Source organism: Corvus hawaiiensis, chromosome 1, assembly GCF_020740725.1.
Source record: "Corvus hawaiiensis isolate bCorHaw1 chromosome 1, bCorHaw1.pri.cur, whole genome shotgun sequence".
Lineage (NCBI taxonomy): Eukaryota > Metazoa > Chordata > Aves > Passeriformes > Corvidae > Corvus > Corvus hawaiiensis.
Window position 1 is genome coordinate 53,992,711 of NC_063213.1, and position 288,358 is coordinate 54,281,068.

The window sequence follows — 288,358 nt, forward strand, 5'->3', positions numbered from 1 at the left end:
CAAAGTCAGGCTTCTCAGAAGACTATGCTCTCTCAGACGTAGTGAATGTGCTGTGATTCCTCTATTGTACCAAGTACTTACCAGGAGAGAAATTCTCAACTATTGAAAACAAGATCTTTGGGTTATATACATTCAAAAATGTATTTTAGGATCAGTTGGTAGATGCTATTCTTACATGTCTAGGACACACACATCCCATCTTGGGTTGCCAGCAAAATGCTCACACCAAGGCTTATTGCACTTGCTGCAATCCTCAAAAACAATCTCATGATATGAGAAATGCCATTAAGAGATTCCTTCCCAAATTACTTGTCGTTGTACAGGAAACCACCAGATGGCGACTAGAAATGCAGATCATCATTTCCTGAGACTGAATAATGTTCCGTCTTCAGACCTGGCTTGCTGATGGCCTCAAAGGGCAGTCAACTTAGAGTCGATGAAAGGAAAGCATTTATCACCTTCTGTAGTTTACACCTGCCTGCCAGCCAAAATTTTGAGAGAGCTGCAAACAACTTAAACATCCATAGATCTGTTCATAATGTCCTAGTCTGCTATGAAATTTATTCTATAAGCTCTCCTTTGCCCCCAGCTTAGCAACACATACACTGTGAATGCAGCAGAGATAAATCTGCTATCACTCAAGAAATCCTAGGTCACCTGTCAACTCAGTGTCTGGGAGCAAGTCATATTGTAACAGGGAACAGGAGCCCAACTGTTCTGAAAGATAAAGTGTATTAGCAGCAGAAAAAAATCAAAATAAAGGGGAAAAGGCTGAGGACAGAAGTGAAAAAGTTTTTCCACTATTATAATAACACACATATTTATTAATCTCTCTTAGTGTTGCTTTAGTCCTAAAACAATCACTGTGTATCAAATGAATGAGAGTCCTCTTGTTGCTAATGTGTCAGCTGAACTGGCTTTATGATTTTCTTTGTTACATCTGCTTCATTAATTTGCTTTAAATGACCTGAGAAACTGCTGGGAACATATTTTACTGCTAAATAATTTATGTGGACGGTAACGATATGTGGATATTAGTCTGCAGTTGCATTCCCTTGTACATGTTACAGTCCACTCTCCCAGATAAAAAAGCTAATTACAAAACATCCACAGTTCTTAAATCCTCTAGTTAGACTAGCTATGCAGCTTCAGTGGCTAGTGGCACTCACATTTGTTTATGTTGCCTTGAGCTCCCTCTGTCTTGCTCAAAAGAACATGTTTACCATACTTGCATTGTGTATGTTGAGTATTTGAACATGCTTAGAAGCGGTGGCTTAGAAGACTGTAAATGAATCTTTGTACTCAGCCTCTTCAGTTTATATGAGGAAAATACAACTCTTGATGGACCAGAGTACTTTGACATATTCAGGAGCTAATCTTTCTTCTTTCATTTTTGAAATAAAATGTTAAATTATTTGGGGTGTTTTAGTGGGTGGGAGGGGTTTGTTTGTTTTGATATTTCTTTATATCCCAAACTTCTTTATCAAGGAAAAAGTAGGAATTCTTCCCGTCTCTTGATAAAAATGACAATACTTAAAATTCAGTGGAAGAAGCCAATTGTCTTTTGTTAATGTATTTTTTCAGTTCCAATCTGATTAATTGGATATGATGAATAATATTCTTTCTTTATCATCTTAAGAATTTTGCTTTAAATAAAGCCATCAAAATGTAAATCTAACATGTACAAAGAGCTTGGAGAAGTTGAGGAATAACCACAAGTGTAACAAAATTTGTCATCAAGAATTGTTTAGTTTTGTGAATTTTGCCTTGCAATGAATAGGAAGGAGACTACTACTTTACCAAAAAAACAGATGCAGTACAGTTATGGTATCAACCATCAAGTACAAATTATAGTACCAAACAAAACATATTTTAAAGTAGAGGAATTAAAGGTGAATTAAATGCAGGTGTAGCTTGCAATGTGCTCCCATCTTCTAGAAAACTCTCTTTGCCCTTTTCTTTAAGAGAGAAGATTGCTCAATTGATTTAAACTTAAACTTGTTTTTTTAGTAGTCCTAGAACCTGAAGATGTGCCTCTTGATGGTGAGTGGAATTTGTGTTGTCAGTTTCTTTGGTTTTCAGTTGTCTTTCCAAAATTTGTTTGCAGCTGGGCCTGGACATGATATCTAAAGTTAAAGGTACAGAAAGTGTCATTCCGCATTGGAAAGTGGCCTAAAAAGGTACATCATCTCAGGGACAGCACTGGAATTAAAGTACTTATAGAAAATATCATGTTATTGTTATTAGTCCTCGCTACTCCTTTTGGTACTACAGCACACTCTCCCCACTCTTCCAACCAACACCACATGAGGTGTGTAAAGATGCAAGGGAACTAATTTCCCATTTTCTTCAAGCATGCTTGAACATCAGCTTCATCATTCTCCTCAGATCCTTACAGTGGTCATCAGGTGCCTTACAGCTTCCACAGAAAAAGGAGAGATGATAGATAAAAATGCAGTATTCTTACAAGACCAGTCTAGCTCTTACTGTTCTGCAGTTGTTTACTATTGTCTGAGTTATTGATTCAGTTACCTGAATTTCAAGTTGAACATTCTGTACTCCATAATCTATGGAAATTATATTAATATACATGTATATGGTATGTGTATACATATTATCTATAATGTCTAATATATAGTTTATAATACATTAATATTCTGAGCTTTGTCTTATTCCAAAATACTCATTTACCTGCCCCTGATGACCAAAATGTGGCTTGAGTGCAAATTTTTATTTCTAATTTTTATAGATCACATGGAATGACCATGCCCATTACAGTTTAAATGGATTTGAGCTCTTTAAGCACTTGTACAAAACTACAGCCTGTGATATAAAATATCACTTCATAAATGCAGTGGAAATGTACTAAGAAATACAAAGAAATGAAAGAAATTCAAGAAATAAAAGTATCTATATTCTTTAGAGCTCTTGTTGATAAGCCTATAATGTGTACGTGTTCTGCCAATAAGATTTTACTTACTGTAGGTTTCATTTCATAAATAAAATAGAAAGCATTCATGAAAGTAATTTTTTTACATCACCTATTTCCTTCAAAACCAGAGCATATTCCAACCCTAGTTTTTGTATATCTACTAAATGTGAGTTGTGAGCAACAAAACAAGAAGCATTTGAATTAAAGTTTGGGCATGCTTTTCTTACACTGTCCATTACAAAGGCCAAAAAAACTAGCAAACATTCAATGTGTCCCTTTTCAGGACTATTCGTCAGTCACCCAAATTTCAGCTGAACTAACTCCTAAAAGCTTTTGGCTTTTTTGTTGATATATGAAATGTACAAATAGAAATGAGAACTAACATAAACTTCTGAAAACAGCCCCCTTCCCTTAATCCATTATTCTGGGGGAAAAGCCATCATCTGCTCCAATATACAATGCTGAGTAGACTAGGCAATCTGCCAACGCCTCCTTTTTTGTGACATGAGGTCAGATAAAGCCCCATAAATTTAAAAGAAAACACCTCCATTAATAATGGAATCAAACTACTTAACCAAATAGCAAACTGTTTTAATGTTAGGAACTTACCCTGATGCTGACTTTTGAGATTGGAAAAACAAAATAAGGAGGTGGTAAGGAGGGGATGTATCACTTCAGTGGTGTTCTGTCTAGTCTGATTTTTCACTGAGCAGGGCAACTCAGAAGGTGGTAATTTCAAAGCCACACATTCACAATTCTTGTCCTTCACTGTACGTCATAAATTTCAGTATCTAATAAACTTTAAGAAGCATCAATGCTTGGTATGATGTAAGCAAAATATTTTAATACCTATCTCAGGTAAGATCACCACAAAATTAAAGAAGACACATCATGAGATTTGTGTAACTAAATGAAAAGTTTGTTTAAAAAAATGGAAAAAGAGGATTTTGCTATAGGGCCTACTTATTCAACCAGCTTTTAACTGTAATGATAACTGTAAGCACAGTTTTCCACCTCCAATTGTTTGCTATTTTTTATTGTTAACTTTCTTGTTTACTTGCACAATTTATAGGAACAGTTTTGTGTGAGAAAAAGTGTAGTCTCACACTGCAGTGAGGCAAAGGCACAGAGTTTCATTCCATAAACTTACTGTTCTCACCAGAAAGTCTTGCATCTACATTTTCTCTGTAGAGTGACAGGTTGTTCATCATAAAAAATGACTGTAACATCAGAGACAAGAGGATTTCACACAATTTTCAGTGAGGCAGATTTCCTTTTAAACTCAGTTTATGAGCTTCATTCTACTTTGACACCAAGACAGTCAAGATGTCCAGTTGGTAAATCTGAAATCTCTGAATGTGCAAGTGGACATTCCTAGATCCAAACTGTATGGGGCAAGTCTACTAATGTCCACTACTGTGGCTTCCAAAGCATTTTGAGGTAATGGCATTTTCTTTTTTTTTTTTTTAATATCAGCAATAATAAAGCTGTAGATGGGATGCCCAGAGAAAGTGTGAAATCTCTGGAGATTCTGGAAACTTGACAGTACAAGTTAATCTTTTTTTCAGGGATCACTAAGTTACAGTTCTCTACAGGTGACTAAGTTGATTGTCCAACCTGTGACTGAACAGCAGGAAGCCAAGAGACTGAGTAGTCTCTGTTACTTCTCCCACTGTTAGAATGGTAGCTGAAGGTTGCTCTGGACATTCAGCTCAAGAGGAACTGTGAGAGACTATGCTGTCCTGTCCTTCCATCAAACAACCCCACAGACACATCTAGCCCTCAGCTCCTGGGTCATTCACCATCAGAATTTCTGATTTCTCAGATCTCAGAGAACAATCTTTTCTTACCTACTCTCACCTTCTCTCCTCCTCCCCTATTGCCCCTTTCCCTCTTCTGTCCTAGCCTATGGATTAACCAAGAAAATGAGGCACAGTATCCCATTATGGTCTTCTACCTTGATATCACCTTAAAAGAAACAACAAATCTTTGAACCCTGCCCTCTAACTCCTTCCATTTAAAGCCCACATCATCAAGTTGGACATCTACCACCAAAGATTCCCTTGCCTCTTCTAGAGAGAAGTATCCCATTCCTCCCTGATAGGCTATAATAATCAAAGAATGTCCTGTTGTTGTAAAAGCCAAAACCCTCAAGACAGCACTAGCCACTAAGCCAGAAATTTGTTTGCATAATATGTCTATTTCTGGCTGCAACCTGTTCTCTAACTGGTAAAATGCAAGAAAAGATAATTTGGGTACCAGTACTTAGCTTACAGATCCAGAGCTTTGTAGTCTTCTCTGATTTTGTTCAGGTTCCAGCTTGCAGTTTCATTTACTCCCACATGAAAGGGCAACATGGGACAGAAATCTGTGCTCTTGATAAGCTGTGGCACCCTCTTGGCAACATCTTGGACCTTAGCTCCCAGAAGGCAACACACATCTCATGACTCCCTGTCAGAGTAGCTGATCAGCTCCTGAGCGCCCCTTAACAGAGAATCGCCCCCTCATTCTTTCTTTTTGCAGTGTATACATCTGAAATACTGTAAGGTAAGAAGCATCTTTGTCCCCATTTCTGAAGAGAGAATTGAAGCACTGGGAGATTAAGTGAATTGCCCAAAGTGATAGTGGTAGTAAGGAATAAATCCTAGTCTTCTGACACCAACTCAGTGCTTTAGTAATCCTCTCAGTTACAGCTGCTATAAGAAAATAAGCCTGATCCCCTGTAAATATTGCCTAGACCTCCAGATGTGTAATCCTGCTTGAACGTGTAATGTCTGTTTCGTTGGCTGGAGAACTGAAAGCCAGCTAACTATATGAAGACATCATTATAACACTTTAACAGTGCCCATAACCACATTGAATAGTACTCACACTCTGTTGTTGCTGCCCTGTACAGCCACAGTAAAGTTAGGTCAGAATCTGCAGAGATGTAGAGCTGTAGATTCTTCTTCTATCAAAATGTTAAATAATGGTTTTTAAATTTAGTGTGTGTATAGAAGATTGTATTTGTACATATACTAAACACAGTACTTAGGTTTTTTTAATATTTTGAAACAACTATTTATTACACCTTAAAATACTGTCTTCATGAGCTAAAGGCAAAGGCCTACACACTGGTTTAAAGTTCTAGCAGGTCCTGGATAACACAGTGACAAGCAAAAAAAATCAATTTTACACAACTAAAATGTTCCTATAGTTTCACGGGAGTGGTTAGTTATTGCCAAAATATGTTAATGTGAACCTCTGGTATTCAAGTTTGAGGTATATAAACACACAGAGAATGCCCACATTTTGCTCAGTTAAAAAAGCTAGAAAAGACTCATTTCTTTGGCACAGAAAATTCCAAAAGATCATAGCACTTTGTGTGATATGGTATTAGAATGGAAAAATAATTTTTTGTCAGGTCCAAGGTATGAGACAACAAAGAAAGACAAGCTTTCCAGGTTTCAGTGGAGCAGACACAACTCTGCATTTGGCCTAATCTACTCAGTAGCATTTCCCTGAGCATGATGACCACAAAAGGTCCTAGGCCTGTTCACAGGAGGTCAGTGCTATCTTGCTGACACTGCACCTCCCTTTGCCCTTTCTCTCCACAGCCAGGAATGTGACTACAAAAGCAGGTGCTTTTGTGATTTTTTTTTTTTTTTTTTTTTGAGCCTCTTTTGTTTCCACTGAATGGAAGTCTACAGTGTCCATTCCCTCAGGGGTACCCCACTGGCAGGCAGGCTTTAGCAAGGCAACATGGGGAAAAAGCTGGCAGGGAGATAAAATGTAGCTACCCTCTCCCAAGGAGTTCCCTATTAAAAAAATCTGAAAAGCTACTAGCATTTATTCCCTTAAATCTCCACAATACCTAATTCAGTGCCACTGAGAATATTAACATTTTTTTAAAGCAATGCAAAGTGATGCCTGGACATTGAAAAAGCTATGTATATTTATACCAAGTAAAATATGGCATAGAAACATGATATATATTTTCACATAATTACACATGCTTAGCATACTGATGTTCCTGTAGGTTTTTGAATCCACTGTCTGCCCAAACTGGAACTGTTTTGAGGCAAAAGGTGGCTCCATATCTTTATATAGTGCCTGTACCAGCATCAGTATTTAACTGTACAAATATTTCCAATAGGAGTTTTAAATATTAAGCTTTTCCCTAAAAGGGAAAATAGCAATATGCCTTGGAAAAATTGGGACAGGTAATGATTATTTGAAATTCATGTAAGTTGGTATTATGCTTTTGATCACTAATTTCTCTTCTGATATTCTGCTAAGAAGCAGTTGTCTTGAATTTAGTTTAAAGGAAAAGTAGAATTGTTTTGACACTGGAAATAGAAAATTTTCAGAAACAAGGAATTAAGAATTTAGAGGAAGCATTTTACATTTCTGTGAGAAGTTACTGTAAAATAACAAACAAAACACTCTGCCCTCATCTGCTTCCTTACACCCACTGTGGGGAGAAACAAGACCAAGAAAACAACAGAACAGTGGGAACTTTCTCTGTGTAAAGAGGGGATTGTTATCAAGAGCTATAGCTTGAAAGCAACAGGTTGAAAATCTTTCAACAGCCATTCTTCTGGGAGAAAACTTTATTTCTCCTAAACTAAATTTTTTTAAATGAACACAGCAGGAATTTTGCATTGGAAAGAGTCTTTAGGTATATTGGATTTTTTATCCACAACAAACAAAAAGAGACCTCACCCAGAATAGTCAAAGCTCAATAGTTGTGCAGTTACCTGTATACATGGGTCCTTAGTTTAAAGTCCTTCTTTGCCCAACTCAGAAAATGACATTTTTACCTCCCAGCTGAGTATCCTGGATATGGAAATAGGATCAATCATACCCTTTCTTTAGCACGGTAACATTCTATGTAAAGAATCCAGTGGGCCAGCTACTTAAAGACTGACCCAATGGTCACCGTGTTCCCTTGAGAAGCAAGAAGCAGAGACCCAAGGCCCCTCTATGATAAATATTTAATCATTTATCTGACATGAAACAGTTCCATTAAGACAGCTTGGAAAAGAACACTCTGCCAGCTACCCTACATGTCTAGTCAGCAGGAAAGACCTTGCTCATCTTGTTCCACCTATAATTATACACTAAAGAAAGAAAAACATGATAATAGACAGCTTTTTGTTGTACCATACTGCTTTGATCACTATAAAAGCCAGAAAACCCATATGGGAAATAAGGGTGAAGGTTTTAGCTAGAACTATATATTGATTACAGTGATAGATATTTTTCTCCAATTTTTAAATCAAGATGTGGTTCAAGTTCAAGCGGTTATTATTCAGGGAAGTCTCATGGCCAAGTCAGTCAGGAGGGATTATTAGGAGGTTACACTAATTTCTTTGGGCTCTGTCAGTTTAGAATTTATGAAGATGACACAACGCAGGAAGGCAAGTCAGCAGCGAAGGGAAGTGAGTGACCTACTGAGCTGGTTGCATGGTTAGGCCAAACATTCAGACAGTGGCAACGGTCCCATCAGATTTGAGGATAAATATCGACTCTGAACAACCATATGAGATTTTGGACAGAAAAGGATCTTGTGGGCTTCTCCACAAATCCAAAAGAGTAAACAGAAATCCATTCTTTTCTTCCAAGGCTGTTTACTATTTAGGCAGCCAGAGCTGCAATATAAAGTACTACTCCTCTATAAAATTTTTTGTAACCTGAATATTATTCTTATATTGAAATGCTTTTGAGTCACCAGTACTTCAACCAGATTTCATAGCAGAGAAAAACAGCAGAGAGTATGAAATTCTTTCTCTAGATATCTACCATCTAGCCTGTCCAAAGCAGACTTACTGTCTGAACTCCATTATATTCATGGGGAGATAATCAATACAGTTAATGGAGTTTAAAGAACAATTCATCTGATCAAATTTAGGACAAGATGAACTGCTCTCTAGATGCCACTGACTGTATTGGCTATATCTTCATTGACTCTAATGGGACTTACACAATTAATTCAAATATGGCCAGATGCATTACATGCAACCAAGGCAAGATGAATCTTAACTAGACCCTCTCCATTATGTGGGTAATGAAAATACTCACAGCGACATTACACAGTGCATAAGACTTTTTTTGTTTAAATCTCTTTGTTTCATCTGAAATTGAGCTGGACTGCCCTCAGCCTTTATCGCAGCTAAGAAGCTGAGAGCAAGCAGACATATTGCTAACAGTACTGTTCCTTGTGTGACATGGTGTAAAAGAACTGCTGTACCTCAGCAATGCTTCACTGGCTGGCCATCTAGGTTTGAGCAGATTACTGGCTTTGATGTGTATGTGAATATGCATAAATATGCATCCCTAGAAATGTAACCTTGTCTGCTTGTAGCACTGTGCCCAAATCAGTAACACAAGGGATAACGGGACTTTGGAGTTGAAATTTTCAAACACTTGACTAACTTATGTTGCTTGGAAATGAGAATGTTGGATCCTCAGTATCCCATTATTACTTTCCTTAGATTGTAAAATATGTTCAGTTATGTGTGACATAATGGAATTATTTTAACATAAATTCAAATCCCAGTAGATAAGTACAAGAATCTAAATATAGGAAAAAAACAGAAATAAAAATATTATGAATGTTTTAGAAAGAGCTACATGCCAAAATATTTTAAAGAATGCTAGAAGGTGAAAAGTTTCATGTAATAACTGTTCTCATAAAGTATATGCAAATGTTCACTATAATGAATAAAATATTATTAAACTCTTTTGTACCCTGAATCCATGTTTGGCTCGACCTTATCTCATTAAGAACTTGGTGCTGAAATAATATCTGCCAGATGGCATTATAATTCTGAGTCCAAGGAGCATGGGCTAATTCCTTCAAGTGAAATGTTTTCAGCCAGGACATATCAGAAGTGGTCTCCTGTTACCTTTAAAATTTGTTTAACAGAGACCAATCGTTTGTCTAAAAGTACAGTCATACCGTTCAGTCAAATTCCAATACTTTAACTGACAGGAACACAATTTAAAATGACCAGCTGGGACAGTCCATTTTATTTCTTGTTATTGATTCTAGCAGGAAGAATAATCTGTGAGTTTGTCTCAAAAGTTCATTAATACAAAATAGTTGTTTTCTACAGATTTATAGATATCATGGATATTTTAAATTTTATATCACAGTTAAATTATTTTGGTTTCATTACTGACAATATTTCTGTAAATTTCTAATTTTCAAAAATTCTATTCCTCTCTGGGCATACATTATTTACTGGTAAAAGTAAGAAAAAGGACATTGTTTCTCCAAAAACATAGGACAACCTTCAGCTCCTGTGTAAGATGGCAGCAAGGAGATTCTTTGTAGTTTTACAACTGAATATATGTGCAGACCACAAGCTCTGTCATTTTGAAAAGGGATTTATGTCATTCTGAGCATGTAGTTATGAACAGCACAACTGCCATAGGTCAGTATGCAAACTAGAAGCAAAAGGATAAAGAAACTCCATTTGAGCTTTCAAAACCACAGGGAAGTAAAACAGGTACATTAAGCTATTAAAAATGACATGATACAAAAATGCAGACCTCATCAGGTTCATCTCGTTTGAGTCATGATACGGAATTGTCATGGTTTAGGAATGGTATTCCCCAAATTAGTACTCTCACTAAAAAGAAAACCACAAGCCTCTCCCCTCTCCCCCTCTGGTGGGAGACAGAAGGCAGAGATCATAAATTGATATAAGAACAACTTACTGGAAAAAGCAATGAGATAAGAAAATGAACAGTAACAGCAACAATACTAATAACAGAAAGTGCACATAGGAGAGGGTGATTTACATGAAAAATGCTCACCCAGCCTGACCCAAGGCAGTTTCACCCCAGATAAAGAACAATGGTTAAAGGTTTCCCCACCCTGCCACACTGTCCCACCCAAAGCTATGCCCAACTTCCCAGAAGCAGACTCCCTTCCTTCTGCCCCCAGAGGTGATGTTTTTGGTGTGGAATAACAACCCAGACAAGCCCACATGGCTCCAAGGCACTCATGGCTACCACCAAAAAAATTAACCGTGTCCTGGCCAAACCCAGGACAGGAACCACAGTGGGGCCAGGTGGATTACATAGACTATCCTGAGTAATGAAATTACAGGAAGAAGTAAATTAAAAATAAAAATGAAATAAAAAGAAAGGCAGAATTGTAATTTTAAAAGTCAGGGTGGAAAGAAAAGCTGCCAAAAAGTCCTGTATGAGCAACAATGACAGTCCTGTTATCCCAGACAAACTCTCTTCCACTTGAGAGTCAGCCCAAGGACATGAATGCTGAAAATAGTTCGATGCAAATGTCAGGAAAGACTGAAGACCTCTTTCTGGATGTCATCTCGGAGACAGACCAATGAGCCAGGTGTGCTAGACTATAACTTGAACCTACCAAGCCCCTGCTTGTAGAAAGTATGTGTTTCAATATGGCAATAGGGCAGAACAATATTTATTAAGAGAATGGCCACCCTGAGTGACTGACTCAAAACCTGGGCTTTTAAACAGTATTGGGGAAGAGCTGTTTAGCAGGAAGCATCCATTTTGACTCAGCAAAATTACATTCTTGGTCAATCAGCAGGTTCTCAGACAGAATGATAATGCTCAGAAAGGAGCTTCACAGATATGCATTAAATACCAGAGAAACCCTGTAACTTGATGTGGACTGAAATCACCACAGACTAAATTTATCTGCTAGCAGAGTATACAAATGCTGCTATACAAATGATCCTGAATATCAGTGGACCTCCACAGGATGAAAAACTAAACACAATAAATCCACTCAGATCTTCTAAAGGACTATAGCCTACCTTATCATGGTCAGGAATTAGGAGCTGTCAGACCATAGTCATTGACTATAAAGACACATCAGTATCTTATATATTCTGGCTCCACTAGGTAATACTATGCTGCTACCCACATGCATATTCAGGTAATACACATGCAACCTCAACATCTCAATAATCATAAGAGATTTGCAGAAGTGCTTTATTTTCTCTTTTTTTTTTCTTTTGTAGATGCCTGTCTGTGTGTGTTTAACAGCATTGTGTTGGTCTTCAGTTTCATTCTTCCGGCTTTAGGAGTAACACAGACTAACCAGAACTGATAGTCAGCAAACAGCAGGGAATTGCTTTCAAAGCAGGAGAAACAGAGAAGATATTTTTGATCATGTTTTTGACCTGTTCCAGTGACCCTGTGGAGCACAGCACAAAACTTCATGAACGGAAATATTTGTTCGAAAAGGCATCTGAACCTCAAGATGTTGTAGCAGAAATTGTAGGCTGGTATTTTTTTTACAAGTCTCTTCAGGGTGTTAACTGTAGTCAGGATGTAGAGACTATTCTTAGTCAGCATCAGTGTTTTATACTGATCTTAAGCACTATACTCATTTTAGTGCCTCACAGGTCTTACCTACCAAAATTTAATTTTCAGCATGGTCACACAGCATTCAGTCAGCTTAGCACGTGGACATACTCTTACTTTGATGGTGTTTCTTTAACACTAACTACTTTAGCAAGAAGTGCTGTGCATTTCCAAATGTTAAGTTTCCATAGTTGTAAACATCAAAATAATTCCATGTGCAGAATTGCAGATTGAATAGTGGTATTAAATCACATTAATCCTTCTGCTTTGATGTACACCTTCTTTATCCAGCAACAACAATCACCCTAGCATGAAAGACAGTAATAGCAGATCTTCTGATGCTCAGAGAGTTCAGCCACAATCTATGAGGTTTAGCAGAGATCAACCCTTAAATCTCTGAAGCCAAATTAGAACATAAGACAAACTAGCTTTGTTTCAACTCCCACTTCCTGAGTTTTTCTGTTTTCTTTACACCACTTAGAGACTCAGTCTTCCTGTGCCTAAGACCTTTCAATTCCATAATCCTCCCTCTAGCTGTATGCTCTGTAACCTCTGAATGCAAATCAAGGGACCTCAGCTGGTGTTTCTGGCTGGCTGCTAAACAGTCTTCTCACGCTCCTGTTAAAGTCCCCTTGTGTTACACAGAAAATGCTCCCTAATTCACTTAAACTTTAGAAAATATCATGGTGCAAAGAATTTGCACCAAACTATTTCAGACTTTTATATTTCTGCAAAGATGTTTAGGTTTGAATATATACATAGCAATTTTATACATGGAGAAGAGCAAAGAGGAATTCTACAGGACTTTGGATCTTATTCATACCAGTTCATCCGATAGGCCAGAGGACATTTTCATGTCTGCCCCTCACTCCTGACCTAGTATATGAGCATAGTCTAGCTGCAAATTTGAAAGTTATTTTTCATTTTATCTGAAAAATTTTAGATTTATTTCATTTTCCCCAATTAAGCATAAATCCTTCACAATATCAGTCAATAAAGAAGGACAACCAAGTAGAAACATTCAACTGCTCAGAAGACAGCTAATGAGATTTATCTATTGTGTAAGTCAAACTTTTTCTATAAGAAAATTTTGCATCCTGTTAACTTTGTTTCCAATTTTTCTCTCCCCTTTCTTGCATTTACTTGAGTCCCATCCCCGGGGAAACAAAAAAGCTGATGAACATCAGCAACCTGATTCCACGCAGGCCATTTTTGAATAACTCTCAGAAGACTAGGAACAAGCAAATCCTAAGATTGGCCATGGCCAAGGGAATTGACACAGATCCTTACTTGCCAGAGGTGATTTTTTCCAGTTTTCTGCTGCAAATTCTAAATGCCTTGCTCAGCTGTTTATTAGAGTCAGAAATTAGCAAGTTCTTTGCAGAGCCTGCAAAATATTTGGAGCTTATCTGGATGGTGCCACAGGATCTCTACAGAATGGATCTCCAGATATTATTGATGACTGGTCATGTGCACCGTCAGAATGAAAGTGAAAAAACTACAATTGAATATAGATATCATGGTTGGTTTGTTGGTGGGGTTTTTTCTTCCATATTCTGTAAGATCTAAGACACTGCTTCTCTCACTGAGAAAACGGATAGTTGAGCCATTTTCCTCTCTATGTGGACCAATAAGCAGATAGATATTCCTCCCTGGAAGAAGGAAAAGTGTAATTTTCTTGAAGGTTAGAGGAGGTCAAATTTATGACTTCATCATGTAAAATACAATGGGTGTTTTATGGATATTTGATTACCTAAAAATTTATAACAAAAACATCGATATTCTTTATAAACAAGTTGATTTTGGAAATGATGACACTGTTCGGAGGTCTAGCTTGCAGGCTACTGACCTTCACTCTTAGGGAAGGGAGATGATGCCACTCAGGGCTCCTTTGGTCTGTTGTCCCTGAATGACAGTGTTCAGACAGAAGCCCTGCCACGTAGAACAAGAACATAAATCAACATAGTTCTTATAGGATGTGAAAAGCATTTGATGTTTGGGGAAAAAGAGAACATCCCTGTCCTGTTATCTTTATGAAAGTTCACCAAGTTTCTTACTCTCAGCCTAATCTGCAGAGACTGACTCTCCAGCTCTCCTGGGGGGCAAAGTAGTTACTTCCCATGAAATGTCTTCAGAACTACCCCAAACTGAGTGTTCAAAGGACTTAAAAGCCATAAAAGAGAATTGATAGGTAAAAGGATCATAGACACACATTTACACCCTTCGCATACAAGATGTAAAGCATGAACACCTGAATCTTATTCTCTGATAAGACCAGACTGAAATACATTAATAAAAAATGTGTGGACACATTTATTTAGTAACTAGTAGGCAGAATAATTTGATCTGGCTCATGCAGTCATTAGGACACAATAACTATACAGGCTGACATTCCCACAGGCAGCGAGAAAAAGAGCTACTGTTGTCAACAGCTTACATATATATGTCTTTTTCATAGATGTATTACTTTGTTTGTGGTGGCACTAAAATGATGTGGAAGTAAAAGAGTGCATATATTTCCAAGATTAAAGCAAGATATCCAAGTTCAACAACTGTCTGCTTCTGATTTTTAAAAAAAATACTATCTTGATGTTTTCCTATGTCACCAAACAGCTCTTTATCCTTACTTTTCTTCTGCTATTTACAAGACAAAAAATCTCTTTTCTTATAGAGCTAAAGAAACAAGAATCTCACTGGTTTTAACCAGGGGAAAGGATGGACAAGTCATCGTATACTTGAAATTCCCAGGGAGAATTTTACAAGAAACAAGGAGAGGGTTAATTTCTCTGTATTGTCAGCAGGCTTCCTTCACCCCACAGCAAAAATTCCAGAACAGAACGGTAAGACCCAAATAACAAGGCAAATCATAATCATGATAGCAAATAAATAACAGTGTTAAGACATATTCCAGTCATCTCTTTTGCGTTTTATTTTGCCAGAGGCATTCTACTTTTTTCTATTAAAATAAAACAAATAAAAAGCAGTAACATTCTTTATCAGCTTTGAAAATATTACTTTAAAAAATGGATCCCTCTCAGCAATTTTATTAAAATAAAGTTGAATATCTTCTGGTTTTAAAAGTGGAAATGATTCCGTGCTTTTAATTTCTTTCTGAAGTAACGAATTGCACAGCACCAGAATGCTGCTTACCATTACTGGTTCTGGCCTTAGGGAATGTTACTTTATTACCTTTCCAAACCATACTTCAGAGGAATTAATTAATTGATGTTCTTAGCAGCCTCATCCTGACAAAAACATATGATACTCAAATGTTAAACATGGAAGCTAAGATGAAACTGTCAGGAGAAGGCTGAAAGTGGTTATTAATATGGGTTTTGATAAATATCTTCTCAGGCTCACACTGTGCCTCGTCTACTTTCATCTTGGAAAGTAGTTAATCTGATTGATGAAGATCCTGTTTCAGATTGTCTCCATGCTGAGTTTAATAACTGCTTCTTTTTTTTCTCAAAAATAAAAAGTCCCTTATTGCAAGGCAAAAAAGCTTTGCACTGGCAATCATGTAAGAAGCCTAACAGTGAAACCCTTGGGTTTTTCCACATTCTATGCTTGAACAGTGTTGCTTAATTACCACACCATGCCATACATGACAGTCCACTCCCTCCTCCCTGGGTGCTTTGCAAAGCAGACTCTGATAAGAAAATTGTCATATGCTGCTAATGTTAAGCCCTTAGGCTTAAAAGAGTAAGTTCATCATGGCATCCTATCAGGCCTCCAGCACAAAAGGGCAACACAGCAAGCCAGCTTTGTGTCATTACTAACATTCCAGTGTTAAAAATGGGGTTTTGTTATTATTTAAATTATTCCATTTTAAACATATAGTCACAGTTATGGCTGCCAAGTTGAATAGAAAGGTGTACAGATTAGCATCTGTAGATGCATTACCATACAGAAACCAAACTTCAAAATACAGTATATATTTTAGAAGAGAACTTGAAATATTTTCTAAGCAACTAATTCTACAGATAAACCTGGATAACATTGAGGGCTACTGCAATACTGAGGAACAGGTTGTATCCACAATCCAGGCAAGACTCCACAGCCCCTTAGGAAATTGTCTGGGAAATGTTATTTTGTGTGAAAATACTGACTCATCAGAAAATAAATTTAAAAAGGTTCAATTTCTGCTGCCTTTTTTTCCAAAAATGATGTAACAGAATGTTCTTTTTTTGTGTATGTTTTTATCTGAAAGGGCTCTTTATTTCAGATTGTAGTTGCTTTTCATAATTAAAAGCATGAAGGGAAAATATATCTAAGTAAATGTAGAAAACTGTTTCAATTCACTGAAACTTTGTTTTTATACTGGTACCATGCAAATATTTCTGAAAGAGCAGCAAAATGTTTTCATTCTGTAAAGAATTACAGTATATTAGGGCAGCATTCCATGAAGTCTTCTCTTAACAATGTAGACAAACTCAATTTTGTTCCTGCATGACCAAGGGGTCTACTGGGAGTATAGTGCTCCTTGTTCCAGCAGCAGAGGCCTTAGCAGACATCTGAGGGGATAGAGAAGATGTGAATCTGTGTACAATGAAGGGAAAACACCTGAAGGGTCAGGCTTGGTGTTCCTTGCAGTAGTGGTAAGGAACAGGCCAGGCGAGAATTTAAATTAGACATCTGTTAGAGGCAGGAGCCACCTTTCCCCACATACCCAAACCCCTTACTGGTGGTGTTGCAGAAACTGATATGGTTTTCCAGGGCCTAAACACTGATAAAGGAAATAGGAAAGGCCCACAACATCCACCGTTCATCAATTCCCACACGTAAGCTAGCGTTGTTCCTTCCTTCCCTCACCAGGGAAGGAAGCAGTTATTTACTGTGAGGGAAGTTGCACCACTGCCTGCAAATGCCACACACACTGTGGCATACCACAGGGAATCTTGAGTTTGCTACCAGTCAAAAGACTGATGATATCTCTGTCTCTTTTGAAATGGAGGAAAAGCTTCTCACATACCCTGACTCCAACAGAGCACTAAAACATAGCACTACCTGTATGCTTTCTCAAAATATGAAGAGGGGAGGGGAGGGGAAAAGGAAAGGTCTCACTTTCCTGAAAGTTAATGCCTTGATAAACATACAATACAACATGTTTAAATGGCACTCTTATCAGTGTCATTTTATCAGATTATGCTGCTCATAATAATTTTAAACATCACATGAGTGCCTTGGGTGCTGCATTATTTTAGGTGTACTTTCCCGGAGGAACAGCACGCTGAGCCAACTGCCAGCAAATGTAGAACACAAACTTTGCAGAGAAGGACTAGAAATGCTTAGGCTGCCAATCTACACAGGAGCAGCTGGTGGATTTTCACTCCAAATTGGTGTGGCTTGTTTTGTTTTGTGGTAAGTTACAGAGACTGCAAGAAGGAGAAATCAACTGATCCGAACAGGTAAACAGAGACCATTTCATATCAAAATGGAAATAAAATCACACTAGACTTGATTAAAAAAAAAGAAAAAAGGTTAAATAATTAGTATTTTTATAATGATGCCGACTCAGATTTTCTCTTGCCCTCTGAGTTTTTACAGTTTCACACCAGAAGGGAGGACAATAAGAAACTGTATATCTGCAACTGGGAATTATCTTTACATGGGTGTCCCAGTAGGAGAAAAGCAGATGTGGATTTTGCCATAATGGGCATCATCACTCATTCCCATAGCAGGACTGATAGAATGTGTATCAATAGAGGAGCAGGAGGACTGAAATGAGATATTCTTATTTATTCATGATTGTAAAGATGAATTGCTAAATAGCAACCTTTCATCCCCAAAAGGACACCCCAAAGACTTCCACAACTGATTACATTACCAGAACTTTCCTCCCTGAATTCTTCATGGTCAACCTATTTTTCTCAACTATCAAAATTAAATTTATTTTTCAGAAAGGTATTTATAATCTGCACATATTAAATATGTCCTGCTTGTCTCAGGTCTCCTCAGACATGCTGTAGTTGAGTCTCTCATTTTTATGCATTCTTCAAAAAAAGGAGCAACTTGACTGTCTTTTGGTGGGAGTTTCATATAACCAAAAAGAGAGATATGGTTTCCTCTGCTGAAAAGCAGAACTATGAGTACTGTGAGTAATGAAGGGCATGCAAGTAAGTGAGATTTCTCAGTAGGAGAGAGGCAGAAATTGGGGCCAGGGGAGAGAAGAAAGGAGAAAAAAAAAGGGAACATTTAGGTGAGAAAGGAATTCTTTGTGGATGGAGATGATAAATTCTTTGGTGGAGCAAACCCAGGAAAAACTAGTAAAATTAGATATTTTGCATGCAAAATTTAATATTTTTATCCTTCATGCATACAGAAGGTTTTTGTGGTTTTGTTGGAATTTTCCTTCAAATTATGAACATTATCTTTCATGTGTGGATGAGGAGGGGGAAGGGGAAGTGACAGAGGAGTGCTGATTCTACCCATGATGATTCATAGCAAAGAAATTAGTACAACTACCGTCTCTTTCTCTACATTAGTTACTGGTGTTCTTGTGTCTCTTCCTATAGCATTAAATGGTATGTAGCAGAAGAAAGATCAGTGGAGGATCTCTTAAAATTTTTTAACCATCTATATCACCAGTCGATATAGGTCTTCCCACTCCATCCACTTATCTCCTGGTTTGTTTTATGTATAACTCACTAGTTTTCTTCCCATAGCAAGGCTGGGAAAATCATACAATGAGACTTCTCATCCTGAAGCATAGTCTTTATCTGTCATGATGCCATGAAGATTTTTGCCTTTTCTTTTATACCCGTTACAGCTTTTTACAACTTCTGTATTCCTAGTGCTTTTTGCCTACATTCTTGGACTTGTTTGTCAAGCTAAGAGACTAAACATTTTAGAAGCTTCATAGCTAGGGATCAGTGTGCCCCAGACCCCAAGGTCCTCTCCAGAACACATTCTGTAAACCAAGATAGAACCATCCAGGAGAAGGTTCCTTGGGGAGGGGGGCTCACTTGAGCCTCTCATTGGGGAATCTTTGATAGGTATGCTAATTAGTAAAACCTATAATGTTATACCCGATCTTTGGGGATATACTCGGTGCGGTGCATCTCGATGCATATGACCTGGACGCGTGCACCTAAGGATCCTTAAAATAAATACCAAGGTAAAATCCCTTTTCCCCTTCTAACCGTGTACGACTCTTGATTTTAAGACCAGGAAAAGGCATCAGTCAGGCCGGTGCCGTAGGGGCAAATCTGTGTGAGTTCTGGGCCTCCCCAGAAAGGATCTTGAGACACTCAAAGGTGTCCAGAGAAGGGCAACAAGGCTGGTGTCTAGACAACAAGGGTCTAGAACACAAGCCCTATGAGGAGTGGCTGAGGGATCTGGTGTTGTTTAGCCTGGAGAGGAGGAGGCTCAGGAGAGAGCTTATCACTCTCTACAACTCCCCCAAAGGAGGGTGCAGCCAGGTGAGGGTTGATCTCTTCTCCCAGGCAACCAGTGGCAGGATAAAGGGACACAGTCTTAAGCTGCACCAGGGGAAGTTTAGGCCAGACATTAGGAAAAAAATTCTTAACAGAAAGAGTGATTGGACAGTGGAATGTGTTGCCCAGGAAAGTGGTGGAGCCACCATCCCTGGAAGTGTTTAAAAATAGACTGGACTTGCTACTCAGTGCCATGGTTTAGTTGATGAGGTGGTGTTTGGGCATGGGTTGGACTTAGGCTCAAAGGCCTTTTCCATCCTGATTAATTCTGTGATTCTTTTGTAAATGAGAACATTCTATTAACATGGGTAAAACTTGTCTGCTAACAGGAAAGGTCAACTGGCTCATCAGTTTGTACTGGGGGGTACTGAACCCTGCTCTTTTTTTTTTCTTTGCTATTCCTACATTTTAATACAAAGAAAACAATTAGTCTTCTGGAAAAATGATAGCTGAGGTTTAACTTATTTGAGAGGATTAAATTTCTACACCAACAAACAGTAGCTTTTCAAAAAAATACAGTACACTGTTGGCAAATTATTATTAAGAAATGCAGTTTTAAGAATTCAAATTGGTATCAGATTGGTGGCAGCTCTGAGAAGCTGTGAGGATATACATTAGTTACTTTAGCATCTGTGGAAGAAACTGTAGGCCTAAGTGTCTTGCTTTTGTTTGTATCAATCCCTGTGACTGTTAAAGCGATAAGTATGTCTGACGTTTCATTTCAAAGAAACCTCTTTGTGACTAACAATGAGTTGATCTCATTACCTGCTTCTTGTATCAGTCTGGTGAAAGAGTAAATCTGAAGTTCAATTTGTCAGTCTTTCTTCTTAATCAGTCTGGAAAAAAAGTCTTTAAACTAAAGTGACTAATTCAGAAAAAAATAAATGGAGAACTAGACGTTCTTATCTTTTGAAATCTGGGCTCTAGCTGGAAGCTACATTTTTTTATTAAAATACCTTTTATAAGCCTAAGATATTAACTAGTCTAGAAAGAACATTTATCAAAGCTGCAGTTAGTCTCTGAAAAGCAGTTAGATCTGAGGAAAATGAAATTAAATATGAAAATTCAGTGCCACTGTGGAACGAAGCACTGCATGGAAATATAAAAGTGCTGGTATATATTACAGTAGTTTAGCACACACCACACAGAACAAGTCATTACATAATTATAATTAAAGTTGCTTAATTGTATTCCTACATTATTATTACCAAAGGCAAGAATCAAGAAACATTCACTCATATATGTGAGTCTCCTTCACTAAGGCTTATCACCCTTGGGAATACAGGCATCCACAACAGAGTAAATCAAAGTACCAGATACTCCCTTGGTTTGCTGCTATGTCTTCTATGTCACTCATCTTTGTAAAATATGACCATTTAAGAATGTATTGTGCATGAGCTAAACTTACTGTAAAGAATTTCAGTTTCAAATAAGAGGATAAGAGTACTCTCAAGAGTAGGACACTACTCAAGCAGGAGAAAATACAGGTATTATCAAAATAGCAATATCCAAACTGAGTCACTGAGTGAAGAACAGGGCAAGATGAAGTCACTTGAATGAATATAACAGCAAAAGATAGTGGACAAATTGGGAAAAAATAGGGTAATTTAATAGCATCAGTTGAAAGGAGAGTGAAGTCCAAGAATCATCAAGGTCACCTCAAAGACACTCAGTCAAGAAAGGGCCTGAAATGGGAAGAGACTTAAAGTTCTAAGTACAAGAAGTCTCTCAAGGACTATCAAAGAGTTCAAGCTGAAATTAAGCAAACAACATGAGCTAGAAATAGAAAATGCAACATTTAATATAAAAGTAATATTTGAAGTGCTCAAACATGCTTATTTAGGCATTCAAAGTTCAAGTTTTGGCTAACAGGAACAAATATACATTTCCCCTTACTTTATATTATTATATATAGTATGTGTTTGAGTCAACTATTTCATCTTCACAACCATGGTGCACAGGAGGAACTTTTCAGAAATGAAAGTTGAAATGCACATATTTTTACAAGAATTCAAAGGAACATGTCAGCTTATTCAATTTTTAAAAAATGGCTTTACATTGTGTAATGACCTAAAAAGCATGTGGAAGAAATCCATGTGAAAATGAGTGATGAGTAAAAATTCCATACAACAAAAAGAAAGTCCAGGTTTGGTGGGGAAAGTTTGCTACATACAGCACTGAGCAGTACCTGTCTGCCTCCTGTCATTGACACTCACCTGGGTGGGACAGGGTTCAATTTGGTGCATTTGCTCTACCTCACTTGTCTTCAGCAAACCCTGCTTTCAGTTCCTGCTGCCCCACCACTTCACTGTCTGTACTTGATTTAGAAAGCAAATTTGTCCACTGCCCATGGCATATGTGAGTGGAGAATTTCTGCTGGATTTCTTTGCGGAGATATACTTACAGCTTTTTACCGGCTAGGCTCGTAGTTCAATGCCTTAGAAAGCCTCGGGCAGCCTAGAGAGGTAGCACGGGCAATCCAGCATTTCAGTAGCTCTAAAAGCGATAAATCACAGCTGCAAAACTGATATCACCAGCAGAAGCAAAGAGGGAGAAATATAGCTTTTGGTTTGCCTAATTCCCACAATTAGAGCTTTCAAATAGAAACAGACGACAAGATGTTCACAGAAAGGGTGCAAGCCAAAGAAGGCGGGGTCCTCCCTTGGTCCTTTCTTTTATTTGGAGAAGGGGAAAGGGGAGGACTGGGGGCGGACCCAGGGTGACCGGCCAATCAGACACTGCTAAAGAGTTTGAGTTACATTTGGTTTTGCCTGCGCTTGGAACAAAGGGGTTCAGAGCACATGGCAGAGACAAGTGTCTTGGGGAGGGGGAAGGGAAGCTCGGAACAGGCAGCAACATTTCTTCTCTCCTGCCCTATCTTTAGCACTTTCCCCATATTTTTTATGTTACATCCTGAGACCTGCTTGCAAAAACTTACTAGGAATTTTGATTTGGATGCCAAATTATAGTTTATTCTAAGAGTTTGGCTTTTTCTGCCAAATTACATCTCTCACAGTAGACCAAGTTTATAGGCTTTCCAGCACATTCCTAGAAATGAGACAACGATGAAGCTGGGATACATTAAGAGAAATGCAGCCCATACAGAGAACTTAAACCACCAGAGAGAAAAGAAATAGGAGCTCCAAGACTGTAATTGGACTATAGTTATTGTCATCCCAAAATAAAATTTCTTCATTGCATTTAAAAATGAAGATATTCCAGTTAAGGACAGCTTTTCTTCTGATATTCTTGAACCGGAAACAAAAATGTTCAAGCAGTCTCCTATCTTCACCATGACAATATATTTCCTTGTAGCAACCATATGTCAGAAAATATTTTGACAGAAAATTGCCAGTGAAACCTTTCTTTGAGGATAGAAATAAAAAACAACTACAACAAAACAAACAGAAGAATGATATCAACAGAAAACAGGTTTAAATGCATAGTTTCACAATTTTACTAGAAATATATTTGCATCAGAGACGTGATGACTGAGAGAGACCAGTGGAGGTCATTTAGTCCAGTCACTCAAAGCAAAGCAAGTGATGTTGGTGACGGAATTTCTTTCTCTTTGCCAGGAAGAGAATGATGTTGATCCTCTTCCCCCCATAAGGGACTGTGTTTTAACATTTTCCAACACGCTTTCATATTGCACTCTCTCCATTGATCTTCAGCTCCATGTTACATGCAAACATATGATAACCAGAGTGCCAGAGATATGATAGATATTTTTTCTTTGCTTTTTTTTCCTTGCTCACAAAGTTGCATTTCATTAAATGACCAGTGGTTTGCAGAGTTGGTATGTTCATTATCATCTCCTGCCACTTCAGGCTGTATGTAGATTCTTCTCTCCTTCATCCTGTCTTTATCTTAGCTGCTCTTCGTCTTCAGATACTAGGCTCTTGCTATTTGGTGATCACAGCTGCTCTATTTTTTTATTATTATTAAGACAATGTTATTTTCCTGAGAGTTGTAAACAATACCTTCATATTACTACCTATGTTTCCTACACACCTTAAAAAGCGAGATGCTTGTATTTCTTTTCTGAGGAAAAAATTGGAAAATAAAAAAGGGTTTTTTCAGCATTAGATCAGTAACCTGATCTCAGAGAAGAGGGAGGCTGAGTCATGATTACTGAATGCTGAACTCCTGAGATTGGCCGTACTGATGATTAGGAGAAATGTTCCTCAAAGGCAATAGCAAAAAAGAAAAGAAATGATTGTATGTGGTTGATTTACAAGTATGAGAATGAAACAAAGATCCAGATGGTGGAGAAATATAAGGGCAGGAGAAACTGGATGAACATCAGTATTTACAGGAATGGTGATGAGGGAGAAAGAAACAAGGGCAGTAATGGTAAGTGAGGAACATTGTCTGTGACAGTCAATACTCAATGTGAGCACTGTTCAATCAATATGCAAAGAAGCAGCTAAAGTGGCAACAGCAAAAGGCTCCAGGAAGAAGTGAAAATGGCTGCAGCACATACAGTGCGCATTTGTTAATCAACAAACAGCTGAAGTCGTACCATCCACTGTGACGTGCAAAAGAGCAAAAGAGGCAGGGAGCAGGCAAACTAAGGTTAAGTGAATAACATGTGATTGATTATTAACAAGGCCAGCAAGCAGGTGAGAAGCAAAGGCAGTTAAGACTGAAGGATGAAAAGCACAGTTCCTTGTAATGACAACAGAAAATGCCTAACCACACACACACACGTGCTCACGCTTGCAGCCCTGCTCTGCTCAGAACCCTTCCAGCCTCACACACACCAGATGAGCTGCAGAGTGGCTCAGGCAGGCTGGAAATTTCCCACAATACCCCATCTTTTTTGTCTCTAAGTGCTAAAGAGAATTCCCCAGTGCAAATTCTGTCTTGCTCCAGGCATATCCTCAACATTCATATAATACCCTCCTTTTCAGTCCTATATTAGTGAGTAAGAACTATGATTACCTGCTATCACCATATGCATTCTACACTGCTAGCAATAATGTGCACTCTGCTCTTTCAATTCCTTTCGCTATTCAATGCTTTGCTATTTCATTGGCCTTTTACCTGTCCAGATCTTTACTTTCATTTGTTACTATTTGTTTCATTTGTTAGTCGTGGAGCTTATTTTTATTGTAACATATGATGAAATAAATACAACTTGTCAATGGAACAGAGAAGGACACCTAGAGAAGGACAGCACATTGCAGTCAGCCTAAAAATAAAGAGGAGTAGAAACATCTAGTTAGAGCCCTTAGAGACAAGAAGGATAGCCACAACTAGACTTCCTCCGGTGCTACCATGACATTTTTCTCTTATGGTTTGTGTTTGTTTAGGTTTTTTGGATATGGGGTAGAGTTGGGTTTTTCTTCAGCTTATGAATAAACTGAAATGATTCCCAAAGGAGATATATTGTAAATGAAGGTGAACAGGTTCAATCAATTATATCAGTATACTACAATAGGATCTATCAAGAAATTTGTGACCCATAAGTCATATACCTTGTTTGCTTAACGAGACTGCCCAGGACAGCTGTTCAGAGGCAATTTCTCAGCATAATCAGGAATCTGAATATTACCCTTTGAACAGCTGAACAGGTTGTGATATTATCCACTCTAAGAAGAAGAATACAGTTAGACTATGATGGACATAGCCCTTATGAGCTTACAGTACCATTTTCTGCCTGGATGCTGAAATTCTACTGCACATTACACATTTTAGGTACAAAATATTCAAAACCAATGTAAGGCCCTGAGTTATTAGCAAATCTGATTTAGTTTTCCCATAGTAATTTGAAGTGGAAGATATTTAGCTTAGGAAAAATACCATACGTATTTCTAAGAAGGACTCATGCAAAACTTGCTGTCTCTGGCCTGAGATAATTTTACACTATGATATTATAGAGTTATATGTTATAGATTACATATCACTCCCATTACATTCCTGTAATAGTTAAACAGTAAAGGGCACAATACAGAATCACATATTTTTCACAGATGTGCCATGTTTGGAAATATGTTTTAGGTACAAACACTGGGAAAATGCTTTCTAAGTTTCTTTTTTGATTATAAAACTAATTACTTTTAATAATTTTTGATTAAAAAATTAAACTGAAACCATGTTTATACAGACCCTCAAAATACATTTTTTTTAGACTCTTATAACTTGAAAAAATATTTTCATTATATCTACATATAATCATGTTCTCTAGTACCTTTTATGGAATTGGCATTTTCCTGGAGGAATGTCCATGAAAGCATGTAAACTACGTCTTACTCTCAAAAAGTTTTTAGTATAAAGAAAGAAAAAATGAGCTGTTTCTCTGTGCCACTTCGTACAGTTACTCTCAGATATCGTTATCAACTAAAACAGTTATTCCACATAGCAGATTAATCTATAGACATATAGAGTCTGCATACAGCTCCATAACTACTAAAAAGAAATAGATATCAATATTCAGACAGATTAATATTACTATAGCCTCTTTCACCTGCAAGTCAAAAAAACAAAAGTGTGTATAACTTAGAAGAATAAATACTAGCAATAATGGTCAGAATACCACAAGCTTACCACTGAATTTTATATTTTCTGTGAAATAAACAGTGAGAGTATAAGCATGTTCATAAATGAAGGGGAAAACAGCACTCCATAACAATAGGTGTACATTGCGTTAGGTTAAGGGGAAATAAAGCCTTAACAAATGACAAGGAAATTTGCACATCTTAAGGAGCTATTTAGCAGAATTCCATACAGGTGTGCTTACATCAACAGAGGTTTGGGAGCCCTCAGTAATGACTTTCAAATCTATTTGTTAATCTTAGCCACACTGAACAGAAGGCAAGAATCTCTAAGATATCTGACAGAAGAGAAAGATAGCATCAGTGCGTAGTGATGGAGGACTTAGGAATGTTTTGATATTCAGCTCTTGCTGGTTGCTGGGATTTGTTTCAGCCGAGAGCCATTACAAGCTTCACAGTTGTAGCAAGGCCACAGTTGCCATTTTCACCTTACTAAACATAACATAATACAGCTGCTAAATCCAAACCCAAAGGAAATTGGATTGGATTATTCACACTTACAAAGCAAGTTTTCAGAGATCACTGGCCTTTATTTATTAACACAACTGTGGATCTTTGCAGCCTGAGCAGGAGTAACTTCTTGAGTAATATGGTACTAGCTGTAGTGACTTTACAATGCCACGTGGAGGTGAAGAGATCTAGACAGAGGCCAGAGATTTGTAGGAAACTGCCACAAAGGGGAGCCTTTCGTAAAGGAAATGTTAATAGAAAAGGACTCTGAGAAGGACAGATTGTCTAGTCATTGTAACTCCCATTAGTTAAAGTTCTCAAGTGAATGGGGAATATAACATAGTCAGCCTCAGTGAGAAATCTTTGTCTACAAAAGGAAATGTGCTAGTAACTAGAGAGGAGCATTTCCTTCATACAATTATACATATCTGCATAATTGTAAACTTTAGCTTACCCAGCTGCTGTGATATGGATCAAGGTACTGGAGTGTAAGGGTTTAGACTTTATTCGATATTAGTCCTCTGTGTTTCAACAGGGGAGAAGCTGCATGTTGAAAACGGAGTGGGGAAAGGTAGTTTCATGTCAGCTGCTCTGATACAGAAAGGGCTGAGGGGGTTTCCCACGCTCATCCCCATGGATCTGAACTCTTTATACGAAGTGAGAAGGTGACATCAAAAAGACATTTGTGTTGGCTGACTAGAAAGAAAATGATAAAACCAGACAGACGTCTGGAGATATAATGTATAGATAGATAAGCAGTAAGCAGCTATAGCAATCTCAGTTCATTACAGAAGACATAAATCAAAAAAACCGGATTCAGTCAGGACATATGGAGATGCCATGTAGTACAGGAAAAAGGCTAATACTGTGACCTGTCATCATGTCAGAATTATTTTACAGTAGAAAACATGGGGCTGACTTTGAAGAGTACTTCATGACACGTGCAGGGAGGTTTGCCAAATTCAAGTACTGGGGTATACAAAAGGAAGTCCCGCCAAAGCACTCCTCAGGACACTGCACTCATTATTGATCCTATGCGAAAGTTACCTCTGTATCAGTTTAAGAAACTTAACCTTGTTTCCCCTTCCCCACCTTTTACTTTCCCAAAGAGAAAATGCTCTGTAAATTCTATTCCAATTACTCCAGTTTTATATTTCCCAAATGGTTTTTTCCAACATTGTTCTCTTGCAAGCATATAGTATAAATGTGTTGAGAAATGCTATAAAGATATGACAATATAATTTCCTCAGACTCTAAGGGGATTTGTCAATTATCCCCGGAGCAGTAATATTGGGAATGGGGAGGTATGTTTCCTTGCCACTTTAATTCCCCTGGGGAAGACCTTCGCACATTTCAGGTAGGATTTTCTATGAAGGCCATATTTCTATGGGCTATGTAGGCACCTAAGGAAGAGCAAGAATCACAGTGAAGTTTATAAAAGCATCCAATTTAATGGTGGATTAAAATTATCAAAACTAGGCTGAAAAGCAAAAAAAAAGTGAAAATAAGACTCTCACAGTATTTAAACACTCTAAAAAGTCTCAACTAAATCAAATTTAAAAGCATGCACCCCATGAAAATAACCAATGGGCCTTCTGTTCCTACGTTATTTATGAGCTTATAAAAATTCCACCTTTAGAGCCGTCACTTTTTAATTTTGACAAAAAATGCAAATGTCCCAGTTCTAGAAATAATTGCAACATCCTCTCATGTTTTCTGTATTAAACAAGAAAATAATTAGGTATATAACACTATTCTTCTGGTCACTCAGGAGCAGTGGCTGACAAACATTTTATAAAGTCAGTGAATTGACTGGACTGTTTCAGTGCTCATTGATGGCTGCTACCTATTTCACTGTCTGCAGTTGCTGGAAAAATTATTAGTCTAACTAAGACAAAAATAATGTTAATGTCCCAGAATTCTGTTGCAAAGTAAAATGACTGAAGAGCCAGATTTATGTTTGAATCCTATTTGAAATGTTATTCATGACATTTTCCAACAAAAGTTGCAATTAGTGTCATGGACATTGCTGTCATCGCAATGCAAACACTTTGTTTCTTGTCTGTCAAAATCAGAGCAGCTGTCACAATTTAACTAAATTGAAAAGAATTGTAATTAGAAATCCCCACTTTATAAAATTTCCCCATAGTTTAGCTAAAGTCAAAGTAGTAATTACTCAGATTTCAGTCAGAAATGCAGTCTTCAAACTTTTAAAATAGAAAATATTGCCTTTTTGCTTTTCTGAATGCCAAAAGAAATTAGAAAAAAATGGAGGTTAACTGAGATTAGAATATTACTGTATATCCTCAGTATTAGAAAGTAATACTGTGAAAAAAATATTAAATTATATATATTGTATATAATCCTCTATCCCTTAAGTGTTTTCTGTATAGAAAGTTGATGCATTTACCCTAGAACCAATAACATGTAAAGGGCACAATAAAGAGGCATTTAGAATTAGAGACTCAGTTTGCATCATAATTTTTCAGGTACTCAGAGAGATTCCACCAGAAAGTTCTTGTTATTTAAAACCAATAAATGATGCAGAATAGTATCTGATGCAGCTACAGCCCCAACATAGTTGCTGGTTTGGGCAGACTAGGAAGGAAGAATTAGTTTTAAACCTTTCATCCAACTCAGATCCCTACAGGGGCTGTCATTATCATGATGGCAGTGTGGTATCATACAATTTATGAAAAATTTTGCAGCTGTGACTGGCTTTACTAATTTATTAAGAGGTATTTTAATTAGTTTAAATTTCATTTAACCTGTAAAACCATTAATTCTTAAAAATAAAATAGTTTTCAGTAAATTCCTATACTCTTTTTTGCAATAATTTGCAAATATTTCTGCTTCTTAAAAAAAAAATCTTTTTAGAATTTACCCTTTATTGGTCAGCAGAGACATTATTCAGACAATTCTTTATTGCTACTTTCTTGCCTTTAAAATCAAAAAATTCACCAACATTTCTTACAGAGTAACACATAGACTCAGCAAAATATTAACAGTCAGGCCTCTGTCTCAAAATTTCTGAAGAAAGACAACAAGACAGCTGAATAATGAGGGAGTAAAATTTCTTCATGAACAGACAGCATTTGTTGAATAAATTACTGGCTGTTAATATTTTTTTTATTTCCAGGTATCCTTGATTTATTTCCCATTTGAATGTCACTTTCAAATTTTAAAATACATTTATGTCTCCCTTTATACAAAACCCCATATTTTCAGAGTTAGACATATGAAATAAAAGCACACTGAGTTATCCAAGTAAGTGACCTGATTTTTAGAAATGTTGAGACTCAGCTTCCAGTGTGATCAATATATATTGATTCTACATACTACATTCTCTTTATGCAGCTGAAAACATACCAATGTTGCCATCCAGTATTTCATCAGGAAGCTATAAAAATTTCTTAGATATCTGTATTATTGACAAACTAAAAGTAAGCATCAAACTATAATTTCAGTGGTGTATAATCTTAATAATGCTCAGCATTGATTTGTAGAGTTTGAATTAGAGAACTTATTTATGTATTCTCTGAAATGCAACAAAAGTTTTCAAACAGAATGCTATAGAAAGGGCTTAAAAAGTGTCTCTTACCTCTCAGTTCACTTGAAATCTTTTTTCTTAGAGATGTTGTTATTAACAGTATATATTCATATTCTACATTTCATGTAAGAACAGTTCCTCTGTGAAGCCAAGCCACTGATCCTAAAAGGTTTGTTTTGTTTTGTTCATATCATTCTTACCATCCTGAAAATGCCATAACTTCCCTTATCTTATAGCTCTTACTGGATTATAAACTGGAAAAATCGACATCCTATCTCTGTTAACCTTTGGCAAAGCTTGAGGAACTATTTCCTGCTCATGAAAAAGCCATCTAATTGCTAATCTATAATCCTTTTAATATGCTCTACGTTGTGGATTGATCTATTGCCAGCTGACCCAGCAGTGCCCGTGGCTATACTAATCCTATTATTCACGTGTTCCAATGGAACTCTTTAATGAAGTCTGAAGGGCTTGCATATTACTGATATTAAGCATGGTTACACTTGTATTGCACCTAATTATGGAACATTCTATTGTATCACCTAATTGTGCAAATTACTTTTTTTCCCAAGGCATAACTTATTTCAGCTATGAGTTTTATCATATTGTTTTCATCTGTGTTCTTTTTTTTTTGGAGGCAATGACTTATTTACAGCTTCAACGCTATGTTTTTAATATCCTAATAAGTGTTACATTGCTTGACCAGACTGAAAATAAAATTAGCTAGGTAAAGAAAGATGTTCTGAAAAACAGGAGTCATAAATAGTAATAGTATCTTATATAATTAGAATTTAACTCGACGATTTAAAGCTACTCTAGAAATAATGACAAATTGCTAGACCTTAAAATACTCTTTTATGAAAACATATTTAACAATATTATAAATCTGTAGAGAAAGAAATTAGTGAAACATGTTAATAGCAATTACACTCTGCTATCATCTGCCATAGTTCTTCAATCTTGACTTTTTGACTTTCTTCCTCATAGAAAATATAGAAACAGTATGGTTTGCATTGCCTTCTCCTTTAGGAGTTTGAAGCAATTCACAGCTGTTGAGGCTGATGTAATCACTTGCAGTGTCCCATACTAAAAACAAATGTTTTTCCACTTCATGCATTGCACAGCAACTAGGCACATCATCTGTAAGTACAGCATCAGAAAAAAAGTTTCTAATCCAGCCATCTGTAATCCAGGGCAATTTAGAAAATAAAGGCTGCTATTCCCTTCACTGATGCCCTTCATTCAGTCTTGTTATGGTTTGGGTCATGTACCTGCCCTGCAGTTACAAAAGAAATCACTTACCCTTCATAATGCCATAAGAAAAATAATAGCCTGCTCACTCAAAAAATCACTCAAACCAGATGTCACGTTTCCCTGTCAACCATCCCAAGAAATAAGAGCATCAAGAACACAACCTGTGTTTTCTAAACTGCATCTTGGGTATGTTACCATCTTACCCCAACTTGGCAGAAGCCTCTATTTGCATTGTATTGGAAATTAACATTTTACTATTAACCCCTAATAATTAAAGAATAGTAAGCATGTTGTAATATCTCAGCTGTTGAGTGATCAGAATATATGTGCTCCTCACTGGTAAAAAAGAAATAGCAAAGCCTCAACTAAATAGTAACCCTCAACTTTTTCTGAAAAGAGAAAAATCAAGCTTCTTCTCTTAGATCTGTTTCAAAATATTAAATCTATCCCATAAAGCATAACCTTAGACAAGTAATGTAACAGTGGAGTATTGATTACTTTCTTAGTCTTGATAAGGTTTATGTATTTATATGTAAATACAGATTCACGACAAAATATACTTATGATAGCCAGCTTATACTACACGATATTGTGCAACTGGCTTTTGCTTGTGCTTTCTAAACACCAGAGAAAATGAGGATGAATGCATGCTGTCTCTGAAACACTTCATTAAGGTTGTCTAATTAGAATGCTACTTAATTATCCAATATAATGCCTACAAGTGCTTATAAGACATGCAAATACTCATAGACACATCTAATTCAGGATAATAGTTTAAAATGCACTACATTGGTGGCTTTGGGTGTCATAACAGTAAATAAAACTGCAGTAGTTGCACATTACTCAATATGTATGAGGTTCCTTGACAAAATACTGGTCTCACAAAAATCTCTTGAAAGAATAATCTCCTCTGGCAAGCACTAGTTCTCACTTTCAGTTTGGCTTTTCATACAAGTCAGTTGCTTCCCCAGGACACTCTGCCTAATCCCTTCATGAGTCTTTCCATAGAGCATCCTTCTTTCCTATCTGCACATATATCTGAAGTTCCTGACAAAGAAAATCAGAGACACTAATGAATTCATTGTCTTTTCATGGTGTCAGAAATTTGGGACCTACTTCAGAGGATTTGTGTCTTACAGCATAAACCCAGACAAACCCAGACAACATTTCCCACAACTAAGAGGCCAGGAGCAACTCTAAAGTACTTTCTCACGCTATTTTATGTCACTTCCCTGCACTTACAAGGTAACTACACAAGCCCCCTGAAATATTACCCAAACTACAGGAATCACCTAGAAATGAGACACACAGTGCTTAAAGAGACTTGATAAGCCAGAACTGAAGACTAAAAATTCACCTGAAGTTTTGGTGCAAGCCAGATACCCACGCTGAGTATTCTTCCTCCTTACCAGTAACCTCATTGTCATCCCAAGGAACCTCTGAATTTTAGGTGAGATCCAGCATGGACAACAATGTAACAAGCTGGGAAAGAGTAGGTAAGAGAGATAAGTGAAAAAATAAGTAGTTCAACAAGGGAAATCAATAGATTATTCAACCCTGGGCAATATATGCTATTAACATAAATATGTTCATTAGTCTGCTAATAGATTTACCAGGCAAAAGCATTTCTCCCTTTAGGACTACAGACACCACAGAATATAAGTCTCTGACTCTCTTAAAAGAAGAGAACCATGCCAATGTTGGATATATTTCCTTTGACCAACACTAGCAAACACTCACCAAACTGAAAAAAAAAAACAACAAACCAACAAAAAATAAACCACCCCAAAATCAAAAAAAAAAAAAATCCAACTGGTTATGCAAGACATCAGCATTGCTCTGGTGATACCTTAATTAGAAGTTTCTTGACTAACTGAAGCAGGAAACCATTAAAGAAGACAGTAAGAACCAAGTTAGGACAATGTCATCAGTCATGTAGGCTGAGAGAAACAGTATGAAAGGCCCAGAAGATCATGGATTGCATGCAAAAATGAAAACCATCTGGGAAAATATATGTAGAAGTTGATTTATTTTTTTACTATTTCAGATTCCTGAGATCCTGCCCATTATTAAAATTTCAATTTGTTATCAACTTATTTTTCTAATATCTTATCTTTGAAAGAAACTAAGCTAAGATTTTAGGTTTGGAGGGAAGGGGAAGAGGGAAGGAATTATGTATGCTATCTTAGATTTTGACTAAATGACATTGATAGTCACTATGAGTCTATTTCCACATTATTTTTAAGATATCTCTGATAGTTTACACTCAGCAGCCATATGTGTGTATCACTTATCTGGTATGTTCTCTAGGACTTGTTGAAGTAAATTGGCACAGATTGATTTGGGGTTTAAGATATTAGGTTTTTGTTTTGCTTTGGGGTTTTTTTCAAACAATTTTAACCCATTTTCAATCGCCCTTAAAAAAATCTTCATTTACATCCATAAGGAGTAGTAATAGTTTCTTCAATTTTTAAAGTTAAAGATTAGATGATTTTCTCTTTCTGGAAGTTAATGAATTTTTAACTCTGCAGGTTGTCAATTTGCAGTTTGAATGATGCTGAACTAGGCTTTGAGCACCTTTGCAAGAAGGCTTCATAAAGTTTCTGTTGTTGATGATACAGTTAGAGAATCTGAAAGAGTGAAAGCAATTCAGATACTTCTGCTAATATATTGATTGGCTGTCTTAAAATTATCAGATTCACAGGTGTGTTATTTGGCTAACTTTATTCTGGGAGCTGGTTGGTAGAGCTCAGCATGGCCATTAGCTCCTGACCTCCTACCTTGCAACCACTTTGAAATTTTGAAAGAAGTTTCATGTCTATAAGATTCATATTATCATTAATTATTCATATTAATTATTCATATTATTCATATGAATCATTTATCTGTTGTTTGCTGGATTACATCTATTATTTGCTTTCTCCAGAAATATGTATTAGAATTCACATATCACTGGTTCATCACAAGGATGTAATTCATCAAAAGAATTTGCAAGTGCAATATGTGATGCTTCTCTGTACAAAGTACAGCACAAATTTTAATTAAGTTTCCCAAAAATGAAACTGACTGGCCATGGTATCATTTTCCTGGTAGTATACTTTGTTCCTAATTTTTACCAAAATATCATGAAGAAGTCAATATTTAGAAAATAAGTGACAGTAAATTCACAGATTAAGCACCCAATACAAAGAACAGCTCAACTATATTTAAAAGTCCAAAATCAAAGTTCATTGTAAATTGTCATAACTATCTGATTTGGGAGTTGATCGATCAAACAAACTTAAGCAGCAATATATTTCATAAAATTGTGAGAACCTTGCGGCAAAGCCATCAAACAGAAATAGCAACATTAATCAAAAATGGCTCACTGCAATAAGTGAAGGTTTAATAAGTATAAATGTACTGAAGCAAAACATTTAGTTAACCCTACATGCTCTGCTGATTCAGCAGGCTACACCATAGGTTGTTCTAGTAAAGCATGTTTGTATCATAAAGTAATTGAAGGAATCAGTTCCTGTGGCGCCAGCAGCCTGTTTTTTTGTGAAAAAAACTTTAGTGTGGAAGAAGAGAAAGAGGGAGACTGTTCATTTGCAGCAGATAAAAATAAATCTTTTGTTTATGCTAGGTCCAGTGGAAAAAATATTACCTGAGGATAAATTAAAATAGCTCCAGGAAAATATTATATTTTTCTTAAATCTGAACAAAAAATGCATGTTCTAAAGGTTGAAAAGCATTTAACTATTTTTGGGGGGACATATTTTCATGTCTTTGTTTTATACTATGCAGACTTATCAGTGGTTTTTGTTTGGTTAGTTTTTTCCCCAGGCTAATCCTAGAGAATATTTCTTAACAGTCTAGTTATTCTGAAACACAGTGCTCTCAGTGGACTATAATGAGTTACACTGTGCAATCTCTATCCAGGAGAAAAAGTTCACACAAGGAAAAAAAGCCAACATCTTTAAAATGAGTCAGTTTGGAATGTACTTTACTTCAAGACATATTCCATTAACTGTGTGGGGGTTTTTCCCCTCCTTTTGGTTGCATTTAAACTCCATATAACTCATCAAGGAAAAATATGGTACAATGGAAAAAAAAAATTTTCTCCATGTGATCAAAATAGATAACATAAATTCAACCTCAAGAACAATTCCTTCAATACATTAAGATAAACTTGATAAAGTCTGTGAACAGTTCAGCCTGTAATGCACTATGAACCAGGCAGTGGACATACAGCTAATTCAGGCCCTGAAGTCTGTGATATTTTTCTTAAAAGAACTATGGATGAATAAATATAAGGGTTAAGATTATGAGAGTATCTGGAAGGACATGAAAATATGGATAATAAATAAAACAATCTACTGAGGATGGACACTGGGTCTGGAGGGTTACTATTCAGGCCAGGGAAAGTTGAGAAACAAAGAAGCTGTGCAAAAAGTGCAGAAAAGTGACATCATTTTTGCATCTTCTACACTTCTGAACTAGCAACCAGAACTTTTAAGCATGCACCATCCCAAAACAATGTGCTGCTGTAAGGTGAGTACAGGCAATCCTCAGATGAATCTCCTCCCACTTGCAACTATCCATCCATCCCGCCAGTTCCAGGGTCTTGTGGAGGCTACTGCTGCTGTGAGTTAAAACTTCTGGCACAGGGAATCTTCACATCTCATTTCTACCCACATATTTTTAATGGCTCCCAGTGCCAGCAAGTGCGTCGGGAAAAAGACATATTGACTCAGATAGTAATATGATAAAGAAAGAATTTGTTACTTTTTGTTCTCTCTTCCTTCCTCTTCCACGCTACGCTTCTATTAAACTCTTCAAAGTATTGCAAAGACAAATGATGTAAATACAGTTAGAAATTTACTTATAGGATCAACTATTTAAATCCTGGGAGACCTAAATTGAAACTATTTCTGAATTCAGAATAGGGACTTGGGTACCTTTTTTCATATTACAAGAGTACTCTTACAAATTGTCTACTGGCTAGGGTCCAATAGATGTTTCTTGTTCTCTCTCTCAGTTTTGAACTCTTAGTGATACAAAATAACTTTCAGTACTGTAAAAACTATATATAATACATATATGACAGGAAAGAATTTTAGAAGAAAGTGCATCAGATGAAGTAGCTGGAAATAAAAGACTTAAATATAAGTTAAAGTAAGTTATTTCCTGATCCTTAACAAAATAGCAGCAAACTCAAAAGGAAATCACAGTTTGAAACAACAAATTTAAGTAAAACAATTATATTTAATGATCTGCAAGGACAAGCTAGTTAACTAGTTAAAAATAATGAATCATGAACCAGGAAAGAAAAGAAACTGTAATGTGTCTGAAAACCACTATCAGAATTAAGTACATAACTCTGAGTATAAATCGGAGTTGTAATTTTAATTGAAAGATTTACCTTTGCAGCTTTTTTGTACTTCTCTGATGAGCATCATGTCTAATAGATCAGAAAACAGCCATTTTGTTGAAAATTTTCTCCCAGTCTTAGTTGACCAAGTGAATTCATTTTGACACAAAGTGATTGCTTTGCTTCACCTGCATAGTTTCAGTGCAGCATTGGGCACAGAAGTTCCCCTGGAAGGATACCTATGACTTTTGATGTTCCCTTTGATACAGTGGGGGAAGAGATGGTGGTGACTGTGCTGGCTCCAGTGGACAGGTTTGTTAGTTGTTCCTCTGATAAGGTCTGGTTGTATATATTAGCCTGGTGGATGTTTGGTTCTTGTGGTGAGTTGGCAAGCTCAGAATGTTCAAATTAACGGAATTTTCTTTATTAGAGGGAGAAATGAAGGAAAATATTTTAAAATACAGTGTTCCAGTGCCAATTGCTATCATTCAATGATTTTCATATAGATTAGTTTATGTTATACCATGTGAAAACTAGAACTACAGAGTTTGTGGTATTTGTAACTTGTTTGACCTCTGCTTTCTGCTTTAAACTTGTACATGATATTAAAGCATTGAGAAACTGGAAAATACATACATTAGCGTTCCTACCTAGTGTGATGCTTTGTGCTTTACGATAAAGTTCTTAATTGCCTGATCTCAAATTTCTGTGAAAATATGTGGTAATTTGGAATCTTTTTTCACGACATGCACATAAACACATGTATTCACAAAAGTCTGTTTGGAGGGAGATATCAAACTGAAAATTTTTTAATACTAGCTATCATAAGAATTTATTGAAAGTTTTAGTTGGAAGATGCTAGACTGGTCTATAAAGAGTAACTGTCTCAATGCCATGACATGAACCACAGTATTAATTTATTTTATAGATGACCTGGAATAAAGTTCCGAAATCTATTCCTCCATTTTTTTATGCTATTTGCTGTTGAGGCTTAAATCTCTAATTTTGGTTGAATATCATATTTAGATCCAAAGAATCTTTCTGCACATTTCTGAACATATCTCCCACACTAAAGCAGTTCCACAAAGTAGTTCATTTCTAAGGGAACTTTTTTCTCATCATCTCTGGTCGGGGTATAGTTTATACTCATCAAGGGGAAAAGTTGTCTCATCCACTGAGTCTAGGCAGGTATCTTAAAATGGAGATTTTTGAAGATTCCAATGAAAACAAATATATCTTCTAGTGATATTCACCTTCTTCAACAGACCCAGAGAGAGGAAGATGAAAGTTCAGGGAAGAAAGAGTCTTATAAAAACTGTTGTTTGATTTTTACTGAGGAAGGTTTGACTGATCAAGACAGAAAGTTGTATGTGTTTCTAACCGCGCATTAATTGATCTTTATTTGTAAACATTGCTTTATACTTTAAAGACAGTCAATTGGTTCATTGTAAGGCTTACTCATGCATGGAAAATAAAGCCTTATGTTTCTGCTAGTTCCTTGACTAGTGTTTTACTAGACTACTCAAAAAATTAATTAAATAACTAAATACTAATTCTTGCATTTTCCTGTTTTTAATTTGGTCTGTATTCCAAGAGTGGGTTAGGTTTTTTTTCCCAACATCAGTATAATACCTAAAAAACTTGAAAAGAAAACACACATACACACACACACAAACACACACAAAACCCCAAAACAAAACCCCAAAAACCTCAGAATACTTGAAACACAGAAACATTTCAAAATATCGCAAGTACTTTCTCTTCTGCAACTTCTTATCTTTTAAAGCATCAGCTTTATGACTGATAAAGCATCAGCTTTATGACTCAGCACCTGCTAAGTCACAGTTATATGTGTAAACTTTGAGATGGAAAAATGCTTAATGGAAAAATACAGAATTTGGCTTGATATGGAAAGAGAGTATTGATTCCTCATAATATGGAGTACTTTGACAACTGAAAGCAGTGTAAGATCTAGTCCACTGAAGCGAGCAAAAAGATCATTGATTTCCTTGTGGTTTTTTACATTTAAAATAAATAAATAAACAAACACATTCTTTTGTAATTGTACCATATTCTTTTAAAGAAAGCTTCTGAATTAAATATGGAACCTTTGTTTAGAAAAAGCCAATTATTCACCTGGGTATTTTCCAAGATAAACACTATTGCAAATAGTGAAAATGAGCAGCAAATATCATTTGAGCATGAAAACAATCTTAAATTGAAAAAAAAATTAAACCTTTTCTATTTCAGAATATTTCTCATCTTCCTATTAAACATTATCCACCTTCTCTAATGCAGGATTCAATTTCCAGCACAAAAGAGATAAAACATTGATAATGGTAATGGATATTAATCTGAAATGGAATGAAGAAAAAAAAAAGAAGCATGCATTAATATATGTTAATGTTAATGTTTGCAAAATATCCATAATATCATATTTTTAATGTATTTAGGCAAACTGAAAACAACTGACATTAACAGTGGATTACAAATCGCTTTATTTTGTGTGTCCTCATATAATTTACATGCTGAGATCATTATGTTTCTTGACACACATGCAATGAAAATAGCAATTAAATAAATTAATCTGGCACTACTGAAGTCGGCATTGCAGTACAGTATCTCTCAGGTTTTGAGCCTCCAATATACCCCAAACACCCAGAAAACAAACAGGACACACAGTATCATATGTACTAGCTTACACCACAGAGTTCTCTTAACACACAGGGAAACTGCCAATATGCCCTTGGAAAATATATTGCATTAAACATGTCAATATCAAACACTATCAGCTTAATGAAACAGATGTTCAGGATTCCAAGTGGATTGAATGACACTGATAACTTCATTCACAAGTAATAGTCAATATAAAATATGACTTTCTTAATAGAGCAGAGCACAGTATTGATAATTAAATAAACTTTTAATAATGAATCTGTCACAGAGCAAGAAGTGCCATGAATCATTCATAGTTACATGCTTGAGGCAAAAAGTGAAAAATGAGTGGTTTTTTTCACTTTTTTTCTGGCGAGATTTGCTTTTCCAAATTAGCTGGCCAAACCAGCTGAATAATGAGGTCAAATTTTTGACAGGGCTAAAACATCATGGGTTTACATCTTTTAAGTAAGTTGGCTGTACAGCTTTAATGTTCAGTAAATTATTCAAGATTATGTAAAGCAAGAAACTATGATAGAATAGATGACATGAGGTTTCCTTTGCAAAGCTGTAGTAAACAATAGCGGTTCTTAATATTTCACTGTATTTACTTCCTACGAATATACATTTTTTCTTCAGTTTGGTCCAGTCTGGAAGTGTCTGGCATGACTTGGGGTAAAAACTGAAACACAACACAACTCTCCTATAATCTGTCCACAGAGTTTTTGGGGCTCAGGTACTCCAAAACATAGAGTCATTCTTGATGTACCAGGAAAGCTCTGAGGTTTCTAAGAAGGTGGCCTGCTAAAGATACCTCAGACAGGCACCTCACACAAAGCCGTGCAAAGAGACAGGATTTACTCAAAAGAAAGAATATTGGAGGAAGATAAAATGTTGTGTCAAGTTTTCAGATGACACCAAATTGGTGAAGACAGTCAACAGGCTCCAGAGCAGAGCTGCCCCCCAATGGGACCTGTAGAGTCTGGAGGAATGGGCCACAGGGGCCTGATGAAATTCACCATGGACAAATGCTGAGACCCACACATGAGAAGGGAGATCACCTTGTAATGATATTGGATGGAAAACAGCTCTGCTTAAAGGTCCTGGAGCAGTTTGTAGAAAGTGAGTTAGGTGAGCATGAGCCCAATGGTACTTATTGGTACTGAAAGGTTATAAACTGGCCCTAGTGTTTTTTGTTCAGTCTGACTCTGCTAAGTTTTGTGGAGATGAAAAAAGACCAGGCAGAATAGAGACTACTCAGTGAAATAGCCAGTGAAGACTGGAAACACTGCTAGAGACCTTCTGGATAAGACACTACCCAAAAGAGCTTGAGCTCCAGATTCTACACTTCTGTTATTCTGTTCCCATCTTCATCTTCCTGAGGGTCAAGCAACAGCACAAAACATTTCTATGTTGCAGTCTATATAGTGTAGATTTGTATCTTACATATTTTTAAAACAAATTATCTTAAATTACAAAATTAAATAAATTAGCTTTCATTGTGCTCCATTCTGCAGAGACTAGTTTTCTTCCACTTAACTCACTGACAACTTACTTTACCACAGTGACACAATGCTGCAAACTGCAAGAGAAAAACAGCTCAGGAGAGAAACTACTCAGTAGGTAATTGGTGACCTCTAGTACCAGTTCATCAGTGATGTGTCAAGCATCACTGCTGTGCAGCACAACTCTTTGCATGTTCCTAGAGGACTGTACAGTTTGTTTTCCACAGGACTGCAAGGCAGGGTTAATAGTTTCACACAGATATTTTCTAGTCTGTCTCATATTCTTTCTCTGCTGTGCCATATTTCTTCAGTTTCTTCACTCAAAAGGATTTACTTTCTTACAATCAGATAGATATGGTGAGTAATACAAGTACCTCTGTATTATACTCACATTCTCAATTAGTTCCTCCCTATTGAAGAAGTAGATCCAGGACAGTTTCTCCTCTGGTTGCATTTTCTTCTTTCTGGATCATAAAGCTGTCTTCTCTGTATTCTAGGAACTACTTCAATGTTTTACTGTCTTCATTACCTAATGGGTTTCAAAATGGTTATTGTTAAGTCCCTCATGAATATAGTAGCTTCAGCCTTTTAACACTTCAAGAGTTGATGTAGGAATTTTCCATTCCAAGTCAGGTGACCTGTAACAAACACACACAGTCATATCCTAATCATATCCATTTATTTTTCCAAAGTATACAGTACATCTAGCCAGTACTGTTTTGTTTTCTTATTTTTCTATTTAAGATTCAAATAGTTTATATTATATGGCTATATTATCGCCTTTTTTTTTTTCTTTTTTTTTTGGGGGAGGGCTGTTTTGGGGTTTTTTTTTTTATTTTAATTCTCCCTTAGGAATATGTTGGTTTGTGTTTTCTCCTCTTTTGATGTCTTAGCACTTTTCTTGCCCTCTCTTTCTCCTGACACATGTTGCATCTTTCTTTTCTACTGTTTAATACAAATAGCCTAGAGCAACTAAAAGATTTCTTTTTTGTTTCAACTGAAAATTAAGCATTTTACCCTATGGGCTTTGCCAGAAAAGATAAAGATCTTTGTCATCTATTTGTATACATTCCTTTAAGAAAGCATATTCTGTATATCAACTAACTGATACAGTAAGGCACAGTAGTTGCTAGGAGAATTTTTCACTATAATAACAGAACAAATAGTGATTTGTCTGAATATAATTTATAGCTTCCCTAAGGCTGCAGTAAATTATGCATCTTCTTTTACACACAGAATGTCTTACAAATGTCTACTGAAGATACCTCTTTTTCTACCTGTGTTTTTTTCCCATAATGCTTCATATTTTTAATATAGACAGCAATATGTTCATAAGAATGAATAACATTTCTTTTTTCTTTAAAGCTAACATCCACAATAAGTATGATTTCCTTATAAGTACGCTCTCTAAAGTAGCCAGCTTCTAATGACATATAGCAATTGTTAATTTCTAATCATTATGGAACACAGAAGAATTGGTAGAATGTCCATTCCTTCTTCCTTTTCACCAAGGGTATTAGGACATTTTGTTAGCAACTGAAGTATTTAGGAGAATCACAGAATGGGTCACGTTGAAAGGGGGTCATCTGCTCCAACCTCCCTGCTCAAGCAGGGCCATCCTAGAGAATGAGTGCTAAGTTTTCAGAAATACTTCTAACTTCTCTGGGTAATTTTAAAACATGCCCTTTGAGATGCTGAAAATCAAACCAGAGTAATTTTTTATTTTTGTTATTGGTTTCCTCTCACAGGGAAGAGTTCTAGTAAACTCCCTAGAAAGAGAGCTCTAATTTTATGTTATTCATCTTGGTCACAGAGTGCAGCATCAGCAACTGTCACTTGCTCAATTACTTTTGGTTGTCAGAACTGACTTACTGGTATCAGAGACCTTTACTGAAATTTCCAGGAAGCTTCACATCCTTCAGTTTACAGATTGCAAAATTATTTACAGAATAGTGTTATAATGCACCTATAAAATCAATTTGTTCCAAAGGAACTGCAAATTACCAGAATTTAAAATAAAAGTCTTACATGAATCACAGTTACGGCTTCCAACAAGTTCCAGTGTTCTCAAAACAAGAGAGCATTGAGAAGGCAAACTCACAAATGAAGAAATGAAAGTTTGAGCTCTCTAGAATATAATTTGCGCAGTGTCCAAAAGTTAAGAATAGTCACATTCTTTAGCTGGATTAATTTCAATATTTTTAATTACAGTTTGCTTTCATGGTATTAACTTTAAAGATACAGGTATTTGCACCCAATGAAAATGTAACTGCATTTCATACACTGAGACAATGTGGAGTCTGAAGGCAGTGGTATTTTTGATGAATGTAAAATATGTCTAAGGCGATGAGTGTCAAAACTGACACACTAAAAACCATGATAAGAACTTATAGTAAGAAAATTTCTTACTTATTTAAATGATCAAAGAATTTATTATTTATGGAAAAATGCACTTTTGACCTTATACTCCTAAGCCTATATTGTTCTCAACTCATGGCAAGGCATAAAAGGCTGAACAAATCCAAGAGCTTATGTGAATTAAATGATTCATTTCAGTCATAGAGCAAGTGCAGTAAATTATACTAAATGCAGAACAAGACAGCAGAAGAGAAAGCAAATAGCTCAAGAAACTGACTCTTATTCTGGAAGGCAAAATGATCTTAAACTTGCACAGCAAATCTTGAAGAAAATTCATAACCATATTGTGTAGGTTATCTATATTATTCCAGTGTAGGATTGTAGTGGCTTGACCCTGGCTGGACATTGGGTCCACGAAGCTGTTCTACCACTCCCCTTCTCAGCTGGGCAGGGGAGAGAAAATATAAGGAAAGCTTCATGGATCAATATAAGGACAGGGTGAGTAACTCAGCAGTTACAATCATGGGCAAAACAGATTAGACTTGTGGAAATTAGATATTTATTTTTATGCATCAAAATCAGAATAAATTAATGAGAAAACAAAATCCAAATCTTAAAACACTTTCCCCCTACTCCTCCCTTCTTCCTGGGCTCAGCTTTACTCCCAGTTTTCTCTACCTCCTTCTTCCCAGTGGCACAGAGGTTAGGGAATGAGGCCTGCAGTCAGTGCATCACACATTGTTTCTTCTGCTCCCTCCTCCTCAGGGGAGGACTATTCACACTCTTCTGCTCCAGTGTGCGGTTCCTCTCATGAGAGGCGGTTCTACATAGGCTTCTCCAACATGAGTTCTTCCCACAGGTTTCAGTTCTTCATTCACTGCTGCAGTGGGGGCTCCCCACAGGGTCACAATTCCTGCCAGCAAATCTGCTCCAGCATCATCTCCTCTGATTCCATGGCTCCACAACTCCTGCCAGGAGCTTGCACAAGTGCAGGCTTCCCTTGGGGTCACAGGCTTCTTGGGACACCTGTCCCTGCTCTTGCATGGAGCCCTGCACAGGCTTCAAGTTGATCTCTGCTCTACTGTGGCCCTCCAAGGGCTTCAGGGGAATCTCTGATCTGGCATCTGAAGCACCTCTGCCTACCCCTTCTTCACAGATCTTGCTGTTTGCAGAGCTGTTTCTCTCATGTATTCTCACTCCTCTCTTATCTGTCTGCAGTTGCTGTTGTGCAGCACCTTTTTTCTGCTTCTCAATTACGTCATCCCGGAGGTGCTACCACCATCACTGATGGGCTCAGCCTTGGCCGGCAGTGGGTCCATCTTAGATCGGGATGGCTTTGTCTCCATTGGACATTAGAGAGGTTTCTGGCAGCTTCTCACAGGAGCCAGCCCTGTAGCTCCCCCTGCTACCAAAACCTTGCCACACAAACCAAGTACAAGGATTTCCTCTTAAATCTTTTTTATTTAAAGGAAGGAGACAAACAGTTACATCTAAATAGTTCTTTTTCTTTTTTTTTTCACTGCTGGTTTGATTTTCTTAACTGGCCTTGTTTAGGTTCTTCAGCAGGATCAAATGAGCATCAGACACAACACAAACAGATGTGAACATGGCTACAGTGGACATGGGCGAAGATGATAAAAATACGGACAATTGCAACAGAATGCCTTAAACTCTCCTAGAGAAAACCACTTCATCTGCTGTTTATGGAAAACCAAATCCTCATTTATGTTTTCAGGACATGTTTAATCTCTTAGGTCTGTGACATTTGGTTTTAAATTCAATAATATTCCAAATTACTCCGGGAGTTTAGACTTGCTATGCAAGAAGTTTGCAAATATTAGCTAACTTTTAAGGAAACATGCTGGTAAATATTACTCAAAGGTATGAGCACTGAGGAACTGGGTAGGAAACTATCTTAGCCTATGGTAACACTGCATCAAGCCAAAACTACAACTTCTGAAGGGTTTTATGGGAAAAAAATAGAGAACATCTGTTCAGAAGAGGCAGTAGCTCCCATGGGATATGAGAATTGCAAGTTCAAGACATTATTTCCAAATGAGTCAGGCCAAAGATGTAAAGTCTGCTTTTTCATACTGTCGGTGCATGGCTATCTGTTTGCAATGACAGGATGGGTTTTTTCTAGTTTTGACAGAAATTAAATGCTGAATAAGAGAAACCATTCCTGAATAAAAAAAAATCTGTACATTCATGTGGGTAGTTCCCTTCCAGTACCTCAGTATGTTCTACTGACAGTTTCTCAATTTCTAGTATCATTTTTATAAGCTCTGTTACTTAGTTCCTGGCTTTTTCAGAATACTAAAATTTGTCATAGTACATTACAGAGGTCTTCCTTAACAGAAGGAAAAAAAATAGCCTAGAGTTAGTGATCAAAAAGATACTTCAACGGTAGCTGTGAAAACTAAACCATTATATGGGCTCAATATTATCATTAACTGTAAGCTTTTACTAAGCAAATCTGCCTGGTCTCTAGTTCTTTGTGCATTTCTAAGTTACAACCAGTTTTTGATTCCTGAATTTGAGAGAGTGATGTATAGTGTACAGTTTGTCTTCTATTGTATCTCCAAGATATTTTTCTGCAATGTTAATTTTCTTATGTTTCACATACCCAAGGAACTCAGGAGGTTCAGAGGAGTTTATAGTGACAGCTGTTTTAGAATATATGGGGGTTTGGAGTTGCTGCTGATTTGAAACCTATGACCTCATACTACAAGGTCCAAGGTGATTCAAGGGAAAAGTTTCAGATATTTTTAAGTTTTCCAAGATAGCTGTGGACCTGCCCCAGCACAGAGGAAAATTTTAAGCACAGACTGAGACACTTCACCTTGATCCCTGACTCAAGAAGAAAAGGGGAAAGGATTTGACTGTCAGCTGCCAAGGAATGTAAATGAAGATTGCTGTTTTATTATTAACTTGATTGATATATTCTAGGTAAAAGCACTCTGGAGCACTCCTGTTAGGTAGTGATATTGGGTGAAATAGCTGTTTTGCATCTCCCCAGTTATCATTATGTTAATTAAGTTAATAAAGTTACAGCCTCTAGCAGCAGTCATATTCTTATGTGTGCATCTTATTTGCCTGAGGTGCTTAAATCAACACACAGGTCTTATCAAGCCCGACAAAAATCCATATTTTGTTACATGATTACCAGTCTAAAAAGAAATTTGGGGGGTTTGGAATGTATTCAGTTACTGGTGCATTGAAATTTTTCCATTTTTAGGAAATATACCAAAGGGATATATACATAACTTCCAAAGTACAACTGCAGTCCAGACATACAAACTCAGGTTGCATAAATGAGGATTTTTAAGGATCCCAGGGTAGTGCAGACAATCATATTTCTTTTTTAACACTATTTTATAGGTCATTACATCAAATGGATTAACCTCTACCTATTTAAATTCTTTTTATCTAATTTGATGAGATTTTTCCAAATATCCTAAAATTTCTCTTTTCCAGAGAGTTTTCAGAGCAGTTTTTTACTTTATAATTAAGAGAGCTGTTTTCTGATCTTGCTCTAAATAATGATAGTGTAATTGGATTTTAAATTAAAATACAAGTGAGAGGAGAAAATTCACTTAAAACCGAGTCAAATAAACATTATCACTCCTATCATTTAGCAGTTCTAAATTAGCCTATGGAATCCAAAAGACATTATGGAAACCTAAGGATAAACCAGCTTCATCAAAGTTTGACTTGTTATAGTTTGAAAAAATTGATATTGAAGTGGAAACATCTGTACAAAAGAAACAGAAACTATTCTGTTTATACACAAAAAAAAAATTTGAGGACATCTGAAAGAAAAGACTTAAAGGGCAGGTTAAGCCATATTATTGCTATAATATCCCACATTTACCCCTCTAAAGAATCCAATTTCAGCCACTATCTGAGAAAAGCTGTAACATAAATGTTCCTTTGATTCTACTGAGGAATATCATTATATCAGACCAGTAGGGTTAAAAGCATTTTACACATTGAAGGATTACTTCCTTATTTGTTTCTTCATCTCACTATGGATTTTCAGTATAAATGCAAAATAGAAGATGGCCACCAGCAGATGATGTCACAACCAGGAGTTGTGATAAGATGCACTCACCACATTAATCCGTAGGCTTGCACACCATTCTGCAAGACCCTCCAGGCTTTTTAGTGTGGAAGGCAAGCTGATTGATGGGGTTGACAGCCCTGAAGGATGGGATACCGTCCAAATGGACCTGGACAAGCTTGAGATGTGGCCCATGGGAACTCAAGAGGACAAACAAAGCCAAGTGCAAGGTCCTGCACCCAGGTCAGGGCAATCCCCATTATCAATACACGTTGGGGTATGAACAGTGGAGAGCAGCCCTGCCCAGAAGAACCTGGGGATGCTGGTGGATGAGAGGCTGGACATGACCCAGCAATGTGCACTCATAGCCCAGAAAGCCAAATGTGTCCCGGGCTGCATCCAAGGCAGCAGGGCAAGGAAGGGGATTCTGCTCCTCTCCTGCCTGGAACACTGAATCCAATTCTGGGGTCCCAGCACAGGAAGGACATGGACCTTTGTGAGCAAGTCCAGAGGAGGCCGACAAGATAATCAGAGGCATGGAGCACCTCTCCTAAGAGGAAAGGCTGAGAAAATAGGGATTGTTCAGCCAGCAGAAGAGAAGGCTTAGAGGAGATCTTACTGCAGCCTTTCAGTACTTGAAGGAAGCCTATAAGAAAGATGGCAACAAACTTTTTAGCAGGGTCTGTAGTGACAGGATGAGAGGAAATGGCTTCAAACTAAAGGACAGTCAATTTAGATTAGATATCAGAAAGAAGTTTTTTACAATGAGGACTGGGAGACACTGACACAGGTTGCCCAGAGAGGTGGTAGATGCCCCCTCCCTGAAAACATTCAACATCAGGCTGGACAGAGTTCTGATAAACCTGATCTAGATTAAGATGTCCTTGCTCATTGCAGTGAGGTTGGAATAGATGACCTTCAAAAGGTCCTATCCAACTCAAACTATTCTATGATTTCATGAAGAAACAATGAAAATATCTAAGTGAAGGTTTGGGTCAGAATACATGACTAGATGCTGCTTTAGGGCATGGTCAGATATGGGGGTTGAATTCAGCCTTTCTGTGGGTCCTCTGAGTCCACAACTGACTTGGCAGTTTGGGGAAAGAATGTGGAAAAGAGACTGTTGGTGAAAGGGACATTGTTTAAATAAGTTCTGGAAATTCAACAATGTTAAGTATTTCATACCATGACTGGCAAATTAAAATTCAGAAACCAAAAAACAAACACACCCAAAATGTATTCATTAAAAAACAATGGGTTTTACCTTATTATTTTTGAACTAATGTCAAAAGATAATTAACTCATGAGTCTCTGATTTCAAAACTTATTCTGGTTGGGTTTTTGGTTTTTTCCATAATATCCAGTAGGAATTCTATGGTGATATTCAGTGAAGTTTTCCACATTCATATGTGAAACTATTGAATGCAACAGAACAATCAGTCAGTAGAGTACCAGTTGCAATGAGACTTTCAGTTGTAATGAGATGAAGCCTTTCTCTCTATAGAAACAAGTAAAGTAAGCAGAAAGCTTACTGTCTTTTTGTTTAAAATACTTTGGGTTCTAATAATAAATTTCAGATCTAATTTGAGATATCTTAAGGTCAATAGAAAAGCTCCCAACAGTTACCAGGGCTTTTGATAAGGTTTATGGTTTTGGGGTTTTTTTCTGAAAGAGAAATTACATCATATTTTCCTTTGAAAGGAGTTCATTGATGACAATTGTTACACTTGACTTGATGATGTATGGAAAAGTTGGGCAATGTTTTTTTCCCAGCTAGTGCCTTTTTTTCCCTCCCTTCTACAGCTGCAGCCAGTTGTGTTACCTACGTTCTACAATGTAGAACTAGGATTTAGATTTAGCTAAACTCCTATATCTTTCAAACTCTGCCCTATGATTTCATTCTCAAAAAAAAACCCCAGAACCCCAATCTATCATACTCTAGTGTATGATTAGTATGATTGTTTGATTAAACTGTGCTTAGTTTCAATCAGCAATGCTAACATGTCAGGAAAGATTATCTCAGTCCAGCCCATTTTCAAAACTGTCACTGGGTCATAAGTTCTTTGTTATGTTGACACAAAACACATCAAGTCAAAGAGCATTTTCTGTTGAATGGCAGCTGGGACAGATATCACATGTGTAGTGTTAGTATCAGCACTTCCATAGTGTGCAGTCTCGTCTGATTTTACTGTAAATGCTTTTTCCTGCATCTGATTCACCTAAAAGCCTCAGATATCATTAAACAAAAAAAGTGTTTATGATAGCCTATTTGTATAGCCATAATTTAAAAAATACTGATCAGGAATACCAATTTTACAAAGGTTGTCATCCTCCTTATATTTAGAGAACTTACTTGACATTTGGGTTTAGTTTTCACTTTTCCTTTTCTTTGGGTTTGACAATTTAGAGTGGAGTTCTTTTCCAGTTCTTTCTAGTTCACACAAATTAGCAATGCTAGTTCTAGTACAAATCTCAAAGTTTTGGTATTGATTTCACAGACACCTCAAACAAGATTTTGAAAAGGAAAACCTATTAGGAAACTTAATCATTTGTAGTAAAATTATGTTAGCTACTACTTGGCAAGATTGCTTTAGAACTAAGGCTTTGAAGCCTGTCACAGGTCTTAAAAATAAAATTGCTTGAGTAGTTGAGGAGAACTGTATTAAAATGCAAATTTCCAGCTGCTAATATTTCTTCAAAAACCAATAATCCCTCAAGGCCACCAATATGTCAAATACTTAATGGAAAAATATCCCTCAGGCAGAATGGCCTAAGTTGACTTTTGATTAAACTTAAAATACTATATAGCAAAAAAACTTAAAATCAAAAAGAGGATATAAATATAGTACTAGACTAAAATGTCATAAAGAATGCAATTGGAGGGGCAAATTTAAGGTCGTTGATTTTTAAGTAATTTTCTACCCTTTCTGAGGATTAGTCAAGGAAATATTTGCTAATATAAGGTATACCTTATAGTACACACCTACAAATGGGCCTTGGAGGAACAGAAACTAATATTTTTTTCAGAGTAATACTGATGTAAACAAAAAGTTCTGATATAGTTGGTGTGTACAGTACTGACGTCAAAGTCTCCACTGCCAAACATTTCTGCTTCTACTATGTTGTACAAAACCTCAAACCTAAGGCTCAAAATTATCAAGTGAGAATGCAACAGATCTTATTCTCCCTGGCTACCAAATCCCAAGGGTCTATGCATCTCTGTCAAACACAGGAGAGAATTTTCTTTTGAAAAAGAATGACTCAGTAAAAAGTCTAACCCTGCTCTCACAAAAAGCAGTGACAAAACATTAATGTGACAAGGACTAGGATATTGGTTTGTTTAAGTTACAGTACACTTTGACTGCGTACATCAAAATTTTGAGGAAATGAAATTGTTGTTTAAACATTAAATCAATCATAGAACCAATAGCTGCTAGCATATTGAATTCCATCATTCCTAAGTGTTGTCCAACAAAACAGATTTGTGGAAATCACAAGATGTCTGTTTACTGATTAGCATACTCTGTGACAAGCGTGCTGTTGCAGTACCACCTTTTACAACGAAAACTTTGTGGCAGCAAGGTAAAAACCATGAGATGTGTTGGGGTTCCTCCCCCTGCCATGTGGCCCTGGGGTAGAGGCATGACCTACGGAGTTTCCCCACTCCCTGGTCAGCCTCGTTCCCCTTTGGTTGTTTTGTGTTCCCCCGTGTGGAAAAGGACCTTGCGGGTCCAGTGATTGTGGCAGTTCCTTGGCAGTCCCTGGCCATGTGGCTGGAAAATAAACATCTCTAAAATATCTACCAAGAGTCAGCCCCTATTTTTTCCCACGGGCCCGTTGTCTTATACATGTTGCAAAAATCCCCACTGCAACAGAGATGCACATGGTTTGTAATGTCACTGAGTGAAGAGACTATTTAGTAGCAAGAAAATGCAACACTCGGTGCCTGATGAATAATCCAGGTCCAGCTCACCTCCAATGTGCTGCACAATTGTTTTGAATGGGAACTGGACAAGTGTTTTGGTCAGATAAGAAAATCTTATGTGATCACGAGGAAACAGCAGCTGGATTCTCAGCTGGGGTGAAGCAGAACAGTCTGACTAAAGCATCTTGAACATACAAGGATCTTTATCAGTTAAAGACATGACATTGCATTTGATCTTCAGAAGATGTGGTATGATGTTCTTAATCTGTAACATAATTCCAAAGAACATGTTTTCAGCACTAAAGGTATTTTATAGTACTTTGAAACATAATAATCTGTATAGCTTCACTTTAACTTTTGAGGCTTCAGTCACCAATGCATTAATCTAGTAATTGTGAACCAAGTAAAAAGAATTAAATTACCCTGAGGAAAAAGTATGAGGCAGAAGCAATACCAGGCCCCTGCTTTTAAATAGCTCTAGTTTTTTAGCAGCGCAGATCCATAGCCTCCCTGAAGAGTTGCGGAGGCACCCTGAAATCTATATTCCTCCCAATCAGTTCCTTACATCTAAGAAAACTAACTGCCCTAGGTCTCACCTGCAGATGTCTTACCATCTTCCCATATAACTTAAGCTCTTGATACAGGATTCTGAATTTTAACCTTCAGTTTAAAGAATACAATGCATTTTCTCTCAATAATTAATAATCTCTCAATAGTTAATAATCTAATCTAGTAACCTTTAAAGACTCTTCAAAGGAAAGTATCCACCCTTTTGAAACCCCATGGGTTTAGTTCCTGGGTGAGCAGATAAAGTAGAATCAGACATAGACACTTCACGTGGTCAGCACATTTCCAGTTCACCAAGTACTCAATTCTTTTTTGTAAAAATAAATTGAAGTCTAAAGAAACTTTAATTTTGGGGTTTTTTCCAATCAAAAGGAGGTCACTTATTGAGTGTTGAGGACACCATATTAAAGGCAGTGACCAGTGATCACACTCAAAACCTGGCTGTGATCGATGATCAAAATACACTTTTTGACAAAATGTTGCACAGTAGCATTTCTCACAGCATCAAAATAGCTATACAAACTATTTCATTTACACGGGGTGGAGGATGATTAGTAGTACATTTTCAGTCTGACAATTATATGCTTAAGAGAGGGTAGAAAATAAAAATGAAATATAGTTAGGAGCACGATAAACAAAGATTACTTCACTTACAGTATTTGGCATGAACAACTTTAAATGAAAAATAATTCAAGTGCATTTCAATCTAGCTCCCTGAACTTGTCGTTAAAATTAATTTTGTTGATTCATGCTTAGGCCTTAGCTGCACTTCCAGCCAAAGTACATGTCATCAAAACCATATAAGTACAGTCATATTGTTGTTCTAGCTTTACATGGCATTTAACAATGCTTTATTCTAAACCCATTTTTGGTTGTTTTTAAGCCAGACTTCGCAGCAATAAGTTGTTGCAATAAGCACTGTTGAACCAAAGATGGAACCAGACAGTGTTCTGTATTCAGTTCAGGGAGACCTAGACCCCTTTCTCTTCATCACTCCAGAGAAGAAGAAATGAAAGGCTGTTTCAGTATTTCTGAGATTCAGAATTAAGTGCTGTCAGACTTTCACTCCTTTAATACTCTTTTAGGTTGTGTTGTTAGCAATTTAAGTTCACAAACAGGTGACCCTATGTTACAAGATTATAGTTTTCTTTCAACATCAGTTGTTCGGCCTTTGTTTATATATCAGGATGTTCTGACAATCTTTTGAAAGTTAGTAGTCTTACCCTTTTATTTGGTCTGTTTTCTGATATTTCCCTTTATTTTCCCCAGGGTCCATTCGGAGTTAAATTTTAGTTTTGAACAAATTCAAACATCCTTATTTCTCTGTTCACTAAATAGTTGTTTTGTTTTGGGTTGTTTTTTGTTGTTTTTTTAAATTTAGTTATTCCTAAGTGGCCTTTTTACATTTTAATAGACAATTGAGAAGGCATTCCTTTTACTTGTTTACCTTTTATCTTAGAAAGTCTGTGGTGGGTTGACCTTGCCTGTATGGCAGGTGCCAACCAAGCCTCTCTACCACTCCCCTTCCCAGCTGGACAGGGGAGAGAAGAAAAGATGGAAAAAAAACTTGTATGTTGGGATAAGGCACTTCACTAAAGTGAAAGCAAAAGTTTACACGTGCATAAGCAAAATTTTAAAAAAGGGTTTATTCTCTACTTCCCATGAGCAGGCAATGTTCAGCCACCTCTTGGGAAGCAGGGCTTCAGCACATGTAGGGTTGCTCCAGAAGACAAACACTGCAAATAACAAATGCCACCCCCCCCCCGCCTTGTCCCACCATTCCTCCTCCTCCCTTAGGTTTTCTATCTGAGATGATGTCATATGGTATGGAATATCCATTTGGTTAATTTGGGTCAGCTGGCCTAGTTGAGTCCCCTCCCAAGACCTAGTCCACTTCCAGCCCCTTTGATGGGGGGGAGGATGTTGAGAGACAGAGCTGATGCTGTGCCAGCACTGCCCAGCAGTAGCAAAAACACTGGTGTGTTATCAACATCTTTCAAGCTACCACTGCAAAGCACAGCACTGTGAGGGTTGCTAAGGGAAAGTGAACTCCATTTCAGCCAGGCCAAATACAAAGACATATTTTGTCTTTTAGTTTGGTAAGGAAGTTGCTTGAGCATTGTCAGATTTCTAATTGATTCCCTAAATGATAGTGTTGCTTGTGACTCATTTTGGGGGTTTGGGTTTTTTACATTTAAATTGCTTTTTACTTTGTTATCCAGTTATAGCATCAGACAGCCTTGTTATATTGTAGGTAATTTTTTTGATATTCACATAGCAATGGGATCAGGAAGGGATTATGCAATGGTTTACTTTTAGACATATGGTATTTTTGACTGCAAATTTCAAAAGAGCCTTATCTTAAATAGTTGAGAAACAATTAAATTTTCCATCAGAGAAATAACATGAATAAGTAAAAGTAATGAGTTTCTGTAAAACATATCCCAACAATCAGTGTTGTCTAAAAATTAAATCCTTTGGCATTGTTATAAAAATTGCTTAAACTAAGAATTATATTGTGTTGTAAAATGAGGGTTTATTATCAAAGAACAACAAAAGTAAGAAAGAAAAAGTCTGATAAGTGACTTGGATTTACTGCCCAGCAATAATGCTTATTCTCAATGGCCTCCTCGAATTACTATAAGTAATGGAATTTTCCCTGTTGTGTCTGTTGAGTAACTGTCATTTTGTTGGGTGGGTAAGACTAAACTTATCTTTAAGGTTGACTGGTATCTTTAAAGGTGATTTCTTTTCCTTGTTATGAACTTATGATTCTCTTGTCTTTTGACCAAAGTGGCAAATAGATTTATAAGCTGTGATTTCCTACTATGGTGGCTTGAATTTGGCCAGGTGACTGATTCCCATCCAGCCACTCCCCCTTTTCACTCCTCTCACAAGTCTCTGCTTAGAGAGACAAAAGATGAAAAGAGCTTGCAGGTTGAAACAGCATCTTCCTTCTCTCCCTCCTTTTTCCCAGGCTCAACTTCACTTCCTCATTCTCAACTTCTCTAATTTCTCCCTGTTCCAAGTAGTGCAGGAGGATGAGGAATGACGGGGTCACAGTCAGTCCATAGTAGTTCCTTTCTGCTGCTCCATCCTTTTACTCTTCTTCAGTGTGGGCCTCTCCATGGGCCGCAGTCATTCAGTGAAAACCTGCTCCAAAATGGGCTCTCCATGGACCACAAATAATTTAGGAAACATCCACATGCTCCAGTGTAGAGTCCTCCATGAAGTGTGGATGTCTTCTTCAGCATGGTACTCCCATAGGTTGCAGGACATTACCTGTTCAATCACAGCCTCTTCCACAGGCTGCAGAGGATTCTCTGCTCTGTTCCTCCTCCTCTCCCTTCCCTAACCCTCGTGTTCCTACTGCTGCTTCTCACTGGTTTTCCTCACTCCTATTTGTCATTTTTCCTTTTCTTTATTTTTTTTTCCTTTTCCCCACAAAGGCTTCACCAGCTTTGCTTATGGTCTCAGCTGTGTCCTGTGGTAGACCATAGAGAAGCTGGCAGGAGCTGGCTGTGTCCAGTACTGGGCAATCCCTGACCTCCTCCCTCAGAGGCCAACCCTGCAACCACACCACTCACCAATAGATATTTCTGATAAATATTTTATGCAAAGTAAAAAATCTTAATAAAGTTCATATAAGTTTTCCTAAAATAGAACTAAATTGTTTAGGAAAGTAAATTAGGAAATGATTCCTAACACAGGTTTAAAATCTGCAAAAATATATGCATGTTTACTAAAATCTTTCTCAAATAACAAACTACTATCTTGCCTATATATTTTTTTTCTTTTATGATGGAAATTATGAGTCTTTTAGCAATCTCTCATTTAGGCTGCATATGTCAATAAACTGTCGAAGACCACCCAATCATACCATAAATCATGATAGACACGTTCTTTAAGCACTGTCTGTAAAACCCTGTCTCTTTAAATCAGAAAGAACACAAGCAAGAGTTTAGTAACACAAATTCCCCACAACTAAATTTGAATTATTTTATTGAAAAGCATTTTTGCTTCTCTATTAAGATTTACTTCCTATAATGGTTTTGCACAAACATGCAAAGCAAGCAGCAGTTTCTTGTTGTAAATGAAAATAGAGGCAATGATACCAGATGGATGAGGAGACAAAGGGTCAAATTAACCATAAACAGAACTGTCAGAAGAAATCTGATTAATTTTCAACTTGTTGGTAAATGAATAAGGCCCCTTCATTCAATCTGCAGCCAAGACAGTGGCTCTAAAACTGCAATGCCATAGGCAGACAAACACTCTGCATATGCATTTTACATCAGTATGTGAGCATTGTGACACCAAAGGGGCAAAGATGTGTGTGGTTTAATGTAGAAGGCATCTAGGTAAAAACAAATTGTAATTAAATAACAAAATTAGCACAAGTGACTGCAAATAGGCAGGATATAATGCCAAATACATAAGAAGGATATTCACATATGAAACAATCACTAAAGACTAGCAACCATGTAGATGCAGGGATGATAACTAATAACTTGTGGAGGTTTTAATGAAAGAATTTGGTAATGTCTTTTTCTAAACCTCAGAACTGTTCTGTTTTGTCAGTATCTTAAGCACCCCCATCATACCAGTCTCCAAGTCCCTAAATTTTATCTATATCTATATATATCTGCACATGTAATAAACTTCATGGCATCTCTCTATCAGTATTTAATCATGAAAATGTTAAAATTTTCGCATCCAACCATTTCCAAAATGACAAAGAATTACATAGGTATCACTGCACAAACTCATAACAAGTCTGCTGAGAAAGGAAAACCCAAATTACATCTAAAGTATCTCCTCAAATACACTTGCTGAGAGCATATTTCAAGCTAAGCTAATCTACCAAGTCAGCAAAGCCAACAAAAGGAACTTAAACCAGGTATGTTTCTCCCTCTCTTTACCCTAACCTGGTACTATCACCTGCACTACCAAATCCTAGTTCCCCAGTGTCAGAGAAGCTTGGGATACCAAGTCTCCTCAGTGTTCCTTCTCTACTGGGAGAAGCAATGTAGCTTGGAGAGAACAAAATTTGGACACACAGAACTGCACATAAAACCATCAAATGTGTAAAGTCTAAGGCATGAGACAGGCAATAGGAAATCTGGGAGGGATGGTGTGGTAAAGGTGTGATCATCAGCATTAGTCCATTCAGATCTCTCTGGGGCTACTGAACAGCTCATTTTTATAGGATTCCCTGATGAGTATTCAAGGCCTGGTGGTGACACAAAGTTCCTCAGTCCCTTCAATTTCTGTGATCACATTGCAGTTTCTGATGATGATGGAGATTGTCTGCATCCCATGTAGGGAGTTAGGGTTCAGTCTCTGGTGATCAAAAAGTCTCTGGATTTGGACTCTTTAGAAAACATTCCCTAGAAAACACATACAACGCACTCTTCAAGTCTTCTCAGTATAGTCAGCCCTTTCTGGGGAAAAAAGAATAATGAAACAACAGAATGAGCATCTTACAAATGCAACAAGTTTTGGTGTATGGGCAAGACAAGAATCCTGATACATCCTGGATCTTGGGATTTATCTACAGAATCTGTATCAGCTCTGTATCACTCCAAAAAGCAATCACAGTAGGGGGAGGCCACGTCTCTTCTTTACTATTATCCTCAAATGGGATGCATAGGTGGCTTTGTTAATCTATGTGTTGAGAAGTATTTGGGAAGAAAAAAAATGGCGGTATAAGAATATATTTCTACAGTACGTAACATGTTATGTAGAAAAATTTTTATGTAAGAAAATTCTGTTGCCTTAATTTTTCTTTTGAAATACCTTATGTTTTGATATGCTGTTCATTCAAGTGACTGAACGTTTCTTCTAAGAGCAGATTTAATAGAAAAGAAAAAACAAAGTATGAGAAAAATAATAAAAAGAGAGAGCTAATGAATATGATGTTTAGTATGCTCTCTGCCATTTAAGGCTTATGCTGCCACAACTCCAGTTAGCTGAGCACAGCAGTAGTTATGAGGAGTAATGAGTTTGCCAGACATTTTGAAATTCCTCTCCTGCTGTGTCCTGTCAGTTGAAAAAGAGGGAGACAGTGATGGCCAACAATTTAAACATAATGGATTGACCACAACTGGCACCTAAAGAACAATAAAGCAAAGACCAAATGGCAGGATCTGACCAGACAGCTTGTAAGCTCCCTGAATATGACAAGGATTTTTACATTTTAAGTTTTGTTTGAAAAGAAAAATGCAGCTATAGATTCAGTAGCCTGAAAACATTTAATTAGAAATAACCACATTCTATTGGAATAAAAAGATAATTTATGACATAATAATGAATATTAAAGATGGCTACATAATTTTTCTCTTTTTTCTGCCCAGTTTAAAGTAGGGAGGTATTTCTTGATAATCTTGAGTAATAGATAAGAAAAAGATGCATGCCAAATACATTTCTCCAGTTCTAGTGATGTTCCTGTGAAAGACCAGAGATTACTTTCCTTCTGCATTCCTCCTCAGAAAGATTAAAGTCTGGATTTTTAAAAAACAAAGAAGATCTTCATAGCTGTCACCATGCTACACAGTTAGAGTATTCATTATTTTCTGGTAAAAGAGGGATTGGACATCAAATTTTCCACTCCAAAACAATATTCCTCTGCCAAGTTATTTAGATCAGATCTATATGAAAAGTTTATCCTGCTAGAACTTTATTTTCAGAATAATATTTTAGTTTTGATAAGAAAGATGAAAAAAAAAAAGAAAAAATCATAAACTCACAACAAATGGCTTTTCAGTTCTACTATTTAGCTGGAGCAAGTCAGCCTGGAGTGGGCTGTGAAGCTGTTCCTATTTTGGTATATACTAGAAGACTCATCAAAGGAGAGGGTTTTCTTTTCTCCTGCTAAGGAACCCAAACCTTCGTTTATGGGGCTGAGCTAGTCACCCCATGATTCTGCTATAGACAGCAGAGAAAAAGGAAGGCACCTCTAGACAATTATTTATCTCCCCTAAAATGATGGATCAGATTAATTGTATCTATTTTTGCTTATATTTTCTATAAATGGAGTCTCAAGTGTTTAATTCTGAATTAAATATCCAGTTTTTACACACCTAAACTTTGTGCAAATCTTTTTTTGCCATCAATGTAGCTCATTTGGTTACTTTTCTATAAATATGCCATTTTACTACTTTTGAAATAAAAAAGACAAGGCACTTTTGCCTAAAATTCAATCCTTCATGATTCCAACAGTCCCTATTTTCAAAGGGCAGAACCTTTGGACTAAATATATACAACTTGTATCATGTTATATAAATTAAGTTATGCAAAGTTCTAAATTATTTAATGCAAAAAATACAGGTAATATTGATCATGCCTGACAATGCATGTCTGTACCTGTGATATAAGAAATAACAACTTTCTATTTTTTTTTTTGTAGACCACAGCAGTGACTTGTTGCAAGGCACATTTGGACAACTGTAAGTTCACAGCACTATGAGCTGATCTGGAAGCCCCCTAGCCCCTGAATCTGGAATTCAGCCACTCTGGAATTCACCAGAACACTGCTAGAAGAGATTTTAGTTCACAGATCACTAGCATGATGGAATCGTTATCTTAAATGCCTAACTAATTTCCTTTTATTTTTAAATATTTAAAAATGATGGGATAGATTTATTTCAAACTAAGAAAACAAGAATTGGGCATGCCAAGCTCAGAGCTTCACCTGCTTTGTCTCCATCAAGCATCCTGACTGTAGAACAGTTATGCAAAGAAGCCTCTGGACTACCTGGATAATGTATAAAGCTCCACCAGATTTACTTAAGGAAGGTAGTGCTGGATCACAGGGTGCAAGTGTCCAAAAGAAGCACAGAGACACAGAGTCATCGTAAAATCTTCACGTCCACATCCATGGGATGTAAATATATTCCCACTTTTGTCATACAAAGGGAACACATGGTTTTGTCACATTACTTGGCAGACACACAGCTTGGTGTCACGTCACATACCCAGGAGAGCTCGTGCTGTGCACGCACCAGTGCAGGTGCTGCTTACGTGTGCAGGAAGAAGGGAACTCCAGTTGTGTACTGGCCACATGTAAGCTCCCAGCACTACAGCACTGAAGCGAATGCTTGCATCCGACTTCCCGAAATAATTCCCTGCCTGCTTAACACACTAAGCACCACAGAAGGACTGCAGCTTTTACAACTAGATAAGGAGAGCAGCTTACAGCAAGAATGGCAATAGGCTTAGGTACCATAATCCACAGCCATGGCTGTAGCCTAGACAGAGTTTTGTGAACAGCATATAAACCTATCCTGGCCTCACAGGGTGTTCTTGCTATTCAAAACCATTTCAAAAAGTGTTTTTACATGTAGCTCTGTCACCCACTGTAATGGCTGAACTGTATCATCTTTTCTGCAACATGATTATTTTTCAATCCAGGATTCCTGGTATAGTTCATGCTCCTTGAACGGACAACACAGAAGTTTAAGTAGGGAATTTACAAGTGAAAAGTAGAAAAGAATAATCCTCTTCAAATACAAAAAGGAATATTCCTGTTTAAATTTCTCCCTGGCTTTTATATTTGGCAATATTTTTATGGGGAATATAATGAATTTTTAAATACTAATACTAACAAGCACAATAAGGGGAAACAGATTTATAGCAATCATTCTCAAAAACATTTCAAACCATTTTTTCATACAAAGGCAATTCTCTATTTCACAGCTCTATTTTGTCACTCAGAGAATCATATCTCTTATTAAACAAGGGAATCTGGGGTATTTCCAGCAAAGGGAATCCAGGGTGTTTCCAGCAGTTGTAAGCAACCTGTATACTTTGTACTTAAGAACAACCAAGCCCTTCAAGAAATAATTTTCTCTATTTGGAACAATAAGAAAGAAACACTGGGTGTTAGAAGGACAATGCCTTAGGATTTTGGCTTTTATATTTTTCAGATCCTGTACTGCTTTAGTGTGTAACTCTAAAACTCCACATAGGCTGTTAGCTGCTGTTCTCCCATTCTGGTTAGACATAAGAAATCCTCTCTAGGCCTGAGACTCAAGGACACCTTGTTGTCCCAGGCCCCGAAATATGTAAACAAAGCCTCTAAAAAAGGGGAACAAACTTGGGGTAATGACATCATTACCTGAAATTGTAATTGGAGAATTAACCCTGATATGCAAATGGACCAAACTTATAAAAGTGTGAAAAATCCATGACCCATGGTCCATTTTGGGTGTAGCCCTAGCCCACAGTGTACTTTATTGAAGGCCCTTCAATAAATACCTGCTTTTATCCTCTTAATTTTGTCTAGCCTCTGTTTTTAGGTTGCCCCACCAAGGCATCAAGGAGGCATGACCTTAATGCTCCAGTTTTTGAAAGCAAGTATTTATGAGGTTAACTAAATTTGCAATTAGTTAAGAATTTTGCAGTTGAATGAGTGTAATGTCCTTACCCACATACATGTCAGTGGTACAATAAACCTCATATTGTCTGACTTAGCTAGGTTTATTCTAGGCTGGAGTCTCAGTCCCTGTTCTGACATTGATTCTAATCATATTTTGAAAGCAGTAAAGCTTTGGGTAGATATCATTTTCCACAACTGCTAGTATAGGACTGATGTTTTATTCTTAAAACTGAGTAGGAAAGCAGCATGGTCTATGTTCTGAGGGTCTTCAGAGGGGCCTGACTTTCACTCTGGTCTTGCCTTTATTCTGACATGTAACAGAACGCCACTCATGTGTCTGCATTGCCATAGTCTGTCCAGATTCTAGCATTGTCAGGGAAATTCTTCTAACTATAAATGCAGAAATTAATTCCAAATTGCTAAGCCTTGGGTGAGAGGCTAAATCTTAGAGCATATTGACTGTGTACTCAGTCATCTCACTACAGACATCTAATCTGAATCTTTATTCAGTTTTATCCATGAGAATTTTTTGCTATGGTACTATAATGTCTCCACACAATAAAAAGTGTTTACTAAAAATCTACCTGAAATTCAATGGCAATAATTTTGTTGCCTGAACCAGGTTAGCATCTCCCACTTTAAAGCAGAGATAAAGGCAGATTTCTGAAAGATGTACATCACTGTCACAAGATACAAGACAGAAAGTTCAGAAAAAGGGAATGATCCATGTGAAGCAGGAGACATGGGAGTCAATTTCTTCCTCTGTCACTAACTCTGTTTATGTCCTTAGACATACCAATCAGCGCTTCTTTTTTTCTGTGTTGGACTTCCTTCAAGGATTAATAATATTTCCCTGTCTCACAATATTTGACAGACAATCCACACAAGACTTTGAAGCATTTGGATACGAGGGTACCAATACTAGTCTACAAAAGGGCATTCAATAGAGACTCCACACCAGACTCCTATTATGGGCTCCTCTTCAATGCCTTCACTCGTGGTTTTTCATTTCCATCAGCCCAAGCGCCGCTCCGCACAGCTGCACCAAGTGCAGCCACCCAATGATCAAGATCAAGACCAGCTTCCACACTTCAGTTCATACAACCAGCTAGACCAGTGCTGAAACCTTTTTATATTTTTTGTCTCAAATTTCTCTTATGCTTTTGTTTCTTTTCTTTCTTGTTCCTCCTCCCACCTTTCTTCTCCATTTCTGATCCTGAATCATACTGCGTTGCCTCTTGTAACAAAGGTTTCACAGTCCTTTCCTAATTGGCAAAACCCTCCCAAGGGGATGACTTTTTAGCATTTCAACATCTCATATTACTGCTGTGATCTTTTACATAAGAGCTGCCAGACAAAAATGATTCAGGTTCAGTTTTCCAAATGAGATGACTAATGGGAGTAGACAATGGATCTGCAGATGGACGTGTTTGTCTCTTTCTACCCCATGAATGTGCAAATATATCACCATTTAGATGACTGGCATTTTGTGGGTTTTGCAGGAGTTATTTATAATATTTTTACACATTCAAACTAGAAAATAATCCTCCTATTTTCAAAACCATTATCTGTTAGAGATTACATATCCTCAAAGTCATATTAAATCCTAGTGTTGGGTATAAAGACTTTTTCTAATTAATTCAATTTGGTTATGCAGATTTGGTTCTGTCTACATAATTTTTTCATACAGCATTTTTAATATTACCTCTTTTACAAAGAGATTAGACTTCACAAATTAAAATAAAAATCTACATGAAAAATAGGATGACATTGGTCTGCCTTTAACCCTAGCATCTAGTTCTTCTCTAAGATAATGGCTGCTAAGCAGACTAAAGTTCTTAAGTTGAAATGTGACTGCATAAATCATGCAAAACAATTCAAAGTTTCTCGGCATCAAGAGGCTTGCAGGCTTGAGGTGTGATTGAAGAGTAATAATGTGCGTTTGTCAGTGAGTTAGCCTGGATCTGAAAAATAGACTAGTTGATTGAAGGACTTGACCTAATGCTCTCATTCTTCCATCTCTACTCTGTCCTTGTTTCCAGTCCACTCTAGATTTTTCTTCCCCACTTTTTAGTAGAAGAAAATTTTCCATCCATTCCAATTATGTAAATGAATTTCACTGAATCCGCTAGTTTTGGTGAGATCACTCTTTATGGTACCCTTACTATTATCAGTTGATCTGACAGACCTAACAATAAGTAATAAAAATAGCTTTGGCACAGAGATCACAGATTTTTTTTCCCAGAAAATTTCACATTACTTAGATACAAATCTATTTAACTAGAACAGTAGCACTTTAGGTAAATATAGGTAAAATTTAAAAAAAAAAAATTACAGAAATACCAAGAAGCATGAAAAAATATACCTACTTAAATATGACTATTTAAATTTACCTCAATTGCACCTGTCTTGGTTTTTCATAGCCTGTTTTTTGGTAGCTAGGGAGACCACAGAGGTGGCATCTGGGAGAAGGCACTAGAAGCTTCCACCGTGCACAGCAGAGGCAGCCCTGTGTTGATGCAAGTGGCCCCACCCACTCTCACCACTGAGGATACCCCCAACATCAAGCTGTGGTGGTCAGGCACTGAGGTCTAAAGCAGCTCACTCTGTGGTGAGGGTGAGGACCCACAATCCCCCAGTTCTATGATTTACATGTTTCCCTACAACTGGTTTGTGTTTTCCCCTCCCAGTTTTATCTATAAATCTATGTATATTCATTTCCCTTAGTTAATATGTATTGATTCTAGAAAGTTCTGACGTGCTTGACACCCCATTGGTTCCTTCCCCAAGTCCCTCCTATGTGTTATTCCCATTGGTTCACTCACTGTTAACCCCGCCTTCTTGCCCTTATCTCATTCCCCGCCTTCCCATCCCCACTATAAAATCTCTGGACCGTGTCAAAATTTTGGCTCTTTGTCTCTGTCCCTTCACTTGAATAAATCTTAGCATGGAATCCATATGGAGAGTCTTCTCTCTTCTTCGGCTCCACCTGCGTGCCCTCACACCTGTGACAGAGCAGATTGCTCCCTCGGGCGAGGAGCTCTTTGCCTCCTTTTTGTGTGTGCCGCCTTCCAAAGGGGTTGCAGCCTAGACCTCCGGGCTCCTCTTTGTTGGCACGCTGGGTGCAAACCCCCTCACAACCCCTGATGGGTCTGAAGATGGACATGCTGCTCGCCAAACCTGGCCCAATTGGAGATGGTGGTAATGCCTCTGTGATAACAGATTTAAGAAGAAATCAAAACAAGGAAGTCTTCATTATATTTTTTTTTCCTCTGTCTAGTTGCAGAGGGGAGTGAGCAAGAGGTTTTCATGGGTGCCTGGCATTTGGCCAGTCTCAAACCACAACAGCATCATTTGATAGAAAGTTTAGTCTGCTTTATGTGTCTTAAATTATTCCCCATCTAGAAAAGATTACTAGGGGTTCACCAGTACTTTTCCCAGACCACAACAATTATTGCACAAATAAAAATGTAAGATCTGTGCTAAAGGACTACCTGAGAGTTTTTTATGACCTACACCACATTGTGCTCATCTTGTTACAGCACAGAAAAAACCCTCCAAGCTTGACACATGAAATAAACTATTTTCTTCATTTCACACAAAATTCTGTGTATTTCCAATGCAGGAAAAGAACATTTAACATTCTAATAAACACTGGAAATAAAAGGTCATTTAAGGAACGAAAAATGAAATTTGCATTTCTTACACCTCTTATAAGTTGCCTTATCCATAGTTGTCATCATTGTCATCAGAGTAGAAAGATATTCTAATTTTAAAAAAAATTATATGAATGGCAGTACAATAATTCACAGGTGATTTCAGATTTCAGTGTTCTTGAAGAAAAATGCAGGTTTAATTTTGAATAGCTAACAGGGAAATTAATGAAGATGTATGACTTAATTTAGATATAAGTGAAAATGGCTGCTACCTATTAGGTGCTTTCCAGAAGTGCATTCCTTCTAAGCTGCTCTATCACAGAAATAAAGAGATCACTTTATAATATCTTTTCATTATCTTTATTATCAATCATTCATCATGTGCTTTGGCTGTTTAAAAATAAGAACAAAATCATTGAACAAGTCTGGCTAAAGATAATGCTGCTTGAAATTAAAGGAATAGTTTTTCTTTGTGTTATCATTTTCAGAGTGCAACGAACAACTGATTTATTTCAATATGTATTCAAAAAGTAGTGCTGCAAGTTTGTAAACACTGTTTCTCTGTTTTATGCCAGTATTATATCTATGCTACTTCCACACAAGAAGGCATCCATAAGGGGAAAAAAGTTTTACTTTGCTTATTTTTATAGCTGATTTATTGTTTCTAGGGATTTAATCAAAGTTTCCCCTCAGAAGTCTAATTTTTGAAGCCAATTTGCATCTTACCAGCTATTTTAAAATGCAACCAATCATCAGAAGGCCCATTTGTATGTTTAATTCTTTAGCTGGGAGGGGGATTTTTAAAGGGAAATTCATCCAGTTTTGAAAAGGTTTGCAAAAGTTTTGCACTCATTTATGCACTCCGTTCAGGCTGTAAGTGAAACTCTCAGTGCTGCTTGCTCAGGAGACTTTAACCCAATTAAAAAGCCCTTGACAAAATAGGCTACTGCATTTCAGGCTCAGTTAGCCTCAGGAGAAAACATCAGGGATAGGGACATGACAACATGGTCAATTAACATGACTTCAGATATGTTAGCCCAGCACTGCAATGCCATTTACTAAAATCAAGTGAACTAACACAATTAAACAGAAGAGCCTCTTTATCCATCCAAATATACCCCAAAGACTAAGAAAGATGATCCAATGCCTGCCAGATCTTTTCAGGGAAGACACAGTCAAAGCTCCGTTTGGAGCACCATTGCATCCTTAGATACAGCCATGTATTCAAGTGAAACTAGAAATCAGTCATAAATTTTGCATTTATCCTTGGTTTCTCCTGCATAGAAACCATTCAAATGCCTTACAGGAGCAGTGAAGCATCCTCCCTGTCCTTTTTTTCTTCCGTGATCCATCCATACTGCACACTCAACAGGCTAGCACTGGTACAGAACCTGTACAGCTTGGTTTGTGTTTCCTCTACCTGTTATAATGACCCCTTCCAGGAAGGGCTTATTTGGAGTTTTTTCCAACATTTACTTTGTCCATGTAGGACTATTCATCTTTTCTGATTGAATGTACATCTTCAGCTTTCTGACAAAGGGTGACATTGACATGCAAACCAAAACTATTATCACTCACTTTGGAGGTTTCTTTGACCATGAGTGGTCATTGTACAAAAAGTTCATTGAGATATAAAAGTGGAATATTATTTTTTAAGTGTATTGACGGACCAAAGATACAAAACTAATTTAATGTATCTTGAGTGGAAAAGTCTCATAAATTGTATAGGCACTTAAAGAATAAACCCTAGCAAATTTTAAGTACAAGAATAGAGACAATCACAAGAACTGCATTGAGCTGTGGTTTGATAGTGTGATACTGACAATGTTAAAAATAAAGTTGTCCAGTTTAACAGATGACTAAAATAATGCAGATGAAAAGAGAGAAAAATGCAAACATTTTCACAGCACTACATAAATTCTCTAACTTATATTGGATGTTAACACTCAGAACCTTTGCAAGGCTTCTCTTAGTCAAAACTGTTATGGAAAAAAACTGTGGGTGCACAGTGCATGTCAGGAAATACCCTTCTCAGAGCTGCAGTCCAGAGCCTCTGGATCAACATGTATCGCTTTTACCTGCAGCACTTTGTTTACATACTGACATGAAATAAAGCTTCTAGTCAGGCACATAAGACAAAACTTCCACATGATTTGTAACTACCAAGCTCCGTGCATGTCAGTGTGGCAACTCATGAAACTATTACACATTTTTATCCCTATCCTTTCAATTTTTTCTTCTTCCTGCCTTGTTGTTTATTGCATTCATTGTGACCCATTTTAGATTTGATCCTGATCTCTTCAAGGGAGAGACTGTTTTCTCTTGGTATTTTGCACAGTGATTTTTTTTTTTTAAATCAAGTAATTTGTTTCAAATAATGTTTGAAAGAACAATTAATTGATTTGAATAATCAGTGTTAGCTCTTCTGTTATTGAATCAGAAAAAAATAATCACACTTGCTGAATAATCATTTGAAATTAGAATTTTAAAATATTTGGAAAGTAATTTGACCAGTTTAAGTATTCTGAAATTTGTCTCAAAATTCTCCTGGCGGAGTCTCATAGGCAAACTGTGATAAATGCTGTCTGTCGTATCTAAGATTTTTTCCATCATGGAGACAGTAGGATTTTACAGACCTGTAATGGCTGTCAGCCATTCAGGTATGGATTACACTTCTTTCCTATAAAGATCCTTTTGTTGTTTCTGGATGGTAATCATTGCTGTCAGTCATGATACTCTCTGTAATTTCATGGTTTTCATGACTATGAGAAACAGTAAAACAGCAGCTCTCCATTCCCACCATTCTAAATTTCTCCCTCAAGTCTTGTTTAATTCAAAATAAAATTAAGACAAAAATTTATGTTAGCAGTATTTGACCTTCCAGCATATTGCATTCAATGGGAGTACGAACCACACAGCAATCAGACAATACAGGCTCAACAAAAACTGATTTTTTCGGTCAAATAATATAAAAAAATATATTGTCTGTGGGGATTTGTACAAGATTGTCATGGCTATTCACAAAAATTTAGCTTACTGTCACAGAAGGAACTGCTCAGCCTGAAGAAGGGATAATTTCATGGGGAACATGAATGCCAGGACCTAAAAGGAGGGCATCAAGAATGGTTCTCCACAGAGGTGCATGGCTGGGAGGATGACATGGACATAAGTTGAAATAACAGAGGTTCAGACTAAATGTAAGGAAAAGAAAATTTTACCATGAAAGGAGCTAAGCAGTGAACCTCTTTGGGCAGAGAGTTTAGGTAGTCTCTTTCCTTGGAGATTTTGAAGACTGGATAAAGCCATGAGTATCTTGTGCTGAAGTCATAGTTAACCATGAAGAGAAGACTTCTTCCATTCTGAATTTTCCAATGATCCTTTAATCCTATATCTAATAGAAATGCAGAATATGATAATGGGTTGTGTGGTTGCATTGCACTTAGAATTGTATGGCAATACACTGAATACAGTCCTTTTTTCATCCATGAAGAACTATTATTACATAGGCAGAAGAATTCAGCTGATTTAGTGGTTTGTACAATGCTTAATACAGTAGGGGACCAGGCTGGGGGAGTTTAAGTGCTTAAGTAGCATAGATCACAAATTATATTAAGCATACGGTACTATTACCGCTAGCCTGGTTCCTACGGTATATCACCATGTCCCGCAGCTATAGGGAGGAGGAGGAGAAGAAGATCCAGCAGGCAGGAATTGTGCAGCAAGATTGATTTATTTAATTATTTTACAAACTCTTTTATAGACTTTTTTCTTCATAGTCTAATTGGACAAGGGACCAGCCACCCCTTGGGGGTGATTGGCCAAAATCCTAAAACATCCATTATCAAAATATTTTCTACTATACCATAAACAAAACTTTCCAAGGTTGCAGGTGGCTTGGTTGTTTACACTCCCTGCTACCTCTTCTGTGAGAGAGAAAAGTCTCTCACGGACTTAGAAAAATAACAAGAAGATCCTCACTAACAGCATTTTTGTACCTACACGGTACCAAGTATTTAAGCATTATGACTTACTTGCAATAAGACAGGGCATGCATTCATTTTAAATATACTACTAATCAAAAATATTTCACCATGTATTTACACATACTTCTGTATGCTCTTATATACCTACACATACAGCAACACACAGCATATTATAAAGTAATTGAAGTAACTACATAAAACTCACAATATAGTCACAGGAATATCAGCATACACATGAAGCTAAAATTTCAGCCTTGACTTCACTGGAGAGAATTAGCATAAACAGCATTTGCAGAAAGTGTCAGTACTGTTGAAAGCTGTGTCATAAATCGGGTTATCATTTCTTTTCAGGCTGCAGAGGAAAACCTCTTCACCATCTTCCTCATATGCACTTATCCAGGTTGCCATGTTTTAGTGAACAAAAAGGAATCACCCCTTCTCTGTGAGTGTGTGCGAATAATTTCTCTAGGTATATATGGGTACAGATACAGAAATAATAACTGGAAAGGAGCAGGCTGAACAGATTAAAAGGACAGGTTAAGACATAGCATGTGACAGCCTCCAAAGAACTGGTATGCTCCAGGGACCAGATATCCTATTGAATCTACAAGAATTGATGATCTGAGAAAGCCAAGAGTTGAACAAATCTGTACAAGGGCAGTAGCACACAGTGGGATCAACAACAGTCTGTGTCTCCTGAACCACTTCCAATGATGACTGCAAAGACTAGAGGACTGTGCACATACCTTATAAAAGAATGGACCTTGAGGGACTTTCCAAACACCTACAAATAAACCATTGATCCAGCAGATTGCAAACATTTAAAATAGCTGGAATCTGGGATTCCAGCCTACTGCCTTGCAGAAAATGCAGCAAGAAGCTAAAATGACTCAGTTTAGCTCAAATAAAGGCAGCAATGAAATTGAAGTATCTTGAATCCACTGTGATTGGTAATGCTAAGAGCATATTTTAAGAAATGTTACTTTTTTCCCAGATTTTTTTCATAGGTTTATTAAGTCTAACAGCACCCACAAAAAAGGAAAACATTCTTCAACATCTTGATATTGAATGCATAATTTTGTCTTGCCCTGGATGTCTTATTTTACTTACTGTTCCCATAAACAGGAGCTGACCTCTCCTGTCAGAGACAAGTTATAACTTTTAAGTGCCAAGATAGGCACAAATTGCTATTTTGCTTTACTTTCTGATTTTATATTACTTCTGTGATTTGTAATGTACTGCAACTCCATTTGCAGTCTATATTGTCTTTGTGGGGAGATCAATTAAAGATAACAAGACAAATTCTTGATTATATTCAGGGAGTCAATTTTAATATTACTTAAAGAGGGGATTGTAATCTTATCAAGGATGTAATCCCTCCAGTTTTGCTTTTGCTTACTGGGAGGTTTGAACATAGTAATTCAAACCAATATGATATGGAATATAAGCAAAGTCCAATTTAACAGTGTTCCATCACATAATTTAAATAAATAACAGTGTAATGAAGTCAAAGCTAAAAAAGAAAACTGCAGTGGCATTTCTGATGGCATATTCTAAGAGGCAGTGAATCTCAAAGTCAGTGCAGAATATGAAGGAAGTATCAAATTAATACCAATTTCAGAGAAAAATACAACCTCTTACTGTACTCAGAATGACTTTAGAGCATCTTTATATTCAAAAGACAGCATAGTATTCTTGAAAGAGAACAATGAGGTAGCTTGACTCCACTAACTGCTGCCTTCAGTGAATATGGAAACATCAGATACTTCTTTTCGTACAGGATTTCATGAATTGTTAATATCAGAAAACTGATTACGAGGTGGGTGTGAGATCTTGTCTTACTGAAAATCAGAACTGACATCAGAATGTATCATTTTAGATATCTAGCTTGAGACTTTTGTAAACAAACTGTTGAGATACATAGATTATATTTCTATCAAGCTTTCATTTTGCATACACACCTGAGGCACTGAAAGTCCAAAGTGTTTGCTATTGAACAGATGTAGACATTTTAGGTCTGTTGAAATTAGTCAAATACTTTTGCAAACTAACGTATTGGTGTGAATAGGATTCAAATAATAATTTAGCAACTTTCAAAACAATTTGCTAGTCATTATTTGCTCATAGGTGTAGGTAAAGAGGCCTGAGAGAGGATGGAGTCATTTCATGTACTCTGGAAGCTTTATCCATACAAGACTGATCCCACTTCAGTTAATGGAACTACCGTGACATATAAAGGTGCATCAGAGTGTAGTACTGTCTCTGGTTCAACGCAGCTTTTTGATTTCTCCTTGTTCTTCACTGTGCAAGACCTATTTCAGCTCATTTGAAATAAATTTATGAACAACTATATTTAATTATTTGGGTTTGGAAGATAAGCAAGAAGTAAAAAACATAGCATTTTGTGTTGCTTTCATTACATTTTTGTAAGAATGTGACTGACCTTAAAGCAAAGAAGGCTAAGTGTCCTGAGCTTCATTAGGAGGAGTATTGCCTCAAGCAGGTCAAGAAATATGATCCTTCCCCTCTGATCAGCACTGGTGAGGCCACACCTGGAGTACTGGATCCAGTTCTGGTTTCCCCAGTACAAGATGACATGCTGGAGACCATTCACTGGAGGGCCACAGAGAAGATTTAGGGGCTGAAGCATCCTTCATATGAATAGAGCTGTACTGAGCCTGAAGAAGACTCAGGGGTAACCCCATCAAAGTGCATGAATATCTGAATTGAGGCAGTGGAGAAGACGAAGCCAGGCTATTTTCAGTGGTGATCTGTGACAGAACAGGAGTCAATGGACGCTGAAGGTTTCATCTGAACTGGGAGGGTGATGGAGCATTGGCACAGGTTGCACACTCTATATCCTTGGAGATATTTAAAAGCCATCCGAGCCTGATCCTGGAGAACCTGCTCTGGTGACCCTGGTGACCCTGTTTGAAAAGGGTTGGACAAGATGACTTGCTGAGATCCCTCTCAACCTCAATGATTTGGTGATTCTGATTCTGTGGCTCTTGTATCTCACATTCCTTTTGGAAAGTATCAGAAATACTGGCTGTGGTTTGCTCCCACAGGTGCAGGGCCTAGAGCTGTGTGGGCATGGCTGAATTGCTGTTCTGTACCACCCACTGCACAGCTGGGGGCGTGGCTTTGGGGGAAATTAAAAAACAGCCTCAGGGCAGAAGTGCACTGTTCTGCTCTACTTCTTCCTTGGGGCAGCTGCCAGGACCAGCACTGAGGACTCTCTACCTCTCTCCCGCTGCTGCCCTTCCTCTCCCTCAGAGAATGCAGCTCCAGGCAGCGAACAGGTCTGAGCCATGGCGCATCTCCAAAAAACGACAAACTCAGCCAAGCCTCAGCTCTGAAGTGGCAGTGAGATGAGCCCCAGCTGAGTCCAGTGGAGCCAAGCAGACTGGTCAGAAGCAGCGGCACCACACAGAATTAAATCAGAGGAGTGGAGCAGTCCAGAGGTGGGCACTGCAGTGCTGTGCAGATGATCCAGCTTTTGGGGAGATTGTTTGTCATCATTTTTCACTGTGTTGGGCATGGGGATGGGCAATGCCAGCTGTGGAGAACCTCCACCAACTTAGCCCAGTTCCATGTGGCTGCCAAGACAAAGACGAGATGGTGAACTCCTCTTGTGTGTAAAGCACTGTCTTGGGGTGACCTTATGATGTGTATCCCATATCGCTGCCCTATGCCCAGAAATTAATTTTTTGTGCCTTTCTATGCCTCTAAACTGAGCCTGAGAGGGGGAAGGAAAAACTGAGCAAAACTTTTTCAAAGCAGTTTGCAGCTTGTTCAAGGTCATACAGAGATAGCAATTTTTTTTTCCAGCTGCGGCAGGGGAGGGAGGAAGCACCCAGCTTGCTGCTCCCAAGACAGTTTTTTTGGCCTGTTGTTCAGCTTCTTTTTCTCCAGAGAGAGACTGAGAGTTGAATTTTCCTTTCCCTGGAATTTCGGATTTTCCCCTTTTCCACTGGACTGCTTCAATATCAGAACACATCGGGAGAACTTCCCACCGAGCGTAGAGGGCCTGGCCCTGGGCCAAGCCCCAGCTCCGAGGAGACCAAAGGGAGGACTCTAACGCTTTCCCAGGTTTTTTCTCCACAGTGAAAGATTTTATTATTTAGCATTATTTTCCTTTCCCTGTGTGTTTGTTAAATAAATAGTTTTTATCTGTTTCATTTTCCTTTGAGGAAAATTTATTTTCCCCGAACCTGGTGGGGGAGGGGTGGTGACCTGCTTTCTCTCAGAGGATATATATTTCTAAATTTGGCCAAACCAGCGCAAGCACCTTCTCTTTTGTCTACTTTTGTTATTAATATTGTAGCATTACTGTATGTTTCTTATTCCATTGCTATTTGTTTTCAGTAAATTGTTATCTCAACCCATAGTCTCTACCCTCTGTCTCTCTCACCAGAAGGGGACTGGGGGAAGGGGACCAGCGTATTTGGAGTTTAATTCCCAGCTGGTTTTTTTTTAACCACCACAAGTATATAAGGGCTTTCATGACCAGTTTTGCCAAACATGGGTTTGTGAAACCAGGCAAGTGGGAGGAATGAAAAAACAGGAGACACAAGGAACTGAGCTCACAGTTCAGTGCTATCGTCCTTATGTGGGCCTGCAAAGCCCAAGTTCAGCTGGACCCCACCACACAGGTGCAACTTGACCTCTTAGGACTTAATGATGCTGCAAGGTCTGCATTCACTGAGCAACACTTCTATGAGCTGGGCCAACTTGAAAGTCTAGTATGCACTGCAGGCCACAGGGAGCCTCACATTTATCTGAAAAGACATCCGCAGTGCCAGCTGGGGGCATGTGCATCTGCGGCAGCACCGTTTTTTATAAAAGTGTTTGGGCCCCATTTTTAGGAGTCTTTTAGCTGATCAAACTCCTGGTGGTCCTAACCAGATTTGAATGGGCTGCTGTGTAGGCATCCAGGATCTGCCACAGTGGAGAGTGAGAGAAGAAAGTAGAAGGACTAAGGAGCTGGATTTGATAGTACCAAGACTGATAACTTGTCCCACTGTGCATCTCACATGAAATTAGGTTTCTCAGTCTCTCTCCCCATTTATGGTACCTCTTTCAGACACAGCTGGTGTCACTTGACTGTTTATGCAGATGTTCCAGCTGTTAAGGACTTTAATCTGGCCCTTCTGCTACAAGGTTTACAGGATAGAAAGTGTTAGGCACTTTATGTGAATTATATATCATTCACAAACTAGATGTTCCCAGCTTCTGTAATAGTCCATCTTCAAGGCCTCAAGGCTGGAGCTAGTGCTCTAAGCAGCTAATCAGTAGGGAAAGTTGCAGCAGTGCTTTGGATGCTGTGAAGCTGCCAGTTGCGAGAGACTATACACGTAACTGAATTGGACACCTGGGAGGTTGGGCTGTAGTTATAGCTGTGAAAACAGCAGCCGTGCCAATACTATGAATCTAAGCACCAATCTGTTGTTTTGGGAGCCTGAATTATTTTGAAAGATCTAGCAAATGACTGTCAAGGAGACTTAGAGCTACAGCTATAACTTGTGATAGGATGTTTCACAGGTACTTTCTTAGGTCCTGAGGTAGTCACATCAGTTCAGGTCCACTCCAATATGTGTATTTACTTATGGTTGCTTGGACTAAGAACCCTGCAGAGACTGGTATAGTTGGCGACTGAGAGAAAATTCAGTTAGGAAAGAGCTACCTTTTCTGCTCACAGCAGTGCAGGCTGGATATCCCAAAACTCCAACACCCCTCAGTGACTTATGAAAACTGGACTTCAGGTTCCCAAGTCATTTTATACTGGCATTTCACATCTCTTTCTGAATTTCTAGAACAAAAATAATTACTGTTCCACCAGTAAGGAGTATAAAGCAATGGTGAAGTTAAATATGGTACATTTAGGGTTTATGTTCCCATGAAACATCTGTCTCAGGAATATGTCTCTTACTTTGCCAAGCAAAGACAGAAAAAATCTTATTTAAAGCAACACTGTTGAAAAAACTGTTTTGTTTTTTTTTTTTACATAGAGTGTTGAACATTAGCTTCTAGTACTTGTGTTTCTCCTAATTGTAGTAAAACTATTTTTAAAGTTGTAGCAGTATTTAATGAAAAAACAGTACAAAAATTGTCTAACCCACAACAAAAAGAGTTCTGCCTACCTACTCTCCCATTCCATCTGATGTATTTTAAACTAGTTCTGAGATAACATTGAATGTTCCAAATATATTTAGCAATGTTAAATACAAATTATGAGCCAGCAGGGCTAGCTACAAAGCATAAGGCTTACTGACACTTTTTTCCTTCATAAAATGAGACTTGTAATTCAATTATGTACTCATAGGGGGAGAAAATGGTGCATGTTCCAGCCAGCAGCTCCCATTGTCCACATGTGCATTCTTGGATCAAACAGATCTAATAATTCCTTGTTAAAGTCATCATTTCCCATTAGATGAGCAACTGTGGCTGGTAAAAGGTAATGGTTACAGTGTGTTACACAATTAACACAGTGTGAAATGAACTGAAATATGTTTTCTAAAGACGATTTTCAATGGAAATGGAGTATTTAGACTGTATATATCAAAAATACACACCCAAATGTGGATTGTACTGAATATTTTTACAAAACTGACAGTGTGCTCAGTCACAGCAGCTCTTATACTACAAATAAAATTAGTATGCTGTCAAAAGCATAGCAAACATTCTTTAGGGCTATGAAAGAGAAAATTTGCATTAGAAGAAAATCACTTGAAGTTGTCTGGAAATACATAAATGATGGAAATATTTTCAGGCTTTGTAATGGTTTCTGCCACAAAATGTACTAAAAATTCAGATAATCAGAAGGACTGCAATAGGTAATAGCAAGTTTAGTGTAAGTAGAAAGAATTAAGAAAAGAAAATTATATGGGTCTGGGGATAAAAAAAAAAAAAGAAAGAAAAAAGAAACTAGCAAACTCATAAGTGAAAAGTTTACTGTGCTTTCTATGGTATGTTCCAAACTACCCCAGAATAATTCAAGTAGTCAGTGAACCACAATATCCAGCAGTTGTGAGCTACAGAGGTTGCTTATCATTTCATGCAGTTTCTGCCTCTCAATAAAGAGAGCAGGTTTGGTAGCAGATATCTGATCTGAATTTAAAAAAATAAAAATCCATACCTCTTTTCATGTAGTAGAGCATTTTTACTACCTGTAGGCTAAACGCAATTCTGTGGAGTTTAGAGCAATGAAACCATTTAATATCTCACCTGGGTAATGACACACTGCTGGAATTTGATAGAAGGTGCTCCAGAAGATAATGTTGTGAAATTTGTTCTTCAAGGGCATAAATCATTACCAAAACTAGCTGAGACTCTAGAGCCATTTAGACAGGTCTGTATGCGACTGTGTCCCTGCTAACAGTTCTTGCTTCTCAAATGGATTTATGGGTATGAGGCAGGCTGACCAGGTTAGTGCACTGGGAAGGTTAATGTACAAGTGGCAGCATCTGACCATTTAGACAATTCCTGAGGTGCTGTCGTGTTGAACAGAGCAAATCTCTGACTCAGGTGGCCCTTAGGAATCTTTTGGTGTAAAGAAGCCCCACGTTAGAATCATAAAATCACAAAATGGCTCAGGCTGGAATAGAATCATAGAATCATAGAATCAATCATAGAATCATAGAATCATAGAATATGCTGAGATGGAAGAGATTTCTCAGGATCAACTCCTGGCCCTGTGCAGGACACCACAAGAATCCCACCATGTGCCTGAGAGCATTGTCCAAATTCTTCTTGAACTTAGACAGACTTGGTACTGTGACAGCTTCTCTGGGGAGCCTGTTCAATCACCCTCTGGGTGAAAAAACTTTTCCTGATATTCAACCTAAACCTCCCCTGACTCAGCTTGATTACAAGAGTGAAAAATCTTGAGACACACCCAATAGTGCTGTTGTGGTGAAGTGGGTTTCCTATTATAGAATCATAGAGTCATAGTATCTTAGAATCATCATAGAAGCATAGAATGGTTTGGGTTGGAAGTGACCTTAAAGAACATCTAGTTTCAAGCCCCCTGAAATGAGCAGGGACATCTTTCACTAGACCAGTTTGCTTAGAGCCACATCTAACCTGGCTTAGAACACTTCCAAGGGTGGGGCAATTCTGGCCAGCCTGTTCCGGTCCCCTCACCACCTTCACAGTAAAGAATTTCTTTCTAATAGCTAATCTAAATGTATTCTTTTGGTTTGAAGCCATTCCTCCTTGTCCTGTCACTCCATGCTCTTGTGAATAGCCTCTTTCCATCTTTCTTGTAGGCTCCTTTCAGATGTTGAAAGACCACAATTAGGTTGCCCTGAAGCCTTCTCTTTCCAGGCTGAACAATCCCAATTCTCTCAGCCTTTCCTCACAGAAGAGGTGCTCCATCTTAGTCTGGTCATCTTGGCCATCCTCCTCTGGACTCTCTCCAACAGGTCCATGTCCTTCCTGTGCTGGGACCGCAGAGCTGGATGCAGCACTGCAGGTGGGGTCTCAGCAGAGCAGAGTAGAGGAGCAGAATCCTCTCCCTTGCCCTGCTGGCCACGCTGCTTTTGATGCAGCCTAGCATATGGTTAGCCAGGTGCAAAGATATGGCTAAGCATCTCAGAAAAGGATTTCAAAACACTGAGACATACTACATTAGAGAAAATCTGGCTGAATCTCGAACACAGGCAATATTCTGCAGATCCTTTACTGCAAAAAAACCGAAGTTCAGCTTCCAGTCAGGATGAGATCAGGCCATTAGTAATTAAGTTACATGAAAAGAAAAAAAAGTGATACACCCTGTCTTCCTTTTGGGGCAGGAGGGCTTTTCAGGTGAAGAGATACAGAAGCCAGATGTTGGAAACAAAAATACTTAAAACCAAGGGTCTATCTATACTCTATAATGGAACACAGTACAGTAATCTCCCCTGTAACTACTGGAATAGCATGGCAGGTTTTATTTTCTATTTTTCTGTGTTGCTCTCATGCTAGATTTCTTTTTCATAATTACTCTGTTGCTCTTGAGTGTTGCTTTGCCGTATACCACTATGCTTGTCCTTGAGGCTTTCATTTTACGAGCCTACAAGGTATCAGGTGTTTGCTGAGACCAGTTCAGAGAATAATTAGGAGATACACATTTTATCCCATTAATAGGATACAGTATCACTGAGATAGTTTTTGAGGCACTAGGCAGTATCTCCTTTTCCTTGTCTTTCTCCCTAACCTTCCTTTTTATCCTCCATAATGCACACCTTGAAACTCCCATCTCCATTTAACTAGTTTTTGGAACAGGGACTGTCTGCTTCTGGCTGCACAGTGGGTGAGATCATATATCCCATTATGCAAATAGTAAGCAATAAATAGAAATAAATAAATAAATAACCATATGACAAACGTCAAAAAACAATGGTTCCATTCCTCTGTTTGCAATCTTTCGAAAGAACGCAACTTTTTGTAGGACTGTTCCTTTTGCATTGTCAAGATCACACTCTGTGTTCCCTGGGAATGGGATGAAGAGGTGTTTAAGTTTCAAAGATGAGGAAGAAAAGCCACCACTAAAACATCCATTGACTATATCTTGTCTCTCAAAAATAGAGAAAGATTTATTCAGCTATCTTGTCTCTTTCTGAAGATTTAGTTATGTTAGTCTATGAGACAGTTACAACTTTATCTATAGGCTGTGATGCCTTTGATTGTAGTAGTATTCATTAAAATCATGGCAGAAAATCCAGAGGCTCCAAAGTGAATCTTATCAAGGATTTTGGTGTTCTTGAGATTGGATATCACATGAACACTCTGATATGCATTTGAGACTGTTCCAAAATGGAGTACTTCAGGTAATGTCAGTGCTTTCATATAAGCAAGGAATGTCAGAAATTACAGACCAAAACTTGACCCAGTATGAAAACTCAGAAGACTTGATTCCCTCATAGTCTAAATTTGACCTTGTAACTATGCCCTCTGTGAAAATGGTGTTATGCGACTTGCCTTAACAGTGAAATGCTGGAGCATGATATCTCCTTCTATAGTTGAAAATACACACAAAAGAAAATATCTGCTCTTACAAATCAAACACACTGTACCCCTTAGCAGATGATGTCCAGATAGGTAACTTCAGATGATTGGCAGACAGAGTTTACAGCCAAATCTCTTAGAAACCAGCAATTTAGTTTCAGTCCACAGACCTTTGAAACTACTCTTCATGACTCAGATCATCCGTACATGATTTTTTCAATACACTAAGGGCATTTGATAGTTCAAAGTAACAAAGAAGAAATTGGCTATAATGATGCTCTTCAACTGCTCTTTTCAGAAACTTCAAAACAATGACGTGTAATTGTAGATGAAAAAAATATTGTCATGTCTCAGCAGAACAGCTTTTCTTCAAGTGGAATATGTGCGATAAAAAGCCCTTACATAATTGTCTACAGTAGTGGTGAAGGGGACAGAGGGAAGTGTGAGGTCCTTCACACAGGTCATGCAGAAATACCTTTAGGTAGGAAAAAGAGACAGATCTATCTTCTTGCTTTGAACAGCAGGAAGCAGTATTAGTGAAAAGAGACCATATGGATGCATGAGCTGATGCAGTTCCACATGGAAAAGCTGCTCCGCAGTTGTTGCCTCCTCACAGAAGCACAGTCCTTGGAAAGCAGAGGTTCCACACTGTCTCCTCTTTAGGCTGATGTTATACAGGACTAATAATATCAGAAATATAATTAAGTGAAGAGTGGAAAGACCCTCTTCTAACAGAATTTCTGCAGGAAATGAGTTAATTTGTGCCTATCAGGCTGTTAGGCAATTGAGAATAACTGGTATTTTACTTCCAATACTGAACAACACTGCAAATAAATTCTGAGTATATTGATTAATCAGTGAACAAGTAAATAGAGAGAGAGACACTTTCTTCCACTGCAGTGTAAATGGTCTTCCATTTGTTTTTTGATTAAGCTGTAGGGGTTAATTCACAGATGGACAAATGCACCTTGAAGCCCATCAAGCTTGTCCTTATGATACTGAACCCAAAATTTCATGCTATTCTTTCCTAGCTGACTGACTAAACAGTCCCCTTGAATAGCTAGATCTCCTTCCCCAAAAAACATAGGCCAAAATTGCCCTTGTTAAGTTGCTGTCTATCAGGAGAGGAGGTAAAGCCTACACTTCTTAAAATTTCAAACAGTAAAACTCCAGGATACTTGAAAGCTTCTATTCTGCTTAAGTGCTGAAAAATGAATACCTAACATATACCTAAGCCTTACTTTCCTCTTCTTGAAAACCTTGGAGGTGTTCAGAATGGTAGGCTTTTTCAGAGTGCATAGAACAGAAACGAAGAGAAATCATAGCCTTAGAGAATGCAGGTAGAGCGTATAATTCGGCAGAGTAGGGAACACTGAATTTGGAGCTAGGATATGTCCTCCAGTTTCTAGGCAAGTGATGTAACCAGATGATTCTCATAGAAATGGTGAGGATGAAGCCTGTGTATTTTAAAAGGGAAAACTTTTTTCATTGTTTTGAAGGAAATACAGGAGTGAGGACTGATTCGATTTATACTGCAGCTGTCATGAGATCCAATTAAAAAAAAAAAGACATGTCTGAGTGTTTGAAGACAACAGCCCAGGAGATGAAGAAGCAGAAAACTTCTTTTACCAGCAAACTGCAGAAACAAGACTGGTGTTAAAGGAAATCACTTCCTCAGTTCCAGTCCAGGATCTACAGAGTCATTCATGTACATTTTTACAGCCAGGTGTGAGCTGACTTCACTTATCCTATGGACTTACCTCCCTTCAGCCTGAAAGCTGTGCATATTTATCACCTCTGTGATTTTCTCACATTTAAACCCATCACAGATGTCTGTTAGCATAGGAGAGTGTGTTAATACAGCTTCCTCCTCACATTTTGATCAGAGCACTGGCAAAGTCTCTGCCTGCAAGTAATCAAAGAGACCTGGGCCTTTGTTTTCACTCTCTACATGTTCTAATAGCCACCAGAGGTAAACAGAGAGGTGATAGCTGATAGTAAAACAGTGTAAACAGTAGACATAGGTGAGTTTTGTTTTACAAATATTTGTAGTTAAATTTTTACAAAGAAGGATCAAATTCAGATTAAATGATGAAAATTTAATGATCCGAAAACTGAAATGGTATTTAGAGAGCTGAAGTCCTTGTTTTGACAAGAAGATACCATTAACATATCTTAGACGTGTGATGTCCATTAAAATGTGGGAGCTTGTCTTAGAGTTATATAAAAGTCATTTTCCCAAACTGGAACCTCTGATCTAGGCAGTTTTTATTTGTAACACATACATACTAACAGGCCAGAGGTAACAGGTACTTCTAATATATTAAAAAATGTCAGCATAAATCCCAAAGAAACAATGAACAGCATTCTCCAAGGAATTATTTCACTCATTAATATGAGAAGGAATTAGGCCCTTATTAATTGTCACTGGTGTCAAGAGAAATACTTTTCTGCCTTGACTTTACGCACAAGAATCTACTTAAAGTTTATGACCTTTCTTCATTCCAAAAGCAGATAAATTATAAAAGTAGCTCATTCCCTCAACACATTAAAGGTATCTCTTCTGGTGAATAATTTGTTGAGTCTTCTGTTTAGTCCCCAGTTAATCATTTCTTTAAACTTGCGTGATTGCAGTCTAAAAACTGTAACTGTAAAAATGTTATCTTGGTTACTCTGACAATGTTAAGACTCCACCTGTGCCATCTTGCAATGATTTACAATATAATTAAAGACTACAAAGTCTATGAAGAGCTGATGTAACTTTGAAAGGAAAAAAGGGGGAGGAGACAAGTGCTTTATTGAACGCCAAAATTATTTTGATAAATGGGGGGGTTGGTCTGAAATCAATAACAAGAAATTCAATAGAGACAGGTGCAGAGTACTACACTTGGGGCTTGTCTATACAAACAGATTAGTACAGAAAACTAAAGCATGAATTTACAGTACACTTGTTGCTGCATACTAACTTTTCTTGCTGACACTTTGCTAAGCAGTAAGTATAGCTCTCTGTCATGTCTTCTACTTCACATTTTGCACAGAGCCAGCATTAGTGCAGGCTACAAGCATCCACAGGGGAAGCTGGCATGGAGCAGCTAGTGTGCTGTAAATTTATACCCTATCTTACTGAAATTTGGTAGTTTAAATTCTACCTTAGGCAGAAAAAATCATCGAATGCACAAATAGAAAATGTGGAATTACAGGTTAGACAACCCAACTGCATAAGCAAGTTGTAGTCAGCATAGTCAATGATAAATGATGAAAAATAACTATGATATTGGTATTACATAGAACACTGTTACTAGTACACAGAAAGAAACAGAAAAGAATTATTCAGATTCTGCTTTTCTCACTGTTGGCAAGATATAAGCCAGAATAGTCTGTTTTCTTTGGAGTTCCACACTTGAAAGGGTAGGCAGACTTTAGAGTAGTCAGAGGAATGCAGTCAAACATGCTGTAAGAACCAAGACTGAAAAATCCAAAACAACTATGACTGATGGCTGAGTATGGCAACAGTCTTCAAAGATGTAAAAGAATTCTATAAGACAACTTCCTCCTTATTTTTTCAAGTCCAAGGAGACTTGGAAGAAAATAATTGTTTCATTTACAATTGTGATATTCCATACCAGCAGTTTGGAAGTGTTGATGTATACCATCCTGAAGGATACAAGACCAAGGGCAACAATGGAAACAAGGGGAAATGGGTTTATTACTCTCATTTGTAACATGAAGACATGTTCTAGGAGTGAGTGCAAGAATAGCAGTAAAAAAGTGAAAGTGAGAGACTTCAAGATTAGCTTCCTTTGAGAAAAGGGCACAAGAACATACAGTTTGAGAACTACTGAGTTTGGAGACAATTTACCTTGAAAGAACAAGAAATCAACTACACTGGAGGGTCCTAAAAAGTATTCACAGACAAACACCTTTCCATGTGGTCTAAGCATTCTTGAACCTTTCTCTGGGCAGAAGTTCAGAATTAAACAGCTTTGCAATTCCCTTTAATTTCTTTTTAAACCTGTAGCAGCCATGCTAAAATACAGACCTTCTAGTGATGTGTTCTTGGCTCAAATACATTCTTTGCAATTAGCTACAGAGCAGCAACACCTATTGAGTGAAGCCTGACAGCAAGTGACTGGGACTCTAATTTTAGATATGAACATTTATCACCCATTTTTCAGTTTCCCATCTAACTTATCTTCCTCGTCTTTGCTATATGTAAAAAGAAATTTTAGTGTTATACTTCTCATCATTGAAAAGAGAAATAAATATGACAATTACAATATATGCAAATTATGCTTATATTTATATTTGTTCTGTTATTATTCATTTGCATTTGTTTACTTAGCTGTCATTCTATGTGCGTCCTAGTTCTCCATATATAATTTTCATTACTGAATGTGTTCTATACTGAATTTACAGCTTGCATGTTGCAGCAGGTTCAACCCATCTTATATTAGGACCCAGGTAGCCTAAAAAATAAGCCTTTGAGTTGGCTTCATTTCTTTTCCACAAAGACAGCACATAGAAATGATCTTAAAGTGAGAGATGAAAAATCAGTACCTGCTAGAAAAAGAGTGGAGAGTAAATTTAAAGTATGCCAACTGGATAAACTAAAAGTTCTGGAAATTTAAGAATTCAAAAGGTCAAAGGGGAGATTACAGTTACAGAAAGTTAGAAAGCCTTCTCTTGACAACTAGCCATCAGTCTAAGTCATATAAGACTGGCAAAAGGAATCCAGTGTAAAGCCTTTTTAAAAATAATGATAATAGTATCTGGGGGAGAACAAGACAAAGTGAAAGGAATAGAATAAGCCTACAGGCTGGCAATTACAACTGTGTATTAGCCTTCTACCTAGAAAGATACAAGGAATAGCAGGAAACTAAATGGAAATAGTGTGTATTTCCTAGCAATTATGCGAAATTTTATTACTGATTTGTTCTACCACCAAGCTAATCGCTTTGCCTTTAGTGAAATTTAGACACAGACAACAACTTTTTTTACATTAGTTCCCATCCCTATGAATAAAGTAACTACATTTTTTTCATGGCATACTTAAATCCTTACCTGAGTATTAGTTACAAGTATGACTACCACTTGTTACTTAGTACTTCTAAATGAGTTTATGCAATCACCTCATTAGCTCAATTTTTAATAGAATACATAATTATATATTTCATCTGCTCCTATGTGTAAACACATCAGTGAGCACTACTCACATCTGATCTGGAGCAGACAAAAGGACTTCAAACATAGAGCAAGAGGAAACACACCAAACAGGGAAGAAGGCAGACCAGAAATCAATCAGAAAAGAATAAAATATTTCCTATCTATGTGACATCACAGCAGTTAGCTGGAAGTCTAAGTAATGTGCTAATGAAGTTCACAGGCAATTCTTACATCTGTGAGGTTAGAAGTGTATTAAAAATGGGCCTAAAGAGGTAGACTTGCATGAAGAAGTGGCAAAGGAAAGTAGTCGCAAATACATCTGAAGACTGCTACTTCAAAACTCAAATGAGAAGGAACATTGGAAAGCAGTATAATTAAGACTGGCTTCTATTAGAAATAATAGTGGAGAGCTCATTAGCAGTGAATTTTTTGCAGTTTGGGACCTGAGAGATACCATTGTAACTATGAATAGGAAGGAATTTCATTAGAGAAAGGTGATGAGACTCTTTATCATTGGAATTCCATCTAAAATACTGCATTCATTTTGTAGTCTTTAACTGTAATAGAGATTGAGGAAATGGGAGTTGTTCTGAAAAGAGTCACACAGTTCTTTTGGAGTGGTTAATGAAAAGCAACTATACAGGTAATACTTGTGCAATTAGCAAAAGGAACTAAATTGGGCAAATTTGTGTGATTCCCATGAATAAATGAAAGGGATCTTTTTACCTCAGTAGGAGGAAAAACCTTCTTTTGGGAGTGTAAATTCAGTAACAGCATAGTCTGCAGGGTAAAAAGTAGAAACTTGTTCAGTACTTGTAGAAGAATAGTAGAAGAATTTTTAGAAAATAATACTTCACTGAAAAATGAGAGATTACTTATTAAAACATTTCTCACAGTAATGGCTTTGATTAAAGAAATGGTAAGTCCCTGATGTGCACAGGAGATGTTATAATTCCATAAAATGGGATGGTACTGAAAAATTTTGGTGAGATCTTGAGAAAAATACAGGTCAAAATTTGTGAGTATTGATCCTGTTTTCTGAAGGGCTAACTTACAGCTAACTTACTGAAGTGCATCAGCTAAAGGTTTCAGAAATTTTTTCTCAAGTCATGGAAGATTCATGTGGGAATTCATCTGATACACAATTTGTGTTGCTACTGTCTGTCCACCTTATTAACTGGACATGGCCTACAGGTCATTAGCAAAATAAAGACTAGAGCACTTAATGTCATACAGCTATATATCAGTTTGTTTCATAGAGTTTATGAGTGAACTCCACTGGAGTGTTAAAGTGAATCATGGCTAGATAAATGCATTTCTTATGCCTCTACATTTAAAAAAATACAAACACAAAACCAGAAACAGACAAACACAACAAAATTAACATACAATGAACTCAAGATCACCACAGTCCTGCCAGTCAAGTTCTATTATTTCTGGTTTGTTTACTACCAGCAATCACAGTTCTGGATTCCACATGTAGCCAGTTGAAAAGAATTCCAGAGTACTTGCCTCTGGGAAGAGTATGTTGCAACTGTAGAAACTTCTGTGCAAAAAATTCCATGTTTATTTCCAAGACCTCCCCACTCTTTGACTAATCAAAATACTTTACTTTCACTATAGAAATTTAAAAATGCTTCATAAATATGCCGTAATAAATTTAACAATTATAGATAGCTATTGGATAGTGGAAGAATTAATATGACTTTCTGTTTACACTCCATAAGTGACCTCATTTTTCCTTACCCTACCTGTTTCTAAGTAGGTTTTTGCATCTCATTTTAGATTTTCTGTGACCTAGATGAGGAACTAAAGATCTCATGTTATTTATGCCTCTGCCAAGTCTGGTTTTACTTACTTGTGATGAACATGTCTGTAAGTACTTTCGGCTTTTTCCAGAAACTCAGTAGCCCTTTCATAAAATACTGATTTACTTTTTGAAATGTTTAATTTCCACATCTTCACTGATGTGTATGAACTGCTTCAACTTTATAAATTTTCTTTTGGTGCCTCTAATTTCTTGTTAACAACAGGCAAAAGTTCATTTCACGCACCACGTAAGCCTTCCCTCATAGCAATATCTCTACTTGATACATGGCTGAGGTATAGTTTGAACTAGGAATAAATCCCAAACATCCTCCATCTTCCCAAATTCCTTCTTTGACAATGGGATTATGGCTCTCTTAGAATAAAAGTTCAGGTGAGTCATTGGCTTGCTCCTGATCTAAAGCACCTACAAAAAACTACTATTCTTTCTTTATCCCAGAGGCAAACTAAGATAAAGGATTCAAAATTATGTATACCATTCACAGAACATCAGTCCAAGCTCAAGCAGAGATTCACCAGCTGTGTCCTTCAAAGAAGAATTAAAAATTGCATAGGTATTTTCCAATGAGAAAATAAATTCCTGTACAAAACAAAGTAATCTGCTTGCTGGCTTGAGTAATTTAACTAAGTAGCACAGCATACAGGAAACAATGAAAAAAAAATAATTTTAACTTTAAGATGCATCGATGATTTTGAAGGGATAATGCTACAAGTATTAGATCATATTGTCAGGTGCATAGTAGCCAAGGAAATACAATATTCCCATAGTCCCACAATTTATTGTATCTTTACAAATGACAGTTTATTTTTAATGAGTGCTCCTCTCACAAGCAGTAAAGAGTGTTAACCATATCCATGGATATTTAGTTTGTCAAATTGATCCAGAAAATTTTTAATCTGCCAATTTACCAACATTTTAGTAAGATACTGCCCAATAAAAAAAAAAAAAAAAAAAAAAAAAATGAAAAAAGGAAATGTTTTTTTATTATGAAATAGTCTGTTCTTCCACTGTCAAAATATTTTTTGGAAATAGTATTCATATTCATAAACTAAAGTGGTAACCGTAACTAATCAGAAGGGCCAAGAGTGCTTGTATTTCATTGATGTATGTATGAGATTTTAAAAATAATTCTTTTTTGGGAACTGTGTATATTTAACAAAAAAAAAAAATCAGAAACAGCATGCTTCAAATTTATAAGTAAAGGGTTCACAAGAACTCTGCAGTACACTGTCTTGAAAATTAGGCATTCTTGGCATCAAAACCATTCCCAAACAGGTATTGTATACATCGTATATTATGCAGGTCCTAGCACAACAGATCCTTGATGCAGCCATTTGGGGTCTCTGGCAGTCCTAAGACACGCAGCTGAGCACAAATCACTAGAGAAAAGCTTTTCTTCCTTTTCTAGATGCAGTCAGATACAATTTTACTACCTCTGCCACAGAAGGACATAGAAGGACCCACAAGATGCCGAGACTGAGGTTCATTGTCTTCTGTTGAAGAATAATTCTTCAGATCAGTTGCCTAAGCCTTAGGTTGGTTTTACTGTAAGCTGAGCGGATGTTTTGTAATCCGTTTTCTTCCACAATTCTCTAACACATAATTTGCAGAGTAGTTTATGGTATTCTAACAGATTTGCAATTTGCACCACAGGATTCAGAACTCATGAGGATATCATGACTTAATCAAGGTAAAACTGACCTCTGACCAAATGGATGAATAGTATTATATAAATTTCTGGGCTAACGTGTACAAGGACACTACAATACTTCCATTGTGCTCTCATATAAAGGGAGTTGAAATATTTATAATTTTACTGTAAATTACTACCATAATTTTCAACAGTTTCTGACATCATTACTTTTTAAGTAAGGGGAAACTTTGAAAAACCATGTCTGTGTAGATGAATTTGTTAGTTTGCTTACTGTCAGTGTAAGAAGAAAAAGAGAGAAAGGGATAAAATTTTACAAGTGATTTCATAAGGAGAGAAGATAGTATATTTTCTGCACCATGCTGAAATATTTTGATAAAATTAACAAGTGAAAGCCTTGCAGGTTTCACCATTGTTTAGAACTTTGATCAGTGATTTTTGCAGGTTTTTTTGCAAACTACCCATTTCCTATATCTTCGATTCCTTTTTTCAAAAGCACAGGAACTGACACATAAATAATATCACTGATCCACGCAAGGCAACTTTAATATACTAATACTTGCTCATGTGCATGATCCATGTATTTTTCCACCAGAAATTATTGATTCCATTAAAATATCTCTATTTGTGATTTCTCTACAAAGTGAAAATAAGAGCCAAAGAATGACTTAAAAGTTTTTTAAAAAAAAGGTGAACAGAAACAGTCTCTTCACTTCTTAAAAATAAGTGACTTAATCTTCTTTAATCCTAAAAATATATCTTTAGAGATATACATCTTTATTACTTCTAGAATTAGTGAGTTATAGAGTGGCAACATTTGCCTGGCCTAGCACTCCATTAAGGCATTGTTCATGTGCAAGACCCAGATACCCATACATACATTATTTAACTGACTTAACACATTCATGTTCATTAAAATCCTTTTTCAAATGACAAAACCAAAAACATTCTTTAACAAAATTAGTAAACACAAAATGTTTCTCAAAAAGATTGAATGAAATGCAGTGAACTAGCACCTAAGTAATACATTAATCTATTCTGGTATTAAATCACTGTTTCACAACTCAATCACCAAAAGAACTCTTTCAAGTTCAAACTCAAAAATGCCTATGAAGAATAGCAAATTCTTCAAAGGCATAGGTCTAATTAATAGTATGACTGACTGTGACGGAGGCAGACAAAATACCAACAACCACAGTTAATAGGATCAAAACCATTGCATGATGAATAGTTCCTTTTTGTATGGATTTTACCTGAAAAGTGGACAAATATTTATATATGAACAGAATGCGTATATTGCATATATTTATGGGAAGTTTTAAAAAATATAGAAAATATTGAAACTGTACCAGCAATAGTATTTCACATCCATTTTCCAGGTATATAAACGAACCATGTAATGCTCAATTGTAATACAGACTGCTAAAATTGTTAATCATATTTAACACTGGAGTTCTACAGACTATTAAATGGAAATTTATATTGAAATCAATAGCAAAATTCCCATTGATTTAATAGACCCAAGATATAACTATTGGCAGCAACACAAATTGCTTTATGGTATATATTCATAACAATTACTTTTCATAGAGCACAAGGGATAAACACTACCAGTTTAATCATAATCCCCGTCCAAGGAAAAAATTGTGTATCTCAGCATATTCCTGAATGAGATCAGAATAGGGACTACATGGCTTGGAAAATTTCTTTCTCCAAATCTGCACACGGTCCAGGGTCACAAGTTTGTCCTGGGAAATGTCATACATAATGAAGAAATTCCCACAAGCGTATCAATTCAAAGAAGCCAAAGCAATAATAATAATATGAAAGTCTCCTCTCCTACTGGTACATCAGTGGGAGAAACATTTACTTTCAATAATGTTATCCATTTGCTTTGTTCCATTCTCATTTAGGTTCTGCACATTTCAGCAAGAGAGGTCCTCAACTGGTAGTTGTTTCAAACTTTTCAGTTCTTGAAACATTAGTGGAGTTTTTACTGGGATTTTGGAGAAGCTGTTCATAATGCTGCACATAGTTGGAAGCTGACCCATATCTGCATTCACAGCTTTGACCCAAGGGCACAGAACCTGGGGGCGAGGGTGATAGGGGGAAGAAAACATTTCCAGGAATGACAATTCTGAAAGATATGATATGATAGGATATACTGAGTTCTTCTTTGGGCAGCCTTCTTTTAGGCATGGACTTCTTACAGTTGCTGGTTTTCTGGATGTTGGGGGTAAAGTATGCCACTATCCACAAAAAAAAAAATATATATATATATAAAAGCTATGAGCTTTTTCTTTATAGGAAGAAAATTCCCTAGTACCATAAAAAGGGATCTCCTCATTCCATAGAAATCAGTACCTCAGAGGAGGCTAGAATTAAGGCAAAGACAGGCCTTTGTACACAGAGAGTGGCTCTATGTTTTCTCACTTCTAAATTATAATGACTCATTTTAAACAAAACCCTGCACCTGTAATTTCTTATCGGAGTGGGGGCTTCTGCTTGAGCTAGCAAGACCTTCAGTAATCAGATCTGCTTGCTAGGAAGAGGGCTAGAGAAATTTTTATGTATTCAACATATATATGTATTTGCATACACTCACACACACATGTACTTATACACGCACAAATATGCACACACACAAATTTATAAATAGATGTCTATATATGTACATATGCAAAGAGACAATATTGAAAATCATATTAGACTTGGAGTGTTACCCGCTTGTCAGAACTCTTTAAACTACTATCTACACAGTACATATTGAAACTCAACTTTAAGATTTTTTATTTTTATGTACAGTTCATTTTTTTCCTCTGGAAATAAAATATCTAAATACAGACAGACTGTAATGTTGTATATGTATAGCTTTCAACAATACTTTAGCTGAATAAATGCTTTGTACATAGTTCTGTCTTTTAATGGAGTTTACAGCTACATTGATAAAATGGATTCCTCATTTCCTTGATTGTTTTAACCAATAACAAGCAGAGAGACAATTACAAGTTAATATTAATAAGCAGCTCAAATAACACTGGTTAAATTATGTACAATACAAACCATTCATACAAATGAAGACTAGGATATTGAATTTGTTACAATATTTTGTAATAAAGATAAGACAGCCACTTATAACTTACATGTTCTCTCTCCATCAGGCATTTTCCTTCTTAGAGATCAGTTGCAGTTTTTAAGTAGTTTAGCTGGTCTAAACTCAAACAAGTTTAAAGAATCAGAGCTTAAAGAGTCAGAGAAACATTAAAACAGAATGTCTGCTCACATGTAAATTCCAAATGTTTGCCCATCTTTACTAGAAACAGGCTTGTTCCATGGAAAAAGAGCCACCACCACCACCTTGAATGTGCCTACTGTGTGCTGGGAAAAAGTCATGACACTTTGCTGTGTTCATATAATAGGGACTACTGAACTCTAAACACACTTTTTCCCCATTTTTTACAAGTATTTACTCCTACAGTATTATTTACCAGTACAGCTACTCCAAGCAGTAGAATGCATGAGTGGGGGTTATTGATTGGCATGTACTCAAAGGACTTTCAAGGAGACTTCCATAACAGTCTGCATTAGAAACCTTGTACTGTCTAGTTAATCCATTTTGCTTGATGATAGGTTATGCTGAATCCTTAGATATCAGACAATGAAAGATTTCTTAACAGGAATCTCAATAATGTGCGCCGAGAAGTGTGTGTGTCTCTGTGTATGTGTATGGTTTTATTTCAAATCCATAGTGATTTACACCTAGATTGATACATGGAGCTGACTGGGTAAAAATTACATTAGATTGTTTTCCACTAACATATTTGTAGCCATTTGACATCAGCAGCAGCAGGTAGACACATTCCAGGAAATAGATGTGGCCTTCCTCCTTGAGGTTACAGCCCTGTCATTCGACCTCTTTTATTCCCCAGGCTTCAGTCTCAGACATGAGTTGGTCCTCACCCTGAAGGGAAGTAGGGTGTGTCACTGTGGTAGTTGTAATCAGGACACACTTTCTGTACTAGTTTATAATCTGTACTATAAAAGGAAATGTAAATACAGATTACTTTAAAGGGCTTGGAGCAGAGCCATGACACGTGACTCTGGGTCTGCTCCTGATAACAGGTTTTTGAAGGGTCATAGTTGCAGAGTGTATTCTTGGTAGCCTTGTCAACCTTTTCATACTCGATTCGACAGTTAAAGGACTTGGAATCTTTGGCATCAATCACTGTCTGTTGTGCCAAGTCAAATTCCACTATTTTCGTAGGGGGCACTAGGCTCACAGATACATTCCCTTGACCAGTGGAGTTATGCCTGAAGTAAACACTAAACGTCCCATTGCCATGGTCAACGATTTTCCCTGTTATTAACAGATTTAGCTTCACAGTCTTGATGTTGGAATGAAAATCTCCCCAGCCAAACATTTTCTTAAATTTCCCAGTCTTGACGATGGGCCGTCTCTTTGCTCTGGGCCGAGGCTCTTGCAGATCTGTGGAGTTCCTCAGCCAGTCCCAGAGATCTTGCTCAGAATAAGTTTCTGGGGCATCATATCGCAGGTTCAAATCTGTATCATTTTCCTTTCCACGAAAAGTCTGTGACAGCAGTCGGCTGATGGACAAGTCTTTGCTACTTTCCGTCCATATGTGCTTTAGTGTGGATTTGGAGCTTCCTGATTTTAGAAGTTCTGTTTTTCCTCCATTTGTTAAATTTGCACAGGTAACCTGAAAAAGAAGGGAAGAAGAAAGAAACAATATATTTAGATATGTGATACAAAACCTATCATTTCCACCTGAGACCAAAAAGACCAGATTTCCAAATCATAGAGAAATACTTTTTTGAGAAATTAAATTGTATTATGCTACTTAGTAAACTAAGAAAAATGTCTGTTTTCCTCCACTTTCCAAGTAGTTATTACTAAGTTCTCCTTTGCCAGTTTTTTACATTGGACTTTAGATTTAATCCCAGACATTCACATTATTCTTCTGTTGTGATGTCTGGAAGTGATGAGTGTGTAATGAATTACTACAAAAACTGACGTACACAGTCTTGTCATCCTTCAGGCTGTATGTGGCTGTATGTGGCATCTCAGAGCTCTTGCTTGAATGTTCACTCTGCAAAGTTGCTGTGTCTTCCACCATCAGAGTCACATTCATTTATTTTTGCTGCCCCTGGAGTCCACTGTCAGGGTGCTGTCTGGGTGGTGCCAGCCTGACCATGCTTGGAGTCCATGTCATTATGAATCTAATAATAATAATACAATTTCCCTACTCCTTTTATGAATACTCATTGGTCTGTGTTCTTGACTGGGACCTTCAGTCACAACTACAATATAAATAACAGAATAATTAAAATTTTAATGAGGTTTGAGTCGACAGCTGTACATACTGTGTACTCCACATCAGTTAATGCAGGAGAAGTCACAGCCTTTTCTAATAATCCCTTACAGGCAGCTACTGATTTGTCTTGTCTGTATCTGGTATGACAAGCATTTCTCCTTCCTCGCTTCGCTTCTTTTTTCACCATTTCCTCCCCAAATTAAATAGTGATCTGTGTAAGACATAAAGCCTTTTGTGTATTTACAAAAAATAAAAAATATATATAGGCACCAATTTAAAAGCAGTAATAAAAAAATCCTGCAAAATCAAATTTTAAAGAACACAAAATCTTGCACCAAGTTCCTACAAAATCATATATTTCAGACATAATTTTTCACAAAATTTACTGTCAGAGCAATTTGTCTTATTTATATATTTTCTCTTTGCTTTAATTGAGTGGAAAACAGAGAACAGATGCAGTCTCGCAGCTGTCTAACATGCAGCACTGGCAGAGAGCTCTGACAGAGCGGAGCTGGGAAGACTAGAATTCGTGCAGGCGGTGAGTGGATGGAAAGGGACTGACAACGTGTGTAGTCCCATTCCCCCTAAAATTTGCACCACACACTGCCCGATTTTTTAACATTTGCACTGTTCTGAAGAGGCCATCAAGTCTCTTATTTCCCTTTTCATGGCTGCATATGAGATTTCAAATATTCCTCTGTGTTTTGGCACTGATTTATGTGCTTCTATCATACTTGCAGTTATATCTTTCTCTTCACTTAAAAATGAATTAAGTGCACTCCATACCCAGGAAACCCATTGGAAACCAGACAGTATTTAAATCATGTCCCCTCCCTACTGGTACAACTGGAGGTATATGTCACAGAGGATATCTATCACAGCATGGCCTTTTCATTTCTTAACAGTCATGAAATTGAAACACACTTTCATTAACTTCAGTAGTTTTTCAAGGTCATTTGAAGGCACATACATAAAATCAGTCTAAATTGTCTTAATACACTGATCAGATAAGAGATCTGCCCCCAGCCTTTTACAGCAGATAAATAGGTAAATAAATCTGTCACATCCTACACTATACCTCCTCAGTCTATTTCATGTGGGGCCAGTAAGGATAATAGATAAAATATGGATTTAATTCAGGATTTTGCCAAAGAAATGACTTCCCCCTCTTTTGAATGGACAGAAGGATTAAAACACAGACTAGCATTTTGATAGCCAGTTCATAGCTGCATCTTAGCAATAACACAGTAGGCCAGGAGAGAAGCTGTAATAAAATGCACTGATGGTGCACTGGTTAATGAAGCAGCAACGAAGACGTCACAGGGAGAGAGAAAGAGAATATTTTTTTTTTCCTATGGCATATGGGGAAGGAGGGCAAAAATAAGAAAAGAAATGTGGTTAAAAGGAAAAATGTGACTGTCTAGCATGAATCTGTCAACCTACAATGAATCTAAGCAGTTAGCTAGCACAGCTAGCAAACCAGCAATCTGTAGGTGGGATACAGACTGCTTACCACTCTCGTTTTCTTTGCTTACAGTTTATTTTTCCTTTGGTTTTTTTTCTTCATATAATGATTTACATTTCATAGGATTAGACTACCAGTTCCATGTAACAACATGTAGAGTATAAAAACCTTTAAAACAGAAGGTATCTCTTTTTTTTCAGGTATACAAAACTGAAGGCTCAGGAAAGGGAGGAGTTATTTTCTGAAATGATTGATGACTGATCCAATACATGTGGTTTTTTGAAAGCCAGCATATTTAATGGAAATGGATGATTTAGACTCCATGCATTCTATACTGCTTCATACCCAATCTAACAAATACAATTGATTGTTCCTGTCATTGATTATGTAATACCTGAAAGACTTCTGGTTGGGCAGTTAGCCCTGAGACCTCTGTTTGTGATTTAGTGTGGGTAATTGTTGCTTCCATGAGTAAAGGTCTGAACCTGCCCTTCCTAGTCAAGAGTCTGTGTGAGCACTAAAAAAACAGCCCACAAGGGTTAATAAAAAAGCTCTAGATCTCATTGTTCTTCACTAACATTTTCCATCTAACTGCTTTTTTATATACTGCTAGTACAGTGTCTGCTATAGAAAGTATCCTCAGAGACTCACACACCCAATAACACAGAGCATTGCTGTGTAATAGAATTTCTGCAAATGCAGCAGTTCTTTCATGTGAACTGATTCAGTTTTCTTCGATCTCTCTTCCCCAAAATAAGGCTACAATAATACAAGAAAGAGCATGCAAAAGCATGAGGGTTTGCACTTAGTATTGTGAAACTGAAACATAGACCTATTTTTAGGGGTGCCTGGAAAAAGAGCCAATTTAAAGTCAATAATAAAACACTGAGCAACATAATTTATGTGGTGGTTTTATTGTCCTCTTCCTTGAAGATAAAATTCAGAAACTTGCATATTCTACCTTATCAATTAGTTAACTATAACCAGTGTTGCCTTCTTTTCCATAGCCAAGTGTCACTCCTAGACAAAACATTGAAAAGCTTGCCCCAATTTTAATGGCTCTGTCTAGGATGGAGTTCATTTTCTTCATAGCAGCTCATATGGTGCTGTGGTTTAGACTTTTGACCCAAATGCTGGTAACACGCTAATGTTCAAGCTCTGGCTGAACACAGTTTGTACAGCACCAAGACCTTCTCTGTTTCTCTCTCAGCCCCTCAAGTGAATAGACTGGGGGGGGTGCACAATGGTTTGGGAATGGACACAACTGAGCAGAGAACCTGAATTAACCAGAGATACTCCATAATATGTGGCACCATGCTTAGCAATTAAAAGGAAGTGTCAGGGGTTTAGAGGCGGGTAGACATCTTTTGTTCAGGAACTGGTTGGTCATCATTCTACCCACTGGAGTTGGTTGTGTGTTGAGTGTTGCCTTTGCATCCTGTGTTCTGGTTTGTTTTCTTCTTTTCTCTCTTCTACTATTTATCTTTCTACTATTTATCCTTCACTTTTTAAACTTTTCTTTATCTTGATCCCCAAGTTTTCGTGCTTTTGTTCTTCCGTTCCTCTTCCCCGTCCCATTGGGGAAAGGGGGAAAGTAAACAAAGGACTGTGAGGTGCTTAGCTGCTCACGAGTGTTAACCCAAAACACCACTGCAATGCAATAAATCGATGTTGCGAAAGGGCTGAGTAGGGGGATTTCCTCCACAACTGCATAGCCAGAAGTGGTTCTGAATGATGATGATGGCAACAATGTTGATTTAGAAAAATAGTAAGGAGCAAAAAAATTTAGAAGTGCTTATCTAGTGCTACAAGCATCATTGGAAAAGCACTTATTAAGCATGGCAGACTGATATTTGGTTCTGGTCTTGTACTTTTACTGGAAAGTATGGATTTCCACTACCTACTGATATCAAAAAGGCACCAGGAGCTTTTACAACTGCCTAGTAACTCTTTTCCAACAAATACTGACAAATTGTTGTTCCATTTCTTCTACTTCTTCTTTGAAGAAGGAAAGACAGTGGTTTCGTTGGGCACAATATCCAAAAACATCATTAAAAAGACACAGGGATTGATCTGTAATTAATTTTTTTAATCCATTAAAATAGAATACTCTATTCATTTTGTATCCTTTGTTTTGAGGTGAGGAATTTTTGATAATGTTTAACTTCATTAAGCATATTTTCATTAATATATGTAGTTCTTTTAGGACTTCCTAAGGGATAGGCAGTTCATTTGTCTCAGAAATTTTGGAGTTCTCTTTCAAGACACTGTGCCCTGAATGCTTTGCCAAGTCAAACCTGAACAACTGGAGCAGAGAAAATAAAGTTAAAAAGGAATTTCAGGAAACTATGAAGGCCTCAAGTGGTGATTCAGGTCCTCTTCTCAGTGTAAAATCAACCATAGGTATATTAACATTAATTTAAGACTGATCAATTCGAGATTTTAAAAAATAGTAATTCAAAAAGGTACAGAACGCATCTTGATTTCTCACTCTTCTCCTTTTTTTCTAGCTCTACTACAGTTCATTACCTATAATTACAGTATTGGTTTAGAAATTATGCATTTATTCCTCTGAATATATGACTACTTGAGAGCAAAGGAAAATGCAAACAAACAATCTAATACTCAAGGTGGAAAATCTCTCTCTTCAGGTAAATAACTAATCAAAAGCCAAGATTGTTTTTATTGGCATAGCACTGTAAGAATTTGGCAGCACTGTGTTTGCAAATGCTCTGTATAAAAGAATTCAGAATTTTCATTCTTTGTTAAGATATCTCAGATACAACATAGGTAGGAGAGTACTGTTGGACATTATAATAAGCTGGACCATTATCAAGGCGTGACAGCACTCAGAAAGTTTTCACTGAATCCAGAGTCCTTATATTCATCATGTTTATGCAATGGGTGGAGGGAAAACAAGACTGAGTTTACTCTTCCATTTAGATCAATTTTTCTTCCTGCAGCTGTCTACACGTTGTACAAAGTTACCAGTGGCATGGAAACATTTTATTCAGTGAATAATTTCCAGAAAAGTCAAAGTCAATATTCTACAGATATTTGATAATAAAAAAAGAAACTGAGAATGCAAGTTAATGGAGATATGATTTTAATGGGAGAGAGTAAAACACACTGAATGACTTGTGCCTGTTAAAATGGACACTTTGGAAAGGGAGGACAAACGTGGAAAACCACATACATGGATATTTCACAGAAACAGGCCTCTCTGGTTTTAACTTACAAACCTTTTTGCTGCACAACATGAAAAGGATGTGTGTCAGTCATTCAAAAAATCTGCAAACTCATATGAGTCTGACAAACAGAACAGTGTCTCATGATCTACTGTGTCAAATGAGAACTCAAAAGTGGCTAAGCAGGATCAAACCAAAGATTCGGTTAGAAAAATCATTGTGTCTCCAACAGCATCTATAAGAGATGCCTGGTGAAGAGCAAGAACATGGCAAGCATATTATAGACCCCTGATTTCTTCTCAGCTGTCCAGTAATTCAATTTCCTCTGCTGATGCCAGGTTCTTTAAGGCATCAGCTAGATATTGTTTCTGTACATGTTTTCTGTTTCATCATTTCTCTTTAAATTTATAAAATATTATGCTATCTCATGTAAAATATGTAAACTGAAGGACCAAATGAGTTTTCTGTTTCAGTAACTAAACAGACTGATCTTCTGTGCATGTGTTCACTTTGACCCTTTGTAAACTTTTAACATTCATAAGATACTTTCAGCAATGAGTTCCACAGCTCTACTTCCTCTTACTGTTTGTTTTGAACCTGGTTCCTGACACCTTCTTTGGAGAACCCTTCAGATGGACAATTCTGTCTCTATCCAAATTTCCCATGCTTCTCCTTAATTTCCTTTGCTGCTATGCTTTAAGTATTTTTTCTACAAATACCAGTGAATGGAAAATTTGATGATTCCTAGCTGCATAAGGAAGCCTCCTTCTAGCTCACTAGTATATGCATCAAACTATATCCATTCATAATAGTAAACAGATATTGATCACTTTTCCGGCCCTGAGTAACAGCCTCTTGAATCATGCAAATAATCCTTGTACATAAGCTATTCTATACTTATACCTTTGAATCTCCTTTTTTGTCCTTCTCCACTCCCAGTTCTGTCTTTAAAATGAAGAGACCGGAATGGCACACAGTGTACAAGATGCGGCAGAACCATGGTCCTGTATGATGGCAAATATGGCCTTCCATTATTTGTTCAGTCTTTTTTCTCTACTAATTCATTTTATTTGGGTTTTGTCATTAAAGAGCACTAAATTGATGTTTTCGTGAAGCATTCTTAACTCTAAAATCTCAATCCTAATTATATATGGAGCAGGGATTTATATTTATAATGTGTTCCATATTGCATTAGCTACCACAGAATTTCATTCCTTAATTTACTGCCTATTTATCTATTCTGATAAGATCTCTCTGCCTATTCCTCATTCTCAGCTCTTATCATTTCTATTCTGAAATATTTTGTCATCAACAAACTTTCTCACTCACCTTTCCCCAGTCATTTACAAATACATTGAACAGCAGAGGTTCTTGCATAGAGCCCTGCAGAATTTGTATGGTGACTTCCTTTCATTATTAACCATGTAAAAAGAAACATCTGAAGTTTTCAATAATGTTTTCTAAAATAATCACTTGGGATCATTCATTTAAGCATAAAAAATGATAATTTTTTGTCACACAGAAAACAGAGGTAGTGGAATTTTTTTTTATCGTCTTTAGGTTAAGAAATTGAATTTAACATACACTGTTACTGCGATTTTTGTGTAGAACATCCTTAGGAGTCACAAAATTCAGAATACTACTATTAACTGTGCTCAGTTCAGCTTTAAATTCTGTATTTTTCTGGTTTTAATCTATGAGCTATCATTCTTGATTCAAACAGCCCTTGTTAAAACAAAAATGTAGCTACCTGAGCTTTTTCATCATTCACACAACAGCAGTTATGCAAGACAAGAAGCTGATATAAATTCAGCTGACAACGGCTGATATAAATTCAGTGAAATTTAACATCATTGAAATTACACTGGCTCTATCAGTTGATATCTCTTTGAGATCTGACTGAGAATCAAAGACTAATTAGAAAACTTGTACCCACAGAAAGATGAGGGTACTAATAAAACAGTAGCAACACTGCTTTGTTTAGGTGCATTATAATTCGTAACAGTTGTTATCATAAAATATTAGGATATTGGCATGGCTGTTCTGCAAAAGGAAAAAGGCCAGCCAAAATTATAGTTTTACAGTGCTTTCTACCCCATGTAAGTTGACTGTTATAAATAAATCTGAAAACTAGCTAGTTTCAAATAGTTTGCAGGAAATGCAAAGATGGTAAAGCACCTTAAGTGTTTGGTCTCAGTAAAAATCCTTAAGAATTGCTCTGTCAAATTTTGCTTTAGAGTTTCATTTCCTCTCCCTTGCATTCCTGGACTGTGGGCTAAGCTGCCACAAGCCCTGTGAATGGTAACAGACTGATTAATAAAGCTGGCAACCTACCAGCTATTAAGTCCTGAATTAGATCATATTTTTTGCTAGCCCAGTCCATGATCTTGGGTGGGATTCACTGATCTACTCATTCACCTGGAATTCTAGGCCTATTCCCTGATCAAGAGAGAAACAGAATGGATTGTGTTCTCTATGTCCATGAATTATTGATCAGCCTTCCAAACTGAATAAATGCTCTTCACCTAGTTGTCCAATAGTAACCGAAAACAATCTGACCTATGGTGCATAGCTTGCCCTGGAGACAATTCTATGGGGAGAACCCAAAAGCTGTAGGCTGGAAGCGGAGCAATGAATGCTCTGTGTAAATGCCTTCTGAAATTCTCTAGTCATGCTGAGGTGCACTTCTCCCTATACATCTGTAAGCATGCTGAAACTGATAGAGTGATGTGGTACTCATACAGCAAGGCATGCACACTTGCTAGTATTGCTCCTCCCTTTAGATATAGGAAATTCCCCATCTCGATGTTTCTTTTAAGAAACAGTGTAGATTTGTACTATTCTGTTATCTTTTCAGTTTGATTTAATCACCTGAAAAATTTTCACAAGTATTTAGGATCTGAAAAATTAGTCTTCTTGAGCCTGTTTCATTCACTAGCGACTAAAAGAATTGTTTAGTAAGCAGCCTTTTAAAAAGTGTTTAGTCATCTAAGACAGATAGGTACTTTAAATCAATCAGACTTAGATTGTAATTACAGAGACATTTCTTCTAGTAGCAGTGCCCGAATGGATACTTTTCTCTTTCTCCTTTTTTTCTCTGCTTCATTCTGCCAGTGCTGCCTTTTCCCCTGTGGCGGTCAGATATATACCCAGAATTAAACATCCAGGCTCCCCTATCTTCCTGGATAACACTAGGACCTTTGAAGCAAGAACCGAAATCACAGATCCACAACAGGAAATGATGAAAAGCCAGCCATACTGTTTGTTCCACCCTTTTCCTGGAAAGCAGGAGCTAAGACAGGCACTGCTGTCACTGTTGTTTTTCAAAGAAGAAAACTCATTGTTTTCTCTCCAAACATGTAGCTTTTAGAGAGAGGAAAAAAAGGAAATTATTGCCATTGTCTATTTAATTTAAGAGCTTGAAAGGATTAGCAAGTCAAAATGGAAGTCCATCTGGTCCTGTACAACAACTAAAATTTTATTTTATCAATGAATGCAAAATGAGCAGAAGAATATGCTATTTGTACCAGAAAATCTTTTTCATTTTCAAGTCTTTGCAGATCAAGGACTTCTTAAGTTCGGGGTGTGGCTATGAATTTATTCATTTTCAATAAATATTGCTTACAAGAATTTGTCTGTTTCTGTTTGAAACTTCCACCATGTGAAACACCCTACCACCTCATCTCTATTTCAGACTCTCAGAACTTTCTCATCCTGTTTTGAACAAGCCACCTGCTAGCTTCATCTGCTGCCACCTAAATTCTGGTCCAGCATGACACAACAAAACCTAGCAAGGAAGCAGCATTTTTCCTGTGGAGCTCAGGCAGAAGTTTGGTGCCTGGATGCTGAGGCTAGGCAAAGCTGTAAAAGTCTATCCATGGCTGGCACTAGAGGAGCTTCCTCGTTAAAGAACATAAGGTGTTGTCTGAGTTACAGGTACTTCCAGAACTAGGCAGCTCTAAAGGTGATAGTCAAGGAAGAGTGTAAAACTGTAGATTTCAAGTGCATAGGAAATGCATGAAATTTTCCCAATCAATTTGTGGGCCAAAATTTGACCCACCAATAAAATTAATTGTAAAAATTCTAGAGGAGCAGAAAGATGGCGTGGTATTCTTTATCTTAATTTAATTTTCTTACCCAGTTAAGACAGAATGGAAGGTGTTAGGTTTGTAAAACATCATTTCTCATTCAGTTTAGAAAATATTATGCTATCACATATAACAGTCTGTGAACTGAAGGACCAAATGAGTTACAATACTCTGTGAAAATCATTGCATTAGAATTTTACAGCTTTCTGGGTTTTGCCTTAAAAGAACAGAAATTGAGCCCAAGTGTTTCTGATGGCAGAGATACAAATGAGTGTATAAAGATTTGGAAAAGGATTGAAATATAACTGTATGAAATATCCTATTAACTCTTGCCTAAGTTTTACATTTTTAGAAAGAATTTAAACTAAACTCTTGAAGCCTGCTGTCTATGTTGTCATTACAGATTTTTTACTTCACTGGATTATAACTTTTAAAAATTCACCCCATCCCCGTTCAGCAGAGGATTAAACTACGATGGAATAAGTTAAAGTGGGTTAAAAATGTCTAACAGAGTTTTAAGACCCCAGTATTATGCCAGTATCACAGAGTGCTGCTAACTTTGAAATGAAAGTCTAGCTAGGTAAATAAATTTTGACAAGGGTCTGTTGTACTTGTCCCACATTCCTGTAAGCCTTCTTTTATTAATATTAGCTTGCCATTTTCTGCATACATGTAGAAAGTAATATTAAATAAAATTAGGTTTTATATGAAAGGCCACAGAGCAACATTTTAATCAAAATTTGAACTATAGTTTGCTTTACGTGTAACAAACTGAAGAACATATCCATTTCCATATGAGTAGCCATATCCTATGAAGAAAGGGAAAAAGACTATAACTTGGCATACCCTGGTACTATATAATGGACAAGGCCACTGTGTACTATTAACATACTCTATTAATATTGCTCATTTTCTACATGAAGTTTCCAATCATCCACTGTAAGATGCAAACTTTTAATAAAATTAAATGCACACAAATAGTTTATTGCTCATGTGTCGGACACCATATTTTTTCCAGAGAAAAACATTGGAATGTTGATACAGCTGAGTCACTTTCCACATTCATAGGTGCATCCTAGAAATCTTAATTTGAACAAAGATGTCTTTTGAAGAGATTTAACTCCCAGTGACGCTGGCAGAGTGCACATTGCCACACAAAGGAATTTCATATCTATATGAGATACTTGTGAAAAAAAAAAAAGAAGGCCTCCCACAAGTGCAAGAAATTCTATTGCAAAAATATAGATACCTTTCATTAAAATTCCCCGTTCCCCACCATGAGTTATTCATTTATTGCAAACAGCTGAATACTTCAGGAAAGGCATTTTAAAAACATAGAGGAATCTGTTCCAATATTCAGAGTTTGGCATATCACTGCTAACACTTAGGCCTTCATCTTCACCTTATGCCCTTGCCAGATATACATACTGACTTCTCAGAAGTCTTTTGTGATCTCAAAGAAGGAGGTTTTCTTCTCTTTGAATTTTAGCAGATGCAGCAATATACTGCCTTTCTAACAGTGTTTGTTTAATAGGCGTTGATCATTCATTTGTTGAGTCAGTGGATTTCGACCTCTATTAAAACCCATTTCTGAGGAAAGAGGTGTATTTCTTTAAAGTTGTTCTAGTAAGGAAGGGGAGCATTAAGCACCTGTTCTATTGCAAGTGTACTCAATTTTTATTGAGATTTTTTTGATGGTTTTGTCAAGGTCTTCTAATTCTTACAGGGGTATGCTCAGCAATAAGCAGCATGTGGGCACCAGCTCTGCTGGACAAGCCAAGTGCTGAACATTTTTTTCCTGGCTATGACATATGCAAACATGTTGCAATGTTTGCGAAGTGCAAAGATGTCAAAGAAATATGAATTGGCCTGTTGGAAATCAGGAGACACCACATGTTACATATTTACAAGGTCCAGGCAAAACTTAGTCTTGATCCAAACCTAAGCAGGACTTTATCATCAGTATACATTTGCTCAGTCAGGATGCAGGGAAACCAAGTAGCCTCAGTAAAACCCATAGCCACACTTGCCTACAGAGCTGGTCTTTTTGTGACTCTGGACAGAGTATAACAAGAGACCTATATACCCTTCAGAGGAATAGAGCTACAGAGTACTGGAAGGGGATATCATAAACCAATTTCCCTACATCACATAAATCATTAATATTCAATTAATATGGTGCTTCTTTGTGCTGACTATCACTGAGCTTTCACAGACCTGTTTTAAGGTCTATGGTACCTTTCTGAGCTGATCCAAACAGACATTGTCAGGGAATTTACCACAGCCAAGCAAAACAGAATAGAATACTCAACAGAAAATCAACATTGTCTCTGCCTGATAGTAGTCTTGTATTTTCTCCTGCAATAGTATCACACCTAATTAAAAGTGAAAATTGATAGCCAGCAGGATTAATCAAATTCCATATGCAAATAGCTGGCTCATGAGAGCTATGGTCCAATTGCTAATACTATCACTAAGGTCATTAATTTAAATTGAGATGAGCTAAGAGTCCTTTGGGCATTGACACATAAGTTGAAGGAGGTTATTCACTGCTAAGTTTTTCGCACTGTAACAAAAAACTTAGGAAGGGAATATGTGAACTCCAGCATGCCAACTTCTAGGATGAGCAGCACTGTGAACTTGTCTGTGGGGGCCATGAGTCTTCTCCTGAGCAGTTCTGATACATCACTTTAAATTCTTATTAAGATGTACTCACTTGAGTTAAATACAAGACAGTTCAAGGTCTAATAAGATGACATCTTTGGAATTATTTCATGCCTGCTGGCTTTTGCTGAACACCTTCAAATAAACAAAAAGACTTCTATTTTTTAAACAAGACTTGAGTACTTGTTTCATAAACCCTTCAGAACTTTTCTAACCTTCAGCTTTCATAAAAGGTCCAGTCATTTCCAATTAGCAAGAAATATTAACTCAGTTTATGAAGAGAAATACTGCAGCTCTAGAGCACTGGTTATTCTAATGCAAATACTGTGCATTCTCAGCTTACCAGCTCACCTCAAAACTAGTTCTGGTGTCTTGATCTATCACTGCCTTTCCAGACAGGGTGACTAGAAGAAATATAGTTTTACAGGCAGCTTATAATACAGTGCTACACACCTATGAACTTTCTCCAAATGCTGATGGCTAAAATATTTTAAATTGCATAGTAACAAAATGACTGCAGAGTAATAAAGTAGTGATGTGATTATATAACTTCTCCTACATAAAGAATAAAAACATAACATTTATTACTCTGACCTTGTATCCCAAGAACTTCTCAGGTATATAAAAAAAATTCAATTGTTCTATCAAAATAGGCTTGGACTAAAGTGAAACCTGCAAATCTTGGTTGCCAAAAGGTTTTTTCTAAATTTAAAGAGAACACCGAATTCTGGAAAATTAAGCTGGAATCCTTACAAGTTTGGGATTCATTACTTACTCAAGATCCTGTTTTCACATTCTTAAAGTATAATAAATTAGGGTTCAGGGAGAATCAGGCATTATTTGTCCAAAATCTGCTCAAGTTAGGAAATGAGGTGACACAAAAAAATGGATAGAGGAACACAAACTTTTCACACCAAGTTTCGGAAAGCCTTCATCTTTTTTGACTGATACTCTGCGTTGACCTCAGACAGTTCTAAGTATCACCACCCTGACCACACTGAAATATTTGAGCCAATTCTATCTTCAGTTCCACTCGTGCAGCCTCCTGCATGAACAAGATTTCAGTGGAGTGATTCAGACATAAATTAAGTGCTTTGCCTTTCACAGAATAAACATTTCTTCAAAGACAGGTCAAGATCACTGTTACATTCATATGTCTGCCCCAAAAAGCAAATCACTTTTTTTCCATTGTCTCCTTCTATATCTTTGTGGCTGAGCAGCAGCACAAAACAATTTAACATTAGCAAGCAAATTTCATTTGTTACCTGCCAAAAGCTGATACAAAAGATAACTACGAAAAAGCAATAATATCCTCATTCTAAGGCAGAGGGTAACATGTCTTTGCTATGATATACTTGCTAAATAACATTCAATGAACTCATAAAAGCATTTAATTTAAATATAAATGCTTAGCAGTTCCATTTTTCAGTAAATGACACTCCTGCTTGTGTTTCTTTTAAATGTGTTTTCAGAATGGACATCCTTTCATAACCTACAGTTAGTGTTATATATTATTACTATTATTGCAATGCTCACAGACCTCCCTGTGGTCAGAGTTAAGGTGTACTAGAAGCTAAACATACATAGTCACTGACCTAGAAAGATTTCTCACTGAAACATATTTGGCAAAGGCAAAGCTAAAGGAAGAAATATTGGTGATGACCTAACTCAGTTGCAGAGCTAAGAGTTAGTACAAATCTCTGGACTTCTCTTTCCCATGTCATATTCAGTATGTACCAATAAAAAGATCAATTCCAATAACTGCTTATACATAATGCCACTAGCTGTTTTAAAAAGGATGTGAGCTCAAAAAAACAAAGTCAGCTTAGAAGGGAGTTGTGTCAACAAGAAGCCTGAAAACCATTTGAAGACCATTAGGTGGTCCCACTTTTCTACAGGAGCAGGAAATACTGTCCTTGTTAATGAGAAATGTTTGATTTGTTCCTCTGCCAAAACATGATAGTGAAAATAATCATACTAATGTCTAGTATGATTATTGTGTTGCAATGTCATTGTAAAACAACAACAAAAAAAAGAAATAAAGTTGGTTTCACAATTTGGAAGACATTATAAATGTCTTTCAAAATGTCAATCCCTCTGATTGCCGTTTATCTTTCAGCAGTCAGTCAACACCAGCTCTGGGTAGTACATAAGCTACCTAGTGAATAATAAGAATATTTTTCCATTGTTTCAAACTTACTTTATAAAAATCTAATGATGTAATTTTTATAAACTTAGTGGAAACTAGAAGAATCTTACCTTATTCAAGTTATTAGCTTTTTAGAGTGTTTTCTTTCTTCGTTTGCTCTTTAGATAACTAAGACAAGAGACTGTAGAACAGCAAGCAAAGTCCAGCTGGTACTTGTTACAAGATACTTTAAGAATTTTATTCATCCACTGATTTCTTTTTGTCCATTTATCTTATGGATTTTATTGCTAAAATATGGAAGAATTTTCATCTATTGTAATCTGGCAATATTCCTAGATTAATTATTAAAATAGATTTCCTGATAATTTCAGAACAGCTTTTCCATGGAGAACAGCATGTACACAGATTTGATCTAAAAGAAAGAAATTTGTCTTCTATTTACAGGAAAGACGTTCTGTCACTCACGAGTTACAGGAGTATGAGAATACAAAGCTTTGGAATTTAAAGTTTTGCTATATCATGGTAGTAACTCTAAGCAAATGTCTGAAGCCTAAGCCCCAGCCCCAAACTCTTACCCATTTTAAGCCCCTATTATACAACCTCTCACCTAATCCTAAACTGGTTGAGAGCAAGAAAAAGAAGGGCAGGCCTTGTATGTATAATACACATAACTTTGCTATACTTTCTCTAAAAATACTTGTGCATCTTAAATATGATTTTGTACTTTGAGTAATCCAGAATCAGATCTTTTTCCAGGTTCACTGACTACAACTTAACTAATTTTTCAGCAGATCCATGTCAGATTAATCCAGCTGAAAATCAACTACGTATATTTAAAATTATCAAATAAAACCTGCCAGAGTTAAGTTGCAGGTTATTCTGCATTCAGAGCCCTTCAAATAATTTTCAGCTTCATTTTTGGTCCAAAATATTATTTGATATTAGTCAGGGTGAAAGTTCTCCAAATAAAATACAAAAATCTCAGACTGCAACTTTTCAGCTTGTCCTTGAGACCGAAAATGGCAGTAATTTTGTTTATGGGGAATGGGAGTAGAAGCTGCATGGCAGTTCTCTCTGCCTGTTCAATTACTGTCCATTCTAATCAGATTGCTAACAAGGGACCATTAGGAGTTTGGTGTCTATGATGTAAAATATCTACTAGGAATTGGATTTTGATCATTACTTCATTTTACATCTGTTTCCCACTAACCAATGGAACAAAGACTGTTAATCACTCTTGACCTTTCCTGGACTTGAACTAGTAATTTAATTGTTAATCCTTACCGAGGGACTCTGAAGTACACTATAGAGCCCCCAAGGCTTGCAGCTTGACCCTCTCTGTTCAACGCTGGTTTAACCAACAACATCATCAACACTCAGATCTGACAATGTTAATTGCAGCTTTGGCCACAGTTTCCAGATGAAGTAGAAGAAACTGTCTAATGAGAAACATTAAAAGTATCTGCTGAGCTCTAGGTGATTCTACATGAATCAAAAAACGTCTCTCCAGCCAAGAAGACCTCGCAGGCAAGACAATCCTGCAGACTCACACTACTGCACTGTCAATTTTCTCCCAAGAAATGCCCAACCCCTGGCAATTAGAATTCTTAAGGGGCTGGTGAAAATCTGTTAGTTTTGGCTTGTTTCAAAATCTTCCCCCAGATGGTAATATAATTCCAAACCAGCTGAGATTCACTTTGTCTTCAATTTCATTCTAAAAAAGGATCATGCAGCAAAACGAGGAACAAAATCTTTTCCCCTCCCCAAATTTCAAGTTAAAACATGGAGAACATTTTCTTCAAATCATTCTTTTGAGTATGATTAGGTTATTCTAAATTCTGTATCTCCAAATCTAACTTCTTCCTTGATTATTTTCAAATCTACAATCAATTATATTTCAGACTAACATTTTCTAACTGAGAGAGAAGAAACATAAGGCAGTATTGTCTACCATGCACTCAGGTCTTACCGCAAAGCTTAAAACCCGAAGAACACAAGCTTCTACCTGCACATTTTCTGCCAGATTAAAATCACATTAAACTGATAATAATTTTCCTGTAAATGCCAGTGCCTAATACTGTTACAGTTTGTCACACAGTTTCATGCTTCTTACATGTGTTTTTCAGTATATATTGGTTTTTCACCAGACTTAAGATCATATTTGTAACTAAGATTAGAACCACATTTCTGTTTTAAACCTGCTTGTTGAAGATTTCTGTATGCATTACATTTACTTCTCTGTAATAGTTAGAGCACATTGTCATTGAAAACTGGAATGCAGTGTCTACTGCCCTGAGATTGTACTGATTAATATCCCAGACAGAAATACTGGTAAGGTCCCTCAAAGCAGACAAACTGCATGAACATCAAGTTGTGCAGCAGCTAATTAAATCCACCTAATAGTAGACCTTATTAACTCGGGCACTATGCAGCTCTGTGCTTACTGGTTCAGGAAACAGCTTGCACAGTTCTAGCTTAGAGGTCTGCACTGAATTTTTTGTGATGTCAGAACCCTATTCTCTTCATTTTTATCCATTGAAAAATGTAGATCTTCCAAAGTAAGTACAAATCACTGTAGTTGTTCACTGAGAGAGTAATTTCCCCTGCAAACTGAGTTCAGGCTTCACAGAGGAACGTATTAAAGGTACCTCTCAGTTTGATGGGCTACCAGCCACTCGAGTTGCACCTCAAGAGACAAAAAGAGAATGCTGGTTTTTTGTATGCAAATAGAATAATTGACTTCACTTTACTGGAGTTACTCCTGAACTATGCTGTCATAAACAGAAGTTCTAATCTGTTCCACATGGTTACTGAATAGCCCAGTCAATAGCAACTTATTAAATAAGTAATTGATATTTGTCAGGACTGAGAACATTTCCCATTTTCTGCTGTCTTGATCATACTGAGACAGGTAACAAAAATTATTTTAAAATAAATATTTTGGCCAGTGTAAGCCAAAAATTTAGAACTCTCTCTGCCTGAAGATCTTAGCAAGAGACACATGCAAATCCTCACAGAAAGCTGACTGAGAAAGTGTGTTGTGTTGGAAATATTTCTTTGACTGAGAATTTACAAACTTTCATCTACACACCGACTTTCTTAAGCATTTCAAAGAACCAGCAAAATACAGCAAGAGCCATGAAAAGACTCGGGACTTCTGAACCATTCCCAGCCTTCTTTCTGTTACTGCAGCTCCTCCAGGAAGGCAGCTTGCCAGCTTTCACAAACAAATCCGCAGCACGAGGGGACTGAGGTATTGGATGGACTCAGTCAATAGGAACTCGTGGCCAGTGTGCCAGGCCACCTGTTCTATGGGGGATCAAGCCATGGAGAAGGGTTGAATTCAATTTCCTTAGCAATTCTCTTTACACAGCTTCCCAGCATTTATCAAATCTCTGCCACCTGGAGAAACTCTCTTTATGTCTGGCAGAGAGAGGGAACAATGAAACAGAATGTGTTTCCCCATCCCCATACCAGATTGACACTGGAAACCCCTAAGTAACTACTACAAATATTACAATGCAAATACACATTTTTCATCTAAAGAATGAAGAAATTTCTGGCAAAGACCAAAGGAAAAAAAAAAGGCAAAAATTACTCATTAATTTCTGTGAGAATGAATTAAAACTTCAGGGGACTGAATTAGTGAACCAGATGCAGTCCAGAGGGAAGTTTTTATCCATGGTTGAATCATGTTATTTACCACAATAAAGCTCAAAAGTTTGCAGGAACTTAGAACTACTCACCGCAAACCCTCTTCTTCTTAGTTGTTATTATTATAGCCCAAAGACAATGACTTCAGCAGCAAATCAACAGCAAATTCTAACACAAACAAGTACATATGAAAACCACTTTTTTCCTTTACTTCACAACACAGAGAACAATAAATATTTTTTCCATACTGGATAAAAATATTTAGATATTGACCATTTATAAAATGTAACAAAAACTAATTACTTGAATCTTATTATCTGTAGGAGCACAATATAAAAATAATATTCTTTTGAGATACTGCACTTTTCCTAAAGGTGTCTAAGAACTTTACAGTAGAAGCAAGTCTGTCAACAGAATCAGAATTATCAAAATACTGAAAGTTACACCATTTTCTCACAGCAACCCAAAATTTTTCTGAACATTGTTTTGACTGCAAAATTGTAGAATTGCCAAAATGAATCCAAGAAGAATCAAGGACAGTTTTGTTACATTTTCAGTGAGAGTCATAATTCAAATGTGGTCCTGGGGGCAAAAGAACAGGCAATAGAATTTTTTTAAGTAGAATCAGTTTGAAGCTAATAAGTATCTGCTTTGATTAGAAATTCAGGAAGTAATTGCAAGATTAAAAATAGAAAGTACATATAAGTACTAGCATATTTTGAAAGGAAATGTGTAGATTTAAATCCAAATTATTTTTTTGCCTGTCTACACTACTGAATTTGGCACAATGAAAAATGAGACAAGACAGACAAGAATACAAAGCTTCCCAGTGCTAGTCCATCACTGGCAAAGTTGCAAAGAGGAATGAAGGTTTATACTTGGTGTGGACCCGTGTGACACTTGCTGGAGAAGCAAGCTTTTTATTCAGAAAAGGAACAGATGTTTTGGCAGATAGCATAGAAAGAATCCTGTCAGAGACTATAAACCAGGCTTGAAGGGGAAAAAAAAGAGTCTGGAAAAAATGTGAAGTATAAAACAAAAGAACCAAAATGACATGGATAAAATAGAAATGCAGAAAAAAAGACAAGGGCTTTGTTGAAATTGAAAAGAGAAAGTAAATGTGCTCAACTCTTTGTAACTTTGGAAGAAGTTTTAAGGCAAAAAAAATGAAACTTATCTCTCTTCTACTGACACAGCTCATTGCAGCATGAGACTGGGAGATTAATTTTATAGCTGCAGACAGAAATCAAATAAAAGGAAGAGTCAATGCCCTTTTTAAGCATCAGTAGAGAAAGATCACAAGTACACAGCCAATATTAAAATGCAGCCAAGGTTTATGGCCAACATTTAAGTAGATTTGTACTGGAAGAACAAAAAATAACCAACTGTATAAATGGAGATGGGCATACTACCACCTCACCTGATCTGCGCCCAGAAGTTTTTGTCTTTCATTTCTTGGCAATAAAGAAGCTCCTTCTGAACCAAACAGATGTGTTTAAGAAGACCTGAAACTCAAATTCACCAAGCCATTTCCTGTCAATACCTTTAGTCTTCATAAGAAAGAGCTTTGTCAAGAAATTCTCAGCCTACACCATTCTGAAATCTGCTGGACAACATTTCAAAAAATCCTCTTTAACCTCCAAGAATAGCCTTTTCTGAAAAAATATACACTGTTATCAAGGTATCCGAGCCAATTATGCAGGACTCAGTCCTGCCATCTGCTCAGAATGAAGTACCAGCCAAAGATACTATGGCATATCTTGGTACCGATATCTAAGAGGGAAAAATGTAGCAGTACGTAAATCACCTCCAGCTAGCTGTGTATCTACTGTGATGACACTGATGCCTGAACAAGTCATCACAAAGGATTCAGGCACTGTATTTCAGGAGCTCCACAGTTAGAGACCACACACCCATCCTTACCATGAAGTAAGTTCAAGGCAGTTCAAGACCACTTGTGCATAAACAACAACAAAAGTTATCACAGAAAAAAAGCAAGAGCATAGATTTTTTCATCATAGAGTACTCAAATTTACACTTTAAATTCCACTGCAGTAAGCTACCTACATCCAAAAATGACATTATCTGGCCTGCAGGGATGCAGCTTAAGGTGCTGTCCCTGAAAATATCTTAAAGACTAAATTTAATGCTTAGATGCTGTCCCAAATCACTGTTTCTATGCGGAAAGACCCATGCAGTAACACTGACTAGAGTAAGAGTCAGAAATGTAATATTGCAATGAAAGTTACATACTTTTGTCTTTTGGATTGTAAACCCTATATTAAGTCATTAAGAGGTGCTGTTTCTCACACAGCAAGACATAGAATATCTCTGTAAAAACTAGAAACCATGAAAAAATTTACAGTCAGAAAAATGTACAAGGAAAAACTGCAAGGAAATGAGTACAAAGTCCCAGTAAAACTGACAGTAAGAAATAAGAAGGTTCATCTGGATAGAAAATTGACCGTATAAACACTTCTTTGCATTCCATATATATCTCCATCAGAGGTTTCCATTTAAAATGTTCTCAGTCTGCAGTCAAAACCAGATTTTCCTGTCTGATGGACATGAAAGCTCAAATTCACCTCTGCAAATTAACTATGTTCTTTCCGCTTCATACATCAACTATTATGTGCAACGTTATTTCTGGAATTGTATCTTAGCTTACAATTTGATGATTATGGTACATCAGGGAGAAGAGAATGCACCTTGCTCTGCCACAGCTACATTTTTATTGACTCCACAGTACTGAATTGGGAAATTTCTTTTTGTCAGCAAACTAAGCAGGTCTGACTTGGAAGATTTAAAGGGTGCAGCTCTGGCATCAGTGATCAGTTGATGTTTGCAATGACAGTGGGATGGCAAAAAGAATATGCTTAGTCTAGGAAGCTACCACAACTATTTACAACTGAAACACTAAGGGATAACAGTGTACCAGACTTTTGCCATCTTTTTCTCTAGGAAGAATGTGTTTCTTCGTGAAAGGGGAGACTTTCTGCACTCTCACCTCCAACCCACCTCAGCATTTGCAGCCTGTTATTCGTCATTGACCAACAATACAAAGTAATCACCCCAATGGTTCCCAGTGAATCCGTAGATTCCGGATTTTGTGATATATGATCCATCCTCTCTGGTAAAGTCTCTAGCCTCCCAGTTTAGACCTTCAGACTCCAGAACCATGAAACATAATATTAAGACCTCTGAGCTCTCTCACAAATCCTCTGAGGCCTCTAGCAAGATCTTTCCTCATCCACCCCTAGACTTCTCAAAATCTTCTTTGACTCTGAAAACTGAGTTTCTGTCTCCTGAGAAACAAATTCTTTGCTGGCAAGGTCTGATTAAAAGTAGATCTCCCTTATTCTGTAAAGAGGAAACAACAGAAATCATTTCTTACTGAAGAAAAAGCCACGAGTCCAAAATGCCAGAGGACAGAGGGATTGATCAAAAGGACAATGGAGTCTTTCCATTAACTTGGATAGACTTTGGTCTTAGGTCATCAATCAGCACTGTTAAGAACTGTGGATTTTGTAAGAGGATTTGTACTGGAAAAACAGAGAGAAAAAATAATAATCTTGACATTTCCACTCGACAAGAAAAACTCAGGGGATGTACTCACAGCCATACAACAGTTGCTGGATTATAATGACCAGCTTTATATTTACATAGAGCAGGTCAATGACAAATTAAGTATGGAACTAATGGCATTTTTTTCATCATTAAGTTTTGTGACTGACTGTTGCTATAACTGGTGGCATACACGTTTTTATTTTCATTTTAGAAATAAGTGCTGTGGCTAAAATAAACACAGATCTCTATATTTTCCTTTCCAGAATTATTAGACCATATAATTTCATGTATGGACATTCTCTGTATATCAAGATATTACTAGAAAATTTAAAATTACATAGACAATAGAAATTTTGGTATCATAGATTTTGTGATTTTTTTTATAGCAGGCTAATATAATTTATATTCAATGCTGTATTTATTGAAATTTAATGTTGCTTGGGGTTTTTGCTGTTATTACATAAGTAATTATGTAAAAAAATAGTTATATGCTTGTAATTCTTTCATCTAGATCATCCTTCTGATTAATGTTAATTTGCATGTGACTTTGGGGTATTTTCTTTTTCTTGTTCCTCCTACAATTCTCTTACATTTTTTCACCCAGTATGTACAAATTAGTTTGCTGAACTCTCTTCCCAAGCTATCCCAAGTAAGTGTGAATTACTTTGCTTACTTGTATTAAAATGCCAAATTCTACACAAATTCTACTTTTCACTGTTTTACTCACTTATGCTCCCCATTTGTGTTGCTCTAGTAAGTGAAAATTAGCATTATGCTGATCCTCACAAAATGGCTGAAGTAATTTGCTTTCATTTGCGTTTTTCATTACCTGATAACTCCAGAACTCTTTCCCTTCCTGCAGATAATCACCCTCCCTTATCCAAATAAGATGAAGGTCTCAGTGTTTGCTGCAGCTGCCACTGACCAATATTTAACCCAATCTGGCACCAATGCTAGTGTGGATCTGATGGGTGCAGAGACTTCTTGGTACCACTGAACCCTCAGAACACTGCAAGGAATCACCAGCTCTGAAAAGGAAGACCCAGGAGTGTATAACATGTGTAACATGCAAAGAGATGCTGGCTGGCTAGAAAAGCTTTTAAAAATCTGGCCTTTTAGACTGTGCTATAGACAAAGCTTCTCGAAATCATCAACACTTACCTGCCTTTCTCCCCCTCCCTAGTTAACTTTTGATCTGAGACTACTACTTAAAACAATTAAATGTCTTCCCTTCCTGAGTTCTGTCTGTAAATAAATAATACCTTTCTGAAAACGAATGTTTAGCTGTCACTGTCCTCAAGAGAAGAAGTGATCCCTAAATATCATTAATTTCCTGTCTCAGTTTCTACTCACCATTCTAAGTCTACCAGTATTTTCTATTATAATATGATGTTGTCTATACTCACATAAATTCTTGGGTTTCTCATCTCTGGGACAGACTCCATCTGCCCCTGGAGTTTCGCTAATCTTTAGACGTTGTAATATCCTGATCATCTGTTCAGGTATGGTCTTGATTTCCCTCAGTATTTCTTCTTCCTCTCATAGGAAATTTACAGCCATTTCCAGCATCTGTCACCCACTCACTTGTGAATGTTAAGGCAAATCATTAACTTAATGTGTAGAAGTTCTGTCCATTAATTGTGTTAGCTTCTTACTCCAGCTACCTTTATGGACTTCCCATGCAAAGTACTTTAAAATTGCTTCACAAAACAGCTCAGCATGTCTTTTTTTAGGTTGACTTTTCTATAGGATTAGGCTTCCCGCAAAGAATATGTATTTGCCTTCCTCTTCTATAAAAGCTAAAATAGAAATCTATTGTGTGCATTAGTTTTTTTCAAATCTCTCATTAACTACCTGGTCTCAACTGTGGCATGTACAAATTGCTTTGGTCATCTGTATTAAACCCCTGATTTTCAGGGAACCTAACCTTTTTTCTGCAAGCATTTTAATATAATCACTCTTGAAACTGAACTTTTAATTGTGAGGATTATTCTAAAATTCAAAGTAACCAGACCTGAAGCTTTTGAAAAAATGTAAGGGGATGGCATATCTCCAAGAAAACCAAACAGAGTTTCTGTTGCTATGGCTGCTCATGCTATATTTTTGTATGTATTTATTTTTTAACTTTCTTTATAGCCCTCATTCAGACAGAAGATTTTTAGCTTTCCGTATTAGAAAAGAGGAACAGTCTACACACTGACGCAACTTTGTCTTAACACCAGACAGTGCTTCCCTTTTACATATAAAACTTGTCACATGTTCCTCTAGAAATTTAGATCACATCATCTCCTTTGTAAACAAGTCAATGTCCAATGCAATATACTTCAGCCTAAATTTTTTAGTTATTTCTGCACAGCATCTTTAATGAATGCCCATTGATGTTCACCTACAAAGGTCTTGTTCAGACTGTCATAATCCACTTCAAATCTCTACCATCATAATGTCTGTTCCTCTGGTTAACTCTGATCCCCTCACTCAGAATCTAATGGAACAAAAGCCCCAGCCTTTTTGACCAGTGCCTGTTTATGATTTTCTAAATAATCAGATATAAGCTATTTGCCTTCATCTTCAAATTCTTCCTCATTTTCATCCTACCCATGATCTCCAATGAGCTCTGTCTCCAGTTAGACCATAATGTTGGCTTCCATTATCCATTTGTCAGATATTTTTAAACAAGCTCCTCTGTGATTTTTTCCAAGCATCTGCCACACAACCTCATTATCTTCCTTCAAATCCCTCATTAAAACCCTCTTGCTGTGATGCCTACAAAAAAACATGAGAAAATGTTTAAGCTAATAATGCACCGAGACTCTTTCTCTCATACTGACCAACATTGCCTCATTGTTTCCTTGTGCTCTTTTAGCTGTCTCGATCCATGTGTTGTCTCTTACATTTGAATCATAACCTCCCCATGTGGTCCTGGTTTATGACTTAGAGCTCTTTGGTGTTGATAATACAAATAAGAATCAGAAGAAAAGGCTTTTCCCCTCATTATAATTTGCTAGCTCCTGCAAACATGTTCACACTTCCCTTTTGTGTTAGTTTCTAGCAAGTAATTATAAAAAGCACCTCTAATATAATCTTAAAGTCCTCTCTCCCTTTTCAGAGGGGAACACCCAAGTGAAGGACTAATTCATTCTCTATTTAAAAAAAAATATATTTGGAAAGGAGAACTATGGGTAAGAGGGAAAAGCAAGTGTTTCAGCACACTTTTTTCCATAGAGGATAGAGAAGTTCAAACCCTATTTTCTCTCCATCTGGTTCCTGTCCTGCCCCTTAGAACAACACACATAGGATTCACTTCAAGGAAAGGATGAGGTCTTTCCTGGGGATTAGCAATTCCCTTTCTTCCTTCCCTGACTGCCATTGTTTCCTGGGTATTGCCCAAATCCTGCTGCTTTTGAAAGCACAGACTCCTGCTCTGGCACTTCTCATGGAAAGGATTTTCCTTCAGGATGGGAAAGAATTCTTTTTCCACCAATAATGGAGAACAGAATGAAAAGTGAATGTTTTTCTCATCACATATTTCACAGTCTCTCAGTTTAGCATTATTCCCCTTCTCAGATCTTAAAGTTATTTGTAATCTTCCCTAATACACACAGCCAAAGCAGCTCTGCACCTGCACTAAAAGGAGCCCTACCTAAGAACAGAATTTCCTCTGCATGGATCTCAGAGCTACAGTGATGGCTGATATTTCCACTTTGGCTTTTAAGTCCTCTATGTATTTAATATGTCCTTAGCCACTGATTTTTTTTCCCTTTGCATCTTGTCTCCTTTTGCCCTTTTTACCAGATTAATATAACACTCATAGGAATGACCCCTGTTTACAAAGAGGATAATTATTTCCCTGGTCTGACACATTATCATTGCGAATACTACTCAGAAGTGTAGAAATTAGTTTAGATAGATACAATTCATTAATGTGCTCAGCAGATATCTGTCTATCAGCTGGACAACTTCACACCTTTCTAACAAGAGATACACATGCAAGATAAATATATGCATTTATATACCTACCAAATTTCCCACAGTAAATCATACAGCAATTGCTGATTTTGAGATGTAAGCAGTCAGTTTTGACATCTGTATGTTCTATATAGGCAAAAACACACAAAGACATGGGGTTTGTATTGCTCAAATGAGATAGGACTTTGGGAAAGCTTGATACTAAATTTTTCCTGTGTTTCCATTTTGTTAACAAAAAACACCAACAATGCAAGCTACCAAATTATATCAATTATGTTCATGAATGACATGACCCTGCATCATATCCTTTTAATCAATCTGAGTTATGGGAAAATGATTTAATTATGAGAATTTAAGCTGTCATAGAGTTCATTAATCCCATAGCACATCCATGAGAGGTAAGCATGGAACTGCAGTGCAAGCACTGGGCAGAGCCAGAGGCTATTCTAGCACAGAAACAGTTTGGAGACAACATGGAGCAGGTGTAATCTTCACCTCTTCAGGAAGCATTTCAGAATTGCAGCTGTGGAGCTTCTTTGTGCTCCTAGGGGAGTGAGGCAGCTCCATGCTGGTAGAATAATCTCACTCTACAAAGGCAGCAAATGCAAATATACTGTCCCCCCTTTGACTTCATGTTGACAACACTGTGTCATGGCTGATCAACCAGTCTCCATTTAATTGTAATTTCTTATCTCAAGAGAAATTCAACTCTCTACAACTTTAACATCAGAAACCTGTTGGAAAATAATAATAAAAAATGCAGCTGAACAGGAAGCTGTGTTTTCTATAGTTAGCACCTGTTAGTGCCTTACTAGCAGCTATGCAACACTGATGGACGCGTTACAAAACAATGGACTTTCTCTCCATGCAACAAATACAAAACAGTTTGCTTGTTATAAACACAGCAGAAGCTCAGCTTTGAGAGCTCACAGTGTAAGGACTTTTTCTTCCACATGAACATGGCTAGCAGACTTCTTGTCTTAGCCCATGAGAAAACTACCCAAAGCAAACAGTTTCATCATAAAATGCTGAGCCACTTTAAGAAGAAACTCAAACACTCTTGGGGAAAATAAATTTTAAAAATACAAAAAAAAAAAACCCAAACAAACAAAAAACCCTCACGAACCAAAGTATATAATTTTTCAGAATTTCTGTAACTATCTGGTTTTCTTCAGTGGGTTTTGGTCACTTTCCTAACATCACTTCCAACACATCTCATACCAATATCAACTTCAATCTTTCTCCAAAGTCAAGACATATTAACCTGAAATCATGCTCTGATTTAGCAATAAATGACCTTGCAAGACAGCATGATGGACAATTTAAGTGAGCTGAGGAAATGTTAATTAACAACAGATTAAGATATTGGAACTTAGTTTAGATTATTTGTGTAATACTATGAATAAAAAAGCAATTAATCAAAAAAGGGAAAGCAATAATGTGATCATGTAACAAATGAAATTAAGGAGGAGAATCAATTACCTGATCTACAGTCTATGGACCCAATTTGAAGTTATGCACCATTTACAAAGATCTTTTGAATAATTCACCCAGGGGAAAAAAGTCCAAAAATTGCTGTCCAATAAAGCACAGAGCTTTACAGTTCATTTAAGCTATGTTTCTTTATGCACAAGTACCCATATCTCCATTATGCATCCAAGGGTGCACAATCAGAAAACAAGGTGGACTGTGACAGAAAGGGACATGACCTGTTCCAGCACACAAAATATATGCATTACCAGTGCTCATTTCATTGAGGAAAAGTAAAATAGGTATAAAATATCAAACTGCCTGATGTACCCTAACTTAAAATAACGCTCATTACCTTTGATGGTTTTATTTTGAATTTTGCTGCAATAGAAATAAAGGGTGAAGAGGACAAGAAAAAATTCAACCACATAGAGAAATTTCCCAAGAAAATATGCTGAAGCTGAGACATGCAATTTGTAGGTTTTGTGGCCCCACATATCTTACTAAAGTCTTTTACTGATCTGCATGGTAACATACATGATCACCAGTAAAGGCTTTTGATCACTCATACTTCAAAGGAAGTAAGAGGTAGCAAATCTATAGATAATTAGACAATACAAATGCCATGGGACAGTTTATTAAGTTGGGGAAAAACATCGTAAGGGATTTTTTAAAGCCCCCCAAAAACCAAAGGATTGTCGGAATCTTACATCACACCATGATCTGCAGTACCTGAAACAATCAGATAAAGAGGAGACTGAGTCAGCTGAAAGTTCCCATCACTTTGGCATCTTTAGAAATTTTTGATAAAAACAAAATTTCAAGGAAAAATGTAATAATGTGATTTTGTATATTTGGCAATGGCCTAAGCACTGCCAGAACATACTTTCACACTCTGCTGTCCACATTTCAACAGAAATGTTGATAAACTGTACTCAGTTCACAGAAGAACCTTGAGCATGCTTAGCAGATCAGAAGATCTGCTCATAGCTAAATACTCCAAGAGCTCAATACTTTTACAGAAGATTAGGAATGATTTCATCTACAGCTTAAAAGAATGTATATGGGAAACACAAACTTAATAATGGTTTCTCTGATCTACAGCAAAGAATAATTTTAAGGAGTCATCCCCAAAATTTAAAAAAAGAAAAAACATGGAAAACAATATGAATAAAAGCCATCAGCTTTGGAAAAAGATAGGAATTAGAAACGTGAAACATCTGATCTTACATACCCCAAAAGTTCCCCAAACTATTATAGCAAAGGCAGAGCAGAATTGTGCACACATCACAGACTTCTCAGAGATAACATACATAGAAATACAGAAGGATCTACATTCACAATGAAAGAAAGACTACAAGACATGAAATGGGAGCAGTTAAAATACATTATCACCAGCAATACCTTTGAAGCCATTAGTGGACAAACGTTCCATTAAGATTAAAAGGAGATAGCTCAGTATTGACTTCACCAATATATCTACTTTCACTGAAGAAAAATATAGATTATTAGATGATGAATGTGCTGAATATCTTCAACAGCTGTAGGACAGCTTACAATTTCTACAGTTTTAGTACAGGCAATGAAGAAGCTAAAAAAAAATTGAAAATAATACAAGTGTTTCATGATATTCGAACTTGATTACTTTGAACAGATTTTATGAAGTGCCTTTACAGAGTACTGCATTTTCTGCTACAGCTATTCACAAACATTGGCAAAGAACACAGATGGAGTTACTATTAGCTAGACTGATCATGCACTTACTAAGTCATGACAGAAATCTTTGTTTCTTGGCATCAAAAACCTAGAGGGAGGCAACAGTAACTCATATGATTGTGTCATAGGAGCCATTAAAAAAAATTCAAATAGTAGAGAAAACACAGAATACGTGAGCATATATAGAAGACATTGTCTTTACATATTTCAAATTATGCACATGAATGGGAAGTATTGATTCAGAAAAATATTCTGGAGTCTGCTATAATAAATTGCAGATGTGTTGATAGCAAAAAGAAAGATATTAGGAAAACAAAGGACAGTACAAAAGCAGAACTCCCACAAATACATCCAAATGTAAATGAACAACTTGGACCTAATATGCAACACGGTCAGTGTGCTAGTGTAATTAATATAATGAGAAACTACAGAATATGAAAAGGCTGAAGAAGAAACTGCAATTCTACAAAGGCAATACAAAACTTCAAGGAAATAATTAATCAGAATTAATTTATTAAAAATATGAGTATCCTTCATGATTTCAGGACACATTTAGCTGCACAAAGAATGCTATGTTCACTCTTGGATCCTTGGTACTGGGTCCAACCATCTGAGGGCAATCCACTGGAGTGCCATGAAAATGTCTAAGGTGCAAAAGCAGACTTATGAAGCTAAAGAAACTGGGTTCAGTCTAGAGAAAAGTGTAAGGAAGGACCTTATTGTCAGATTTCTACTACCTAAAAGGGAGCTATAGAGAAGATGGAGACAGGCTTTCATAGGAAATTTTGTGTAAAAACAAGAAATAAAGAGAAAATCCCTTTGAACATGGTGAGAACTATGACTGTGATCAAACACGGTAACAGCTGCTTGAGAGACTGTAACACATTTATTTACAACACTGGACTAAACACAGCCCTGATCAATCTGATTACCTTCAAACTTAGTTGTGCTACAAGAAAAACAGTGAGGTAAATAACCTTCAGAAGGCAAAAAAAAAAAAAAAAAAATACAAAGCTATGGTTATGTAGACCCTCCTTCAGATCATAAATAGGAGTAACAAATTGCAAAGTTAAAGACAGACTGAAAACAATTAGCTATATTGAAAAAAACCGTTCCAAAATCTGAGAAAGAAGAGTTAATTGATTCTGAGAAGTAGAAGAATTTTAATAAGACTGTAGGTGAAAAGTTGAGAGGCAGAGGTAATTATTAGCTGATTATTAGCAAAGAAATACAAGGAAGTTGGTGCAAAAAGACTGACCATTACTGTTCCTTGAAATCTGGAGCTATAAGGCTTAGCCTTTTAGTATCCAGCAGCATAAGAAATTTTGCTTTTCAAACTTCTCTTCTAAAGCTATTTCATACCTTTCCTGCGTTAGGCCTGAAAGGTCAGAGAGGGAAGGTATATTTTGTGAAAAACATTCCCCCACAGGAAAATGGATTTTTATAGCCAGTATTTTTTTTCTGTAGGGGTTCATTCTAGTGTGAATTTGTTGTTCAATTATACCAGTTTCCATCCTCATTTTCCCTAAGGACTTTTCATGTGTTAGGTGAAATACATTATATTCTGCAAAATTCAGATACAAAATTCAGGGCTTTCAGTGGTTTCTTTGGAGGAGATACTTACTATGGTGTGATGGTGAATGTTGGGAAATTGTACATTTGTTCGTCAGGCAAGAGTGGACCTTTTCAGAGGATTATAGTTTGAATATAGAGAATTTGCTTCTGATGACTGAGTTTAAGGAGTCTGAGACTGTTCAAAAATTTTACAGGGGTATCAATGCATGAAGAAAAGAATATCAATAATAAGAAAGTCTGATAAAATATAGAAATGAAAATAATCTTATTGCAAAGAATGGAAGTAGAGAAATATGGCAGGACTGCTTAGACAACCTCCATAAAGAAAGTGGAAAAGCTGACAACAAATGGCCATTTTCCAGGCAGCTGAGCCAAATTTTAAGGAGATTCAAGAGGCAATCAGAACCCTTAGGAATAACAAGCACCAGGTGTCAACAGTGTTGCTGCTGAAATGTTAAAAACAAGAAGCTGTAATCTTAGACACCTTATCTTTTTTTTTTTTTTTATATGGAGGTCTGTGAAAAAGCTAAGGGAACTGAAGAAAGTAGGCATATTTCTAATTTCAAAAAGGAAGACAAAATGTAAAGAGACAGTCTGCTTTCTCTACTTATTATGATTGATAGAATCCTAGCTTTAACACTTTTATATAGATTTTGCCCTTAGAGGCAACAAATAGGAGAATGCAAGTTTTTCCAGGCATATATAACATTTCATAAATCTCATCTCTATGTATCAGACATTTTCAATGCTTCAGTGACAAAGAAAAATTGTAGTATGATCAGCATACATATTTAAATAGATTTTAAGGACTGTGTGATAGCATTTTCCAACATGGTCTTTGTATTGCAGTGAAAGAGATGCCTAATAAAATTATTAGGGTAGCCCAGTTGTCTTTACATGATTGAAATTTAGACTATGACATAGGAAATTCCTATGCAATTTGCCAACAATATAGGATTATGAAGGCCAAAACTATGTCTGTAAAAGATCTGTCATGAACCTGTAGGAAGATTATTACATAGGGTAGAAAAAAAAATAGGTCTCGAGAAAATTCAGTAGCAGACCATACAGCCAGAATTCTGGGAGAATATTCCAGTTATAAATTTCTTGATACTGTTCTTATGCCGCTATTGGATAACCACACAAAATGCTGACCAAGGAGGAGGCAGAAAAATATGGCAAGCATTACTAAGAATCTGTAATGTCAAGGTAATGAAAAAGAAGAAATGAGAATCTGAACTTAATTCGATCAAAGTGATATAACAGTTGGCCTTCTTCACTGAAGTTGATAGTTTCATAAGTATAATTTCAACAGACACTCAGGATGAGTATGCACTCAGTAATGAGTTGTGTTTATTCATTGAGCAAGAGCTTCCTTTGTTATAGTGGGTATTTATGCTCTTGACCATACCTTGTTGAAGGCAAGTTTCTGAATTATTGTTAGACTTGACATGATACTGTACTTCATTACATTAAAATTTTCCTGATGCCTGATTTAATATTCAGATGCAAGATGCAACAATATTTTGTCTCTATTTTGTTTTAATTTAATAAAAGTTACCTACCTCAGTCATTTCTGCTCTCCCTTCTGCTTTCAACGACCATTTCATGCTCTTCCTCTTTATCTAGTAATTATCGCTCTAGGCAGTTGCTAGATCCAGTTACAGTGAGTTCATTACTAATTTTGATTTGAAGATCCACATTGTTTTTAAAAATCATCAGCAGAAGAAGCACCTTATATCTTATTGGAGATTAGCATATCTTGCTACAGAATACCTCTTATTCTTGTCCCTTTTTCATATACAATTTCTCATAGGAAGAAAGCTGCATAATGGCATCTCTGAGCCAAAAGAAGGATAAATAGGTCATTGACCTTGGAAAATAATCACATGCAGAATTCAGGGCTATCATGTAGCATTTCATCATTATGAGATTTTCTTCAAGAGGCAAAGTTTGCTCCTGCTCTCTTTTCATGGATCATTAACAGCTTTTTAATCAAGAAAAATTAGCTGAAGATAGTGTCATTTATCTAGAGCTATATAATGATCTTTACAAATCTATCCGAAATACAGTGTCAAAACTGAAAGATCTCCACAACAGTTCTTTTATTTATTTCCCATTTCTATCTACTTTAATGTCTGGCTACTCTGTTATGAAAATTACAACTGAATATTACAGCTGAAGGAAAGAATTAAAATATCTTTTGAAATAACAGAATAAAACTCACCTTTTTCTTTTTTTTTTCTTAAAAAAAAATATTGAATGTATAAATCAACTTATAGAATGCCATAAAATTCAACAAATAGTCTTTATTGGGCCAAAATGAAGAAATAAACTCACAACCCAATTGTGAGCCAGTAAGATATTTCCAATCCTTCAATATTCAAATCAGAAATTATTCAATTAAATCTCTTCCTTTAAAATTATATACTTTCATAAATTTTGTTTTAAATTCACATCTAAAAACATAAACTATATTATATAGACAAAAATAGACTGTACCTGCAAATGCAGAGTGTCATTTATGTACAAAGACTAAATGTATTTCTTTCAAGAATCAACCCAGTGGCAACAGGATTTTCTATTTAAATGAGCTATTTCTGAATAAAAGTGTCATTTATGGGGTATTTGTTCAAACAACCAGCATATAGTAATCATGCTAAGACAGAAGGAGTTCAAAGCTTTAAACAAAATTCCTATGTTCATCCAAACATTTGTTTTGTTTTAATTTAGAGACTAAAATTTTCCCTCCACCCAAATCTTAAAAATTCAAAGGTGTAATCCAAATTCTTAAACACACACAATACAAATTATGCAGACGTACTGTTAGATCACCTAAATAAATAACACCATCACTGCACTATTAGTCTAATCTGCATTTGAGGAAAGATTACCTAGTTTTCACAGCATCTGGCACTGACTATTTGAATTAAAAAAAAAAAAAATCCCCATAGTGATAGTAAAATATATGTAGAAATGTTACATGTACATTTATGACAGCACTTTCTTTTGTTTTGATGATGTAACATTGTAATTTCACTATATTGACAAAGATTTGTGCTTTGGTAGTACCTCTAATTGTACCTAGTGACAATTCTACGTGAATTGTGAAGAGTAACCACTTATCTGCCACAGTTTCATTTTTAAGATACTCCAATATGCTTCTGCCTGTCTCTTAGTTGTCTTCTGTGTTCTTTATTTATATCTATTTTTTACTCATATCTCCACATCATAAGATCAGATCACCTGAAGCTATGACTTCCCCAGAGAGGGAGAAGGAGAAGAAGATATCTCAATATACTTGCTTAACAGTGTACACACACCTATGCCTATGCAAACCAGATGAAATAAGTAAAATGAACAAACAGTATAATTCAGTAAGCAACATTGCACCTCATATCAAACAAATACACCCAAGAAGAAATAATATCACTAGTTTGGTTACTATCTGTAACAGGCTCTATATTTTACAGAGATTGAGAAATTGGGAAAGGTTCGCCTGCTTTGGAAAGGCTCCAAAGGCAATCTTCTATGCAGTGGCACAGTTCTTTTCTACTTCTAAACCTGATATAGAGGTCCTGATATGAGGTTAAATTTGTTGCATATCACATATCTGCGATGAAGTTATACAGAGAATTATCTAGTACTGATTGCAACTGAAGTCTGCTATTCTAATGTGGCTGTCCCTCCACGTGTTGTAAAGAACCTAAAACCTTCTGTGCATTTATAGCTGGGAATGAAGGGACACGTTTGTGAGGCTATTGAGATACCTAAAGAAGTAGATTCTAGTTCCCCAGAACTTTTCAAAAGTATCTGTTCACTAAGGTATGACAAAGACATGTATTCAGAAAGAAAGAAAATAGGCACCTACACATCTGATAATCCCACTGTACTTAACCGTATCGCTAAGCACATGAAAGCCTATGTGCTTTCAGTTCTAAGTCATTTGTTCAAGACTTCATGGAAGGAAATGATCACTAAGCAAAAGATAGAATATGGGGCATCTTGTATGTCTGGTTGTTTTTCTTTTGAGTTTGCCATACAAAGTTTGTCATACAAAGGCATGTTCACTCAGGAGCTATGTGACCAGGAACATGGAACTTACTGAAGGTTGTTGGATGTATCTGAAACACTGCAAAAGCATCAAATGTACATTATGTGTTTAAACATAGCCATCTAGTGCCATTTTAGGTACACTAAGTTATCCAAGATATCAGATAACCTAAGTCAATAAAAATAACTGTATGAAACCAAATTTTAGAAAGAGGAATCTATCTCAGGGTAACTACTAATACAACAGTCTCCATTTATCCCCCACGATCTGGTTGATCCAGTCATTTTATAATCTCCTGGATTCTGCCTCAGTTGTAAATTAATGGTAAACAGATTTCTATCAGTTTGTGGCACCAGACAACAGCATACACTTCAGCTTCCATCTCGCAACTACACAGTTTATCTGGTAGAAACCACTTAACGTAAACAAAAAACAAACAAACAAACCGATCTGAATATATATCTGCCAATAATGTGTCTATGTTATGAACTCACAAATCTTTTCTCTAGATGATATCAAGATCAAGCTCCAGTGGGGAATATATTACAGCTAAAGGTAAACCACAGTAAGGTGTTGAACCTCAAGTAAACCCTAGAAGTTTATGCTGGCCAGACTCCCCAAGAGGCCAGCTGTAGGGTTTCATCACATGTTCTAGGACTGTTTAGGTTTGCACAGAGACAGTGCACAGCTGTAATGTAAACAAAAGACTCTAACCTTGTGGTTAATGCTGTCATCGCTTCGCTTTTTAACTCACCCTGAGGAAGCAGCACAGAAAAGGATAGCTTGAAGGTCTCTTCTGCATAACTCAATTGGTGAATAGTTTTAAGTAACCCCCATAGCCCTATTATTAAAGGTAAGATGAAAGGAAAGAATTTTCTTTTCTGAAACAAGGAGAGGGTGCTTGAATTGCTGTCTAGATTAGAGAAGATCTTGGTCAATGGCAGCTCCCAGAAGGAAGGTAGCACAGGCTACCTTGGATCTTGGATGACCTAAACAAAGGTGGTATCTGGACTGAAGGGTCTCAGGTTTTAAAATTGCAGCCTATATGAAAGGCCTATTATCATTGCAATAACTGAAGTAAAGATAGATTGAAATTTCACATCAATATGTAAATTAAGAGGAAATTATAGAGGAAATGCAGAAGATTCATGTTATGGCAGTGCCATTGTCCCCAGAATTCTTCTCCCCTCACCATGTTTTACTGCTAAGTGACACTGGCTCAAGAAGGGACTCCATGCAGAGCACTTCTCTCCCCTGGGTAGACTCACTTGAGTTCCCCATGCAGGCTTTCTGCACCCACTTGCTTTTGCCCTAAACCACTTCATTAGTTCAGATGCCAGTAGCAGTAATTTATAAAATTCCTTTTGATTTTGGAACATACATAAAGAAATCACTGAATGCATTATCCAATACATGGGTGTCCACATGGATTTATCTCCTTCTTAGGTATATCAACTTGCTGGCTATTGCATGTCCTTTTCTGATCAGAAACTAAAGAAGATCAGCAACAACAACAAAAACAAACAAACAATACAGCTTATTCTTCTAATGGATTATCTACAGCATATTTCCTGGAAAACATCAACAAATACCAAAATTACCTGACTCACTATTTCCCATGCACTTATACAGGATCAAGAACAGCTGGGTAGATGGGCAATGATAACAGTCTGCAGATGAACAGGGTGACAGCAAGATCAAATGGCAAATTCAGTAGAAGAGGGAAGGTATAAAGAGTGATCAAAATAAGTAAGAAATATCAAGAAAAATAAAGCAAACTGACTGTCCTATATAATAGGTGGTCTGTGAGTGTGGAGAGAGGGACCATCTCAAAGGAAATGAAGATTCCTGTCACATCTTACTCAGAGGAGCTGTGTAAGGACTTGATGGTGGGTGTCAGAGGTTGGTTGTTGTACTGAGAGGTGGGTTGGAAGTCAAAAGGCACAGGATAAGAGAAGGTACTTGCTCCAGGTAAAGCTCCAGGGTGGCTTTGAAGAGACCCACCCTATCATAGACCTAACTCTGCTGCCTTCAGCAGCCTAACTTTGTGCCTTCAGGCAATTAATTTTGTTTCTTTGTGATTCTGTTTCTCTTCCTGTCTTCCCTGCCATCTATTCTGAACCGTATGTTGTTTAGGATAGCAGCTGTTCTTATACAGTTCCTAGAACAATGGGGGTCTGATCTCACAGGAATCATCTAGATGCTCCTAGAATACAAATAATAAATAATCTTAATTTAGCAAATATTTATTGAGTTCTCTCAGGTATTAGAACTAATTACTGCCACATTCTCTTAAAGAAATAATCCGTCACTCTGCTGATGATAAAAGAGCTTTTTGAACAATGGATTTAAAACCTATCTATTCAGATAAATAATTTGTTCTTATTTCTTTCTTATCGCTTTATGCAAATTGTTTGCTTCCCTGTGGGACAACTCTAAACTCTCTAAATAGTGTGAACTAAACCAGTATTGAGCAGGTTCAGATTCTGTACAATGTAAAGATGCAAAGAGATAGTTTCTAAAGACATTGTGTACATACAAAATTTACATTCCACTCAAAAGTAATTAATAGAAGAGCTGAACTATGTGGGATGACTGCATAGCCATCTAATTTAATAATTATATATTAACAGTAGCATTTTTCTATTAGATTTGTGATTACACTATACTAAGTAACTCATTTCTACCCAGACTATTTAATAGTAGTAGACCATATAACTTAACTACACCTGTGATAGGCACATTTTCAGGAGTAGACATTTCTTTCAATTGGATCAATTTAGGAGCTTAAATTCAGGTATTCAAAGACTTCTTTTCATAATTAAATGAGACCTCACAGTCCACTCTCAAGAAAGAGACAGAAATTTGAAAAGTTTGACATCCTGCATGGGAGGTTTGCTTACCTAGAGATTGTTTACTTCAGCTATTTAGAAAGGGCTTGTTCTAGTTATTACTGGAAATATTCCCATGAATTTCAGCAGTACTCACCACAGGGAGATGGCTAAAAAGTAGAAATTCTCCTTTCTAGTATAAAAAGGAAAAAAGGTTTTATATTTCATCTACATATGTCAAATATAGAATGCATCAATACAAAAACACAGAAACCCGTCTTGGGTTTCAGCTCAACAAATGTGATGTCATGTCATGTAACTGAAAAAGAAATGCTGTAAATAAATTCTTTCATGACTAATTTATTTTGTGGAGGTTTGAATTCCCATTCTATCTATATAACAATTCGAGCTAGATATTACTCTGACATTAAGCTGCTGGTTTACCTGCTGTAACTGTAATGAAAATTTTGGCTCATTTTCATAAACTTTTTCAGGATAGGGGTTTAAGGAAAAAGCCTTAATATAACAAAGGCTAATGGCATTTCTAGTTGGAATTTTAGAATTTTATCTACCTTTAAAAGAGAGCTCTATTATGGTCCCAGATGGTAAACCAGATCAATTTAGAGAGGATGCTAAGAAGAGAAAGATATTGATAAGATAAATGAAGCAGTTCTTCATTTGCCCTATTCCACAGGTATCATTAGTCTCAGGAAACAAAACTGGATACTAATCTAGTGACAGAGCACTAAAAAATCCACATTACATGAGATATACTGTGGTGAGCGTGGGTCATGGGCAATAACCACAGGTCAGGTGATAAGATATGTGGTTTCACTGATTGTTTCAGTCCCTGGACTATCAAGCAACTGACGGTCCCTAAAGCTATATCCATTTATCCCATATAAGAGTATTTCTGCTGTTCAAGGCACAGTCTAGCAGTGGACTGAATTTCAAGGATTAGGAGGCGAATTCAAATTTGGCTACTCTGAGCTGTAAAACCTTCCTCATTTCATTGTGTGACTGACTTTTCCCTTTTGGCCCTGTACTGTTTAAGCTTCAAGCTTTGTGTGGCAGGTACTGTCTCTTACTATTTATGTACACAGCTCCTTGTACAAGATGACCTCAACCTCATTCAAAATCCCTAGGTACTTCTCAAACTAAAAACAGAATCAGTAGCTCCATTGAATCAACTCACGACACCTCCAGAGGCATACACACAGACCTGGGGACCTCATTCACTTCCCAAGTCCATGTGGAGATAAACTCCCAAAAATGTGTTTAAACCCCATCCAACCACTGGAAGGAGAATCTGCTTCAGTCACAACTTTTTCTCATCACTGATACAGACATGAAGAAGATTAAAGGAAGAAAAAAAGAAACTGTAAAAAGAAGACAGTGGACATGGAGACTGGAGAGACAAGGCGGTGGAGATCTTTCATTGTCCAGAACTATGGGTACTGGAAGGATGGTACATGATTTTTTCTTGAAAAACAAGTTCAAGCAACATCACCACAAAATAGCAGGGCCACAATGCTGCTCATGCAAGACTTTCTTTGGCTTCATAAGATATCTGACAGCCCAGACTTCTGCACTTTAATCTTGCCTTAGGGAGATGATGTTCTTATGAATTGCCTCAGTATTACTTTGCTTTCTGCTGATAAGTTTCTGAAATAAGCTCAGAATCAAATTGCATCAAATTAACCAGTTCCACAACAGTGCTCCAATCTCCTGAACTCCTGTTCATTGTGGTGAGCCTGCAAGCATCAAACCAGGACTCCGACCTTTTAATCACCTCTGAGATTCTAAGCTGATTCCTCTGGATGAGTCTAGCATAGTTCCCACACACTCATTATGAAGATAAATCTAATTTTATCCTATTCAAAAATACAAATTAAAAACACAGAGACATATTTTCACTTTCAGCCATAGGCTTCCAGTATCAGCATGACAATTACTTGTGCTTTTAATTTTGTGCTATCACGGTAAGTAAATCTGCAATCATGTCAAAAATTAGAACCAAAGGTCAGCAAGTTTTCCATAACAATAGTAATATTAACATTTTTATAGATCTAGAATTCCTATGAATCTTTCCAAGTAGCACAAAACCTTTCAGTTTTACAACAGCAATAACTGATACCAGTATATAGATTCTAAGTGACCTAATGACCATTTTTAATTTATACAGGACCTGTAACAGTATAAAACTGTGCTTCTAAAGTCATGCAAGACTAACAGAGTATGAAATAAACAAACAAAACAAAATAAAAAAACTCCCACAAAAATAATCCCTACCATTTGAGCAAGAAGTTTTCTTAAAATGTCCTTTTCTCTCATTTGTAAAAAAGCTGTCACTACATGGAATGCATTCTTGACTGCAATGCTCAAAGGTACTCATTAAGTCCAGGAAAATATATATTTCAGATGAAATTTGTACATAACCTTTGCCCACAACACTTTTGAGGTTCAGACCTATTCCAATAAGCTAGGAGTAGTGCTTGTTTGAATGGTTGGCTGGTGTTTTTGTGATTGCGCTGTGTCAATTGGTTGGTTGGCAGGCTGGCTCTTTATTTAACACAGACCACAGCCCCTTAGTAGTCAAGCAGTTTGCAATCATTTGTTTGTCCTCAGAATATTTTAAAATTACAGGAGTCTCATTTATGCTATTGCACAGCTAGAGGACAGAGGGAGACGCGACTCAACTCGAACTTGGTTTTGGTACAGACTTACAATTTTTTATTGCCACTGAGTGCAGGATCACAGAGTATCACCATTGGGACCACCCAGATTGAGTAAAGGTGGCAGAACTGCATCCAGATTATTAAGATTGAAACTCGGATCTGGTCTAGTTGGGTCTTTGTACCTCTGTGCTGCAACAGGTATACAAATTTTCCCATTAGCAAAATATTTCTCTCTCCACCCCTGAAGCAGACAGGATGTTGGGTAGGGACTGTGAGAAGCCAGTCTGTGGTTCCAATGCACAGCATCTCATCATGGATCGATGCAGGTACTTAAAATTATAATCTAGAGCAAAATTACTTTTCTGTAATCTGTAATTACTTTTCACAGAATCAAAGCCTAAACCCCTTAGCCCCAATCCTATACCTCTGGCTATGATATCATCTTTCCTGATTGGCTGTAAGTCAGTTTGAAAGACTGGTCTCAGATGATGTCCAGCTTAATTCTGCAGGAGGCTTAAAATTAAGGCAACCTGATCTAAGATGCACTGAAAACACTGGGAGTGATTTCCTAAAGATATCAGTGGCCTCGATATTGCAGATCAAGTATGTATACACAGCCTGCTTGCAAAAATAAGGAAATTCTTTCCAGATCCATGTTCCCCATATGCCTTTCAAGGAGGTAGAGTTTAAAAAAAAAAAAAAAAAACCCACAGGGGAAAAAAAAAGCCAAAACACCAACCTCTCTCGTTTTATTAGGACATTTGTAAAAGTCTTGTTATAATTTCAATTTCCCAGTCAGGTTGATTTATGGATTTCCCCCCTTGTTTATGGCTTTTTCAATGCTCCATTTTATAGAAGCCATGAATACATCAGGATTTGCACCATGGACCTCAAATAAGTAGCTCAACGTCAGCTGACAAAGCAGCAGACTGATTTAATAAGATTTTTTTGCTCCAGGTTCTCTCAATCTGCTTTGCACCAATTACAGAAGGTAGGGTCAGAAAGAAGGCTTAACCTAGAATTTTTTTCAGAGATTTTAGCAATGCCACGTTCAAAACTGTTTTCCTGATCCCTATTATGTTGTTAGCCCAGCAGAGGGAAAAAAGCATGTCACAGTAGGAGCTGTCTTAATATTAAGTATTAGATCACTGATGGTAGGTGTGAAATATTCTGGCTTTGTTGTAGTGTTTGAAGGCTTGTACAGAATTGCTAAATAAAGAAACATGATTTTACTTTCTTTTTCTTTTTTTAGAAAAAATAAAATAATCATGAAGGAATCACTGCATGCCCCTGTTAATACAAACTGAGTCAAAGCCAGTGAATGTATCACAACTATAAATGCTGTAATTAATAGCTCAGAAAAAGACCTGCTTTTCTGGACTCTTTTAAAATTGGGTCAGAGTAGGTCACTCCTAAATCTCCAGGCAACCAAAACTTTTTTCCCAAATGCAAAGTACTTATATGAATATTCAAATATGATCTAATTAATTTTCTAAAAGCCAATGTCTTTTCCTGCCAGAACACAGATTATCATAATTTCATCCTTCAACTTTGAGAAAAGAAAATCATAAAATTCTAGATAATTTTTAAAACCTTCACATTATTATATGGAAGTCCCCTATGCACAGGATAATAACAAACAGTTTGCAGGTTTCTTAACCTCGAGGAAGAAAAATACCTTTAACCTTGTAAAACTTCAAGGTATAATCATCTTAGGCTTTTATTCAACTAAATTGGTATGATTTTTATCAGGACCAATCAGATAAGCTTGTGATTTTTGGTTTTTGATTCTTTGGGCTTCCACAGCAAACCTTTTCTGGTTTTTCATGCTTTGATCTTCATGTTGAAAAATTTGAAAAATAATCTATCACTATATATGTGATAATAATGTACAGACATATCAGCAATATAGAATAATTTCCCTTCATACAACAAATGCAAATTTTTATGTTTTTTTCCTGGTTATTACAGAAGGGAAAATGCTAGCCTTGTGTATGACAGCAATGTGGCTTCCAGTCCTTAGCAATAAATATACCTGGAATATGGACAGCAGTGGTGTTCAGCCTGAACATCCGTCACCATTTTAAGAGTTTGAAGTGCATCTGGTCCTTTGGAGTATATTTCCTGTGATTACCCAGCTCAAGTCTTTCCCCACTATTGTATGTGTCATCAAATGACAGTAATGAAAATAACTCCAGCCATTATTACAGGGTTTAGGACTTTGCCATCTGTTGAATATTAGCCTCTGGCTTCCCCCAACTGGCATGTTGTTATGCCAAAATCGACACATCAGCAGTGTCACCATACTACATTTGTAGTCATTTTTATAGCTCTTTTGTTTACACATATCCCACAGAATTCCACAAAACAGTGTTAATAGAGCCAGTAATCACCAATAAAAGAGGTCAGATAGAGCAAAGGTAGTTCAAGCACTGACACCCAAACACCATGGTGCAGAGACAGGGACTGCAGCTGAGATTCCCCATTGCAAGATCTGCATGCTTAAAAAGCTAATACAACTGCGTTAAGCATATGTTAAGATCTGGTAGTGTCAAACCCTGATCTCAACAGATTTTTTGCTTCACAATTAGCACTTGTATAGAATCTTAGGTGCAAGGGAATATAAGATACTAGCATAATACCCTAGAGAACAATTAATGGTTTCATAGCTATCCTTATAAAATATCAGTTTGTTCTCATATACAACAAAGCATTGGCAGTGTCCTAGCAGCTGAATGCCAGAAATGACTACCCAAGCTTTAGACCATAAAACTTTCTCTTGTTTTCTGAAGACTCAAGTCCTTCTAAGATAAAAATGGATATAAGTCTTTTGATATCAGAAATTCCGTGAGTTTCAAGAGTTCATCAGTCACAAGACTGCATCATCATTAGCAATATATGCATTCCCACTGCACCTGCAAGAGATCATTCTAAGCAAAATCTTCGTGGTTGCATTCTCACCTGCTATATCACAGATGACTAAGATGACTTGTAAAATTCACATGCTACTTGCTGGGAAATACTAGATTTTGTAACTACTTCAAAGACAATATGTCACCATTAGCTGATAAAAAAGGTCAAAATAAAGCAATGCACTGAATGACTTCAACAGGAAATCAGTCAGTGCAAAAGAACTATAGTAGATATAGCAACACCAAAAACTCTGTGAGGATTCATTGTGGTGACCAGGAAACTAAATTAAGAGATAAAGATTGTTATATGAAGATTGAAAGTTCTAAGGGAACATTCATACTGGTCATATCCTTCATGTTTTTATGTCTGGAATGTACTGTCTCCTTTACATTTTTCTTCAGAGGTTACTATTTTGGAAAAATTGTGATTCTATGGTTTCATTCTTCAACCCATGGAAACAGCCTGAATAGAGGATAACAGCTCAATCTATTGTCTTCAGCCGAAGAAGACAAGGAAGTACAGGTGTCTCAATAATGAATATGACTGAAGAATGAACACAATCAAGTGTGAAGGAGGTTCTTACCAATTTTTTAATAGCCAAAGCTATTTTCACTTCTGAAAATTCATGTGAGCCATGTACATGTATAGCAAAAAAGTACTGCCTACAACAAAAAAAAAATACTAAGAGAAAGAAACAGAATTGGACAATCCCCAGGCAAACTGTAGGACATAAAGTGCATCCGGTATTTCCTGACAAACCACTTCCAGTTCCATACTCAACTGATCAGATTTGTTGGTATTAAAATAAAACTGTAGTAGCTTAGAATTCATAGCTTTATCAATAAACTAGTAGCACGGTACTTTGGCAACCGGTCTGAGCATTAAACACATAATATTGCTCTTTCAGACACAAACCTGGGCTTACTATTAGTGCTATGATGAACTGTAACTGCTCTCCCTGTTTTTGGAGATTACTGATTTAGCAGCATAGAGCAAAGAGATTTAGAGAAAAAATAATCAGCTTCAGTAAATCTAATTAAGTTTGCTTAATTCAAGATTCTAGATGACTCTCATGTCATCTTTATAACCTTAAGTTCTTAAATTACATAAACTGAGCAACAGAGGAAAGATGCATTAAAACAGGTGGAACCATGTCCAGAATATTCTTTTGATTTTCCTCCCGGTTCCTTCTCAGCTTGTCAATACGTCTGTACATTTCACTAGTATTTTTCCTATTATCACTATCTAACTTTTTCATTTCTAAAATAGATTAAAAGTGAATAAGATGGTAAAGAGTAACTTGCTTATTTCAGCCCCACCATTTTTGGAAGACATGATTTTCTAAAATATGGAAGGTGATTCCTCTGTTGGAGAAGTTATGAAAGAAAATGAGTGAGCACAGAACATCCAGAAGAGTTGGTATATTGACCAGCAAAGTGATCAGCCACCAAGATGGTGAAGACTCATTTTCGGTCCCTTTTCATACTCTCCCCACATTAATGCACTAAGAGATAACAGCTCTCTTGGGTTTCAGCTCTGTCTCCACCTATCTCACTGTTTGTAATCAGAAGATTGACCCTTAGGGGATAGAAATCTTTTCAATTAGGTTGACTGAAATGCTTACATTACTGTGAAAATTTTGGCTTCGTAAATTGGTATATTTTTAAGACATACCATTTCATCAAAATATGCCTGAGCAGTGTAAGACTTCAGAATCAGCTGGATCAGAAAAAAATGCAGGATAAACTCAGACCTTGTAATAGAAACAGAGCTACATGCAAGTCACATTTCACCATAGCTCTGTGGGAACTGTAATCAGGCTAAGTGCTGTAAAATGTAGCTGCAATTATTTGCAGATTAAAAATTCCAGCCACAGTTACTCCTTGATTCAAAATTGAGGATGAAGAATTAGAGGTCACTCTGTTAAAATAAGAACATTTTAGTGTAATGATTGTCAAGGTTGTCTTGCTTAAGTTTTTTGTAGTTGCTTTTGTACCATAGTGTAAAAATAAATTCTATAAATCTGCACACAAATTTTAAATATTCAAATGCAAAACCATGAACTATTCAAAATGCTGCCAAGCAAAATAATGCTGCAGGCCATCTTCAGTGATAGGAGCACAGCTGTATTGAGAACCTTCACTGAGATCTCCACTAGAGCATGGGAGTACAAAGACTGGAGAAATGGCCCAGTAAATGTGCAATGGGCAATCTGCTGTGATTTTTAAGGACACAAAATTGGACCAAATTAGAGAAAACTATAAATCCAGACTATTTAGCCATCTCTGGAGTCAAAATGCAAAGTGTTGGAGTAGACAAAAAGTCTAATAGTTTCTTTAGACTACGAAGCTGATTTACGGTTCACTATATTCCCAACCATCTGGGACTAACCTGGAGACAAAAGCCTTTGTATCATGTGGAAGGACACTAAGCTATATCATCCACAGCCCTAAGTACAGAGAGCAAGTAAGGTGAAGGGGAAATGTGATAGAAGCAACAAAGAAGATAACAGAAGCCAACTAGAGGGAAGCCTGGGGAATACATGAAAAAAAAGGCTATTTATGTTGCTGTGCTGAAGAGACACATATTTCATGTTTTCAGGAGTACTGCATAAACATATATACAAAATTCAGCTTAGTGTTAGTTTCAACTCTCTGCTGGCTACTAGCCATAAGACTAATCCTCTCTTACAGATATAGACTTTCTGAAGACCACAAAATAGCTCCTGTTAACTGAGCCTGATTGACACCCAGCCCCTCATTCTCATGTGATACTGAAATATAAGTTTCTTATTTCATACCAAAACCAATTTTTGGAACAGAAAAAAGATTAAATTATGACTTAACTATTACTTCTTGAAACTGAAACTAAGCTTCTATCAAAAGGAATTACTGTGATCCCCATGTGTTAAAGGTTAGGCAAAAGCCTGTGAAAGAAGTTGCATCCAACAAATATGCCAAACACTAGGACTATGTGACAGAAAAAAATCTGAAAAGTATATTAGCAAAAATCCAGTGAAATTCATTAAAAATCAGGCATGCCTCCAGCAAGAGTTGCAAAAATTATCCTGAATTTTTTAGTAAATGCTGAGAAATATTTTAAATATTTTTTTTAAAGTATGTTGCTTTCCAGAGTCGCTAATAGACATGGTGATTCAATCAATACATCTATATAGTCAGGAGATATGGTAGTTATTACTCATTCATTACGTAGCATTCTCTAAAGCCAAATTAAAAGGAGATATTAAGAAACGGCTGGCTAGTAGATTGACACATGCCATTGTGCTGTATTCGATCAATTAAACCATCCAGATAGTCCTTTGAGGATAAATGGGTAGATGCTCAAAGAACATATCTGTGCAATCTGATGAAGACATTGAAACAGCAATTCATCATTGCTTCAACATGAATGGTAATAAAGACTAACCAAATGACAGATGTTCTATACAAAGTCAGACATTGCAGACAAATGCAAGAGATAAGACACTTTAACTCCTTCCAGTAATGACTGAAAAAACATCAAGCCAAAATTCCATGTTTATAGAAATATTCCACTAGAAAAAAATCTCCTGCTGTTGGAATAGTCCATTTTGCTCTGCCAAACTGCTGTAAGCATGCAGCTTTGACACAAATAGACTGTAGGTTACTTTGTACCAGCAACAAATCCTGTCATAATTACTTAATACAAATCCCTATTTGGTTGAAGAGGAATGTATTCAAGCACAAGAGATATGGCACCACTGGAAAGTGGCTGGCAAGAGTGAGGAGAATGCGTAGCTGATCCACCAGCTTAATTTAAAAGGTTGCTGGGAGTTAGTTTGCAGAAGTGAAAGTAGTCTCAGGTTCACACTAAGTCTACAGGTTTTAAGGTCTCTCTTAAAGAGGTGTTAAACCACCCATGCCTGTTGAACTACTCCTGCATTGTTTGTTTTCATCAAATCACATTTGTTCCTTTCTCTTCCCCAGCTGTACTCTAGAACTGTGAGTCTTTTGTCCCTTGAGATCTTAGAAATGATTCATAGGGGATCAAAATGTCTGAAGGGCTCATTTCATGATGGTTTAAGCTAATCCAAGGTTCCCCTGCTGTCAAAAAGAAGGATCCTCTTTCTCACAGCCTCAGACTGCAATTTCCTCCTTTTCATCAGCTCTAAGACTAAATAGAGCCATGAAATGAGTCACATCAGTTTATTGATATCTGATTTCTGGAGGGTTAGTTTTAGTGTAAGCCATCACACAATCACAAAGTGCCAGCACAACAAGCAAGCAAGGCTGGGGGGAAGGGAAGGACTGCCCTTTTCCTCATGCTGGCCATGGGCTAGCATAATCTGAACATAGGACAACTGATATTTAAGAGTACTGATATTTAGCAGCAGTTCCGTCCTCCACAGAGCAGGGAAGCGAAAAGCTACTGCTAATTAGTAGCTGCAAGTGTCTACACTAGCCAGGAGACTACTAAACACTTGTAATTTCTGGCATAAGCTCAGATCCTCCAGGACCAAGTGCGTATTTACAGCATCAGCCAATAATTAGAATTGATTGCCATTCCCCAATCTCGAGGAGCTGAGCTGCTGCCAAATGCCCAGATCACACAGGTTCTGGGGAGCCCAAAAAGGGTCTCACAACTTCAGAAAGAGGTTCAAATATAGGTTCTTCCATCAGAAGAACGGCTCTTCTTCCCAGGCATTAGGGCCCAGAAAAATGCAGTTCAGTTCTCTTGCAGGCTCTTGAATATTAGCAATATTTATTTGTGGATGGTTCTGGCAAAAGATGCTAACGGATTGCATGTAAATGTTTGATGATATTTCAGCAGTTAGTGCTACCTCAGAGAAAACTTAGACAGCCTGCAGTAACAACACTCAGAGCAATCAAAAGCCTTCTGTAAGATAGAGACTACTGCGCTTTCTGGCTGGGGAAAATGTATCAGCTCTGCAAAAGGAAGATATATACCTTGGCTCACCATAAGCCTTTCAAACTTTTCACACAGCTACGGACTGATTTTCCACGTAATACTGCGGGGCTTCAAGGAAAATGAGTATCACAGGTGTGGCAAGGAATTAGATCTTTGCATGTTTCACTGAAGATGGCAAATTCCCAAGTCCTGACTATGGAAAAGATAGCTGGTACTAAGTCAGGGAAGAAATTAAACACAATATATAAAATCAATGAATGTCTGTACACCCTGACTTGAACATCACCAAGCCAGTGTAAAGAAAGATTTTAGCACATCAGTGTTGGGATTTTCTCATTTATGCAAGAAATTAGCATCTTCCAAACCAAACTTGCCTTCTCCTTGCAAAAGAACATGAAAACCCTTCTTGTCCTTTAATTACCCTAGTAATTAAAAGGTAGAAAAATAAAATAAACTAGAGAATATTTTGTGCTTTCTCTTTTTTCCAAATATTTACTTGTTTCTCATTTTTTCAGCTCTTTTTTCATGGACATGTAGGCTAATTCTTCAAAGGTACTCATCAGCAAAGACCCTTTTAAGTGCCAAGGTTTTAGAAATTTTATATCCCGGAAACTTGATAGGTTTGCATTATAACACTTGCCAGTATCATCTCAGATGAGAATTTTTATAAAGATGGACCTTAATTAATATTTAAATGGAGTATTACACAGTGAAGATGTTGATTTCAGTCTACAAACCATTCTGCAACAGTTGGGACTTACCAGAGAGTAATTACATTTAATAGCCAAGCCAGCAGCTGACATTTCCATGTTCCAGATTTCTCCTAACTGTGCACTGTGTTGGCAGGAGAGCAGCCTAACTGTAGTACTATCATCAACACAGAATACAAAAGGAGAGTCAGCTTTATATGCTAGAGGGACAACCAATGAAAAGAAATATAAGCATTTAATTTTGGAGTGTTCTGTTGGTTAAATATAAAATTATTGTGCTTTTTTTCTTATAAAAAACTGATTGCTTAAGGAAGGTCGCTGTAACTGTTGTTAGTCCATTTCTCTTTAGCATAGGTAACAGCAGTGACAATGTGAATTTCAGAATTTTCATTATATTAATCTCATTGCATAGGAAATGGATAGCTTTGAAGTCATATTTTTGTTCAGTTGGTCATAATTCCTATTATTCATCAGGAGGATTAAGCGGCCTGGCTTGTCCTACCTCTGTCCATGTATCATACTAGTATCATTCTGCATCCTCAGCCACAGGCAGTCCTTGAACTGTAAATTGTTGGAGGGTGAAGATGCATGATGGAGCTCTGCTTTCCTGGACATAGCTGAAAATCTGCCAGTCCAGAAAGTGATGAAGTGGTGAATTAATTCCTTGGTTTGCTTTGCTTGTGTGTGCAGCTTTTGCTTCACCTATTAAAGTGTCTTTATCTCAACCCATGAGTTGTCTCACTTTACCATTCCGATTCTCTGCCCATCCCACCAGAGGAAGGGGTGTAATCAAGTGGTTGTGTGGGGCTTGGTTAAATCAGGACAAAGAGGAAGGCTGTCCATTCTCCCCAGTCTGAAGTGCTACAGAGATTTTCTCCATAAATCTTGCTTTCTTATATTTTACATTGAAATAACTGACACTTATTTTTATTTCTGTTCACCATTAGTTGACTTCAAAGGTATTTTATAAATAAGAAGATTCTGACAGTCAAAACATCTATTCCTTTTATGATCTCTTTTTATTTGCTGCAAGATTTTCATGTGAAAACTCTATTTCAAGATTTTCTTACATTCCCAGTTTTGCAAATGTGAAAAGAAAAGCATACATGTAATATTAATCATATCCTAATTCTGTCTTTAAGGTCAAACATAATTTTTGAAGTTGATATACCTGACAAAGGATTATGACTACAAGAGTCATATCTGCATCTTAAAAGCAGATTTGAGAAATGCCAAATTACTCCAGTTCTAACTGCAAAGCCCAGAGAAAACACCTTTCCACATAACACTTCAGCTGTTTTCACTAATTTACTCAAGTATTAATTTTCCAGAGTAGATAGTGAGTATACAATGGATATAACAGTTTCAACAATATTGTCACAACTGTTGTGTTACCATAAATTAGGTCACCTACTAGTCAGCAACATCTGAGACTGTACAGAAGATTACCAGGAAAGCCTAACAAAGACGATTTTCTATCCTCCCTCAACACAATGTGTGAAAACAGCAACCTTTCTCACCTGCATGTGCCCTTCAGCAGCTTAAGAGTTATGTTGCAGTGCATTAGTATTTCACTGTCTCCTTTTGGTTTCATACAAGGTGATAGGGGGTAGGGGTGGAGGGTAGAGGGGCAGAAATATGCATGGATTTCCCCTGTATTTTATTGCTACAGATGTACTTTGCATGATTGCACAGCATCAAGTTGTCCTTCTTCAGGGTAGGAGGGCCAGCACATTAAAGCAGAATATCACTGAACAGCCTATTAATCTTGCATGTTGAAGTGCCCTCAAAACCAGGAGTGTCCAACAAAAACTGATACTTGGAAGTAAGAGTAAAGAGCTCAATGTCTTCTCTACTGATCCCTCGAGAAAGACTTCACAAAAATTTGGTGGCCAGCCCTCACTTGAGAAACTAGACAATTGTGCCTTGCAGTGTATTGGTATAGTCTCTGTGGTAAACTTCTAAGTGTTGTGTTCTTCATTGAGACTATTGTCCTGGAAAGCAAAGAATAGACTTGTTTTTCTCTGAGTCCAGGTGATGGCATGCTACCATACTGTTTAGTGAAGAAAGAAATCATGTTTGGTCCTCCTGTTGGCTTCTTTCAGGGAGAGGATGCATTAGTATTATTGCACTAATCTCCTCTGGAAAGGAAACTCGAGACAAGAGCCTCTTCCCAAGGAGAAAATATTGAAAAGGTCATATTTTTATAGCAAACTGAAGAGCAAATATAAGCATAGAGGCAATTTTGTGCTAAATCCTATTTTGAGAGCTTCTTTTTTGTTTTTCAGAAGCAAAAATATCGTCTGAACTGATATTTTTCATTTTTGTGCTCAGTCTGCAGTTTACCACCTTTCATGATGAATAAAGTAAAATGTGGCTATTTTTCATTAAAAACTGCCTTTTGTACTTTAAAGAAAATGTCCTTGTCATTTTTTGCATACTGCTTAGTCCAGAAAAGAGTTTTTTGACAAGTTCCAAATGCTGTATGTATATAGTCAAAGGGGAAGATTTCATACTTGACTGAGTGTGGAAGTAGCAGATAAGAAACAAATGCATTAACACATAAAAAACAACATATTCTAGAACATCTATTGGCCTTTGTAGAACAGGATATTTATAACAATCCTGACTCAATGCTCCAATGCAAATGGATTGCAAGTATGCTTAAGGTACTATGAAGTCAAGGCTTCAGGTACTGATCCAGTTCTGTAAAGTCAAAAGGAGTCTCTGGGTATTGCATTGGATATTAAACATGTAGAAAATGCTTCCTGGCATCCTGGGAAGTGTTGAAATGTTTATAACATAATCAAAACAATTTCTTTGTCTGTTAAGCACTTCTGAGCATACGTTACCATTATGCAAACACAGATATTGTTAGGCTACTGATTACATGGTGAACTAGTTGTTGAAGAACTTCAATACCACGACATTTTCTTTATAATACTACACATCCCAATTTACTATTTTTGCTTTTTACATGTCTATATTTTTAAAGATGTGGAAAGCACTCCCTCTTCAAAAGGAAAAAAATATCATTTAAAATAATATTTTTGTGACATTTGGTTAAGAAATTCACAGTCATCAAAATGTCAAACAATTCAAAGTTATGATTTCCAGGACAAACACAGCATCCACACTGCATGTAGACCTAGAAATAGCTGCCAAAGAAAGCTTTAGAAAATTCTCTGCAAAGTAGAAGGAGACTAAGTTAAAATTCCTGTGAGAAACAACACTTTGAATTTCTTGACTCCTCTGTGCATGTACATTCTTATCATGACATTGCACAGACATACTTTTTTGCATTTCATACTACACTTCTACTACATTTGTAACACCAGAAAATTTCACTGTGAATGTTAAGCACTAGGATCCTAATACCTTGTTCTTATGGAAAAGGCTTACCAGAGCAGAAACTGAGCTGTATTAATTTATTGTCATGATGAAAGGGATAGTGAGAATCAGAACTGACACTAACTCCTATTTTCTCCTCTACTTTTTGATTGCAATCATTGTGGTCTCCACGGATGTCATATCCTAAACAGGCACACAGCATCTGAAGTAGTTTACTGAGGCTGGAAAACAATTCTGATAAAAATGTGCTGCTGCCAGAACTTGGCATATTAGAGTGTCTGAAAAGATTGCCAAGGCTGGCATTTTGCCTCTGTTGCCCAGGGCCATGGAAGATTGACACAAACTAAAAATAGTTGAAAAGATCAAATGTGTGTGTTTTTATGAGACGCTTTTCTTTTCTTTTAAAACACAACTTCCCTGACAGACCACAAGCACCTAAAACAGCAAGGTGCTGATGGTTTCAGAAATGGTGCTGGGGATCATATGGGCTTTGCTTGGTTTGAGAGCACTCTACAGAACCAGATCTATGGCACATGTTAATGTTCACAATATTATGTACAAGGTGGAATTTTAAAAAGCCAAAGGAGTCCGAAAAGCAAATGTCAGTAAAAATCATGCAAATCATGTAGAAGTTGATGGACAAAACTAAAAACAAATAGGGGATTAGTATTTGATCAAGTTTTTGATCAAGCATTAAGTTCTGTGACCTTTCTATGCCCACAGAAAATTCAAACCTCAAGACACACACAATCTGAGTAATAGTATCTGGTACATGATTCTCCCTGGATTTGCGACACCCTTTTTAGATTTTTGAAGACTTGAAACTGGTTTTGCCTCATTTCTTACAGAACCATTTGGATGGATGCAGACACACATACACAAAATTATTTGTTTCTTTTTGATTTTTTACATAATTCTGCATCTATTTTTTGTACTTTTCCTCTATAAATCATCATGAAGAGAAGTTGTACAGGCAAAAATGTGTGCAGCATGCCAATTTCCAAATCAATTATAATTGACTAATAGGTCGGATGTAACAGTCTCACAGCCAATATCCAACTTCTACAGAGGATTTTCCAGAATGTAAAGATTACATTTTTAATTGATTATTCTAGGATATGAAGGAAAGATAAGCATGGGACAGCATTATATTGAGTATTTTATAAATAGAAAATATATTCACTAAGTTCAAGTTATTACTAGTTGTGAACTATTTACAAACTTTAGAACTTCTTGCAGTCTTGGAGAAAAAAAGAGCATAAGACCAGATTGGACATGGCTCTGAGAAACCTGATCTAGGAGGTGGCATCCCAGTCCGTGGTCGTGGGGCTGTAAGATGACCTTTATAGTTCATTCCAGTTGAAACCTTTCTATCATTCTATTATTCTATCATAGACTGTACACAGAAAGCAACAGCTTGAACAATTTTCCAACACTTACTTCCTCTGCTTGACCAAACCTTTACCAGAATTCCTTTGAAACAGGAGAACTTTGTAATATACAAATTTGTTTTGCATAACTGCAAAAACTCAGGGGAATTTTAGGTTTCCTCTAGTGGATTTGCATAAAACCTGCTAGAAGCTCCTTTCAGATTTTGTGCATACAAATGGTGTAATTAATTCATACTAAAATCCGTGGCACCTGAAGGAACTAAAAGGATAGCAAAACTTTCCATGGTTTCAGAGAGGTAGAACCAAGACCAAATTTCCAATCAATTCAATTAATTCTACATTAATACAACATGAGGTCTGTATGCTACACAGTCTGTCTCTGTGGAATGATATAGTGTGTTTGAGAATCAGGAGAAACACTAGAAACCTGTTTCTAGCAGCTACTTACGACAGGAGCGGTACCGTATCTGAGGAACATTATGATTTTCAAAGCCACTGTCATTCAGATATGGAAGATTGTGGGTTCAATTACTTCTTGTATCTTATAAAAAATATTAGTTTCTCAAGAAAAGTAAGTAAGAAAAATATTGTGGCATAATGAATTTCTCTGAAGAGCTAATAAAACTTCATTTCACAAACTTCTCTCAAATGCTGATCCACACATTTCTGGTTACTGGTTGTTGGGTGGCTGCCGAGTCATCAGAGTGACTGACACACTTTTGACTTTAAAAAATGCTTATTTGGTGCATCAGTAGCAGTTTTCAATACACTGGTTGCTGTGCCCTGCAGACCTCTGGAATTAGACTGTCCTGGCCCACAGAGGCAGATTCTCCAATTATAATTTCTGCAATATCGTCTCTCCCTGCCACTTCAAGAACAACAATGGTGGTGGATGCTATAAAGCACAGACTGCATTGGACTTTCACACTTACAGCTTACTTCCATGCTACTTACAGTTATTGTGGCATAGATTAATAATAAATACTGCCTCTTAATACTGTAGTACAAATACTTCACCAAAACTGCTCATTCATTTAGCCTTCTTTGTTTTTCCTTTTCTCATAGGAAGGAATACGTGTTTTTCTGAGGAACACATTTTATATGTTCACCAGGTTTGCTTCTTCATTATGTTGGTAGTAGTGGAGCTTTTCTCTGTTGGTGGCTGTGATTGCATCTGCATGTTATTGGTCTATTACCTATAGAGGTAGTGTGTGGATGACTTCCACCACTAGAAGTTTCATACTGAAAGTTGGCCATATGGGAAATATCTCCATGATTACTGGAAAAGAGGTTAAAAGGATCAATGCAATTTTGTTGTCTCCATTGAGGGATTCATGGATTATAAATTTCCTCTTTTGTGTCTCAGCAGCTACAAGCTAGAAATATATGTTAACAGAGCAGCTGTCGCCAGTCTCAAGCATTTAGAGACATCCTGATTCAATTAGATTGCCACTGATGAATTCATACTTGTAATACATTTTGGCCCTTAATTTGTACTCTGGGCAAAAAAATAATTCCTACTTTTTCTAGTCCTACTTTCTCTAGTCCTGCTCCTCATTTCACCAAATCTTCATAAATAAAAGCATAAAAGCACAATAAATGAATGCTATTAGTGAAACAAAAGATACAGTAGTACTTTTAACTTCTTCCAAATTCTTGAGCAGATACCACTAAAATAAGAGGCCATTTCAAGGGACATTTTCATTTTTCCTATGCCAAAAGAAAAGGTATTAAAATGTTCTCTGTCCTGAAAATTTGTAGTATATATGATTTTATGCCATGTCTTAAAAGTATTGAAGAGTTTTCATACTAAACCAGGCATTTTGATCAGAAGGCAACTTGAAATAATATTTGTGTCATGTCACGATCATGAACAGCACTTAGCACAAAGGCAGGGAGACTGTGCAGACCTTGACAAATTATAGGATGACACAATCACCAACCATCATGAAGTTCAACAAGGGAAAGTGTCAGATTCTGAACCTGAGATGGGGCAACCCTGGATGTACAGACAGACTGGGGAATGAGAGGCTGGAAAGCAGTGCTGTGGAAAGGGACCTGGGGGTCCTGGTTAATGGCAAGCTGAACATGAGTCAGCAGTGCCCTGGCAGCCAGGAGGGCCAAGCGTGTCCTGGGGGGCATCAGGCACAGCATCACCAGCTGGGTAAGGGAGGGGATTGTCCTGCTCTGCTCTGTGCTGGTACAGCCTCACCTTGAATATTCTGTGTGGGTTTGGGTGCCACAATATAAGACATTAAGCTGTTAGAGAGCATCCAAATGAGGACAACAAAGATGGTGAAGGGTCTAGAGGGGAAGCCATAGCTGTAGCTGAGGTCAATAGCTGAGGTCAGTTGGTCTGTTCAGCCTGGAGGAGATTGAAGGGAGACCTCATGGCAATCTACAACTTCCTCATGAGGGGAAGAGGAGGGGCAGGTACTGATCTCTTCTCTGGGTGAACAGTGACAGGACCAGTGAGGGAATGGCCTGAAGTTGTGTCAGGGGAGGTTTAGGTTGGATATTAGAAAAAGGTTTTTCATCCAGAGGGTGGTTGAGCACTGGAACAGGATCCTCTGTGAAGTGGTCACAGCACCAAGCCTGACAGAGTTCAAGAAACATTCAGACAATGCTCTCAAGGCACATGGTGTGACGCTTGGGGATGGTCCTGTGCAGGGCCAGGAGATGGACTCAATGCTCCTTGTGGGTCCCTTCCAACTCAACTTATTCTGTGATTCTGTTTCCAGGGCTGAGTTCTCTGCTTTCAGTCAAAATATAAATAATAATGCACAGCAGATATTTTTAGTAGTGACACATTTTCACAAGCAGCAGACTTACCTACCTATTCTTACATGGGACTCTAGACAAGCATGATATCTACCTTTGAGTCAATTACAAAAACTTACTGGAGCAGAGGGCTCTGATCTAAAATCCACAAAAGCTTTATAAAGTTAACAACTATCACCAGAATCATCATAACACTGAATGTGCACACCCTAAGACTACCTCAAATCTGATATAAGGTCACTCAGCTTAGGCTTTCCTTTGAGTTTTAATGCAAATCCCATTATCTTGCAACTGGAATATATTAAGGACATATACACTTGCTGTGCCTGTTGATCAGATGACTTTTATGACTTTTGATCAGTGGAGCACATAGGATCAGGACCAGGTCCCCAGGACTCAATAGAGTGCCTGAATATAACTGTAGAAGCTTTGCCATTAAATTACATAGGAGTTAACTGAATAAGCATAATTAAGCTCAAAATTACCATGACATAGTTTTTAAAATGAAAATATTTTTTCTGTTTTGTTCTTTTGTTATACTGAAAACATCACCAGCTGAATTTATTTACAGAAATGTAGTTGTAATTGTCTCTGAAACTTTCAGCCCCTTAAATTCAGACTAAGACCTAAAAGACTCATAGTGTGCATATAACTGACAAATTACATCAGGATTGGATCTTACACACTGAGATTTCTGCTTCCTCTTGCATTAACACTTTGTTTTTAACACTCACACAGCACAGGTTCAGGTACTCTTTCTTCTCCATTATACCATGCCTTCAGGTAGGTTCTCTGAGCTGTCACACTCACCCACTGGAAAAGCAAATTTTCAAAGGTTTTGGAGAAGGTTTGAGACCTTCATAGAAATTTTTTTTGGTGTTGTTGGAAAACCTAATGTGTTCTCTCATAGCTGCAGGCACTGAAGGTGAAACTAGATCTAACCATGAAAGCAATCAGGTATGTCTATTAGAACACATTTTTTTGCTGAATTCAGCATGAATAAAGTAGTTACTTGATCTCCTGAGAGCAGTTGTTTGGTCTCTTGAGAAAGGGCCAGCTTATAGAGATTCTTTTCAAAGTGTTAAGCAATGCAACTCTTCTCCCTATAACTTATTTTTCCTGTTGCAGCAAGTTCTTAGCTCTTTGCTTTTGTAAACAATTAATACAGTCATTCATTAATGCTCTTCTTAACCAGGTTCTTTGTAAATCTCCGTTTTCTAATAGAAAAAGAATAAAATATGAGAGAACTTTATCGGGGTTTATTATTTAGCAGCATTGGAAATATTCCATCAAGAAATTTTAGTCACATTATTTGCTGTAGGATAGATTAATCAAAAAAAAGAAAATTCCTTTAAAGGCATTAACCTTTGCTAAAAATTGCAGATGGCTGTAATGACAATTTTTATGCCTTAGGTATTAGATGATGTACAAAGTGCCTGATCCAGCAAAAAATATCCCTATCCTTATGGACCATGCAAACACTGGGTGCTGCTTCCGCAGCAGGTGAGTTGACATATTCAGATGAAAGGTCAAACTGCAACAGAAACCAAATACCTCAAGTACAAGTAGTGAATGGACTCCCTGTGTCCATCTGTCACCACCCCTGGTCTCTAGACAGTCTTCCCACCGAGAGCCATGTGAATTACAAGGCTCCCATTTCCCTGCTCCACTCCTTTTCTCTCTCATTCCTTTCTTCTGTTCCTCAGAACTGTGAGCAACACATTGCTCCTTCATTACTCATCTTTACAAGTACCTTCTGCTTCCTTGCTCCTTAAATAAGTATAGCCAGTTATTAACAAATCCACTGGAACAGTAATGACATGGCTTTCAAAGACAGATCACCAACTCAGAATAGTTCATGCTGATTCCTGTTTGTCCCAGCTGACAATAACTGCATATTTCTCCACACCGAATAAGTTTTAAATGTCAGGACTTTCTATTGTCATTATTCAGATAATCAGAAGAGATCAATTTCGTCTATCTGCTCACTTAAACACCTTTGTGGTGTTAAAGGACAAAACCTTTATCCTCACTGCACATTTCCTGTATAGTACCCATACCAGAAGTTTGTTCTTATTTAGGAGTGAAAATCAGAAAAACTTTGAAAATGGTTGAGAGTAGTTCATATTGGCTTACAGAAATGCCCATTATACCCACACTCAACTGGTGTGTGAATGAATAATCCAAACCTACTGTACCTATAAAAGTGGGCTGGGCAATAATGTTCAAGGCACCTCATCTTTAAGATGAATTAGACTTATTCTAAAAATTTTATATTTCTTGTGGTATTCCTGTCCTGTCCTGGGTGAAGGAAAAAAAAAGAAAGGAAAAAGAAGGCAGTGAAGAATGTGAATAAATACAAAGCACAGCTCTTGAGGGATATTAAATATTTGCCCTAGGTTCAGGTGCAATTTTTGGTGAAGGTTCATAACTAGCTCTGTTTGTCAAAGCTTGATTCTTACAGGAAGGATTTCTAAAAATAGATGCAAGTGTATGTTACTTTTCCTCTCTCTAAATGCCCACAAACATTTAAATTATGTGTTCTAACTACATGCTATTCATGTACTTGCTTCATTATTGCAATCTATCATATCTGTACAGGTAATATTAAAAATCTGGTCATGTACATGGGACGCTTTAAATCAAACAATTAATTACTTTTAGAAGCAGGGTTCTTTTTCAAAGATGAAGGAAAATATTTTAGTTAGTCAAGATATCTTATTACTTCTCCATAATATACAGAGCTTTAGGGAAAGATTAGGTTTATTAAGTCAGACTCACAATGCAGGCTTTCAACACTGCCATTTCCAATAAGTACACATTTGTTTAATATTAAAGTTCCCTTTCAAAACAAAGTAATTAAGCCTACCCTTACATTTATACATCTGCAGTTTGTTTGATAACTTACAACATAATTACAGGCTGTCCTCCCACTAAATGCTGTATTCAGACTTATGAAACAAGGTGGTAAAATATGCACTGGAATCTGAGTACTAAGCCCATAATTTACCACAAGCACTAGGAAGAAAAGAAACAGAGGGGAACCCTGCTATTTCAACCGCTCAGTTACCACATTTTCCTCCCCCACACATGCAGTAGCATATAACCCATTCATATTTCAATTTTACATTTCCCAAACTGTCATCTTGTGTTTCAAGTTCATTTGAAATCCAATCTGCTTATCAGAGCAGCAGTGAATGCTATTGCAGATAGAGAGAGAGCTGTCACTCCCCACTGACAGATAGGTCTGTGGCACATGGGTTGGTGAAATAAAGCAGGCCTCGAGGGGTTAAGAAAAGTGCCCAGTGTTACGGAGGGAAGAGGTGTCCAGCCCCTTTCTTACCTCCCATGTCCAAGCAATGAGAGAGTATCCTCCCTCTCTGTTGGAGCTGCAGCTAAAATAACTAAGTAAATTCCCAGGTAGAACCAGGGAATGTGGAAAAATGAGAGACTGACCTAATTTCAGCCATTTCTGCCAAGTTTCTCACAGAGAGTGGGCCACCCCAGGGAAGGCACTGAAGAGGCCAGCTGCCCACTGTCCTGCGGTGCTCACTGCAGGATACCTCATCACCCCTATCCTTTCTCCAGAGCTGCTTGCTCACATAGAAAACAAGGCTCACATGGTACCTGGGTTCTGTCCAGCCTTTCCTTCCAGCCTGGCTTCCCTTGGAGTAGGAAGCTCCTGTGCACCCCTTTCCTCAGAGATTGCAAGCCATTAGCCAGAAATAATGCTTTCAGGTAATCACAGTCTCTTTCTTTTTTACTTTTTTGTTGTTGTTCATTTTACTCTCCCATCACATTTAAATAGAAATCACAGGTTCTGAATTGTGATTTTCTGTGATATGTATATGTGAAGCTCACCTTGCAGCAGTGTTCTCAGAACAGCTCCACTCTGTAAACATACCAGTTCACTTGATGCTGCTCCAGACAGCATTTGTCTCAGGCACTACCTACAGCTGTAGCAAATTACCCAAGTTTTAGATTTTAAAAAATGAAAGCCACATCTTCACATATACTACTCACTAAACAAATCCTGTACTATAAAAAATAACTGTTGAAGGCATACTTATTTTCCACTATGTTTTTTCTACCTTTTTGCTGCCTCTCAAACCTGCACCATAAATATCAATGAAAATACAGCCACTCTTAATTCCATTTTAAAATCTCTAAAGTACATTTGCCATCATTGCAAGATGAAAGTAGAGTTCATCTGCTGTGAGAAAACAAGTAACACTAGAATAATATCTTAAATGTAGGTATGTGACTTTCATAACAGTGAAATATTTATTAGGGGAGGGAAAGAGATAATATACTGAAAGCTGAGTGGTTTAGATTCCTTTGTTTGCTAAAGCTTCTCCATAATGTGATTCTGAGAAACCTAGGTCCATTCCCACTCATTCTGAAGTATTGTGAAATGCCAAGAAAATTAGAAAAGCATATTCCACACAATTTTCTCAGTAAGCTTCCTCTTAGTTCTCATACCTGTTGTATTCAAGGACACCCATCTCAGATTTTGTCTGGGCTTTCAAAGAAAATAAAGGATGTTTTCCTCATGCCAAAATCTATACTGGTTTTTTTGAGTGTACTCGACAAGCAAATAAAACTGGTAAAGACACAAACTACCAATAAAGCTATTGAAATCTGTTGAAATTTTGTCTCCTGCAATTAGATCCAAAGCTGCAGCCTTACTGAGATTCTACCTTCTATGTGAGCTAAACCAAAGTGGTATCTGGCAATATCTGAAATAATACAGGAATCTTTAAAGCACAACTTGAAAAGGTAAAAGCTTTTCTGACCTGTATGGATGCAACATATAAAAAATCGCTAGGACATGAGGCTTCCAATAGGGGTCCCTATTTCACTACAGTCCTTAAAGTTGAGCCAGGGCTGGTTAGAACATTCAAGTCCCATCACCTGCTCCAGAAAAAAATATTAAAAGATGTTAATGGAAGAGACAGACAGATAAAGAGGAAAACCAGATGTGTCTCTTTCAGTATTTTTGCAAGCTCTTTTTCAAACTGTGTTGAAGAGCTAAGAAATTCAGTGCAACTGTTGCAATATCAGCAGAAAAAATATGGCACTACTGTAAAAGAAAGAATGTGAGGCAGCATGTCAAGGTGTTTGATTCTTAAATAATAAATCAGACTTATGTTTGAAATAAAGTTCCTATATAGAACTATTTACAATTTCTGTTGTTATCTGTCAAAGCTAGCTACTTGCATGTCTGAGTCCCTATATAATCTGAATCATAGCAAGTATAATTTATGCTTTTTCCCCTAAATCTTTCTCCAGAAAAACATTTCCTTGGACATATTTTTCCAAAACTCCAGTTTGTCATTCTCTTCTTTCCCCATCTATCAGTTAGCCAGAATATATTCTTCAATGCAGTGGTGAAACATGCATGATGTGATAAGTCCACCTAGAAGAGACACATCCTTTATGACACAGGTTGGTATTTGGGCATGTAATGCCTTTGGGTTTTGAATAATTGCCTAATTAACATCCATCTATAGTTCAAATAGTATCAATTAAAGCATGAATGTGATGATGTCCACAAAAAGAAAGAAAACAGATTATAAGTGACTTCTGAAAAGAAAATTCACATCTGTGGACTGACCCACCTGGCACGAAAACAAGAACAGGAAGGCACACACAAGACTTTATTTTATGGTCTGCCTAATTATCCAACTATACCTTTTGTCCCATGTAATTAAGGCTGCTGTGAGGGAGGGAATGGTGCTTATGGCTGGATTCACAAAAAGGGCTACTGAATTGTGTATTTTGATGATGGGCAGTGTTTTTATTTTTTCTTGATTCCTGTCAGTTATAGGAATCAACTGCTGACAGATGTACTACAATTCAGAGTTAAAGTGCTAGGTGGCTGGGCTCTGGATTGCTTCTTTAAAGTTCAACAGCAATGATCTTTGGCAGCAAAGCTCTCTTGTTTTCACAGCTAATGCACTGATTTGGGGTTTACTCACACTACTCTGTTTCATGACAGCATCTTAAGTGCCCCATCATGGTGAGCTCCATGAAAAATTGTGATACAACAACAAAGTTGCAGTTGTTGTTGTTTTGCAGTTCTTTGATCTGGAAGCCTGAGGTGAAAGGTCTTCTCTAAATAACACTCCTCCCCACTCCCAGGCTAAAGCACAGGTTGTAGCACCCATCTGATGCCTGGGCTTCAGTTACATCCCTTCTCTTTGCCAGAGAAGGTAACAGAGTGGTAACCATGTACCCTGGGTCCACCTCTTGAGCCAGAATAGGTTGGGAGGCCAAGGTCCCATGTGGTCTCTAATGTAAGGAAAGGTTGCTGCAGTGCTGGGGAGAGCACAGGATTGAAACTATACACAGTAAAGGTTCAACTTAGTAAGTTGCTGACACTTTGGCAAACCTGATTCAAGTCTGGGGAAACCCCAGTGCCAGGGAAATATATATCCCTTGTCCTATTTCAAGCTTTGTCTTTGCCCTTTAGAAAATATCTCCTTTTAATGTCATTATTATAAATAAATCTATAGGTCCTGCAGAGTGGAAACAAGTTTATAAAAGAAGTATTTTTGCATTGTCACTTATCAGGACACAATTTCTCTAGGCTAGACACCCTATGGTTACGTATTCACAGTAATAAAAAGCAAAATTTTCCATGCCACCCACAGATTTGCCTGCTCTTGGAGTGCAACTCAATAAGAATTGACTTGGGTTAAGAAACATAAAATAGAAGAGTGAGTTTTCAATAATTTCAGGATCTATCAGTTCCAGTAGAAGTCCAAACATGCTGTAAGACCTGCAAAATAAATTCACCGGCTACATCCAGTACTACTGATCTTTTCCATTCATCATTATTTAAGTTATGCATGAGGACAAAGTATGCTGAAGAGTTGTTAGGGAAGGTGACACTACCACAAAGTATTCATATTCAAAGCAGACTTTAAAATGGATTGTAACAAGTATGAGATGAGTAGTAGAACATAGCAGTCAACAAGCCAAGGATAAAGACAGTAATCTACATCCCAAATGGTCTTTTAAAACAAGGCTGATCATGGCCAGTACTTAACAACCAAACTATGTCAGAGAGTGTCAGCTTTCCAGACAATCACTAATGCTGACTGACATGCAAAGTGATTGTGGAAATATCAAACAATAGTCCAATTCCTGAGGTTCTTACTCATACATTTAACTCAGTTGTTACTAGGGCAATTTTTTTTATTGAAGTCAATCCATTCTGACACCCTGCTCTGAACGCTTGTTGGACTTGGCAATAATAATTCCTTCTGCTTCTTTTCATGTGTTATCCCTTCAGCCTTGATCCTTTCATCTGTGTCCCCTGTAGGAATGATGTGCAATCCCTACTCTATTTCCAATTATTGAGACATCTGGAGACGGTAGTAAGGAGGCATGACAACCGAAATATAACAAAGGACCCTAAATTTAAAAAGCAAATTTACCTAATAGTTGCAGAGAGAAAAGATTGCTATGATTATAGACAGACATTATAAACATCTGATAATCTGCTCACTATTTGAAGTATGTTTAATTCAACTGAATACAATATCTTTTCTCTTGCAGACATTTTTGGATTTGAGTAAAAAGAATTAAAGCATGATGAAAGATTAAAAAGATGAAAAAGAGGAAAAATCAGGACTTTTTTTGTTGAAAGCAACTCTACCAGTTGAGAAACAAGTAAATAAAAATCCCAGGTCTCTACCAAACTACTTCTGCAAAAATTTGACATCAGTTTGAAATTTCAGCCAAGTAAAAATGGTGTACAAAACTACAGACTGTAGAATCCTTTTTTTTTTTCTGCAAAGAAAGACTATCTGATTATTTTACATCTCTTCCATAAACAGTCAATGCCACATAATTGAAAGAAAAAAGCTGGGAGATATTAAATTATGTTTAAATTCAGGATGACAAAAAAATACTGGCAACAAACATTTTGATCCCTTGCATCACAGGTCATGATGAAGGCATGTTCAGCAACTCAGCACATCAATGTTATGTCTGCCAAGCAGGAGGATTGAGAACATTTTGTCATGCCTCCAAGGCAAACTCTCTCTAAATTAGTCTACTAGCCAGATTGACTTCTACCACCAGAGCAGAATATCCTGAGTATTTATGCATTTTAGGCAGCCCTTTGTAACCTCCAGCCCACCAGGTCTCACTCTACCACATGTGCTATAACATCGGTGCTCTGCTTTGCCACTTGTCAGCCACAAGCTCATAGGCATGCCAGGCACCCTGCCTAAATTCTCAGCAATCATCTCCTTTCAGGGTGAATGATTTGAAGGCTCCTGGACGGAGAGAGGAAAGCCTGCTTTATAAGCCTGTATCATGCTGCGAGACCAGCCCCCAGCTTTCTGTTATGCAAACCTTAATCTCTTCACAACCTGTCTAGTTTCATCTTAGTCTGATGTGAATATCATTTCTCTGCTGAAGGATCTGGATTGCTCATGATCTAATCATGTCTCCCATCATCTCAATACAGGTTATTTCTCCTACATGTTTATCATAGATACATACTTCCAAATGTCATCTAAAAACAATGTGACAATATCAGCAAAGGTTTTACTTTATGTTGGGTATTTGAGCAAAATGGCACCATCTTCTTTTCTAATTTTTAATCCTATTGCTTGCCTTTTCAATGTCACTAGTTGCTTCCTCCTTGCTTATCCTCTGAATCAGACAGTGACAGTACATTTTCATACTGTACTGCATTTTCGTAACTCACATAACATGAAAAGTTGCTTCTGTGTCAATTTTTTTTCTATCATTGACTACTTTAAAAGTAAGTCTTCAGCCACTGATATTCACAAAGCGTTTCTGTGAATATCCTTGAATATACCTTCAAAAGCAATCATTCCCTCTTGCGCAGAAATGTATGGGTCTTTTAAGTACGTAACCAAAAGAGCGCACATCCTTGGGCTCTATGTGTGGGTCCTTCTTTACTTTTACTGTGTTTTTATTTTGATGTTTATTGATCTTTTTACCCTCAGATCCAAACCCGTAAAAACACAGGAAAAAAACATCCTCTTTCGGGTGACAGAAAAGGAAAAGGGCAGCAAAAGCCCATGCCAAAATCCAAAAGGTGAAGGAAGGATCCCAGTGAGATGATGCACCTAAATGTATGCAGGGCAATAAAGAGAGAGTGGGCCTTCCTTGTATTTCACCCTCCTTGTAGGAGAAAGAGAAAGGGCAGCAAACTCAGGTCTTCCCAGTAAACAAGGAGCCAGAGGGAAGGAGGAACAGACAAAATCAGGCACATCACTGGGAGCAAACTGTCCCCTGAGAAATAAAAAATAAAAAAAATTCATCCTTTCCCCTAAAAGGGAGGGAAGCAGGTGAGACACTGCCCTAAGGTCTGTTTGAGGAGGGGTGCAGCCATACAATGTTTACCCAGACCTTTCAAACTATGTAGTGTTGCCTTCAGTAAGACATTACTGTGAACACATTATAGCACAGCTATCAACCTAACACAGCCATTCACATCCAGGCAGGTTGATCACTTCATACATCACTCTATCTAGGGCTTTGCCTTTAAATCCTCTTACTTCACTACCTCAAAGGCACCTCAGTGTGTCCTAGTCAAAGTGGCTGCACAATTTATCAATAACAGCAGCAGCTGCTGACACATCTTGCAGTTATTTGGAACTATAGCAATCCACCTGTAAGGAAACAGTGAAAAAAATCAGCATCTGAGATGTGCGCGGGTAACAAAGGCAGAGCAGTGGTTTTATGAGTCCTAGAGCAGGCTCCAGTACAGCAAATTTAAATGATTGTGACATTGATTTCTCCAGTAGCTCAATTCAGTAATTAAAGCTATAACCAAAGGATCATTTCATTTTTTACTCAGGCAAATTCTTACTGCAGTTAAAAGAATCTATCCAACAAAAGTCCAGGAAAACCTCAGTAGTAGTCCAAAGATTTAAAACTACTTGCTTTATTCCTAATCACTCTCTTTTAGAAGGGTAATTAAAGCCACTTGACATGTGAGATGCTGTACATGTGCTGTAACCTAGTATGAGAAAGTAACAAGATAGCCTTCTTTGTTAGAAAATAAAAAGCGCGAACCAGAAGCAATAATCTCCTCTGGGTTTTCTGCAGCATGCCCTGATTAAAAAGGAAATCTTTCTCCTGTCTACAAATCAAGACAGATGAAGTCTACAATGCAGTATTTAGACTCCAAAAGTTACAGTGGTGCAGTGTGAGGCAGCTGAAGGCAACCTCTGAGCCAAGACTTTCCTATCCTCTCCCTTTGTACCCCACGCTCACCCTTTGTTACGTGTCCTGCCCACCCATGCACCTGTAGCACCCATTGGTGCTCCTTCACCTGCCCTTGCTCTCTCCTTCCCTGACTCCCTACACACAGGCAGATGTTTCCTCCACTGCTGAGAACTGGATTGTTGCCCTTATTTATTTGGTTTCCTTTTTTCTAATCTCTGGAGATGACCACATGGGGTTGTCTTTGTCACATCATGACTGCCGCCTTTTATAATTACAAGACACTGGCATTCCTGTGTATTTTCAAATGCAGTTTAAGGATTAATGTTATTACATATCGTTTTCTTCTGACAGAGCTAAAGTTTTCTCCATACTGTTACACATTCACAATTATCTCCTAAATTTCTTCTGTGGAAGGTACATCACAGTTAGAAGTGATCATCAATTAACAGTGTTAATATACTGTGATATCAAAGTGTCTTCTAAATAAACTTAATGTTTAATTTTCAAGGGGTTTTTTAACATTCAGAGGTTACTTAACACAGTTTAAAAATAATGGCATAGGTCACTTGGAGGCAAAACAGTTTGAGAAGCTATCTGCCTATACAGCAAAATGCTAATGCCCTTTGAAATACAAAGGCGGGGGTGTTGTTCTGTTTATTGTCTGTGTTTTGTACATTTACACACCAGGTCCAGAAGTATTTATCTTTCACCTCAAAATCTGATTGCTGTGCTAATGCCATTTAAAACTAAATGGAAAAAAATTATATTCTCTGCAAGAATTCGATTGTTCCCTTTTTTGGATAGAAAAAGAAATAACAGTAGTTTTTATTCACACAAATTCCTACATAGAAACCTCTGTGCATAAATCACATTGGGCCTCTATCATTTGTTATTAGCTATCGGTTATAGTTGGGATAAATGCATGAGAACACTATTTACGTAATTGTAAGAAATGTCACATTTGGATTTGGGTGTCAGGCCTCCTGTAGCTTTCTACAAATCTTTCTCTAGTTTTCTCTTTTCCTGCAAATCGTTGAGTTTAAGCCGAACAGGAACTTTGTTCCCAATCACAGGAAGAGTCAAATTAGTTCTCAGTGAGCAAAAAACCCAAGGGAACTCACTATGCAGTTGTATCAACCATATGCATAATGTTTAAAGTGGCATTTGAGGAATTAAATGGGATGAAATATTCAAGAATTATTCAAGTTTCCAGTGAACCATATGATGCTTAGGTCAACATCTTTACAGACTCTTTACAGAGAGGCCCAGTGTGTTTTCCTGACTCCTGACATGGTGCAGTCCAAAGGAAATGGCTTAATGCCACATACCATGCTAATTCTCCATATATTTTCCCTTCATATTCCGTCTTGTGATCTTCCCTATCATGCTGATAGTATGTGCTGCACAACACAGGACAACAGAACCAACTTACTGATTCACGAGTGCGGAAGCCTTCAACTGAAAATGCTAACAGTTGTGTGGGATGCTTGGATATCACCTTCCCAGATGAGGAAGGAAAGCAGTTCAGTATAAAGATCTCATCCTTTTGTGCCCTTTCACTGACTATCGTTAGTGTCTCTAGAAACCCACAAAGTAATTTACAATCTGTCTTTTCAGAATACCATTCAAAGAAATCATTAAATAATATTTTAAATTTTAGCCCTTTACAGAAATATGAAGCTGTGCTTGCTTTGCTTGAAATAGAGGTCTACAACAACTGGTTTTATATGCATATGCAGGTACTACAAGTATATGTTCAAATAGCTTATATGTAGAGAGAAAGCTAAACACCCACTCATGAGTTAAGTTTACATGCCTCAGTTACAGACATTCTGTGTTTAAATTAGGTACTTAATTGCATACTCAAACCTTGATTTCTGTTTGTGAATCTGATCTTTATTGGATTTTCCCTCAATAAAAGATTCCCAAAGCACCTCTGCCACTCTGTTGAAAGTGTTTCCTTCCCCTTCCCAATCTTTAACTTTTATCACAGATTCCTTGGGGCGAGTACATTGTTTACTATATCAAAGCATTTCGCAGCTCACCTGATCTTTCTCTTTCCAAAAGTTGAAGAATCGTTCTGTAGATGTCCCAACTGACAGTGCAAAAATCAGACCCTCACAGGAAAGAAGTCAGAGCCTGCACTCATGCCCACAGTCTATAAAGCAGGACATGTATTTGGAGAAAGGTTCCTTGCTCCCTCACCTCCCAGATATATGTGCAAACATCAGGCATAATGCAAGATGCAGCAAATTTCTTTCAAAGCTACAGAAGTCCAGTTAGAATCTGGACCACAACACAGAGTTCCCATTCTCCTCATACAATAGAAGACAATGCTTCTCTAGACTCAATACTATACATACACATTCAGATTTGGGCCTGCAGAATTAGGAATACCAAACTGTCTTACATATTTTTCCAGCTTATGATGTATGCTATAGTCCACTACGAACAGATCTGAAATAATTATATTTCATTTCATCTCATGTCAGACAACAAATTAGCTTAGCACATTTTAATGGAGTGGTGCACAGTGTCTCTTTCACTTAATGAGGCTACATTTTGATGAGAGACTCTAGTGGGTTAAGGAATCATAACCATAATGAAATATAAGGTTTGGGGTTTGGTTCATTAGGCAACAAGGAGAGCTCTTCAGAATACTTGCTTCCAAAAAGAAATACTGATGCCAGGATGTTATATCCCTCTGGAGAGTTTTTCTGTGAACTGTCATTACTGAAGAAATGTACTTGGAGGGAGAGTAATGGAAAGAGGGATTAAAGAATTCAGCTGTGCCACAACACATTTATCTATCAGAAGAGGATAAAAAGTTGATTTCTCAGTCATGAAAAGAAAAAAAAATAGTTCATTAATCTGGTTTGATAATCAGTCTTACACTGGGAAAAGAGTCATTTCTATTTCCAGAATATCAGTTACCTTGCATATATTCAATGTATGCGTGACAACTGACAGTTATACACATCTCTTTCCATCATATATACAAAAAAGTACAAGCAGAAGATGTAGGCAACGTGCATGTCTCCAACCTCTGGCAGGTATTTTCCTAGAAGAAATTAGTACGGTGACTTCACTAGGAGCCGACAACAAGAAAAAGGGGACAAATTAGAAATTTTGCACTATTTAAACCTACAGAAACTGCATTTCCACTTCACAATGAAAATATGATCAAACAAAAGTTGAAGGTTACTTTTGGGACATGTGATGTGTTTTCATACCAATTCTTATGATTATAATTTTCATAAACTAGCAAACATACTGGTAATAGAGAAGAAGGGAAAAGTTATGGATTATCTTGCCCAGACATGGTCCCTCTAGAAAGGTAAGCAAAAAAAGATGTACAATTTTTAAGAAGGTTGAAGAAAACCAGATAAAGGAGGCAGGAGTTTATCCTTTGGTGCACTTGTATCCATGCTTGTCCCAGAAGCTAAGCCATAGACCTGTAGCACCAAGTAATTGTGTCCATTTTAAAATCTGAACAGAAGAAGATAAGAAAGGATTTTAAGTACTGGAAAATAATCAATATCCCTTTCATTAGTAGTAAGGGAACAATCAATGTGGAGAGATGGAAGCCCTGAACGCTTCTTTACTATAATAAAATGCTAAAAGTCGGAATCTGGAGATTGGAAGAGGGTTTCTGGGAGTTCTGTTCCTCTCTGCATGTGCATGTTCCTCTTTGCATGTGCATGCCATGGATCACAAAAAATCTCACAGAAAACTGTATGTTAATACCTTCAATCTCTGAAGTACTGAAAACAAAATATAGTGAATGTAGTAGAAGCATTCCTTTCAAACATTAATGTGCAGACTGTACGAGTCCTCCCAGGCATAATCATCCAGCAAAAATTATAATTAAAAGCCATAATGCATACTTTTTTCCCAAATCCCACACTTGACTTTGATCATAATATCAGATTACAAGGAACACATAATCAACAATATTGTAATTAAATTCCATCAGAGATTGCTGAACTTTTGGTGCAATCTTTCGGGTAAAATTCACAGTACACAAAAATATTTTAGTCTATGTGAAACATTTAACATGCATAAAGAAAGGTAACTTTTAACATCAACATAATTAGCCCTGGCATATTGACTCTACATGTCAGCCCTTGGCTGTGAGCTAACTTGTGTGAGATCTTGACATAATCACGGTAAGTGCTGCCAGTTTGCGTAGCTGCCATGGATTAAACAAGAAAAATGGTATCAACAATGTAGGCGTACGTTCTCTGCCGCATGTTAATGAAGCCATTTGCACTAAAACTGTTGATATTTAGAATTTCCTTTGTTTTGATTATGAAAACAATCAATAGTACAGAATCTTAGTACTTTTTGAAATAGGCCGTTAATTAACCTATTGATTAGTTTGGAGAGTGAGATAAATAATCTTCCTAAAAATATATTCCCTTTTTCAAGGTCTTCTCTGTGCCTTTTAGGATGCTGAGATCTACTGACAGAATAATGTTGCCTTTTTACCGTATGAATAAATAGCCATGATAGCGACAGCATAATTTACAGATTATTTCTGTTCTCCTTGAACCAAGGTCTGAAAGCTGCTAAAACCACTCAATAAGGGAAACTTGCCATCAGATGAAATTGGATTTATATCCACAGAAAGCACTGGATTTAATTTTCTCAACTTTATCTGGAAGTTGCATACTGAGAGCAGGGACCTCTGAAGACTTTTCAACTTGGCCTGTCTTTGCATACTTGATATCCTGAAATCACCTTCTGAGATCTTAGAGCAGTGTCATTTCTCCTAGCAATGAGAGATAAGAGGATGTACTTTGCACATTCCTTCAGCTTGATAACATTAAAATACTGTATCTTGGCATCAGTAGAAACTTCATTGCAAATGTAACACAGTGGGTTTTAATACATGCAAGGTTTAAATGATCCAATTTTGATCTTTTTCTATTATTTTAGGTAACACGATACTAATGCTTATTTCAGCATATGCCTTGGTGCTTTGATGATCTGGGGCAAGGCAGCAAATTTTGCCACACGTACAAAACTATCATGAGACCACATTTTAAGGCGGTGACAAAAAGACAGTTTCAAACTTGTCTCTTTATACCACACACAAAACAAAGTTTGACTTTTGAATATAATGATTTCATAATCACAAGCTACAAACTCAGTATCAGCAACATCCATTAAAAAAATCAGCATTATCCTTTATTGTTAAAAATACACTTAACAAGCATAGGTTATAAAATGATATTAGGAGCTGGCCAGCTCCAAAATTTAAATTTTTCCACATTCCGGTGCATTGCAGGTTAACTAGTTTTGAATATCTAAATCTGAACCCACTCTAGGGTCCAAACTCTGTCCTTCTGTTTAGGATCTCTTTGAAAAAAAATCATGTTTTGGCCACAATTTAAGCACAGGAGGATAGAAAATCCCCTAAAAAAAAACACTTCTTTGTCAATGATTCCACCATTTAAAAAACTCTGATTCTGAATCCCTTGCAGCAGGTGGGTACTGCTGATCCAAATCCATCCATAACCCTGAAACTGACTGAACCTGTGCCGTTCAGGTTACAGACCTCATCTGGAGCTAAATCCTGTTAGAGGGATTGTCTTCAGAGTGATTTTTGTATGAACTTAAAAACTGCTTCTTTATAAAGTACTCTTATTAGTATATTAATTTTCTTCCTTTAAAAATAGATCTGAAAGTCAGTTAAATCTCTTAAAAAACCTGATTCTTTTTAAAAAGAGAATTGGAGCATCCGAATAACCTGGCTCTGTTCTGGAATTTTTTAAGGTTCTTGCTAACCTTTTATTCCAATCTTCACAGATGAAACAATATTTATTTGCCTAGAAACAGGTATTTACTGCCATTGGGACAGCCTTTCATCCAGGTACCACTCCAGAAGGGTGTGGGGACACTGTAGGTCCTGTGCCATCTCTGTCAAAGCCACACTGGTATCAGATGCTTACAGTATCTCCGGTGGCAGTGGGCATCTTGGTGTGGGCAACTGAACTGAGTCCCTAAGCACTGCTCCACACACACAGGGTAGCATTCAGCATGGAATTAAAAGGTATGTTTTAAGTGTCTACATACAAAGCAGGTGTCCAAGCTCCCACTGTAGGCAATGGAGGGCTAGTAAAAAAAAGTGGTGGGGACCAGGAGACTTCTTATCTGCTCAGCATATCTTAGGGTCCAGTAACTGTACTAACTGCAGATTCAGTTCAGTTGCCTAAAATTTGCGCTTTTGTCTATTAAGATGCCCAAATGTTGTAAATGTGACATAGGACATGGCAAATCCAAGCCTTTCTGGACCAACAGTTTGCAGCAGGAAAGTCTGTGTTTCAAGTGGCACCAGAAAACTATGTTTAAGCAACTGAATCAAGCTGTGCTCTTATACTGTGAATTTAGACTCCCAGATGATAGACAGACTCTTATTTCGATGTATCTGACAGGGAACTAAATCCAAAAATGGTGTCCAATGACAAATTCGCTTCTAGATCCCAGTTTTCCTGTAACTCTCACAAGTTTGAATCAGAAACAGCACAAAATGTAAATTGAATTACTTTGATGTACAACTAAGAACCACCTGTTTGGCTTCTTTTTCTCTTACAGTCCAGTAATAGTATAGATTTTATAATTCTGCAAATCATAGGCTTAGTCTTGCCACTCCAAGCACCAAATCAAACCCAATTCCGGAATTAAGACATGAACATCAAAGAGATACTTCTGCTACTCCTCCTCCTCCTCCTTCCTGCACAGTTTCTTGCTCAGCCATTTAGGGAATTAACTGCACAGTCCATGTACACAAAATCAAGTATCTGTGAAGGAATTTTTCTATTCTGCTTCTGTTTATTCCTTAATAGTAATGAACCTTTCCAAAAGAGCTGTTGATGTGCCTTCCTATTCTGCATGATGTTTATAAGAAGCACTTTACAAGCAACCTTGACAGTACCAGTATTTAGTGAAATGGATTTCTTTTTGCGTTGCCACACAAGTTATTGGTTCTGGAAATTTAGTTTAATTTATTTATTTCCAAGTATCTCAGCATTTCACATGTCTTTTTAGTATCCCTTTCTCTCATCATGAACACTAGACATGTTTATACCTCCAGGGTTCTTAATACATCTTGAACATAAAGAACAGGTATTCTTTCCACTGCACAGGGAGAATCTAATGATCAAAAATATTCCACTGTGAAAATTTTCATTCATCTTCTCTGCACAGATGCTAATTTTAAAAACATACACTCAGGTATAAATAAATGTTAATTGTCAGTTTTCTCTGGGGAACTGTGTTTGTTTCTGACTGCTTAATACATCAACAGCTTTATATTCTCTGGTGGGACATGTATGTAATCCCTTGCTGTTCTTTCTCCAGTACTTCAAGGAGTCCTGGACAACACAAATAGCTGGTACCAACAACGGATGGACACATCAAAAACAAGTCTAGGAAATCCACCCATTTTTTCTGGCACTATATTCTGCAGTGACATAAAAGGCACTACTACTGAGCAGAAGCTTAAAATTTCTCTTAATTTGTCAACTCCCAAAAGAATCATTTAAAAACTGATGCCAAAATGTACTTTACAGGATTCCTGGAACTTTCAGAATTTCTCAAGCAGCAATAGCTGAATCCTGTGAAATGTTAGAACATGAGAAAGATTTCCAAATGATGTCATACCCTATCCTCTTTTTTTCCCCAGTTTCTTTGCGTAACTGGAAAATGCTGAAAGGTCAAGAAATTTTTAAGTCTTCTCTGTATTATCATTTTCACTTAATTTTTTGATGTGCACTGAAAAACAGTATTAACATTGGGAACAACATTCCAGAGCGGTACATAGTTCATATGTGGTATTCCAGGCTAGTTTTTATTCCCTACCAGATCATTTTCATATGTGACTTCAAAATATTCTTCACCAATTGCTAACTCCTTTCCCCCTACCATTGCTTATGGTCCTTGTTGTCTTCTTTTACAAAGGTTACATATCATGTCCAAATTATTTTTGACCTGTGTTTTGTTACCTTTCAGTCACCTATAATTTCTGCTACTTTTGTTCAAATACAGAGGAATCTACAACATAAAATTTCACTTCCTAGAAATATCACCCGCACTCCGGGCACCAAAGTGATCAAGGAGAGTTTTGCCCATAGGGTAGTTCTTTAGAAACTTAGAAAAGTTTTCAACATTCTTTCCAAGTCAGTTTGCCCATACAGGCAGGTGATCTTGTGTTTGAGACTAAACCTTGGAGGCATTGATATCATTAAGATCACAGTTTTTTCCTACAATGCAATGTTTGATGCTTAATCAAAGACATTAAATAAACCGAGATGTATGCACCCAAATGTATGCACTTCACATTTTTATGTATTACAAATACATATATATGCATATATATATTTATACACAATCCAATAATAACTGGCACCCTGCACATACTTGTTCTGTCAAAATGATTATTCAGATATTTGAATGTTTTTTAAAATTGGATTTTTCTCAGCTTGTTTATATATGCAGATTTTATGATGTTTATAGTAATGTAGATTCTTCCATAACCTGGACCAGATTTGCCAAAATGTCCTGCCTCTTACACTTTCTCATCCTGACTTTGCCAAGAAAGGTGTTTCATTTTGACTCAAGTATGCAAGCAATATGTTGCAATATTACAGATTATCTTACTTCTGATATGCAAGCCAAACCTTATCAGGAATGCAGTAAACAGCATGTATGGCCACATTATTATCTATAGATTCAGTAAATCACTGAAGAAGACAGACATGGCAGGTGTTTTCCTTTTCATAATAATTTCTAACCTTTTTTAGACTGTGAATCCTTCCAAACATTTCAACCTGCTTTGAGCATGTCTGCTGCACTCTTTTGGAAGCTTATGAATAAGCTCTGCATAGCAACTGCTCCCTGTATACTCACTCACTGTCAGGAGGTTAACTGGTAGATCTTTATTTCCCACATTTTCTCCCAGGCTCTAAAGCCCTCATTCCCTCTGCCACGATAAACAGAGACCCTACAAGCACCGCTCTAAGTACACACAACCCTCACTTCCATCTCTGCGTGAGATTTCTGTTGACTATTCCCTAACCACTACATGCAGCAAAGCCACATACGTTTTGCTATTATCCAGGCACTGTATGCCTCCTGAGGGGATGGAAATGCCTGGGTCTTCTTTATAATAGTTATTGTCAGAGCAAAGCCCACTGGACAAAGCACAATATTTTCACCTTATAAAGAATAAACACTACTATTCATGTAGCATAAGAAAATGCAGCTAAGCCCTGAACGCCTTTGGCATTCAAAATTCATAGCAATCCTTGTACCCAAAAATTATATCAAGTCTGAGATTTCTTATAACTAACCCTGATTTTATGAGGATTTCACTCATCCGCCACAACCTTCAGAAAATTAGAGTTTACCTATGCTTATTTTTAGACATGAAGGGAAAGAGGATTTCATTTTAACGAGCTTTAAAGAACTTGCAAAGACAAAAATAGTTTCCAGTAATAATATGCTGAAACTTCAAAATGCTTAATGCTAAATCCTAAAAGTACTAGACAGTGAGTTTTACTATTTTAGTTACATGAAGGGTTTGTATTTGCATGAAGGTGCTGTGGTCTTCATGAGTATATCATTGCAAAAGTCAGTTTCCAACTTACCATAAAATTTCACAACAGGAAATCACCTTGTTGTAGATATGAAATTTGTATACTACTTTACCTATAAATCACTATTTCTAGAGAGCATATCATAAGATCCCCAACACCTGAAGTTCATTAGTTTGTTTGCTTCATTAGTCTGGTGGGCAGTAAAGATGCTCATGTGTAGAAGGTATTCTGGTCTCCTTTTACATTCTCAGTTATTTATATATCTGAAATATTTTTTCCCATTAAAAATGTTTATGTTTCAAAAACCTTTTCTTCTGATCAAATTTGACTCATCCATTACTGAAAAAGATATTACAAAGTCTCAGTGTGTCATGAGAAGTGAAAAAAACACACTTGTAAAGATAGTCAATTTGCCGAGAGTTTTTGTGTAATAGTTTTGGACTACAGTGCTGGCAAACTTAGTTCCTTGATGGCAGTCTTCAAAACTGTCTTGTTCCTTCCAGTAGATTTCCAGTGGAACTAAGAAAGCAAGTTTCCTCTTTTTACACTGAACAGTTCAATTTTTGCTATTGAAGAATAAAAGGAAAATGTAAAAAAAAATGGTAAGCAATGAAACTTTTAAAATTGAGTAGCATTAATTTTGACATGGTCTCCAAACCTGCAGACAGATTCATAACCACTGAGATGACTCTGAAGGTCACTTCAGGATAGTTTTATGTATGGTGAGTTTTAAAATTTGAATAATCATTTCTCTTTGAGCATGACTCATTTTGCCATCTCAATAAAGAAATTCCGAACTGAAGACCATCTCCAATGTATCAGCAAATTCTACCACAATTTATTGAAACATATTACAAAGATTGAAGGTCTTTGGAAGCATATGCACAATCTGGTATTTACTACCAGTCTGAAGGCTTGTTTTTTCGACTTTAATAATCCTTGATAAAAATAATTTCTCCAGAATGCATGAAAAGAAATCCTTCTTATACCAAATACCTAATATCTTCCATATAAAGATTTATATGCATTCTTTTAAAGCAATATCTTGTTTCACACTCTTAAACTAATGTTTCTTTTCCAAATAATATACAATTAGTAGATATTATGCCAAGAATAAATCTACTGCACAGTAATAGAATGAATCTGTAAGCTTCAATACTTGCACAGTACTCTACCAGCATATCTTGCAGCAATCAATAATACATTTCACACTATCAAGGAACAGCATAACACAGTGAAAGATGCATGGAAGTCTTTGCTATATCAAATAAATTATACTTCTTAGACAGATTTTGTTTGAGAATGGGCTGCATTACAAACAACTCCTGGGAACTACAAGTTCGGGATCACTTCTATAATATCTGAAGATATATTAATGTCAAATCTGGAACATAAGGTTCCAAACTGATTTGATACCTAAGCAAATTGGAACAAATGCTATATCAAGGGCATTTTTTTTCATCATTAATAAAGCTGACATACAGCATACCACAGAACTATGCTAACATATATTTTCAAGGATGAGCCTAACTGCAGGTAATAGAACACATCCTGAATGTAAATGTTTTTATGCAGTGGCAACAGCAAACTTAAAGCCCACTCTATGACATTTATACTTTCTAGCCAAGGTAGATATAACTTTTGCCAAACTTCCTCTGACTACAAGTGACAAGGTTTCTTTATAGCCCAAGTTAACAAAACACTTGTAGCTGTGCAGGTACTTCAGATGAGAAACACCACTTCTCTCAGCTATTCATACCACATCTAAGTCACCATGCCTCCCTCTCTTGAGGAGCTGTAAAACACTTCATGTTATAAGATCCTGTTAAATTTTTTCAGTTGTTTCCCTCTGCGTCCAGAGGGCAATTGTATTTACAACAGAGGAAAAAGCTAGTGACAACAATTTAAAAAAAAAAAAAAGGAAAACAAGGAAAACAAAAGCTGTTTCATGGAGGAAATATTTCAAGAGCTAATATTTCAGGTCTACAAGAGGAAATAACCACCATGAGTCTGAACATCTGCCTACTTTTTGGTCGCCCTTCCACAGACGAAAAGAACTTTATAAAGAGGTGAAAGAAGCATGTTTTAGAAACGATAGTAAGCAAATTTCTGAACTCCAGATTCCCATGGTCTTGGGAAGTTCCACAGATGGAGAATGAATCTATGAAGACCCCGTTTTGAAGGATCTGAACTTTTCTGGTAAAATAGACAAATTAATGCCTATTGGAGGTATGAGTTTTGTATTTAGTGTTCACTTAGGGCTCAAATATTTAGATCTGAATGCAGTTTTAATTGCCTTAGAGACTGAGGTGTCATCTCTCAGATTTAGTGAAAATTTGAGGGAAGGGAAAGAAAGAGAAAAGAGGATTTAAGAGGCACAAGACAAGTGACCTTGTGAACCCTATCTCTCAATACATACAGATACCAATTTTCAAAATTATTGTCGTAATTCAAATAAATACCAAAAAAAAAAAACAAAACTGTAACAGAATTCACTGAAATTTCGGTTAGAAATGGACAATTCCTATGATATAAAACTGGTCCTTACCTATCTATTTACTTTATTAACAGCAAAGCCCTGGAAACCCAAGCTGCCACTGAAGGACAAGTGAGAATGCATCAGGCAATACTCTTGGTTGGTGAAAGAGTCTCCACCACCTCAGTAATTTTTTGTTAATTTTGATAAACCAAGCTCTCTGTAGTGCTATATCCTCTGTGTAGTGCAACACACTTCTCCCCGATTCACTGATCCCTTCATCCTTGCACAACAGTGGGGCAGAGCCAGAGCACCAGGACTGACACAAAAATAATCTCAGTTCTGCCTAGGCCTCTTATAACTATATTCACACTCACTTGTCGTGTGTCTTCCCTATGTGATACCTGGAACATGGAGCATGGGCAGATTTTCTTCAAATTCACAATACAGTTAAAATTTAAGTAACTCAAATCAGGAAAACAATTGAAGAAAACCCTATCTAACCCACTTAGGTGTCAGGGACATACCTCCCTGGTAATTATAGATGTATTACTGAGGAAACTCTCTGGCATCTTTACTGAGCTGGCTAGATCAATCACCTCTCATTAACAGTTGAGAAGGATGCACTGATGTCTGAGACCTCAGAGGAGCCTAGATTTCTAGCCATTCTCTGACGAAAATTAACTCATTCAGACTGCTTTGTGTGAAAAGCTGTGGCAGATATGAATGGTACCCACTTCCTACATCACAGCAAAGTGTTTGAAGCACTTGCCTCAAAAGCAGGAGCCCAGCTTCAACAGAACGGGCACAGAGTACTTTAATCCAAAAAGCTGGTGTTGAAGGCACTGCCTAGAATGCAAAACCCATTAGGTTAATGCAAGTGAGAGCTCTCATGACTCCATACCAGCATAGGAATACTGTACAATTTATAAGGTACCATCCTGCAAATGAGAGGTCAACATCTTACCTCACAAAGACACAGAGCAATTCCAAGCTCTGATTCCTAGTACAGGAGTATTACTTGATATGGGAGTATAGCTTGTAACTCCCCTCTTTTTTGGTGCTAGCCTACTGAGTAACACATGAGCTTTTGCGACTCCCAGACTGGGTACCAAACCTGCCTCACCCTGTGTGTGGGGAACTTTGGCGTTATGAATTGAACTTGCTCAGCAAAGGTCAAGTACCAAGGGAATTTAGAAGCTAGGGCTTGGATAACAAACTTGTTTACATGGCTAGAAAGCTTTCATAGTCCCAGAATTGCTTGGGGCATGTAACCTATATATTGGTCTCTTGCTAGACTGTTGAATGGGGAAAGAGCATTCCCTGACAAAAGAGAACAGCTGATAAAAGTGTTACACTGCATGTTTGCTTCTCTACTGAAAAATAGTATTTGTCTGAGCATATTTATTGTACATCTAATTTCATCTTTGTTTGCACTTCACAGATACTGCCTACCAGCACAGATGTCTTATGTTGAAAAATATGACAATTTTGAAATGAAATTACTCAGCATATATAATGTCAACAGATGTTTCGGAAATATGGAAATATGTCCCATTTCCACACAGCAGACTTCTGCTGCTTTTTCCCAAAAAACATACAAGGTAACAGAAAGCTCGTGAGGCTAATGGTTTTGGAGCAGCCATCAGCCATCTTGGAGGAACACTGGTTGTGGACTTTGTGGTAGGCTCAGGTTCAGAGGAAATCCCTTTGACAGCCAGGCTTCCCATGCCAATATCAAACCAGGCAGTCAACACCGATATAGTTCCAGATTCCAGCCACTGTTTAAAACCACTCTACCATGATTGCTACAAGACTGTGTGTCCACTAAAACCCATTCAATCACTTACCCAGGGAGGTTCGACTCATTTACATGCAGCCTCTTTATGCTAGCTTAGCAATGTGGAGCAGTCATAAAATGGATACAAATGCAAAAAAAGTCATCCTCCATGCTGCGTCCATGTCATCTCTGCATAGTCTCCCTAGCCTTAGCGCACTGTTGCTCCCCATCTCACTCTTTTGTTGTCCCTCTTAGAGTACCCTGTGTGAAAGTAAATCATTAGCTGCTTAGAGCAGGGGTGTGTAATTATGGGTATTGAAAGCATGCAGAGAATGCACTGAAAAAAATGTATTCATAAGAAAAATACTCTGCTAAGGAACAACTGAGAATTTCCTCTCATTGCCAATGGATGGGAAAATCTAGGCTACTTTATTCCCACTACACTGTTGCCTAAGAATCACAGCACCCTTTATAATCCCTCTTCCATCTCAGGGATGACAGTTTTCAGCGTATGCAAGTTACTGTCTCCCTTCTCCTCCCTCCCCACACATATCTCCTGTCAGTTATATTTTTAAACTGTTTCTACCTGAGGAACAACTGAGGCTTCCCCACCTCCAGATAGTTCATACCCAGGTAATAGATCCCAGTGCCTGCCACTCCACAATACCTGAGGTGGGCATGAGCTCCTCTACTTTCCTCATCCTCTGAGTACCCTCATAGAGTTAAATGATAACCTACCTTGATTTGATTTTAAAGTGCATTATGGGTGATCTCTGAAATAAGTTTTCAGAGTGTGAACCAAATCTGAAAGAACTGTTAAAATATATATATAACTCCATGAAAAAGGCAATCTGGTTTTGGATGTGGAAAACTAACATGGTCTTTTAAAAAAACTTATCAAAAATGCAGTCGTAACCCTAAATGTCGTTAAGAGATATGCAAATAAGCCATTGCCAGAGGTAATCTGAAAAGAGATTACCAGGGAATTCATCATGGGGCACAAAAGCAGACCAGTTTAGAGCATCCTGGTGTTGCGCTTGAAATGAGCCGACTTCCTTATGGACTTCTGCTGTAATCACACACTTTCTCAGCTAGTCTATATGAATGCAGACAAGGTCACAGGCATGGAGAATTCAAGGACAGACAGATAAGATACTAATCACATCACCTTCCTGCCTCTTATTGGTATGCTTCAACCACACCAGCCCAGCAAGCCATCCTAAACAGGAGCTGCAGACTCAAAACCTCATACAATGCTCAGATTCAGGGTAGATGGTTCAGGGCCATCACTTCCTTTCTTTGTCATGTTGGCCCATTTCCCAGATAAATAACAAAATACATATAGGGTTTTCTGTTTTCTTTCCATCCCTCACCCACATATACAAATGATGAAAACAGATACAAGCATACTAATACCTATTGTTACAGTCCCTTGCCTTGGGACAGAAAATTATTCCCTTTCTGTAAATAAAGAAAATGCTACAAAAATATATGTTAATTCTCCCATAATATTGTATAAGGGTTTTAAAAATATTCCATCTATAAGATTTGAAATCTGAGATTTCAGAGAGTATCTGGAAGTCAAAGTATCTACTGCCACTTTTGCAAGGGGTATTTTTGCATCTAACTTTTCACCTCTTTTCTAAAATGACACACAGATGTTCTGGTAACTTAGTATCAGTGCATTAGAGAAAGTGAAAAACCAAATTCATAAGTGGCATTTTTTAAAATAACTTGCTCACAGACTTTTTTTTTCCAGATTGGCAAATATGCTGAGATCTGAGGACTTATGTTACTGATTATTTTTTTGTTTGTTGTTTCCTATTTAATGTCCTGAGGATGTTTGCATTGTCTACGTAAATGCCACAGGTTAATTAAGTAATATCTTTAAATGTATTTCCTTTTATCAGTTTTAATTGCAGAGGCTTCCAATTTCAAATCAAAGTCATTTTTTGATGAAATCTTTAGAAAGTAAATAGAAGCTTCAGATTTAGCTTCTGATTAATATTCACTATCTTGTATACCTTCATTGTGTCTTTTTTCTTTTCTAAAATTCATGACTTCATCTCTTTCTTCAGATCAAAATTGCTCCGTGCTTCTATCTGTTTTTGCCATGTACCTGTTGGCCTCTTCTCATTTATATGTATATGGCTTCAGCTGGAGTGTGGAGTTAATAAAGTGTTGGTACTATATCTTTCTATTTTTTCTGTGTTACACTATTGCTCTTTGCCAATTACTGTGGAGATTTATAGTGAGCTGTCCAAAGTAGCCTCCAATACTGTACTTCCAACTCCATGGTCACTTAATAGAGAGGGCTTAATTATATCAACGTCACATCTGGCATTTCAGCTGTTTCCAATTGGACTGTGTCATAGGTTACAAAAAGGGTATTATTTATTCATTGTAGCTTAGAGCCAGATACTCAAAGTCACGTCTTTTGGGGTCTTTAACCAGTTGATATATTATATCTTATTGATCTCCCTTGGGTTTTTTCATGGAAAATACTTTGGTCAGGACACTGGTAATGTAATAAATGTCATAATCTGTGAAACACATACAGTATTTCTGTAGACATTTCCACGTATTAAGAAAGTGTACCTCTTTGAAGAATATAATATAATTTAGGTGTAGCACTACTCAACCATTTGATGACTTAAATCTACTCATTATAAATAGTCAAATCCAGATTTTTAAGCATTTTATTTCCATCTTTCATTGCCCCAGGTTATAGAATTCTTCTTGCCACATGACCAAGTAATCAAGTTCAACTTCCTAGCCTTTTTAGCTTTGCACTGACACGCACGTTTTATTTAATATTTTAGCCCTTTTATTTAGCTTTGCGCTCTGATATGCCATTAACTTTTCAGGATACTCCTTTGTGAGCAGCACCTGTTCCTCCCCTAGTTCAATTGTAATTTTCCTTATCTTTTATGACTGATGTCTTTGGCAGATGTCTTTGTCTGACCTGAATACTCTTTAGCACCTGTCAGCCTTCTCCTGCTCTTGCTTTATATAATTTCCCTAAATATTGTCAGTTCTCTGTGGTAGCAGTTTTGCCCTGTTAGACAAAGAGGATGCATCACTTTCTGTAGAGGACTTTTTTCTCCAAAACTTTCTGCATTTCTAAGTATATTTAAACTCCCTGTCTTTACTTCTGTTTTCCTACTACAATTCTGAGATTTTGAGTATTCATGCTGTGCTGCACATGTTGGTAAGCTGGGGTACATTTTATGGAACTGTTGCTTAGAGGGGCTTCTTTTTCCTGTTAATTTAATTTTGATTTCTAAAAGACTCATTTCCCTTCACACTGTCAAATTCGTAGGTAAAAGTTCTGAATCTGGCCAGAAGGATTTCTCAGGTCTTGCCAGAATTTTACTGATATGCCAGGAAATAACCCATCTTCACACCTGTTGCACATAACTTCCCAACCATCACTTACCCAGTAAAAGACTTATTCAGACTAATAACTGAATTTCCCACTGACAACTCCATCTCCTGGTGTTACAGGAGTAACAATATCACCACCAGTTCTAATCTGAACTGCTGAGATCATTGAATTTTTCCACAGAAAACAAATTACAATGAATGAGCAAACAAAATGTGCAAATTATCTTTCCAAAGTCTTTCTTTTGGGAAGTTGCAATTTATTATCACTGGTATGGATTGCACATTTTAATTTTTTTTTTTTTCTTGCATGTATAAATGATTTTGTATTCTTTGAAAACATCACAGACAAGGAACTGAATTTTAAGTGGTAGTGGCACAGTTCTCCATTTACATTCATTTTTCATATTATTTTCCCTTGTGGCAGTTTCCCTCAGGCTAGAGCACAGGCAGCTAATCGTTCCAGGAACAAAACTTTGGATTAAAAGATTTCCAAGTCCATTACAAAAGTCCTAATGAAAGTGTTTACTTTCAAAGTCATATTTAACAATCAAACACAGTTCCCACTCAGGCTGTAGTCAGTCTTAGAAGTAAGCCAAGGGCTGACTTTAGAATATAAAGCAAATCTTCTGCAAAAGTGTTCTGCGCATTGAAACTTCAGAGTAGTTTCTCCAGTTGCAAACCCTAGTTAAAGGCTTGCCAGATAGCATCTTACAGCCTCTCATGCGTATTCACGGTGACTGTTTGGGAATATCTTTAAACAAGCAGGAAAAATGGGCAAGGAGAGTTCTTCTGGACTCAAAGGCACCATTAAAGATAGACTGAATTGGCTTACGGTTCCCATAGGTTAGGCTGACATTTTAAATTGTAATTTGGAAAAATGAGGGAAGAGATATTATTGAAAGCAAAAAGGATGAAGGGAAATGAAAAAGAAAGAGTAAAGTGAAGCTGAGACAGACTGCTTTTTGCAAATGTAAAATGAAGAGATTTCCCATTTACCAGTAATCTTCTAAAATATAAATCACTGTACTCTTTCTCTCCTGTAGAGATAATCCTGAATTTTTCCTTCTGTTGTAAAGGCCATGTAAAGATTCAATAAAAACATCTCTTACGCAAACTAAAAGTTGTTTTCTTTACAGGTCATCTTTTTAAATTTTCAGTTTCTGAATCTTTTCCATTTCTGTCAGGTGTAAATAGAAAAAGACCAGATCTTAGCTGTTATAAATATCATAGGCTAAAGAGAGATCATCAGTAAAATATAGTTAAAAGAAACTACCCTTGGATATCCCATAGATGCCATTCATCTGTTCTTGCACTGGTTTTTGATACAGCAGCAGAGACAAATTTGCCCTTATGCATGCTATGAAAAGCTTACTCCATCACTTCAGAATTAGGTCCTGAGGTTGCAAAGAGCAGAGGACCCTCTGCAGTCCACAAGAACTGAGGGTTTTCAACATCATGAGGGACTGACATTTTTCATTATCAAAGCTAGAGTCCTTGGGCAACATCATTCCCTAACTCAGAGCTATTACTTCCAGCAGTTCTTCTGATGAAGTATAAGCAAACAGCTCTGGAGTCTTCTACACAGTAGGAAATTTAGAAGTAGTTTCACTGCAAATGATTTCCCACAAATAAAAAGACACCAATAAACACAAAACTGTGATTTTCAATTTTCAGAAATGACCTAATGAGCTGAGACAGTGAAGCTAATGTGCCCCAATTATGTCAGGGAGGAGAAGGGGGAGGAAGAAGAAATGAAAAAACAAAGAAAGAACTTGGATTATAAATGGTTCTGATTTCACCCTTCTGAACGCCCCATTTTAATTCACAGTGAACTAGTCGGCAACTGAAAATAGACTGCAATTTTCTGAGGTAGTTTTAAAGGTGCATGGAAGGAGTATGCTTTGAGCTCCGCATGGAAGAGCACCACAGCAAGTGTTCCTGAAGGCAGTGTCCTTGGAGCAGGTAAAAAATACAGTTGTGTGATCATCCTCTTCCAGTCTACAGGATGCATTTCTTTTGTGAAGGGCCTGCTGTACCATGACAGACATGTCAGTCAGCGTGGAATGTAGCTTCAAAGGTGCCACCTCTTCTCTTAGCGCTTCCCTGAACTGTGCTCAAGACCCACACCCTCGTATCCACACAGAGAGTTTTGATAAAACACATCTAACAAGTATCTCTCCTTTCCATTCCTCTGCCTGCTCCTTTCCTACTATATGGCTTTAAAGACAAATTCTAGTGTTTTTACAGATAGATGTGTCACTTGACAGAGACAAAATGGGGACCTCTTGGCAGATAGACTATATTTAGTTTGGAATTTCTTGGCTTGTCTTTAACTCTTTTCTACAATCTCCTCCCAGAATCTTCTCCTTTTAGCTTCATTCCCCCTCTGTTGCCCTTAGAATGCTCAGTCCTCTTCATTTAGCCTCCCTTCAGTGTAGGCTTCCCTTACATTTTTCATTCCATTTCTCTCATCAACACGACTAAAGCCTTTCCTATAAAGTGCCAAAAATGAACACACAGTTTGCTCTGCTAAAGCACTTACCTCTATTTCTAGTTTCTTGTGTTTAGGTTACAAATTTAGAAGGGCAGGAATCATTTACTGATTCACATTAATACAGTACCTAAAACAAAAGTCCTCCTGCTGAGGAATAAGAGTATATTTTTCTCCCTCTTCTTTTTAATACATGTGATGGAATACAGAACTTTATGTAAAGCATTGGAAAACACTTGCTAACAGTTGGATAAACTGTTCTTACCTTCAGGCTCCCCTGTAACAAAATATGGTTACTTCTCCTTATCCCAAAGCATAGACTCGTGTCAGCAGAGTTGTGGCCTTTGTGCCTTGCCACTCCATAAGAATGAAAGCAGAGAAAAAACTGTTATCCTTTCCTGTGTTACCATACTGAACTAAACACAGAGAGGTTCTCAGGTAGGAGGCCTGATTTTTTATTATTAAAAATTAACCTGGTGACTTGAAGAAGTGGTTTGAAATCAATAGGATGCAATTCTGTAAGGACAAGTGAAAGTGCTACAGTTATGTAGACTAATCAACTGTACAGATAGAAGGTGGAAAATGAGTCTGTAGGAAACAGTTTGTGACCTATGGGGGATCACGAGCTGAACAGAAATACAGTCTCATCTCCCTGAAAAAACTATTGCAGAGGTTTTCTGGGGCAGTATCATGTGTAAGATTTGCCTGTAGTTACTCCAGAATCGGTAAGCAGCTAGTGTACTGTATGCACCTTTAGGCACTCTGCTTTAAAAGAGATGTGGACTTCTTGCAGAAGCCCAGGGAGAAAAACAAGGTGGATTAGAGGACTGGAAAAAAATGATCTGCAGGTAAAAATTGAACAAAACCAGAGTTGTTCAGTTTGGAGAGTGAAACACTTAAGAGGAAATGTCATAACAGACTTCAACAGTACCCTGCTGAGGAATCTGAATCAATTGTTCTCCATGTCCACAGGGATTAGAACAAGAAATAATGGAATGTGGAAACTTTAGACTAAGCATTAGAAAAACTTTCTAACGTATGAGAGCAAAGCATCAGAACACGTTGCCTGGAAAGACTGCAAAATCTATATCATTGGATTTTTTAACAATAGGTTCCAGACATGTTTTATCAGATTCTGTGATAACATTTGTAATAATAACACCTTATGTCTCTCTTGTGTGTTTTATAACAAAGAACCTCAGGGCGCAGCTACCCTCTAAGTAAAACATACAGACAGGAAAAAATTTGCACTCCACTTCTTCAGACAATGAGAAAAATGTCTCGAAGTAGTTAAATCTGAGCTGTAAACATGCCCTAAAAAAAGATTGCGCTGATAATTTGGGGTCTCAACTCCAAGGTCCCATCAAGCTATAATGACTCCATTGAGTCTGAGCCACCTGATCATCCTACAGATGTCTATAAAGTAAACAGCTATAACAACTCATCATAGTGCTCTCCCTTTGTAGTCAATGAAAGAGAGCAGTTATGTTTAGGCAGTGAATCGCCTGGCCGCCTAAGGTACACAATATAAGCTATATTTCATTGTTTTGCAGGCTGGGAGTGGATCCACCAACTAGGAATCTGAGCTTTCCAACTCCTCCCTTTAATAACCCAGGATTTGAAATAAAGTACTTTGAAGCTACATATTTGCATATAGAAAAGTATGGGTGTAACTTGGCCATTCTCAGTACATGGTGGAGGTTATTATGGAGTAAATTCTATATTTAGGAGCAGAAAAAGGAAAAATTCCCCTTCTACATTTTAACATGTTAAGATGATGGCTCAATTGTAAGAAGATGAACTGCCTGACAAACCTTGTATGATAGATGAAGATGGCCATAGGAATATGATCTGTTCAGCTCTCATGTGATTTTATAATTTACCACGTGGTCCATCCTGCATCTATAAAGTGAAAAGGATCTCTTCAGATGTGCTAGAATAAAAGTCAATTCTAGTAACAGCTTTCATATTGCCTTTCCCTCAGAAATCAATCTCCTTTCACACTAGATTTGTTTCGCAAATATGAAATCTTTCTCCTGGTCTGCTTCCCAGAGATTTTTTCCTTACTTCAAAAACATCATCTCTTCAGCTTGTCTGTCTCTTTCTCTTTCTATCTCTTTTTGCCCTCATTCCTAGCGTGAGGTCTCACCCTTAAATGTATCACAAGCCTTTAGAGAGACCTGACTAATCCTAAGAAAGGATGGCTTGTTTAGGTGGCAGAATCAATATTCTCCTTGGGACCACAGTACAATTCAGGTGTTATTAGCTAGGCATTCTAGCAGAGGTGATTGGACTGAGGACCTTTGCCCTTGACCTCCTGTGCTACAGGTGAGGGAGGTTGCTCTGCAGCTGCAGAGTGGAAGGCTGCCAGGTCAGCTGTGGGCACTGGGCACAGCAGCAGACCAAAGGGACCTTAGCAAGGATTAGCAGTGCTTTATATGAACTCCACACAGCTGCTGAGCCAACACCATTTGCTTCTGAACACCTCTTACCTTAGGCTGTGCGATACCAAGTGGGTCCCCTGTTAGAGGGGGACACCCATGCAGGTGATGTCCCGCTGACTTAGACACTGTGGCCCCTTCTCCAAACATCACAATCCATGAATTAAAATGCTTTTCAAATTAGCAACTCAGCCCTGTGTGTATTTTTAATTTTGCCATTGCCCTGGACTGGGATGGAGTCAGAAAAGTGGAGCAAGCCTCCATTTTGTTCATACATTTAATCTATTTAATCACAGATCCTCCAGGATGTGGATGCAACAAAAGGAAATGTCTGAATTGGGATTCTGCTGAATTGGGATTCTGCTGACAGTGCCTCTTGTTCTGAAAATACCAGTACAATCACAGTACTCATTTGGCTTTGTTTTAGTCCTGTAGCTGGAGAATTGCCACTACTGGTCCCTTTGGCCACTTTCCGTTATCTCTTCCAAAAAAAAGCCAACTAGCTTGGCTACTCTGAGGGCTAGTTTGGCAGCTGTTAACTTCCAGATTATATTTCTTGGGCACTGGCATCTGCATCAGTGACCAGCCCTTCCTCTGGCCTCTGCCCTGGCTTTGTTCCCAGTAGCACAAGAGCCTCAGGCTGCTGCAGGCCCAGTCTGCTGCTGGAATCCCTTCGCATCCTGGTGGCTGCTTTCCTTTGAGCCCACCTTGAAAATAGAAAATATGCTTCCTAGTAGCTGCAACACTTGCAAACAAACCCAATGGGCTGCATCTTGTATTCAAGACAAGCACAGACCTAACACTATCCTAAACACACCTGGAAATTTTTTGTTGCCACAACATGGCTGGAAGTGCAAATCACTTGTATTTGAGCCTTTTCTTCATAAACAAGGCAGAGATTTTATACCTGCCTTATTTTCCGATCCTGTTTTACGGAAGATTTCTTGTATACAGTCACACAATTGAAAGTAATAAAATTTAATTATCACCCATCAGCAGATGCATAACACCTAACAGACTATGTCAGTACCCTGAGCCTGGATGAATCAGTGTAACATAAGAAGGCAGCCCACATTGTTATAAAGTACTAGAACTCTCTAAGTCCAGAGTTTACACTTGAAATGGGAGATGGAAACAGATAGGACACAAATTAATATGAATAAGGATTTGGTAGATAATAATCACGAAAGCCCAAGAAATCCTGCAAAGGACTAAATTCTACATCAAATGTGGAGCCTATGGAATTTTAAAAATAAATGCTCAAAGCAGGTTCCAGGTGCTTCTTAGATCACTAAGCTAAGTCCTGTCTGAGACCAAGATTTCAAATGAATTAGCCTTAGTATGTTTTTATAGCAGAAATCTAACTCCCCAAACATGCATGAGGAAACATGGTAGGACTTGCAACCAGTGAAGCAGACAGTGTGTACTCTGTGTCTCTTTCATCTTAATGTAATATTTAGCATGCAAATATAGGGTTAGTTTTCTTTGAGGTAAGTTCAAGACGCAAAGTTCATTCAAAGCCTCCCAAGAACTCCCCATTGCCTACAGTTACTCTGCACTGGAAGGAATCACGTCAGACACCAGACTTGCAGAGGCTTCTACCCTGTCTCCTGGGACATTTCCCAGCACTGTCATTCAAATCCTTTGCCAGAATGCAACATAATAGTCAAGAAGCAGGGAAAGGAAGAGTAGAGGGACAATGACAGACCAAAATAACTGTTTGTCCATCCCCTGCTTCTGTGAAATTTTGATATGCCATTGGTAAAGTATTACTCCTTATCAGACTTAATTTCCCACTCAGGAATTGTAATTATCTGCTCAAGACCCCTCACTAACTGGTCAGATGTGAAGGTTCATTTTCCCAGTGTCATGACCCTGTAAATCACTCTGAATTTCTGCAGCAATACATTGAATCTCAGTTGTAGACAAGACAGTGCGCCAGTGACTAGGCAGAGTCCGATAAGCTGTTGATCAAAGTGAGGATACACACTATCTGTATTGTCTGATCCATTCTGGGACGTTCAAGCTAGACCAAACTTTGCTTTGTAATAGTGGCAATATTGTTCACGGCTGATATCTACTGAACTCAGATACAAATGAATGAAAATTTACAGAGCAAATTTTTCAGGTATATAAAGTGTGCTCAGCATTTGCTTTGCTCAGCAAACTACAATTTACATGGGCAAGTACAGGAAGTTTGGTTTCATTACAGAAGCTGAAAAGGTGGCACAGGTAACCAGGCACCTGATAATTTTTCCATTAAATAGGAAATCTCCAAACAGGATATCACTACATATCCTCCATTCTGCCCTCTCTTACATTCCTTGGGTAGTGTGTAAAGGAAAATGTTGCAAAATGTCTGCATTTTGTCTGGTTCATCTAATGTTGTCAAGAGATCTCTGCTTCAGGCTGTTCTAGCTGAATTTCTGGCTTCAGAAAAATCACAGATCCCTGACCTTCTCTTAGGTCTTCACCCATGAGAGTGAGTTCATATGAATCTATTAGCTATGGTTGTAATTAAGATTTTTTTTAATCTCCTGTACTCTCTACAAAGCATCATTTACATTTTAAATGTAAAGTGTTGCTACACTTATACAGCTCTGCAATCAAACTGAAGTCAGCAGCATCACATCCATTTCAATGGGTGGATTTAGTTCATATGAGTTAAAAGACAGTTGCAAAAGAAGGACCCTGATAAGCTACTACAGGCACCACATCCTGTCATGTCTTTCAGAAATCAAAATCAGTGAACAAAATCCATGTTAATACTAATTAAGGTCTTCACTGAGCTCTTCCAACTGGTCAGATGCTCCAGAATACGTTTCTCTGATTGCTAGATGTTTTCAAGTCTGAATTTACTTATGGGCAATCGCAAGACCTTGATTCTTATGGCAATGTTATTGTTCGGCCAAAGGAAGTGGTTTTTCTTCCTTTCTACTTACCCCAGGATGTATTTAAACAGAGCAGACATAGCCCCTTTCTTCTAGGCCTAATAAGCCATCTTTTAGACAGTCTCCTCTCAAAAAAAAAAAAAATAGCCTGGCACTTCACAGAGTAATTTATTTCTTCCTTGAATATGAGTTACTAGAACTGCACATAATTTTCCAGATAAAATACCAGTAATATAATTTTCCATCTCACTAGAAGTACCTTACTTGACTTGCCTCAGGAAAATTTGATCTTTTTCATGGCTAAATCATATTGGGATATGTTGGTCAATCTGTGACCATTTGATTCAACCAAGATTCCTTACTTCCTTAGTAGTTTCCAAAACATGATTTCTCCAGCTTACCAAATAAATTCTTTTTACTAATTCCTAAATGCAGTGGCTGGGTTCTAAAAATGTTCACTTCACTATTCTTCCTCTCTGTTTTTCAAATGAAAAGTCAAGCTCTGTCATGGTGTTAAAACTTTCCAGTTGGATTGGGCTACATGGATTGGACTTTTCCATATCTGGACTGGACTACCACTCTGTGTCAGGCATTTTACTCACTATTCACATCATCTCAATATTAAAAGGACATTTTTCTTACCAGAGTGGATAAAACTGTACAAAACACATTGCAAGAAAAAAAAATTAAGTCAGCAAAGAAATTAGAAGAGCTGAATTGCTTCCTGCTGTAGTGTTGGCTCTTTCATCTCTTATTAAATATACAGTCAAGCTTCATCTTCTCAACAGATACTTTTTCAAGCGCTTCTGTCTTTTATCTTTAAGAAAAGATACAAAGCATCTCATAGATGGGCAAACCAATGCAGAAAGCCATGATGAGATTTTGCCCAAGCAGGTAACACTGCTGGATGCACAACTCAGAGCTGTAATCCTTGCTTGGAGGAATGCACAAAGACACCAATATTTGCTTCACTGAGACTAGGTTTTCATAATAATATGACTGGTAAAATAAAAAGCATTGTAAAATGAAATTCAGTTTCTGGTTTTGATTTCTTAGTCTGAGGTTTCGGGGTTTTTGGTGATTTGGGGTTTTTTTCTGTATGTGTCATGAAGCTATCTCTGCTTTATTTTACTTTTCATTCAGTTACTATTCAAGTATCACTTCAGGTTTTCCAGAACCAATGATATAAACTTATGCTTTATTGAAAACCCCACCAAGAAATAAATGAAGAGAAAAATACCCTTCATCATGTGTATTTCTACTTTGATTTAGTTTAGGTCAATCTGGACCAGAAGTGTATTTTTAACATTCCTTAACAGGCAATTTCTCTCCTTTTCAATAAATATTGTTTTGTCATGCCCCACTATAATACTCAACAACTGCAATGCAATCACAATAGACAATTGACTTCTGTCAAATGCTAAACCAGGACATTTATGTCTGAATGAGGTTGAACTATTTACTGTAATCACATAATAGAGAAGCTTACCTCCTACCCAGGTCTCTTCCCAGAGTGAATTAAACTCTCCTGAACTCTTATTCTATGAGTACACTTGGTTTTTGCATATCATACAGCAAATTGCTAACATTCTTGTCGCATCTCAAGGAATATGAACTTTGAAATGGAAACTGTCATGTCAGAGATACCACTCAACAACTTTTTATTTGAGAAATTTACCAGAGACAAGGGGCTGAGACACGGAGTAACAGAGGTTTATTATTGCAGAAGTGTTTTTTTCTCATTATTTTGCTATGTAGATATTACCCAACACCAGAACACTGAAAGGTTTTGCATAAATTCCCCCCACTTTCTTTTTTATATCATTCTTGAAGGTTTTTTCCTGGTGTTTCATTACTTGGATGGGTGCACTGTTCACTGTGTAATAAACAGGCTCAGCCCAGTGAGTGGTGGTGAATGGAGTTAAATCCAGATGGCAACAATTCACTAGCGGTGTTACCCAGGGCTCAGTGTTGGGGCCAGTCCTGTTTAATATCTTTATCAAAGATCTGGACAAGGGGATCAAGTTTGCCTCCAGACAGCTTGCAGGTGACACCAAGCTGGGCAGCAGTGTTGATCTGCTGGAAGGCAAGAAGGCTCTGCAAAGCGATCTGGACAGGCTGGACAGGTGGGTCAAGGACTAATGGTGTGAGACTCAACAAGGAAAATTTCCACATCCTGCACTTGTGTCACAACAACCCCATGGAGCACTACAGGCTGGGGGCAGAGTGGCTGAAAAGACACCTGAGGACCTGGTCTACAGCCAGTTGAACATGAGCCAGCATGTGTCCAGGTGGCCGAGAAGGCCAATGGCATCCGGGCTTGTAGCAGGATTAGTGTGGCCACCAGCACCAAGGCAGTGATCATCCCCCTGTACTTGGCACTCGTGAGGCCACACCTCAAATCCTGTGTCCAGTTTTGGGCCCATCACTACAAGAAAGACACTGAGGTGCTCGAGCGAGTCCAGAGAAGCACAACAGAGCTGGTGAAGGGTCTGGAACACAAGTCTGATGGGCAGCAGCTGAGGGAGCTGGTGATTAGTCTGAAGAAGAGAAGGCGCAGCAGAGACCTTATCACTGTCTACAACTACCTGAAGGAAGTGTGTAGCCAGGTGGGGGTTGTTCTCCCAAGTAACAAGGGACAGAACAAGAGGAAATGGCCTTAGGTTGTCAGAGGAGGTTTATGTTGGATTTTAGGAAAAACTTCTCCACTGAAAGAGTCATCAAGCATTGGAACAGGCTGCCCAAGGAGGTGGCTAAGTCACCATCTCTGGGGGTATTTAAAAGACATGTCGATGTGGCACTTAAGACATGTTTCAATGGTGGACTTGGCAGTGTTAAGGTAATGGCTTGATCTGATGATCTTAAAGGTCTTTTCTAACCTAAATAATTCTAGCATTCTATAATTTTATATGCTAGAGTGCAGGTCTCAAAACCATGAGTTAAATTAAATGACTGACAAAATGATTAACAAAAAGTGTTACCATCTTGGAGAATCCTTGCTGGACTATTTGTTCAGAATTGCTTTTCCTTCCTGTACACAGCAGGAAACTAAGAACTGGATCTTATCACAGACTGGGTGAAGGCTGTGCTGGACAACCACCACTTTCAAGGTTAGAAAAGATTTTAAAAATCTTTTAAGAAGCCATTCAAAAAATAAAACCCAAATCTGCCAAGTCACTTCAGCTTTCTCCTATGGCTCTCTTGGTGTGGATCACAGAGACTGCAGTGATTCTGAGGGACAGCAAGGTAGGGTGGGCCTCTGAAGGGGATCAGCAGGGGCAATATTCAAGAATAAAAGGTTCAGTCACAGAAAACACTGCAGTAAGGAACAGAGTTCAGGAATTAGGTCATTATTAATCAAATTACAGATCAGTCCCAATAACCACATATTTCCTTGAGCTTGCATTCAACAGCCCTTTTGTAAGATATTCACAGAGTAGGATCAATATCTCTCTGGAGGTAAGTGGCATAAATTATGTCTCAACATATACACCACAGGAGTTTTACTGTGTGTTGTATACAGTAATTGCATTTTATAGATGACTGTGGAAGGTTTCAGCTTTCATTGATTTTTATCATAAACTAAAAGGCGCCAAGAAGAAAAGAACAGCAGTTTATATGAAGAAGCCAGTCAGCTGAAGCTGGAAAAGAAAATGAAAATTTGGCAAAGTATGTGCGATCAATCCATGTTTCATGCAGAAATGAATGCAGGTATTTGAGCCTTTCCACTCAGAGTAGGAAAAATCTTGAAAATGCCACAGAAATCCCAGTTCACCTAATAGCAGTCCATTGTGCTGTCCATCAGCAGGGTTTGAGACTGTAAGAAGTCTCTCTAATTACAGCACTTTTAATATTTCTTATACCATGAATGCCATCTGAATCATTTATGAAACAAGGTAACAGGTTGTGTTTTCATTATCACACATAATGTGACCACATTCACATTATAATTGAGGTGAGGGATATAAATTAAGATCATCATCCTATCTAACATTTGTAACTTTCAAAAGCATATTTTTAAAACATTGCTCTTCTGATTTCCTTCTTTTTCATGTCCTTCACAGCAAGCAATTCAGAAGAGATGTTAATGCAGCATAACAACTCTTTACCCTTTTTCAAGGCCAATTTTGTAATATGGGCAAAGTGATTGGAAATGTAGTCCTGAAAAAACTTAAACCATCTGTCAGGGACTCAGTTAAGAAGATCCACACTGTTTCACAGCCAAAGATGTGGATAAAATATGCCTGGCTAGAAATGTCCAAGGCATGTGGGTTACCATTCAAGCTTATTAGGATGAATAGCAATTTTTTTTATTGTTCATTACCCTGGTAACATCATCTTTTCAAATTATAATATGCAATAAACCATGCAGACTGGAAAGCAAGCAAGTGGTAAACATGGGTACTAATGATTATAAAAGCTCCGTGTCCTGTTATATCAAAAAGCCATGTATGTGTATGCACCCAAAAGCCTATTTGTTTCTCTGTTGACATAGCTTTTTCTACATTTTTGTGCTCCATACATATTTATTTGTTACTGACCATGTTTAATCGCATGCCATAAGCCACTTGTCTATTTTATTCCTGAAATGTATTTCACAAAAAAAATAACAATGTGGAGAATGAGAGGTTGGGATTGTTGTGGTTAATTGTATTACTTAGGCTAGAAGACATAAAAACAATGTTAATGTTATGCTGTTGTTTTAATATTGTTATTGTTTTAATGGACATCTGTTATCCCAACATTTCTAAACAAGGATATTTCCAAAGTATTTTATAAACACTCTCCATCTAAAACCGTCTAAAGACCATAAATACTGTATGAAGCTTTTATCAGAAATATGAAAGTGATTATTACTTGAGGGAAGGTCTCTGGACAATATTCAAAATCAAAATAAATCAAATTTTCCCATCTAAATTACTGTGCTATGATTTTTAAAACCCCCACAGACACTGTAAATGCTAAAAGGTATGTGAAGATCTATGCTTATTATATACATGAGAGTTATGAGAATTATTTGATAAGCAATAGTCATTTTGTGCACAAAGGCCATAACTAGTGCTTAGCTATCTAAGATTTTCTCCTCCACAGCTATTAAAAAATTCGTCCAAATCCAAAAATTTATCCCTTACCATCTTCAGAAATTACCACTAATTTCACCTGGGAAAGTAAATGGTCTGTAAACCAAGCCTGTCCAACTAAATTTAACAAAGCCCTAAATACCTTGGCTTTCACATTTATGAGTATTTTTTCTGATTAGTCTCTTAAGGGTCAAAATAAACTAATATTTGATTTTCTCACACTACTTTCACTGTCCAGGAATGAAAGATGCTAATATATCTGAGACAGCCCCTTGAGAAGGTGAAAGCAAACCAAAAGAAATTATCTGAAATGCTGATGCAAATAAAAATCTCAAACTTTCCTCTTTCTTTCATCTTACCACGAAATACTTTTGCATGTTTGAAATCAGTCTTTCTTGGGGAAAGGAAGATAAAATTAAGAGAGGCATAGAATGTTTAGAGTGATGGCAGCAATTCGGCAGAGTACCTGCTGTAAAGTGATGCAGTGTATAGTGTACAGGTACCCCTACCACACCCTGAGTGGATCCCTCATGACCACTCACAGCACTTAACAGGCCACATATTTTGTACAGGTGCAATCAAGTGAAAATATACAATGATCACCAATTCCAAAAATGGATGCTATGCAGCCAAATTTCTCCACAAAACCACCTTGGCATCCATACAACCTGAATGGTCTTTTTTATATTTTCACTGGATAATAAAAGTGATGTAAAATCCATTAATACAGCAAGAAACAAACAAACAAACAAAACAAAACAAAGCAGCAGCTGGCACATTAGGTGCTGTTCAGGTGCCAACACAGCAGTCTGCAACTAACAAGATTATTTTGTGTTTGTTTTGCTGATTATATTCAGTGGAAAATAGATTGCAAGCAGGAATAGCAGCTTTATCAGTGAGGCTGACTGGAGACTCTGTTAGGCTTTCTACAAAATGTCACCTGAAATGCTTTTTACTCACATCACTTTGGTTTTTGTCTCTGTCTCCATTTTTATACTGGCAAAGCTTGTGTTTCTGCTTACAGTTGCTGAGTATATGACAATACTCCTAGTCAAGCACGTCTAATTTACAGAAGATTGGGCCAAGTGACATCTTGGACTGAATTTGAACCAATAACCTAGATAATGGAAAATCAAATGGCTTTACAGTACTGTGGTACCTAGGGCATGGGTTAGTTTCAGACATTGGAAAAAAAAAAACTAAGGAAAAATATGGTGCCCTTTTGTGATTTTATTTATGTGAGCAAATTTGTGCATCCCTGAAAGATTATCCTCTTATGTCTTTAAGCTCCCTCCTCCACTATAACAATGAGCCAGTTGAGCTATTACTTATCACAGCAGGCTAAAATTGACACAGCCTTGTCTGACTGTTCAGGGAGAGAGGAAAGGAAACTCCTGGCGAAGCCATAGGTTTTTGCCTGGTTCTGCTCAGAATATGAATTTCTCTGCTATGAAAAGAGCAAGAAGGCCTCATCCAAGTAACTGGAAAATGGGAATTACGAGATGTAGAACCCATGTCCAGACTTACCAAGGACATGGGGAAGCAACTTATCCTCTACCAAGAAATTAAATGGGAGAGGAATAGAAGGATGGAAATCTTACTGGCAGCATCCTAACATACTTGCCAACATGCACTCCACCATCTTAACTGCAAGCTTAGTTTGTCCTTTGGCTTGTTCCTGGAATAGGGTGAGTACAGCTGTCCTGTCTATTCTCCACCACCCTGTGGCAGATTGTAAAGCCCCAATCTAGAAAAAAACCCTTCCTTTTCCTTCTGCCCTCATAGAAGTCTGAATGGCATATTATAGCTATAAAATGACTAGATATAAGTGCTACCGTGAAAGGCATATAAAATATCTTCTAATGCATGGGAAAACTGTATTTGAGGTCAGTTACCTTAAGTCTGTTTATCTGTTATGTAGAGCAAGTTTCATTTGCCCAAAGCCAAGCTCTGAACTGCACCAGCAGTGAAGCATTTCTTAAATGAGAGCTTCTTTGAATAACCCAACACCTGCACTTCTAATATACCTTCTATTCTTCTGCTCTCCACTAACTGTTATTTACAGTAGACTTTGTAATTTATATATGGAGTTTGGTTTGTCGGTTTGTTTTATAAAAAAGAAATAAAGAATAGATGACTGAACTTCACATTCAGAGATCGCCAAATGAAAGACTGAAAACATCCAGTGAGAGAATAATTGTTAGAGGATAAAAAAACAAAGCCAATTTTTGATTTAGCCTTTCAAATAGCTGGCAGTATTTAAATTTTGACTGGTTTATGATCTCATGTTTTGAAGTTCAAAACAAATCTTGAATGCAATGCAAATAAGCTCATTATCTCACCTCTCATCTTTATGTATCTAATTTCTTGATGACCTGTTTTACTTTTCCTCTGCCTTAAAAGCAAGAAATAATTCAGAGACAGAGGAATATTTTTACATTTTTTCTATGTCTCTTACCCAGATGTGATTACTAATCACAATGAATAAATCATTCTTAAATGAATACTGGGTAGACAAAAATGACTGACTAGTCAGTGTTCTCAAAACAGCAAGATATTTTTATGTGGAATAGAAAAATAAAGTAACCCTCTGGTAAGTTTTGAGATGTTAATAAAGATAAACATCTGTAGAATTAAAATGATGTTTTCTCAGTTCACCTGACAAAATGACAAATGACAAATGTTAATCAAAATAACCTTTTAGTTTAATCTATATAACAAGTTAGTAAGCAAAATGCTTGTTTTAGACTCTGAATGATGAGCTTCAGAAGTCTGTGCCAATGTGAATGGATCAGTCTGCTGCTTCTCATTAAACTCTGTTCACAGTACCTGTGTTCATCTCCTTGTTGTGTGGGGATTTACAAATGGAACACTTCTACTCAAAGCATTTATGTGCTGGTTTTGTCAGTAAATGAAGTATGCTAAAGATGAAAGAAGTTGACCATGAAACATCAAAAATATTGAAGTAGCAACCATGTTGCCAACATCTAAATGTGAGGATCTTGAATTATACACACTTACAAACTGTCAGAGGAATAAAAGCTTTAATTCCAGAACAGATTGGGGAAAGCTTGCAATTGTAGGTCTACCAGTCACTGGCAAATCTTTTCTGTTCCTTCTTCTCTCCCCATACAGTGCACAGGCTGAAGTGGATGCTCAAGTTCACACACTGAGTGGGTAGATTAAATAAAGATCTGCAATGGTTTCTGGGATCTGAAGTTTACATCAGACGTTAGCTGCTTTTCACTGAAATATAAGGAATGTTTATGCCACAAAGGGCTGTGGCTTAGCCCACTCAGATTCATTGCTGACCTGCCTGACCTTCAACTGTTGTGGATCTTTTTGGAGCCAAATACACAGGGACATCTAAGTGCTGTTCAAAGAGCCTCTGGGGAAAAGGAAATATATATATATATATATATATATATGGAAGATATAATATTAATGCAGAATATGCATATTTACAGACATTGTTTGTGGTCAGTTGGAGCAAGAAAGGCTCCTATACAAAATTGAATTCACTGGTATACTGGAGCTCAGCTGCTACATGGTGGAACACGAGTACCCATGGAGAAAAGGGATCTCATGTGTGGCTTACAAAGCCCTATCATGACGATGAAGACCTCACCTGCAGGTCAGTGAGGTCACATGCTGCCCCTGAATTATGCAGAAACAGACTTGTAGAATCCTAAATTTCCCCAAACTACACCAGCTAGCAGAGTTCATTGGCAATGGAAGTATTCTGTACCTCCTCTGCATGTTCTTACTGGAGGTGTGGGGGACTGTCAGACTCATAAAACATTTCACCCAACAGAACTGATGGTTACATTTGAAAGAATACCCTCTTCTGCCCACTCCCTTGTTCCAGCACTGAAATTTTCCTCATATAAATCAAGGACTGTTTATGGAGCTAAACCATTAGAAAAATTTCTCTTTAGTTTGTTTTCTTGAAGGATGGGGGAGAGGGTAGATAGGAAACCAGACACAACTTCTTAATTCTTTACTTTGGCCCTGATGTAATTCAGAGTAAACCTATATTTGTGGAAGCTTTGTATTACTTCAGTAGAACTGTATAATCTTATCTAGCTTGAAGTACTAGCAAATACATTCTACAATCTCTACTTTATGCATAATGAATAACAAAATAAGTTTAGGGACTTAGACCATTATTTTGATGGATAGATTAACATTCTGGATTTTAAACAATAGACTAAAGCAGGAAACTAATGTCAGTAAAGAACACTGCTAAAAAGTAGTCTAATACTGAAGATAAATTGAATGCCTTTGGAAATGTATCAGCTGACCTTTTGATATTCAATGTTAGATACAATTTGGCTCTCTGCACCTTAATTTACCTATAAGTCTCATCTCTGAAAAGTCAGTTAAAGTGATGTTTTATGACATAAGGGATATATTTCAGGGGTCTCTCTGTGGTTTTTCACATCCTAGAAACAACCACACCATCTGGCACAATAACCTCTGCACATGTAGTCAAACTACACAACTTTGCAGCAGCTGAGCAGAACAGTATGGGAAAGGTTGCCTGACAATTTCTCTAAGCAGAGCTTGAAATAAGAACATTAGTTTCTCACATGCTGCAGCACATCATTAACATGAGTAATTGGAAATGAAATAAAAGGAAAAACCCAAGCTACATGACAACACCACTGCTACAATGCGGGAAAATACATTTACTTTTTAATTGGACTTTTACCGTCAATTTGAATTGTGGATATGTGATCCAAAATAGTCACAGCATGCCTACGTGAATTGGCTAATGAGATGTCCGCTGACTGCTGAGCCCTTCAATTAATCAAAGAGCTGAATACATTGAAGGTAGATAAATATTCTTCTCTCTGGTACTCTATTAAAACTCAGCATTATATCAGATATTTTCACAAGAGACTGAAATCTGAGTTCATGTTGGGATAGCCTTCAAACGAAAAACGACACTCATTTAGTGATTCGAACATCTGCTTAATTATCTTTATTACCCTGCTTCTTCTTAGGAGTAATATACCAAGAATTTGACTTACAAAATAAATTACCTTTAAGACAAAGAATGGAAGATTAGTTCATGTTAAGACACCCGGGAGAGAAGTGGGTTTAAATCCCAATTCTACCATTCTTTTCTGTTTAACCTTGGACATGACATTTAGCTTTCTAGCCTTATTTTCCATATCTATTGATGTAACAAGTGATGGTTAGCTCTTCCTTCCCTACAGCAAGTTAGAAACCATGGAATCCCTGTAAAAATGGTGCTATACAACGATGAGCTAAAAGATATCCAACACTTCAGAAATGCTTAATAAGAAACTACTGTAAAGAAGCAACTTCACAATATTCCTACCTAAAAACTTTCATCAGCGTATGGAGGAACTGTTCAGGGAACATCCCAGACCCTGTCTTAAGGAAACTGAATACTATTGAGTATATTAACATTTTTTTTGTCTCATCTTGTGTTTTTCAGAGACTTATGTTTGTTTCCCTGTTGAATCCAAGCCTAGCCTCATCCTGTAAGTTGTCATCAAAAAGAGGCTACGTCCTCACATACCCTCTCTTTTCAGTTCTATGAGATACCAAACCAGCTTCCAGAAACAACTGCATATTAGTTGCTACTACCATTACCATAATAACAGTGATCTCTGCAAATTCTAGTGATCAAAATCATAAAGGGAAAGGCGGAAGTATGGGGTTTTTCATAAAAGATACCATTAGCTACACCCTATATTCACTCACAGTTTGCTGCATACAACTTCAGCATTTCTCCAGCACGCAGCCGGGCTTATGCTGTGGTCCACTTCCCAGACCATTCTACAGTGGGGTCCTTCTGGACACCTCTCTTAGGCAATGAAAATCTTATAGCTGAGAATCTTCTTTTTCCAGCAGAAGAGTCCCTCTCTTCAGCATTACGTGTGGCTGAGGAAGTGATCTATTGCAGAACACCCAAACTAAAAAGCAGTACTTAAAAATAAGCATATTCAGATAATAGTGCTCACAGTACTTACTCAGTATTTATCAGCAATTCTGACCTAATTAGAAACTGTGATGGGATAGCCCTATCCAGTAGCTAAGTTCCCACCCAGTCACTCACTCTTCCCCCAGAAGGAAGAAGGATGTAATCAGATGGGCTAAAGCAAGAAAAACCTTATGGGTCACAATAAAGACAGTTTCTTAATAGAGTTTAAAAGAAAAAAAGAAGAAGAATAAATAAATCAAGTGATGTAAAGGCAATAGCTCACCACCTCCCACAAACAGACCAATCTCCAGCTAGTCTGAACAATGTCTACTTTGGAAAAACTGCCCTTCAGTTTCATTGCTGAACATGACTTTATAAGACACTGTGCAAGCTCTGTTCAGCAATAGCTAAAACATTGGTGAGTTATCAGCAATGTTTTCATCACAAATCCAAAATGCAGCTCCATAAAGGCTGCTCTGAAGAAAATTAACTCCATCCCAACCCTATCCAGCAGAGAAATGAAACATTCCCATGGTTTTTGGGAAGCCCTACAAAAGTCACATCCTGTTTTCAGTCATACAAGACAACCTCTCCATTATATTCCTCAGTATAATTTCCAAGTACAGAACATGACTGTTGAATATTTGACTAATGCCAGAAACTTTTCAAAGAAACAGCTTCCCCTTAGGCACAGTCACAAAAAACTGTCTTGGTTTCAATGGTGAAACAAATAAAAAAGCCTCCGTTACTCCAGCACCCTTCCAGAAAAGAAATTCAAGATTCCTAAGAGAAAATTTATTCCAGCTTAAAGGCTGAACATATTCCAGGTCCCAATTCTTAAAAATTTTGGAACCACAATAACAATTAGAATTTCTGAAAATCTTGCTCTTCTTTTTTGTCAGTTCCTCAGTACTTCAAGAGTGAAGTACTATTGCTCAGTCGACCTAATTAAGTCATACTACATTAAGTATACTTCAGCTGGAAAACTGAACTTATCTGATTTTGCCTGCTTCAATACCAAGGTGGACATGAAATATCACATCATTTGTTCTGGTGTGATATCACACCCAAAACAAAGTTCCCCAGCTGTTCACATTGCCTTATAGTCTAGAGAAAATCACCAAAAGGCAACAAAACAAGAAAAGCATTCCTTCTACACAAGTAATGTTATTCCACAAAGTGGCATAACAAATGCTCACAAGAATCTTTCCTAATGAGGACAATATTGGGCTAGATTTAAGTGGCTACACATAGGTCTGTGCACATGAGTTGGGCATCTAAGATTTCATTGTGGCTGACAGAGCTAGCCAACAGGATCATTGGAGCCTCAAGAAATTTTTCCCAAACTGAAATACACATAAAATTATTTGGGCAAGCCTAGTTGCTTTAGCCAAAACTCTAGCAGACAAACCCCTATTTCCTACTCCGTGCAGAAATGTTCTGTTGTAAGAATATTTTAGGTTGTCAAAATGAGAGAAGAATTTAGGATTTTCCTACTGCTTCCTACCCCTGCCTCCAGACACCAGACATGAGGTAGAGGCCCTGTATTGCATGGCCCACTCTGCAACAGTGTAGGAAAGACAAGGGCAATAAATCTTGAAGAATGCTTGAGCAAGTGGCTAGTGAAAAGGCAGAAATATAAGATTAGGAACACAACGTGTGGTTCAGCTTAGGTTTAAGAGGCAGACTGTCCTCCTAGTTTGTCTAGTTAATCTATTTTCTACCAGTCCATTTCCTTTGATCTGTTAGTGATATTAAAGTCTTATTCTGCAGTGCTGCTTCTGAACTGGTCCATTTTTCCTTTTAAATTCCACACTCTGGCAGGAAGGGCTATTGTCTTGATCTTCTTTGAAGATAGATTTGCTTGTTGTCACAGCTGATTTAGAGATTCCCATGACATTCAGATCCCCTCTGGTTTCCCATATTGCAGATGAGCAAAGCTTTCCCTTTGGAGGCACTGACAGGTAGAGCTAATTTGCAGCTCCCAGTAATTGACCATTTCTTAAAGACTAATGATGCAGTTCATGCCTAACCAGCCTTACAAAAAAATGCAAGAGAGCAAAGCAATTCAGAAGAATGTATATTTCAAACCTCATTAAAGGTCTTTCATCGGCAATTCTTCCTCAGACTTGACAAACTTTCACTCTCTTTTATGTTGATGCAATTTGTAAACCTAAACAATTGGCTCAAGCTAATCCTATTTATTAGATGCTTTAATATGAAATTACTGCACTTTCTATGGATTACCAGCTTTAAATTACAAAAAAAAATTTACTTCGTTAAACAGAAAAAACATTCCAGACCATATCTACCTGTATTCCTTTTCTTATCACTGCAATGTGAGGAATCTATTACTTACACTCTTGAAATACATGGACTCTCATAAAAAATGTGTTTGTGTTCAGTGATTGCTATACATTGCTTTTCTGCAACTTCCTATACACCTTTAATGAAACCTGGGACAAAAGCCAGAGACAATACAGTGGCATAAGGGAGAAAGTGGGAGTAAAAGAAATAGATGGGAAAGGGTTAAACAGTCACAGAAACCAAGAAAATATGTAGATGTGTAGCAGTAACACTATGAAAAAAGAGAGCAATAATAAACCTTGACTAGAGAAACAGTACCAAAAAAAAAAATTAAATGAGGAGAAAAAGTCTTGGAAAAGAGTTCTAGAGGAATAAAATTAGATTGGAGAAGATAAATTAGCCTAACATAATATAAAACACTGGTAAAATTCCCTGGAAAAAAAGTAGTCAAATTCCAAGTGAAAATGAGTAAAACAAAGGAAGGAAAAAAAGTACTAATAACAGAAAAATATTGTTGTTTTACTAATTTCTAATCTGTAAGAGGCTCATGCTATCCATCATGTTTGATTTCACAGAAATTCATAAGCATACACATTTTATACACTACTTCATTTATGTTGATAGTACTTCTGCATGTGCAGGTAGTTATAAATATTTGCAGGACTAATATTTCATCTCCCCCATGTTTGATGGGCCATATTCATGTGGAAGAACCATTTCTGTTGGTGTGAATTGTTCTAATAGTTTCTTATCCAGCAAAAAAAAATCAACACCTGTGATCCGTCTTACATTGCTGTGACACGCACATTCCACCCCAGAATCTCATCATCTTCTGGAAGCCTTCTTGGTGACACACACATCTAAATTACATGGAAAACACTTCATCCAGCTGTATTTATCCAATGTTAGGTAGACAGTCACAACACATAACTTCATCTGCATATAGATTTTGAGCTGGTTTCAACTTGCTGGCAGCCATTTCAAAATACAGGCACCAAGAGTTTATTTTGCTCAGCAGCTGCATATTATTTACTCACAACTACCTTCAGACTATATATTTTTTATATTTTCTTTATGAAGGAGAGAAAAGAATTAGTGTTAGTAGAGACAGAGTTCTCCCATATTTCCAGATTTGGCACGAAGAAAGCATGTTGACTGGGTATATATTACTCATAAAATCATAATTTTAATCAAAACTGTTAGTGATGCTGACTTTGGGGTTATCACAGGACATGATTTAATGTTAAATATAGCACCATGGTTTCCCTGATTAAAGAATTTGCCTTCTGTATGTGTCAGAAGAGAAACTTCTGAAGTGGAAACTTCTCAGTCATGGGGCTCTTATAGTATTAGACACCATCTATCTTTGTGTCAACAGCACTTCAGGTAGCTAAAGTACGAGTTCTCCCCCTCTGATCTACTGATGAGTTACACTATGACCTAAAAGAAGGTATTCATGAGGAAGCAACCTTCTTTATGGAAATTAATTTTCCAGGAAAGTTTTTTCAGGCATCGCCTCACCAGAGGCAAGCAACCAGTAGAAATGCCACAGCTGTTGGACACTGAACACTTGATATAATACCAGCACAGAGTCATCTAAAAAAAGTTTTAAAGCATTCTTAAATTAAAAGGCAAACACTTTCAATAGCAAGTGCATACTGAGTCGTTTAATGCTCCATGATTTATTTATGAGAATTTTCACCATAGTAAGGAAAAAACATCGTTGAAAAATAAATGAAAACCAGCATGACATTAATATGACCAGAGAGAACCTCTTGCTCTTGCCTTTGGGATATGATCAAAGGACTCACTTCTGTGAGTATAGTTCTGAAAAATAATCATGTCTGACAGTCAGCATACGGCCCCGATCCTTAGTTGTAGTCGAACAGCATTTGCCACACCATCAGTGCAAAGAAAGCCTAAAGACAACACAGCCTTCTCCTGCAGCAACTACGCAAAACAGGGAACTTCCAGAAACACAAAGGAAAGCACCTTGCTTATCCTCATAGCCTAGATAAAGGAAATGCATGGGAAAAAGACCAGGATAAAAGGTCATCCCTAAACTAAACAACTAAACAATGGCTTTTGTCCATGGGCAGGGGAGACAAAGGAACTTTCAATCTCCAAAACTACAGGAGCTTAGTTCTTTGAAACAACTTCCATTTCTTTTGAAGTTGTGCTTCATCCCAGTGACACAGCTGAAAAGCAAGGGCTTCCTCCCACAGGCTATACACAGACTGCAATGAATGCTCTCTGCGATGCCACGCACAGTCCCTGTTCACAACTATTCAGTTTGGGATCTACCCAAAGCTGATTGAAGTTCCCCCAAAGCTCATGTGACCCTTTCTTCTAGGAAAGTGAAAGCATAGGAATAAAGAGGAAGAGGAAGAATAAAACTGGTGAAAAAAACCTAAAAATCAGGAAATGCACAGGTGACACACACAAATCCAGAAACTGGGGAGTAATTCTTAGGTTTTGCCGATTTGATAGAGAGTAGGAAGTCATGATATACATTTCCATGAATGCTTTAGACCATTTGCCCTTATTCACTGAATAATTTTGTCCTTTGCTGCATGTATTTTCTGCTCCTCTTTGGCACATCCTTCTATCAATTCCCCTAGCAATCAGGTCAGCACAAAGAGATGTGAAAGGAAGGTCTCTGATTCAATGCCCACCATAACACACTCTTCAAAGCAGTCTGTCATGTTCACTGTACATGTCTGGAAGGTACAGTTGAAGCCACACATTCAAGCAAAAATCTCTTACTCTTCTCTTACAGAGCTTTTCCTCACTCTAAACAAGCCCATTCGAAAACCACTTGATCATCTGAAATTACACCTCCCTCTCCCCGTCCCTTCCCATTGCTGCAGCAAGAATTGGTGTCCTTCTCACCATGAACAACAAGAAATAACTAGATTTGGCCCCAAAATACACATCTGTTTCGAGCACCCTGTAAAAATGCTAGAACTGTGATTTTTTTGTCACTGAGGATAAAGATGTACTTACACTATCGAACAACCTAGGTAATTCTGCATTTTATTACTCAGGATCTGTGATTCTCCCTAAGAGATTTAAATTAATGGAGTATAAATAAGTTTGTCACATCTTCAATAATTTTCATTAAGTGTTTTTACTTTAATTTGTGAAAATATAATTTGTACACATTATAAAAAAATCAATATTTCACTTCCCATATCTTTTCATTTACATGAAGAAAGACGGAGGGGGAGAGAGAGAGAGTGAGAAGAAAAGTCTTTGCCACTTCAGCTTCTTCACCTGGGACAATGAAAGGGGAGCAACATTTATTGAGGGAATGAACACTGAAAATTTATAAATTTTTTAACCTGAAGTGAATTTACTGCATCGGTTTCCCACACACATTTATATAGTTCTGTTTTCACCTCTATACTCCCATGCACATGAATATTGTGATCACTCGACATGCCCTGATATCAACACTTCCTGATATCAAGTCTTGAGCATTTCTACACATAAATTTTTCATGGTTTTAAAGTTCCCTTTAATAATTAGAAGTGAAGGAAGTGAAAATGGATCAAATAGCTGCAACTGATACTTATGTCCACAAATTGTGCATGCTGAAAATATCATCACATCCAAAGATGTTATTCTGCTCACTTTTAGAGTGGTTGTGATCCTTTTCTGTATTATTTTCAACATCAGTTCCAGTACGGATCTATAAATGCAGAGAACTGCAAATATATGCTGCATTTACAATTCCATACTGTGAAAAGCAAGCTTTTTTTTTCTTTTTAAAATAAAAATTAGAATCTAGGGCTATTTTTTTATTTATAAAGAGTACTAAAATACCAAAATAGACTATAAAGTTACACATCCCTAGAGAGGCCTAGATATTAAAAGATGTTTAGATAAATTATTTTCATTTCAAAAGCACTAAACACTTATAAGTATCTGTTGTACAAAACAGGAAATGCTGGATTTTCACTGCCTCTTACAACTTGAACTCTTTAAACACAGACTGAAGGATTTCATTTTAGGTTCAATCATGGTGACCAGCTGCTCCTTAGTCTTCTATTTGCAAGATAAGCACTGACCTTGATTTGTCATTCTGGGCTTCAGATAGTCGTTTATGCTCACAGAAAGTAAGTGTAATACACCGGTGTTTTTCTAATCATTGTTCTGGTCAACAAATGGGTATGTCAGAAGTATGAAACAGTAGAAAATGAGGTCCATCTATTTTAATGTAATTAAAACCACATTTCAAATAAACCTGTAACATACTGTATGGAAAAAAATAATTTGAATTGTTTTGTTACATAGGTATATTTTCTATTTTGTATCATTCCCTCTATGATATGTCATCCTATGAACATGAAAATGGAAAGAGTCACATATACAATTACACACCGAAACTTCTACATAGATAAAACTGACTGAAACTTCAATTAAAGCTTTGAAATACAGATATTATTTTATAAAAAAAAAATAAATAAATTGAAAGGAACTTTGTATATTTGAGAATACACATGGTGATTTTAGAAACCCACAGAGACTGCAAGTACCATACAGATCTGGTACATTAACAACGTATCACATCAGAACTAGAAACACTGTGAAAACAGAGTATATAATTTTATGTCAGGGAATATTCAGCAATATGTATTTTATAAATATTTTTAATGAAAGGAAGCTGCCTGAACAGCAAAAGAACAAGGTAAATTAAAATTAAGCCCCAATGAGCTTCTCATTTTTCAGGTGGCCAATCTCAAGTTCAATTTTGACATAGAAAAATGTTAATTTTTTTAGAGTTTGCCAATTTTATTTTTTGTCAGCTGAACCAGAATATTTAACCTCAGGAGTAGAGGCAGATGTTTCTTAAATAACACACCTGTTCCCATTAAGTAGGAAAATATAGTCAAATTGCATTAGATTATCCACCTGCACGAGCATGTTTTAGATGCAGAAAAGAGAATTGTCTACAAGGAGTTGATTATAGTTAGCTTGCAGCAGTTCAGATACTTGTTTCTGCTTCAAGGGCTGGATTCAGACATCAGAAGACTCAGACTCAGTTGCTGCACTCCATCTCAGGGTGTGGCACAGAAAACCATTTTCCTTCTTCCACCTCTCAGAGGAAGCTATTGCTTTGTGAGGCAAGTTCCCCACCACCCACAGAAGCACACAAGGAAAAGTACACAGGAGGGACCACAAGTCTGTTTTCAAGACCAGTAAACAAAGGGTTCTTAGTGCAGAGTACAAGAAAAAGGTAAGTCTGTAATGATGTTTCCCCATAATATCCTTCCAGCATCTAACCATTTGTGTCTCAGAGAGATCCTCAAGCCACAACATATTTTTTCTGGAAATCACCACCCACTGCCTCACCTCAGGCAATTTAAGAAAACCAAAACCTATGTCTAGTTCACAAAAAAAAAAAAAAACCTCCTTTCCTTTCCATTGGTATAAGTCATCAGTTACTCTACACATGTTGTACTCTTCTAAAATTACTACTAAAGACAAATCAGGCCTAGCTACAAACCTGTCTCAGTGATCATTGCAGGGCACAGTGAGCCCACCCTCTCTTCCTTCCATTATAGTCGCCAGTGTGTATGGCTAGGCAGTCATAGGGTTCCTACAAACCTCTCCTTTGCAAGCCTTATACTCCAACCTCTGATTCTCCTTCACAGGAATAGGGACAGCTGAGCAATCCCTCCATGTGAAGATAGCCAAGAATGCCAGTTATTTTTGTTCCACACTCCACATAAGAGTAGTATTTAAAACTATAAAAGACATTGTGTTCCCTGTGCACAGAGAACGTGCACTCTTTGTGCTGTAACACAACATATGCATTCCAGAAATCTACAAAAGAACTAACTTGACATTTTAATAATATAGATACCAACTATTCTCCTCCAAGTCTCTATGCAGACAGAGGAAATGGTGACTCTTGATAGAAAGTAGGTAACTTCCCCTTGATTCCTATTCATAAACTCCCTATGAATGTTAACACTGTAGGTCTTGCATATCATTGAAATTAAGATTTCTGCCTGGAAATACCTTCACTCCTGTACTGCTTGGTCTACAAAGGCTTTCAAATTTTTAAAATTGTTTGCATAGAAGGAGAAGATTCACTTTATTGTGAGCCATGGCAGCTTGGTAGGCAGATAAGGCTTTACCCGAGACTGGTGTGTTAACTCCTTTAGAGTTTTGATCTCCCCGTTCATTTACTTTTTAAATAGCAGAGAGAAAAGTGGATCAGATAGAAAATGGATGTGACTGCAAATTATGCATCTATCATTCTTACTGCCTAGTGTCAATTTCCCTTAAACTTGCAAAAGAGTGAGATGGGGCTCTTTCAACATTACCAAATGCAGAAAAGTAAAATACAAGTTCTGCTTAAAGTGGTGGCATTGTGAAATGATGATTATTGAAAAACAGTAAATAACAACAACCAAAAAATCCCTATATACTGTATTGGACTTCCATGAGCCAAAGGTCGAATCCTGGGCAAAACCCACTGAAATATTTCCCACATAAGGGTTAATGTATTCACATGGGTTTTGTCAAAAGGATTATAATAAGACAAGCTTTCAAATGGGCATTAAACTTCTCCAGTCAATGGGACCAAGTGCAAATGAATTACTTTTATGTAATTACTTTCATGTTCTGTAGTAACACCCTGGCTGTACAGCAATTAGGCCTCAGAACATCGTGATGCCATTTTCATCACTCAGGCTTCTCCCACCAAGGGCAACCCATACTCCAGCCCTGTGGCAACTATCCACATTCCCAACCACACTGTATGAGCTCAAACTACACGTCCTGATGTGCCCTCAGGCCTTCAGCTGTCCTCCCAGGATTCTCCACATCTTTGACCATTGCATCCTGAGACCAACCACACAACTTAACTGGCCCTGACTGAGTCTCAGTCTTTGATTATCTTGTAGCTAAAGGCAATGGACATCAAAAACTGGACTTGTCTATCAGCCTTTCACTGGGTATATGTGCACATGGTGTCTGGCAGCCCAAAAGGGCTGTGTATCAAACAAGTACCTGTTTTCTCAAGGAGCCAGGCCAGAGCACTCCAGAGGTTTTATGTCTTGCTTACTTAATTTTTCTGAATATAACTCATGCTGCGATTTACTGGAGAATTCTTCCCCCACTGAGATTCCAAGTCATCAGAGGTCATCAAGATTTAGAAATACAGCACACAGGACAGAACACACAACATTGGATGTAACACTCTTGTGTTAACATGAAGAGGTAGGGAGGTAGTGGAAGAACAGAACCAAGGCCAAGGTTCTCTTCCCAAGTCATACAGACAGCAGATTAGTTACATGTCAAAAAGTCACACAATTTTTAATCCTCCAAAAACCTTTGTTGTTGTTCAAGACAAAAGACTTCCATTGACTGCACTCCACACTTTACTCACTTCACAAAGAATGAATTCTGACAGCCCTGCTTCAAGGAACAGCACCCAGAGTGCTTTTCTGTGTTCTTGGTTCATCTGGAAGGTAAGTATGACCCTTTTCACAAAGGACCCTGTCTTTAGCACACCCTGTAATGTTTTGAAACATTGAGTTTGATGAGAAGCCACACCTCAGCTGTCCAAGCCTTAAACTGAAAGCTGCATCAAAGACAGGCAATGCTAAGAATCCTCTGCTAGCATGGACTTCCACAAAAGCAGGCCAACTTAGTTGTCACATACACATACATATATTCATATCTATCAATATGTGTTCATATATGTCCTCTTTATACCTAACTTTGATCCAAAGAAATGTTGATCTTTACTCACAGGAGCCTATACCCTGTCCTCCCTGGTAGATCTCTGAATCAAAACTTGTTATCAACTATCCAAGAAATCCTGCATAGTAACCGGGGTTAAAAAAATACAAGGGAATTCACTTTCTAAGAAGAAAATCCTTGATAAAAGCATCACATGAAAACACATTCTTTAAGGTATACACTCTTCCTTACCAGCCTCTGTTCTCACCCACCACATTCTTCCAACACTCAACACCTGAGCCACTTCAAGACTTGCCCTGTGCTTGAGACACCTTAACAGATAGTCCTTTTCTCACATGCCTGTTCCCAGGATAGCAATCACCCGGTTTGGTAGGATTCTCTTGGATGGCTTTAGTTGTGGACAGGGTTTCTCCTCCCTCACACAGCAGTGAAAAAGATAAATCTAAGGTGTCCCGAAGCACCTATATATGGCTGCATAGAGTAGTAACAGATGGTTATCCAGGAAGAGCAAGCAGGAGAAAGGGTGAGAGAGCAGAACATCAAACAAGAGAGAAGCAAGGCCAAACCAAACGTGCATACCCAGTAATCTGGTTACAATCTTGGGTTTTTTAGTCCCTTCAGATGCCAGATGAATGGCCATAACCCAGTATACTGATTCAGAGAATGTGCAACAGTAACTGAGACTAGGATAATCACAGAAGCAGAGATGTGGCAGCCATCATCACAATGAACTTTCTTTATAATACAGGAAAACTTAACTGCTAGATCGAGAATGTCATGTATCTTTCCAAATGTCACTCTCATTTTGTCTGCTGCATGAGTATTTATGCTAAAGCAAACAGAATAACATGGTACTTTGTACAAATATGCATACTTGGAAAATATTCAATCCCTACACATCTACTGTACCAAATAAAACACCTCATATATGTATTCCTGAAAGCCCTGGGAAGGGAGCAGAGGAACCATGTGGAGGGAGATGGGTAGACTTCACAGCAGGAAGGTACAGCTGAGCTCCTGATTGAATTTTGCTTAAGCATGGGCACAGACTGGCGATGGACAGCAGTGGTACGTACATAAGATAGAACTTGTTCCACTGGTTGACATGTGAGATAAGAAGAGGCAGGACCAAGCTGAAACAGCCACAGACCTGTGTTGTAATGGTGGGAAGTCAAAGTAACACCATTCATGCTTATGCATGTTGCTCTGGTCACCATTGTAAATGTCAGGTGTCAAGAGTTTCCAAGAATTGATAGGCAAATCTAGGCTACTTTTTTCTCAGCATTTGGGCCACTATCACCAGTAAAAGCATATAAGGCAGAAAGACCTGTTTTCTGTCTTAACGAAGAACCCCAGCTACAACTTGTACAACCTCGGGGATAAGGTAGGCTCTAGCTGCACCAGATAAGAGTCTCAGATGAGACTCTGGGTGGTGTAACCAAGGTCACTTCTCATTATCTGCTTCCAAGTACTGGAAAACCATCTTTCTCCAGAACTGGACTGGGTTGTTTTGCAATATGCACCAGAGATTACATTAGAATACTAATAGCTAAACAAAACTCTGACCAAAAAGCAAGTCAAATAGATTTCTTACTTTCACCAATGTGTAACTGTAGTGGGATTCCACAGGGCTTCATCCTCAGACCTGTGCTCTTCAACATCTTCATAAATGAGTTGGGCACAGGATTGGAAGGGATTCTAAGCAAGTTCACAGACAGTAAAAAAGTGGGAGGAGCTGTTGACCCCTCAAAGACAGGGAGGCCCTGCAGAGAGATCTCAACAAATTACAGAACAGGGCAATCACAAATGGTATGAAATTCAACAAGGGAAAGTGATGGATTCTGCACCTGGGATGGAGCAACCCTGGATGTACAGACAGACTGGGGAATGAGAGGCTGGAGAGCAGTGCCATGGAAAGGGACCTGGGGGTCCTGGTCAATGGCAAGCTGAACATGAGTCAGCAATGCCCTGGCAGCCAGGAGGGCCAACCATGTCCTGGGAGGCATCAGGCACAGCATTACTAGCCGGGCAAGGGAGGGGATTGTCCAGCTCTGCTCTGCACTGGGGCAGCCTCACTTCGAGTGCTGGTGGCAGTTTTGGGTGCCACAATAGAAAAAAAGACATTAAATTGTTAGAGAGTGTCCAAAGGAGGGCTACGAAAGTGGTGAAGGGTCTAGAGGGGAAGCTATATGAGGAGTGGCTGAGGTCACTTGGTCTGTTCAGCCTGGAGAAGAGGAGCCTGAGGGGAGACCTCACTGCAGTTACAACTTCCTCATGAGGGGAAGAGGAGGGGCAGGCACTGATCTCTTCTCTGTGGTGACTAGTGACAGGACCAGTGAGGGAAAGGCCTGAAGTTGTGTCAGGGGAGGTTTAAGTTGGATATGAGAAAAAGGTTTTTCACCCAGAGGGTGGCTGGGGTCTGGAACAGGCTCCCCAGGGAAGTGGTCACAGCACCAAGCCTGGCAGAGTTCAAGAAGCGTTTGGGCAATGCTCTTGGGCACTTGGTGTGACTCTTGTGCAGGATCAGGAGCTGGACTTGATGATCTTTGTGGGTCTCTTCCAATTCAACTTATTTGTGATTGTGTGATATGCCTCTGTGCAGCAGAGAATGGAAGCAAATGTTTATACACATGAAGTCTCACTGCAGCCTGTGTTACATATTCAGAGTTCAGAACATGCTTTGTTGTTTCACTTGACTGGCACTAACAGAGTTTCCATGTCAGAAAAAGAGTGACATCAATTCCTCTTTGATTGTAGTAGTGAAAAATTTACTAACACTAAAATTCTGCCTGCATTTATTCGCCACAATAAAATGGACATGTGCAAATATACTTTGGTTTATAGAAAGCACATAAGTAATGTGTAAAGACTTGCAGGGAGCTCAGCCCAGCTATTCACCTTAGGTCAAACACAGCAAAACATTTTGACTTCTAAAGATTGTTGCATAGTTCTGCTAATACCAAGGAAAGAGCCTGTTCACCATTCTTCTGCAAGGCCTCTTTCATTGATAATGAGCTATGAATAGATTTCTGAGGTATTGGATTTGTTTGGTGCTTTTAAATCCTTTTCTGAGTCATATTTCTCTGCTCTTGTCCTTTTATTACAGATGAGTTAGTTGCAAAAGCACATAATATCCCAAAACATCAATCTGAGATGGCATAATGAGAGCAGGATTCATGGGGTGTTTTTTTGATTTTTTTTTTAATCAATTACTGACAAATCAATATATTTTATACTATTTCTGCCTCACTGTTTTATTATTTCATGAGGTCTGCTACTTCAATTAAAGACTAAATGAGTTATCATACCATTAATTGTTCTAAACTGGTGAAATGTTCCTGGTTATATATGAATGTCCTTGTTTATGACAGATAGGACAATTGCCTCCCACAGAGACACTGTAGCTGTAGTGTGATGTTCCACGGAGTATCCAGCATCACTGCTGATGGCAAGTGTGCATGGTTAGTGTGACTGGCAGGGAATTGCTTTGCACCTCCAACTTCCCCATCACTGTCCTCGTGGTTCAGTCAGTCAAACAAGTGATGCAGCTGTCTGGAGGTGAACATCTAAAACTAGCCCAAGATGGGTAGCACCTTTCACTGCTCTGCACTTCTGATTTATCTTCGTTATGATGTTTCTTGGGGGTTTTTTGGGGGGTTTGGGGGGAGTTGAAGTGTTTGGTTTTGGGGGGTTTTGTACCTTTTACAAAGCTCTGAAATCTCTTTTCTGGAAAGCTTTGTTAAACCTGTCTAGAGCTAGTGCAGAAAAATGTCCAGTTATTTCATTGACGGGCTTTAGATCAGACTAAATCTAGCAAATACTATAAGCAAATATTATACTTTTCTTCATACATTTGCTGCTTTTTATAATATATTGAGAGTACATTTTATAACCCCTAGGGCTCTCTCATGCTTGTACTTTTCCTCAAAAGGATGGCATAAAATGGCAAAGGAAAAAATAAATCAACATAAAAACCCCAAGTTTTACTTCTCCAAAACATGTAGTAATCTTGGTTATGGTCAGCACATATTCTTATATATCATTGAGCTTAACAGGAGACTTCTTTTAAACACCTCCATTCTGAAAAGTATTCCCTCTTGGTTAATAAACACAGGAACCATTTCCTTTAGACTCACAGGCTTGTTTTCACATATCTTCCTCCAAGCTGAATTTTACTATGAATATTACAAATAAACACTGACCTCATATCCCTTACTGAGCCTAGAAATACCTTTGTAAGCAAAGGTTAAGTAAAGTAGCCAACAGGGGAAGAATGAGGCAATTTCTGGAAGATAGATTTTTATTCCTTGCCTCAGTTACAATATTAATCTTGTTCATTTATGCTGAGGCTCAGGACAGAATGCAACAACAATGTATCTGTGTGGTCAAGCACAGAGCATTTCTTTGCCTCTGTGTGGGTAATTTCCCAGATGAAAACAATTACATTTGTGCAGATCTACATCCATGCTAACAGTTCACCTAAGAGGAAGGTGTTCTTTCTTTGCTCAAATACTTTGATTTCCTAACTGGGCTGCATATGTTCAGGATTAGAGATACTTCCTGCTCCCATAGCTCAAAAGACAGCCTAGCCAAGCACCTAAGTTGTCTGCATCCGGCTATGCAGTTGTGTTTTAAGAAAGAGCCCCATATATGTTCTCTACAGTGAATCTACAGACATCTACCTCATGAGAGGTAGAGTTCCCCAGTACCAGCCATTGGGACAACTTCTTCTGTTTCTAACATATGAAGCTATATGAAATCCCTCCACAGAAAGCTAAGAATATATTTGTAAAAATTTAATCCACAGTACCTTTGCTTGATACTGCAAGTCTGATCTTTTTGGAGGCTCATGGATATCTAGGGGGAGTCTGGGAAGTGTGTTCCATCAAATTCTGTTGCTGTAAAGTGTTGTAGAGTCTAATAGTGGTTAGTTTTTACCAGTTCCTCTCAAATCAGTTGAGATCATCTCATGGTAGTATATTCAGTGTGTTCCACAGGATATAGAAATGAAGTAATGGCCAAATCAGTTCACCTAATCTAGTGTCCTGATCCTACCTATGGCCAATATAGGTGTTTCTAGTGAAGCTCTAAATAATGCAGCACATAAATATTTAAGAATAAGACATTGTTCACATTCTGCAGAAAAAAATCTATTATTTCCACTGAGCAAATGCAGAATTAGTTGCATGTATGAGTCTCATGCCAGCATTAAGCATTTAAGGGCTTGTTTCTGTTTCAAAGCTTAACAGTTTACACACTTTCAGAACAATTGTCTGCTAGCCAAGAGAGGAAGCAACAACAGAAGGTATGCATAGTCACATATGGCCAGATCAGGGGAACCATCCGGACTTAATACCGGCTGAAGCTCTGGCCAAAAAATGCTGCAGATATCCAGAGAGAAATCTGTGGGCACTTGGGTAGTCTGCATTGTGGCAAACAAACTTCACACTTATCCCAGATCTTGCATTGTCAGAATTTAAAAAATTCCATTTAATTAGAACTGTGTGTTTATTCATCTCCACCTCAAAACAGCATGCATAGTAGCTTTTGTTTGTTTTCAATTTCAAGTTTTAGAAGAATGCAGTTCATGCCAAATTTGCCGCAAAGATGATCTGAGAGAACTGTGTGAAATAAGCACATAGAAGCTTAAAGTAAAACTATCAGAGAGCCCTTGACCTCTTCTGCTAGTTGTTCCTCCTATCTTTTATAATACTCAGTCTTGTTACAAGACTGCACTACAAGATGTCCTGGCACTCTAAAATCTTCTCATTTTATACACAGACATTCTGTAAATAAATCTGAAATGAAGTGCTTAAAGGTCTATTTCTTACTTTTTAGCAACTAGGCATAAAATGTTGGGCTATAAAGTGTTTACAAATTAGATTACTGGAAGGGAATGGAATACATTGTTATCTACTGAACCAATGATGGGTCAAATGGCACTTTGAATTCTTGTGGTGAATATGACTGCGACCTTCACATAGCCCATTGACAGAAAGCAATTTTATTTACATTTTTAAATCCGCATAAAAGTGAAAGATGGTACCACTACAAAATTAAACACAAAATATTTTGTCCCAAGGCATAACTGAGATCTTCCAAGGTTACAAATAGTCTGAAATGAAGCAAGACTTTCTTAATCCTGCCACCAGTATGTTTCACCCAAACCTTGTAGTGCTGGTGATCTATTTTTGTTTGCCAGTCAAAAAGTCTCCTCATTTTAAGATGGAGAAATAAGAAATAATGAGAGACTGTCTCTTTGTCCCTTAACTGTTCTACACAAACAGATCATTAATTATGTTTGAGCTGCTATAACAAGCTAGTTTCATCTGTACAGATTAAAAAGGTCTACCCATAAAGAGATGGAAGGTGGAAAAAGCCTTATTCGAAACAAAATATACCACATCCTCCTGGACCAACAGCATTATAATGTCTATACTTTTAGAACAGTGTATTTAGGAAATAATTAAAGCTGTGTATAATTGGATACAGTCTGCGCATTTAAACACTTAAAGAATGGCATATTCCTCCTATGTATACCAAATGTGCCTGTCATTTTCAATTTTAAAAAAAAATCTTTACAAATCTATCCATTACATCACAGTATTCCCTCTGCACTCTCTAAGAACCTCATGATGAAAAAGTTATTACTAAAAGATTTGTTTTTAAGCACTATACAGTGGGTAGTGTTATAAAGAAGTTATAAAGATGCAAAAATAACTGCATTCTTCTAACCATTATGTTTAGCCATGGAGCTACTCCAAAGTACAACATTAAAAAAAAGTGCAACAGTTTTTTACAGAATAACACCATTTTGCAAAGTACTGTCAAACAGAGCACCTAGAAGGATACATAGGTTTATAAACCCTAGGTGGTTCTGGTAGCAGTGGCTATGATTAAGGTGTCCTGAAACTTCATGTAATAAGACCTTTTTATCAGTTGCTTATAAGTTTGCTGAACTCCAACTACTAGGAGAAAAATTTTTCCCTGCAAGGTATCTACCTGAGTATTTCTTTAGTCTTTGTGGAAAGATTAACACAAAGTGGTTTAGAGAACAAGACTACAGGAAAATATCCCTGGCTTTGGAAAAAAAACCAAAACCAGTTTTTCTTTGAGAAGTCCTAGTGTTGCAATTTTGGAAATGGAAAAACCTTTAAGATGTGTTAGGGCAGGGCCTTTTTGTCAAGCATATAATTTTTATGGTTCCTGGAATGCCCATTGAAAAGGAGGCTAGTTTGTTGGGTGTTTTCAATATCAAACCTTAACTACTTCCCAGAATCACTTTAGTTTCTACGGCTAAAAATCATTAATATTCTTTCCATGTTTTAACACTCAGGGCTGTTTTCATAGAATGACCTATACATGTTTCATGTTTCAAAGCCGAGTTCGCTTTCTTCAGCCCATAGAGCTAGATGCACCAATCAAGAACACCCCTTCAATCCTTGTTCTGGATATCATAGACCATCAAAATAAGGTGGTGGAACCAACTTCTCCTAACCTTTCCTGACAGTTCCTGCAGGTGCACTGAGAATGAAGAGGTAGGTAGACATAAAGAGAGCATGTAATGCAGTACTTTGTTTCAGGTTTTTATGGATGATAGATAAAAATCATTAAACAAAGGAAATTATAAGCTTAAAAATAATGGATGGGGAGTGAGGGTAGTGGTCTGCAAATTGGTAACTTTTTTACATCTCACAATGTGCACCCACAGTTAACCATGAGTATTCCTCTTCAAGAGAAAAAATAAAGCTTTCAGGATCTTGGGCACATAAACAGCTTTCTAGAAGCAATTAGTTACTAATTAGTTACTGTGCCATGACAGACTGACAGAGTTTCTCAAAATTTAAGACAAGAATTGCACATGTATGTAGCTGTGAGGATAATGGAGTTTCAGCAAGAAGATTAAAATCAGGACTGCTTATGCTTACTGTTAGCTACCTTGGAAGATCATTCAAGCTAGATCCAGAAGGTGCCTATAATTACTATGGTGAAAGGCTTACTCTCTGTGTCCAAGGGACCTGTTAAAGTTCATAAACTGGAATTAGCTACCCATATACTTCTGTTGGGAAATGTTTCCTGAAATAATAATTCACAAAAGCTACTAAACTGTCCAAACTAAGCAACCAGAGAAAGAAAAGAAATTAACTTAAATACTTTCTGACATTTCTGAAGCATAAATGCCCCTAGAATTAGGAACCTTATTTTGCTGTTGCTTATATGTCCAATTAATAGAATTGACAAGGCAACATATTTTCAACTTTCTGGTTCAAGAATTTCTTACACATGATAGTAAAGCCTTTTTCTGATATAGAGCTCTCAAAATCTGAAGAGTTTCGATTATGAGGGAACTCAAACGCCTAAGGTCAAAGAGCAAGAGAGAGAGATTTAATAACGCAAACGTCTCAGAATTTACCTACAGTGAGATCCTGATTCCAGATTAAAAGAGTCCCTGACTATATTAAACCAAGCAGAATAAAATGAACAAGCAAAATCAAGAAAATTCCATAGATTATTCCACCAGGCAGTGGTTAAAGCAATTACCTCAAATTGTGAGGATTGGGTTCACATTTCCTCAAGAAGTAAAGAAATTGAATCTCTTAAATCCCTAACGGAAGCTTCAGTCACTGGGCTGATGAGAAAAATATGAACAAGAGACAGAGAAAATGGAGAGTGAAAAAGTGCTGTGACCCTATCAAATCTTTTGTAAGTCTAGGGTGTTACACACCCAGCTAGAACTGCTTCCTGATGGTCAGCACTCCCTTTTTTGGTTTTTTGGGTTGTTTTTTTGTTGTTGTTTGGGGGGTTTTTTTGGTTTGTTGGTTTGGTGGTTTTTGTTTTTTTCTTTTTGGTTGCTTGGTTGCTTGGTTTGTTGCTTGGTTGTTTTTTTGTTTTGTTTTCATGTTCCTAGGTGAGTCAACAGAATGAATACTAGAGAAGTCATGGTATTTTAGGCTGAAGTGACAGCATTTAAGTTGGAAAGAAGTCTAACTATCATATCTGACACTAATTCTGTTGTGATAGCTGAATGTGAGGTGCAGGCATTTATTTGTGAGCAAAGCTTTGCTGTTGTTTAGTTTCTTACAACTGACTAATAGAATGCTTGAAAGTGTGAATGCAGCTGACAGCTGAGCCCAGGATGGTCAGGTCTGACATATCAGCCATGGAAAAGGTACTGTTCAGTGAGGACATGCACACTGAAAAACATCCAAAGAATATGTTCAGACTGTCATGAGACAGAGCTTGAGTACATGGTTGATGTGAATTAATTATGGAGTAATATGAAGTAATTAAACAATTAAAGCTAGAAGTTGTGATACAAGAGATGAAAAAGAATATTGCATGTAAGAGTAACTTTCTGCACAGTCATTTTGTTGGACATTTGCAATGTGTTTTTGCTGTGATCAATGGCAGTAAAATTGTAGGAGAAAAAAAATCCCTAGATGAGGATTTCAGCCTTGAACCGAGCCTGTGACTGAACTCAGAGTTTCAGGTTTGCGGGTAACACTGACTCAGACACCAACAATGCAAGATGTAAATGATTCTTAAGTAGTCAAGAATGAAACAGAAGTCCAGGCTCAGAGATGGAGACAGACTCTTGTAAAAACAGACATCAAAGCTAAGCAATTGGGACAGGATGAATCTTTATTCAGATTCTGAGTTTTCTGAGATTTTGTTGTGATTTCTAAGAAGGAATTTGTCTTGGGATTGCCTTTTGATTACTGTACTTGTGTCTATGCAACTACAGTGACTCATTCATGTTTTAGAACCAACAGTATTCCATTAAAGACTAACCTCCTGTTTCTTCAGGCATGAGAGGTAATAATATGCGTTCTCTACCATTCCCAGTGAGTCTTCTAGCAAAAGTAGAGGTAACCATAACAAAATTGCTTAGGTATTAAATAGGTCAAATCACGTGCTTTTTAAAAATTATAGCTCCCATATCATGTTTACTTATCATGAAAACAGAAAAAAGATCATAGTGTCAAGTATATTTTGTAACCATTGGAGGTCACTTTTATGCTGATATTTCTGCTAAGAATTCTCTGCCTAAGCAGCGATACATTTAACATCCATAAGTAACTTGAAATTACTTCCATTGTCAAAGAGAAGTGTCTCAATTAAAAAAAAAAAAAAATAGTTGAGTCCATTTTCTGTCCGGCTATCTTTATGACAGCTTCTGTTTCCTAAATACATACTCAGAAGGCATTGGAAACTAGGATAAATTCATCAATGTAATTTCAGTTGTGTAGATTTTTCCATCCCCACTGGGCATATTTATTGGAATCTTACTGTAGCTGGTCACATTATTAATAGCAAGCAATTTATTTGATTAATTTACCCTATAGTTCTGTTCATTAAAAATCCTCTCCCATTTTGATTTCTGCTTCTTTTATTCATAAGCATTCAGTGAATGTTTTCAGCATATTTTATTCTGGAGTTTGTTTGGAAGCTCTTTGCTTCATCTAATCAAAATGATTATTTCTTTACTAGAGATGCTGTGACTTGAAATCTTCAGTCAGTATTGTCTCTGTTCCCCTATTGACTTTGCCACTGTAAGTGCAGTATCCGGAACACTTCTGACATGAACAGTGAACATCTAGTGCCATATTTGAAGCACTGACTTACCAAGGGATGCACAAATCCATAGGAAAACAATCTTTCTCTAAACAGTCATCAGACAAAACAAGTTTACACAGGGGTATGTTGAAAAATTAATAAAAAAATGTGAGAATACAGGAAAATTGACATCTTTGGAGAAGCAAGAACTTTTATAGATGGATCCTCACACTATTATCCCAACTCATTTCAAGCCACTCCCCTGTTGTCCTGTAATATATTTTCCCAACACAGAATGATCCATCATTCAATCCAACCACCAATTGATCAGCTCCAGCTAAATCAAGGCAATAAAGGGCCCATAGGAGTTGTAAGTAGCCTATGAAATGAGAATTATAGGATGTATGAGCAATGAATTTTCTGGTTTTATAAACGTTATTAGTATAAATCCACTAGAATTAGTTTCACCTAAACATGTTGAAGAGAGAATTATTCCAAACATCTCTAAAGTCTTTGAGAACCTAACAAAAAGACAGGTCACAAAAAATCAGTCATGCAAGGTGGATTTTGCTCAAAGAGGGCTAAGTAGAAATACCGTCTTAGACTCCATCTAATTTACCCATTAATGCACAAAGCTGAGGTAAAAAAACCTCCCATAGGAGCTCCCTAGAACCACCACATTCCCACAAATTAACAACTGTTCTTGATGAATACATAAGCATATATGCCTCTCATTACATGAAACGTTTTATAGGTCAAGAGGTTAAAAACTTTCAGTCAGCAATGGAAATGTAGGTACAAATTTAGGGAGTGTAAAATACCTGAGCAAAATTGAGTCAGGGACCTGCCCAGGGAGATGGATTTTAGCCTGAATCAAGAGGCTAACGAAGTCACAGCTCCACCTGTTGAGCTAAAGCAAATCATCCACCTGTAGCAGCTGGCAGCACAGGTTTGTTTTTGTGCCAGACATAGATGACTAACACTGTGCTGCTTGGATAAAGTAAAACATCAAAGTTTAGGGACAAACCATGCAGTCATTACTCTGGGTGAAGGAGTACTGTAGCCATGGAGCCAATCTGCCAGAGAACAAAAGGACTTGGATCTACAGGAAGGATCTCATGGCAGACCAAAGACAGGGTGATATTCTTCTGGGTAAATTTACTAAAGAATAAAACAGTGACAGAAACAATGCTAGAAATAAAAGTCTATAGAGCCTGCTCAGCTCTTTTTGACTTCACAGAAGACTAAGTTGCTCAGACCAGAGGCTATGAATAGCCATACATACATATTCTTTCATGTTCATTAGAAATGCTTACTACTTCTTTCCTGTGTTACCTATGAATAGCCAGTTCATACAAAGCAAATCAAGCTAAAATGTAGTGAAATATCATTTCCAACAACCTTATAAAAATGGAAATATTTATCAAGCTAAAGACCCCATTTTACAGCCAAAGAAATCAATGAAAAAGTTCTCACGAGCCTAAGTGGTCTTGAATCAACATGCAAGTTTCTTGTGGAAGAATAAATAAGGCTATATTTTTTGCTTTACATGGTCATTGTTCCCGAACATTTTTCTTCTGAAAGGAAAAAAAGAATCTGCAGTGGTCTGCAAAAATGTACATCAATAATGCAGTTAGACTTCAACTTTAGACCACAAATATAGTATTGGAAAAAGGCCACACATGGCTTTCCGAGATATGCCACCATTTGCATCTCTTTGTAATTCTAAACAGTAGTAAGGGTGGTGTCTGAATGCTTCAAAAACACATTTACAGAAAAAAAAAAAGACACATGAATTACCTATTTGAGAACCACAACTTTAGTTTAATTTCATAGATAAAGGTATTTTTGTAGACTGCTTCTTCAGAAGCTGGAGCAGTAGTCAGAATGAGTCACAAATCATGACTCAAAAAATTCAAACTTAATCAAAAAATATAATTATTATCCCATAATTATAGGATTTTTAATAATTTAATTCATTATTATCCAATAACAATAAACAATATTTTTAGGATAAAGGATAGTAAAAAGTGTATGCTTGGTTAAATACAAATACTGTAATAGATTCTACGTAGTCTAGAGGTAAATTCAGCAGATTGTTGCCAAAAATATTACTCAATAATATTTTTGAAGACGTGGATGTGTTATCTTTTCCACCATGGAAGAAGAAAATTTTATATCCCAAAAAAACAAATGCGAAAGCCATACTGGATTCACTTTCTCCTAGCTCAGTAAAGCACTGAAGCATATGTGAGCAAGTGTCCTGTCTTCAGTTGAGCTTGTGTTTTGCTTCTAAAAAGTAGTCGCAAGCTACTGACTTTTACTCTGAAGTGTCTGCTACAACACCACAATTTCAGAATATTCTATAAATTGTGGAGAACAAAAACAGCACCTCCTCTAATGTACTTAGTCACACATTTCCATATTCATTTGGATTGCATTACACTGGAAGACTGAACCATATCATTACAATCTGCTAATCCACACAATAACTTTTCCAAGACTCACACTCTGCTCTACCTAGCAAATATTCAGTGCATTTAAGATGCAAACACAAGCTGTATTCCAATATATTTATAATTCTGTGGGATAGTACCTTATAGCAATGACTTGTGCTAGCGGAGAGAGCAGAGCTGCTCACAGAGGAAGGAGACACACAGCAAGAGGTCCCACTGAGTCAGCAGACAGAAGCTAAAGATATAGAAGATGACTCACACAGACCACAGTCTTATGAAGGACCAGACAATGTCGTTTCTTATCCACTCCAAGTGACCACTCATAGACGTGATTCCACTGAAGGTATCGATGCACTACCCTCTGTTTGCAACAAGTACTACACTGCCACCTGCTACAAGCAAGTCAGCTAAGCAAATGTGATGGTTTGTGGAAGCAGGGAGAAGAAACACGTGGGAATATAATATGTGGACATTGTTAAGTTAATATCCATTGCAGACGAAGGCAGCAGGATGGAGCGCATCTTTTTTAATGGTGAAGGCTTTCATGTACTATTTATTATGCACATCTTTTCTGTCACATTTCTGTAGTCTTCCTTATTTTCCTGATCCTTAAAGACCTGTTCGCTCAGTAATTGTCCTCCACAGAGCTACAGTATTATTGCTGTTTTACCTATCAATATTGCTCACAAAATCTTCTCAAGATGCAAGCATTCCCCAAATAAACATTAAGAAAAATCTCTATATGCAATACAGAGTAGTTGCAGTAAGTGACAACAGAAATTACTCTAAATTAGAGTCAAATTACAAACTCACATTCTGATTTTAAGCACACCAATATTTTACAATACTGCTATGGACAGTGCAACAAGTATGAGGACACAATTTTAACATTATTCTATTTTAACTCTATCTCTTCTTTTGCAAGACCTCAAATGCAATGGATGAGATTGTAAATATAAAAAGCAGTCCATTAATTTTATATAAGCAGTTTTATACACCTATGGCCTATGACAACATTTCTTGACAAAATAGCCTAGCAGAAGGACTGTTTTTATAAAGTTCAATCAAAAATAGCTTATAAAAATGACTGTGCAGATAAATATTATGGTACAGGTGGTCTGAACTACCCATAACAGAAGTTCCATTAGCTAAAATTTTTTAAGAGCTGCCAATTACACTTTCAATTTGAAGTGGTTTCTGAATAGTGACAAGCAATTCTCAGAAATAGAAATGGTCTACTTAATCTTCAATATAAACAGAATCTGTCCTTCTCACACAAGAATACAAACCATCGATTTACAGGGAATCCTGTCTTGTATTACACTGCAGGATCAAGGCATAGGATCTGCTGCAGAGGAGTCTTTGCTTTTCCATAGTGTTCTTAATTTATGGCCAGAATGTTTCTCCTTTTCTATTTTCAATTTTACCCAGTAGCTCACATGCTCCTCTAAAACAAGTGCAGGAAATATTGTGCCAGCTGAAAGTTAACTCACACATAATGCAAGGCTGACATAGGGCAGGGGAAGGGGAAAGAGGATCATAAAACACACTGGTCGCTAATCATCAGTAATTTTACTTCTGTTACTTCAAAGCATGTTCCAACTAGGAAGGTAAGTAGCATCTTTGGTTTTTCAGCTGAGGATAATGTACTGGTTAGATTTAAGTGACTCTATACTTCTCTTTCTAAATAAATATTAACATTTTATTAATGTACCATATATTAATATAAGATTAATAATTAATATTTTTATATAGTACATATTATAACTTAATTCCATGCCTTTCCAGAAACTAAGGTTATTAGATCACTTTTTTCCTAGTATTATTTTGGCTGTCAGCTCTGCTTCTAAAAGGAGTCTGCTGCTATCACCAGATTTTAACTAAATATACAAAGGAACAACATAGACATATTTTACTTATCAGTTTTTCAAAAGTCCAGCAAAAAAAAGAGCATTCACAAGTGCTCTTGCGCACACAATAATCAGGTTACACGCACAAAGAAACAACCAGGCTCTTTGTTCTTTTGGGTTTTGTGTCAAGTCTGAGTTAGAAGATGAAGTTGGAGGAAAATAGGGCACTAATATCATAATCATTTGGTAGGCCTAATTTCTCCCCCTTCAACAACCTGCAGATTTGGAAAGAGCAGACTATCTTTCCATACGCTGGTCAACCTGTCATCAAAGTGATCAAACAGATTGACAGGAAAGGTGATAACCCAGAGGCACTGGCAAACTAACTAGTGAATGGACAGGACAGAGACGAACTAGTGGACAAATCTTTTTTGAGCAGATGCAGGGGGCAAGGAAGAAAATATTACTAAACCTCTCCTTGGAGAGAAAAAGACAAGGCGGGAGAGATGGCGCAGTGTGCAAGGCAGACGAACGTCCCGGAGACATTTGTCACTAGCTGGATGGTGAGACTTTGACATTAATGAGGGTGGTATTTGGAAGATAAAAGCAGTATCTCTGCAGCAGACAATGCAGTTTTGAGCCACCACACACAGGGATAAGTTGTAATCAAAAGGGACTGGAGAATGTTCACATCTAGCAAAAGCATCACGATCGCTACCGATATTCATGGGAGAATATGGATCAGGACTAAATGGCTTATGGTTTTGTCTGGAAGGCTGGTGGAGATTGTGGGTTATTTTACCTCTCAGTCAAGTCAATTCCTATCACATTCCTTTATTGAAGGACTCTTCATCAGTCATTCACTTACACCTGCCTTGCCAAAAGTCACTGTTTCATTGACAAGTGCTTTTCAGGCAGCAGAGCTGTAGACGACAGCTCTGTCGATAGTGAGTGGGGATTTACAGGGGTGGAGGTGCTTGCCTGCGATTATCTTCTCCTGAAAACAAGGAGAGAGCTGGGAGATACCCTGAGCACTCTCTGCCAGGACACAGGCAAGTGAAGGCAGCAAGATCTGGCTGCCCCTCGCAGATGCCTCAGAGAGCCACGACCCCAAAAATGACATCAACTGTGTCTGAGAGACGCTCCTGACCCGACCCATGGGATAGAAAGTGTCATTGTTAATTAATAACTCCCTGTTCTCATGTCTCAGTGTCAGCCCTGTCTCAGAGCTCATTTTTTACTCCAATGCTCTTGGATATGTCTGGTCTCTCTCCAAAAGAAGACGATGCCGTGGTCCTGGGATGAAATGAGACAAACCTGAGCATCTCAGAGCAGCTTTCCTATCCCTAGATTCATTCTACCATCCCAGTTCCACTCCATGCTCGTGTATTGTCCCTCTGACCAGTTTTCCCTCACAAAATAAAGCTACTATTTCGCCATTGAGAGAAAGCCAGTCAGCAGCAAGAGTAAATAAATACATCGATCTGCTGGTCCACCTGTCTACTTCTTCCTTCAGGAAAACTGACGCAGAGCGCCAAGCCCCAAGTCCAGAGCGTGCTGCGGGTAAGGTCTAAGCAGCAGCAGCCCGAAACTTTGACTAGCCCGGGACGGGCCGCCTGTGAACGAGCAGTCGGCGGCGCGGGCCAGGGCCGGGCGCTGTCCGCGGTGCTGCCCCGCCCCGGGCGCTCTCCAGGGTGCTGCTGCACGGCGCTGCCGCCCCGGACAATGGTCAGCGCCAGCCCCGGCCCGGCGCGGGGTGGGACACTCAAAGCCAGCCCACTCTCGGCCCGATTGCCAGAGCTTTCCCTCTCTCCCCGCTCTCAGTGCTTGCACTCGCCGTCCGCGGCTCGAAACACTCAGCATCTCCGACGGGGTTGGGGGTGGGGGTGGGGGGGGGGGGGAGGAACACACTTTAAAAAAAAAATAATCAATCAATAAATAACACGTAGACCAATCGTGCACTGAAGAAAGTTTTAGACGCGGATCCAGCAACGAACAGGAAAATAGGAAGCCAGACTAACCCGATATGTGCTAAGGACAAGCTCTTTCTGCTTCCTCATTAATGCTTCATGCAAGGAGTGCAGCCCCACATGTGAAAGTAACCATGTCCCCGTCCTGCTGCAGTTTCGAGAACCTCCCTGTTGTCCTTCAATACCGTCTCTCTGCTTTGATACAAAAATTGAGAGTATTGGGAAGCGATAGATGAAATCTGACTGCATCAATCACAAGCAAGCCCAGCAAGACGGATTATGGGAAAAGAAGCTGTATTCCTGAGTAACGACTGGCGTCACAGTAGTTAATATAGAACAGAAAAGCCTCTCGAAAAGTCAATTCTTATGTAGATGAGGTGACATAAGAGCTTTTCTCTCCCTTCGAGGGCTTAGTGAATTCCTAATTTGCCCATAGAAGCCCTAGAGGAATGAGAAAGAAAGGGCGGGAATATTGGGATTGCTAGTCATAACAAATATCACCGTGATCTGGATTGTTGCCTAGAAATACACTGAAAATGAGGGGATCCAATGCCATTGTCTCAGCTGAGCTATTTGTCTTGACCTTCGGCTTTGTCCATCCAGGCTGAACAAACTTCGTGCAATGAGCGTCGCCCCCGCTGTCTCCCAGTCACACAACTTTGATCTCTCTGGGTCACGGAAAGGGAAAGAGGATGGGAGGAATTTTCCCCTCCGAAAGAGGGGCACTCGCAGAAGTTTAAACAACAGCCAGAAAAACGTAGGGTTCAGCAACAAACTGAGAAATGTGCTGTCCTGTGAAGAGAGAGTAGTTTGCACAGCATTGAGAACCCGCCAATATATATCATATCAATAAAAAGGAGCTCTTCGAAAGCTTGCATAGTAATTGAGATTGGAGATCTTTTTTGATATGGGTTGGCATTTCCTCATATCAATCTGACAGAGCCAACTCAGGAAATTGCTGGTAATATTCATCTGGGGAGCACTTTCATTAAACGTAATTCATTCGACTTTCACAATAAATTGAGTGACATCCTTACAGCAGAACCTTTTTATCCCTGATGAAGTGCTTGCCAGCCTTTGGTTTTCCACTTTATTGTCACATTCCTTAAAGCAGAATCGTCAACATGTCAATCTGCTGCATGAAAAAAATGCTAAAGCTGTATTTACAAAGCACCCAGGAGGTGGTTTAATGCTGACTTACAAGAAGAGCGAGCTGGGTGTTAAACTATCTGCTAAATCACAGCAAAACTTCATCCAAACCCAGTCAGAACAGAAGCCAATCCTAGGGAGGGAAGGATGGCTCATACATTCATTTTCTCCAAGTGCTGGCTATTCCGAGCAATTGGTTTCGTAACCTGCTTCACCGCACCTTCCAAGACGATTAGGAAATTGGCTTTTTGTTAATTAAAATGGCGGTTTAGAGATGCAGGGAAATATTAAAGAGGTTAAAATGGGTACCTCTAGGTACCGTACCAACGTGGAAGATTTTGCTAGTCGAAAAGAGGCAGGGATATTGGTTTATATTCAGGTGCCTCCCTAAAAGGTGAAATCTGTTCCAGATTGCTTTCTCCAGCGATGTACTAAATTAAAATAGTGTGTACTAAGCATCAGGTAAAACAAATTTCAGTGCGGGGGAACCCCTTTTTAAACTAGCACAGGTCCCTGGTGGTTAGGAAGTAAGGAAGCCTGGGAAAGAATACACTATCCTCCGCTTGAAAAAAAAAATTCAAGAGCGCAGATAAGTTTGTTTCACCTACACAAGATCGGGGTCCCGTTGTTATTCCCGTGCCTTACCTTTTCCCTTACACCACCGTTACAGCGTCTCTCAAACTCCTTTAGAAAGAGGGAGCAGGAGCATCTCAAGGCTACGCAAACTCCCTCGCACAAAAAGCCACTGCTGTCCCTGCTCGCCAAGCGCTCTCCCCCGCCCTCCCTGCCTTCGACGTCAATTTGAAAATTGAAAGAAATCGCTTATTTGGGGAGAAAAAAAGCAATACCCGAATGCATTCAGCACCAAATGCCTCTGAGAAAATACTGTGGGTAGTGATTACGATAGGACAATGCCTTCTCTCTCTTTTGTTTTCTGCCTATAGAGGTGTGGGTTTGTTTGTTGGGTTTTTTTTCTTCCATGGTAAAGTAGGACACAATCAGCAATAATCTTAAAAAAGAAAGAAGAAAAAAAAATCAATTTATCTTCGCCGGCACGTGGTATTTCCTCACGTTCACCACGGCTTTCATTAACCGGGGTGAAATGACCGCAAACAGTGCGACACACAGCGAAATTAAATGTACACAAACTCTGGAGCCGCTGACCCCCTGTTTACCCCCTCAGCAAATACTGTACCAAGTGTGCCACCGCTGAGGACAATTTTAAACCTCTATTATTCGCAACAATTTTGCAGGAAAGCTCCTCTCGGCTGTCAGAAGGCCTCCGAGCTACAGTGACGGCGTGAAACAGACCTTAAAATCCCAGCCCGGCACAGGGAGAAGGTTAGCAGGCTGTTTCCAAAGCCCCTCGGCCAAAGCCATCGCCCTGTTTAACAAGGTGCCCCTAGAGCCCCGTAGTTCTACTCCTGTGGCAAAGCTCCGCGCAGGGAAGCTCCCCCCGCGATACAGCCTTCGTCGCGGGCTGAAAAATCACCCCTCCTTTTGCTCCTGCGCTGCTTAAGTTTTGCAGAGTTGAAGCGCTCTGCTACCCGGCTCCTGTGCGTATCCTAATTAACAAACCCACCGCTGAATAAACACTTCGCTGGGAGAAGACAAGCCGAGCGGGAGGATGAGCGGGGGGAGGGATCCTTAGCCTAGCAGCATGCCACGCAAAATTCCGACTGCTTTTAGTTCCGTACCCGCTACTCCGGGTGAGGAGCACCTAAGTCATGAGCCGAAGTCTCTTCGAGCCCGGGTGATCCCAGCAAAAGAGGCTCATGTTACCACTCCGTGCTTGTGCGGTGCGGGAAGGTCTCCCCGGAGCGGGCGGGGGAGTAAAGCCTGTGACCGTGACGGGAGGGGAAATCCTGCCGTGTGCGAGCCCTTTGCCGCCTGGCGCCCGCGATTGCCGGGGGTGCGCAGGGCCCGGGGACGGCCGGGCCGGGGCAGGACGGGCTGGGGAGGGCGCCCGTCGCCGCCGGGAGCTGGCTGCCACGGCCCGCCGGGCCCCGCCGCACGGAGCGCCTCCGCAGCTGCCGGCACGGAAACGATCTGCCTCTTCCTCCGAGGCCCTGCTTGACCTGTCCCTCTGAGAAACAATACTCAGGATCCTTGCTGTCCTTCCTAAAAGCCCACGCGTTCTGTAGTCGCTTCTACAGCATGCTGCTTCCACATTTGGTGGGGGGGGGGAGAGGGAGGGAGAAGAAGAGATGAAAAGAAACAGCCTGGCCTTTTATTGTCGTGTGGTGTCAGACTGAAAGTTCACTGGCAGCTAGGCAGGAGGTACAACGAGAAGGTTTCCGTTAAGGGAATGGTGTAAAATCCCGGCGTCCTTATAAACAGAACCCAGTTCTATAAGACTCTGCGATCTCCGGGTGTTATTTCGGTTATTTCTTTATTCTTTACGTGCTTCCTTACTGACAATTCTGAGCTCAGCACAGCACTGTTAGTTAAGGAAACATTATCCATTAGAATCAGACTAAGATGCTTTTGAAAGAACAGAGGTGATATGGAGTGTCGTGGTAAGTAAGACCGAGCGTAGGTGTTTGAACACTTTCTGCAGCTTTCTAAAAGCAGAGAAAGAAAACAACTGCAAGACTTTAAAGGTTAACTCCCAATTTTGCCAAACAAGTACTCAGTTCCCCGTTTAGGCCAAAGGAAATGCACTTCCACTGCAAATCAAATATAACATTTTCAATACACTGCACAGCTCAAAACAAGGAGAAAATGCACACCTCACAATGCACAACTAATGTTCTTTTCAATAAACATATGGTGAACCATCTCTACCCCAGCAAAATTCCTACTCATTCAGATCGGCCATGACCTCTATAAATTTCAGGCAATAAGGCTGGATAGCATATGGCTCTATTAAAAAGGGAAGAAAAGCAGAAACACTATTTTTTTTCCCCTCAAGATTCCATTACGAAGAGGTTTAACGGGGGGGGGGGGGGGGAACAAAAAAAGGAAAAAGAGCAGCGGTTTGCTGAGTGAAGAGGAATTACAAGGCAGACAGTGTCTGTAAATGAGTGACTTCGAGGCAGCCCAGCCTCGCCGCAGCTGTTCACTCTCCATGAACACCTCCTAGTTCAGGCGAAGGGGTAACAGGCTATTTTCCCTCTCACCTATATTATTAGCCCCTCTCAAAAAGGGTTGGGTTTTTTTTAACAAACTCGATAGGAAGCTGTTTGTGCTGCCATTTCATTTACCCTTCCTAACAGTTTGAGCACTGAAAATTAAATTCCTAATTGAAACTGCTTTTGTCCACGCGGAGCGACGTGCACATACGGATAGGCACAACAAAGTGCTGCACCTTGCTGCTTTGTGGCACCGCATTAAAGCTTTAATCAAAACTTCATGCTTCAGTGCTAATAAACTGTTTATTATCATGCGACGGCCTAATGCAAACTTTCAGAGTCACTCCTGAAATACAGAGGATGGGGAGAGATTGGCATAAACGTGGAATTATCGAGTCAGAAAAAAGAATCGAGCTAGGGAAATCCTTTGGATCCTCCCCGAGAGTTTTGGCAGAAGACACAGACCAGCCGAAGGGCACATTCCCTCCCCCTAGCTTGTCTGTTATTTCCCGACCTTTTTTTTTCCTTGCTTTTTTTTTTTTTTTTTTTTGCATCATATTTCGCATTGTTTCGAGGGAAACTTGAAAATCGTCTCCTTCACTCTGCAATGCCAAGCCCTCGGAAAAAAAAAGTGTTCAGGTAATGAAGTCTGTAACTAAACGGTAATTGAATCAGCATAATTTGCACACTGAATGGTTTTCAAATGCTCCCAGTTTACAATTATAGGAGAATTAATGCGCTTGTTGTTCAGACTGCAGCGCATTAGAATAAATCCAGCACTGTTGTTGTAATGAGTCGAGAGCAGTTTAAGTGCCAGCAAACACATTTAAAATTTAACACGACGTATCGATCTCGCTCCGGCTTTTTGATGGATTATTTGCGACGCACTTTTCTCCCCATTTTCCCCCACCCCTCCACCCCCACCCCGGCTATAAAATTCGCAGGGAGGAGAGGCGCCCGCGGCAGACGTGGTACCGCCCGGCGAGGGCAGGACCCCCGATGAGGGAGCCACGTCGGGCGGGCACGGGAAGGGACGGGCCGGGATGGGTCGGGCCAGGCCGGGCCGGGGCGGGCGCGGCGGGCGCTGCGCGGGCGCGGGAGGAGCGCGCGCGGCCCCGCCTGCCCCCCCCGCCCCCGCCCGCGCCGGGCCCGCGCCCCATTGGCTGCCCCGCGCGGGGCCGCGCGCGCTGCCCCGCAGCGCCCCCGGGTGGCGCGGCCGCCACAGCGCAGGGAGCGGCGGCGCGGGCAGCGCCCGGAGCCCGAGCAGCCCGAGCCGGAGCCGGAGCCGGAGCCGGAGCCGGAGCCGGAGCCGGAGCCGGAGCCGGAGCCGGAGCCGGAGCCGGGCCGTCGCCGTCACCACCCCCAGTAAGGGCGCCGGTGTTCTTCTCTCGGCAACGCTCCTGGAAAAAGGTCTTTTCCCTCCCCCGTAGACACGGGGATGAGCTGCCGCCAAGCGTTTGCCTGCTTAACGCATCACAGGCGAGAGAGGATGCGGACTGCAAAGGAGCAGTATGCCTGGTTTTTGTTCCTTGCAATCGTAGAGGGAATAAAGCGTGTGTGTGTGTGTGAAAGGAGATAACGCCGATGTTTACTCGTGTTCCCGCGGTAATCTTAAAGGAGATTTGCTACGAAAGTCAATGACACTTCACGCGGAAAATACTAGCTGTGCTCGCCGCCGAGTGCCCGCCCGCCTGTGCCGCGCCGCCCGTAGTGGCACACCGCGGGGGTTCCCTTCCGGAGGGGCTCCCACCCTCAGGAGGGAGCAGAGGGCAAGAAGTTGCCTCTATCCCACAGCCTGGCCGAGGGCAAGAAGTTGCCTCCATCCCACAGCCTGGCCGGGCGCCCCCGTGGCGGCGCTCTGGTGCCCACGCAGACACCCAGGGACCCGGCCCGGGAGGTGGCACCGGGGGAGGCGGCCCGGGAGACCCCGACCCTGCCCTGGCCGAGCGGAGCACCCCTTCCCCGCGGAGATGTTACTGGTCTGCGCCCCCACTGCTCGCGCCCCGCCGACATTTCCCGGCCGGGACCAGCAGCTCCCCGGCCCGGCCCCGGCCCAGCCCCGGGAGGACGGGGCAGGGCTGGCTGCGGGGTGCAAGTAGTTGCCGTGAGTTTGTTCGTTCTCCGCCAGGCTGGTGCCCTCCACCCCGACGAGCTCCCCCATGCCCGGCCCGTGAGAGAGGCCGGGGACACTCACCAGGTAGAGAGTGGGCTGCAGCAGAAGGACCGCGTACCAGTACACAGCCTGCATCCTCGCCGCTCAAACTTCCCCCGCGCTGCTTTCGCTGCCTCTTTGTTCCTTCCAGAACATAGATCCACCTGACATCCACTTTACAGAACAAGCAGAGCTCTCACCAGCCTAGACAAAAATGAAATTATAGATCCCATGACCACAAGACAAGGTTAGCCTTAGCACAAGGGGGGAAAAGAGGTGTGTAGGGAAAGGGGGGAGGGGGGGGGGGCGGGAGAGAAGGAGGAGATGAGGTGTGTGAATGGGTGTGGGGGAAACAAAAAACGATTAAAATCGAGTTAATCCAGCGGCAGTGCAAAGTGATCGCACGGTCCGAGCTGGCGGCACACCGCCTATAGGCAGCGCTCCCCGGCGCTCAGTCCTTTTACTGGGCGGGAGAGCCCCGCGGTGTGAGCTGGGACGGCCCGAGGATGCCACTGCCAGCCCTGCCTGTCTGTGTGCCCTCGGTGGGAACCGGGCTGCAGCCGCCCGCCAGTTGGCCGCGGAGCCCCGGCAGCGAGCTGGGTAGCGGAGTGGCGCCGGAGCGGGGAGAAGGCGACAGCAGATGCTGGGATCGGGGCTCCGGGTGCTTCTGGGGGCTTAAAGCCGAGGCAGAGAGCTTTGCCTTCGGGACGCCCGAGCAGGCTCTGCTTACCCCTGCAAGCGCCCACCTCCCTCTGCCGCTCCTAAAGGCGCGCCGTGCCTTGCCCCGGGCCGCGACAGCGCCCCGGGGCGCCCCGACGGGCGAGGACCCCCATCCCCGGCCCCAGCCCTTCTCCGCCCCCGCGGCCCGCGGACAGCCCCGCCGCCGCGGGGGGGCCGCGGTGGGGATACGTACGGCGTGGGGGATCCGACGGCGGACGGGGCTCCGCGGGACGCTCCATGGGCGAGCCTAGAGGGGCTGAGTGCCGCGGCGCAGCCCACCGCCCCTGCGCATCTCCTCGCCGCGCTCCGCGCCGAGCTGTCCCGCGGCCGCTGTGCATCCAGCGCAGGCACTGTCAGGGCGGCGGGGCGGCTGGCAGGCTCTCCCCCCCTCGCCTCCCCTTCTCCGCACACGGCCGCGCTCTGGGTCCGCCGAGCAGGACACTTACGGGAGGAGGGAGCTGCCCGGGCTGCCCGCTCGCCTTCGGCGGGTGGCACGGGCAAGAGCGGCGGCACCGGCGCTCCGGGGCGTCCAGTGCGATTTGTCTCTATTAAAAATGACTTATTGGCGAGGGAGCGGCGAGCGCCTGCTATTTAACTTCAGATAAAATCTATCTGCAAAGACCTTGGCCGATCATCTTAAAATAAAGCGCTGGAGCCGAGCACTGTCCGAGCCTCACTGCTTGGGGAGAGAGAAAGAGCAGTGGAGGGGGGAGGAGGGGGGGGCTTGCTTGGCGAGGGGAGAAGGGAGGAGGGAGGAAGGGGAGTTTAGCGGCGTCCCATCCTCTCCGCTGAACGGGGTGATGAATTAGAGCCCTCCCCGGGCGGCGCGAGCTGCCTTGCGCTGCCTGCCCTGCCCGCCCTGCCCGCCCTGCTGCCTGCCGTGTGTCCTGCCCTGTCCCTGCTGCCCGCCCTGTCCGTGCTGCCTCTCCTATCCGCCCTGCTGCCTGCCGTGTGTCCTGCCCTGTCCCTGCTGCCCGCCCTGTCCGTGCTGCCTCTCCTATCCGCCCTGCTGCCTGCCGTGTATCCTGCCCTGTCCCTGCTGCCTGCTCTGCCCGTGCTGCCTGACTTATCGGCCCTGCTGTCTGCCTCTACCCGGGAGCGGGCGATGCCCTCCCTGCCCTCCCTGCTGCCCACGCTGCTGCCTGGGCACAGCCCGTTCCCTCTCTGCCTGCCCGCGGGAGCCGGCTGTCTGCGTGAAAGGAGCATGGGAGAGCACCTTCTTTCGCTTTCTTCCCTTTCATTTCAGGTTTTTCCACCTCCCTCAGCGGTGTCCCGTGCACCGGCAGTGCTGCTCCGCCTGGGAAGTCAGGCACGGAGGTGGCAGGATCGCGGAGCCCAGTTGGGTGACGGCTGCGGGAGCCAGGCTCCGGGATGGAAGGGTTGCTTCTCCCTCGCTAGCAGGAACCTGTAGCTGGACAGCCTCTCGGAGTGAAGCTGGAAAGCTCACCCCTGTCGGGTGCTGTGGCTTATTCTGCCAGCTGTCACACAAATGGAAAGGTCTCACCGACCTTTTTTTACTTCTTCTTTACAAAGAGTTCTATGGATTTTGTCGTACACTCTTCCACCCCCCAGGCGGTATCATTACTAGTGTGACATTGGGACAGGGTGAAGGGAAGGATACCAGCAGCACAGAGCAGCCTTACCAGATGCCCAAACTCAATAGCAAACCTCATATTCATCACTTCCAAAAGCCAAAGCAAGAAGCAAGCCAGTAAGCTGTACAGAGAAGGAAATGAGAAAGAAAAGGAAGACTTCAGTTGTCCTGTCAAATCCTTGCTTCTCTCAGAGCATGTAGGGGTAACTAATACCTGCGATCTGAGGCTTCAGTATCAAGCTGTAAAATACTGTTTTAATTTGGGGGTCTGAGTTTGGAACATTGTAATAAGAGGGGAGCAGGGAAAGAATGGGGAAGGTAATGAGACTCTTTGAAAGAGCTGCACCAGAGCCCTCCCCCACAGCCATTTCTGCTCCAAACACCTGGAAGATGGACACCTCCATATGCTTCCAGCACCATCACTCTGCTAGACATGTGGAATGCTCATGTCACAGCTTTGAACAGAAGTGTGCAGCCTGCGAGGATTCATACTGTCATCCTGCCCCTCCAGACAGCCTCTGCATTACAGTGCAGGCTAAAGCTGCCTAGGGACTTCTTGTTTCAAAAGAATAACAAAAAATTACAGCTGACTTTTCCCTTGCAACTCCTTCCTTCCTATCTCTCCCACTCTTACTTCTCCATAAGTCTGGGGCTAGAACAACACATAGTAAACAATGTAGAGAGAGATGTGTGAGAGAGAGAGATTACTACTCAGATATTGCTGTCTTTGCATAGAACAAACTTACCATAAACTGTGCTGATCGTTGCAATAAGCTGCTGTTTAGATCCAGCACAATTACTCTTATCTTAGATATGAAATTGCCAGGATAGTACGGAGCAGAGAAAGCAAATGCGAAGTCTGCCAGATTTCAATAGGTCATGTTTCTGGAGAAGACAAAATATCTTCAGGAAGGAGCAATTCAGCTCTGTGTACAACTCGATTCAGTTTACTCAAGCTCTGATCACTGCTTTCATATTAGAGTGACAAGGAAGTAGTCCTTGGAGAATAATTACTCCTTCAGCTGGTCAAATAGAAGAAGGTCCTCCCAGTCTTTCTCATCCAGATCCTTAACTTCTCTGGGGGACCACTGTGGAGGAGCTCCTGGTTCCACTGGAATCACAAGCATGGGCTCCTCTTTACTTCATCCCATTGAAATGTCTTCATCCTGTAAATTCAGCAAGGTCTCCTATAAATGGCCTGGTCTGTGTGGCATCTATTTGAATTGTTAGACAGGCTCTCAAGGCAAAGTTCTTAGGGATGGATGAATCTGTTTTCTGAAGGTTCAGACTGATCCAAGGTCTCATTGGCTTAACTGAGGGCTTCTTTCTTTGCCCTTCAGCTGACCTCCTTACCCAGAGGCCACTGGGACTAACTTTCTAACTACAATGGAACTGAGATTTCCTTCAGAAATGCTGCTTGAATTGCTCCTTCTCTCCATTGCCACTCCAGAAGAAAGGAGTAAGGAATGTATAGGAGTCTGGATTAAGCTTTTTACTATTAAAGAAAAAAATAAGCAAACTCCAAAGTATTCCAGCTGTGAACATGTGATACTTTTTCAAAGGGAATAAAATGATAAAATGCATATGAAAATCTGACATTTAAGATTTTTGGATACAGTCATTTGAATTTCATTTGATTCTGTAATATTGGTGCAGCAGCTTAAGTGGAATATTAGATTTTTTAAAGTGAATAAGTGAATTTTAATTTCAACCATTTGGATGCTGTTTGCAATCTTAACAATAAAGTCCTCTTCAAAGCAGTATCAGCTAGTGAGGTTTTAAAGAATCACAAATTCTGGGCTTAGTAATGGACTTTGAAAAAGACCAATTAGACTTTAGAACGCAATGGGACTATTTTTACAGCTTGGAAATGCATTCTAACCTTTAGATATCTTCCCTGCTTCTGCAAAGATAGCGTCCTGGGTTGCAGAACTGAAAGGGTCAGAAGCAGAAAATCCAAAGACAATGGCAAGTGATTAATAACTGCTACAGGTTCCAATGGAAGATGGGCACATGGTTTAATTGCTTGAGGCACTAGAAGAATGCTGTAACCATAAATATCAAATGATTGTTCTAAACTTACTGCACAATGTAGCTAACCAGTTTAAACATGGACAGTTATTTATGAAATAGTAAATAGAACTGAATCCCATGGAATCCTATTCACAGAGGCCATGTTTCTTATTTTGGAAATAAACTGCTTGGGAAAAAAAAGAAAGCAAAGCAAAGAAGGGAAAGGTGGGCCAGAGAACAAAGAAATTTGTTTAAAATGTGAAGAGGTGAAGGAATAAGAAGAGAAAGTCCGATGGATCAGTGTTTGTCAATATGAAGAATATTTCAGTAAGATTATTTACATGAGTGATATGAAGTGTCCAGCCTGTAACTGTATAGTACATATGTAGTGCATATGCAGCTCCAGTATCTTATCTATATGCAAGCTGAAGTACTATTGAATTCAGCTGGAGTTGCATATGCACTACGATGACAGATTATGGCCTCCACAGCTTTTCTATATTTGTACTATACAGTGCATGGGCCAGATGCCTCATATCACTCATGTAAATAATCTTATTGAAATGTTCTTCATATTGCCAGCCATTAATTCATCAGACCTTCTCTTCTTATCCCTTCCCCTCTTCACATTTTAAATAGATTTCTTTTGTTTCAAGGAAATCTTCATGTTTGAACAGAGTATTTTTATGGTTGGTATAAATACTACAGAGTCCCTTGTCACATTTTATTTCCATTTTTTCAAGGTCAGAATATGACTGTATGTACCATCTCTTTTCTAAATATAAAAATATCTCTGTGAGACTTTTATTTTTATTACATTGATTTCTGCCTACTTACAGTCAAAGGCATACCACAAAGTGGTGTTTCTCTGTATCCCATATGGAAAAATACAGGAATACTCCAACCACTTCAAGAGAAGTACCTTGTATTCATGGTGTTCTTAGCTATTTCTCCTGATGCTATGTCATGAGGATTCACACCTCGCTGGAGTGAGATGTGACGTTCAGCATCAAAGACTAAAAGGTAATGTAGAAACAGCTGTGTCTGGACCACTCAGCACTTCTGTGATATAAACACGAGCAAGCCTACAGGCTTCACGAGACAGTCCAAGTGACACTCAGTTTGCATGTATATACTCAGGATTTTACAAAAAAAATATTTGAGATGAGGTAAGACATAAATTGTAACCTATATGAATAAAATTTACAGCCAAGTTTATCTACAGGATTTTCTCATTAATAATGCCTTTTAATTCAAGGAGGGGGGGAAATCATGAATATAAGTAAGAAATCTTTCTAACTTTCATTGCATAGGGAACTTCTTTACCAACATAATATTTATAGTAGAGATTTTTATTTGCATTTCACTTTTATTTCATCCATTAGATCTAGAAAAAGTTCTACAGTGACAATACAGGTGTCATCAAACCACGACAACAGGAAATAGAAGAGTTTTAATAATAGCTATAAGAAGTGGAGAAAAAGAATTTAAAGTAAGAAAGGAGTCTGTACTAAGTCTGTATATTGTCCAGAAAATACCACAACTTGGGTGAGTTTCCTGAAGACATAATTAGATTTCAAAAATAGTGTAGGACTAAGTGAATTGGTTAATTAAAATCCAATTATTAGAATATTTCATGATGACTACTCTAGGGATTGTTAGCTGACAGCAATACTTGTTGGAAAAATAAAACTTGGTAACAAAAGTTTTACTAAAATTTTTATGTCTATGGGTTTTAACTGCAAAATAACACAATGTATATCATGTCAGCTGGGAAGGCTTTATACAAAAGAGCTAAAATATGAGAGTTAAATTGTCTTGAAGCAGAAACTGATGTGGGGGAGAGTCTGCAAAGCCAGTTTTCTTTCTTTCAGTGTGATGGCGAGGAAGAGAGCAGGGAAGTCCCTGAAGGCTTCTTGGGCTGCCTGCTGAGCCAAAGGAAGGAGGGATGTTTGCAGCCCAGGGCACTGTCGAAGCACCTGCCCTTGGCTCCTGGGAGCAGTTTCCTTTTCAGGGCTTGAGTCAGAGGGCTGCATAAACCTTGAGCATTCAGGGCAGAAGGACACTCCACAGAGAATGAGGAAGAATGGCAAAACTTCACCCTAAAAAGCCTGCCAGGGTAGGACATCCCGACTCTACATCGTATGTGCCAAAAAGACCCTGTGGAGTCACACCCTGTGAAGCAGCAATCAACTATTCTCCATTCACTGTATTATAAGCAGGAACAAACTCTCTGATGCGGTGTTAAGGCCACTGAAGGCAGATCTGCTTAGTATCTTTCCCTCTGCCTCTTTTTTTTCTCCTTCATCCTGTATTGACTGCATACACCCAACAGCAAGGCTGTCCTGAAGCCAGAATTTACTTGTCACTCTGTGTGGTGGCTGCAGCAGCAGCCAGGCAGGGCAGGACATTAGGCTGTATACCCAGTCGGGCTCTTGATGTTGGAGCCATCACACTGAAGGCTCTGGGGGCAGCTCCTTCCACCCACCCTGCCACCCCTTGGGGTTTGTGGCAAGCACATTGGTGCCAGGCTGAGAGGCAGCGGGTGCTGGGTCTGCTGCTGCACGCTCATCTGCTCACGGGGAGCCAGGTTGGGGCTACAGCTTTTACACGCTGCAATAAAGAGCTCTGTTGACCTTAGGAAGGGAAGTACAGGTGGTAAATGACTGGAATTGCTGTGCCCAAAAGGAACCTTATTCTCTTTTGAGAAAGCAGCTGATAAAAGGATAAATGGTCCCGGATAAGAGAGTTCAGACACTGGACCCTTCATGTCAAATACAGCTGCCACTGGCTGTAGCTAGCAAGAAACCAGTTTCTGAGTGAGTGTTAAGTGTGTTTTGTGGAGCTCTGCAGCCTTTCACATTGCTTCTGATTCATGGCGAGTTTGTAAATTACCAACCACACTGATTTTGCCTCGAGCTCAGTGAGTAGCAGAACCTGAGGGGGATTTTTTACCTTTCATAACGAATAACTTAATATTGTTTTACCTACCAGGCAAAATGAGCTATCAGGAAACTATGCAGAAAAACTCTGCCTTTCATGTTTTAGACCTGTAAATTTGGGTGACCAGTCTGTTCATCATCAGATAAATCAAACTATTGCGTTTTCCTTTGAACAAGGTGGAGTTGAGATTTTGTGAGAAGTCTCCTCTGGATATGTCTTGCAGCAACAAGAATTTTTAAAGACAATTTTTTTCTAAGTCCCTGAATAAGTACATTATTTCATGTGGTCAGGTCTTAAGACCAGCAAGGAATATTTTTTAAACCATTCAAGGCTGTTTACATTTCATTATCAAGATTTTACATCGCAGCTACAGTAATTAGGACTAAAAAGGCACGTGTTTTATTTTCTTTGTTAGCTAGAGGGCAGTCTCTTAGGCATAGGTGTAAAAGACAGTCCGCAATTAGACAATAGCCCGCTCAAATGAGTGACATCTTGTTCCTTTACTCAGCTACGAACCAGCTTCCATATTTTCAATATTTAGAAGATCAGAAGGAAATGCGGCTATATGGGAAGGAGCTATATACTTTGTAAAGCCATGCAAAAATGTGTCACCTTTCCCCTGTAATAGCAATACAGTAATTAACTGTTTTTCTTTACCCAAGCCTATATCTGGTATTAAAACCAAGTGAGATTTTTGAACTAGAATATTGTGAAATCTATTGGAAGGGGACAAACCTTGGAAGAACTTTCACATTTGAGAAAAACCTGAAATAGATTTTCAACTTTGTAAGGGAAGAGAAAGCTTCAGACAACATATCAAAGAAATCACAGAGGAAATTAAATTCCCTCTTTTGAATTGCAGTGGCTGCTGAGGTATGAACACTTCGTTACAAAAACAGAGACAGATTTTAGGATCGCCAGTAGTAAAGAATACATGTTGAAAAACAAAGAGATGTCTATTTGTCGAGTTAGTTTGTTGTACCTTTGCAGTAGCTACACTGCACACAGACACATTTCCCTTTCACTCTTCAGAAAACTTCACTAAAAATTTTTAGTGAATCCAAAAATCAGAAGAAAGAAAAATAATCAATTCGCATGGTTTACATGATTTAATACAAAAAGTTGTGCTTTCTCTGTCGGAGACTGCGGGGTGATGGTGTTAATTACGCTGGATTATAGCAATCTTCCAGTGCCACCTTGTGGCGCAGTGTAATACCGCAAAAGGCGTCCAACATTACCCTCACCAAGCAAAAGCATCCGAGTTATCCATGCAGCAGTCCATAAACATAATAAGCTGAGAGGTGGAAGAGTGTTTTCATCTTAGATATTACCCTAACTTCTGCCCCTGCCACAAGAAAATGTCAGCTTTTGCTGGTAGGCAGTAGCACCCATCACACCTAATGCTATTTGGGTGTTACTCTAAGGGTGTCCCCCAAAGCAGTGTGCAGAAAGACTCCAAGGGAGGCTTTGCAACAGGCCATGTCGAAGCACATAAGCATTGCTCTATGTTACACTGTATAATTTAGCACCAAGGAGATTTTTTTTTTTTTAAACCACCATTCTTATTTTACAATGTAATTGAATCCATCAACATAGGCAAACATCACCAAATGTGGGCAGCTGTTCCAGTCTTGACTACTCTTCCTGTGAAGATTTCCCTAAGCCCACCGGGATTTGCCTTGCTGCAGTCTGACTCTGTGTTATCACATCACACTCACAGCAGTAGGATCATGGCTCCTGAGCAGAGCCCTTCCATGCTGCCATGAGGACTCCTTGCACACACATAGAGTACCTTGGTGGTAAGTGCCTTCCACCAATAGATAAGTGGAGTTCTTAAAGCTGGAAGTTAAGAGATATACATCACCCGAAATAAAACTGGCCGATTTCATTGACACATATCCCAGAACATAATAGCTTTAAACAGGGAAGGCATATCTTTGGAAAGGAAAAGGGTCCAAGGCACAAGGATGTCAGCAAGAGTGGTAGTGACACTGGCAAGAGCTGCAGACCAGCTCATACTCAGACTGGTCCTGTGAGCTGTGATTTGGGGGGGACAGTCCAGTTCCCCAGGCTGGTTAACTTCACATCCTACTGTGAAACTGCCCATCTCAGCTATACAAGGCTTGCAGTGACAGCAAGGACATTTGGAGGATACAAAAAAATTAAACCAAGGGGAACCAAGTGGCTCAATTTCCATGAGTGTGAAAATCCATGAAACCTACAAATGACACGTGAATTAAAATAATCTGCAGGATGCTAAGGCAGAATGTACTAATAAGATCAAAATCAGTCCTGGATAATTATGTCTCAGATGGTCATGCAGTGCCAGGCAAGCATCATACAGCAGGCTTTAAAATGGGATTCCTGTTTTGGAGAGTCAACCAATTACTCTACAGATAGATCCATCTTTTACTTTTCATCCTATACTTCTCACAGATCTGTGCTGACAAATCTTTCGTTTCTTGTCATCTGTCGATAGTATATATTATGTTATTTTCAAAGGTGCTGAGCTTATGTAGTGTACCACTCATAAGGTAATAGGATCATAAAATATAATTGTAAGAAGCACATTTTCAGAAGATTCATCTTCCTCTTGAGGACATAAGATGTGTCCATGGTTTTATTTCTACACATAGATTTAAGGAGACTATCAGAAGCTGACAGAAGCCTGATTTAAACAGCAATGGTGTTTAAATCTAGCAAGGTGGCCACGATCACTCCAGCTCCCCAGGTAAATTGAAGCTTGCAGATCTCATTTTTGTCTTTTCAGAGGAGGACAGTTTTAAGATGAAGGACAATACTCTTCTAAGACAAGCACATGCTAACTACATCGGCTTCTATGTACACATCAGAACATGAATGTACTATGTTTTTCAAGTTCAGGTTGTTTGCACTTTTAGATATATAGTATAAAATATATATTCCACAATAAGAACAGACTGTTCAGGATAAAATCTGCTTTCCTGAGCTGACAAGTTTCAAACACTGCAGTAAAATAAGTTCAGCAAATTTGAATTCTACAGATCAGCTAGTCTTATGGGGGAATTACATTTCAATTTGAGACAGGCTGGGAATTGTGTAATTCAACTAGGTTTTAAGTTCAGCTAATTTAAAACTTTGCCACCATGGTACAGTGTACTTAGACAAAACAGATGTACAGTTTTAGAATTTGTTCAGTTTAAGCACCACTGATTAAAATTTAGCAAATCCTTGAGCATGGTAGTTCAAATTCCTAGTTTGAATCAAATCCACAGCTTTAACAATATTTAACTGGATTCAGTATAAAGCTGGTCTGAAAGAGTGATAAATAGGTTGCTGTTTGGTTTCCATTTGAGTGCTGGGCACTGCAACGGTAGATTAATTACCCTTAATTAACTATCTCCTTTGTAGAAGCTTGGAGCAAACTATCTAATGAGACCAGAAGGAGAGCTGAAGCTACTTGATTCACTTAATGCACAGGTATCATCTGTACAATTATCTGCCCTCTGAGCAGATGGGGTGTGCTCACAGCAACGGAGCTCCTGGCCCTGGCAAACGTGACAAATGGCAAGATCTCAGGGAGACAGGAGAGCACCACCAACACACGTGGAGACAGCACAGTCCCAGCTGTGGGCTACAGCACCTGTGCTACTGAACAGTCCTACATCAGGGCTCCACTCATCTGAAAAGGAGCAAATTTCTCCAGCACATGGAGATGGACATCTTTAACCCTAGGATGTCCATGTATTCTTTTTCACCAAGGATATCGCTCAGTGGTCAAGGAATCTAGCTTTCACTGCAAAAGAGTTACACTACAGAAAGATTCAGTTGTCAAGTACACAGATAATCTAGTTTCCAAAGCCATGGAAACCTGGCCAGTGTTTTGTATGCCACGTGTCATAGCACAGGACCTCTGAAGGCTTCTAGATAGTTTCTTATACAACATCAAAGAGGATGTGGTAGCTCTGGATCATGATAGTATCAATATCAAAGGGAGAAAATGTAATCTTTTTGGCTAGGAAGTGTACTCTGAAACTGACATAGAGACAGAGAAAATATACATTTGAAAAGCAAAGTTAAGAAAGCAGAAAAGGCAGAAAGGTTAATTTTTGGAACTCTTTGGAATAGCTGAAATCTGTGTAAGAAGGAAGAAAAAACCAAACTAGAACCAATTAATTAATTAATTGAAACAGTTATAGAGAAGTTCTAATTTTTTTTTTAATAAATAAAAGTCAATATCTGTAAAAAAAGCACATACTCTTTCCAACTCTGTAGTACTACACCTCTCTCCTTCTATCCAAACAAATGGCACTCCTCTTCACCAAGTCCACTCCAGAGCTAATGACTGTGTGTGGTATCTGACTTCCATCCTGTTTGAAGGGAGGCTCTCTCCACTTGGTCCCTCAGAGGACTCATAAATTCTTATTAAGAAAGGACTATATGCATGACAGCCCCTGGAAGCAGAGATGCCTCACCTCCATGGTGATGATCCAAGGTGATTCAAACACCCAGAGCACCTGTAATTTCCCAGTCCTTTTACAGGCAGCAGATACCCCGCTCCAGAACTGACAGCTGAGAACAAACAGTACCTGGTTTCCAGAGAAAATACCCTGGGATGGGCTGGATGCTGGAGCATTCAGAGCTTTGGGACACTCTTGACAAACACAGCCTGAAAGCACCATGATTTTGAGGACTAACTGAGAGAATCTGTTCTTTGTTCACAGCCATAGCCAGGGAAATGAAAAACAAGGATTCCTTCCTAACAAGGAGTCACAAGGAATAAATGTTTGGTACTAGATAACAACTTCCTCCTCCTTGGACTAAATACCCCAGGGAAAGACTTCTGTTTCTGAATCTTCATTTACTTCAGACATTCCTTCCTTCTGCTGCAAGATACTGGTGGATAAACCAAGCAGGACCATTTCATCACAGTGGCAGGATGGGATCATATAACACGTGCGACAAAGCAGGTCAGTGAGCTATTAACAGTCTGGAGAAACCTTCCTAGAGGTTAAAGATTCCCAGGAACTGCTGTTGTGCAGAATGGTGTCAGAGGTACCTCCTGTGTCCTCTTCTCAGGACTGCCTTAGAAAACACTGTAGACATTGCCCACTTATGATTACATGACCTAACAGCTTGGAGAGCCCCCACCAGAAAAAGCCATTATTGACTCAGGTCCAAGCAGTGGCCTACTTCAAACTGGCTGCAAAAGGGATGTAATACAGCCTTATATTACAGACACAGTGACTATGCACATAGGAGCAAATGCGTTGAAAGAATTCATGTGAAAGGTATTTGACTTCAAAAGAGAGAACTCCCTAAAAAAGAGAAAGCTAGGAAAGAGGCAAAAGGGCACAAATTTTTGCATGGTGTGGAAATTGTTTCAAGATGTCCTGTTAGAGGCTAGTTATAAAAAAGACAGTAATTACTATCACAAAGTTTTAAAAGGAACAAAATCACAAGTCAGAGTGAACAACAGGGTGAAGAAAGATTTTAAAAGTTAAAAAAAAAAGGAAAGAAAAAGAAGTTTCATCCAAGTGAGGAAAAGAGATCATAAAAACTGGAAAGTTTACAGAAAACCACAAGGAAGACCAAAATACTATTTAGAAGCAATTTGCTGAAGGCATAAAAATGTTTCATAAAAAAAAAAACCAAAAAAAAAACAACCTCCTTTTAAACACCTCAGAAGTAGGAAGGCAGCCAGCTAGTTAGTCAGGCAGATATATTATCAAGATGCAAAAGGAATGCTCATGGAAGATAAGGCTGAAAATGTTTAATGAATTTTTCCACTACTGTTCATGGTGGAGGATCTGAGGGAGGCTCAGGCAACAGAGCACTTCATATGGGATAAGAATATGATGACCTGTCTCAAACTGAAATGTTAGAAGAAAATAGTACAGAAAAAAATTACAAAATAAGTTGTAAAAAATCAGGTTCCAAAACTAAAAAATATTCACTCAGGACACCTAAAGGAATTAATGTATGAAATTGCTGAAGAACCAACTCCATTTCACATCTGAAAACATACACTGGTATTGGTACCAGAGATGTTAAGTTTGATGCCAATTTTTTTAAGTAGTTGTTGATATGAACCTAGTAAATCTGTTTTCCGTCTTGGGTAAATTTGTAGAAAGTACATTAAATAAGGGAATATATAGATGCAGAAATAAACATGATAGGTTGGGAAGGGTCAGTATGACTTTCATGGTGAAAAGTCATGCTTCATAAATCTTTGAATCTTTTCACACTTCTTTGAAGAGTCAATTAATATGTAAACAAGGATACTGCAGTGCAGTAGAAATGTGAGAATTTCTGTAAAAGTTAGGTTAAATTCTCTCCATAAGGGCTTTAAAAATTGTCTGCTTGCCTGGAAGAAGGTAGAGTTCTTGTTATGAATTAAAATTTTTCACAACCGGGAGATTGAGCCAGGGGCTCACAGGGATCCAGGTAGGCATTTTTGGTGCTCAGCAGATTTTCAAATGGTCTGGAAGGAACATTATACTGATGTGCCAAGATTGGCACATCATGATGATATCAAATTATTCAGGGCTGTAAAAAAATTAAGATGGCAGTGAAAAGTTGCAAAGGGACCTCATTTACGAGTGGCTGGTATGTAGACTGGCAACAAAATGTAAAGTGAAGTTCAATATCAGTAAATTAAAAGGTAGAACCTTTAAACATGTGCTCTAAACAAATTTTTTCCACTCAGGAAAGAGATGTGTGGAAAGTTCAACTTAATAGTCTGTGGGAATCATGAAGACAAACAGATCTTAAGCATTTAATACCAAAAAAAAAAAAAAAAAAGGAGCAAAGAAGTCAGAAAACAGGAGTACAAGAACTACATTGCTCACAAATGGTTACTACATCCCCATCATTGACTGTGCACAGGTCTACTCCTCTATCAGCAAATGGCTTTAATAGAAGTAGAAAAGCTGCAGAGAAAGATAAGATCACCACTGTGTTACAGCTTCTACATAAGGAAAGCCTCTACAAACCACATTCTCTGCTAGTAAAACCAATGGCAAAGGAATAAAATGATGTGAAGAAGGAAAAAAATCCCCTTCAAATGCATCAACTTGTTTGTACTTATATTCCAAAAATTACAGATGCCTAAGAGCCACTGTTAAAAAGTCTGATGTTACTTTTTCCTTTCTCTGTTGCAATTCTTGTTTAGGTGCATCTGAATGACTAGGGCAAGAGAGATGCCAATTTTTGTAAAAGGAAATGGAAGTGCTGTTATTCAACTCAGCTATAAGATCACTAAATCTTAAAGCTTGTCTCATAGTGGAGAAGCAGTGAAGCAGGAAATTGCTAATGCAAAGTGTATAAGAGAAGATCCACTACAGCAGGATTCAAGCTTCACCCCAAAAGCCACTCTTGCAAAGAAAAAAAGAAGAAATATGTGAGGAGAGGAGAGCACCATGAAAATTAAATAGCATTCCAAAACAGAAAAAAAAAAAAAAAGAACCCAAACTAATCATTTTACTACTACATTCAAAGTTTAATTGGGTTAATAATTTGTGTGCAGTATTTAGTCTTCAGTTATGCATGCAGCTGAAAAACACCTCAGCTCCACAGAATTAAAACTGTATCAGTCCATTTTATGGAGAGCTGGAAAAGTTATATGATTTATTTTAAATTTAGTGATAATTTACCTGAGGAGACAGTCTGATAGTAGTACTTTGGTTTTAATGATTTTTTAGCTAAAAGTAACTTGCTGTCCCTCTGGTGTTTTTGTGACCTTTTTGCACTTCTGGGGCATGGCGGGCAGTTCTGGGGTGTTTCTGCAGACTCAGGACAGGTAATTCTCCAGTGCAACTCTGTGTGAAGAGGTAAGTTTTTAAGATCCTGTGTAATCTATGGCCTTTAGGCACCTACTTTAATTCTGCCCACTTAAGCAGTAGCATGCATCAATGGTACTATTAGCACTATTTATATTAGGCACACATTTAAATGTTCTCAGAGTTATAGCTTGTATACCTGCAGATATGTGACCAGCTGTGTCTGGCAGGTATAGTCATGTACAAGTATGTAAGATGAGTGGCAAATGAAAATGTGTACTCGCAGAGGTCTTCATTACAAAAAGCCCATGTGCTTCCATTACAGCTCCTTTTCCTGAGGCACTGCAAAACACAAGATTCCAAATTAAAATTGATTTCACACTGTTTTCTCCAGCCTGGTGATGTAGTTTCTGTGGTGAATGTTTTCATCTCTTCATGACACTATACAGGCCATTCTGTAAGCCCAAGTGGGAATCTTTCACATCTCAGATTGCTTCTGGTGTCTTCTCACCAAAGGAGGCTGGGCATCCTTCTAGAACCCTGCTGACTCAAGCAATGTGCTATGAACAAAAGCCTATCTGCATTTTGGATCATATATAGTATCATCTGGGGGTTTTCATGTTTTTGAAATTTATTTACCTATTTATGGAAAACATGAAATCCTCTGCAGAAACAATTTGCTAAAAAACATCCTCCTTCAGAGTGTACCTGTGTGCACAATAGTTTTCAGTGTATTTATATCTGCTATGACAGTACTTTAACAGACCTTAAATACACACCCATACAATGCACAGTGCTTCATCCTACTGTGTGATGCTTTCATATATTTCAGTTACCACTCAAAGAGATTAAAAAATATTTAAAAAATCATTCTCACAACAATAGCTGAAGTAGAGAAGTTTGCCTATGCAAGGGAATTGCAAATTGGAAAATTTAAGTGCTTAAATATATTCTAATCTCAATAGAAAGACAAACTGTGGTTTACTCAACATAAAGATATACCTGGCTCTAGCTTTAAACTGTGGTTTACACTTGTTGAAAAAAACTAACCTGGTGCACCATTATGCCAACAGATGCTGCTATGGGTGAAAATTCCAATTTGTTGAGCTTGTGATGCAAAGAAAAAAGCTTTACATTCCTTACATCCCTATGAGCAGAAACCAGGAACATTTCCTCCCAGAAGGACTGTTCAGTTGATCCCTCATTCTTAAACAGTGTTAGCAGTACAAAGGGCCAAACATACCAAACAGATGTAGTTTGGGCAGTATTTTCATAGTTATCATTTCTGATAGGGATTCAGCACGTTAAGTGCAACCATCAGCACACTTAGATAGCTGTCTAAGTTTCACTGTCAGAGGACCAAGGCAGGAAATTCCAGAAGGCAATTCATCTTGCATAACTCAAACACGAAGCTTCGGAGCACTTTGACATTTGATTCATCATTTTGACACCAATTAGACACCTGCTTTGGTCAGGGTATACTGTGTTTTCAAGAGGCCATATTTCTTCATTGGCTGAAAATGTGGGGACAAAATAGATTAGATCCTGACTTTCAGACAACTAAATCTAGAGAGAATGAAACCCACTTCCTGTGTCTTCTAACTTGCTGGAATCATTAATTGCGCATTTTAAACTACAGTATGTAGGCAACCCCTTGCCTGACTGCTTCCAGACACATCATCCAGACACTAAAATCCTAACTTTAAAGTCCAAATTACTTAATGGTCAAAATCAGAAGCTGTCTTATTAAAAAAAAAATAAAAGCCTGATACCAATTTGAAATTACTTCAAAGGTCACACTACAAAGCCTTTTATTTTTGTCCGATACAAATGTTAAGCAGTCGTCAGTTAAGGGATAATGTAAAGCTCTTGCTTAGACACAGGCATCTATGTCATATCACCATATACAGATACAGAACTAGCCAAGAACATTGACTGTCAGGGACAAGCAGCTATTTTCAAACACAGCCAAGGTGCTTTCACCAAGGAAATTACTCACATGCTGCTTTATGCAAACAGTTTTTTATAAATTCCCTAGTTATCTATTCTGCTGAGAAGTCCACCTCAGCCACCCAGTTAAAAATAAATGAATAATATAATGCACAAAGACTTCAGGGGCACCTTTGCCATCCTAATTACAGGCAAAACAATTTCCCATTCAGTGTTGAACACAACAGATTTAAGTGGATGAATAGTCTAGTTATTTACCTGCTCTAGATGCCACCTTGGACTGTGCCCCAAACCAGCACCTGCAAGTCCCCAACTTTGGGATTTCTGTCTTGGGTCCTATATCTCTCTCTTAGACTGAGACGCCCTAAAAGACATGAAAATAAATAGATGTCATGACAAGCAGTCTGAATATGACAAAAATCAGTGTGGTGGAGCAGCAACTCAAATTTATGTAGCATTTGGCCTCTTCCAGAAGAGGAATAGATTAATAGATTAATAGATTAATCCCTATGTAGTTCTGGCAATCTTTCTTCCAAGTCAGCATCCTCACTTGAGGAAGAGGAGGATCAGGCACTGATCTCTTCACTCTCATGAGTCATGACAGGACTCAAGAAAATGGCATGAAGCTGAGTCAGGGGAGGTTTAGGTCGGATATCAGGAAAAGTTTTTCATCCGGAGGGAGGCTGAGCACTGGAACAGGCTCCCCAAAGTGGTCACAGCACTGACAAAGTTCAAGAAGTATTTGGACCATGCTCTCAGGCCCATGGTGTGACTCTTGGGGATGGTCCTGTGCAGGGCTAAGAATTGGACTCAGTGATCCTTGTGGGTCGCTTTTAACTCAGGATATTCTGTGATTCTATTATTTTACTGCTGCCAGTGAGCAAGCTGTGTGACCCTGTGACCTGTGTACCATTTGACTGAGTTATATGCTGCCTGCTTCACTCATCCATTGTACTCATTAGCAAAGGCCTGAAGAAAAATTACTTCATTTGTATCTATTTCTTATCCAGAATTCCCACTGGATGCTCAGCTGTCAGAACATCTCTGTGTTTGAAGGTATTCGAGCATTTCTGAACTAAGATTTGAGTTTTCTCCTGTATTAATTACAGGAACATGCTGAGCTGCTCTTCAATCAGAAATCTCCCTTTTTCTACACAAGAATGTGTAGCATACTGCTTACAACAAAGGAAAAGAAGTCACAGCTGTATTTAACACTTAAATGAAATTGAACTTGATGTTTCAGAAACCATTGCAAAAGAATTTGAAAGAATCTCACAGGATCAAATAACATAACTATAATCTGTAGCAGTCGCATGATGTTGGCTGATGTTCACTTGTCCTAACTTTGTGCTTTCTTCCACAGGGAGAAATGTCAAAATTCTGAATTTCCCAGTTAGCAAGTCTGCCAACAACACAAAGCTGTGTGGGGCAGTTAACATGCTGGGGGGAAGGAATGACAGGCTTGAGAGGTGGGTCCATGAAAACCTCATGAAGTATAACAAGGTCAAGTTCAAGGTCCTGCAACTGGGTTGGGACAATCCCAAGCATGAATACAAATTGAGCAGAGAATGGAGTGAGAGCAGCCCTGCTGAGAAGGACTTGGTTGTGCTGGTGGATGAGAGGCTGGACATGACCCAGCCATGGGTACTCACAGCCCAGAGAGCCAAACGTGTCCTGGGCTGCATCCACAGCAGCGTGGCCAGCAGGGCAAGGGAGGGGATTCTGCTCCTCTGCTCTGTGCTGCTGAGATCCCACCTGCAGAGCTGCATCCAGCTCTGGAGTACCCAACACAAGAAGGATGTGGATTTGTTGAAGCGAGTCCGGGGAAGACCCACAAAGGTGATCACAGGACTGGAGCACCTCTCTAGGGTGAGAAAGCTGGGGTTGTTCAGCCTGGAGAAGAGAAAGATCTGGGAAGACACTAGAGCACCCTCCAGAACCTAGAGGGGGCTACAAGAGAGATGGAGAAGGGCTTTTAACAAGGAAAAGTAGTGACAGGATAAGGGCTCATGGCAGTAAACTGAAAGAGGGCAGGTTTAGATTAGATAGGAGAAAGAAATTCTTTACTGCGAGGGTGGTGAGGCACTGGAACAGGTTGCCCAGAGAAGCTGTGGATGCCCCATCCATGGAATTGTTCAAGGCCAGGCTGGATAGTGCTCTGAGCAACCTGATCTAGAGGAAAGTGTCCTTGCTCATGGCAGGAGAGTTGGAACTAGATGAACTTTAAGGTTCCTTGTAACCCAAACCATTCTATGATTCTGTATTTCTATGATCCTACTCTAGGCACCTCTGTGAAGGGGTGAAAGGAAGAGAAAAAAAAGACATAAGCCCAGGTCCAAATAAAGAGGTAACACAGCAGTGAGATGTGACACCGTCCCTGCAAGGGAAGAGAACGGAGATGGATAAGGCAAGTGAGATGAAAGCAAGAAATGGTTTATGCTTGTAAATAGGCTCACTATAAAGGGAAGTGAGAAGGTCACTGGACTAGAATCAGTGACTGACAAAGATGAAAGAGAATGTTGTGTGATGAAAGGATTCCTGTTATTTATAGAAATAGGTTATTGAAAATGGAAATAGTGTGCAACTGTGTATATCCTGATGCTAGATGGGCTGCTGGTGATGGCATGAAAGTGATGCTACTCAATGAGAAACAGAAAAAAAGAGTGAATGAAAATATTAGAGAATGTGTGGAATTGCTGCTAAACTGCTGAAAGAACTAGGGAGTGGTAGGAAAGTGTTTGTGACTGTATGTCTTTATCAAACTGTTACATCTGTTCATCAGATCACACTGCAAAAGCAGCCATCAAGAAAGTGCTGCAGGAAATCAAGAACTGCCAGAAAACAAAAGGTAAATGTTTGTACAATGTTCCTACCACTACTAACAGGCCAGCCTGTGAGGAGGTGTTTGTGGCTTAAAAAAAGATGCGGCTGAGTGTGCAGAATGTCCCCAGAGATGCAGGTAGTGAGAAGAGAGATTGGTTTGGGGTTGGTCATCCTGAAAATCCACAGAAAGACAGTACTCCAGGCTACTGAAGAAAGACTCATGGAACTTGCAGGTAGCAGATGTAATCCAAAATCTTTTTACAGGGGTTTCTACTCAAGCGTCTGCCTGAATGCCACTTCAATTCTAAACAAAGAGAAGAGAGAGAGTGGTGAGCAGTAGGAGAGTAAGAGTAAGAAAGTAAGAAATAATAGAAAAGAGTAGTGCATGGTAAGAGAAAAAGACTGTAAATACCTTCAGAATAAGCAGAGCTGTGCAAATGGCAGTATTGCCTCCTAAATAGCTCCACGGCAAAAGCATGAAGCATTGGTGGGTAAGCTCAATCAAGCAGCAGCGTGAGCAGATGAGTGAGGAAGGAACACAGGAGAGGAACTGCCAGCCAGCAAAATGCTGACTGGGGGAGAATACCCAGACTGTCTAGGGAAGTCTGCAGATTGCCCTCTTGCCTCCCTCTACTCATACAAGAGACCTGCAAAGTCTGACTGAAACAACCCCCTCTCCTTTTTCATTCCGCAGGAGGGGCTACTAGAACAGCAAGTGTTTCAACAGGCGCAGGTCCTGTTGACCCTGTCACTTGGTCTTGTAGTTCTTCCTGAGCCTAAGTTTGCCTGCTCACATAAAACAGGGGAGTCAGACTTCAATGACCGTCTTCTGTTTTAGCTAAGCTACAAGAATGAGACATACGAGCCAAAAGAGTGCCTGAAGGTACAGAGAGATTAGTTCACAATGCTGAGCCTCAGCTGGACTCTCTGGAAGCTGCAGCTGCTGGGTAGTGTGGCTCTGAATAATAATAGGAAGAAAACACAGAAGTGTCACAAGTATTTGCACCTTATAGAAAGTGTATTAATTATGTCATCCAGCTACTTCTGTGCTGTACTGAAAGGGTGGTGAGAACATTTAGCTTACCACGGCGCTTCCAGTCTGGAAATTATCTGAAATACCCTTCGTTATCTTGGCACAGAGGTAAGATGTTCTGTCCTGAACACACTGGCTGTGCTTCTGCTTTGGGCCCAGGCTACCACATTACAGCATCTCTCCGTATTACACCTTCTGATAATGGCATCCATTTGGCTCCCCTGAGTAGGTGTGTGATTGTCTGAGAACAACAAAGTAGCAACAAGTGAGCTACAAAACTCCTAAATAAGCTAGTATTTGGTCAATATGCTTCCAAAGACCTGTTTTAGAAGTGAGTCCAAGCAAGTAGATGACACTCATTTGAAATGACATCTCAGGTAATCTATAGTCTTATTTTAACTTTATTAACTTTTTATTGATCTTAAGCAGAAAGTTATTTTGTCTTTGCAGTATTCCTTTCTTCATTCTTCGTTGAGAATATAACAAAATGCGGATGGCTATAAAATCTTCATTTGTTAAGTACCATAATTATTTCAGGATGATTGGTTGTGACAAATTCAAGATTCTCTGTGCTAAAACTACCTTGAGAGGGCTCTGAGCATTAGCTGGCATTTCCTGAGTGTATTTCTCATTACATCCCATCACTTTACTGTCTTTCAACAATGATGTCCCTTGTCTTCATTCCAATGTTACCTTGGGGATATAGTAATGAGTCCTCAGACCATTTTCCTCTCTCTCTCTAAAGGGAAAGCAAACAAAGTGCCAGACGGAGGAGGAGATAAAAAAGCTCACATAGTAGGAAAGCAGAGAAGGACATGGGACTATACATCAAAGAAATCGTCAGTAGATTTGATTCACACTGGGTCCAGGCATCACTTGACTGATCTGTAAGAGACACGAGCTTGGTCTCTTCTGCAAAACTCCACTGAAATAATTTTAGCTTTCTCATGCTATCTGATCCCTTTCCCTGTGTCTCAGCTGCTGGATTTCAAGTGTTCCCCCTGAGTACTTGAACATTGACTCAAAACAAATATTAGAGAATTGTATGATAGACATTTATGAAATAAAAGGAAAGACAGTCAAGTTTTGTTGGATTTTTCTTACACTTCCTGTTGCTGGTGACCTTCCCATGGCTATGGTATCATCACTAATTTCCAGTATATAATACTGAAATTGAATTATGGATAACCCATCATCTTCCATATCTTAAGCTTCCAGCTATTGGCCGTCCCAAGAAAACTGTACATCTTGGACTGTCCACCATTTTAAACATGTCATTGTCTCTGCTTCAAGGACACATCTCTGTTTCTTCCCTTCAGAGGATCATAGAATATGCTGAGGAGGAAGGGACGCATCAGGATCATCAAGTACAATTCGTGATCCAGCACAGGACATCCCAAGAGTCACACCATGTGCCTGAGAGTGTTGTCTAAATGCTTCTTGAACTCTGCCAGGCTTGGTGCTGTGACCACTTCCCTGGGGAGGCTGTTCCAGAGCCCAACCATCCTCTGGATGAAGAACCTTTTCTTGGTATTTAACCTAAACACACACCCCCATCCCCCACCCTGCCCCAACTCAGCTTCATGCCGTTTCCTGGAGTACTGCCACTGGTCACCACAGGGAAGAGATCAGTGCCTGCCCCTCCTCTTCCCCTCATGAGGAAGTTGTAACTGCAGTGAGGTCTCCCCTCAGACTCTTCTTCTCCAGGCTGAGCAGACCAAGTGACCTCAGCCACTCCTCATACGGCTTCCCCTCTAGACCCTTCACCACTTTCGTAGCCCTCCTTTGGACACTCTCTAACAATTTAATGTTTTTTTTCTATTGTGGCACCCAAAACTGCCCCCAGCACTGGAGGTGAGGCTGCCCCAGTGCAGAGCAGAGCAGGACAATCTCCTCCCTTGCCCGGCTAGTGATGCTGTGCCTGATGCCCCCCAGGACACGGTTGGATTTCCTGGCTGCCAGGGCACTGCTGTCATGCTCAGCATACCATCAACCAGGACCCCCAGGTCACTTCCTCCAGCTTCAGCCTCTCGTTTCCTAGTTTATACACACAAACAGGGTTGCCCTGTCCCAGGTGCAGAATCTTTGCAGAGATTGCCAGAACCATTCTTTTTCTTCCCCTCCTGGAACATCCCCAGCTGCTTCTCCCTTTGTAGGTAAGGAGAAGGCCTTCATTGCTGACCACTGAAAGGCAAGTTGGCCATTGCTTCTCCCAGCTCTACTTGCTTTGCTGAAATGGGGTCAGATCTAGCCCTCCTCACTTTCTGTTGTGGCAGGACTGACCGTGGGTTAGGGCAGTGGACAGCACACCTATGGCTGCTGCTGCTATAGCTTCCAGCTGAATGGGTGTTTCTCCACAGCACAGAGACTGACTTGGTCAACACTTTTATGCCTGGATCCCAACAGTTTTAACCAGCCAATGGATATTTCAGTTCTCACTCTTTTTGACCAGGAAGTAAGTAATACTGGGTCTTCTCTATATAACTCAGAAATCAGTAGGTATTTGAAATCCCCGTGGTTGTCAGTGTTGTTGTCCTCTTTAAACTGCAGAACATTTGACAGCTTTATGCCCTAGCAACACAAAGCAAGGCAGAATATGCTGGTCAAAATAATTTCCTCTTGCTGGGAATGTAGAAACCACTTGTGATATAACACACGCTTTCTCACCACAGTTCTCAGAAGCCCCACAGACTTCCTAACCTATGACAAACATCCTAGGGAGGCTTGGAAATAGCTTGGGAGCTATAACTTGACATGGGAGGCATGAAGGTCACCTGTAAAAAGCACAGCACATTGCTCGGGTTTACCCAGGGAAGTCAGAAATAAATGCAAGATTTATGGAAGAAGTGTGCAGAAGAAGAGGTTGTTCAAGCTCTGAACATGGCTGTTGTGGTTCTTGATGAATCACTTACAGAAAACACACTTGGTTTCCTTTCAAATGTAAAGAAAAGGTACAAAAGAGAGTTTCCACAAATGGTTTTTGTCCTTCTTTTTATGCATTCAAAACATAGCTTTAACCACTTACTGAAGGACTACACTATCCAAAGCTAAAGAAGCCACTCACAAATCCAGTGGAAGAAAAGGATACAACTATAGAAGTTAGAATAAAATATCCTAGCTCCTCTTTTTCCCTTCACAAAAATACATGTAGAGTGCAATCCTAACCTTCTTGCAATCAAACACATGTGGAAGTTAGAAGGGCACGGTTTCTTTGGGTCACATCCCATTGCAACCAGTCTGTCCCCCCTCATCAGAAAGGCTCTGCTTATGGCTGCAGCTATTTCTCTCTTTAACCACACCAAGTATTTGCTCAGTGGCCACAGCTTCACAGGGGCTCTCAAAAAGACAAGCACAGCGCAAATACAGCAAATGTTTACTCTTTGTCCTCATCTTCCTTCCTTCCTTCCTTCCTTCCTTCCTTCCTTCCTTCCTTCCTTCCTTCCTTCCTTCCTTCCTTCCTTCCTTCCTTCCTTCCTTCCCTCCCTCCCTCCCTCCCTCCCTCCTTCCTTCCCTCCCTCCCTCCCTCCCTCCTTCCTCCCCTCCTTCCCTCCTTCCTTCCTTCCCTCCCTCCCTCCTTCCTTCCTTCCCTCCTTCCCTCCTTCCCTCCTTCCTTCCTTCCCTCCTTCCCTCCCTCCCTCCTTCCCTCCTTCCTTCCCTCCTTCCCTCCTTCCCTCCTTCCCTCCTTCCCTCCTTCCCTCCTTCCTGTTTCTTCCATGGCAGTCACCACTATGCATTTTGGTCCCCATTGCTGGTGCTTTTACTTTTGCTTACACCCTCAGGCCACTTCAGAGCTGTAAAGTGCAATTCCCATTTCTTCATCCTCAGCTGGTACCTCGAGTACAAGAGCTCATTCCCAGAGAGAGAAAATTGTCCAAATTATCCTAAGACATCTAAACATTTCCAGTCACTACAGAACTATGGATAAACAAGCAGATATGGGTTGAGATACTCTAGGGAACAGGAATAAACGCTTTTGGAAGATAACCTTTCCTCTGGTGTTCTTCTGCACTGGCACTTTCAAACACCTGCTGCATCCTTCCACCTTTTACTGTGATACTGTCATAACTTATCAGTGATGGCCAGGTTGTATTTGCATTGCAAAAACTCTAAGGAATATCTAGCTTCCTCAGGAAGAGTAAATGTTAATTTGGCAACTTGTATTTTACCCTCTAACATGAATTCTCAGATTATTATTGCAGGACCATGGAAAGAGGGTTTTGTCTTCCAGATAAGACATAAAGCGAGAGTCTGCTACTTGCAGTCACTAAAGACACTGTGACACTTTTGTTTAAGGTGTATTATTTCCTCTTCTCTGGTGAAATCCCAGCTGTGAACCTCCTATCTCTTTTCTCCTTAAAATTAAATTGGATAGGATGGTTTTCATTTCCTGTCCCCTCACTTCTTGTGTTGTGTGGCTACAGGCAGTTAAAAAACCACAGTGTTTCACCCTGGAGGTGCCTGTATCTCAGTAAAAGGTGAAATAACCTTTTATGAAAAGATTTACCTGCCTCACAGGAATGTTTTGAAGTTTAAGCCTGTTCTTTTTTTTTTTTTTTGAGAGGATTGAGATAAAAAATGCCACAAGTATACAGATGACCCACATATTTACAAGGAATTGACAAATTTTGAATGCAATTAAGATAATAATTTTCTGAGATTTCAGTTTCCTTCATCATTTTTTGAGAGGAGAAATCAAAATAAAACCAATTGAAAGGTAATCCAGACAGGAAAGAAAAACCAACCACAGTGCTTTTCTTTAAAGGAAATAGATCTCTTTGCCAGGCATGATCTCTACAGGATGTATTAAAACTATTGTGAAGGACGGCTGTCATATTAATGCATTTTCAGGTCTTTTCCTGCAGCCACTTTGAAGACATGTGACTCAGCTGTGTTTCTCTCTATTCGGCAAAACTAGTGCTTGCTTTGAATACCAAAGGATTAGGAAAAAAGGAACACAGAGAAATCTCTGTCAGCACTCACACAGTCAGTGCAATTCCTGATGAAAATGATGGCAGATGCCTAGGTTACATTGGTACCTTGCACTTTCATTCCTCTTTCACTGAGTTTTGCAGATTTGGAGACTTGACATCCAAGAAGAATTAACCCCTTGAGGTGAAACAAGTAGATGTGATTAAAATTGGGTGTTAAAATTGTTTTCAACAAATTTGGCAAAGACAGGGCATGGTTAGATGTTATTCCATGCAGTCCTGGCAGAGGGAGACATCAGAAACACCTTTAGTTATTACACTGGAAGATCATTTGCCTTGGAAGGATAACAGCTATTATTAATCCTTGTTTTCAGCAGCATCCATCATGACTGAGAGACTTTCAAGTGCCGACAAAGATCAGTCCTTAACCTTATAGTCTGAAACTAAATTCAGTGTCAGAGGTAAAGGGGAAATAGTACCATGTACAGAGTGCTCCTTTGGACGGTCTGAACTAGACACTGTAAATCAGCCAGGCAGTCTCATAAGTAGGGATGACCTTGAGAATCCTCCAGTCTATTTTAGTCATACAGTGATTGTAGAAACTAACTGCTTCATTCTTGATGAGTTTTGTCAAGAACCTTCTGTGAAAGTAGGCATATACACTGTAGGAAGAAAATTAAGAGGAGTCTATTATCATTTATTTTCAGGAGAATTCTCCAACTTGCAATTTAGTGAGACTTCACAGAACAACCCCAAATTCTTCCTGCTTAAGCCCTCCTTTTAAAGTCTTAAATTTTTTTGCTTTTTTCCCAACAGCAAATACACTAACTATGTGTTGGCTTCAAACTCAACAAATGTTTTATCTTAATCAGGTGCTTATTTTGTTTGCATTATCTCGTCCCCTTCTTCCCTGGATATTTGAGGATTAGCATATGTTGTGGACAAGATCAAATGAATCAATTTACAGTTTGTGAGCTTTACAAGGGAATGATTTGATTTTTGCAAACACAACACAGCTGTTGTGCATGAAAAAATCTACTTGATGGTATGTAAAGAAATGATTTCTATGAGCTCTTTTGTTTGACAAAATTCACTTTTCCATCTCATACAAAAATCAATTAAGATGAAAATGCAACTGGACTGTGCATGTGTAATTTTTCTTTCTTTTTTTAAGAGAGCTCCATGTCTCCAGATTCTATTGAAGTAGGTTTTCAAAGCTCTTTTGTTCTCACCTGCCTATGAAAAATCATTCACAGCACCCTGGATCTCAGCTCACAGTGACTGCCTGGATCCAAAAGGTAAAGTAGTCCATCCCCATGGAGGACACCAGCTGTCCCATTGATTCTGCATGGCTCTTGGCTGACGCTGAAGCAGCACTGGCATAATTTCCAGAGAGAGGTGTATAATGAGGTAGCTCCATGTTAACTATTAGCAGGAAGAAGTCAAACATCTGGTCTGGAGGAGAAGAGGAGTCCAGAGCTGAACTATCAGTATCAAAGCATGCACTCGTGGGGAAGTGTATGCCAGGACTCATCACCTAGAAGCAACAGATTTGGGGATGAAAAGGGATGCAAAACTAATAGTAAAAACAATAGGGAGAAAACTCCTTGTTCAATGTATTTCTTTTATAGGAACTATATTCTTGAATACCAGCACTATTAAAACTCTTCTACTGTGATGAAAGAAAGGATACTCAGAATACTCCTCATTTTGTGTAAATGCACAGTTATTTCCTCAACTTTTTTTTTTATTCTATCTGTCTCTAAGTCTTTCACAGACCAAGTAGACAGTTTGATGCAATCCCACTAAAACCCCAGCTCAGTGCAGCATTTTCTATCCTTTCTTTGCAATTCTACAGCAGGAGTTTACAAATGCCAAGAAGCCCATCCGTGAGTTGGGAGCAATCGCCTTGTGGACCTCTCCTACAGTCCAGAGGGATGATGATGTAAACAGGGAAAATTATTCAGCAACACTTGGTGGAGATGAAGGGGAGTGTTTTAAAAACAGAGGCAGAGGGCGAGAAAAGACGGAAGTCATCCTAGGCAGCCCTTGCTGGCAGGTGCATTCACACCAGGTGCTGGCTCTGTTCTCCACTGATTATAGCAGCAGGACACTGGCAGTTTTTGCAGTGGTATAGACGTGTCTGGGTATATTTCACCTTTATTTTTCTTGGGTTGACACTTCTAAGAAATCTTGGTTTCTATCAACGAAACAAAAGGAGCAATAAAGTGTCTTACTGTAATTTGTAAGGGATAAAGCAGTTTCTGCATCACTTTCCAGAGTGCAGTTTTCTCTTTGGCTGCAGTGTCAGATACCCAAGTGAGTGTATGGTACATTCACAGTTCTCTCATTATCATTCTGGACATGCTTCTTGCTGAACAAAGTTGCTTCCTAGAGATCTGATCCTAAGAAATCTGGTAAAGTACTTGTGATGCCAAGTTCTGGTGGCAGGCATTTCACAATGGAATTCACCATTCTCTCTTAACAGTCATGGGGAAAGGTGGCTCTGACCTGCCTTTTGCTGTTTGTTTTGGCAGGGTTAGGATTCCTGGCATTGCTCGGTCTCATGACTGATTTAGAATTAACTGTCTGATTAACACATCTTGTTAGCTGTGTACCAAGACTTTGTTCTTTTTTACTGTTCATCCCTGAGCTGTGATCTTTGCAAAGTGTTATGAGATTGATTGCTATTTTCTTACAATGCTAATTATGGAATAGCTAAATCTGCCAAGACCTTTTAAACAGTATCTCTACCAACTTTCCTGCTGTCCCATCTGGCTGTTCATAGTATGGATTTGCTATGACATGCTTTAGCTGATACAGCAAAGAAAAACATTTTTGGAACATAAGACTCCCACAACCTCCCTCAATCCCAGTTAAGACTCCCCAAAGTCCCTTATTTCACATTGCAAGGAGTCAGATGCACAACAGCAAGTTATCAGCTCCTAAACCAGAATACCAATCTGTCATCCTCACCCATTTCCTCCTCTTCTACTCACAAACTGCTCCAGGTAGTTTTCTACTCTGAACTGCCCATTGCTCTTTCTCTACTCCCCCATCTGCCTGCTCAGAGCAGTACATCGTCTCCTTTCCTAATTATCTTTCCTTACCCTACTTTTTAATGTCAAAATATTCTGTGCCTTTGGGGATTTGCTGGTCCATCTCTTTCCTGCTCACTGACTCTTTCGGTCCTCCCTTCTTTGTAAATATCAGAAACACTGAGGGTTGCAGCATATATGCTATATACATATTCCCCAATATAGTGCTGTGAGTCTCTATTTGTATTACTGGGGACGCGAAGCCTGTGAAACACCTTCCCTCCTCATTCTCCAGCTGTTCAGACTGGTGGACTGTGTCCCTCCCTTCCAGCCAGTGTATTTTTTGGCATAAAGGAAGGGAGGTCTTGCTCCTCAGTTTTACCTCAGCAAGAAGATGGGACACTGCTGGTGTGTGCCTCCATAGTCAGAAGCTGCAAAATCCCAAATCCTAAAGTACAGATGTAGCCAAGGAGAAAAAAAGTGCCACTGCATTTAGAAGAGGCCATATAAAAAGGTTCTTTAGCAACCCATCTGTAAAAATATGAGTGGCTTCTCCATTTATCCACACCAATTCTGGTGTCAGTCACGTGACAAGTTACTGGGGGGTCAGAAACAACATGCCATCAAAATAAGCTCCTTGAGTATTTCCATTTTGGTGCACAGAACATTTGATAAAAAGAGGCACTTGTCATCACTTCCTTAAACATAGTCTTCTGCCTCTTTTGTTCAAACTACTAAAAGCTACATAACATATGCACAGGGACTAAATTCTTCACACGTGGGCATCTGGATCAGTATATTGAAATTGAGTCTATTTTTAGGCCACTGATGCTAGCTTCCCCATGAAACTGCATATTCGTAGTTTTCAGGCTTTCTGAAGTGGATTCTTGCCATAGATTGATTGTAAATCATTTTGAGTGCATGGGAGGAAGGGCCTGCTCCAAAGTCTATTGAAAATACATTAGAGTCTTTCTATTGATTTGAAAAGCTGAAGATCCAGCCAGCAAGAATTCATTTCGTCCATGTAAAATACGTGCAATTTGCATTAGAAATGCAACATAAATGTATTTCTTATGCAAAACTCAGCTGAACAACACACTTCACTGCATATCTAGCAAATTCCACAGCTGGAAATATTGTTCTCTCTTTTATATCCTTATTCTTCTTATCCAAGTAGCTAAGCAGATATTTGGGGTTTTCTCAATTGTTTCGTTAGGGGGATAAATTGATGAGATACCCTGTGATTGCTCTGGTACGACCCATTTTATTTACCAGGAGCAAGCATAAATCCCTGATACGGCAGGAAGAGCAATAGAATGTTTTTCTTTTTTTGTATTTAAGCATTCTAAATCTGTCTTTTTAACAATCACTCTGCCCCAAAAGCTGTTTTTATCCCCTTTGGCTTTCCTTCAGTCATGCCACACATATTTCTCTGTTACCTGTTTTTCTGGTCCTTTCTGTGGTTTTTTTCATGGCTGCTGATTCTCTGCTCTATTTATTAGATCCCTAGGCTCTGAGACTGCTTTGCAGAAATTTGGGGCTGTTGGGATCTGCTGTCAGTGTTCATAGTAGTAATTCCACTGTGTCAGTTGCTGCTTAGCACCTACTATCTCTCCACTGTTCTCATTTACCTTAAAACAGAGTGATTGTCATGCCCAGGAATTTCAGCGAGATCTCTGATTGTTTCCAAATCCAAAAGCTCAGGTCTACAATCAAGTTACAACATATAAGCAGTTACCTAACTCTAGATGATCCACAATAAGTGTCTAAATATCCATCCTTTCAGGCCATATCAAATACATAGGAAGTTCATTTAGCGAAGTCCCTAAAGAGCGTCATCCAAATCAAAATACATTTCATATTAACTCTCTTGATGTTCTCAGACCACTGAGGCTCCAAGAAGGATTTATATAAATCAATGGGTTCATATGGGGTCAGATGAGAGAAGCAAGTGGTTTTCAATCTCTTCAGGAAAAATTTGAGCTACCAATCAAGCCATTCCTCATTCTGTGAACTTGTATTACCTTGACTGATCACAAATTGTGAAGCAGTGGATATCTCCTAAGTTATTACCTTTTAGGGACAGTGTAGCTTGCCTAAGCCGCACATTGCTAGGATAAGAGAAATTCAGTATTAAATGTAATTGTGTTATGTTACTTTTTCTCTCAAGCTCAAATATTTTTAGTTCTTAAAGTTTTGAAACACATGCAAAGTCAAGATGTATTCATAGAACTTACTTTAGCAAGTGTGGTATTTGGTTATGAAGGGAATAGTTTCCTGGTGTTCGTTCTAGGGTCAATCACCAAAATACACAGAGTTTTGAAACATCTTCATATTTTATTTTTTGATCTTGTGTGATGGCCTGGAGAATGTTTATAAGTAGCTTTATGAATTCTCATTAATTTATGAACTCCATTTCTGACTTACTTTCAACATGCAATAAATTTATGGAAAAAGAGACCTTGCATGTGAGACAGAAATGAGCCTTGTATGGCTTCTCCCTGGAAAAAAATGGAAGTCACTGCCTGAGACATTAACTCTTAAATATTTTAAGTCTTAGATTAAAGAAGGGATGGAGAATAGAAACAACACAGAAGAAAGGCAGAAGGAGGAGTTATTTAAGAATGGATTTTACAAGCAACATTCTAATACAAGTGGCAAAAACCCCCCAAATCCTAAAACAGGAAAGAAGGTATGGCAGAAAAAGACCTAAAAGTCCTAAGAAATCTTAACCATGATATTAACAATCCTTTAGAAAATCCTAAAGGGTGGGGTTTTTGTTGTTTCTACATCTACAATTCTTTGTTTTCCATTTTTTCCATTATTGGTTGCTTAAACTCTTTTACAAAGGCTGAATGTGTTTAGCTTCAGCTGTCACAGAGCTCTGCAGAGTTAAATAGCCTGTCAGAGCTACCTCAGGAGGGCCTTGATGAAACCAAAACTATTTCAGCTGAGTGTATGTGAGCACAGTAACATTCTAATGTTTCTGGACTCATATTAGTGTAAAAAGTATTGCTTTTCTGCCTAAGTTTTGTATGCCACCTCCCTCTTAACTGCTGAATAAAAAAGCCTATTTACACCAGAAGTAATAAATTGTGACATTGCATTCATAGAAAAAGCTACTGAAATTAATGACAAAAAAGCTACAGCGTGTTGAGTCTTCTATATGAATTTTACTTTCTGACTTATTTTGTGTCTTTGCTCTGCTTTATCAAGACAAAAATTTATAAACACTTATAATAATCTGTTTACCCAGGTCTTCTGCTCCCTGATGGAACACTTTCGTCTCTCAACCACTATGTTAAAAATGGGCACTATTGTTCTCCCTATCCTTCCTCTGTACCTTCGAAGAAGAAAAGGATGTAATTATCTGTTCTAATGAGTTGACAGGGAGGCATAAACAAAAGGAATCCCTTTCTCAGGGTCTTAAATTTCCCCATCCATTAGGCATCTAACTCAGATTTGTCAACTGCACTCTCAGAGCCAATTCAGTTTCAGAACTGAACCCAACCATACATGCAAAGCTAGGTATCAAAGATTTACCAAGGTCATGTGAAGCCTGGATGAAGTGAGGGATTGAAATACTTTCCTTCAAATGGTTTGTTCACTTCTAGTGCACCTGGAACAGCACTGAAGACAAAAGCACTAGCTCTTCATATAATGAGTAACCCTTCCACTAAAAATTGCTCCAGGCACACTTGGCAGCAGGAACAAGGATAAGTGGGAGGACCAAGGCAGATGATAACACTTGGTAAACTATTAGCCAGCCCACACATGGGCTTGAAAGGTTTGTACGTGTGTATATTAATCTTTTGTGTAAACACGCAGAGGACAATTATGGACACGGTGGCTTAAACTGCTGGTGTTAAGAGATTGCTGACCCAGCACAATTACTACTCCACAACTCCCTCAGATAATTTGTCCTTTATGCTGAGAAGGACATCCTCGTTGGGAGTGTTTCTGTATATACATATGTATAAAATGGCATTTGGTTCACACTGAGAGATATAAAAAATATCCCGGAAAGGCTCTTCATGACACCGAACAGAGAAGACCATCTTGACAAGTGTGCGACGTTTCCTTATGTGAACCCAATAATTCCGGCATGGAGAATGCAGAGAGGCTGCAGTTTTTTGGCAATGCCTGCAATAGGAGCTTCACAGCCCTGCTCAGTGGCCCTAGGCTAAAAAGCAGGTTTGTCCTCTGCAGACCATTCTTATTCCATCCTCCTAAAGCCCAATTACTGAGATTATAAAAGCACAGCAGCAGTCTCAGTGAGGGTGTTTAAGTATCAAAACCCCCTGAATATAGACAAGTATTGATGTCTCTGTATTTGAGTACATGTCCTGTCTGTCCTGGAAGCTCCAAGAGCCCAGGAAAACGATTACACTCTCATCCAGTTTCTCTGGGCATTCTGTTTTAATGGTTGTGTGATATTGCTGGTTGCTTTGAAAAAGATCTCTGTTTCACCCCAGAAGTACATACATACAAACTCTGAAAAACTTTGTTCCTCTTTACATCATAGCATCTGGCTTCCTTTTGCAATAAAAGGTTCTGTATAAGGCAAGATATGACAATCTGTGCAATAAAATTAGAAATTCTAATCTCTCCATGCTGGGCACAGAAAGAAGTTCATTGAGGCATTGGTTTACTGTAATATGTTATCGAATTGTGATAATGCAGATAAAAAGGCAATGGAAATGGCAAAGTTATTAAAGTAACTGTATCTGCAAGGATATTAATTTGATTTATCTCACTTATTATTACTGGCATCAAGCTCAAATGCAAATCCTAAAATTTGAGTTAAATTGATGACTAAATTTAGTTAGGGAGAAGGAAAATAAAGGAATAACAGTTATAAATGCTACTCCTTTACATGATTTGGAAAAGAAAATCTTTCTTCTAAGTTATTTTTTTATATCATTCTTGTTTTCTAATCTTCTTGTTAGTAATTTTTAAAGCTCCCATTCTAAAGGAACTGATAAAGACATCTAGTGTGTACAATTTTGCTTTACTGGGCATTAATATGTTTGCCTGATACTAATTTAATTTTCTGGTCTTTCACTAGATGCTCAGAAGCATACGGAAATCAGACGACCTAGTGATGTCAACGAGAAACATGAATTGTTATTCTCTGCCTACAAATAAACAATATACTCTAATAAGTTTTAAAGTTTGTGTCAGGTTATTGCAGTGCTAGCACATCTGAAAAAATGATTAAAATGTGAAATATATGGTTCTCGTTTATGCTTCCATTTCAGTGTATGGGATTCTTTATTTACACATCAACTTTCTTTAAGGAAGCGATTAGGGTTGTGTTATATTTCTTACATTGTATATATTTAAAAGCCCATATCCAGGGCCTAGCACAACACAAACCAGCATATTCTGATACAATAAAAGTGAAATTTGTTCTTCTTTTAAAGAAATGGCGAACGTCCAGAGTGAAGCCTAAGGTATAAATACTGGAGTCAGACTGATAATCCTCATCCTGACTGAGAATATATCTATAATATTTACAACAGTTTCAACTCACTTCCTGAAGGTAATTTAAACTTTAAAAGACCATTTTGTGACGCCTTTGGTACTCAAGCAGGCTTCTTCAGAGCAGTGTTCTCCAAAGACATGAGGGTTTTTTAACAATACACAGTGCTTGGGTATAGACTATATACCCAATCGTTGTGTCAGGATTAAATCATTCATTCTTAATTCAATGTATTTGAGATGGAATACATGCTTAAAAGACTTGTTAAATTGCAGTCATACTCTGTGCCGAAAGTTAGGACTCAGATCTTATGAATTTAAAATAAAAGCTAAGCCAAGGGTAGCCAAGGTTTATTATTATAGCTGTGTGCAGCATGGTAATGAAACCCGTGGAAATGTCTGCAGCTGTATCCACAACATTCCTTCTGAAATGGTTCCTTCACTAAGCTGAGATCTTGAACTAAGTGGATTGTTGCCTATCATGCAGTGTACACAGAAAAAAAAAAAAAAACAAGGATAGAAAGCAAAATATAATTTTGGCCGCCATCTCCCTAAGTTAATAATCTTTGTATAAGCACTTGTTGAGTTTTTGTATAAAAACAAAGAAAGAGTTTCATATTACACATTACAGGGAGGCTCATGTGAACAAAGTGACAGATACAGACAATCAAAGTGTCTATCGAGGCATGGAGCTGCAATACGAAAGCAATCAGTGCAGAAAGCAAGGCAGAGACAATACAATTTTAAATCCATTTGACAGGCAAACTGTATCTGTTGAAGCTTCCTAGGCTGAATGAATATAAAACTCATTATCAGTATTGCAGCATGTCCTATGACACTGCTTTATTCACACAAAGATTGGAGAGTGTGAGTAAATACAGCAACCCTGCTCTCTACAATCTCTTTGCAGGTAAATCCTGTGCCTATATCTGTTCTTTGTGCACTTCCCATAAGTCTCTCATGTGATCTCCCTGCCCACTGTAGGAAAACAACCTTTATAGAAAGTACAGGGCATGTGAAGGAAGTGTATTTACCATTTAGAATGGTCAGTGCACACATACAAGTCTTAATGATACTGAAAGTACTGAATCCTTAATCTTGGCTTTTAACATTTAGGGTTCTTGGTTGACTATCTCAGATATTTGTGAAGCATTACAGACTACTCAGTCATGTCTATAAATGATAAGAGTTGCTTGGCTGGCAGAATCCATTCAGTCACACTGTGTGGTACCATACTTTGCTTCTGGACACAAATATTTGGGTTTTAATAAGTACTTTTCACATACCAATTTTTCAACAGGGAATATGGATCTCAAGCAGTGTTTAGCCCATTTCAATCTGTATCACCAGCCAGCACCTTGAGTCCTAATGTGGGGGATCTGTTCTTCTCCTCTCATTTGAATACAAAGAAGTCTTATGAATAAACATTCCTGAAATATTTCAAATGCACATGGACAACCACATTTATGCATTTTTCAAGATGGCAAAACTTTTAAAGAGCACATTGTCAGTGATTACCAATGGTTTAGACAGTGATTTTTTTACCCCAAATACAGAACTACCCCTGATTTGATAGTGTCTGAAACCCAAATAATCTCATATGTCAGGATCTGTGATTTTCAGTGAATTTTGAACCAGACTCACCTACAATAATTATTTTTATTTTCCCTGCTTTGTGGTGGAAAACTAGTAAAGTTTCAGACTTCTTTTTCTTTTTTTTCCTCATCCTTGTTATAATATCTGTAATTGTGACAATAACTATCTGAACTACCTTGCCCTTTTCTTTGGTGAGTAATTTGATTTGAAAAAAACTCCTATTCTCAACTTCAGTAACCTTAGGGAAGAGGTGAAAGAGAGGTCATTCAAAATACTGAGATTATCAAAAAGGTTTGAATAACAGAATCATTAAGATTCTATAGCTGCCTCTGATGCAAAAGAAGATGGTAATGAAAAGAGGAAATAGCATTCTATGCAATGTATTCATTGGGAAAATTACTGTAACAAAACTTAAGCACAGGAAATAATACAAATGTAGCCTGTTCTCATTATGTTCTAAAGATAGACAACACTGTATCCCTTTCTTCCTATCATTGTTACTCTTTTAATAATCAAACCATGCTTTCATCTTAAAAGTCACATTTTGCTCAACATACAATGCTAATGTGTCACAGAAAATTTTAAGACCAGACATGCAGTCAAGTGGTCAGAGTATTTTTTTGCAGTTCATACAAATGGGGAAACAAATCTTATGTTTGGATCTATATGCAGTATTATCAATCATTACAATCAGGATTTATCAATCATTACAAATATATTAAGATTTATGGGGTGTAGAACAGCCCTTGGAAACATCAAAAGGAAGTCTCTATGTGCAATCATGAACCAGTTATCACCTGGTGAGACACGATGTGAAATCACGGGTTTTCCTTAGGAGGCTATTCTGCAGATGATTACTCCAGTAATCCACAATATTCATGGACTTACTTGATAACTGCAACACAAAATGAATAAGATGTTGTGGGTACTTCCACTCTCCTTGGTGGCCTTGATCTCAACTCTTTCAACCTCCTATGGCCATAAGTATAGAAGGGAGACCAGGGTAGTGGGGTCCAGTACTCCTTACCTCATAAAATCTGGTATTAACTTAATGCAGTGAGGCACATTATATGTAACTTTTTCCTAATCTTCATTTAAAAATCTATTAAATGAACAACGGGTGTGTGTTATCAAAGGATTTCTTGTACAGAGGCACTAATATACTGGAAGAAGATTGCTACTTTTATTCTTTAGACTCACCTGCTATGATGTGACACTTGACAGGTGCAGATTTTTTTTCTCTTCCCATCTGTCTTGCTTCCTTTGAGCAGAATTCCAGCACTCAGTGCCTTGTGTCCCCTGCATCAATAAACACCCCTAGGTTTCTAGTGTTACATCTTCACCTGACATAACAACATAATGAAAGTGTTCTTCTGTATATCCAGTTCTGTTTCACATAGCTTTGGCAACTGCCAGCTGGAATAGGAAGAGACACTCTGATTTCAATAGTTGACAGAAATGATACACAGACAAAGCCAGCCAGTGACAACTGAAAAGGAACAGGACGTTACAGAAAACCTGTATGTTAACACCAGAGTCCAAGGCCAAAGAGAGAAGATTCAAACCTCACCCCTTCCTTGCCCCAGCTGTCACCAGGCATCAGACCTAAAAAATTCCCAAGTTCACAGTTTTTATAGAGATTCATACTAAGTGCCCCTATACACAGGTAGTGCAGCAGCTGTCAAGCACAGATCACACTGAACATTGTACAGAAGGGCAACATGACTACAGCTCAGCACCCATGCACTTTCTGGAGACCCAACTATATGCAAACTCGGGAACAACTCCAGAGGCAATCTGGGGTACCTGATGTACCACACAATGAGGACTTGGGATTCTGCATAGAGCCAGAGCTCCCAGCCAACCTAGACACATCAGCTCTCTCAAGCACTGCACTTCTCCAAACAAGGACCTGTTAGCAGATGACAGGAGTGTGAAACAAGTGAAAGACCCAGATACTCTTCATGGCTTCAGCTGTTCTTCTTTTCTTCTATCCCAGTGATGATACCTGCTCCCACTGAAGAAGGGGAAGAAAAGAGAATGGCATAAAAGGAAAAAGTTTGAGAGCTGCTAGTAGAGTATACAGCAGGCACACTATATAACAATATTTTCCTAGTGTCAAGTCTCTTCTTAAATTGGAATAGTGCTTTTTCTCCATGACCACCACTGCATGCATGCATCTGTCCTTAAAATGTGCAGATGTCCCCTTGTAGGTACATCTAAGGATTTGGAGAGCCAAGGAAAGGGCAGAGAATTTGTCATGAACATTTTTCCTGCCAAAGTCACACATTTTGATCAGAGTAACATAAAAAGGCTCTGTGACTAAGGTAAAACATGGAGATTTTGCTGCAGATCTCAATTATATTAATTCCTCATTCCCTAAAATTTCAGTGTAGCAAATTCCAAGGCAAGCTTGTCTAGAGACTTCTAATGTGTTCAGAAACTTCTTTCCAACACTTCATATGATACTTCCAGGCACGTGACAAACTCTGGATGGAGCATTTATGACACCTGACATCTAGAGCATTCACATGCCTTTTCAACGACAGCTGCCGACAAGAAATAGCATCCTCCAGCTGCACAACTTTTTTTCCTTCCCTCACTTGTGAATTGAGATGTTTGGCTTTAAAGTGGCTCTCTGTACTGTACTCTTAAAACTGCAATTGTCACTTGATGAAAGGAAGCCAATTGCTCCATCAGTGACATCTGACAGCAAATAAAAATCTCTTTCCTAAGGGCATTATGGGCAGGATGCAGCCATATCATTCTTTCCTCTTATTAAATCACACTGTCCATGGGATTAGCTATCAGGCACTAGACACATGGACTCCACAAAAATATACAAAGCAGAAGCAGGGTACAAAAGGCAAGCACAAGTTCCTCCTCAAAACTGAGTACTATGACATTCCATGAATAAACTAATGTAATTACACCTCCAAAGAAATACCAAGGAAAACAGCTGGCACTAATGCAAGGCCAGGTACCCCATCACCTTAAGCCTGGCCTTCACAGTGGGATGAAACCATAGGGGAGGAAACAAACATCAGTTTCTCACTATCTGCTGTTTCTCTCTTGCAGGATAAATTTTAAAGAACAACACAAGCATATGCACAATAATTGCCAGATAGTTAAATAAGGGTGAAAAACATGATCAGATGAAACAAAACTCTGAGTTTGTTCATTCTTTCCTCTCACAGCTGCTGTCCAGCCGCAGTCTGTTTCTCAAGCCTAATTAGCAGCCCAAATTAAGCCTTCATGTTACTCTGTTCAATAGAGTTTGCATGTGGCATACATTTGCACTAATGTGCTATGGTAGAGATTTTCTTAAGTGACTCTCTGCTACTATTTAGATGTTGAGGAATCTGATTTCAGAAAGGGCTGAGTGTCCTGACACACAGATAGATTCTCTGTATAAGGACTAAAATGTCAAAGACAATCCAGAGTGAATCCAACTAGCTGCAGGTCTGGAGGTGGTAGATCTGCTGTGGTCCCCATATCAGACCAACCAAGCACACATACCCTACAGCATCTTCAGTGATACAAGACATTAATAGTTAAGAACCCTAAATGTGCCCCACCAGCCAAACAAGGAAATTTTTGGCTTTTATGTGTTCTGCGTCCAGACACAATGACCCTGAATTATTCATCATATTTCTTCAGCCTAATATACAGAAAATAACACTGCTAATAAAAATCCGATTAAATACTAAATTTTTGTTACTTTTTAATATTTCCTTTATTTACTCCCATGATTTTATTTGCAAATTACAGTTCAGTTCCAAAGGGCCCACAAGACTAGCAAAAATATGCCCTCTTGACCACAAACAACTGCAAGGCCAAGGACAGACCTCCCTTCTACTACCACTGGGTCAAAGAGGAGCAGCTTAATAGGGAAATCCCCACTGTACAAAGAATCTTCATACATACTGTCCACGTCCCTGTTACATCCTCCCCAGAGAAAAGCTGGCTGTATCTTCTCTTCACCACAAGCAAGAAAACACAGGAGTCAGCAGAATCCTTTTGCTTTTATCTGTCCTCGTTTAGAAGCGTAGGAGGAAGGGGTTCTCACTGCGAAACCTCCTTCCTTTTATTTCGTGATACAGTTTGAATCCCTAAGACACAACATTTCTGTTTCTCTCTTGCACAAGGGAAGGCCAAATTCTGTGTTGCACAGGATACATGAAGAGCTGATTTGGGCTTTTCCAAGCAGATATCCAGTGCAGACCTGAACTGAGAAGTGTCTCGCATACAAAGGACTTACCGGCAGGGCAAGTAGGGAAAGGACACACATCAGTGCACTTATCTCTGAGTGCACAGCAAGCCCAGGCCCCAGTGCTCCAGTCAAAAGCACCATGCAAATTACCTTAACTGACCCCAGTTTATCCACAGAGCATTTTATTCTAGAACATGCATCCTGTGAATCCCCTTGGCAACTAGCTAACAGCCAGCAAAATATTCCCTGCCAAATGCCCATTAAACTTCACATAACGTTCCTACACCAAAGAGGCTTTATCTCTAGTTTGTGGTCTCATTTTTTTAAGCATCCTGCAGTACCAGATAAGCTTTTAAAAAAGGTATTCATTATTTGATGTTTCTTTTGTTCAGAAAAAAATGACAACAAATAAATTCAGAAAAAAAGAAACCAACAGACATCACTTTCATATTTTCAGGGGTGCTATTCACATGACGAAGAAAAGACACATTTTTAACATTCCTGCCCAGAATATTAAAGTCCTGCATTTTGCCAGAGAGAGAATTTGGGTACAGAGAGCTTCATTATCAAAGGTCTCAGCACTTCTTCTTGTCTGTATCTTCCCCAACAGCATCTTGGATGTCACAATCACTTTCTGGGAAAGCAATTTTGATCACAGAAAGCTATTAAAAGTAACCTGGATCTTACAGATACATCACTTTAACCTGAGAATTTTAAATAAGCAATAGCCCTTCTAAATTATTTAATAAAGATTTAGGATCGGGTATTAGCTCCTGGACAGAGCTGTATGTCAAGTATATGTCATATAATTTGTTACCGAAGGATGAACATTAATATCTGTTGCCACCTTAGAAGACAGGCTCGACCTGGACAATACTTTATTAATAGTTTGCAGGGTGGGAGGATTTTGAATTTCCATCATTTTTAATGATTCATTTGTGTTTTAATGGGGAGCCAGGTTCACTTCACATCCTTGGGCCATTATAGACATTTTACCCCCTGAGTTAATTCTGTGTTCATTCCCCAAAATGAATATTCATACCATTCAAACGCAATTTTTAATTAACGGCACCAGCAGCATTATCATTATTACACCTGAAAGACCCAAAGCCAGATCAGAGAAATGTTGCCACAATAGAATTCACTAAATTCTGCTCACATTCCCTTCTAAGGCTGATCACCTTTAAAGTAATGAGAATAAACTGTGGGATAATATAAGACAGATCTAATTAAGATAATGAACTGGAGATTATGAACATTGCTACTCCATGTCTGAAGAATTTTAATATATTAGTCTAACAGAATGTTAAGGATTTACAAAAGGAAAGATAGTCAAAAAATACAATGTAGGCTTTTTGGACAAAGCCTGAGATCCAGCACCTAAAATGTATAAATAAGTGGGATAAAAGGAAATCAAGGAGGATATTTCAGGATATACACATCATAATTTCTTTTAATTAATTTACTTAATACTTCCATAGAACACATGATGAGAGAATTCTCCCTACAAAGCAAAAGCAGGCAGGGAAATATTGTGAGAAGCTGAGAGGCACTTATAAGGCTATACTACGGAGAGTTTTATCCTAGCTTCCATCTGATATGGCTATTATGGCCTTGGATGAATTTTTCTTGAGGGAGCAGCCTAATTAGCTTGCCAGCAGCAGCAAGGAAAGGAAAGGGAGGGAGGCAGGCAGAGAGGAAAGGGGTAAATGAGCTGTTAGGTAAAATAGAGTTGATATCAATAAGACCTACTGTTCAGTTTCTGTGAAGCTTCATCTTCCAAAACAAGGCAGCAGAGAGATAAATGTTTGAGGGTGAAACTAGAACTAAACAATTTTCTGTAATCAATAGCAGATTGTCAGAAAACGTCCTTCTCACATTTGCAGAGGTACATTCTTCAAAGGAAGTGCCTGGGAACTGCTGCCTTGGAATCGTACCCCCAGATAATTCACTGTAATTATTCTGCTACGGCTTAAGTTTCACTCCAGAAAGAATCGTTATTACCCTTCTAGAATAGAAATATCAGGTTACTAGCATATTCGTTGAGGAGTAAGTAAAATTAGGCCAGGTTGTGTTGGCTCTGTGCTGCATGACAGGCCTCCTCTGGAAAGAGGGGACACTGGAAAAACCGAAGTCTCGAGGCGTAAGTCAACACAGAGGCACGACTGTAGCTCAGGCAGGCATAACCTGCCCTTCACTGGCAATGACAGGAGCATGTCTGCAGCAGCACAGCTTCCATCAGACTGCACTGTCTTGCCTAAAACTGCAGGTAAGTGCTGAGCTGTGAAGCCTCAGCTGTTGCAGGGGGATTGTGGCTTGTACTTAAACTGGCCAGTGTAATACCCGGCCCTCATGAGCCAGGAGCCTTCATGTGTGAGGAGTGACACCGCTCCTGGAGATGACTTGGTCTGCGTTGCACACTGCTGCTGTAGACTAACAGGGCCGTGACGTGCCCCAGTACCTGTGGAAGTATAAACACGTCAAAATGTCCACCGTGTTATTCTGACTCACCACAGATGCCTCCACAGAGCTAAGCTAGCACTGCTAGAGGGAACAGGAGGCACCAGACCCTGCACTCAGGGGAGTGCACAGCCCTTAACGGAGGCTGGTCACTGGACACAATGGGGGAAGCCGGTTTATGATAGCCAGCTCAGAACGCCATGTCATGTTGTGTTGCCATAGCAATACAATATAAGGAAAACAGAATAAAATTTTCCCTGATTAAAGAAAAGGTTTAGCTTAGAAAGTATCCTTTGACAGAAAGAAGTATCTGAGAATAAAATGAAAGTAATGTCATTCTGGTTCATTTCTATTGCTCCAAACAGGATGCCATAGACAATACATAATGGCTCCAACATTCATTTCCAAAAGGATAATTCTCATTGGTGCCACCTGTCAAATTTTCATCTTGTTCCAGACACAGAGGTTGTACTATAGATAAGCCTAATTGTCATTGGCTTCACTGAAATAGCAGTGCTATTTCTCTGTATTTAGGAACATCCACTTTCCTTGGAAACAGAGAAATTCAATTTTTTTTGAGCTTTCCTTCATATTACTCTAGTAAAACAAACCCCCAAAAAAACAACAGCTTTTTCTCCCTAAAGCAGCAGAAAGAGAATATCCATAATACAATCTCTACAAAGAGAAAAGCCTGTCTGTGAAGCAGACAGGTTCTGGAAGATTGCTCAGTGCTTGGGCTAAGAAAGGAAATAGGGACATAACAAGTCTCACTATTTATACACTAAACAACAAGCACATTTCTTTTCCCCTCAATTCTCTCTTATTAGCACAGTATTTAAAGTAATTCCAAAGGAAAATATTCAGCTGGGCACACTCGTTCCCCTGAGGAGAGGGTGAGAGCACAAACAGCTGTTCCTCATGCTGCTCTGTGCTCTCCTGCATGTCACTCTGGTGCTTTGGTCATGAGCTCAATACAAAACCCCAAAAGAATAAACTGGAAACCAAGACTGTCCTAGTATCTCTGAGAAGAGCCTGAAAAAATCAGAACGAGAGCACTGAAGCAATTCCTTACAGGTCTGCCAGCTGTCTGCTATACACCAGCTCACTGGGAGAGGACAAATTAAATGAGGAGTCATCTTCACTCCGTGAATTTTAAAATAGATTCTTAGGGTATGACCTGAAAAAAAATCAGTGGACTGTGGAGGTGGGTAAGCCTGACCTCTTAGAAAAATCTGGTTAATCTGCATGACTTGTGTTTATCAAATTGACAATGCACTGCAATAAAACGGCCCTGATCTGTACACATTTAATTTGGCGTTAGACACAAGACACTTCTACTGTGCACTTCCACTGCAACAATACGCAACAATGAGCAAGGCAGACAGTGAGAGGACAAGGCACCTCTTGGGAAACACTTGGGTGACAGGAGGTTCTCTAGCCATAGGCAGACTCCCTCAGACTGCCAGTGAGTCCACACATTTTCTTCCATGAATGTAGGAGATAAAGCAAGGAGAGGAAAAGGCAGATGGAAATGTGTAGGTATGTTTAAGCAAATACACTGGTGGGTGGGCTTGAAGAAGGTTGGCCTGCCTGCTTTTAGGAAAACAAAGCATTATTTCAGGGATACTAAGTGACTTGTTTTAAAACCTTTTTCTCTAACTCCTATATTACCTTGGATTAGAAGTGATCTAGTCACTAAACTCAGGCTAGTCACTGTCCAGTGGAGACAAGGACTTTGTAAAAGAAGGGTCCACAGAAGGGTCCCTTGATTTTGCACCAAGAGTCAAAGCTAAAACAAGATTTCGCACCAAGAGTCAAAAAGCTAAAACATGAAATCTGGTAAAGGAGAGATAACATGAATAAAGCTTGCCTTCCAAATCATTACAGTCTGGTGAAAATTTTTAGTGCAAAATAATTCTATTTTCCTGTAGGATAATTCTGATAATTTTTCAGACAGGTAACGTAATTGCAGTTTGATAATTTTAAGTGTAGCTTATAATCATCATGGAGAAATGAGACAGCACTTGTCATCTCTGATTTGCAGAGCTGAAATACTTCTCCCTGTATTTACAGATTCTCCCAATCTGAACAGGATTTTTTAGGCTTAAAATAGAAAAATGAAATCCAAAATTGTCATAGTTCGCATAGATACTAAATTAACTCTTGATTTTTCTCCTTTCCTATGGAAAAACAGAGAATTCATTCATAGATGGAGAACCAACACCTGTCTGCAATGTCATTTGAGAAAGTTATTTCTTCTGATTTAACTGAAAATTAATGAAATTTTTTGTTGTAAAATCACTATCTCAACTCCGAAACTATGAATTACCCATCATTTTTCCTTTGCTTAACAATATTTATTGTTGTTTTGACAACACTGGATTTCCCTGATACTATTTTTTATAAATATTTTCCTTCCAAAATATACAAATCAATAGTTCCAAAAATTCTTTTACTCTCCATTATCTTTCCAATTGGTGCAAGACCATTGGTGCAATTGGTGCAAGACCATATTTTTATCCCATCCATATGCATAGAGATGAAAAGATCAAGAGACACAATCTCACTCAAATCTCATCACCTATCTTATATCCAATGTACCATACATTAATGGAGCACTAACGTTTTTGAATTAAGTAAAGGTAAAAAATTCATTTATGACAATAAAGGCTGCTATAATCCAGCAATCACAATTTTAACTGCTGCATGAATACGAGTAGGACATATGATTTGAATAACAATGGGAATATTGACAAATATTGAGTAGCGGTGTGAAAGCGTAACACTTAGTGTGGTAGATGTATCACTGTCAAAAAGTAAAGGGGAACAGACATGTCACCAGGTCAAGGAAAAAGCTCAATTTTCACAATACCTGTATATTGACCTGTAATTAGTTCTCTTACAAGCAAACTCCACGTGCTAAAGCATATCACTTTATAAAAGTTTTAAAGACCTTTGATATTGGGCTGTTCTGTTTAAAATAAGCCAACTTAAGGAATAGTCAGTTGGTAAAAAAACCAAAAAGTCTCACACTGATAGGATGCTACCTCTTACCACTCTTTTAACTCAGCAGCTGCCAAGATGACCTGCATCAAAATTAACAGGTTGATGAGAAGCAAATCCAGCTTGATATGAGGAGTGTGAGGAGGGAAGCATTAACACCCTGTCAAGAGCTCCTAAAGAGAATTTTCCAGAAGTCTAGACTTCCATTGTCATTGTGGTAACATTTCTGGAAGGTGTTCTCACAACTAAAAGTCACCATAGTAAATAGGAGTCATCTGCTGGCCCCCTGCCCTTTCCACTCCCAAGAAGTTAGATGACCTATTACAGAGTCATGTATTGTGGTTTTGAATTACTTGTCCTAATTATTTATTCTCCAGCACTGCAGGAAATCACAGGGAAAAAAACTGCACCCTTTCTGCTAGGCCAAAAGCATGGAATAAAGTCCAAATCCAACTCAAAATCCAAGCCCGACACAAAGAGTTCACAATTTAGGGACAAGTCCCAGGCATCTTATGCCTAAGACCTAGAGAGATTAAACAGAAAATTCTCATCATCACCCTTATTCCTGTGAAAGCAACGTGGAGGCCTGAAGGGGCCCTAAAAACCCTTCACACTGAGTAAGGTTTCTTTAGAAGAGGCACTATGAAAGAACCCATTAAGCTTTGTTCCTAACATCCTTTCTCAATGTCTGGTGAAAGGAGCGTGCTACAGCTTGGAGTAGGGACAAAAGAAACAGTATTATGGATATTCCAGCCATGACATTTCTATTTCATGCAATCCTATTTCACATTCCCATAGGACACTGAAGAGGAACCACAGTTCGAAAAGAACAGATTACACTAGAGCTTTCACCAGACCCCAGGGCAATTCAAGGTTAAAGGAGCTCAGAAGTATCTTGAAGCTACTTTCACCTCTCTTCCTACTGGGTCATGATTTTTGTGCTTCTACTCTAGGGACAGGACACAGAATTTCACTCTGACTTGCTCAAAGTTGTCAGTTCCAGAACTATTTCAGATGTTGTGAGCTCTCAGTCTGCCTTCCTTATGCTGTTCTTTAGCACTGGAGTGCTTAGCCTGGAGAAGAGACAGCTCACTGGGATGTTATCACTGTGCATAAATACCTGATAGGAATGAGTAAAGAAAACTCCTCTCTGCAGTACCCAGTGTCAGGGTAAGAGGAAATGGGGCACAAACTGAAATACAATTGCACTTTTAACACAATCAAAACCTTTTTTTTTAATGGTAAGAATTATCAAACATTGGAATAGAGAGGTTGTGAAGTCTCCATCCTTGGAGATACTCAAAACCCAACTGGACACAGCCTTAGCAACCTGCTCTAGCTGACCCTGCTCTGATCAGTGACTTGGACAAGACAGGTGTTCCTCACAAATTCAGCTACTCTGAGGTCAGGAACCCTTCTAGACAATAACTTGATGCCTACTTCACTGCAAGTAACTGAAAGTTATCAGCATCCATAATGCTTGCTTCAAAACATTTTCCTTCTGTGAAAGAAGGCAGAATGTGCTAACATGGATAGCAAATGCAGAGTACAGCACTGGATGAATTTCTTCCAAGTTAGTATTTCTGTCTGCTCTAGCTGATTCTCAAGGGTCCCTGAGTGGAAGAAATGCTGCCGAAACTTGGAACTAGAGAACTTCCATATGCTCGTCTGTCTTCAGTGATGCCCCAGTTTTGTGCTTAGTTATATACAGACTTTCTCAGGAAATTGGCCTCAAGAGACGCTTTTCACTGAGGAGTGAGTGGGGTGTGCATGACTTGAGAGTGAGGTTTTCAATGGCATCTGAGGGATTTAGGAAACTTACACTAGAAAGCAAGAATTGGGACATCCTTTTCTTTGGCTGGTGATGAACCTGCTTCCCATCATATTTATTCCTTGCTGCATATGACTCCTTGCAATGAGAACTACAACTTCAGTGATGTGACACCACATAATCCTGTAACAACAATAATCTGCTGTGGTTTTTGTCACTCCAGATGCTTTCAAGTAGCTCTCCACTTCAAGAGACACAGACATAGAGGCTCACAGCATGTATCAGGTAGCAGACAGAAATTCTTTTCCAGAAAAATATAACCAACATGGTCAGGTTTTCAGGTTTCCTAAAATGATACAGTTCTGCAATGTCAGATGATTAACCTACTGGGATTTTGCACAGCACCAAAAGAGCTGACTTTCTCCTTACCTTTTTTCATGGTATCTACAGCATCAATCAGTACCACTACCAGTCCCTCGACTTTGCAAGCTGTCACAGAAAAATACACAAATTAGGAACTCTATGAAGGGCCACATATTTCACATCTAGAAATATGTTCAAATATTCATATTGGCTTGTCTGAATCCTAACAAAAAAAAAATCTCACCTTTCACTTTCATCTCAGAGCCCCTGACAGGAAAATATGGATTACCTGTAGTAGGCACATCATGGATTTCTGAGCCCTAGAAGAGCCGGACAAATGAGACCCCTTACTAAGTACCACATTATCCTAACACTGGGATCTAAGAAAGTCAAATAGAAGATGAGGCAGGAATAAAAACAGAAAAACAATGTCTGTCAGGTCTGTCTGTCACAGATAGGGGCTTCTTTGACTCTGCTGTAGAGCTAACAAACAGAAGGGACATTCATGGCATGCACACCCTTAGCCTCCCCCCTCCCGCCTTTCCTCTCTTTGAAAAGCCAGAGCTCTTTGCATCTCTACTGCATCTCTAGTTTCAATGATGCTCAGTTTCTTTGCTTCCACATTGATATTTCACAGATTCTTAATGACCCCTTATAAAACCAAAAAGTGCGTTTTCATACATGCTAATGAGAAGAGCATAATGTTAGCCCAAGGAGTGGGAAGTACAGCTCCACAATGAAGCACTTTGCCAAAATACCTCAGTATTCACATCGGCAGGTGAAAAATACACTCGAGGACAGAGTAATAACAAAGTCATATTCACATGCAAGGACATCAGAGCATACATGGGATATAATGAATTTGTGTTTAAACATCTGAATGGAGTGCCTCTGCATAAAATGCTGTGAAGGGATTAAGCCAAAAGAGTCATGTGGCAGTGACTCAATAAGAAAGATAAAGCACAGTCATTTAGGCCCCAGTTTCCCCCAAACCTTAGCGTCAGCTGCTCAGGCTTCATTAACATTACCACATCTTGTGCTTCAGCTATTAACAGCATACTACATTGTGACTGGCCTTTTGTGGGGACACAAAAAGAATGAGTGGTCACAAGGAAACCTTTGTGCCTCTTCCACAGTTGCATAGGAGAGCCAGTCCTTGCAGTCCACAGCTGTATAGGGAGTTTCAGAGTTAATAATGCCAGCAGCAGAACACTTTTCAAAGGAAAGTGGAGCAGAAGGGAGGGCAGTTAAAGCTCTGCTCTCTTTCTCTCACATTAGCTACCAAACTAAACAGAGGGAGTTTATGCTATACCCCCACAAAGGAGACGTACAAATTACTTGTCATTGAAGAAATCCTTTCCATGACACTGAGACTTTCTGCCTGCCCTTGAGAGCTGACAGGCGCGACGCTTTCAGGAATTACCAGCGCTGCAGTGCACCTGCAGTTCCCCCATGATTTTGCCGTGCCCTTGGTAGTGTCAGGAGAATAGACATCATACAGTATTTATGCATGTCCTACTCCTGAATTTATTAAAGGATTTTTAAGCACTGGACATATGCATGATGCTTAGTAAGACATTAGCTCTGCCTGGAAGAGATTATTTGTTATGTATTTCTTCATTCTCTGCCTCAAAAAAATCACAAAGAGTATTTTAAAAGGTATATAAAAAACCTTATTCACTCTCAAAACACCAAGTCCATCAGCACGCCTAACTAGCCAATTAGCACGACTGGATTTGTCTTAAATGTCAAACTTTATGAATAAGCAACCTGGGTAGTAAGAACTGGAAGCTTGTTTTTATTAAGGACATGCTTACTGTCTGTAATATGAGCTGCAAGCTCTTTATAAAAATTGTTCACAACATTCAGAAAGAAAAGGATAAAATAATAAATAGGGGATGATACTAGAAAACCAAAACTCCCCTCATGCAGAAGGAATTAAAAAGGCTATTTTAAATAAAGCTGGACGCGTCATGACACTTTATGCGGAAAATGCATTTGTGTCTGAGCAAAAGAGCCGGCAGGTGTCAGCCTTGCTTTATCCAACCAGCCTCTCCCTGGCTCAGTAGTAAATTCTTGCAAATTTGTTTGCTCTGATTTTTGACCGTAATTTTGTTCTGAGGAGTAATAGCTACACAAGTTAACTGTATTATCAAAGAAGTCTATATCGAGCAATATTTATATAGGTTCAAATGTTGAAACAGCTGTTACCATAGCAACTGCTGCATCAGATGGATTATAACCAGGTGAACAAGGAGACTGGAACAACTTCCTGATGAGAAATTCAATTAATATGTCACTGTTTGTATGTAGAAGCTAAACAGCAATTTGTCTGACTTGGCAGTCACATTTCACTTGTGATGCTTTTCTCCACAAGGGAAATGATGACCATAATACCTTTATGCTTCCTTCACACATATGTATGCTTGTTTTCAAGGCACGAAACACATTTATTTCCTTTATACAAAATTCTAACTGCTGAAATGATGTACGAGCTTTCACTCTGTACACACATCACACAGGCAGTGTTTCATAATGTCAGTGATCACTCTGCTGTGTAACAACAAGCAAACAAAATAGTGTTTCCTTTATTAATAAATGCATATAGTATCACTTTTAACCTAAAATTTTATAAAGACAAAGTGCTGTAACACACTCTGTAGGATAAGGGCAAAAAAAGCTCAGGCCTTGTGCAATTCAGATTTTGAAAGGCTCCTTATCTCCCACTACACTGCAATTTCCACAGCAGTCTGAATTCCCAGGGATGCTGTCAGTCACTCTGATGGGTGCAGCACCCAACGCTGTTTGTTTCTGATGATCTTTTAAACCCACTCCCCCCATCCCAGTACAGTGTAACCTGCAGGAAGCACCTCTAATGAACAGTGCAAAAATGTGCCTGTGGAAGACTCCTGACTCTTCATTTTTCTTATCTGCTTTAAGTTATGCCATAATTTGATGTAGGGACTTGTAGTCATTTCTTCTGAGATTCCCAAACCTTTTTTTTGGTGTACACTCATGTGAAAGTGCCCCTTGGGTCTCATACTTTAAAACACTTTAATCTGCTTCAACCACAAAAACCCTCAAATGTTAGTTGATACCCAAGACATCTTGTTTCCATTTGAAAAAGAAATGTAACACATTACTTCGATTATTTCCAAAGTCTCATACTTTTTTATAAAACACTCATACAAAGAACATGCACAAATTTCTCAGAAGCTGACATGAAGGTTTTCCCACTCATAAATTTCAAGTCTGGATTTTCACCTGATCATATGCTCAAAATAATCTTCCCTCCGTCTCATAGGACTTCCACCCAGGACTACATTCACAGTTCCCCTTGTTCTCTAGTTATTTTTACTTTCCAATTCCTACTTATCTTTAGGCAGACACCAAACTGATGCATCAGCCCCTGAATTTGTGGTCAATTTTGAGGCAAGTCCTTTCCTCTGCCCAGATAAAGATCTCCTTGGGCCTTGTCCAGCCTAACACAAGCTTCTACTGCTATGTTTATTATTAGAATGAGGGAAATTCCACAGCTTCCTCATTTAGAATAAAGCAGAGATAATGTAGTAATACATACCAAACAATACTTCTGAGGTCAGCCAACCAGCACCATCAAGCAGAGCAAAACCCTGTGTCACACAGGATATCATCGAAGTGGAAGTTCATAATAAGCATATACTTAACATGAAGTTTGATACTCTCATGAGTAAATCAGTGTCAGCATATGACCTCTGAAAAATGTGGTTTTCTTTGAGGCTTTGTATCAGTGCCTCCTTATCACCCCAGTTCTGTGAATTTAGAAGGTTTTCCGCGCAACCACGAGTATTAAAAATAACTTTTAAAACTGATCTGTGAAATTTCAGTTAGGTGAGATCCAAAGGTAGGTGAGAGACAGATTAGACTAACAAGCAAGCCACTGGATGGAGACTTAGCTGTCTAAGGCTCAGAAGACTTGCTTTCAGCCTTTTCACTTATGTATGATGAGACCACAGAAAAGCCACTTCCTCTCACTATAACTTTTTTTTCTGCTATCCTTTTTCTGTATTCCCTGTTAGGATTATTTAGAGACAAAGATTGCTTTCCATTTTATTTACATAGCAGAGATTACAGTGATTACATAGCAGAGACCACATATTGTCAGGATGTCTGAGTGCTCAAGGAATGCAGTTATCCTGCAACACTATTAATAAATCATAGATACCATGGCAAATGTCAATTCACTGAAAATAGCTTTACAATTCTGGTCACATAAGCAAGGCCATCCATCACATGCTTTGTTGATTTTATTTTTTTTTTTTTTTACAATGTTACATTAAACATTCCCAAAATCAGACTTTTGTCCTAGTTTCCTTTTCAGTTCCTTTTGTGTACTGAAAGAATCTGGTATAAAATGTGTTTAATTTTTAAAGAAATAATGTCAAAATCTAATCATGATGGAATTTCATGCAGGTAATTCCTATCTGTACATTAGAATGAAATAAATGAGTTAATTAATTGGCATATTTTAACATCAATGCAGTTTCACCACATCTAAATTATGAAAGAAAGATGTTGAGTTCAATGACAATAAAACATATGTGCATTTTTTATTATGTGGGTTATTACAAACATATGTAACCTGATTTTGATTTTTACATGATATAAGATCAGAATAAAAGAAAGTTGAATCAAATCAAATAAGCAATTTTGGTGAAGATAAAGTACTTTTCGTTCATGTTGGCATCCATACCAATGAATTAGAGGATGAATGTACAAATTCTAATTGCTCTTTGGGTATATTTACACCTACAGTCTGAAGACTGTGAACACAAAGGCAGCAGCACAGCTAAGTTCAAGAGGATCTGAACAGTATCAAGATGCTTCCTCTGTCTTGTCTTCTTTTATTAGGTTGAAAGCAAGGCCATGCCTACAGCATGACAGCATAGTCAGACATCACCAAATATCTCTCAGCTTGGTGCATTATATAAACATTGCACAGAAACACAGGCCAGCACAAAACTGGGCGTTTTTAGTAAGCTCCATTCTGTTTGCTAGACATATTCAAAGAAAATGGTTTTGCTGAGTTGATGCAACGGAGTATCAGCTTAACCAATACAAACTGACAATTAGTAGCACTTCCTACTGTTTATCAAAAGCAAAATCATCTTGTTAGTTCTTATCAGCTGAAAATGTTCAACACAAGTGAGCACAGAAGGTTTGGTGAAATTCAGGCACTTGTTGATAGGCCTCTTTAAGCAGCTCCTCACAGATTTCTTGCTACATCATTTCAGACCAAAGATCTTTTATAATCTGCTGCCATTTCCTGTCTGCAATTATGAATCATATATCTCAACACAATCTACTGTTCCAGATCTCTTATCACTCTGTTTTTTCTCTTTAATTAGATTTTTTTGAGATTTAGTTTGCAGAAATATGCCAGTATCTACGGACCATGTTTTCCAGCTTGTGTAAAGTTAGAGGTATAGGGCTTTTTCGGTGGCTTAGATGGAGAAAGCCTTAGATCTGTCCTATGAGCTGGTTACCTAACTGTCCTTTTGTGCCTTTGAAAATATCCTGTGGGGCCCCATATTTACTTTTCTAATTATTTAAAACAGTTTGGATCTGAGCCAATAAGGTTCATTAAGAGGCACTCAACCAGGTTCCTCATGTAAATTTCTAACATCTTTATAAACACGTGGCCAGCAAGACAAAGACAGTGTTAAGAAACCAGGTTTCCTTTGGATTAGTCACAATCTCCTCTGAATTAAAAAAATCCAACCAGAAATGGAACAAAGATAATTAATTTTATAACCCTAATGCGCACCTCTTCTCCCAAAATCCAGACAAATTGGCAGGTGGTGTGAGGAAAGGGCTAGGGAAAATCACCAAACATCAGGAGGCTGTTATACAAGCCACAGAAATAGCCCTCTCTCTGCATTGGGTGTGCATCTGCTCACACACAACCTCTCAAGGAGTTTGCTGCAGAATTACAGGGGATTCAGAGAAGAATGAAAGAAATAAAAGGGAGACTTAAAATATTGATACTGCTTTTCTTAGAAAAGAAATTAGATACAGCAAATGCACTTCAAACCTACCTCTTAGTAATCCTTGCCATGTCTATCTACTAGTGATATCAGGGTTGTAATGGTCAGTATGAGTAACAAACAGGCAGAAGTAAGAAAACTTCATGGTTATGATCTTAAATTCAGGGATTAGGGACTGGGCTGAGATCTATATGTGACCTGCAACTAGCTCCTGTATAGCTTTCTGCATCTTCCCCTAGTGCTGGCTGTGGTTAGACACAGGACAGGACACAGGGCTCGTACAGTAGAGCAATTTTTTTGCTCCTTTATCCAATGGACACAGTTCATGAAAACATGAAAATGAGCATGTTCCCAATGCTATAAACTGGAGGCATTAAAATAAGGAAATTGCAGTTAGAACACTACTCAAGTCTGACTAACTTTCATTCCAGAAAAACAGAACTTAAAAATCATTCATAATGCATCCTGCTTCCCTGTTCAGTGCAGTCATTCCTTCCAGTTCTTTATCTCCAAAATGCCTTGGATAAAATGTGCAGGAACTAAAAATAACAGCATTAGCTCATCACACTCTGGTCAATGAGTTGAGTAATGCAGACCTTATGAAAATGTACGTTTAGAGCCCTTGCAGATGAGCTGTGTAACACAAGCCATTAAACACAACTCTATTGATCTAATTTCATTATTTTCAGCAGACGGAGTTTAGAAATTATGAGCTCCACTAATGAATACCAACCTCAGGGAAAAAATGGCTCTAATTGATTAAATCTTAGTTGAAAACACCTAAGATGAGATGTTTGTCATTATAGATAAAGGTTTACTACAATGTAAGTCTATGTTCATGAAAAATACTCAAAGCCTAGTTTTGTTCAGAGACAATATGCAGAAAATTGAATAATTCTTCCACACTGATATATTACTGCTTTCTAGGGATAGGTCTAAAGAATGGTATCTTCCTGGAAAAGTATACAAGATAAGTTAAAAATGGTGATAATAGTAAGCTCATATTTCTATGCTGAAATAGAAAAGAGCACTTGTATATGCTGCAATTAAATAAGCCATTTCTTTTTTTCAGAAGAGGTGGAGAGAACTAGACATACAAAATTATTTCCTCATCATAAAACAGTACTATTTCTTCTTGGCGACAAGGCCCTTCCTCAGTCACAGAAGCTAATTTTTAAAAAAATAAAATTCATGTTACAAGGGTATGCATGTTGTACTACCACAACGGAACGCCTAATCTTGCCTCCCATCCATGCCAAGTATCAGGACTTCTTTTAATCAATTCCTACTGAACTTGAGAATAAGCTTTATAAAAGAAAGACCTACTGCTCTTATTGTGATTCTCTACAGAACAGTCACACTTGTTTGCTAGATTAAAGATCAGTGAATGTTTTTCAATTATTTTGGTGTTTGGTTATTATAGCTTCATAGGTCAAATTCTGACTTCAGTTAGAAACATACACCTGAAACAATTAAGTCCATTCATTTCACATTTGTAGTAATGTAATAGAAGAATTTGGCATTGATGTGATGAAAGAGGGAGCAAGTAGCAGTGTTTACACACTTGTAAATATATGTAATTATATGCTAAAGCCTGTTCTGTGCTTTTTCATTTTAGGATGCATTATGTGGTAGGTGTTCTGCTTCATATCTTGAGAGCCAGACAGGGCATACTGTTGTTCAGAGATTTGAACCATGTCACTGATTAATAGTTCTATTAAACAGGAATAACGTTCCTATACTTAACATAATCATAATTAAGTCATATTACAGAAGAGATAATAGACCTTTGCTGTATAATATATGTCCTGAGGTAAGTCCAGGTATATGCATCTACTACTTAAGACACACATATTAAGATGCACATCAACCTCCTTCTCCAGTTTTTCAAGATGCCTCCATGCAGCAGCTTTGCCCTCAAATGTATCAGCTGCTTTCTCCAATTTAGTGGCAGCCATGAACTTGCTGAGAGTGTTTCATCACATCATCCAGGTTATCAATGAAGACATTAAACAAGTTAGACCAGGATCAACTGCAGAAGAGGTACACTAGTGGCTACCTGAACTTCAAACCAGTGACTCTTTGAGCCTAGTGATTAAGCCAGTTTTCCAGCCACCTTGTAATCCATCCGTATCAAATTTGGCTTATAAGGATGCTATGGCAGACTTTAACATAAGCCTATTAAAGTAAAAGCATACAACATCCACCGTTCTATCTCACTTACTAACAGTGCCAGCTACTTAATCACAGAGAACTAGCAAATTGCTCAGGGATGACTTATCCCTGGCAAATCCACAGTGGTTGTTCCTAATTATGTTATTTGTGTTTAAGAGCATGGAAATGGCCTCCAGAAGGATTTGCTCCAATATCATCCTAGAGATGAGGCCAGGCAGAGCAGGCTACACCTCCCTAGTCAACTTTATGGATGGCCCTTCCTCAACACAGGCATAATGTTTGCCTTTTTTCAGCCATCAGAAATATCCCCTAGTCATCACAGCCTCTCCAGGACAGCAGATAGCACCCCCTCCATGATACCAGCCAGTATCCCAGCCTGTCCAATGAACTGGTGTATATTCAGCATGCCTAAATGGTCCTTAAGCCAGCTTTTCTCTAGCATGGGTAGTACTTCCTTCCCTGTGATTCTGCCACAAAGAACAGGTACTTGGGAGGCCTGCAAACAGAACTTGCCAACAAATACCAAGAGATACTTATGGTTTCACACATTCTTCTGTAGGTCACAAAAAAAGCTTTATAAAGGTAGATACAAAACCAAAAGGAAAGGAGAAGATTTTTAATTGCTTCCTTGCCTTTTTTTTTCAATTGGCCATATTTTGTAGTGAGTGTTTGCTATGGCTGAATAGCTCAATGTATTCAGCTTTACTCAAATTAAATATTTGGTTATGCACTGTTTTTCCTGGTTTGAAAGAGACATGTAAACCTGGGAGATGATGCTACGAACATCATAAATGCATCCTGATTTGGTCAAAGTTAGAATATTACTGTTTGTTTTAGACTGTTTATATTGCATTTATTTCAGTTTTAAGGAGCTCATGAAAAAAAAACAGGTCAAGAACAGAACTGAACTCAATGGACCTGAAATTCTAATACTACATAAACAGAAGGAATTCAAGAGCTTGAACCAGCAGTCATTGAAGTCATCGAGACTTTAGATTGAACTTGTAGTTTAAGGGACCCAAATGCTAATTTTTTTCTTAGCCATAATGAATACAGTCAGTGAAACTTTGCACTGTTATTACTTGTTCATCCCTATAACATGTATCATCAAACATAAAAAGATAGCTAGCTAGCCAAAAACTTTTTAATTGCATTTTCAAAAAGGAAAGATAACATTGTGTGCCTCTATTAGAGCAGCTAGGTGTGTAAAAGGTTTGCCTTTGTAATAATGACCAAGTTACTTAAATTCCGTATTCCAGCATGCAGAAATAGTCAATACCGTACTTTTCACCACACAGGTTCATTGGGAAGGGGAATAGATTGAGTTTTCTTTTCTTTACACTGCATAGGAACCACCTCTTATAAAGAAAGTTAAAACGAGCTGATGTTCCTTCAGCAGAAAGCAAGACTCTGCTACACCAGAGGAGAGCGTCTCAAAGGCACAATGTCTTCAAGCTGCACAGATTGCACGCCATTCATGGAACAAGGCTGTGCTGAAAGGAACAGTCTAGCCCTGAATATTTTATTTTCCAGAATTCAGTCTAATGAATTCTTTGGCTGTAGAGGCAACAGATTAGAAATAGAGCTGTGAGAAAACAACATATTTTGCATTTACAAATGCTAACGCATCAAAAACTACCAATACTATTATAAGCCAAATTTTATCCTGGTGAGAACTGAAATGAATGAATTAGGATCCTCTCCAAAAAAACTATATGATAATGGAAAAGCTGACAGATCTTTCACTAAAGCAGCTCAGGACAGAAATCTACTGTGGTACAAATCACTGAGCTGATCATGATAAAACAGCAAATTTTAGCAGGCTTTATCTCTAAAAGTATTAAGATGATCCATGTTGTCAATAACTCAAAATGACATGTAATCAATCTACGGTGCTTTCACAATAAACAAAATATGATATCTCAAAAACTACAGAATATTTTAAGTAGTCATACTAACAGTATCTGTGGAGTTTGAGAGCCTTTTTCAAACCCTGCCTTAGAGAGAAGCTGAACCTCAAGACTTTAATGTATATTCCAAGTAAATGTTTATCTCTCTTCAGCAGTAATGAGCTGAGCACATCAACCTAGTGAGCAAACTGGTTTAATTGTCCACAACAGTTTCACCTTTGTTAAATATTCTGTAGGTATCAGAACACCTCTTGCAGAACCAGACTGGAAACAATCTCACAGCAACACGTAGGAAGCATACGCACCTTTTTAGTTCTGTGGAATATACACATATGGGATGGGAAAAAAAGAACAGCAGAAACAGAAAACATTGAATCTCCATGAGAGTATAGCTTTTCTCCTGGGACAAATGATCCATTCACAAAAGAGGAAGGAAACAAGTCATTGCTGATGAGAGATGCAGCAATATTTTGATGAATACTTTATTTAAAACAATACTTCTATAATTTCTTTCTCTGTTCAGGTCAGTAATTTGATTTATGGTGAGGTGAAGTGCTTTTTCAAATGCATAGTATGAAAAGGGTTGGAAAATCAAATTTTCAGTAACGATTTATATTTTCCGTCCCTTAAAAAAGTGCACTTTAAAAAATTAAGTAGCTTGTTTTTCAAATGCAAGACGTACTGAGGTTGGACTAAGCCATATTTTCAGAATAGCAGCCTTCATGACTCCTCTTTGTGCAACTGAAAAAAAAAAAAGAAAACAGAAAATGATTGGTAAAGGTGTTTTTGTCAGATAAGAGATCTCTGGATATTAAAAGATGAAACTTCACCAATTGTTTCTCAAGCAATGCCACACTTTTTTTCTATTCAACTGCAAAAATAACATAAAGTCCATGTGTCATAAGGAACTGAAAAGTATCTTCTATCTCAAAACTATTATCTTGGGACAGCCAGTTCATACTGCTTTAGAGGGCAAAGAGATTATATAGCACTGGAGGATCTGATTCAAACTGTTGAAATCTCAGAGATTATTTAAATTTTGATGTCAAATTTTAGGTCCAGTTTATCACAGAGAACTCGGGCACATGTTAGAAAGGTTTGTTGAGCACAGTGGCTTCATTAGAGTTTCTTTTCAAGCAAATGTCAAAAATTTTACAAACCCAAATACTAACATGTTTTGGGGAAAAAAAATCAAGTATTTTAAATTATCTGCAGATGGATTGTTCAGAATATTCAACAAGAACCAGAGATACCAAGCCATAGTATTGCTTGCTAAGTATTAAAAGTCATACCTTCAGAAAATTCAGTAAGTATACATTTTATCATAAAAGTGTTTATATGATAAGGAGGGGTTGAAAAATCAAACTCTGTAGTTGCTTGCAATAGTTACTGTGCTGTAAATTTCTTTTCTGCTGTAGTAGAATTATTCTCACACATTTGAGAATTAGCAGTGTTTCCAGTATCACAGCACAACAGCTACCAGATTCTTTTTTAGTAGACTTACACTCCTACCATACGAAACACCTCCAGGAGAGCTTTAAAAATTAGGTGACTCATATTCTTAATGGGCCAGAATATTTTAATAACAGTTTCAAAATGTTTGGTTTTATATCAACAACTCTCATGAATACATCAAAGAGAACATGGTAACACCTGGGAGCCTCAGCCCATATTTACTATATTATTGTCTTCTACAGAAATGAACTTAATAGAAAATGTGTTCATATTGCCACTATGAAAATCTATTCAATGAAGAGCTATTTTATTGATATACCATCCTTCAAAGAAGTTGTATTTATTAAACACGTTTTTTTTCCAGTACCCTGCTCCCTCCTCATTCCCAAACCTGTGGAAAAAACAAGCCCATCTTATTTATCTCTGGCCTTCGAAAACATTGGAAGATTGGATGGCTAAAGGCAGTGGTAAATCAATATAAGAACCCTTGGCCAATTCTGTCATAGGCTTTTCTTGACAAATCATTTTATCTGTTTGTGTGTAAATTTCTCATTTACAAAGCAAAAACAATGGTTCTTGCAGTCTCTCTCCCATTTTGCATTTTCTTTCAGACTGTAAGCCTCTTTGGGAAAGAAGTTTGGGGATTATTCAATAATAATGTTGCAGACTATAATAAAACAAATTCATAGTTTACTGAAGGGATCGGATTGCTCACCCAAGTCCACAGCAGATGAAGATAACCTCAGTTCAAGTATATATGCATTTCAGAATACAACCAATGACTGCAGGTTGTGCGTGTTCAAATTCATATTTTCAAGTAAATACTTTGAAAGAATTTTTTTTTTTTAATATTATTCTTCTCAGATGAAAATCAGTGCAAATTGCCACCATGACCATTCTTGTCTCCCTACTGTCTACTTGTCTTTATTAAGGATAAACCTGGTTCTTGAATGCCTCGCTAATTCTCTGGTGAATTCTGCAAATACCAGCTTTATCTAAACAGATTAACTAACACAGTTCTTTTGATTCAAAATGCCAGGTATTAAAAATAGATGGTCACTCCACATGCTCTATCCCTGTCATTCAAATGAAAAGTATTAGACAGGAAAGAGTATCTTGTGTGCTGTTTGCAAGAGTATCCAGGGAGCTGGATAATGACAACAAAGGAGACAAATAGTGGAGGATAGTGGAAGAATATACAACAATGTTCAGTGCAAACCAGATGAGGAAAGAAGAGTATTTCCCAGCTCACTGATCATGAATTGCCAGAAAGAGTATATTAACCTGCACTTGGGCAGCAATATTAAAAGTTTGGACTTTAGATAGTACCTAAAAGTGAACACAAATCTCCATGAAGAAAAATCAAATCTCCATGAAGAAAAATCCAGGCAAGCCCTTGTGCTCACAACTGTTTCATTTAAAGTCTTAAGAATCATAGGAAAGTACTGGTGACTGAACATCACGAAAGCCACAATT

The 288,358-nt window shown here is 38.3% G+C and overlaps 1 protein-coding gene across 5 annotated transcripts; it reads right to left on the minus strand.

Moving 5' to 3' along the window:
* Window positions 1-90,379: 90,379 nt before the first annotated feature.
* Window positions 90,380-229,577, minus strand: NXPH1 (neurexophilin 1). Of its 5 annotated transcripts, none has more exons than XM_048304778.1 (3): window positions 229,561-229,577; window positions 227,667-227,828; window positions 90,380-92,324 (listed from the first exon to the last, which is right to left on the minus strand). In XM_048304778.1, the coding sequence occupies exons 2-3, from the start codon at window positions 227,718-227,720 to the stop codon at window positions 91,563-91,565; spliced, it is 816 nt and encodes a 271-aa protein (XP_048160735.1). In that variant the 5' UTR covers window positions 227,721-227,828; window positions 229,561-229,577; the 3' UTR covers window positions 90,380-91,562. The 5 variants fall into 5 exon arrangements, with proteins under 5 accessions (XP_048160735.1, XP_048160719.1, XP_048160709.1 ...); XM_048304762.1 differs by lacking the exon at window positions 229,561-229,577 and adding an exon at window positions 228,791-229,158; XM_048304752.1 differs by lacking the exon at window positions 229,561-229,577 and adding an exon at window positions 228,538-229,158.
* Between the last annotated feature and the right edge of the window lie 58,781 nt (window positions 229,578-288,358).

Excerpts from the sequence above, each read along its gene's own strand:
- NXPH1 (XM_048304778.1), bottom strand. The coding sequence starts at position 227,720 with ATGCAGGCTGTGTACTGGTACGCGGTCCTTCTGCTGCAGCCCACTCTC. Across the intron at positions 92,325-227,666 it reads TGCAGCCCACTCTCTACCTG|GTTACCTGTGCAAATTTAAC; the intron begins GTGAGTGTCCCC and ends CTTCTTTTTCAG.